Source organism: Trichosurus vulpecula, chromosome 2, assembly GCF_011100635.1.
Source record: "Trichosurus vulpecula isolate mTriVul1 chromosome 2, mTriVul1.pri, whole genome shotgun sequence".
Classification (NCBI taxonomy): domain Eukaryota; kingdom Metazoa; phylum Chordata; class Mammalia; order Diprotodontia; family Phalangeridae; genus Trichosurus; species Trichosurus vulpecula.
In genome coordinates this window covers 174,085,743-174,374,100 of record NC_050574.1, presented here as the reverse complement: position 1 = coordinate 174,374,100, position 288,358 = coordinate 174,085,743, and the positions used below count along the sequence as shown (strand labels likewise).

Genomic DNA, 288,358 nt, shown 5'->3' with positions numbered 1-288,358 from the left:
TCAAATTTGAGCTGAAGTCTTCCCGCTACCAGGCCTGGCAGTCTATTCACTGTACCATCTTGCTGCCATGAAGATAAGATATTGGAGAAGATGGAATTGACAGGACTTGGTAACTGATTGGATTTGAGAGACGGGAATAATAAATGATATCTTCCAATATTTCAGACATGGAAAAGTTAATTTAATAGTGGTACTAATGAAAGAAAAGTAAAGGCAGAAATAGGAGTGAGTTCTGGTAGGAAGATAAGATCAATTTGTGCCATGTTGGTTTTGAGATTCATGGATTCATTCTAGGTCAAGATATTCCATAGGCCATTGAAGATACAGTTTTGGAGCTTCAAAGAGGGCAGAACTGGAGATTCTCCAACATAGACATGGCGGTTGGCTCTGGGCATTTTCTCTGGCTGTCCCCCAAGCCTTGAATGCTGTTCCTTCTTGGCTCCAACTACTAATCTCTCCAGCTTCCTTTAAATCCCACCTTCTACAGGAAGCCTTCCCTAACTCTTCTTAATTTGAATGTTTTCTCTCTTTTAATTATTTCCTATTCATCCCGTATATAGCTTGCTTTGTATGTATTTGTTTGCATGTTTTCTCCATGATTAGATTGTAAGCTCCATGAGGGCTTTGTAACTTTTTGCATCCCCAGCACTTAGTACAGGACCCGGCACATAGTAGACACTTAATGAATGAATAAATGAAAGCTATCACTGCTCTACTTAAGAAGCTTCAGTGGCTTCTTGTTCCAGAAAGATAAAACACAAACTCCTTGGTTTGGCATTTAAAGCCCTTTAGGTTGTGAGTCTAATCGGCCTTTCCAGACTGATTTCACATTATTCTCCCTGCAACACTCTCTATTCCACCCAAACTGGCTCACTTACTTCTCCCCTTCCTTACATGACATTGCATCGCCTCATCTCCATATCTTTTTCCAACTCATGCTTAGAATGCCTTCCCTTCTCACTTTACTTAGCATCCCTAGCTTCCTTCAAAGCTCAGTTCAAGTACTAGCTCCAAGTCTTCCCTGAGATGTTAGTTATCCAGAAATTTTTTTAAAAATTAACTTTTCTTTGTACATGGTTTTCCTCTCTAGCGGACTGTAAGCTCCCTGGTGCCTTTGCATTTATATCTCTAGAACCTTAAAAGTAGTGGGCATTAAAAAAAATGTTTTATTGAACTAATGGGTGAAACTGACCTCTTTATAACTTTCACACATTGGTACTAGTTCTGTTTTTCAGGGTCTAACAGACCAGTCAAAATATCCAGTGCCTGAGCTCTGGCTTTATTAGTATAACTCTGGGGAAGTCTCAAGTTTTGTGAACATGAGTTTCCTTCATGTAAAATGGGTGTAGTTATGTATTGGAGGATAGCATAGATAGTTCATATGACAGCAAGGTTTGACTCACAAAGATTCTTTCTAAAACTGAGCCAATCATGTTTTCAGCTCTAGAGGCAAACTAAAAAAGTAGTCTGCATAGGGAATAAATCATGAAGAGTTCTAGGTTTTCCTCTTTCTTTTTAAATCAAATTAACTAATGGTTTATTTTATCTTTTTTTTAAAGCTGCTTTTATCAATAATTCTTTTTTTGTTTTAAATTTTGTTAGTCTCCCTCAATTTTTATAGATTTGTAGATTTTTTATAGATTCGTAGTTTTTTTCCTCTTTTTTATTAAAGTGTTTAAAGAGATAAAATTTCCACTAGGTACTGCTTTGGCTGCATCCCCAAGATTTTGGTATGTTGCCTCGTTATCATTATCTTTAATGAAATTATCTCATTTCTTTGATTTGTTCTTTTATCCACCAATTTTTTAGGATTAAGTTATTGAGTCTCCAGTTGGCTTTTAATACCTCTTATGGTGGCTCATTATTTAATGTAATTTTATCACATTGTGGTCAGTAAAAAATGTGTCTAATATTTCTGCTTTTCTACATTTATGAGGTTTTTACATCCTAATCAATTAAAATCAATTTCTGTGCTCATCCACTTGGCATCAACTGAAGATTCCCTCCCCACCAATCCCAACCTTCAAGCCCCTGTCCAAATCATCTAGAGGCTGTGATTGTGCAAATGGACAATTAAGCTTTTGGTTGTGGACATATTCCAGTAAGAAAGCTGACTCATCCACCCGTCTAGATTAATTTTTATGATTCAGCCTTCTCTCCAGTTAAGAAAAATTTCTGCTTTCCCCTTTTGAATTAGTCTAAATTCTTGGAATTTTGGTATATTAAGTACTTTGATACTAAGTATCAAGACTGACCAGAGAGGACTCAAGTCAAGTTGGTCTTACTAGGCATCTTAGAGGAGAAATATTTTGGAAAAATTGCATTGGCATTGGCTGAGAGGAAGTACATAAGGATTTTGGCATCGCACAAAATGTAACACTGTTATACAAAAAGAGGACCGACACCTTCCTGAGGCTGCTGCACAAGTACAGATATATATATATATATATATATATATATGTATGTGTGTATGTATATGTACATATGTACATGTGTATGTGTATGTATATATATACACACATCTATGCATATATATATACACACACATATATCAGATATTGGTATATTTACATCCTCCCTCTCCCCCAAGATTGAACCATGAAATGAGTCAATAGTAGTCAATAAACATTTATTAAGTGCCTACTATATGTCCAGCACCATACTAAGTGCCGTCACAAAAAATAGGGCATTTCAGTGACTGTGATGAAAGGACAGTCTCTTTCTTCTCTAACACTGAACAGTCAAGAAACAGTTATCCAAGTTAGAGAGCCTAAAACATCACAGTTCATGGGGTTGCCTGACTTCTTCATATAAAACCTGATATTTATTTCTCTTCAGTGCAGTCTGTGCATGACTGGGGAATGCCTAAGATTTTTTATAGTACAAAATTGTCATTTCCAGTGTCCAAGGTCAACAATGATGACAATTTTTTTTTGTTCCATGTGTTCCCATTTTTAATAGTAGACACTTTTTAAATCTGCTAAACTTGGACCAAGAGATCATTTTATGATGAAATATGGCTCAGGGGAGCCCCCCAAGAAAGGACAAGCCAGGAAGCTTTCACTATTGCTTGGGTTACATTCTGTTATGACCACCACCACCTGGAAATAAATTGGGAGTTACTGTACCAAAGAACCTGCTCCTGGTGGGGGGGGACCGTTCCCTCCTCATATTTCTTCTTTTGTCCATGTTCTCCATATTTAAAACCCTCCAACATGACATCATCAGTCCAGACTTGATAGAGGTAGATAATTTTATGGCAATGTTAGAACATCTGGGGGAAAAAGCTATATGTAAGTCAGGTGAGCTATAGATGCACAACTGGGCCTTTCCAAACATTTGAAGTTCTACTTTCCAGTTCAAAGAAGTATTTCATAGTTCTTCTGTACATACTAGGTAAGGATCAAAACTTTCCCTTTGGGGCCATAGGCCCACTCCTCAGTCCCAGAAAGAAAGTTCTTCTTAGTTACTAATATGTCAAATTAGTTTGAGCTAGATTCTGGTCACAAGATTTCCCCGAATTAACTTCCTTTCTTTTTTGTAGGCATTTAATCCTTTAGGTCAGTTCTTTGAGGTTTTCTGCTTTAAATGTTTTTATAAAGCTTGCATGACCTGCACTTACCATTTATCCATTCTACCTTCCCAGGCTTATTATAAATTCCTTTCTTTCACATAGCACTCTATGGTTCAACCAAACTGACTTTCTTCTTGTTCCTCACAGATAAGATTCCATCTCCCTTCGCCATGCCTTCATACACGCCTTATCTGAAGATGAGTCCTTCCTTACTTCAACCTCTCAGAATCCCTCGTTGTTGTTGTTGTTGAGCCATTTTTCAGTTGTCCATCTCTTTGTGACCACATTTGGGATTTTCTTTAAAAAAAAGATGCTGGAATATTTTGCCATTTCCTTCTCCAACTCATTTTACAGATGAGGAAACTGAGGCAAATAGGGTTAAGTGACTTGCCCAGAGAAACACAGAGGCCACATTGGAACTCAGTCTCCCTGAGTTCAAATGTGCCTGGTACTCTAACCACTATGTCTCCTAGCTGTCCTCTTAGAATTCCTAATTTCCTTTAAAGTTCAATTCGAGTACCACCTTTTATATGAGATCTTTCTTTATCCCCCAGCTATTAATTTCTCCCTACTAATATTAATTCCTGTCAATTTTGTATATATTTTGTTTATTTTGTATTCATCCCATTGTCTTCCCAAACAGAACGTAAGTTCCTTGTGAGCAGAAACTGCTTCATTTTTGTCCTTATATCCTTGGCATGCAGCATATTGTTGTGGTCAGTCCTTTATTTTTAACTAGTAGGAATTTAATAAATACATATCAACAGTGACTCATCCTCCATGATTTCCAAATGGATTGTTTCTCTGAAAAAAAAGTGCTTGATCTCTTCACAAATTGACCCCCACAGAACAACTATCTGGGAATTCCATTCTTCCATCATGGGTCCTTACGCTTCTCTTATCAAATGGTTTCTCCTGGTTTATTGTTTCTGTCATAAGATATTATGCTGTAATATTATGATACAAATACCCAGGTAAATTTCAGTTTCTCTAGCTCAAACCAAATGTACAGAGTGTAAATTCTTTGAGAAAAGGGGTTATTTCACTTTCGTCTTTGTATCCTGAGCATAGCACACTGCCTAGCACATAAATATTTATTTAACAGATACTCGATGGATTGACTGATTCTATATAATCAATCCACATATGATCTGGGGTGAGAGGAGAATTATAATAAATCCCTCAAGCCGTTCTCTTCTTCTTTTGGAAATATAAGATTCCTTCTCCCATATGTGTGACTCTGATTTAAGGCAGTTTGGTCCAAAGTGAATTAGCAAATCTGAACAGAATTGTGTTGTCTGAGGACCATTACTACCACAGTTTCAGACTCCTGTTACTAATCCCACACCTGACTAATCTTGTGGGTTTTCAAAGTCCAATTTTTTAAAAAGCCTCCATTGTAATTACTAGAAAATAGAAATTGCATTGCACTCCTTGTTAGAACACACACACACATACACACAATTGGGTAAAAAAAAATGATTGACATAGCTAAACATAAGACACACAATTCAAAAAACTATCAGCACACAGTGGAACACAGGTAGCTTCTTTACCTAGTGATTCATCCACTGGTCCTTTGTCAGTTTGCTCCAGATACTTCCTTTGGTTGCCTCCTGTATAAAGAAACTGGGTGGTACTGTGGATACAGTGCTAGACTGGGTGATAGGAACATCTGGGTTCAAACTCCATCTAAGGCATTTACTGTGTGACCATGGGCAGTTCATCTAACCTCTCTGAGCCTCAGTTTCCTCATCTATAAAATGGGGATTATAATGCCAGTAGGACCTACCAGACAAACTTATTAAGAGACCCGAATGAGATAAATATGTAAAACATTTTGCAGATCTTTTTTAAACAACTTATTTATTTTCAACATTCTTTTGAAAACTTTTACTTTCAAATTCTCTCCCTCCCTCCTCCCCCACTGCAAATTCAAGCAATATATCAATTATCCATGTAAAATCATACAAAACATTTCCATATCAGCCATATCACAAAAAAGGAGCAAAAAAGTAAAATTTATACTTTGATTTGCACTCAGTTCATCAATTATCTCTCTGGAGGTAGATAGCATTTTTCCATCATGAGTCCTTGGAATTGTCTTGGGTCATTGTATTGATCAGAGCAGTTAGGCCTTTCATAATTTATCATCTTACAATATTGTTGTCACTGTGCACAGTGATCTCCTGGTTCTGCTCACTTTGTTTTGCATCAATTCATTTAGATCTTCCCATTTTTTTTTCTAAAACCATTCCCTTTGTCATTTCTTCTAGCATTGTAGTATTATATCACAATCATATGCTACATTCTGTTCAGCTATTCCCCAGTTAAAAGCATCTCCTCAATTTCTTATTCTTTACTAACACAAAAAAGAGCTGCTATAAATATTTTTTACATATAGGTCCTTTTCTTCCCTTTTGTTATTTGGGGTACAGTCCTAGTACTGATATTACTGGGTCAAAGAGTATACACAGTTTGATAGTCCTTTGAGCAAAGTTCTAAACTGTTCTCCAGAATTGTTGGAACAGTTTACAACTCTACATTAGCACACCTATTTTCCCCTCATTTCCTACAGCATTTGTCATTTCTGATAGGTGTGAGGAGGTACCTCAGAGTTGTTTTAATTTGCATTTCTCTAAAAATTAATGATTAGAATTTTTCATAAGACTATAGATAACTTTGATTTCCTCTTCTGCCAAATCCTCTATCAATTGGGGAATGGTTCTTATTTTAATAAATTTGACTCAGTTCCCTATATATTTGAAAAATGAGGTCTTTATCAGAGAAACATGTAAAAAGTTGATATTACTTAATTGGCTATAGTTCCAGTTAGCAAAACAGTTTCCCTGATTATCACTTTTAATAGCGTCTATTTTTGATTTTGCTTTGTCTAAGATCATGATTGCTGTCTTTTTTTTTTACTTCAGCTGAAGCATAATAGACTCTGCTCTAGCCTCTTATTTTAACTCTGTATGTATCTTTCTGTTTCAAGTGTGTCTATTTTATTTTTAATAGTATTTTATTTTTCCCAATTACATATCAAGACAATTTTTACCATTCATTTTACAAGATTTTGAGTTCCAATTTTTTCCCTCCCCTCTTCCTAAAATGGTATGCAATTTGATGTAGGTTATATGTAAAATGTATTTCCATATTAGTCACAGTTGTGAAAAAAGAAACAGATCAAAAGAAAAAAACACTAAAATGAATTTAAAAAAGTGAAAGAAAGGCTTTGATCTGTGTTAACAGTCCATTAGTTCTTTATCTGGATGTGAATAGCATTTTCCTTTGTGAGTCCTTTGTACTTGTCTGGGATCATTGCCTTGCTGAAAAGAGCTGAGTCATTCATAATTGATCATCACACAGTGTTATTGATACTATGTACAATGTTTTCCTGGTTCTGCTCATTTCACTTTGCATCAGTTCGTACAAGTACAAGTATTTCCATGTTTTTCCAAAATCTGCCTGTTCATAATTTCTTATTGCACATTAGTATTCCATTACATTCATATACCACAGCTTGCCCATTTCCTGATTGGTAGGTATTCCTTCAGTTTCCAATATTTTGCCACCATGAAATGGGCTGCTATAAATATTTTTGCACATGTAGATCCTTTCTCCTTTTTATGATCTCTTTGGGATATAGATCTAGTAGTAGTATTGCTAGATCAAAGAGTATGCACAGTTTGATTACCCTTTGGGCATAGCTCCAAATTGCTCTCCAGAGTGGTTGAATCAATTCACAACTCCACCAACAGGACCATTAATGTCCTGATTTTCCCACATCTTCTCCAACATTTATCATTTTCCCTTTTTTTGTCATATTAGTCAGTCTTATAAGTGTGAGGTGGTATTTCACTTGCTTTAATTTGCATTTCTCTCATCAAAAGTGATTTAGAGCAATTCTTCATATGCCTATAAATATCTTTGATTTCTTCATCCGAAAACTCCCTGGTCATATCCTTTGACCATTTATCAACTGGGGAATGGCTTGTATTCCTATAAATTTGACTCAATTCTCTATATATTTGAGAAATGAGGCCTTTATCAGACAAACTTGTTGTAAAGATTGTTTCCCAGCTTTCTGCTTTCCTTTTAATCTTGGTTGCATTGGTTTTGTTTATGCAAAAGCTTTTTTATTTAATATAATCAAAACTATCTATTTTATATGATGTAATGCTTTCTGTATCTTGTTTTGTCATGAAACTGTAACTCACTTAACTTCTCTTTTAAAAATTTGGATGCTATACTACTCGGTAGACATATGTTTAGTATTGATATTACTTCATTCTCCATGGTACCTTTTAGCAAGATGTAGTTTCCTTCCTTATCTCTTTTAATTAGGTCTATTTTTGCTTTCATTTTGTCTGAGATCAGGATTGCTAGCTCTGTTTTTGTTTTTTGTTTTTTTTTTTTTTTACTTCAGCTGAAGCATAATAGGTTCTGCTCCAGCTGCTTACCTTCATTTTGTGTGTCTCCGTGCTTCAAGTGTGTTTTTTGTAAACAGCATGTTGTAGGATTCTTGTTTTTGTTCCCCTCTGTTATCCACTTCTGTTTTATGGTAGAGTTCATTCCGTTCCCATTCATGGTTATGATTCCTAACTGTGTATATCTCACCAAACTATTTTTCCTCCTGTTTGTCCTCTCTCTACTTTCATCCTTTCCCTCCTCAACAACATATTGTTTCTGTCTACTGCCTCCCCTGGTCTGCCCTCTCTTCTGTCAGTGTCTTGACCCCTTTAATTAATCTCCTCCCCTCCCACTTTCCTGTTGGGCAAGATAAATTTCTGTATTCAACTGATTGTATATGTTATTCCCTCTTTGAGCCAATACTAACGAGAGTGATGCCCATGGCCCACCTTCCCATCTTTCCCTCCATTGTATTAGGTTTTTTGAGCCTCTTCATGTGAAATAATTTATCCCATTTTACTATCCCTCTACATCCCTTCCTTTTGCACCCATTGCATTCCTCTTTCTCATCCCTTAACTTTTTGTCATTCCCTCAAATTTACCTTATAGTCATACCCTCTGTCTATATCTATCTATCTATCTATCCATCTATATATATATATATATATATATATATATATATATATATATATATATATATATATATATTTCTTACAGCTGTACTATTAGTGGCACAATTTTTAAGTGTTGTCAGTATTATCTTCCCATATAGGGATGTAAACAGTTCCACTCCATTGGATCCCATATGTTTTCTTTTCCCTTTTTCCCTCTTTAGGCTTCTCTTGGGTCTTGATATTGGATATCAAAATTTTTGTTCAATTCTTGTCTGCTTATGAAAACTTGAAATCCTTCTATTTCATTGAAGGACCATTTTTTCCCCTTGAAGTATTATGCTTAATTTTGCCAGGTGATTCTTGGTTGTAGTCCTAAGTCCTTTGCTTTCTGGAATATTGTGTTCCATGATCTCTGATCCTTTGATGTTACAGCTGTTAAGCCCTCTTTAATCCTGATTGTGGCTCCCCAATATTTGAAATGTTTCTTTCTGGCCACTTGCAGTATTTTTTCCCTTGACCTGATAGTTCTGCAATTTGGCTATAATGGTTATTTTAGGATCTCTTCCCCAAGATAATTGGTGGATTCTTTCAATGCCTGTTTTGCCCTGTGATTCCAGCATATCAGGCAGTGTTCCTTGATAATTTCTTGAAGGATGCTGTCCAGGTCCTCCTTTTGATTCAGGTAGTCCAATGTTTTTGACATTGTCTCTCCTGGATCTATTTTCCAGGTTAGTTGTTTTTTTTTTTTTCCAATAATGTATTTTACATTTTTTTTAAATTTTTCATTGTTTTGAATTTATTTGATTGATTCTTTATGTCTCATAGAATCATTAGCTTCTACTTGCCCAGTTCTAACTTTTAAGGAGTCATTTTCCTCAGCTTTTGTACTTCCTTTTCCATTTGACCAATTGTACTTTTTAAGTTGTTTTCTTTAGTGGATTTTTGTATCTCTTTTTCCATTCAGCCAATTCTATTTTTTAAGAAGTTGTTTTCTTTTTCCAAGCTGGTGACTCCTTTTTTTCATAATTCTCTTGTATCATTTGCATTTCTTTTCCCAAATTTTCTTCTATCTTATATGATTTTTAAGCTCCTTTTTGAGCCCTTCTATGTGTTCTTTCTGGGCTTGAGACTACTTCCTATTTTTCTTTGGGTTTTGCCCATAAGTTTTTTGACATTGTTGTCTTTTCTGAGTTTGTGTCTTGATCTTCCCTGTCACCAGAATAACTTTATGTGGTCAGATTCTTTTTTTGTTGTTTTTTGCTCATTTCTTTTGGCCTTTTCCCTTTCTTTTAAATTTGAGCTCTGCTCCTGGGGTGGAAGGGGCACTGTTTCAGGCTCCTTGTGCCAGGGGGGCTGGGGTTGGGAGTGGATGGCACTGCTTGAGGCAGTAGGGGGCTGGCAGCTTACCTGGTGCTGAGCCGGTGTCCTAGTGCTGGTGTCTAGCATATACTGAGGCCAGTGAGGTGCTTCTGCCTTTCCCTGGGGCTACAAACAAGCATGTGGTGGTCTGGCTATTTGTGGCTCCTTGTTGGCCTGGGGCTGTGCTGAAGCACATGGAGATCTAGCCACTGAAAGCTATTTATTTGCCCAAGGCTATGCTGAAGCACAGGGTTCTCAGAGCTGGAGTCTGTCAGTTCCCCTGGCTATGATGAGGCATGTGGTGGGGTCCTGATGTTGGCATTCCAAGTGATCCTATTTTAAACAACATAATGGTGGATTCTAATTTCTCATCCATTCTGCTATCTGATTCCATTTTACTGGTAAGCTCATTCAATTCACATTCACAGTTATGATTACTAAGTATGTATTTCCCTCCATCTCATTTTCCTCTATTTATCCCTTTTTCTCTTTTTTTTTATCCGTTCCCTCCTCAAAAGTCTGTTTTGCTTCTGACTACCACCTCCCTTAATCTGCCATTCCTTTTATCAACTCCTGTTATTCTCTTTTCCTATTTCCCCGTTAGGTAAAAGACATTTCTATACCCAACTGAGTCTCTCTCTCTCTCTCTCTCTCTCATACACACACATACATATATGTATATTTATATGTATATGTATGTATGCATATTTAATATATGTATGTGTGTATATCCTTCCCTCTTTGAACCTAGTCTGGTGAGAGTGATGTTTAAGCTTTGTCTGCCTCTCCCCCCACCCCATTTCCCCCTCCATCATAAAAGCTCTTTCTTGTGCATCACATTTATGTGAGAAAAATTTCCAATTCCACCTCTCCTTCACCCTTCTCTCAATGCATCCCCTATTCTTATCCTTTCATTTTTTTTTTGAGATCTTCTGTTGCAAAAATCTGCTAGCAGCTGCTGTAGAGTTGTAAGACCCACCAACACCCAACACGCAGAGAGCTGCCAACACAGGTTCTTTTGATCTGCTTTAGTAAGGAAAGTAACATTAAGGGGTTAACAATCTTACTTTAATCCAACATACAAATATCATTCACTTAGCTCAGGGGGAAAAGCCAGCACCTTGGCAAAGACAAACAGAGCAAATAAACACAAATCAACAGATAGATTTCTGTCTGACAAGATCACAGTATACAGTTACCAGAGAAGCATCAACATCTGGGTTTTCTTCAAAGCTGGGGAACTCATAACAATGGCTTGCCTAGAGTTACACACCACTCCTGCTGTGGCTCAGAGCTCCAAAAGAGAAAGCCAACCTCTGGGTTTATATATCTTGTTCAAGGTCAAAGGTGAGTCACACATGCAACTCACCCATGTGACCTAAAATCATCACAAAAATATGACTTAAACCCATGTGGTCTAAAAGCCTCTGATGTCACAAACATGTCACTCAAACCCATGTAAACTAGGCTTTCCCTTGAGGCAAGGAGGTCATCAAGGACTCCTAATTTAAGCAAGGAAACAAAGGCCAAACTCTTCAAGGGCACTTGGTTGAATAAGTGCTAAGAGCCCATCTTGATTCCCAATATATCTTCCCAACATAATCAACTCACATCCACAACCTCTGTCTGTATGGACTCCTTCTACCTTCCCTAACAATTATAAAGGTCTTAGGAGTTACAAGTATCACCATCCCATATAGGATTATATAAATAGATTAAACTTCTTAAATCCCTTATGATTTCTCTTTCATGTTTACCTTTTTATGTTTCTCTTTATTCTTGTGTTTGAAGATGTTTTCTCTTCAGATTTGGTCTTTTTATCAGGAATGCTTGAAAGTCCTCTAATTCATTAAATATCTATTTTTTGCCCTGAAGGATTATACTATTTTGCAGGGTAGGTTATTCTTGGTTGTAACCCTAGCTCCTTTGCCTTCAGGAATATTATATCCCAAGTTCTTTGCTCCTTTAACCGCTAAATCTTCTGTGATCCTGACTGTGGCTCCACTATATTTGAATTGTTTCTTTCTGGCTGCTGGAATTATTTTCTTCTTGACCTGGGAGCTGTGGAATTTGGCTATAACATTCCTGGAGGTTTTCATTTTGGAATCCCTTTCAGGAGGTGATTGGTAAATTCTTTCCATTTGTATTTTATGTCCTGGATCTAATATGTTGGGGCAATTTTCCTTTATAATTTCTTGAAATATGATGTCTAAGCTCTTTTTTGATTATGGCTTTAAGGTAATTCAGTAATTCTTAAATTATCTCTCTGCTCAATCTATTTTTCCAGGTCAATTGTTTTTCCAATAAGCTATTTCACATTTTCTTCTATTTTTTCATTCTTTTCACTTTATTTTATTGTTTCTTGTTGTGTCACGGAATCTTTATATTCTATTTGACTAATTCTAATTTTTAAGGAACTATTTTCCTCAGTGAGCTTTTGTACCTGTCTTTTTTTCATTTTAACGATTCTGCTTTTTAAGGAGTACTTTTCTTCAGTGAATTTATGTGTCTCTTTTACCATTAGGCCAATTCTATCCTTGTAAGGTGTTATTTTTTTCAGTATTTTTGTGCCTGTTTTATAAAGCCTTTAATTCTCTTCATAATTTTCTTGTATTACTTTCATTTCATTTCCCATTTTTTCCCTCTACCACTCTTATTGCTGTATTTAACTCCTCTAGAAAATTATTTTGTGCCTGTGTCCAATTAGCAATTTTCTTTAGACTTTGTTTGTAGCTGGTCTCCCATTGTTGTTTTCTTTTGAGTTTGTATCTTAGTCTTCCCTGCCACCATAGTTATTTTTATAGTCAAGTTCTTTTTTGGTTGTTTGCTCATTTTCCCATCTATTACTTGACTTTGAACTTTATATTGACATGGAGCTCTGCTCACCTGAGAGTGGGGAAGCACTCTCCCAAACTTCAGAGTTTTTCATGCTGTTGTTTTCAGAGCTAGTTCTGGGGATCTGCAAGTTTTCAGTTCTTCCAAGGTGATATGATCTGTGGAGAGTTATGGTCACTGTTCTCCTGATCTGCGCTCTTGTCTTTACCTATTAAAGGCCCCTGGTCCCTGCAGCCATAAGCACTTGCTTTTCCCATCGATCCTGAAACTGTGTCCTGTTGTCTCCTGTAGCTGTAAACACTAGTGCTCCTCTCTGCCCTGGAACACAAGGGCCCCTGCTCCCTTGTGACTGCTCTCAAACTCTACTCTCCACATTGAATCTTTAACCCAGAACTGAATATAGGCAATAGAGGTGCAAATAAGTAACAGCTGTACTCAGTGTCAGCAAAGGGTCCCCCATAATCTCTTTCTAACCAGCTATCTGACTCCTATATAGGGACTGAGAGCTCCCCAAACTGCTACTGCTGCTACTTCTGCTGTCACAGTCTCTTCTAAGGCCCTCTGCTGGTGCTGTGGCTATACATTCTAGGCCAGCACTCAACCTGGTATCACAGACTTCTCCCAATAGCCACTTAAGTTTTCTTAGGTTGGAAAGATGTTTCACCTGTGTATCAGCTGTATTCCTGCCTCTCCTCTGCCATCTTGGCTCCACCCCCACATTTTGCAGACCTCCGTATGGTAGATAAAATTTTATGTGTAGTGTGCACTTGCCAGTATATGCTTAGGGATTATAAACTAATATTAATATTAGGTATATAAAAATATAATGCAAAACAACATTCTGGAGACAAATATAAACACTTCATTTGGATTGTCTCCAATAGTGTTCCTCTCTTTTGTTATAAACAACTTTGGGTAGGTCTATTGCCAAGACCAGTTATCTTCCCAAGTGATATTTTACAGAATTTTAAATGAAAAAACTGAACACCTCAGGTGATAGTTCATTTTTCAAAACCTGAAACCCTGAATCTGAGAAATTTTTTGAGCTAGAATACATGTTGTATTTATATGGTGGCATAAACTAGGAAAATGTTGTACTGTAGAACAGCTTCATTTGTCAATGTAAGTGCCTGGGCAAAAGCAAAAGGTGAATTAGGTTTTGGAACTGCAGCTACTGTTCTGAGGGACCCTTGTATAATAGGGAAATTCCTATGGTTTAGTAGAGGGATCATTTCTACTAAATCAGGGATTTATAACTGGAAGGGGTATCAGTAGTCATTTAAAAGGGCCATCTCATTTTATAGATGACAAAACAGACAGAGAAGTTAAAGTGACAATCCCCAAAGTCATGGTAACAGTGTATAGATTCAAATCCAAGATTTTTGCTCCAAATATATTAAAAAAGACAGGATTGTCATGTAAGGAAAGTTCTGAAATCACAAAAGAACCACTAAATGTTCTAAAAGCATTCCTAATACTCACCATCCAAGCATGTCCCAGTCCTGGCTGGGACATTAACCACATCTTCAGAAATTCTCAACATATGATCATGGAATTAGATTGCACCTGGTCCAACTTCATCATTCAAAAAAGAAGAAGAAGAAGAAATTGAAGTACAGAGAAATTAAGTGACTTGTGCATGGTTGTAGATGTAGTAAGTGGAAAACGCAAATTCAAAATCAAGCTTTTTGACTCTATGTTCAGCAATCTAATTTCAATGCTCTCTCCATTGAAATAGTATTGCCCTCTCACAAATGGTTCCGAGAATGTTATCTCCAATTTTATAATGGAAATGAGTAATGAGATTCAGTTTATTGATATTTGTTTTATAGTCAATTCTGCTAAACTTTGCTTCATGGAAAGAACATGAATTTTTGGATCTGATTTATATTCCTGGGTGTGTTAATGACCCTGGGTAAGTCACTTTAACTCTCTGAGCATTAGAAAATTAAAAGTTGTACAAATCAAAAAATTGTACCAAATTACTTATAAGGTCCCCTCTTGTCCTCGGATTCTGTTATTCTAGTCTGTGAAGAAAGGAAGACACACATTTTGAAGAATGGCCATTGTGGGAATTTGATTTGCTTGAGTATGCATGTTTGTTATAAGAATTTATTTTTTCTTTATTTTTTTTCCACTTGGGTGTAGAAGGGAGAGAAAATAAATGCTTATTAATTGAAAAGAATAATATATATATATATATTGTATACACACATATACACATGTATAAATATATGTGTGTGTACATACATATATGTATATATATATATATACACACATATATATGTGTACACACACACACACACACACACACACACACACACACATATATACACATATACAGAGAGAGAGAGAGTGAGTGAGTGCTCTACAGTGGACAAATTTGTGTCAGCCTCCAAAATGAGAAGACAGTTTTCTTTAGGTACCCTAGAATCTGGGTGCTGCAGGAAAAAACTACTAAAGTTGGGTAAAGTGACTCCACAGGCAGGCACCAGTTGTAAGGACCAGTATGAGAACCTTACCTGCTGTCACGATCAGTGGTCCTCAACCTCAGATCAATGGGAGGCCATGAATTTATTGTAAGAGATCTGGGAATATTCACACCAAGCACTGTAATTCTAGCCTTTATTTAACTCCCATAAAATATGTAATATGAGTCATTTTAATAAGTAAGCAAACTTATTTTCTGTAAATTGAATAAATAATGTCTCACAATGTATATGTTACTATTTTTAAACGTGTATTGGTACTATTGAGATTATTAAGATAAACATCTATCTAAAATGTTACTAAATTCATTTTATTTTGTACTCATTTTTTTTTCCCTCTCCATCAACAGATGCTAATGAAACAATTATTCTCATATAGGGACATGGACTGTGATTTTTTTTTTAAAAAAATCTAAGTATGTGTTATCGATGCTTTCTGTTTTCTTCTAGATAAACACCCCCTCTTCCAAAACCACTTTCTTTTTTTATTTGTATTATTTATTTATTTATTCGATATTTTTTAAATTTTCAGCATTGGTTTTCACAAGAGTTTGAATTACACATTTTCTCCCCATTTCTACCCTCCCCCCACTCCAAGTTGTTATATATTCTGGTTGTCCTGTTCCCCATTCAGCCCTCCCTTCTGTCACCCCACTCCCCTCCCATCCCCTTTTCCCTTACTTTCTTGTAGGGCAAGATAGATTTCTATGCCCCATTGTCTGTGTATCTTATTTCCTAGTTGCATGCAAAAAAAATTTTTTTTGAACATCTGCTTTTAAAACTTTGAGTTCCAAATTCTCTCCCCTCTTCCCTCCCCACCCACCCTCCCTAAGAAGGCAAGCAATTCAACATAGGCCACATATGTATCATTATGTAAAACCCTTCCACAATATTCATGTTGTGAAAGGCTAACTATATTTTTCTCCTTCCTATCCCATCCCCCTTTGTTCAATTTTCTCCCTTGACCCTATCCCTTTTTGAAAGTGTTTGCTTTTGGTTACCTCCTCCCCCTATCTGCCCTCCCTTCTATCATCCCCCCTTTTTTATCTCCTTCCTCCTTCTTTCCTGTGGGGTAAGACACCCAATTGAGTGTGCATGTTATTCCTTCCTTAGGTCAAATCTGATGAGAGCAAGATTCCCCCATTCCCCCTCACCTGCCCCCTCTTCCCTTCCAACTGAACTGCTTTTACTTGCCACTTTTATGTGAGATAATTTGCCCCATTCTATCTCTCCCTTGCTCCCTCTGTCAATATATTCCTCTCTCATCCTTTAATTTGATTTTATTTTTTTAGATATCATCCCTTCATATTCAACTCACCCTGTACCCTCTGTCTATATATATATTCCTTTCAGCTACCCTAATACTGAGTTCTCATGAATTATACACATCATCTTTCCATGTAGGAATGTAAACAAAACAGTTCAACTTTAGTAAGTCCATTATGATTTCTCTTTCTTGTTTACCTTTCCATGCTTCTCTTGATTCTTGTGTTTGAAAGTCAAATTTTCTATTCAGCTCTGGTATTTTCACTGAGAAAGCTTGAAAGTCCTCTATTTTATTGAAAATCCATATTTTGCCTTGGAGCATTATACTCAGTTTTGCTGGGTAGGTGATTCTTGGTTTTAATCCTAGCTCCATTGACCTCCAGAATATCATATTCCAAGCCTTTTGATCCCTTAATGTAGAAGCTGCTAGATCTTGTGTTATCCTGATTGTGTTTCCACAATACTCAAATTGTTTCTTTCTGGCTGCTTGCAATATTTTCTCCTTGATCTGGGAGCTCTGGGATTTGGCGACAATATTCCTAGGAGTTTTCTTTTTGGGATCTTTTTCAGAAGGTGATCGATGGATTCTTTCAATTTGTACTTTACCCTCTGGCTCCAGAATATTGGGAAAGTTTTCCTTGATAATTTCTTGAAAGATGATATCTAGGCTCTTTTTTTGATCATGGCTTTTATGTAGTCCAATCATTTTAAAATTATCTCTCCTGGATCTATTCTCCAGGTCAGTGGTTTTTCCAAAGAGATATTTCACATTGGCTTCCACTTTTTCATTCCTTTGATTCTGTTTTACAATATCTTGATTTCTCATAAAGTCACTAGCTTCCACTTGCTCCAATCTACTTTTTAAGGTAGTATTTTCTTCAGTATTTTCTTCCATTTGGCTAATTCTGCCTTTCGAGGCATTCTCCTCCTCATTGGCTTTTTGGAGCTCTTTTGCTATTTGTGTTAGTCAATTTTTAAGGTGTCATTTTCTTCAGTATTTTTGGGGGGGGTCTCCTTTAGCAAATTGTTGACTTGTTTTTCATGGTTTTCTTGCATCACTCTCATTTCTCTTCCCAATTTTTCCTCTGCTTCTCTTCTTTGCCTTTCCAAATCATTTTTGAGCTCTTCCATGGCCTCTGACCAATTCATATTTTTCTTGGAGGCTTTTGATGTAGGCTCTTTGACTTTGTTGACTTCTTCTGGCTGTATGTTTTGGTCTTCTTTGTCACCAAAAACAGATTCTAGAGTCTGAGTCTGAATCTGAGTGTTTTCACTGCCTGACCATGTTCTCGGCCAACTACTTGACCTTTGAGGTTTTGTCAGGATATGACTGCTTTTAGAGTAGAGATTGCTTTGCCCCAAGTTTTAGGGGCTGTACTGCTGTTTTCAGAGGTACTTCTACTCCACTGTCACTGCAAGCTCTGCCACAGCAGCGCTCCTCCTCCCCCAAGAACCACCAACCAGGATTTTGACCCAGATCCAAGCAGGGCAAAGCAAGCCCTGCACTCCCACTCTGGTCTGCCACTTGATTCCTCCCACTGTGTGAGCCAGGGACTCTGGAAGCAGCTGATGCTGGAGCTCCACCACTGACCCCCAGGCCTGGTTGCCAGACCACTCTCTAACCTGATCTAGCAGTATACCCACTAATCTGCTCTGTGGTCTTTGGTGTTTGTGGGATGAGAAGTCTGGTAACTGCCATAGCTCAATGATTCACGGCCCTAAGGCCTGCCCTGGGCCGACTCCCAGTCTGTTCTGTCCTGGCATGCTGGGCTGCGCTCCACTCCCAGCACCGTGCAATAGACCATTCCCAGCAACCATCCAGGCCATCCTGGCCTGGAGACCTGCTTCCCTCTGATATTTCATGGGTTCTGCAGCTCTAGAAATTGTTCAGAGCCATTTTTTGCAAGTGTTTGGAAGGATTTGGGAGAGGGCTTAAGCAAGTCCTTTCTTTCCAGCCACCATCTTGGCTCCACCCTAATTGACAAATTTTTTTGATGTTTTCTGTAACACTTGAAACATTCATCAATCATCTTTTCTTTTTCTTTTTTTGGTTGTTGTTACATTACTAGCTCACCTCATTTTCCAGTCAGATACATTCTTGATGATGCTTTTGCCTCCTCATCTTCTTTAAATAATCTCCTGTTTCTTTTAGTATTGGTACCAGGGGTGAAGGTTGCCTCATCTCTGAAGGTGCTAGATTCCCTTTCCCTCAGCTTTTATTCATTTGTTTCTCATAATTCAAGAGGTGTGTTTGGCAAAAGGGAAAAAAAGGAAAACATATAATAATAAAAAGCAGAAAGCCCCCCAGTGGCAAGCTGGGGCATCCAGAGGTTGCAGATAATGGATTAGCTTTTACCTATTTCCATAGCAACAGCTTAGCTGCTCTTAAACACTTCTTTAAAAGCTTCCGACAAATGTATCCTGTGACCCTGAAAACTTTTCCATCTCCCTCCTGACTTCTTTAATCTTCAACCCCTCCCTTTGCCTTTGCCCCCCTAAAACATCAATTATTGTACATAACCTCGTAGCACTTGTCTTATTTTGCTGCATAGCTACCTCCACATGGAATCTGAAATGGTTTTTGTAATGGGAGACAGGAGACTCATCCCTCTCCAAACTTATCTGAGTCTGACAGAAGTCATCACCATATGAAGAGGTGATAGAAAATGAGTTGGGCACTCTATCTGTTTCTATCAAGAAACACACTTTTTTTTAAGTAAAATATTTTTATTGATCCTTTTTGCTATTATATTACTTTTAAAAAACATTTTTTATTTAAAGTTTTGAGTTTCAAATTCTATCCCTCCCTCCCTTTCCCCTTCCTGAGATGGTAATCAATCAGATATAGATTATACATGTGCAATTATGTAAAACATTTCCATATTGGTTATTTTATACAAAAAGACTCAAAAGAAAAAAATGAAAGAAAAAAGTGAAAAATAGTATGCTTCAGTCTGTATTCAAACAGTATCAGTTCTTTCTCTGGAGGCAGGTAGTATGCTTCATCATTAGTCCTCTGGGATTGTCTTATATCTTGGTATTGCTGAGAACAGCTAAGTCATTCACAGTTCTTCATCATACAGTATTTCTGTTAACTGTGTACAATGTTCTCCTGATTCTGTTCATTTCACTGTGCATCAGTTCATATAAGTTTTTCCAGGTTTTTCTGAAATCATCCTGCTTGTCATTTTTCATAGCACACTATTATTCCAATACAATCATATACCACAGCTTGTTTAACCATTCCCCAAGGCATCTTTTTGATTTCTAATTCTTTGCCACCACAAAAAGAACTGCTATAAATATTGTTTTTACAAATAGATCCTTTTCCCATTTTAGGATGTCTTTAGGATAAAGACCTAGTAGTGGTATTGCTGGATCAAAGGGCATGCAATTTTATAGCCCTTTTGGCATAGTTCCAAATAACACAATTTTACTTTTTTTCAAATCTCCTAATAATTAGATCTTTCACTAAGTAGAATGGTCTGCCTTGTGAGGTAATAGGTTTACCCTCACTAGAGGCCTTCAGTGCCTGGATGAACACTTGTTGGAGATGTCACTGAGGAGATTCATTTAGACACATGGTTTGGACTAAATGGCCTTTGAGACCCTTTCCACCTCTGACAGTGTCTCAGTTGGTCAGTCAGTAAACATTTATTAGGCACCTAATATCTTATAGGCACCATGCTAAATGTTGTCTGATTCTGTGATTGTGATCATTTATGTCACGATACTAAGTTCTTGGGGCAGGTGGAGGGGGAGATATAGAATTGTGATATATGATACTTGACCTTGAATTTGACTAGGGAAATAAAACATGAAATAGAATATAATCAAATTCTAAATTATGTGATTTAATAGCAGCTATAGGAGTTAAGATTAACAAGAAAGATCAGTATGAGTGGAGGTGTTCAGGGCCATTTTGTAGGGAAAATGAGACATGAGTTGGTCCTTGAAGGGTGAGTAGAATTAATATAAGGAGAGAGTGTTTCAGATTGGAGAATATAAGGTTTAAAGCATGAATACATGCACAGATGAATGAATGAGTGAAAGAATGAGAATTAGATGGTTAGGAGACAGTAGATGGAATGGACATTTTGTGTTGGGGGGAAGAGAGTGTGGGTGTGGAGCATTGTGTCCAGGATTCAAACATCACAAAAGGACCACCGATATGAAGTTCAGATTTCTCATTTACATGGAAATATGTGAAGGGGATGGGAAGGCTGATCCCTAAGGTATTGTTGTCTTGCTCTAAATAAATTCTGTGACTTGATGTTGTAGGCCATACAGATCCATGATGAAAACAATGTTTTAATAAGATTATTCTGGAAGTTCAATGCATTGTGGATTCAAAAGGAGGGTCTAAAAGACCAGATAGGAGGCTGAAACAATAATTTGTGTAAAGGTGACTAAGACCTGGACCAAAAGGACAGGAAAAATAGATAGGGGAAGGTGAGTCTAAAAGACACTTTGAAATTTAAAAGAAAAATAATAGGATTACAAATCTAGATAAGAATGGAATTTCAGAAGGAATATAGTATAACCCCCTCCCTTTTTCCAGACAAAGAAAGTGAGGGTGAGGAAAGTTAAGTGACTTGCCAGGGTCATACAGAGAAGGGATTTGTTGTCTGACTTCAAATTTTTTTGTGTGTAGGAAGTGAAATAACTTCAAAAAAACAAAATTAAGTCAAAGGCAATAGAAAAAAATTGTTACTACTGACTGAAATGAGAATATTAGGAAGAAGGAATACTTTGGATTTTGATATATTGTATATCCAAGTGAAGATATTCTGTAGACACTCAGAAATGTGGGATTAGAGTACAGCAGAGAAATCCAAACTGGAGTTACAGATTTCAAAGTCATCCAAATAGTGAAGACTCTCAGGCCATTCTGTGTACAACTTAGACTGGCATCTGAGACAAATGCCTAGAGTTCAGATTCTCTTTTTGATATTAAGAATTTTTTACAATGGGCAGTCCCAGCCTAATAGGGAGAAAATTTGCCCTTTGTCACCATAGGCCTACTTAAAAAAAAAGATCACCCAGAGTCCACAGCAGTTGGGCTTTCATACTGGCCAGGTAGAAAGACTTCAATGAAACCACTTCATAGTAAGAGGAGATTACACATTTGGGGAAGACTGTAGTATAAAGGAAGTAGTTATGGGGGCATTTAAATCACTCCATCAGTAAGTGACATTCTTTAGTGAGCTGTATTTGTGAGCAAAACACTAATAACTATTCCCTCTATAATTGTGGTCCTCCAAAGGATGCAGATTAACTTGGAACCTTCATGCCATCAGTATTTGGTAGTTATAGTCACCACTTTTTGTACAACCCACCAAGGGACAGGGTCTGAGTATGCCCCTAACCAACTCAACTCTTCATTCTTGGCAGGGACTTATATAATACTGGAAATTACCCACCATTCCCTAAGTACCTGAAGGCATCTCCTCATTTTTTTCCCCTCCACTTTTCCATCAGCAGCTGCCAAAGATAAGATCTAGTTCCCTCATTAGGTCAAATTCTTTTCCAAATTGTGGTTCCAAGCTAATCTACATTCATTTTATTATTTCCCTCCTTTCCTCCTACATATTCCAAAATACTGACTAGATAATCACCCTCATTTCTAATCGTAAATCTTTTTTTATCTACCGATTTCTTTCCTATTGCCTACAGATGTGCTTATTTCTAGTTCATCCTTTGCTTCACCCTACTGTCCCCTCAAGCTATTATCCCATGTCTCTCCCTAATTTCACAGACAAATTCTTAGAAAAAAGCTTTCTCTACACATTGTTTTCCATATCTGTACATTCACTTCTCAACCCTTTGCAATCTGATTTTTGACCTCACTCCTGAACTAAAACTGTTTTCTTTCTTCTCAGTGCTCATTCTTCTTGATCTCTGCAGCATTTGACACTGACAATCATCTTTTCCTCCTGGACACTCTTTCCTCTCTGGTTTTCAAGATATTCCCTCTATCTTGGAATACTCAGTACTTTCCAGTGTTGGATCTTATCATTCATATCTTACTCAATCACTGCATGTGTTCCCCAAGATTCTGTACTAGGCCTTCTCTTCTCTTTCTACACACTCTCTCAGTGATATCATCAGCTTCCATGGGTTCAATAATTATCTCTCTGCAAATAACTCCCAGATGCAAATATCCAGATCTATCCTGAGCTCCACTCCTTGAAAGTCCTCTATTTTATTGAAAATCCATATTTTGCCTTGGAGCATTATACTCAGTTTTGCTGGGTAGGTGATTCTTGGTTTTAGTCCTAGCTTCATTGACCTCTGGAATATCATATTCCAAGCCTTTTGATCCCTTATGTAGAAGCTGCTAGATCTTGTGTTATCCTGATTGTGTTTCCACCATACTCAAATTGTTTCTTTTTGGCTGCTTGCAGTATTTGCTCCTTGATCTGGGAGCTCTGGAATTTGGCAACAATGTTCCTAGGAGATTTCTTTTTGAGATCTTTTTCAGAAGGTGATTGATGGATTCTTTCAATTTCTATTTTATCTTCTGGCTCTAGAATATCAGGGCAGTTCTCCTTGATAATTTCTTGAAAGATGATATCTAGGCTCTTTTTTTGATCATGGCTTTCAAGTAGTCCAATAATTTTTAAATTATCTCTCCTGGATCTATTTTCCTGGTCAGTGGTTTTTCCAATGAGATATTTCACATTGTCTTCCACTTTTTCATTCCTTTGGTTCTGTTTTATAATATCTTGATTTCTCATAAAGTCACTAGCTTCCACTTGCTCCAATCTAATTTTTAAGGTAGTATTTTCTTCAGTGGTCTTTTGGACCTCATTTTCTATTTGGCTAATTCTGCTTTTCAAGGCATTCTTCTCCTCATTGGCTTTTTGGAGCTCTTTTGCCATTTGAGTTAGGCTATTTTTTAAGGTGTTGCTTTGTTCAATATTTTTTTTCAGTATTTTTGGGGGTCTCCTTTAGCAAGTCATTGACTTGTTTTTCATTGTTTTCTTGCGTCATTCTCATTTCTCTTCCCAATTTTTCCTCTACTTCTCTTACATGCTTTTCCAAATCCTTTTTGAGCTCTTCCATGGCCTGAGGCCTGAGATGTTTTTTTTGGAGGCTTTTGATGTAGGCTCTTTGACTTTGTTGACTTCTTCTGGCTGTATGTTTTGGTCTTCTTTCTCATCAAAGAAAGATTCAAAGTCTGAGTCTGAATCTGAGTCCATTTTTGCTGCCTGGCCCTGTTCCCAGCCAACTACTTGACCCTTGAGTTTTTTGTCAGGGTATGACTTCTTGTAGAGTATAGAGCTTGAGGGGCTGCACTGTTGTTTTCAGAGCTTTTTCTGCACAGCAAGCTCTGCCACACCAGTGCTCCTTCTCCCCCAAGAACCGCCTCCACTCATATCTGAGCAGGCTCTACACTCCTGCTCTGATCTGCCACTTAATTCCTCCCACCAGGTGTGCCTGGGGCCATAAGCAACTGCAGCTATAGTTCTGTAGCTGCACCACCTCCCCTGCCCCCAGGGTGGTGGCTAAACGCGGAACTCCTTTCAATCTGTCCCCCGCAGCTTTTCCCACTAACCTTCTCTGTTGTCTTTGGTGTTCATGGGTTGAGAAGTCTGGTAACTGCCATAGCTCACTGATTCAGGGTGCTAGGGCCTGCTCCGCTGGGCTCCCAGGTCTGGTTGGTCCAGGCGTAGCCCACGCTGGGCTCTGCTCTGCTCCATTCCCAGCTCCATGCACTAGACCTTACCCAGCAACCATCCAGGCTGTCCTGGACTGGAGCCCTGCTTTCTTCTGCTATTCCTTGGGTTCTGCAGTTCTAGAATTTGTTCAGAGCCATTTTTATAGGTGTTTGGAGGATCCTGGGGAGAGTTTTAGGCATGTCCCTGATTTCCAGCCACCATCTTGGCTCCCCTGAGCTCCACTCCTATAGCAGCAGCTGTCCAATGGACCTTTCTACCTGGAAGCTCTTTAATGATCCTAAACTCAATATATTCAAAATGAAACTCATGATATTTTCCCTTGAAGTAACCACCTTTTCCTAGCTTCCCTATTTCTATTGAGAGTACCACCTCCCTAGATGCTTGGGCTTATAATCTCAAATTCATTCTCAAATGTTTTTGTTTTTTTTAGTTCTGAGAGAGGACAGTTGAAGTCCCCCTTTGTATTTACTTTACACTCTCACATACATACACAGAGTAACATGTGTTGTCTTCCTAATGGATTATTGGCTCCTCAATAGTAGTAGCTTCTATTTCATTTTTCTCTCTGTAATCCCCAAACTTAGCACTGTGCCAGACACATAGTAGGCACAAAGTAAATCATCATGGATTTATTGAATTGATCATGGAGTTTTGAGGAAACATGTGTCCTTTTTCTGCCTAACCATTTACTCCATAAAAAGCAGCAGTAACAAAATTTCATTCCGCCATTCCCCTTCTGTAACATACCCTGTCTCCCATCACAGGCAAAGAGTAACAGTTGTGTTCAGGATTCCAAAGAAAACCATCAAAACAGAAAAAAAAACCCTATATGCCAATATGCCCAATAAGCAAATATATTTTTAAAATATGAGCAAAGAGACTAAAACAACATATAATAAGGATTGGATATTATGACCAGGAAGTTCTTCAAACCTTTCCAGACTATTTTGTGTAAGTTAAGGGATACCTGATAGGACTCTGGAAGGCTCCTAATGAGACTGCAATCAGGATTTTATCCAAAGTAGCCCACTCAGGCAGTCATTTCAGTAATTCTTACAAATTCCCATGAATGCTATTCTGTTAGTCTTCCTCAGCGGCTAGCAAACCCAACCAGAACCAGGCAAAAGATATTGACAGGCCACAGCTGCCAAAACACTAGCCTCTACATTTACCTGCTAAGTTGACTTCAGTTTCTTGAGCTTCTATTCTGGCACCATTTTGGAGCCTTACATTTATTGAAGATATTTGCAAAAAAAAGAGGAAGAAAAATGTCATTTCCCTCCCTGTCTCCATCACCAACCACATTGGCATTTCTTTCCTCACAGGTATGCTGTTAATTTAGGCAAGAATAGGATTTTTTTATCAACTCGTTTCATAAATTCTATAAATTCAGCTGTAAAAAAGAAAGGTATTTGTGTCTAGAGGGAACACTGAGGCCTAAATGTGTTCATTTCACATAGAAGCCAATTCCTTTTTTTCTACCTTATATTCCGGTTGGGTAGAAGACCTAGGCTGTCTTTAAGAGGCAGTGGAGGTCCAGAGCCATCCAAGGGAAACTTAGTTCACATCAAGTCACACTGTATAATCTCTTCACCTTTTCACATTTGTATATGAGTGAAATGGAATTAAAAACAAATACTTAGGACTTCGAAGTAGAAGAGGCAGAGATGTCAGTAAGAGGTTAGGTGAACAAAGACACCTGCAAATGTGTGGAGTGGAAGGAGAAGTGGCCTTTGTATTCTTGGTGACAAGGGATGCTGCCAGCTAATTGTACTATTGCAAAATACTTAGGTGTTTTTACTCCATTGGCTAGCAGAGGTAACGCTCCATGTCCCTGAGTCATTGTTCAGCTATATGTGCCAATTTCTAGCATCAGTGCTGGATTTAAGGTACAGTTCTCTTTACTATACAGCTTTGTCATAGGTTAAAATCTTTAGATTAGAAGAATCTTGGTATTTTAGGGTAAGGGCCAATGCCTTGAAATTCATTTTGTTTGAATATAAGGCTTATCCCAAATGTGGGAACACTCAGGAAAAAAAGTGTTATTCTGAGTCCTCTAAATTTTTAACAGTATCCCCTAAGATATTATTGGGCTTCTACATTTTTAGATCAGTAGTAGCTTGGAGTAGAAGTAACTTGGAGAGAAATTGGCCACATACATGACTTTTTCAAAGGTAGTTATTTTTTTAATGACTCTCTTTAGCACAGATTGTTTTCTTTTATTCTCTCTTTTTAAACTCTCATTCATTCATTTATTCAATAAACATTTATTAACTAACTACAATGTTCCAGGCAGTTTTCTAGACCCCAGAGCTCAAGAACCTTATAACCTAGTGGGGTGGGGTGAAGGTACAAAATGGGACATCTATATAAATATAATAAAATTGGAAATATGATTAAACACATAGAATAAATCCTATAGACAAACATGATAGATGTGCATTTCACTTGATATAAGAAGACCTAGGTTCAAGTTCTCAGTCAGACATTTAGCTGTATGGTTAGAGGGTTAAGTCACAATACTAGTTCATAATTGTGGCAAAAGCATTTTGTGGAAAAGTCAGAAAAGACCTAGATTCAAATTCCTTTTCCGACATTTACAATGTTTGTGGCCATAGGCAAGTCATTTAACGTTTTAGCTTCTGTTTCTACACCTATAAAATGGCCACAAGCATATTATTAAGGTCTTTGTTATTATTGTTTTTGGTAGCATGATTCCTCTGTAACTTGGCCTCAGAGCCAAGTATCTCACATAAGGAAGATATAAGCATATTGCAATAAACCATGGCATTCTGTTTACACAGAAATGATGAGAACACATATCTTGCCTCATCATTGTATTGCTGTCAACTGATGACATTCTCCCAGAGCAAAAGTGAGTTAAAGTGCATGCGTGTGAATGGAGCAAGAGTAAGTGTGTATGGTCCTCCATACCCTGTAAAATCACTCCATACCAGCAGCCTTCTTACCCTTGAAGACTAACCCACCCCTTCCTTTGACTGGCCAGTTCATCCTGGAGACTATTTTGAAGAGTACAACCAGGTCATTCATGTTCACTCCTTCATTCCTCTCCTAACTCCAACCCTAACTCTCTGGATTTTTTTTCCACCAATCCAAAGCAACATTTTCACCTTGAATGGTCACTTTGCCTTTAGCCTTTTCACAATGGAATTTCATTCTGCCAATGTGGCCCCTTCCTCTGATCGGTCTGTCTCTTCCAGAACTCCCATTGGGAGGACGTGTCCAGGCCACTTATGCTCACTCCGCCGCTGTTCTGGATCTGTGCCAAACTTTTCACACTTCATGCCTTGACTCCTACTTTCTTGCTCTTTTTTTATCTGTTATTCCCCTCCTGCCCATTCGAATGTAAGCTCCTTGATGGAAGGGATCGTCTCTACTTGTTTTTGTATTCTTTGTTCTTAACGTTGTTCTTGGCACATAGTCAGTCCTTAAGAAATGCTTATTGATTTGATGATTAATACATGAAGTGTGTGACTATAGGAAGACTCCTAAGAGTATTAATTATAGATGTCACCAATCTGCATTGGTAGGAAGAATTGGTGCACCTGAAGTTCACTTGACCTCTGTGTAACCTCAGGCAACTTCTTAGGACTTATATTCTGAATAAATCATAGGTTGCAGTCTGCCTCAGTGGAGAAAGATTCCAAACAGCTAGTTCACCTCACTAAAGAAATCCTAAAACTTTTCTGTATTTGTATGAAAATGATGTTGGGGAAGGGACCATCACTTCAGTTTCTTCATCTGTATAATGGTGGTGGTAGTGATGGCAGCAGTAGTGGTGTTGGTAAGGCAAACAGAGTTAAGTGACTTGCCCAGGGTGATGCAGCAAGTAAGTCTCCTAGGCCAGATTTCAACTGAGGAAGGTAAGTCTTCCTAGACTCTAGGCCTAGTACTCTATCCACTGTGCAACTTAGCTACCCCTGTGAAATGAAGGCAACTAGATTAAGTGACCTCTAAGCCCTAAAATCTGTGATCCTATGGGACAACTTATGGTTGAATGGTTAATAGTGACTTGGAAGAAGTGGTTTCTCAACTGGTCCCTGAAAGAATAGAAGGTTTTCAGTACATAGAAATGGAAACAAGTATATTTCAAACTTGGATACGTAGTGTAAGTTCCTTAAAGTTCAGAACTGTGTCTTTTATTTGTATCTTGTACATAGCAATCACAGGATAAATGTTTACTGAACTGATTTATTAGATTGGAAATGGTATGTACAAAAGTATGGAACTAGGAGAGGGAGGGAAGGATGAAATCAGTGAACAATTAATCTGATTTAGATGAGATGTTGAGTATGCAAAAGGGAGTAGTATGAGCTATGATTTGAAAGGTGCCTTGCAACCCATTTTGTGGAGCAGAATTGTTAAACATGTAGCCCACAACACTACTGAATGCAGCCTAAATCCAATTAAAATGTAATTGGGAAATATGTAACAAAAAATTAAAATACAATAAAACATACATAATACTACATTTTAAAACTAAGTTAATAGGAGGCTCACGGGGATCCTTATGTATGGATTAGGGTCCCCTTTTCCTATTTGAGTTTGACATGACCGGTGTGGAAGACAATGAGTGAGTGCAAAGAAGCAGAGTTAGTAGCATTTTCGGAGAGGCAGTGGAGAATGAATGAAGGTTCAGGGGCAAGACTGATATAATCAGAACTGCTCACTAGAAAGACTATTTCAATTTTAAGGTTAAATGAAGGTTAAAGAGAGGAAAAACAGGAGAGTTTCATACAGTAAGCATCTTCTACATTTTCTTTGTAACAGCAGAAGTACCATAGCATGCCTGATCATATATCCTTCATGTATATCAGGATTCAGATTGAGGATGACAAAAGAGATTTCTGATAAAAAGACACCTGTTACATAGTCCCCTGATGGTTAGGAATTTGCTGTCAACATTCCTAGCCTTACAGTTTGCTTAATAAGTCTTATCATCTCCTCAGCTATACTTTTTTTTCCCCTAAAAATATGTTCTTAAGGTTACTTAGTTGCTCTTGTTTGTTGTTGTTTTTCCTGAGACAATAGTTTAATGAAAAGAAGATTGCATATCAAGTCAATTTGGGAGTGAATTCCAGCTCTACCGGTTCTTACCTTGTGTTCCATCGGCAAAGCATATAAGAACACTAGGTCTCAGTTTCCTCACCTGTAAGGGAAATATTCATGAGTACCTTCTTTTATCGTCATGTGTTGTTGCCCTGTCAAAGAACTATGATGGATTAGTCGAGTATGATTTCACCTTATGTTGCCTTTGTTTCAGCCCCTCAATGGTTGGAGATCAAAAACCTTACACTATTTCTTTTTTATTTGAATTTTATTTTATTTTTAAGTTTTTCAATCAGCAAAAGTCTACTTCTTCACCCACTTACCATAACCTCCTCCCCCAATTGAGAAGAAAACAAAACCCCTGTTACCAAAATGTGTCATTGAGCAAAATGAATTCCCACATTGGCCATTTCAAAAATCAAAAAGTCTTATTCTGCATCGTGAGTCCTTTACCTCCCTATCAGGAGATGGGAAGCATGGAATTGCTGATGGTCATTACACTGATCAGAATTCCCTAATTCTTTTGAGGTTGTTTATCTTTACCATATTTTTGTCATTTTATACACACACACTCATTGTTCTCCTGCTTTTTCACACTTCAGTTTGCATCAGTTCATCACAGTCTTCACAGATTTCTCTGAAACCACCCAAATCCCCTTTCATCATATCTTTCATCGTATCTTATAGCACAATAGTATTTCATCTTATTCTTATACCACAACTTGTTAAGTCATTCCCCAATTGATGGGCACCCCCTCAGACTCCAATTGTTTGCCACATCAAAAAGAGTTATAAATATTTTTGTACATCCCTAGTTTATTTTGTTTAGAACTAATCCTGCCCTTAATCTTTCCTCTCTCTAATTCCCCATTCTCCCCTCTCCCTACTTCCTTGTTCAATGAAATGTATTTCTTTACCCAACCCCATATGTGCAGGTGTATTCTTCACTCCTCTGACCAGTTCAAATGAGGGTGAACCCTGCCCCAAACCATGCTTCCATGTTTGTGTAGATGTCTGCTTTTGTATATTCAGCTGTGTCTGACTCTTCATAACCCTGTTTGAGATTTTCTTGGCACAAATACTAGAGTGGGTTGCCATTTCCTTCTCCAGCTTATTTTACAGATGAGGAAACTGAGGTAAACAGCATTAAGTAACTTGCCCAGGCTCACACAACTAGTAAGTGTCTGGGGCCAGATTTGAACTCAGGAAGATGAGTCTTCCTGATTTCAGGCCTGGTGCTCTATACCCTGAGTCACCTAGCTACCCAAATATTTACTTACCTATATTTATTATTTGAGATAATTTTTGCTAACTTTCCTTTCCCTTCTGCCCACTCAGTGTATTGTTCTTCCCTCTCTCTCTTCATTCTTCTCATAAAGTTATCAAGATATCACCCTTGTGTTGGCATTGGTCCTCTTCAAGAACAAAGGACAAACAACAAGGGCAACAGACCTTGTCTAATCAGACTCCCTCTATGACCCCTGATGATGAAAGAATTTAAAGGGGAGAGGTACCATTTCCCCATATTAGAATATAAGCAAATTATCTTTGTTTAGTCCTTTATCATTGTTTGTTTGTGTTCCCTTTTTATATTTCTATCAGCTTCTCTATTTAAACTTCAGAGTTTCTACACAGCTCTGGTCTTTTCATAAGGAATTCTTGGAAGTTGTCTGTTTCATTAAAGATCCATTTCCCTTCCCACAGGATTATATTTATTTTTTGCTGAGGAAGATATTCTTGACCATAAGCTGATATCCTTTGCTTTATGGAGTATCATATTCCAAACTCTCTGCATCTTTATAATTATACCTCTTTGTTCATATGTGATCTGCACTGCGACTTTTAGGGACTTGGCATGGGCAGATGAGAACGATTTGTTCAAATGGCCATGAAGGCAGCTAAAGCTGGAGCCGTGGAGCTTGATCAGACATTAAAGACTCTAGCATCATCCCACTTCACCCCCGACCATCACCAGTCATCTTGACTTTTGTCTTGCCACTGGCCTCTGATGACTCTGAAAGAGACAATGAGGCTGACAACTTTGTGCAACTCTGCCTCACTTAAATCCAATTCATGAGAAAGTCAAGTCATTGCCATGATGTCATTGGTCCTCTTCATCAAGGAAGGGCAACAATTATGACAGATCTCTATAACATCAGCTATTACTGTTATTACTGTTATTATTAGAAGGTTGATTGGGGAGGGGAGGGAATGAGTATATTCAGGAATGAATGTGATGTAGAATCCGAAGTTGTCCATAAAAATAGCAAATACCAAAATAAAACGTTTTAAAAAGAAAACCACTACATGACTAAGACTCTGAATCTAATTCCTTTGATATCCTTAGCCCTGGATTTTATATCAAGATGAATCTTTCTCCCTCTTTTATAGAAAAAAAATGAGTCAGACAGCTTGTGTACTCTGGGAAATATAAGTATACAAATGGGGAAGTGGACCTTATTATGGAGGAAAATTATGTGGTGGTGAAAATAGCAGGAGATTTGGAGTCAGAAGCAGCTCTGGTGCTTACTAGCTGTATGACCTTGTAGCAATCATCAATCAACAAGCATTTATTAAGGGCCTACTATGTGTCAGGTGATACAAAGGGGAATACAAAGAGTGGCAAAGTACATTTCCTATTCTCAAGAAGCTCACAATCTAATGGGGGAGACAACATAAAAAGTGCTGACTGGGATTTGAGTTTTCTCCATTGTAAAAGTGAATGGTTTGAATTAGGTCATTTCAAAGATCCTTCCCTGTTTACAATTCTAATTACTTTTTTAAGCAAACTAAGCTAAAGCAGAAAATGTTCCTCATCTCTGAGATTTATTTATTTTTTTTAGGGTTTTTTTTTTGTATTTTTGGTAGGGCAATTGGGGTTAAGTGCTTGCCTAAGATCACACAGTTAGTAAATGTGCCAAGGGTCTGAGGCCGGATTTGAACTCAGGTCCTCCTGACTCCAGGGCTGGTGCTTTACTATTTGTGCCACCTAGCTGCCCCAATATATATATATATATATATATATATATATACATACATACTGTGTCAACATTGATGTCTGAACATAAGCTGCATTGTGAGATTTTCACATTGCTGTCTGATTGGCCAGAGGAAAGGGATGGCCCCACTGGTAAGTAAATGATTACTGGTACTTGCTTAAAGAACAATTACACTTCTTCTTTGGGCATAAGCGATAGAAAAATTTCCACAGCTAGGTGGCATCATTTTCTTGTTATGATGAAACTTGGTGAGCATGACTATGGTCCTCAGGTGCAAGCTGGATTTGGCTCCTCTAGAGCCTGGAAAGGAATTGTTTTCTTCCTACCCTCGAACTAACTAGAGGCCTGAGGGACTCTGATTTGACTTTGTGTTGAAGATCAAATGCCCAGCTTGTGCCACGGTCAGGTGCCTTTGGGGAGTAGTGGGAGCCAGTAAAACATTTTGCCTAAAATGCAAGTGCATCAAAGGAATGATCACAATAATTAAAAAAGAATAAACTCTATTACTTGAGTCTGGTGGGTGTAGAACAGCTGTCTGACTTGGAACTACAGAGATCAGTTTACCCAGAGCTTGGCAGTCCGGATGTTCATCTGTAGGTTTTTTCCCCCTAAATCCTGGGAGTTTTGCAGCATAAGCTGATGGTCTGGGCATCAGTTCCCTTTGCTCAAACATCTGCGGGCACCAGGAAGTTGGGAACCTGGTAGAAAATTCCTGTGGAGGGTCACATGCAGAATTACTTCTGCTAGGGTAACTTCCCCAAGGTTCTGGCAGGATTGAGCAAAGCTAATAAGAGGATAAGAATGTGGGTGGTAGGAAGAGGAGTTTGGGTAGTGGTTGCCAAATTAGTAGCTTATACGTCAGACTTAGCATTTAAATCCAAAACCAGAGTGGAGAACCATTTCAGCCTCAGGGCTCATATCTGTGCCTGAAGTCAGGCTAGCATAGAGCTTATGATGAATGCATAGTGAGTTATACAGGAGAGGTAGGGTCAGACCCAAGTCACTTAGTATTATCAGATAATGCAGTGTTCGGGATAAGTGAAATTTCCAGATAACTGAACTATATCCTTATAAGTGCTAAAACTTTATTTTAAACAGTCTTGTCACTGTCCTTGCTTTATTATAATTTAACCATTTGTTGATTCAGTTACAGAGGCAGTAGAAAGAGCACTAGCTCTGGCATTAGAGAACCTAGCTTCAAATCCCACTTTTGATATTTCCCTCCCAAGTGACCCTAAACAAAGCATATAATCTCTTTCAATTTCAGTTACCTAATCTGTAAAATAGGGAGTTTGGACTAGAAGGCCTTTGGGATCCCTTCCAGCTTTAGATATATGATTCAGTTCTATGAGCATTAATAAAGTCCCCACTGTGTACAAGATACTGTGCGAGACAGTGAGGATAGGAAGGGAAAAAAATGAAACAATGAGAGCAAAATGAACAGAACCCGAAAACATATACAGTAACAGCAATATTGTCTTCAGAACAACTTTGAGCACCAAAGTAATTTTGACTATTATAAATACCCAAATTAACTACAAAGAACATATGAAGGAAGACACTAGCTACATCCAAAGAAAGAACTGATAAATAGAAGTATGTATAGAATAAGAGAAAAAAATATATATGCATATATATTTGTACACACGTGTGTATTCTTGTTTTATTTCATAAATTAAATTAAAATTATTTTTAAAAATAAATAATCCCTGTCCTCAAGGAGCTTATACTCTATGGGGTGTGTGTGTGGGGGTATACACAGGTAGGTGAATATAATTTAGGGAGGAGGGGTACAGAGCACTGACACTTGGAGGAGAAGCAGAGAAGCTGGCCCCTTGAAGGGAACAAAAGATTCCAAGAGTTGGAGGTGAGGAGAGAGAATATTCTGGGCAGGAGATGGAATGACATGTTAAGAAAATATCAAGTAGCCTAATTTGTTTGGAATATAAAGGACTATGAAGAAAAAGAATACGAAAACATTATGGAAAGACAAGTTAGAGCCAGACTGTGAAAGTTACCATGATAGATATCATGCTGTCATGTGGAGTTGCCCCCAAAAGGCTATTGAGATAAAGATTTTTTTTTCCTTATTCTAAAATAGCCCAGGGTGGGGTGCCTTAGTAATTCAGCTCCCCCTCCTGACTGCCGTCACTTTTCCTTCCTCCTACTGTGGAATTGATGCAATTTCCTCCCTTTCCCAAAGGGAGGGCTCTCCCTAAATGTTTTCTCCCCATCTCCTTGACAAGTAATCCTTCTGGAGATGAGGCACATTAAAGGGGCTCACATTCCTTGTAAGCCAAATGAAATGTGGTTCTGGAGAAAAAGAAACATCAGAAAGAGGACCTTCTTTCTCATCTGGGTTATCTGATTATAGTGTATAGCATCTGATCCTGTGTGATGATGGCAAGCATTATGTAAATACAGAATCAGAGAGAGTTACTTACAAACTGATGTGATTACAGAACTGTTTGGGAGGGGGGTGAGGTGGAAGGAAATATGTAAAACCTTGCTAAGGAAATTTAGATCTCTCATTTCAACATGGTTCAAACCCTAAAGTGATGGATTGGATTGTTTGGTATCACTCCCAGAGCAGCGATTAAGAGCTTGAGTCCTCTTGACTTAAAAATGTTTTAAGGGAATTGATGTTTGAAAGAGATCGTTGCTTGACCAGCTCCACTGTGTAAAGCTCTGCATAAATATTATACTTTTCTGAAACACATTATTATTAGCAGTAGTACTTGTCTCTTTGCACCTTCATCAGATTTTCAAGTGCTACTGATATCAGATGAAAGAAAGTGCCCAATAAACAGACTGAGTAGTGGATGAGAGCACCTCCAGAGCACATTATCTCAAAATCACCATCCATTCAATTAAACAAAAAAAATTAGCAGAATTATAACAACATAGATCCGGAGCTGAAAGGGATTTTAGAGTTCATCTAGTATAACTCACTAATTTTACAGAAGAAGAAACTGAGACTTATTTAGTTAACTCAGGAGCTTAAGTGATTTGCCCAAGGTCATCGATCAATCAAGAAGCATTTATTATGCACCTACAATGTTTCAGGCACTGTACTAAGTACTGGGGTCATACAAGTACTAAGTATTAGGGGTTGGATTTGGACATAGATCTTCTGACTCCAAAGCCACGGGGGTTTTTCCTGATTGCCCTGAGTTATGAATGTCCCCTGCAGTGCACCCAACCTTTTCTGCTTCCATTAATTCCTATTATGTGCAAATCACTTGGGGGATGCAAAGAAAGACATGACACATGCTGTTCTCGATGTAATATAGGCATAGCGGTGGAGGAGGATGTTCACAAAAATAAATGTGATAAAAGAACAGATGAGATAAGGACAAAGGAGTGGTCCAGGCAAAGTAAAATGAGAAATTGGAAGAGGAAGAGGTTAAGAGGAGGGCCCACATGATCTGGGTCTTGAAGAGAGGGAGGGACTTCATCAAATGGAGACAATCTATTTCCTCATCTTAGACAGAGCCTCAGTTCCTCTTTTCATTTTGCCTCCATTTGGTGGCGGGGGGGAGGGGGGGAAGGGGGCTTCAGAGTACCTCTTACTGTCACTGCCTCTCAGCACCTCACTCTTTCTTCTAGATCTATTCTCTTCCTCCTATTTCATGTTTCTCATTTACTGTCATCTTCTCTGTCCCCTCAGAGGGATAGGTAGGCAGGAGATTTCAGGGTTGAGCAGAGAGACACTAACAACAGGCACAGCATGATGCAATGGAAAGAACACCAGATCTAGAGTAAGAGAACTGGGGTTCAAATCCTACCACTGAGATTTCCTGCCAATGTGACTTTCAGCCAAGTCATAACCTCTCTGGGCCCTGGTTTTCTTGCCTGTAACATGAAAAGGTTGAACTAGATGGCCACTGAGGACCCTTCCAGTTCCAGATCTGTGTAATCCAGTTCCTGTTTTGCCCTTTATCCGTAAGACTTCTTTAACAACTCTCAAAATAACCTGGGCTTCTGCTTTGTTAAGTTCCGTCAGAGGTTCTAACAGTTATGTGCTCACAGGAGAGCATTTGCTGCCACGGAGAGGGGCTATAACTGGGCCCAGGCATAGACCCTCATTTTTCATCACTCAGAAAATTAAATCCACCAGAAATGATCCATCTATTATTTGGGGGCTGCTTTGGGACCTCTTGTGCCCTGAACTCAAATATCATTTTGAAATTGTCCCCAGTAAATTGGAGCCCCTCCAATTATTTTCAGTGGCTCAAATTGGTGTCACTGTTAAGGATAACAACAGTGTGATTCTAGCTCTCTCTAGGGTGAGTTTCAGTTCACCCACTTCAAAAAAGCCAGCAAACACTTCATTTAGGTACTAAAAAATACACTCCAGGAAATGGAGGCAAACATTTTTCCTCTGACACTCCTGAGGGAATGGAACTTATAAAGACATTAGGTGTCACACTTGAAGAGAAACCTATTTCCTCCAAAAGACACGTGAAGTACTTTCTATTGGACTCAGGCTTCAGCCTGTGAAATTCAGCAGACTCTTTGTATCCAGGACTGTTCTCCTACACCACGTCCTGACCTCATATCACGGTTGCCTTCTTTGCATGCCACTGCTACTGACTAAAACCTTCTTGTGTCTCTAAAAGCATCAAGCTCTGTCTCCTCTGCCTGAGGCTCAAGCCTACTCTAGGCTACTCAGTTTTATTCAGTTTCCTTTGCTTCCTTCCCTATCCCATCTGCTATAGTCAGGCTAATTTTAAACTGCCTTTCTGATATTACACAAGAATGCTAGCATCAGTCAAGTCAACAAGCATTTATTAAGTGCTTATTATGTTCCTGGCACTATGCTAAATGGCAAGTTTACAAAGAAAAGCAAAAACGCCTTATCTCAAAGAGCCCACATTCTAATGAGGGAGAGAGAATGCAAGTAACTATGTATTTATAAGGTAGATAGATTGTGGTTTGTCCTTTGTTCTCAAAGAAGACCATGACATCAGGGAGATGATGACCTGCCTTACAATTGACTTTGATTTGAGTGAAGGAGGACTGTGCAAAGTCACCAGCCTCACTTTCTCCTCCAGAGCCATCTGGGTCCAGTGGCCAGATATAGATTGGAATGACTGGAGATAGCCCAGGATGCAGTGGGAGACCTTGGCCCTTTTAGGTTGCTTCCCTCAAAATGAAATAGATAAATAGATATGCACATATATACATGATGTACATGTGCAATATATGTATATGTATATGAATATACAGTGTAAATGAAAGGTGATCTTAGAGAGAAGGCACTGGAGCAATTGAGCAAGGCCTCTTGCAGAAGGTAGGACTTGAACTGAGCCTTGGAGGAGGCTAGAGAAGCTAAGGATTAGAGGTAACGAGGTAAACATTCCAGGAATAGGGGTAGCCAATGCAAAGCGCAGGCTCAGGAGATGGAATGGTTTATGCAAAAAATAGCAAGTATGACAATGTGGTTGAATCATGTATAGATGGAGGAAAGCAAAATGTAAGACTGAAAAGATAGGAAGGAGCCAGGTGGTAAAGGGCCTTAAATGCCAAACAGAGGATTGTATATTTGCTCTTAGAGCTACCTGAGTTTATGGAGAAAGAGCAAACATGGATGCTTTAGGAAAATAATTTTGGCAGCAGAGTGGAGGATGGATTGGTTTAGGGAAAAACTTGAGGCAGAAAGGCCAATTAGAAGACTGTTGCAATAATCCAGATGACAGACGATGAGAACCTGTACTAGTATGGTGGCTGTGCAAATAAAGAGAAGGAAGTATATATGGAAGGTGTGAAGGGAGAAATGAAAGGATTTGACAATAGACTAGATAAGAGGCATTGAAGATGACACTGCTGAGGTTCTGAGCCTGGGCACCTGGGAGGATGGTAGTACTCCTGATAGTAATAGGAAAGTTGGGGAGGAGGGACAGTTTTGGGAAGAAGAAAATGAGTTCTGTTTTACATAGGCTGAGTTTGAGATGTGTAAAGGACATCCTATTCAAGATGTTCAAAAGGCAATTACTGATTGGAACTGGAGATTAGGAGAAAGAATTTTTGTCCAAATCATCTTAGGCAGCCATTTCTGCAATTAGCTATCATGGAATCTGAGAAATGGAAAGGGCCCTAGAGATCTTCTGGTTCAGTCTATCAGGCTATGAATTAAATTTACCTATTAAAAAATCCATAAGGGAAAGCTAGGTGGTGCTCCAGCCCCAGAGTCGGGAGGACCTGAGTTCAAATTTGGCCTCAGACACTTGATATACTTACTAGCTGTGTGAACTTGGGCAAGTCACTTAACCCCAGTTGCTTTACCTTACCCCCTCCAAAAAAATTAAAATAATTTTAGGTGGTGTGCTAAGGGGGCGGAGCCAGGATGGCAGCTGGAAAGCAGGGACTAGCATGAGCTCCCCACCGAGTCCCTCCAAAAACCTATAAAAAATGGCTCTGAACCAATTCTAGAACTGCAGAACCCACAAAACAGCAGAGGGACAGCCTGGATGGTCTCTGGGTGAGGTCTATCCTGCACGGAGCTGGGAGCGGAGTGGAGCAGAGCCCAGCATGAGGGGCGCGGACCGACCATACCAGGAGCCGGGCAGAGCATGCCCTAGCTCCCTGAATCAGTGAGCTGCAGCAGTTACCAGACTTCTCAACCCACAAATACCAAAGACAACAGAGAAGGTTAGTGGGAAAAGCTGAGGGGAGTGGAAGGAGTTTGCCGTTTGGCCACCGCCCCGCCCCGGGGGCAGCAGAGGTGGGGCAGCTACAGAACTACAGCTGCAGTTGCTTATGGCCCCAGGCCCACCTGGTGGGAGGAATTAAGTGGCAGATCAGAGCAGGAGTGAAGAGCCTGATGAAGATCTAAGTCCAGTCCGGGTTGGGGGTTCTTGGGGAAGGAGGAGTGCTGGTGTGGCAGAGCTGGCACATCCCCCCAAGTGTGGAACATAGAACTCTTTAGTCTACAAGCAGTCACACCCCGCTGAAAAACTCAAGGGTCAAGTTAGTTGGTTCAAGCTTTCTCAGTGAAAAGACCAGAGCTGAATAGAAAATTTGACTTTCAAACACAAGAATCAAGAGAAGCATGAAAAGGTAATCAAGAAAAAAGAACAAGAAAAAGAAATTGCAAGGGACTTACTAAAGTTGAACTGTTTTGTTAACATTCCTACATGGAAAGATGATGTGTATGATTCATGAGACCTCAGTATTAGGGTAGCTGAAGGGAATATGCATATATATATATATATATGTATGTTTATGTATATATATGTATAAGTGAATGTGTATGTATATATGTGTATGTGTGTATATATATATATATATATATATATATATATATATATATATACACATAGATACAGAGAGAGAGAGAGAGAGAGAGAGAGAGGGCACAGGGTGAGTTGAAGATGAAGGGAAGATATCTAAAAAAAACAAAATAAAATTAAGGGATGAGAGGAATATATTGAGAGAGGGAGATAGGGAGAGATAGAATGGGGTAAATTATCTCACATAAAAGTGGCAAGAAAAAGCAGTTCTGTAAGAAGAGAAGAGAAGGCAGGTGAAGGGGAATGAGTGAATCTTGCTCTCATCAGATTTGACCTGAGGAGGGAATACCATACATACTCAATTGGGTGTCTTACCCCACAGGAAAAAAGGAAGAAGAAGATAAAAAAAGGGTAGATAGGGGGAGGAGGTAATCAAAGGCAAACACTTGGAAAAAGGGACAGGGTCAAGGGAGAAAATTGAACAAAGAAGGATAGGATAGGAAGGAGCAAAACATAGTTAGTCTTTCACAACATGAGTATTGTGGAAGGGTTCTGCATAATGATACATACGTGGCCTATGTTGAATTGCTTGACTTCCATTTTCAGAGAACTCTAATTATTGGAAAGTAGAATCATAGTATACCCCTTGAAAGGATTTTAGAAGCTATCCAGTCCTTCATTTTACAGACTAGAAAACTGGCAAGTTTCTTGACAGACAAGTTAAGTTAGTATCATCATCATTGAGATGAACTCTTCTACCTTACAACTTTTCCCTATTGGTCATAAAACATTTATTATTCCATGAACATAATTATTTGGTGCCTCATATGTACAGGATTCTGTGATAAGCATTTGAAGATGTTTTTAAAAGAGTAAGATAGCAGTACATAATTACAAACCATATTACAAAGCAGTAATCATGAAAACAATTTGGTACTGGTTAAGAAGTAGAGAGGGTGATCAGTGCAATATATTAGTTATACAACATATAGTAACAAGTGACCATAATAATCTAGTGTTTGATAAACCAAAAAAAGTCCAAGTTTTGGGGGCAAAAACTCACCATTTGACAAAAATTATTGGGAAAACTGGAAAGCAGTATGGCACAAACTAAGCATAGACTAACATCTCATACTATATAACAAATAAGGTCAAAATGGATAAATGACTTAGGCATAAAGGGAAATATATGAAAATTAATGGAGCATGAAAAATTTTATCAGACCTATGGATAAGGGAAAAGTTTATGACCAAACAAGAAATAGAGAGGATTATGGGAAATAAAATGAATAATTTTGATTACATGAAATTAAAAAAAGTTTTATACAAACAAAACCAATGCAGTCAAAATTAAAAGGAAATCAGGAAACTGGTAGAGGAGAGAGATTTACAGAAAATTTCTCTGATAAAGGCCTCATTTCTCAAACATTTAAGAAACTGAGCCAAATTTTAAAGAAATAAGAGCCATTCTCCAATTGATAAGTGATCAAAGAATATGAACAGGCAATTATCAAAGCTATCTATAGTTATATGAAGAATATTCTAAATCATTATTGATTACAGAAATGCAAATCAAAACAGTTCTGAGATACCACCTTATATCTATCAGATTGGCTAACATGGTAGAAAAGGAAAATTATAAATGCTGGAGGGGATATGGAAAAATTGCTACACTAATGCACTGTTAGTGGAGTTGTGGATTTATTCAACTATTCTGTAGAACAATTTGGAACTATACCCAAAGGTCTATAAAACTGTGTACAGCATTTGACCCAGCAATACCACCTCTAGGTCTGTATCCCAAAGAGATGATTAAAAATGGGAAAAGGACCCACATATACAAAAATATTTATAGTGGCTCTTGTTGTGGTGGCAAAGAATTGGAAATTGAGGAAATGTCCATCAATTGGGGAATGGCTGAAGAAGTTGTGGTATATGATTGTGATGGAATACTATTATTCTATAAGAAGACAGGATGGTTTCAGAAAAAAATAAACTGGGGAAAAGTTATATGAACTTGTACAAAATGGAGTGAGTCAAACCAGGAGAACATCTTACATAGTAACATCAATATTGCAATGATGAACAACTGGGGAAGACTTAGCTGCTCTGATCAGTACAATGACCCAAGACAATTCCAAAGGACCCATGATGAAAGATGCTATTTACCTCTAGAAAGATAACAGAGAAACACTGACTGCCAATTGAAGCATATTTTTTACTTTATTTATGTTTATTGCTTTTTATTTTTATTTTTTTCAACATGGCTAATATGTAAATATGTTTTGGATGACATATTTACAACTGATATCACATTGCTTGTCTTCTCAGTGGATGGGGGTGGGGCAGGAAGGAGGAAGAGAATTTGTAACTAGAAGTTTTTAAAATGAATATTAAATATATATATGTATATTTAAAGAAAAAGAGTAAGACATAATTTCTGCTTTTGTGAAGCTTTCAGTTTAGTGAGGAGGGCATGCCTGGGGTGATAATAAACCTAGTACCTTTTGAAGATAACAAGTCTTCAAATACCTGAAACCAGCTAGTCTAGCTAGGTTATAATATCAGATGGGGAGTTGGGCTTGGAATCAGGAAGACTTGAATTCAAATATGGTCTTAAACATTTCCTAGTTTTGAAACCCTAGGAAAGTCACTCAACCTTTATTTTCCTCGGTTTCCTCAACTGTAGAATGGGGATAATAATGAGAACCTACTTCATAGTGTTGTTGTCAGGATAAAATGAAATCACATGTGAAGTGCTTTGCGAATCTTAAACTACTGTGTCACTGATAGCTATTTTTGCTATTTAATTTCTCCATAAGTCTTCTATTTTCCTATAAAACACTCCACATCCATTGACTGTTTTTCTTATGGCATAGTTCTAGTCTTCCCTCACTATCTAATCTCCCTCCTACTACTTCTACCTATCATTTAAATATGTTTTAATGTTTGCAAAGCACTATATGCATGTTATGTTGTTTGATACTCACAATAACCCTAGAAGGTAAGTACTATTATTATCCCCATTTTACAGTTGAGGAAACTGAGAATGAGAGAGGTTAAGCTCCTACACTCAGGCAGAATTTGAACTGAGATCTTCCCAACTCCAAGTCCAGTCCGTGCATTTTCACTGGCTATCTCTCCTGTGGAATTCCCTCCCTCCTCAGCTCCTCCTTCTGGCCATGGCTTCCTTCAAGCTTCAGCTAAAACCCATCTTCCAATGTATTTCCTGTTTCTCCTTAATGTTAGTGCTTTTGCTGTTCAGTCCCTTCCCTTTTATCCTATCTATAACTTCTTTGTACATTGTTGCTTGCATGTTGTCTCTTCTCATTAGATACTGAGCTCCTTGATGGCAGAAACTCTCTTTTGCTTTTCTTTGCATTCTCAGTGCCTAGCACAGTGCCTGGCATAAAGTAGGTGCTTAATAAATTACTGTTATTATGGTTGTTGTTATTCTGCCACTTCGTTTCTCATGATATATATCTTATCTATAGGTGGGTTCTTTTTTTATAGCTGTCCCTCTTAAAATAAGATGGCCCAAACTAACAGATTTAGAGGATAGTTGGACTACTACCTCCTTTGATCTGGACACTAATATTTCATCACATCAAAGGATCTGTGATCTCTTCAGTAGAGGTGTTCTCTCCATATAGCAATGACCTCAACCCATCCCCACTTCATCCTATGCAACTCTTATCTTGTCTATCCAATAATCTTCCACAGGTGGACGGGGATGGGGTGGGCATCACTTGATGTCTAGAGGTACTTTTCCAGGTATTTAAACATTGTTCTGGCTCTGTGATCACCTAGTTTTCCATTTGCATCATGCATCTCTTAAATGCTATCTTTTATACTACTCTTTACACATCAGTCATCATTGGTAATATGGTGCCACAAATTTACATGCACCATGCATTTCTAAAGGAATTTAATTGCATCAATCTGTAATCTGACCATAAATCAAACCGGTGGACAAAGTGAGGTTCTTTTCCTGCTAAATATGAAGGCTTATAAAAGGCAAATAAAGATGCTGGCGTAATTTGTTCTATCATGTATCCAAAAATATTAAGAAATGTCTTGAGATTACTAGTCAACATATATGACTTGCTGTTCCTTTTCCATGATATTTCATCTCCCACCTCCATTTTTGCATAGCCTATGTCTGAAATATCCTTCTTTACCTCTGCCTCTGTGAAAGTCATTATATCGGTACTCATGAATAGAATTTGCAAAAGGACCATCATGAAAATAATCATAGCTTACATGCCACCATAAGTTTCAGAGGATGAAGAGATAGAAAAATTCCAAAAGGAATTTGATTTTTAAAAACACTCCAAATTAAATCAACATGTACTATGTTATTTGGTGATTTAATGAGAAGATGGTTATAGAGGAGTATAGTAAAAGATTTATTGGAAATGTGGTTCAGGAGTAAAAAATGAGGTATTCCATGATTCACAGCCAGATAGAAACATCAGAAAGTTCTTGCTGGTAATAATAAAATAAAGGATTTTCCTTTGTTTATTTGCTATATAAAAAAGGTTAGTAACATTTGAAATGCAGCGTAATTTTCCCAGTGCAGTCTCTTCCTTCTATTTAAAGCTGAACCAGATCACAATCCGTCCACAGGATCTATCAAATATCTGTGTTCAGATGGACCAGTTCAATAGGCTCTCTATCCAAATACATATCCCAGACTGAAGGATGGATAATTTTCATTCCACTTGATTTTTTCCTATGAGAACTGTTAGGCTAAACTCTCTTGAGTGTTTGTAGTTCTCATTTAGGACTCTGTATGTAGCCAGCACACTGTCATCTGCAAACATGAGCATCTGGAGGACATCATTATCTAAAAAGAATCCTTCCATGTGAGCTCTTTTCTGAACAATCTCCATGACAGCAACAGGCAACTTTGGCTGGGATATGGCTCCCTCGATGATCAATGGATCATCAAATAAATTTATCTCAGTTGTTGCTTCTATTGTTGAATCTTGTGTGATTGACCCTTTATAGGAGATGATGAACTGAACTCTGGAAGTTAGGGAATCTATGAGTCTGAGGTAAGGAAGAAGTGTGTGCCAGACAGACATAGGCTATGTAAAAACAAGGGAATGGAGATGAAATGTCATGTAAGGGAAATAGCAAGATGACCATTTTGGCTGCAGCAGAGAATGCACAAAGGAAAAGAAGTGACAAATAATAAAGCTAGCCTGGGGCCAGATGATGAAGAATTTTCAATGTTAAGAAAAGTTGTTTTGATTGTACCAAAGAGGCGATAGGTGGCCACTGGTGGTTTTTGATCAAGGGATTAGGATGATAAAACTTAAGCTTTATTATTATCAATTTAGCAGGAAAGGGAAGGATGGATTAGAGGTGGGAGAAAGTGGAACAGGGAGACCAATTAGAAGGCAATTTTAATAGTTCAAGAAAGAGTTTGTGAAGATTGGAACTTATGTGATTTCTATGTGATTGGAGAGAAAGGAACAAGTACAAAAGATTCTGTGAAGATAGAATTAACAAGGCCTTGGCTACTGATTATATAAGTCTTAAACTATAAAGAAAGTGAAAGAGGGTGAAAAGTCAAAGATAAATATTAGATTTTGAATCCAGGTGACTGGAAACATACTAGTGCCCTAAACAGAATGGGAAAGTTAGGGAATTGAGTAGTTCATGGGAAAATAAGAGTTTTAGTTTGAATATGTGAGTTTGAGATGCCTGTAGGACATTGAGTTGGAATTGATTAATTGGCAGCTTTGGTCATGAGGAAATAGGGTTCAGGTATGAAAGAAGGATTGAATATGTACATCTAGGAGGCATTTTGAAAGAGATAATAAACAAACCCACAGGAACTACTTAGATGACTGAGGAAAAATGGTCACAGGAGGTGGGGAAACACCTATAGTTTGGGGTGGGGGTGGCGAGACAGGGATGACAATGCAGCAAAGAAAAAGCCTGATAAGAAGGAGAAGTAGAATGGAATGATTCAGGAGGAGAAAATATCCAAAAAGTCCTTGCAGTCAGCATTATCAAAGAGGTCAGAGGGGTCAGGAGGAATGAGGACTGAGCAAGGGCTGTTGGATTTAGAAACTAATAGTCCATGGTATCCTTCAAGAAAGCAGTTTCAGTCGAGTGAAGTCAGAAGCCTGCAAAGGACCGATGAGTGAGTTCAGGAATGTGTTGGTATATGTTTGTATATGTTGGTATAATGAGCTCTCTGGGGAAAAAGTGTACATATGACACATTTCTAAGGTTAATATGCATTACTAAGGTTTACTCCATCACTTTCTTAAGACTAACTAATCAACAAAATAGTAAATCAAGGCCAATTTTTAGCATTTGATGATTTCCAAGGTTTAAATGCTCACACTGAAATTTAACAGTAGGTTCTCTCCAGCCAGTTCAAGTGGGCTCTAGAACACCCCTGAGTAAATGAGAAGAAATGAAGCAAAGACATTGGCTGTAGAAAAACTTTTTTCCTGAGATTTGGCTGTGAAATGGAAGAGAACTATCGTATACAGTAATAACTTGAGAGAGATGTACAATCAACTGAAGGTTTTTAAAAGATGAGGAACACTGTGGCATGTTTCTAGTCAGCAAGGACAAGAGTCAGTAGAGAGAGAATGATTTAATGCAAGAAATGGGAAGGAGAAAGGTAAGGCAAGGCATGGAGCATTTATTAAGTGTTTCTATATGCCAGGCACTGTGCTAAGTGCTGGGGATATAAATACATGCAAAAAGAAAGGTCATCCTTAACCACAAGAAGTTTACATTCTAAAGGGGGGAAACAGCATATAAAATGAAGCTGAAAGCCACGGAGGAAAGTTGGGGGAGAAGGGGTATAATGTCAAACTCTGGAGAGTTAGAAGCATTTCTTGGGAGGGGAATGAAGCATGACCAGCCTTGACTAAGGGGGTTGGCATGCTGGAGGGATGATTCAGGGTAAGAGGGCCTCAGATGAAGAGTCAATTTACAGCATGAGAAGGCAGCTGAAATATAAGATCAAAGTCCAGAAAACCATAAACAGAGCCAGGAGGGAAATTAAAATGTAGCCAACCTGTGTTCCTCCCCAAAATAGAGCCCCCAAGAGGAACTCATCAGTGGTAGAATGGAGATGGGATGTAGAGGGGTATTCCAAGATAAGAAGGCTCCAAACATTGAGGAGAGTAGGGGGAGGGAGACTGAAAGATATAATTGTTGGAAATGGTAGAGAGGAATCCCATAAAACTATAATCAGTGAAATTGTCCTTGATGAAAAAGACTACTGCTCCATTAGAAAGTAAAGTAGAGAATGGGCAATGATAACAAGGAATTTTGAGATCTGGAATGAGGGTGAAGAGAAGGAGCCTGTTAAGGCAGGTAGCATCTATTTTATCAGAAAAGCATGAGACAATTTTGTCTCCTGGGATGGAGGATGGAGAGGAACTATAGGAGGCTTGCGGAGAGAAAAGAATATTTGGAACTTCCTCAGGGCATGAGATAGAGCGTCGGTATGGAAAGAGGAAAAGAATTTTCTTGTAGCATTGAGAGACCAATTAAGATAAAATTGCTAATGACCCCAGTCAATACATGGGAGTGACTTCTTCCAGCACATAAGTAGGCACATGAGAAGGCAGATATTGAAAAGAATTTTTTAAACTATTTAAAATCTTTTAATACAATGTATCCATTGATGATAGAAAGAGTTTATTAATTAAATCTTTACAGATCTCTTTTTTTAAAAAAATCTATTTACTGTCCTCCTTTCATATTCATCTTAGATGCCCTTGGGATGACTTTGAATAGTTGAATATGTTGCCATACATCCTTTCAACTTGATTTTTCCTCTGCTGTCTTTTACAGTTCTATGAGGTTTTCATGCTCATAATCTTCTACCATGCTTTTCCATAAGATTTTACAAATGAGTTTATATTCTAAATCAGTGTTGCCCTCAGCTGCCAAAAATCTGTGCTTAGAAAGAAGATAAAGGGTTTGCTAGCTGAGATAGTTCCTAGGTTCCTTTGGTTTTCTTGTAATAGCAATTGATTTACATCAGTTAAACTTGTGTGTTTTATAAGTCCAACACAAAAGTGTGGCTTCAGTCCACAAGAGCATCAGCCAACCACTTCATCCATAGTCATTCACACAGCCTCCAAAGGGAGATATAATCAAAGTCTCAAACAAAGTCTTGTCACCAAGCAAGCTCAAGTTAGTGAGGAAAATTCCTAATTAACTCCCTACGTCTGCATGAAATTATTATAATACATGTCAACGTCCTTTCTTCCATTTCTTTTCCAACTTTTTTTGGGGGGGAGAGCACAAATAACCATTTGAGTGTGTTAGATTGGACTTGCTTTAATGGCAATATTTCTTTCAATTTCTTCCAGTTTTGCATGAATTTTCACCTTTACTCTAACAAGTTGGTATTCTTACTGTACAGAAACAGCTGAATCAGGAATGATTTTCATATTTATAATGAGTATTTCTTTTATGTTAAAATAAAATAAATTTGATTTTGGGGGATTTTTTTTGGTATTCTCTATGTCCAGTACCTTCTTCTTCATTTCTCATAGAAGATACTTAAGGTATATAAGAATGAGCCTTCTGTACTTTCTACATGCCATTGGCTTTCTCTTATTCCTAATCCTGAATCACCTATTTTCTAACATATTTTTGCTATTTCCTATGTCCAGTTTTTCAGTGAAGTCACTAAATAACAAATTATACATTAATAGAATTATTAAAATTCTATGAAGTTCTTCATAGAATCATTCTACAACTTATGTTGAGGAATAAACTAAAATTATTTTCTTTGTAGTATTTTCACAAATACTTATCACAAGCCTGCAATATAATGAGCAAAATCCCCACAAACTGTTTTTTTGTTGCCTTTCTACTCATTTAAGTTAACTCCACTAATACCATTACTTGCCACTTCAAGGAGAATTGATGACAAATCTTCAGGATTAATTTCAGCTTCCTTTTGTCTTCTGATTTTATCTATAGTAGGAACATCAAGATTGATATGTTTCCATTTGTCTGAAAATGCATCCATTCCTTGATCACTGGTCAAGAATCTCACATTTAGAGTACTGATAGCTAAGATAATGGTTTTATTTTTATATGGATACCTATGTCCATATAAACTAACTGACCATGTCACTTCCCTACTTAATAAATTCTAGGATCAAATATTTTATCTTTAGCCCATTCTTTATAAATTTGTATTTTTACACAGGTTTTAAAGGGATAAGGAAAAAAACTAGGCATGTGATTTCATTAATATAGGTAGTTTCTAGATGAGGAAATTTCTTCTGCCAATGCAGGTAGGTACTTTTTCTATAACTTGCCAAATTAGAGAGATAATAAGTTTTATAATGCACATAATTATTAATATAGTAATATGTGACTATAAATTAGTTAAGTACACACACAATGTACATAATAATCAATACAGTAATATGTGACTATAAATTAGCTAAGTACATACACACATCCCCATCCTCTTGTCCAGGGTCACAGAGCTAATAAGTATCTGATGTCAAATTTGAACTCAGGTCTTCCTGACTCCAGCCCCAGTGCTTTATCCACTGAGCCATCTAGCTGCCTCAAAGATGAGTTTTTAATCCCACCCAATTAATATTATCTTAAAAGGTCCAAAGACCTCAATTTATTCAATCAATCAAAAGTATAAACTAGATTTGAATAAGCCTTAATTAACTCGAAGGCTTATAGTTCTTTGAACATTGGGTGAAGACAGACAACACAAAAGATAACACCCTGTGTGATGGGCTAAAACAATCAGACATACTTCTGGACCTAGGTACAAAAAATAGCAGTCAAGTCATGGACAAATCAAGTCATGAACTAGTCTAATAGTCAAAGAGTTTTAGTTCAGAGGATGTCAGGTGGGGCCAAAATCCTAAGAGGGAATCACTCTTGGGAGAGAAGTAAGAATTTCTTTCTTCCTATCTCCTCTCCAGTGACCCTGGGCTTTGAGAGACTGAATCAGCAGCAGAGTAGGATCTAGCAGGAATCGGAGAAGGTAGACTACAAGGATGTTACACAACCATTAAAAAATAATAGTCATCTGAAGAAAGGGAGCTTCAGCGAATGTGACTCCTCATGGTAGAGAGAAGTGCTGGCCATGGACCATATAAAGGACCTGACATTCTAAGCACACTAGACAATTAAAAGGAGCTTCATGAGAATTCTACAAAGGGAGAAAAGATCTTTCAGCAATCAAGGGTTGCATTACCCCCTTTCCATATGTGTTTTCTGCACCAACTTGTCCAACTCATACCACCAGTTTGGTTCCATACCCAGAAGGGGCACTCGGTGGTAGCAGGATTCTAGGTGCAAAGCCATGGATGGATGGCTCTTCTAAATGCTAACTCATATGCCCCTACCAGTGTGCTTGCCCTAACAATTGGCCAGTTGATTTAGTTAATTCTTTAGCAAAAGCATTTATTCAAACAGTATAATATTTCTACAACATTTTCCCCAACGGAGGTACTCTCTCACTACCTTTTATACTTTGAGGTTGTGCCCAATCTCCCCATAGGTCCTGTCTGTATTTATGGGAGAGTATATTCCAGATTTTGGGGTGAAGCAGTAACTGCTGTTCCTGCTGTATCATCTTACTAAATACCTGGTTGGCTCAATGGGTAAACCACCGGGCCTGGAGTCGGGCAGGCCAGAGTTCAAATTCAGCCTCAGTACTCACTGGCTATGTGATCCTGGGCATGTCATTTAACTTCCCTGGGCCTCAGTTTCCTTATATGTAAAGTGGGAATAATGATAGCACCCACCTCCCAAGGCTGTTTTGAGGATCAAATAAAATATGCTCTGCATAAGCTACTTTGCAAACTTTAAAGCATCATATATATTATATTATATTATATTATATTATATTATATTATATTATATTATATTATATTATATTATATTATATTATATTATATTATATTATATTATATTATATTATATTATATTATATTATTATTCAATAGTTTTTAGGAGGAAACACACAGGGGCAGGGAGGTTTATAGATCCAGTTATAGATCTTACAGATCCAATGATAAACAACCAATCCAGGAAAATGAAGATGAAATGCGTCCCTTGCTTCCTGCTGGAGCAATGATGAACTTAAAATGCAGAGAGAGACATATGTATTCTGGTTATGGCCAGTTTGGCAATTTGTTTTGCTGGCTTATGAGTGTCTATGATGAGGACGTTATTTACTCATATATTCATTCATTCGTTTGTTTTGTTATTTTTGTTATTCAATGGGGGGAGCAAGTGGGAGACAAAGATTATAAATGCATCTAAAATAATTATCATTTTAAAAGGAAAATATGATATATTTTTTTAAAAAGCAAAATATATAGATCTATCTACAGCCAGTAAAACTGAGTGTAACCCTATGGAGAAAAATGGACTTTTATTTCTGCTCCTTCCCTTTGTCCTCTGGAACTTCCAGCAGCATGGTAGGAAACCTTGCTGTGATAATGCATGATGAGGGCTCTGGGGCACTCTCTAATATGAACTACACCTTCCTAGAGGAGGAATTCCACACCTAAATGGCTTAATTCCTCTGAAGGTCCAGTTTGGTGGGTATAGTAGTAGCAGTGTAATATACTGGACTGCTGGGAACATGATGGGGGGAAGCATGGTTGAGGGTACTGAGCCAGCTAACTACTGTGGGCTCACCAATGGGACAAAAAGAATATGGCAATACTTGAAAACAAATTGTTTATTATGATCCTGTAGGATTTATACCAGTAATATAAGGCTAATTCTTCACTAGTAATCAGTAAAATAAATAACATCAAAAGAGATGCCATAAAAATTATATTATTACATTAACAGATGTGAAAGAAGCTTTTAATAAAAATAGAACACACATTTATGTTTCAAATATAAGCATTGAAAATTTGATTTTTTTCTTCTTAACATAATAAAAAGTACCAATTTAAAAGTATGACCCAGCATTATATTCATTGTGGAAGCATTAGAGAAATGCCCACTGAAAATACATAAAGAGCAAAGCTATCCACTCTCACCACTGAGAAATATTCATCACATTTTTCAAAATGCTAAGTGATTATAAATGTAACCCCTCCCTAGGGACCAACTTGTCCAACTCATACCACCAGTTTGGTTCCATACTCGGAAGGAGGACTCAGTGCTAGCAGGATTCTATGTGCAAACATATGGATGGCTCTTCTAAATGTTAACTCATATGCCCCTACCAGTGTGCTTGCCCTAACAATTGGCCAGTTGATTTAGATAATTCTTTAGCAAAAGCATTTATTCAAATGGTATAATATTTCTACAACATTTTCCCCAATAGAGGTACTCTCTCACAATTTCACCCAGAGTCCAAGATGGGAGAAGAGTAGAAACTAACTTAAAAGTTCAATATTAATGAAGCACATATGTAGTCAACATACATGGCAAGGCAATTCACAACTCTGGAACCACAGGACGTCCATGCCCATTCTTTCTCCAGAATATTTCTATATAATATGCAATGACTTGCTTTGTTTTTCAGTTGATATCACTCCTTGCAGGAGTGCTCAGTACAGCATCTTAAACGAATAGGCCAATATCCTCCTAGTCTGGGCCATGTCACTGCTGCTAGGTTGGACTGGGCTGGGCAGGTCTCTTTACCACTGGGTTCTTCTAAGGGTTCAGCATTTCTGACCAGCTCAAGTCTTTCATCCTTTTTATTGGTATTCAGTCATTTCAGTCCTGTCTGACTCTTTGTGACCCCATCTGAGGTTTTCTTGACAAAGATACCAGAGTGGTTTTGCCATTTCCTTCTCCAGCTCATTCTATACATGCGGTGATCAGGGTTACGTAACTTGACCAAGATCACACAGCTGGTACGTGTCTGAGACCAAATTTGAACTCAGGTCTTCCTGACTCCAATCCTGGCACTCTTTCTAATGCACAAGCTAGCTGCCCCTCACCCTTTTGCATTTGAAAAATTTCCCCTTTACTTTCCAATGTCTATTTTGCCTGTATTTTAGCCCTTACCGCTCTTTAGCTTATGTTGAAGATTATCTGGAACACCCCTTTTGCATATAAGGAAAGAGAAAAAAATAAAGATGAGCAATGAGTATAGGCAATGAAGTGGTTAAAATATCTCTATTTGCGGATGATTTCTTTGAAGACAACACTATCCCAGTCCTCACATCTGGACAAGTCCTTCATGTTATATGGGCAATCACTGCTCTTTTTTATTTGTGTCTTCTGTGCCTCCTACAGTGTCTGACACGTAGTTGGCCAATAAATGCTTATATTTGACCAGAAATAATGACAAAATGTATTTAAAATGCAGGCATTAAGGTAGCCCATTATATATGAGACCCATATAAAGATGGCCATAAAACAATTTTGACAGAAATAAAATAACTAAATAATTAGAGGGACATCACATTCACAGAACTAGGTTAAGCCAATATTTTAAAAATATCAATAATTTTCAAATGACTTTATAGATTCAAAACTATACCAATCAAAATTGCAAGTGGCTACTTCATACAATGAGGGGAGGAAATTAAAAATACAATGAGAGAAAAAAACATTTAAAAATATATAGAAAAACTAAGGAAAATAAAGGGCAATTATAGAGGGAAAAACAGATGACTGAGGAATTGCCCTGTCAGATCTCAAAATATATTATAAAGTGGTAGATATTAAAACTACTTGGTGATGGTTAACAAGATAGAAAAAAGTGGAAATCAATGGAACAATATATAAAATTTTGAATTGGCACCAAAGGCACACAAAAGATTAGTTTGAAAAGCCTGAGATTATAAAAAAAAAAACATTGAAAAAAGAATCATTACTGTATTCAAATTGGGAGTGGCTGAATGGTAGTGTAGTGGAAAAATTGTTTAGATACATATTTCATGCCTCATGCATATGACAATAAATTCCAAATAGACAAATTATCTAAAAAAATACAAAAATACACAAAATAATTGGGAAAAATAATTATATATTTATCCTGATTTATAGAAACAGGAGAATTCCTATTTATGCAACAAAATGAATTGTTAGATACAAAATAGATGGGTTATATAAAAATAAAGTGTTTAAAATTGAAAGTTATGTTTCTTAAGTAAAATTAAATGAAACAGAGTAGAAAAATTGCTATAAATATATCTAAAAGAAATTTCACATCCAGAATCTTTAAGGTACTGGCACACATTTTAAAGACACACAAAACCACCTACAGTGTTTGGGAGCATTTTGCAAACTTTCAATGAAATAAACCAGAGCTTCATGCATTCCCAGTGGTTGCTCTGCTACCATTACACCCTACCTCATGCATTTTGCAGTGACTTAGAAATATTTGACATTTTCTCTGGTGACAGATATTTGAAATGGGTCTCTAACTTGGATTCAAGCTTATGAAAAGTGCCAAGTGAAAATGGTTTGACTTCTTTTTATTTGTTTGTTTTCAAGGAATATAATTACTAGACTGTCTATTCTGGAAAGGCCCAGGTGTCTCAGGGAAATTCCTCATCTCCCTCTTTGCCAGAGAATTAATGTACTGTATTCAACAAACACATCTTGAGTGCCTACTATCCGCCAGGCACTGTGCTAAGTGTTATGTGAGGAGGGGATGGGTGGGGTAAGGATGTTAAAATGGAAAAGGCATAATCTTTGCCCTTGAGGAACTTATACCCTAATAAGATAGATAAGATAGCCAGACAAACATTACAGTGTGGATATATATTATATGAAAGCTGCAAGCATTAAAACTTCAGTTTTCTTATCACTAAGATGTTAGTAATAAGGCAATAATACTTGTATCACCTGCCTTGCAGGGATAGTTTATGAGAATCAGATGAGAAAATGTATATGTAACCACCTTATTATTCTAAATAGCTAGGAAATTCTGTTATTATTATGCCTGTCTCTCTCTCTTTCTCTGTTTCTTTGTCTCTTTCTCAGTGCTTTAAAGTTTACAAAATCTATTTACATAAAATGTTTTCATTTGAGATTATATCATTTTGTATATATTTCATTTGAGACTATATATCTGTTGATCATACAGGGCATATTTCATTATGCCTGTTTGATACCTAAAAAAATTGAGGCTGAATGGGCCTGAATAAGTTACTTGATCAAGGTCACTGTCTAATTAGTATGAAGCTAGGGCTGAGCTCCAGGTCCTCTCCTTTCCAGTCCATTGTTCTTTCATAGTTGAACACCTTGCCTCCTTCCACAAAGTGCTAAAGGAGGTTAAAGGAGGTAGAGATCATTTTCATCAAAGAGGGAATTTGTGGAGCCTTTATGGACAGAGTACTAGTTGAGCTGATCCTTGAGGATGGGTGACATTTCAAAAGCTGGAATTTCAACAGATGGAGATAGAGGTCGGGATATATCAGGTATAGGGAAAACTCATCATCAAAAGCCCAAAGACAAGTGGTCATGAGCTGAGTATCACAGTTTGTTTTTGTTCAGTTCTGTTCAACTCTTTGTTGACCTCATTTGGGTCATAGGTTGGACAACAAACACAAATAATGGCTCTATTTTGGGCCCTCCTGTCTCAGAGTGAATGTAAATAGTAACTGTTTCTCTTTTGGCTATCAATCCTGAGGTTCTTCCTCTCCTGGTTTGATTTTTTTTAACTGAAGGGGCCATCCCTTGACTCGCTTCTTAAAGAGGCTATTCACTGAATGGATGTTACCTCACTACCTGAAAAGACCTTAACCTAAAAGGGCCAGGGGCTCCCACTGCATCCCTACGCCATCTTCAGTTGTCCTGATGAATATCCAGCCACTGGACCCAGATGACTCTGGAGGAGAAAGGGAGGCTGGTGACCTTGCACAGCCCTTCCTCACTCAAATCAAAGTCGACTGCAAATCATGTCATCATCTCCTTGTTGTCATGGTCCTCTTTGAAAACAAAGGACAAACACAACAACCTGAGGTTTTCTTGGCAGAGATACTGGAGTGGTTTGCCATTTACTTCTCCAGCTCATTTTACAGATGAGGAAACTGAGGCAAACAGGTCTAAGTGACTTGACAAGGCTCACACAGCTAGTAAGTATCTGAGGTCACATTTGAACACAGGAAGAAGAGTCTTCCTGACTCCAGAGCTGGCACTCTAGTTATTGTACCACCTATTTGCCTAGTTTTTGTATTACAGTTCTACTGGATTCTACCCATTGTATTCCTGTGATATAATATTTTTTCCTTATTGGCTACGAGAATAGAGCTCCCATAGATAGGCCCCTGATGGATATTTGTCAAAATGGATCTTCAGGAATGTTAGGTGTACTAAACATGATTAAGGGCTATTATCACTAGCAGTTATCCTATACCGTGTCCCTGAAAACAATATTTGTCAATGATAAATCAATTAACTGCCCTATATATCAGCTCACCATCTCAATGATTTGTCAAACCCAAACTCCTCATTTTCCTCTATTAGAATGTAAGTTCCTGAAAGGCAGGAATTTGTCACTTTTTGTATTTGTATCTTCAGTGCTTAGCATAGTATTTGACACATAGTAAGTACTTAATCTTTTTTCCATGACTGTCTTAAAATACATTCTAAAATTTTAAAAAAAATACTTCTTCTCCCTCCTTCCCCCCGCCCAAGTATCCCTACAGTTCATAGCACTCTCTCGGGGTTACAATCTAGTAGCAATTCAGCAGACTTTCTACTAGCAGCCTGGCATCTGTGTACCTCAGTGACGTACCCTGAAGCTAGAAGACTTGTAAATACCCATAGCTAATGGCTTATTAAGCTTTCATGCAATTAAGTCAGACAAAATGCTTCCCCCTCCCCCCAACTATGCTTTTGACAATTATCTCAGATGTAAAAAGGCACACACCACCACAAAGATAGACAACGTTAAAGGAAAACAATGAAAGTACCAGTAAGAAACCCATCCAGTAAAGCTGATTTAAGACCAGCAAGAAAAGGTTTGAAATTTATGGGCAAAATGCCATCAGCTTACAGAAGATTATAACTTGGATAATTCCTATAAATCTAGGACCGAGATGACTGTTTTCCCACCGGGTTGCTTTTCACTGAGACTTTTGCTAAAGAAACTGAGGACCAGTCTTCTAAAAAGAATTCCAAGTGAATGATTCTTCCTTTTCTGCCTCCATTTCTTCTTTCTTTTCCAAAAACAAACAAACAAACAAAACCACATTCATTAACCATCTCCTTCTAGGCGCTGTCATGTTAAAGACTGAGCAGAATATCTTTGCTGATATACCAGTGGGGGTAAATCCAGAGGGATCTAACTGCCACCTATCCCCATGCAATTGGTTCATGGTCCCCTGGAAACTTAAATAGTTTAAGTTCTCCTAAGGAAAGCCAGGGAGGGAGAGAAAGGCTTTGCTCTGGCAGCTGAAAGCCCCCTGCAATATATTGAATGGCCTCTCATAAATATCCCTGGCTTTTTACCTGGCACACTGGTTGAACCTTATTAACCTGAAATATTTTCTGGGCTAGTGACACCAGAGCTGCTAATAACCTTTTAGTCATCTGCCTTGGTGTTTTAATGTGTCTTAAGCATTTTTGGCACAACTGCTTTCCAAAGAGGTTTTTAACAATACTTTTACCAGCCTAAGCTGTCTCAAATGGCAAGGAACACTTGTTGCTGGGAGTAATGTTTTCCATGGTAAAATCCCTGCATCATTGTGACATGTTTAACATTTAAAAATTGTTCTCTGTGTGGCTTGTTTTTAAATGCAATGGTAGCATAAATCCATGGCAGGAGGGCAACGAGAAGAGAAGTCCCAGCCCCATCTTCAGTAAATGGTGTGAGTTATTCCATGGGAAGCATCCAATGACATTGCAGTCCGGAGTGCTGGGAAGGAGTGTTTTTTTTTTCCTTGCTTTAATTGCTTTTTTGCTGGGGCCAGGGATATTTATGGGTTAGGAGATTGCCAAGTTATTTATTAGATGAAGTATCTGGGGATAGACTAATATAAATCACTTAGGCTGGTATTGAATATACCAGACACTCAGTAATTTAAAAAGCTTTAATAAAAATGCTAAAATATGAGACTTGTCTTTGGCTGTAATGAGACTCAGTTATCATGTTTTTATCAGCGATTTTCAGACATGGACTTTTTTTTCCCCTTTTCCCACCTTAAGTAAATGTGGACCTCATCTTCTTTCTAAAGGCAGTGGGCTTACTGTGGTTGTCATGGAAGTTCTGACGTGAGGAAGCAGAGAGACTCTTCTGCAGCCAGCATGCTTTGGGCTTAAAGGTTGCTATTTTCAATCCAGAAAACTGAAGTCTTCCCACTAAAGCAGAGATCTACTCTTTGGAAACAATAGGGTCGAAGTGAGTGCTTAGCAGATGACATTTACATATATATATATATGTATATATATATGGCAATATATATATATTTATATATTTTTACACACACACACACACATACACCCTATGAGATGACATTGATCCTTTCTGAAAATGAAGGAAACATGGATCAAAAAACAAAACAAAACAACCAATATAGGATAGGGGATACTTAGCAAGTTAGAAATTTAATAAATCCTTGGAAAACTTAGAGCCAGGTTATTAAGCCTTTAAATGCCAAAGAGAAGAGTTTGTATTTGAGCTCAAAGATGTGAAGGAGTCACTGTTTATTTAGTTTGTTTGTTTTGTTTTGGAATGACATCAGAGAAATTGCTTTGGCATCTATGCAGAGAATTGATTAGAGAGGAGAGAGATTTGAGGCACGGAGATCAATAAGCAGGCTATTTCGATAGACCAAGTTGAAGTTAGTGAGAGTAACAGCCAACTGAATGGAGGAAGGGTACAGATAGAAGAAATTTTTTGGAGTTAGATACTAGATACTGCAAGTCTTGGCAATTGATTGGATATGTGGGGTTAGTGAAAGCAAGGAGTCCAGGATTACTACATTGCTGAGAACCAGGAGCTTAACAGAGAGACTGGGACAGAATCTCTCTCTCTCTCTGTCTCTCTCTCTCTCTCTCTCTCTCTCTCTCTCTCTCTCTCTCTCTCTTTCTATCTATATCTATCTGTCTGTCTATCCATATATCTATCTGGAGGGTAAGGGAACAAGAATTTAAGTGCTTTACAAATGTTATGTCATTCACAACAACCCTGTGAGGTAGGTGATTTTATTAGCCCTATTTTATAGTTGAAGGAACTGAAATAAATAGAGATCAAGTGACTTGCCCAGGGTCACACAGTTAGTAAGTGTCTGAGACTATTTGAACCCAGTACTTCCTGACTCCAGGACCAGGTCTCCATCTATAATATACCACCCAGCTGCCTATCTATCTGGGAGCCTACAGATGATATTTAACCCCATGAGAGCTGATAGGGTCAAAAAGAGAGTGTAGAAAGATACTAGAATACAGTCCAGTTCAGAATGTCATGGTATACCCAAATTTAGGGGGCAGAATATGGATGATTAACCAGCAAAGAGGCTGAGAAAGATCATTCACACAGTGAAGACAAAAATATTCTCTTTCTCTCTCTCTCTCTCTCTCTCTCTCTCTCTCTCTCTCTCACACACACACACACACACACACACACGCACGCACACGCAAACATTTGGGGGGAGGGGGTGAGAGAGAGAGAGAGAGAGAGAGAGAGAGAGAGAGAGAGAGAGAGACAGATTAATGAAAATGAAAAAAACCAGAAAGAAGAAAGTATATGGGAAAAGAAGGTCAGCAGTGTCAAAAACTGAAGTGATGGAGAAGATGAGAACTGAGAAAATACCATCAGATTTGGGACTGAAAGATCATTGGAAAATTTGGAGAGATCAATTTCTATTGACTTAATCAGAAGTCAGATTGAAAGGGCTGAGAACTGAGAGAACAGAGAAGCATTGGAGACAGTGAGTAACAAAGATTTTCTAGAAGTGTGACCTTGAAAATTATATAGGAATATAATTTGAGGCAATGGTAATCATTTGAGGGTTTTATTTTATTTTTTGCCAAGTGAGGGTGTTTTAAAGATAAAGAAGTCTTGGACATATTTGGGGGCAACAGGAAGGAACCAAAACATAGGAAGAGACTGAAAGTGAAAGAGTAAGAAAAAGAATATTTGGTTAAATTTTATACAAAAGAGGTATAATAAGAAGAAAGGATACAGAATCAGACGGGGGAGGAGGACTGGTAGTTCTGGTAACCTACTTTCATCAGGAATGGGTTTAAGAGGGAAAATTACATACCTATTTAGAAGACTATAAAAGTCTTCCAAATTTAGAAGAAATAAAATGGCGGGGGGATAGTGGGGGGGAAGAGACAAGAGAGGGATTAGGACAAGGGAGGGATTTTTAGAGGAGAGAATGAGGGAATAGGTAAAGGGTGTTTCAATTAATGGGAATGGGAGGATAGGGGAGGGATCTTTGAAGGGGGGAAGGCAAGTAATAGGAGGGCAGGGTGGTTGGTGGAGTAGGAGGGTAGGCAAGTAATAGGACGGGGTAGAAGTAAAGTAGATGAGGCAGGAAGGACAGAAAACAAGAGATATGCACAAACATAAAAACAAAGATCAGGAGTAGAATGTATTTGGGAAAATATGTGTATAAGTGTATGTATATATCTGTATGTGTATGTATGTATTGAGAAACATATCTAAATTATATTGTAGCTTTTGGGGGTGGGGGAAGGAAAAAAGAACAAAGTTAAAAAGTGCACAGCAGAGAACAAAAGCAAACACAAGGAAGCAATGAAAAGATGGACAATTCTCAACACACAGTGTGTTATTTATCATACGGCTTTCTTGAAATGAAAGTTTATTGTTACATACTTTGAATCCTCTCTTATGTTCTGCTATGCACATGACATACTTTTTTTCTTTCTTACTTTGTATTTAAGTTTCAATATTTAAGTTTATGATATGTTTTTATTTCTTTTCTCTATTCTGTATTTGTGTTCTGGTAAAATAAAAAAAAAATTTAAGAATATTTGGTTAAAAATGATGGGATCACTGGTATTTATAGAGTTGTTGGACCTTGGAAAAGAGAAAGCTCTTTCCATCAGAGACTATATAAAGAGAGAAGAGAATGGGGGATGGTGTAGTCATGGTAGAGAGCATAAAGACACAATTAGGGAGGAGTATTTTTTTAATTTTTCATTTAGGGAAGATCCAGTTGAACTTAGATTACATAAATCTCTAGTGGATCAAGTCACTTAACCTTTCTGTGCCTCAGTTTCCTCGGATGTAAAATGAGATGGTTGGTTTCAGTGCCCTATAAAGGTCCTTCTAGATCTAAATCCATGTCCTATGATCCTGAGACTGGATGATAAAATCCAATTTTGGCCTTGTGAATAAAACAAACAACAAGGAATTTTGAGAATAGAAGATAATGTAGTGTTACACTGGTTATCATAGGGTCAAGATTTCAAAGAGAATAAAGCAAATCCAGAACAGGGATTATAGCCTGAGAAAGTCCTGAGGTAAACAGTGATTGGACTCCTTAGTGAAGAAGAAGAATAGGTTTAGGAAGACATAGAAGAAAATGGCTAGTGGAACACAGCCCAGTTATAAGAATATAAGTACAAGTTATAAGTTCTGCCATGTTCAATGTGAAGGAGAGAAAGACAGGGTAGGAAATGATAAGAATAATCAAGTATTTAAAGAGTTGACAAATAGAAGAGGGTTAAATTGTTTCTGCTTGATCGTGGATGAAAGAGTGGTGGAATTATGATTAATATGTAGAAGTTATAAGGAAATTTACATATATTTTAGAAGGGAGAATGAAGGAATAGGTCAAAGGTGTTTAGATTAATGGGAATGGGAGGATAGGGGAGGGATCTTTGGAGGGGGGAAGGCAAGTAATAGGATGGAGTAGAAGTAAAGTAGAGGAGGCAGGACGGATAGGAAATGAGGAAATATACAAGGAAATACAAGGAATACACGGAAAAGCTTCCTAACAATTAAATCTATCTGAGTATGAAATGTCCTGCTTTGGTAGCAATAGTGGCAATTGTAATCTTAAAGGTAATGGTAATGGTAATAGTAATAGCTTACTTTTATAGAATGCTTTAAGATTTGCAAAATACTTTATATATGTTATCTAATTTCATCCTCACAATAACCCTGGGAGGTAGGTACTAAAATTACCCCCATTTAGCAGATGAGGAAACTGAGGCAGAGTGGTTAAATGCTTTGCCCAGGGTCTGAGGCTACGTTCAAACTCAGCACTTGTCGACTTGATCCAACACTCTACCTACTGTCCCTAGGTGTCTAAATATTGAAGTGAGTTCCCTGTAGTCAGAGGAGGAAGTCTTCTATCACTGGAAGTGATAAGTTAATTAATAATTAATAATCATCACAACAAACCCTTTTGTCCTTTTCTCTTACTCAAAAAGCTGGTGCAATGGGCATTAGCCTTGGGGTCAAGTTGGTGGACACTGTCAAGCACAGTGACTAAAATGGAGATTTCAGGGCCAATAGAGGCATTCCTGGTTTGGGGTTTGTGTATTAACTTTTCAATTTTCAAAAGCCTTACTTTTCAAACAAACTTTCTGTAGTTGTAAACTTTTGTGAATCTGTATATTAATATATATATATATAAAATAAGGAAAATATAAAAAATTAATTAATTATAAGTAGAGGGTAATTAATCATTTATCATGTGTGATATAGACAGGATTTATGCCCTTGTTGGATTGGTTGATGCATGAAGACTCTTCCAAATCAGATTCTATGGTTTCATGAACAATGAAAGTATAGAGAGTAGGGCAGAGGATGAGGAGGTATAGATAATAGCAAATATACTGGAATGAGAAGAGATATAGAGGTTCAGAATAGTATAGGCGAGAAGGGTTGGAGGTTGGAGTGTCTATGACAAGTAGAGGAGAGAGATGTTTGAGAGAAGTGTAGAAATGGAGTAAAACAAAGCACTTTCTGTAAATACCACCTTCCTTACAGAAAAACATGAGACTAAGGATCAGGAGACCTTAGCTCTAGTCCAGCTAGTGTTGTATAACATGCAATTTAACATGCATCTTAGTTCCTTTACTCATAAAAAAAAGAAGTGAGGCTGGATGATATCTGTATTCCCTTCCAACTTGACAATCAATTGATACTATGTATGAGTGACTAGGAAAAAACTTCCAAATGGGATGTTCATTGATTGGGAAAGGGCCAAACAAATTTTGGCATATGAATATAATGGAGTATAATTGTGACATAAGAGATGATGAGCACAAGAAAATTAGAGAAATTTGGGAAGATTTGTACAAACTGAGGTTGAACTAAGTAAGCAGAACCAAGAGTTCAACTTAGTATGATGATCAGCCTTTGTTCCAGAGAACTAATGATGAAACATGCACTTTCCTCTTAGCAGACAATTGAAGAACTTTGTGTACAGACCAAACCATAGACAGTCAGACACAGTTAATGTGTCACTTTGTTTTGTTCAACTATATTTATTCCCTTCAAAGAAGGAAAGGTTTTGTATGTGTTTGGGGGATGGGGGTGGGGGAAGGGGTAGGGGTAGGGGTAGATGAAATTATGATTGAGAATTACAACAATGTAATTTTTAAAATAAAAAAATATATTTGATAACTTTTGGGGACAAACGGTAGGAAAAATCCTTAGCTGAATTCTCTAATATGGCTGGAAAGAGCAAAAAGCATAAAATAATCTTTTTCTATACTCTTATCAGAGCACAGTCAGTCTCTTGAAGTGTACAAATTATAAATGGAAAATATGTGACAAAATCTATAAATAATTTCAGGGAGAGATCCTGTGGAGACAATCATTAGACACTGCAAGAATGAGACTCAAGTGGTTTGTGATGTCACCCAGTCCATGGCATGTATTTATAGCTCCATAATTCATAATCATTTGTTCTCTCTCCTTATCATCCTTCTCATCAAAAATACAACACAGAAGAGAAAAGCAATCATAAATATAGAAGGATGTAATCTGCCCCAACATAGTCTAAGGCAGAGTTCTTGCCAGAAACCATCAAGAGAACTAGAGCTCCAAAGGGTCCCTATGAGATATATATGTCTTGCCTAAGATCATTAAAATTGTGACTTTCATGTATTCTGTTTTGCATGCGATTTGTGTGACTGTGTTCCTTCTTAATAGTCTTTGTCAATAACCCCCAGCTTGAGAGGTTATGCTTTCTAGAAGATCTCCATTTATTGTGATTTTAAAAACCATAATGAAAAAACAGTCATCAGTTAGCTATACTTCATACAGAATATTCTATCAACCCACTTAGTTTTGCTCTCCTACCTTTCTGTTGCTAGAATATATTCCCTCCACTTCTCCTTTGTGTGATTGCCAACTTCCTAACAGCACAACTTGGGTGCCATCTTTCCAAGGACTATTGACCTGTTGCCCTCAGGTATCAGAACTCTCTCCCTCTTGAAATTATTTTGTATCATTTTGTGTATGTCCTTTGTATTGACTTGTTTGGAGACGTGTTGCATTCTGCTTACCCGCCTCCCCCGCCCCCAGTAGAATGTAAGCTCCTTGAGGGTAAAGGGTGTTACAGGTGTTGTTACTGTTTTACTGTTTGTACTAAGTCGGTAAAGTGCCTACTACTATCTACTAAGTGTTTAATAAGCGCCTGCTGAATTGAAACAAAGTTAGTGGTTACCCATTCATTTTCCTTCTTTCTTTTTTGTTTAATAGTGTTTAGACTTAGGTTCCTCTCCTCTGACTCCGGGCCGTGGCCAGGAGTTGACTCTATATGCTGAGAACTGAGGGTAGTTCAGTGTCCCATTACCTCTCAGTTAAGTAGTGTTTCATAAGCACAGAATTTTAGATATGGAAGGAAACTTGTGCCAGTCTCTTATTTTCACGGCCATAAGAACAACTGATAATAATGACGTGTTTTCCCGAGTACATTCCTCAAAACAGCCTCATGAGGTAGGTTGTGCTACTATTATGGTGTTAGGCATGCTACTATAATATAGATGCAAGTCAGAGAACTAAGGTTCAGAGAGGTTTAGAGACCTGTCTGTGTTCACACAGATAATAAGTGTTATAAGTGGAAATGAAACCATAGGATCAGAGTTCTAGAACTGCCCTTAGAGATTTGTCTGGTCCAATCCTTTGTTTTATAGATGAGGAAAATGAGGCCAGGGAGGTTAATTGAATTACCCAAGATTACACAAATACTAAGCAGAATTTCATCCAAGGTCCACCGACTTCAAAGCCAGTGCTCTTTCTGTTGGACCAGTCTTCTTTCCAAGCTAGAGGTTGGCAAGTTGACAAGACATTTGACAAGTCACCTAGTATCCTTGGGTCTGGATTTCCTTATCTATAAAATAAGAGGGTTGGATTAAAACCCTTAGAGCTCTGATTCTACAAATCCCAGGGTTCTTGCCCATAAATCACCATGCTTCCTATATAGCCTAAAAATAATGGCACATCGCTTTCCATGGAATCCATTAACAAAACAGGTGTAACCTGAGTGGAAGGTATCAGAATATTAAAGTGGGCCATTGGACTTAGAAACTGGCAACTTCCTCAAGCTTGTGAGATTTTTCATCTAGGCCTTTGCTCAAAATTGTTCCTGCTTTATTACTTCAAGAATTTGTGATTTTGGAGGTCTGGGTATTCACTTTACCCTTCCCACTGCCAGTCTCTGAGCCATGATGAGTAGTTATGGAGAGGGACTGTGTGCCCTGAAATACCCATCCACCAGCAGCCAATCTATTCGTGAGCTTCTCTGAACTCAGCAAGACTAAGACATCCACGTAGGCCATCTCTGAGCCATTGCTGAACTTGTCCTTGAAGCCTTTCCATCCTGGTGGGAGCTGCCATGATTGTGTGCTCTGCCGGTATAGCCTTCAAGGATCCAGGGTCACCTCTAATTCACAAGAAAACATGGGTGCAACTTTAATGGAGGAACCTCAAAATGGGGACATTCAAAGCAGGGGTTGAAGAAGGCAGGGCTGGAAGTGAGAGAAGATTTGTGGCAGAGAACAGCTGTGATATCTGGAAAGAAGCTCAGTTATTATTGCTGGAATTTTATGATCATCACACATCAGGAGCAAGTCTGGCTCTGGAGAGAGCCAGGAGTTCCTGTCCTTTCAGTTCAAAAGCAGAAAAGCTTCAGTATGGAGCTGGATGTGGAACGAACGTGCTCAATGCCAAATAAGCCCAAAGGGATTCTTGCTACACAGAAACTCATTCTCTGAGTGTGTATGGTCTTTTTCTCTAGCCCCTGCTGCCATGCTTTCTCAGACTAACAACTGACATGAAAGGCTCAACCCAGAAGCAAGGCGAGGGAAAAGGATGTACCATCTTCCTGTGTCCCCAGGGCCAATAGTCTCTCAGGGTCCCTGTTGTCAGGGATGTCTTTGCTTCTGGCAAGGTCTATTTGTGTAAGGAGTTTCTGTAATGTAGGATCCTCGTCTTCAACATTAGGAGTGGGAGTGGGGGAAAAAACTAGGACATACTGAGACAGTTTAGGAAAGGACAAACTTTGGAATCTTAGAGTGAGGGTGTTTATTTCATTCACCTGCTAAATATGACTTTCTGTCAAGTGATTTCACTACTCTGAGCTTACATCCTCATCTCTAATATGAAGGCAAAGAGGCGGATCTAGATTTGATGTTAGGAAAAATAAAAACATTCCTAATAATCAGAACTGTGCAAACATAGAATGAGGGCAGCTAGATGGTACAAAAGATAGAGTATTGGGCTTGGAATCAGGAAGACTCTTCTTCCTGAGTTCAAATCCAGCTCCAGACACTTGCTGTGTGACCCTGGGCAAATCACTTAACCCTGTTTGTCTCAGTTTCCTCAAATGTAAAATGAGCTGGAGAAGGAAATGGCAAACCAGTCCAGTATCTTTACTAAGAAAACCCCAAAACAGGATTGTGAAGAGTCAGACATGATTCCAAGGTCTAAACAACAATCAAAAAACAGAGAATGAACTACATCCAGAGGTGGTGGCCTAGGTTGGATAACCACTTACCAGATATGTTAGAGTGTATATGCTGTCCTTTTGTATATGTGTCTGACTAGATGGGCACTGAGGTCCCTTCCAACTCTCAAATTCTGTGATTGTCTGGAATTGCGTTAGACAATCTGTAGAGTCCCTTTCAACTTTAACATTGTAATTCTGAAGGTCAAGAATTTCTTCTATAACATATATAATAAATGGTTGCCCAGCTTCCACTTGAAAACTTTTGGTCATGTAACAGAAATGTTGCTAGCAGCTGCTGTGGAGATGAAAGACCAACAACAAGACCAATAACAAGAGCACACAGGAGGGCTGCTAGCACAAGTTCTTTGGTCTGCTTTTTCTAAGGAAAGCAACTTTAAGGGGTTAACAATCTCACTTTAATTAAACATGCATGTACCATTCACTTAGTTCAGGGGGAGAAGCCAGCACCCTGAACTTCAGAGCAAATACAAACAGAAATTACAAACAGAAATTTTATAAACAGAGCAAATAAAACAAACCAGGAGACAAACTTCTAGCTGTCTATACAACATCTGGGTTTTCAAAGTGGTGGGGTGGGGCAGGGCAGAGGCTCCTTTGGCTACCCAGAGTCTCATCACCAACACTCTTCCAATAAGTGTACCCCAAAGGCAAAACGCTAATACATACATACATATATATGTATATATATATATATATAGATAGATAGATAGATAGATAGATAGATAGATAGATAGATATATCTACACACACACACACACACACACACACACACACACACACTCACAACCATGCAACTCAAACCCATGTAAACTAGGCCTAGGTCATCAAAGACTCCTTATTCAATCAAAGATTTCTTAGTGCTGAGAAGCACCCCAAAACAAAGACAACAAAAGGTCCCACTTTATTTGCCCTATTCAAACAAAGGCAAGACTCATTAAAGGACTTGATTGCCTTAGCATTCCATAAGAGAAGACAACAAAAAGGTCCCACCCAAATTGCCATAACAAGTCACTTTAAGATTCTTGAGGAAGGAGCAGTTTAATCCCTCTTTCCCTCTCTCTCTCTCTCTCTCTCTCTCTCTCTCTCTCTCTCTCTCTCTCTCTCCTTCTCTCTCTGCCAGTGCCTTGTACATTGCCTAGCATATGGTAGGCATTTAAACTTTTTTTTTAAATTGAAATCAGTCATGAAACACTGCCTCACAAAGTATACTGCTCTATTTTCAATGAATAATTTTTTTGAAGTTTCCTCCTTATATTGATCCAAAATCCTTAGCTGCCACCCTTGTTCCTAGTTCAGTCTTATGAAGCTTCACAGAATAAGACTAATTCGTTTTCTACATGATAGGACTGCAAATACTTGAAGATAACTATCGTGTCCTGCCTAAGCCTTCCCCAACCCCCAAGATTAAATAGTACCATTCCCTTCAAACTTCCCTCATTGGATATGATTTCTAGGCCCTTCAATAGCCATCATGGGATCATAGATCTGGAGCAGAAAGGCATCATAGAGGCCACCTATTTCAGGAAAAGTAGAGAGAAAAAAAATAAATCTGAAAGATGTTTTGAAGGAAGAAATAACAGGATGATCGGATCTCTTAGAGGTAGTATTTGAGCCCAGATTGCTTGATTCCAGAGAGTCAACGCTCTTTTTTTGGTACCACACTGACATTCTTTTAAGAACAATGCAGGAGTTTATAAAAATTTTCTAAAATGTAGTACCCAGATCTGATCATAGTACTCTTCATGTGGTTTATTCAGTGTAGTAGGGTTACTACTCCCTCATTCTAGACCAAGGGTGGGGAACCTGCAGCCTCGAGGCCACGTGTGACCCTCTAAGTCCTCAAATGTGGCCCTTTGACTGAATCCAAACTTCACAGAACAAATTGCCTTAATAAAAGGATTTATGCTGTAAAACTTGGACTTAGTTAAAAGGTCACACCCAAGGACCAAAAGGCCACATATGGCCTTGAGGCTGCAGTTTCCCCACCCCTATTCTAGATGTTATATGTCTATGAATGAAGTCTAAGCTCAGTTATTTTGTCACATATTATTTTGTGGACTTCAATGAATTTTCATGTAAAAACTAGTGCAATTTGTGTTTGTGTGTTGGTGTTGGGGCTTCTGCATAAAAATTTGCCAGCACAAATGTGATTCCATACTTGTCCAGTTAATTTGTTTTTGCTTAAGTTAAGCACTTTATATTCCTATTAAATTTGAGGGGTTTTTGTTTTTGTTTTTAAATTTGGGTCCATTATCCCAATTTATTAAGGAATATTTTAATCTGGAACCTCTTGTACAACAAAATAGCCATTTCTCCCAACTATGTGTCATCTGCAGATGTTAGAAGCCTACTATCTATGTGTTCAAATAAATCACTGATAAAAATGATAAACAGATTGGTCAAAAGACATTGCCCTTTGGAATGGTGCCAAAGTCCTCCCTTCAGGCTGAAACTATTACATTAATCCAGCTCCTTCTTTGCATACGATTTTTCAAACAAGTGCATATCTGAGCAACATTTAACTATGTTATCCACAATGATATCAAGAGAGACTTTGACATTTTTTTTTCTAACATCCAAGTAAACTATGCCAATTACATTACCAGTATCGACCAGTCTAATAATCCTGTCAAAAAAAGAAATGTGTTTGGGCAATCATATTTTATTCTGTGTGAACCCATGTTAACTCCTAAAAGACATTTCTTAGATGTTGGCAGATTTTGTTGTTTTCTAGTATATAGTTTCTTATTCCATCTATTTCTCACTTTTTGGAAGTTTACATACCAGTTGCCTATCTCTTAACTCGTGGTACCTTTTCTATTTTGTATGATTCCCCAGAGATTTACCAACCTTGACTGCACAGTCACAACTACCAGTTCCCTCATTGTCTTATGAGGCTGAAGAATTGAACTCACTTAAAGCAGCTTGATGCTCTCTCCCAGTTGTTTCAACCCTCTTGGGCTTCTATTTGATTGTAACTTAAAGAATTGGACGGATCTTGCCTCTTTGGCATCCTTTCTACCAATGTAGAATGTAGTCTATCTATATTTTCTAATCCTGTGCAATTATTTTCCACATTTTTTAAAGACTTCCCTCCAAAATAGTCTACATAATGCATTCAGAGCCTTCCTTCAGGTCCTTAAACACCTTTTGGACACCAGAGAAAATCTTAGTTTCTCTCTCTGTTATCCTGCCCACTTCTACATGAATGTCCAACCACTTTTTCCAAGGATACATTCCTTTAATGACATCTTTTATGGCACAACCTCTGTGCATTATCATTGGCAACATTCACCGTATGTCTCTGTGTCAACTGCTGTTTTGATTTGTTCATAGTCTTTCATAATGTATAGCATGATTAGGAAAATACTGATTTTTTTTTTAAAAGATGGACTTCAGGGGTAGGAAGATGGGTTCATAGAACTATGATATAAATCTAAGATATTCCCTCTTCCTCTTTTTTCAGCTTGGGGTCTAGCTCACAGCCCATCTTCAGTTCCTAACCCTATTAAGATGCAAATATAGCTCAATGAGTTGCCCAACAGGTTTCATATCATGATATATGCAATAGGCAATCTTCATAGTTTTTTTTTTTTTTTTTTTACTGTGTGGATTCACTATTTTGTGAGAGAGTAGATCTCACTGAATACACTATACAGTGTTATCTACACTATATCCTCAGAAACTCAGGACATCAAGAGAGTTTCATCACCTACTGGAAATACCTAATAAACCTGAACTTGATTGACAACATCCATGAGACAGAGGAATGCCTTTTGCCTTTAGTGAGCATAGGTTTTAGTTTTTTAATAAGTGGGGCTTGATATCATACTCAAGAGGACACTGAACTAAGATAAATTTATGATTGTATTTATCACAGAACTGTAATGTACATATGAAAGATACTACAATAAAAGAAAACCTTCAAATCTGTGTTTTATTCAAACTACTCAAAATTTTTTTTGTGATGGGGAAACACAAATGTAGAAGAAATAAACAATCTGGGATTTTATAATGTTATTCTTTTCTGTCAATTGTGTGACTAAGGATATTTTCTATCGTATAATAACCAATCACCTGCAAAAGCTTATCTGGTCTCTCTTCACATGTTCATTGAGTGTACACTTGATATGGGCCTGGATTGCTTTCCTGAATATCTTATAAAGGTAGTAAAAGAAAAAATGTGGATTAGTAGTTGGTTGATGTTTTTGGATGACAGATTTAGATCCGGAAGCAACATTAGATTGGGTTCAACCCTCTCATATTATAGTTGGAGAAACTGAGAACCAAGGAGTTTAAGTAATTGGCCAGTATGACACAGATGGTAAGAAGAAGAATTAGGACTTTAGTTTGCCTATTTTTGCCTTTGAAGGACTGGGAGTAGGGCCAGGAGATGCTATGATACAATCTGTGACCCATTTCGTTCTTTTAGAGTTTTCCTCTTTTTGAAATATTTTGCAAATAGATCCCCAAGTATTTTTAAAACTCTTACCTCCACACAGATTTCTCCTCTGTGTTTGGTCAATTCCAGCTGCTTTTCCCAATTTCCTTTTGTGTTCCATTTCATTTTCCTCAGAAAAAACCCAAATACGAATTAATTTTGGGGTGATGACATTAGCAACTAGGGGAGTCAGGAATAATTTAATGTAGGAGATAGTACTTTAACTGAGTCTTGAAAGATCTCTTGGGATCTAAGGATTCTAAGAGGCATGAATGAGAAGTATTTCAGGGATAGGGATTGTTCTGCTCCAAATCAACAGAGGTGGGAAATTAATGTCATGTAAGGACCACCACAAATAGGTCAATATGACTGTGAATCAGAGTAAGAGGAAATGATTCTGAAAAGATCTAAACTGTGATAGGCTTTAAATTATAAACAGAGCATTTCACAGCTTCTCCTAAGGGTAACGAAAGAGTTGTTGAAGCTTCTTTGGCAGCATCAAGATGTGGTTAAATCTGGTTTTGGGCCATATCAACTTGTTTACTCTGGGAGGATTAGATTGTAGAGGGGAGAGGTTGAAGGCAAAAAAAATAAATTAGAAGGCTACTGCAGTAGTGCAGTTAACAAAACTAGTTAACTGAACTAGGCCAGTAGCCATGTAAGTGAAGAGAAGGGGACAAATGCAAAAGATATCATGGAGGTAGGATCAACAAAACTTGGCAGCTGATTGAATGTAGTCTTTTGTCATTCTCCTCTGACATGTTTTCAATCAAATGTATGCTCCGTCAGGACTGCCTTTGGCTGCCACATCTTTTTACTCAGTAAGGAGATCACTACTGGCTAAGGTAGTTTATGAGCTCTTTGACCTACTTCTTTTATATGAATAAACAAATGAATAAAAAATAACTTTTAGGCAATTACAATGGCCCAGGTACTCTACTAAGCACTGGGGATACAAATTCACAAATTGATAAAGCCCTTATCCTCAAGAAAAATTACATTCTAATACATATGTGGGAGTGGTGGCTAGGGAAGGTAATGTTGACCTGAAGGGTCCCAGGGATGGGGACCTGATCCACATCATTTCCAGAAGTGATGGAATTATTACTTTGATAACTGTTCCCAGAGCAAGGACTCTTGGGAATCAAGGGAGAGGGGAAGGGGAAATGAACCAATAGTCATACAGTCTAAGTAGGTGGTGGGAATGGGATAAGGAAAGGTAAGTCTGGGGCCAGATGGATCTAATGGGTTAACTAACCCTATGGCCACTCATTCACCAATCAAAATAGCTGGGCCCCCAGAAGGAGTTCCAAAGATAAGGAATTAACTTTCCCAGGGATTAGGGCTGTGGATTCTGAATGTCATGTATTGAAATTGATGGTCCAGGTGGGGAGAAACATAGAAGTGGCTATAGGCAGATGGAAAAATGGCTGACAGCTGGATAAGAAGTGAAGGTGAAATATGGTTTGGGATCTGGGGCCATCTAGATATTCTGTACTAGATATATTTGCACTCGTTTATATGAGTTGAAATTCTCTAAGAAATGCTGCTAATCAGAATTAGTCTTTACTTGTATCAATATTTTAATTTTCTGAGGCAAGAAAACATTTAATAATAATGGGGAGCACTTTTATAGTGTTTTAAGGTTTGTGAAGTACTTTTCATATGATCTTGTTTGATCGTCACAACTCTGTTATAGGTGCTAATATTATCCCCATCATTCCAAACGAGGGAACTGAGGCTGAGATGTGTTAAGTAACTCGATCAGTGTCAAATCTCTAGTAGATATCTGAGTCAGGATTTGAATTCAGGTTTTCCTGACTCTAAACCCAGTGTTTTGTTTTTTGTTTTTTATTTTACCAAACTAAAGATATTAATAAAAATAAAGACAATGCTTGCTCAACTGGATTGAATAAAATAATTAAGAAGATAGGAGAGGGCACATTCAACCTGAGATATTTAAGGAAGGAGTGATTAATTCTAGACAAAGGGTCATGGATTAATATTAGCTATATGGCTGTAGCTCTCCTTTTTTCCTCCAACATTTTAAGTTATGAAATTGAAATTAGGAAAGTCTAGAATTTATCAGGCACTCTGCTTTCAGTATAATGAGACTTTATCAGATGCTAAAATCACTGCTACCTCTTTGTCCAGGTTATGATTTCTGTTAGGAAGACATCATCCGCACCCTATGTATGATTGAGCTTTTGGTTATAGATTTCCTTAATAGTATCATTTCTGTTTATCTCTCTTTTTATTCTTCCCCAGATGTTCTCCATACTGTTTCTGTGTTTTTTATCATTAGTTCATACATACACAGGGCAACTAATTGGTGCAGTGAATAGATTTCCAGTCCTGGATTCAGGCAGAATCATCTTTGTGAGTTGTAACAGCCTCAGAAACTAGCATTATGACCCTGGGCAAGTCACTTAACCCTGTTTGCCTCAGTTTCCTCATGTGTAAAATGAGCTGGAGAAGGAAATGCCAAACGACTCCAGTATCTTTGCAAAGAAAACCCTATGAGGTCATGAAGAGTCAGACACAACTGAAAAACAACTAACAATAAACATATACACAGGCATACATCCTTTTGACAGATAATGCTACTATGCTATTTATTAGATCTTTGAATCTCAGACTTTGAAGAGACTTTAGAATTTATCTAGTCTATCTTTTATCCGATTCATGAATCTTCACTATAACATTCCTAACACATGATCATCAATCCTCTAACCATCTTCAATGGTGTAAAGAACTCTATCCAGAAAGAAAGTTCATTTCATTTTCACATGCTTTTGATAGGAAGTCCTTTATTCAAATGAAAACTTGTTCTTTAATGAATTTTACCTATTGGCCTTAGTTTTTGTCATTGGAACCATATAATTTTAAAAAAAAATTTAAAGCACTTTATGGATGTGACATAGAGAGTTAGCCTTGGAGTCTGTCTATATGAGTCAGCAGTGTAACGTTCCAGGAAATAAAGCTAATTCAATCTTGGCCCACTTTAAAAGGGTCATAGCCTCCCACTGTGTTCTACACTCATCAGACCTTATGTAGTATATTCTGTTCAGTTCTGCACACCATGGGTTAAGAAGGACATTGATAAACTGGAGATTGTTCAGAGGAGGGCACCCAGGATGTTGAAGGGCTTTGAGTCTATGTCATTTAAAGATACAAATGACGTAGTAGACAGAACTGGGCATGTTTAGCTTGGAGTACAGAAAACTCGGAGGGGATATGATAGCCATCTACCACTATTTATAGGTCTGTCATATGAATGAGGGACCACCCTCATTCTGTTTGACCCCAAAAGGAAAAATCAAGAGGATAGGTGGATGACCACTGAGCTCTCTCTGATTCAAAGAAAAAAATTCTGTGTGAGGAAGTCCTGGATTCCACTTCCACCTCAAATACATACTGGCACTGGAGCCATGGGCAAGTCATTTACTTCTCAGTGCCTCTGTTCAAATCTTTAAGTTACAAATCAGTTAACAATCTACATTTGTGGAGAAAACTTCCATTATGGGATTTCTGCATAGAAGAAACCACAGATCTTTAAAAAAAATTATCATAATAATTATTCTCTCTCACAGGCCCAAATATGTTAAATGACAGCTCCCCTCTCCTCCAAGATGAACATCCCCAGTTGACTCTTTGTATGCTCATTTACCCTACTTCCCTCTGATCAGGAGTATACATTGCAAATGCTTCTTCTGACTTTAATACAGCAGAAGTCAGTTTAAAAATACTACAACTTGAAAAAAAAATCACAGATCATTCATAAGGTTCTTAAACTTAAAAGAGAATACGAGTGAAATAAAAGGAGGAAAATTAGCCTACTCTCCATTAATGTGTAACTAGAATAAGCATAATTAGTATTTAAAAGGTAGTGGAAACCTGAACCATTGTCTAGGTCACCATGTCCCTTGATACAAAAAAACTGCCCCTGCAATTATCAATGATGGTTTTTGGATGCCATGTTGAGTAAAGTACACCCTTAAAATTATTTTTCTCTGTCATAAGTCTCCAAGTCTTACTCCTACTTAAGACTGTGTTTACTTCTTTGTGTTAAAATCTCAAGTTCATTTTATTACCCATATTCTGTGGGTTGACATAAAGACATCATAGGCTCTAAGTAACATTTTTAGCTCTCTTCCATGTTATTCCTGTGAATTACTGTACACTTTTCCTATTATTGTTCTTTTTTCTATATCGTATCTGTTGTCCTCCATTTGGAGGTGGTGGTGGTGGTGATAGTGATGATAAACAGAGAAGTGGCCTGAACTGATGAGTTTATCTGTGTTACGAACATCCAGTATAGAAACTCCCTCCCCAGTACAGATCAATAATTCACTTAGAACTTACAGAGTCACCCAGGTTACTGGCAAGTGGTCAGTTGCCCAAAAGTTGACAATTTCACCTGGGTTTCCTCTTCCTTCCTCTCTCCCACACCAAATAGCAATTTAAACATCTTCTGTTCTCCTTCCTTTTGTGGCCAAACTCATTGTGAAATCCATCTTCAATGGATACCTCCACTTCCTTTTCTCTCACTCTTTGCTTAACTTTCTACATTTGGCTGCCAATATCATCATTCAACCAAAACTACTCTCTCCAAAGTTATTGCCAATCTCTTAGCTGCCAACTCTAATGGCCTCTTCTCAGTCCTCATCCTTCTTGACCTCTCTGCAGCCTTTGACACTGTCAATCACTGTCTTCTTGATACTCTCCTCTCTGAATTTTTATGACTCCACTTTTTCCTGGTTCTTCTCTTACCTAATCTGACTGCTTCTTCTCAACATCTTTTGCCAGATCTTCATCCAGGTCACGCCTACTAACCATGAGTGGGGCAACTGGCAACAGTGGATAGTGTGCTGGGTTGGAAGTCAGGAAGACCTGAGTTCAAATCCTGCCCCAAACAAGTCACTTAGCTTCTAGTTGCCTCAGTTTCTTCTGTGAAATGAGGATAAGAATTGCACCTACTTTTAAGTTGTTCTCAGGATCAAATGAGGTAATATTTATAAAAGCACTGTGCACAGTGCCTGGCACATAGTAGGCACCATACAAATGTTTCTTCCCTCCCTCTCTCCCTGCCCTCCCCATGGGTATCTCACAGGTCTTTCTTCTAGCCCCTCTGCTCTTCTTCCTCTATTATTTCACTTGGTAATCTCTTTAGCTCTCAAAAATTCAATTATCAGTTCTATGCTGATGAATCTCACATCTATTTATCCAGCCTTAATCTCTCTGTTGACCTCCAGTCTCTAATCTCCAAATGCCTATTGAACAATTCAAACCAGATGTTTCATAGATATCTTAAACTCAGTAAGTCCAAAAATGAACTCATTATTATGCCCCAAACCCTCAATTCTTCCTAACTTCCCTATTCTTGTTAAGGGTATCACCATCCTCCCAGTGACCTAGGCTTACAACCTCTCCCACTCTGTACTCTTTCTCTCTCTCACAGCCTCCCTTCACCCCATGCCCAATCTATTCCCATTGCCTGTCAATTTTATTTTCATTCCATCTCATCTCTCATATATGGTCCCTTCTCTTTCCTGACACTGCCACCACTGGTATAGGCCTTATCACCTCATACCTGGACTATTGCAAGAGCCTACTGGTAGGACTGCCTGCCTCAAGTCACTGCCTGCTCCCATCTATACACCACTCAGATGTCAAATTGCTCTTCCTAAAGCACAGATCTGAGTATGTTACTACCCCCACTCCAGTGGCTCCCTGTCACCTCCAAGATCAAATAAAAAAGTCTTCTATTTGGCACTGTTTCAACAATTCAACTAGCAGCTGCTATAGGGGTGTAAACCCACCAACAACCAGCACACAGAAAGTTGCCAACACAGGTTCCTTTGATCTGCTTTAGTAAGGAAAGCAACATTAAGGGGTTAACAATCTTACTTTAATCCAACATACAAATATCATTCACTCAGTTCAGGGGAAAACGCCAGCACCCTGAGCTTCAGAGCAAATACAAACTGAGCAAATAAACGCAAATCAACAGATAGATTTCTGTCTGACAAAATCACAATATACAGTTACCAGAGAAGCATCAACATCAAAGCCAGGGAGTTCATAACAACGGCTGGCCTAGAGTCACGCATCACTCCTGCTGCGGCTCAGAGCTCCAAAAGGGAAAGCCAACATCTGGGTTTACATATCTTGTTCAGGGTCAAAGGTGAGTCACACATGCGACTCACCCACGTGACCTAAAATCATCACGAAAATGATCTAAAAGCCTCTGATGTCACAAACATGTCAGTCAAACCCATGTGAATTAGGCTTTCCCTTGAGGCAGTGAGGTCATCAAGGACTCCTAATTTAATTAAGGAAACAAAGGCCAAACTCTTCAAGGGCACTTGGTTGAATAAGTGCTAAGATCCCATCTTGATTCTCAATACAGGCACTCAAAGCTTTTCATAACCTGTCTCCCCCTATACCCTGCCTACGTTTCTAGTCTTCTTATTCTCTCTTCTTCTACTTAATCTGCAATTCAGTGACACTGGCCTCCTTGATGTTCCTAGAACAAGAAACTACATCTCCCAAGTCAGGGCATCTTCAGTGGCTGTCCCCCATCCCTATGATGTTCTCCCATGTCATCTCATCTCTGCCTTCTGGACTGTTTGTATTGCCTAAAGTCCCAGCTAAAATCCCACCTTCTACAAGAGGCCTTCTCTATTCCCCTTAGTTCTAATGCCTTTTCTCTCTTGATTATTTCCAATTTACTCTGCACATTTTTTTTGGTTTGTACAAAGATATTTATTTGTTGTCTCTTCCATTAGACTTTAAGCTCCTTAAGAACACAAACTGTCTTTTGCCTTTCTTTGTACACCCAGCATTTAGCACATTACCTGGCACACAGTAGGCTCTTAACAAATAGTTACTATTTATTGACTGACTTCCTGCCAAACAAATGATTAACAAGATTGTCTCATTCTGGTATTCTAAGCCAGCTCCTTGCAGTATGTTGGCATAATAACAATTTGACGCAAAAAGGAGAAAGTCTAGCCACACAGCTCTTCATGAGGCTTCCCTACCTGGCTCCAATAATTCTGAACATGTCTTCATTTAGAGATGCAGTTTCCATTATATTCATTTTTAATTTTTAATAAAAGGCAACCTCCATCATATAAATAGATCACATTCTAAAAGATGATTTGTAAGTGGCTACTTTGGAAATCTGAGTCCATTGCTTTTCCCCCCAAACCTCCTCCTTCCTATGACTTCGCTCTTCTGCTAGTGGCCCTGCCATTTATCTCGTCTCCCTTATTAAAAGCCTTGGTGCTATCTTTCAGTCTTCTCTCTCCTTTGCCTGCCATATCAAATCATATGCCAAGTCCTATTGATTCGATCTCCACAATATCTCTCAAATATATTTCCTCCTCTATTCCCCCTGCCACTATGCTAGGACACTCACTCAATAACACCCCCCCCACACACCCACACCCAGCAGACTATTGCAAGAGCCTTCTGTCAAGAACTTTTCCCCTGTTCTACTTCCCCCTCCCTTGAAATCATCCTTCATTTCACTGCTATGCTTTTCTTTATGCATACCTCAAGCCATGTCACTCCTCTGGTCAAAACCTTTCAGTGATTTCCTGGGTTTTTATTTTTTTTTCTAGCAAGGCTCATGTGATTTTATCAGTTTTCGAGACTCTCCAGAATCTGGCAATGTTTCCAGTCTTAAGACCCTGAGAAGAGTTAGGCAGACACCTGCCAGGTATTTGAGGACAAAAACAAGAGACAATAACCCTGCTGCTGAGCGAGGGTGAGGGCAGAAGAGAGGGTTGGGTTGTGTAGAGTACCGAGCCAAGAGAGAAGACCAGATATATTCTGCAGTTGAGTTGCAAACAGTGTCACCTCAAATTTTGAGTTCACTAGACCTGGAAATCTGACAGGCATAGTGGGAGCAGTAAGGCAGGATTAGCAGCATCCGTTCTGTATACTAGAGGAGTTGAGAAAGAGTTTTTGGAAGGACAGAAAAACCAAAGAGGGAAATGTTAGGCACCTGCAGAATGACTCTGCTTACATGGTTCTCATGCCAAGACAGTATTCTCTTTAGGAATGAAGTGCCACTTGCATCTTTTCTTTTATCTGAGAATCAGGGTTGTCATGGGACCAAATCCTTTTTTTCACACAGTTCCCCTTAACTCACTTTAGATGCTAACGAAACTACTGGTCCTCCCCCATAAGCAACCATCCCGCACATATTTTGCCACCTCCGTGTGTTTGCTCATGCTGTTCTCTATTCCTGGAATTTCTACACACACACACACACACACACACACACACACACACACACCACATTGAATTTTCATGCATTCTCCCAATACAAATGTCACCTTTTTTAGGAAACTTCCATGATCCCTCCCACCCCCACCCCAGTTCTTCAGTTGGTAATGACCCCATTGAACTAAGGCTAGCTCTTTCCTTTGCAAAGGATCATAGATTCAGGGGTCAAGTCCAACCCCCTCATTGTACAGATGAGAAAACTGAAACCTAGAAATATTAAATCACTTGCACATGGTCATCTAGATAATAAGGAGCATGACTTAGATTCAAACTCAGGTACTGAAATGCTAAATCCATGGTTCTTTCCAATGCGTCATACTGCTTCCAACTCTCTTATGTATGATTTTGTATTATAATTCTCTCTCTATATATATATCCTATTGTATAGTGAGGTACGCGACAGAAGGAGTTCTATGTATGTATCTTCCCCAGTGCCTAGGATAGTGTTCTGCACAAAAAGATGCTTAATAAATATTTGTTAGGATTAAATGTTCTGAGATCAGTCTCTAAAAATTTTTAAACAATAATATACTTGATAATTCTGTAGTACCTAACCATTGTTTATTACATTGTTTCTACTTGGAAAAATGGATTCAGAATGCCAAATTGGCATGCCAGGAGTGTACTTCTCTCTGTTCTATCCCTGACCACAGAAGCAATGCTACACACACACACACACACACACACACACACACACACACACACACACACACACACATATCCCATTTCATCTCTACTACTTATGAAACAATGGAATTGGGATTCCTCCATTGTCACACACTGCTTGTGACCATGTAAAAGAGGCTGTCAGCAACTGGGTGATAAAAAGTGAGGAGCAGGGGTAGAGAAGCGTCTGGTGAGTACCAACGTATCAATTATTGGAAATGAGGGGAGGGAGCTGAGGCAGAAAATGGGGAAATGTGAAGAAGACAAAGAGAATATTGCCAAAGTAGACAGAAATGAGGAGCAGTGAGGGAGGCAAATGGGAGGAGTGGGGGGCTCACCTCCCCTCCTTTGAAGTCAGTTATAGATTTTGAAGTAGAAGGGATCTCAGAAGACATCAAGTCCAACCTTACCTTTTTATAGATGATGAACTAAGTCCCAGAGAATTTAAATGATTTTCCTAAGGTGATACATAAGTAAGTCAGTTTCTGAAGTGGGATTTGATCCCAGGTTTTATTGACACCAAGTCCACCAATTCTATCCACTATATCATGATGCCCCTCTCTTCCACCAAACCCTTGCCACCACTTACTACAGGAGCAGAATGAGAAGCAGGGGCTAAGGGGGATGAGGGTGGGCTGCTGACAGGAGAATCTGAAACATGAGGAAGAAAGAAAGCTGGGGTGGTTTCCAGCCAGGTTCAGTGCTTTCAGGAGTAGAAGAAATCTGGGGGAACTTCATAATGAGGCAACTCAGATAGATAGATAGATAGATAGATAGATAGATAGATAGATAGATAGATAGATATGGATGGATTGATAGATATGGATGGATAGATAGACATATCTATCTATATCTATATACTTTGAAACTGTTTTCCATGCAATTTGCTCTGTATCCCTTTAAAATTATAAGCTTTTTGAGGGCAGGGATCACATATGAAATTTCCTTTACATTTGCCCATAAATCAAAGTGGAAAGACTTTCATGCAATGGAACTTGGTACAAGCAAATGTTCAGAGAATTCATATTCTTGGCATAGTGTATTACACTGAAGAATTAATAGTAACATAAAAATACTTCACTTGGTACTTTAAAACTGTGATTTCATCCATTTAAATCCTTCCTCTTGCAACAGTGATTGAAATCCATCTATACCTCCTCATTATATGTACTTCTTGTCTATGTTTTACCATAAAATCTCCATAAAGGGTCTGCCCAACATATTGGAGGTTTTCCTCTTGCTCTTTTAGTATTAGTGGGGTACCAATATGTTTCTTCAGCTGTTTGTCATCCTTACTATTTAATTAGCCTGCCTCTTCTCCGCTGAGGACAGGCATCAGTAATATTCTTTATGCCTTCAAGTGGCCATACGCCACATGCTATATACTGCTTCTTCCAATGTGCATATTTTTGCCTGGTTTCCTCTAGTTATTTGCCATTTTAATTCTTATGAGATCATGGTGTTCTAGGATTTACATCTCTGTAGAATTGCTGGGAGGATACTGGTGTTAAAGAGATAAACTTTTGCAAAGGCATCGTTGTGGGATCATTGAAAGCACTTTGCAATTTCATAGATAAAATCCAAGACAACCCAACGCCTCATTATCAGTTCTGGACCCAGCTCATGGTGTATAATTTTTAAAATTCTCTATGAAAATTTTCTTGGATGCTCATTCCTCTTCTATATCTTTGAAGGGTCATTCCCAGGAACACTTGCTCACCCGTTTTGTTTTTTTTTTTTTCCAGTTCCTCCCCAGATTATGAACATCTCCTCAGACATCACTGTGAATGAAGGAAGTAGCGTGACCCTCCTGTGTCTTGCTATTGGCAGACCAGAACCCACCGTGACATGGAGACACTTGTCAGTCAAGGGTAAGCTACTCAAGCCTGGGGTGGGAGAGGAAGACATTAAGGGTCAGTCTGGGTCTCCCAGCATATGTGCATATTGGTTCACATTTCTATATAAAATGAAACTTTAGGATTAGACTAGGAATACATGTCTTGTTATTTCTTGTTTTAATGTAAAATCAAATACTTATCAAACAATAAGTGGCATATGGAATTATGAGAAAGTGATTCAGAAAGCCAACTTTCTAAAGTTCTCTTTCTTGTTTGACTTATGAAGTTGGGGTTCCCCGAGCCCCTTTACTCCCCAAAACTATAAAGGTATACAGGTACTCTAGCAATTCTTCCCATGAGAAAAACACATTTTCTCCAGGTGATTATGAGAAATGGTGATTTGGGATCTTTAGATGTAGGTTGTTGAATGATAAGAATGACTGTTGAGGGTCAGATGTAACTGCTTGGCCATATGCTTTAGAGTTTCTGTTTACCCAGGAGGAGAAGGATATGTGATCTTCAATAATCTGACCATTTACCTGGAGTCATCTCTGCTACAAGCTGGAAATGACAAGTGTTTTATCTCTAGAGGGCTAGGGCAGCTATGATGGGCAAGTACATCTGTTCCTACCTGGAATGTGTACCCAGGAACTGGCAGTGGAAGATTTGTCAGGACTGCTTCCAAGTAGCGGGGGGAGCCAGCCTGGCGTGAGGACATATCCCCATTGCCCCTTGGAAATCTAACTTCTTATCAAGATCAGCGGGGAATTAAGAAAAAAAAGGGCCCAAGGCCATTTGATAGTTTTATGCTGTAATTAGACTGTGTGATTAATTCCAGCAATTAGAATGGAAACCAGTCTCCCTTTAGGCACTAGAGAATGCAAATAACATAAATGGCAAGAAGTAAGCAAACTGTGTACTGAGATAGACAGACACACCTACGCTGACATACAAAGGGGATACTGTACAGGGAAAAGGACTTCCCTGGTTCCAGACTTCTCTTCCCTAAGCCCTACTCCCTCCCCTAGGCAGGCTTCCCGAGTGGGAAAAACAGTTAAGCTTCCAGTCCCTTTCCTCCTGAATGAAATGCACATAGTAATGCTTGCCTCCACCTAGCTCAGGAGCAAAAGGTAAGGGATGAGTGAGATAATGCCAGTGAAGTACGTTGACCTTCTGTGAGTAAGGGCTGAGAATACTGAAATCCACCCTGGTTTAATGATAAAGGGGAAATTATCAAGAATATTCAAGTATGCCTAAGGGACATTACAAAGCACGACCCTTATACAAACCGGAGAAATAGTATGTGCGTATAAACATATGGAGTCACAGGCCTCTGGGGGAATTTGCTCTAAAGACAGGAGAGTTTTGGTCTCCTAATATATACAAATATATGTAGACGCAGCATGCCAATTTTCTATGTATCTGGTGAAGTCAGATGTCTTTATAAATGCTTGAAATCCCAGAATGTACTCTGTTGATCCTAAATACATATTCCTCTAAGCCTGGAGATCTTTTGAAAGACAGCTTGACTTTGGTTAAGTGTACAGAAGCTATTTTTACAATGCTACAATAGTTAAGACTTCTGTACTTAAAATAGGGGACTTTTAGCCCCCCAGTTGTCCTCATTGCAGCAGTGCAGAGGCTGAAGGGCAGCTGGGAGAAGCCAGGAAGAGCCTAAATTCAATCTGCCCTTGGCCCCCTCAAATCTCCAGGGCTGAGCATCACATCTGAGCCTCTATCTTTTGTTTTCTTGCAGCCTTGGCCTTCTTTGCTTAGCTTGCCTTCCTGTCTCTATCTCTCATTGTCTTTTCCCCCTCCCAATGACATTTAAAAAATTCAACTCAGGCAAGGAAGATGTTTGCCAAGTTTGAAAGGCACTAGAACCTGCAGGGTTTGCAGCTTCCTATTTGAGTCTATGGGGTAGCTGCCTGTGGCTTTTTTCCACGGGTGGGGGAAATGCTCTTTCCTTGTTCTGGGGGAAAAATGGGTTTGAAAGGTTTCCAAAGAGGGGCTAGGGAGACTCCTCCACATCAAACAGTGTTTACGGAACAACTTTCTGGTGAGTTAAGCACAGAAGACTGTGCAACACTGAAATGACATTTCCTTTGAAATACCAGTAGGATTGACAATGGAGGGGTAAGCACTGTGGACAAGTGTGTCTGTAGCTTCACTGAATTCTGCTGACAAAAAATTGAAGAGCTATTTCCAGAAAGTCTGTGAATACTGTAGCGGGGGTGAGTGTGCCTGCCGCCCATGGATGGGTGCTTTTCAGACTTACTGTTAACTTTAGGAAGAATCATGAGACAGCTGAAACCATCTCTTCCTTGTGCTCGGGTTCTAGGCTTGCTTTTCACTGTAGATCCCCTCGTTTAGCACTCTGAGTGTTCCTAGGCTGCAGATAAAGAGATAAAAAAGATAAAGAGATGCTCAAGTCACTTGTCATTTGGCATGACAAGTGCCACTTTGACAGCAGGGACACTAAGCCTTCTCAGCGTTGGGAGCTTCTTTGAAAGGAACATCATGATTTGGGAAGCTGATTTTCTCGTTGAGAAACTGAGTCCTCAGGTGTTATATTCATTTCTTAGAAGAAGAGGCGTCTGAAGGCTTTTGAAGAAATATGCCACAGGTTTGGTGCAACATCTGAGGACCACTTGATCTCAAGACCATTTGCAAATATTTTCATCTACCTTGGAACTCACAGACTGGAGATGCTATGAGAAACCACCCCCCTCCTCCTCTCAGTGGAATGCTGGAGGATTTGTTTACAGGGTTATAATTATTAAGTGTTTTAAGCTTCTTAAAGAAAAGTGCTATGTAAATAAGATTTGGGGGTTTTCCAGCTGACATGCAAACCAGATGAACATTCTACCATGTCCTTGTTCTTTAGATGTAAATAATTATATTGCCTTTTCTAAGGCAGCAGATCTTCCTTACAGAAACAAGAAGGTACACATGAATTCATACACATACACACACATAAATTCAATGGCCTTTAACATTCTCTTTAATAATAGAGAGGGCAGCTACGTGGAACAGCGGATAGAGCACAGGCCCTAGAGTCAGTAGGACCTGAGTTCAAATGTGACCTCAGAGCCTTACTAACTGTGCAACCCTGGGCGAGTCACTTAACCCTGTTTGCCTCAGTTTCCTCGTTTGTAAAATGAGCTAGAGAAAGAAATGACAAAGCATTCCAGTATCTTTGCCAAGAAAATCCCAAATGGGGGTCACAGAGAGTCGGACACAACTAAAATGACTGAACAAAAACAACCACCTCCAAACTGGAATAATCACAAAATCCCAGGGCACTGTTACCAAGAATGTTCCCCTGAAGTGTGTGGGCAGATCCCATAACAGAGAAGATAGAAAAAAAATTGGCAATGAGCCACTGTATTTGGAGCCCCTTGTGGAACAGGTGGGTTCCAACACCTCCCCCTACCCCCCAACACTTCTGAAGGACAAGAGAGAAGGAGCTGGGCCAGAATTAATTGGGAGGCTGTTCCAGGCATATGGGGTAGTGTGAAGAAAGGTGTGAAAATGGGGGTGGATGAAGAAAAGAGTAGAGGCTGTTGTAGAAGATTGTCTTTCCATCTTCCTCTGTTATATCTTGGAATAGCAAGGCTCCTGAACATCTGGACTGATTGACAGTGATATACTTTGAAAGGCCAGATGTTTGAGAAAGCATTAAAAACTTATAATCATCAAGCTGTAGACCTTAGAACTAGAGGAAAAATTACATGTTTCCCTTCCCTCTCATTTACCACCCTTCTCCATCCCCAGTCCCACCCCCACCTCCAGTTTATTTTTGTGCTCCTTGGTCATAAGGAGTATGTGATATTTTAGCTGATTTTTTAAAACAATATACTTAGAAAATTACAGTAATATCTTACTGAACCAACATAAGCAAAAGGGACAGTTATTCTATTTAAGTGAGCTTTCCAGATTAAATTAAATTCCACAAAGTTTGATTAAATATCTACTATAGAGAGGCAGCTAGGTGGTACAGTGGTTAGAAGGCTGGGCCTGGAGTCAGGAAGACCTGAGTTCAAATCCAGCCTCAGACATTTATTAGCTTGTGTAATCCTGGGAAAGTCACTTAACCTCTGCCTCAGTTTCCTCCACTATAAGATGGGGATAATAATTACCCCTATCTCCCAAGGTTGTTGTGAGGATCAAATGATGTCATAGTTGTAAAGCTCTTAAAACCGTGCCTGGCACATAGCAAGTGCTTAATAAATGTTTATTCCGTCCTACTATGTGCAAAGTATTATTCTCAGTACTTCAAGTATCCCTTAATGGCAGCACCTATGAGACCTCATGCCACAATTAGGCATTGGAGGAGAATGTCAATGTAAGAGGAAATGGGCATGTAAACACAAATGAGAAGCAGGTCTTGTTCCAGAGAGCTCACATTCTTCTGGAAAATTGTAAATTCTGCTCTAACACTGGAGTTTTTTAAGTGGGTAGAACTGTTTATCCATATACTAAATGGTCCTGCAAGCCGATGTGCATTTTGGATTTTTATACTCTTTCTGCCCCCCTGCCCCCCATCTAGTTTCCATGCTGTTACTGTTGTTGGTGTATCTGCCTTCGCTAGTACTCACCATCTCTTCCCAATTTGCTGAAGGCTAAGAAGCCATACGTCCACACTTGTTAGAATTTTATCTAAAATAATATGTGTAGGAGAAATTTACTGGAGTCACACAGGATGAAGATATATTGCGGGAGGAAAAGGTGTGATTTGCAGTTACGGAGGGACCTGCCACCCTGATGAAATCCCCCTGGCTACATCCAAATTGTCAGTGTAAGAGTGAGAAGAATGGAGACAATGTGGTGCAGTGGATGGAGAGCCAGCCTTGTAGTCAGGAAGATATGAATTCAAGCTCTTCCTGCAAGATATCCTGACTCCATGACTCTGGGCAAGTCTTCATCTTTCAGGCTCCCAGGCAGCTCTCCAAGACTCTAAACAGAAAAGTTTCAGGCCTGCATTGATAAGAAGGAATTTCCTATTCAACTATACTAATGAAATCAGAGATCCAGATTAAAATTCAAGAAGAAACTCAAGAGTTTCTGTGCAGGGCTCCTGTAATCAGGTGAGTTCAATGTGCCCCCTGGACCTTGAGGTCTGCTTTGGATACACAGAGCCTTATTTTTGTTTACCTCCTGCTACTTGGCCATTTTCTACCCGGTTAAAGCTGTGGTGCCTGGCAGAGAGTTACTTGATAATGCTTGTTAATGGACTGACAGAGTACAATGCGACTCTTCAGTTAGAGTCAGAAGACTGGACCAAATTATCCCTTGTCGTTAATCAGAACAGCCATTTTTCTAACCTCTTACACTCTGACATCTCTTGAAATCTGGGCCTTTTATGGGCTAAACCCACCTATGTGTCAGCCCTCTCTGGCTCATGCTTTACTGGTTCCAGAACTGTAGGACTCATCTGAACAAGGTACACTTGGTACTCTGAGTTAGGAGAGAATTTCCCTTTCCTACTTCGTTCTGGCTGTGTATCACCTATACTGGTGTACAGTAGAGAGAGCATTGGATTTCAAATCAAGACTTCCATGGGCAAAGTGCTTCACATCTCTAGGTCTCAGTTTCTCCCTTTGTAAAATGAGGGGGTTAGACTAGAAAGATAACCTTTAATATCCCTTCCAACTCTGACATTCTTTGATTCTATGTGAATTTGACCTAATCTAGGCCCTACAATCTCCAAGGAACTCTAAACTTCATATGAGGCTAGCTTCTCTAAATCCATACAATCTGCAAAGATTATGGGAGACAATATTTACTCTCATCTTATTTCTGACTCTTACCCCCACTCTGTCTGATTTGTTCTCATTACTTCTTTTTTGTCACTGGTAAAATAAGAATGCTGGGGAAGGCAATGGCCAACCACTCCAGTACCTTTGCGAAGAAAACCCCAAATGGGGTCACAAAGAGTTAGACATGACTGAAATGACAACAACAAAAATAAGAATGGTGTATATAATGTATATATTGGGGTGTGTGAATATGTTTATATGTACATATATACAGACATATACATATATGTGTATGTATGTATGTATTTCACAAGAAATTTAACTATGTGCTTATTCCCAGGTCATTTAATCAATGACCTTGACCCCTTCTGTTCTCATGAAACTAGCCCCAGCTCTAAGCCTCAGCTGCTCACTTTCCTTTCCTTTCGCTCCCTAAACCCACCTCCTATCCTGAAAGGAGGCAGGTTCCTCTGCTCAAACCACCCCACTCCCTTATGATTCCAGAATCAACACTGGCTATAGTGTGAAACAACATTGACACCCCTGTCTGCCGGGAGGCAGTGCTGTTCATCTGCTTCAATTAGTAAGAAACCTGCTGAGACCTACCAACCTCATTTCTCTTATGAACAGTCCCAGGTATGAGCCAGAGACACTAATAGGAATCGTCTCATAATTGACCTGCCGAGTCATCCAGTCCTACTTCCTCTGCTTTGTCTTCCCTCCGAGGCAGCAAGGATCTTCGTTCCTAATCTGAAGACCTGTTTAGAGACTAATTAATCCCCAGAGTGTGAGAAAGAGGTGTCTGAGATGAGAAATCAAGGTTATACATATCTTGCTCAGTAGAACAGTTATGGGCAAACAAGCTGTTCGTCTCACATTTTTGCAAAGCAAATTTACGTTCGCTAACTTTGGTTCTTGTTGTAAATGAGAAGTGTATGAAGGTCTAGCAATGCGCTTTTCACCATATGGGCACCCATATGTTCCCCCCCTTTGCTTGGGTACATTTTAGCTTTGGCATGCACATATGCCTGTATTTTTGCAACTTAACAATATTAAAACTAATCCCATTTATGCTCCTTTTGGGCGAGTTGATTGAGTCATAAATTCCTGAGAATCTCCTCCTTGGGAGCCTAAAGTTCTTTTGTATAAGCTAGGGGAAGGCAAATCTCTCTCCTCTCTCTCTCTATCTCTCTTTCTCTTTCTCTCTCTCTCTCTCTCTCTCTCTCTCTCTCTCTCTCTCTCTCTCCCTCTCTCTCTCTCTCTCATATATTTAGCATTTGAGTACAGTCAACCTAAGTCAAACCAATTTCATACTCAATGCACTGACCTAACCCAGAAAACTCAGAGATACCCAATGCCCTGATTAGCCTAGAAAAGACAATTATTTCATGGAAGAGATAGAAGTTGATTTTTAGGATTCCTCAGTTAACTATTCTTCTGCCTCCATCCCTCATTAATGCTGTTGTCTCTTCAGAAGGAGGGAACCAATGACATAGGGAAGGGTATTTACTCCTGTTTATTTCATGCAAAACTTAGTAACTATGGAACTCCAAATGGAATGATGCACAAAGATACAAGAGAGAAATTCAAACACTCAGGTCCAGCAATAATTCCAGCCAGAGGCAACTCTATTCCACCTTCACATAACCTCTCTCAATCTCAGTTTCCTTTTCAATAGAATAGAAATAATATTTGTACTATTTAGCACATAGGGTTGTTGTGAGAAAAGTACTATGTGTACCTTAAAAGTGCTGAACAAATGTGAGCTTTTATTCCTCTCCCCAACCTAGCCGGAAAGGATCTTTTCTTCATTGGGCCTTCTATAGAATGATATAGACCTGGAAAAGGCATTACCATAGGGATCTTCTATTTTAGTCTTGCCTCGCCTCTCTTGCCACTACACATTTTGCAGAGAAAGAAACTGAGCCAGTTGTGACTTGCCTAAAATCATCTAAGTTGGTACCAATATAGCCAAGATCCAGCCTCTCATAGGTCTTTGCATTTATCTTATACTCATATCATGCTCAAGTCTGCAGGGCTCTTCTTTGTGTCATGGATCCCCTTGTTTTTGTAAGACATAAAATAAAATGCACAGATGACAAAATAAATCAAATACTTTGATGAACAGTTACAAGATGTTTTTTTAAATGGACCCCAAGGGGTTAAGAACCCCTGCCTAGAGCTAGTAAGGGCATCAGAAGCTATTTAGATCAACCCCTCATTTTAATAAATAAGGAAACTTTAAGCCAGGGAGGTTAAGTTGCTTGTCCAAAGACACATTATATTGTGAATTATAGTTACTGAATATTTTCATTTGGGTTCTATCATGCCCCGTGATACAGATTGTAAACTCCATGAAGACAAGCATTATTTCGTCCATCTTTGAATCTTCCAGCACCTGGTACAGTGTTTTGTAAGGGGCTTAAGTGTATGAACTTTACATTTTAAATAAAATACATGGATTCTAAAATTATTAATAAATGAAATCAAATGACATATGGAAACTAATGAGATTCAGATTCATGATCAACTAATGAAGAAACTCTTCTCCTAGATTTAGTCTGAATTTGCTAGAATCCTACTTTGTGAGCCTGACACATACATTGATTTTGATGGGCTTCCCAATTTGGATTTGATAGATTTGAAAGCACAGCCTTCTGTTCTTATGGGCACTGATCTACTATGCCACTATCTTCAGCTGAATGATAAGCTCAGAGGCAAGCTCTCACATGCCCCCTCTGAGTGGGCACCTCTAGTTTCCTATCTACCGACTTGTTTGTGACATCTGGCAAATCACCAAGCTTCTCTCTCATCTCAGTCTCCCACCTGTAAAATGGGAGTAATAAAATCACATTCCCATTCTGGTGTGAGGGAGAGGGGAATAATGAGGGAATTAATCTTGAAATGCCTTTGCCAAACGCTTTTGAAGATCCTAAGCTCTAAGTCTGGATGTTAACATGCATCTTAGCAAGTAAATAGTACAACTAGCTCAAAAGAAGGCCTAGAGCTGGCCAGGCATCCCGTGTTGGCCGCCTTCTGGTTTAGAGCTTCCTTTCTGCAATCGCCTATATCCAATTATGCTATTGAAATCAGTTGGACACTGATAAAATTGAGACTAGCTTTACAAGTATCGCAGCTCTAATTGGCCTCAGCAGTGGGTCTGCTGCGACTCTTGCTGCTGAACAGAGCTTTTGGTTTTCAATAGAAAATAATAAGCAACCTAGTGAAATCACTATCATATTACAGCTGAGTCTGGGGATGATGTGTGCTAATTTAGATGCTGAACTTCCTCACCTGGCCAGATGAATCTGGAATGAAACTTTGGGTACTTTATCCCAGTCCTATTTGCTTTATCACCAGGTGTACACATATGTTCAGATAATTATAAGATCCAACCCAAGTATAAGGTATAGTATAAGAAGCAATGTATTATGATGCAAAAAAAAATAATCTGATAAAACCTATGGATCCCTTCTCAGAATAATGTTTCTTGACTAAATTTGTAATTGAATAAAAATGCTAAATTTTAGTTAGAGGCTAGTCAAAATGAGGAAGTTTTTTTTTTTTTTTTAATCCAAGTTCACAGAATCACTGAAATCTCTCCATGGGCCCCAGGTTAAATACACCAGTTCTAGATCAATTGTTCTTCATTCACCAGGCTCACAGTATATATCCAGATTGGCATTGAATAGATATCAGTTATTCTCAACCTGCCTTCCTATTAAACTTTGACTTCAGGGTGCCAATTGGTCCCTTAACATGTTTAAACTTCAAATTCCTCTCTGATGGCCAACTGCTAGGTGTGTCTTGCATGAAGAACAAGGCATTTGCAAGTAGATGAAGCATTGCCTTCAGCTATTGGTTCAATTTGACTTCCAAATTCACTCTCAAAGTCTTTAGTCTCTCTTCTTCCTAGCACACATTAAAGACTTAACAATTATCAAGTCCAAATGATATTTTGATAGCATTAGAGAACATTCCCACAAGATGAAGTAGATTTTTAACGTGCTTTTCATGGAATCTATATAACTTGATTCCATCCATGTAATCCAATAATTAATAAGATGTTTTGGTATGAACCCATCTTTGACTTGAAAGTCATGGTCAGTTTTATACAGGATTCATGGTAATTAATTTATTGCTAGAAAAAAAACTATAGTTAGCTTAAACTGTCTTCATGGAAATGTCCCATTTTAAATTAATTGTTCTTGACCTTATTTCATTAGGAATCTATTTTCTTTGTAAGTATAAAATACATTAGTATTATCTCTATCCTTGGACCTATTTTATGACTGTGTAATATTTGGCTAAGCTATGAGTGTGGAACTGAGAATAAGACTTACAATAATCACTAAAGGTAATGTAAATCTTATGGTACTTTGGTGTGACAAATAGCATGATTCCCCTGTCTATAGCTTATAAGATTTATTTTCAACTTTTTTTATTATGCAGCCATGGTACATAATCAAAACATTCATGTCTTTAGTCCATTTTATATATAATAATAGTTTGCCCTCTTAAATGGTCAACTCCTTTTGCATTGAACCCTTTCTAGAAATTAGGATATTGATTATTTTTTTTCCCTTTTATCTTGCCTTCCTGTACTACCAGAACACAAAAGAACCCCATTCACTTCCCAGTCTTGTCCTTGATGGCAATCTGCTTATCATGACAGTTCTGAGTAGCACCTACCTGAACTTCTATGTTGTCCCATCTATTTCTTAGATTTATTGCAGCAGTTTCAACATGCAAACTAAGGTGTTAATATAATAAATTCTATCAGCAGAACCTAATTGCCTAGCATTCTAAGGTTTCTAATCAGGCTTTGATAACTACCATACAGGTCTTAGGGCAAAGAAGAGTTTCCCCTGTACATCCCCCTGACTGGTATATTACCCTGCTTTGGCATTCTCATCCTCCCTAAATCATAGACAATGGTTTGGTATCTGTGGGGACCCTTCTTATTATTTTATTGCCATTTGATTGCTGAACCACTCTTGACATTCTGTAACAGATATTGGAGAATTGGAGAGATATTATAGGATTGGAAAAAGATAAATGATGTCCTAGTTTTCAAAAAAGGAAAGAGAATATAGCTTAGAGACTATGAACCAATGAGTTGGCTTTAATTTCTGCCAAAATTCTAGATAGAGCTAAATCTAGAAAAGGAAGAGAGCAATCTAGAAAAGGAAATGTTGATTACAAAGAGTCAGCATTACTTTACCGAGTAAAAATTATGCCAGAGGTGGCACATAGTACATTCTTAATAAATGCTCTTTGACTGACTCACTGATGACATTGCTTTTTCTGACAGGGTTAATAATCTGGTAAATGAGGGAAATTCTCTAACTACATTTTACCTAGAGTTTAGCAAATTATTTTGCACTATGTCTTGTATAATTCTTATGAATGAAATGGGGAGATGTGAACTAGACTATATAACAAATAGGTAGTTCTAAAACTGGGTGAATGACCATCCCCAAAGCATATTCATCAATATTTAATACCAGCTTGGAAAGAAATCTCCAACATAATGTCACAAGAACATATTTGACACTGCATTTTTAGGCATTTATTCAAGTTAAAGATGCAAACATTAGATGGCAAGATTATCATTTTCAAATAACAAAAAAAGCTAGGAAGGATAACTAACTCTATGAATGACACAGTCAGGATCAAAAAAGATTTAAGAAGTAGACTAAAGACACTGAGCCAAACTGAATAAAATGAAATTTTAAAAGGATAAATTTTAAATCTTACACTTGGATTCAAAAACCCACTTCATGATTACAAGATGGGAGAGATATGTCTAGACAGCAGTTCTTCTGAAAAAGATATACAGGGCTTAGCAGAATGTGAGAATAATATGAGGTAATATTCTGAAATGGCATCCAAAAAAGCTCATATAATCCTATATTGTGTTGAAAAGTATAGGGTCTTGGACTAGGGAGGTGACTGTCCAACAATATTTTTACTTAGTAAGACTACACATGAAGAGTTTTCATTTCTTCTGGGTCCTGCCTCACATATATTTCAGGAAAGACTCTGAAAGGTGTGATATCCTGAGGAGGCCCACCAGGATAATGACAGGCCTTTAGAGAATAGGCCAGAGGAGGGGCAGTTAGGTGGCACAGTAGATAGAACCACCCCCCCAGTCAGGAGGACCTGAGTTCAAATTTGGCCTCCAACACATGACATTTATTAGCTGTGTGACCTTGGACAATTCACTTAGCCCACCCTGATTGCCTCCCCGTCTACCCCCCCAAAAGAGAGAATATACCATAGGAGAATTAGCTGAAGGAAATTAAATGTTTAGCCTGGAAAAGACTCAGGACCATGTGGAGAACATATCATAGTTGCCCTCAAGAATTGAAAAGGCTGGGATGAGGAAGAAGGAAAAGACCTTTTGTTCTCAGCCTCATAAGGCAGAACAACGGGTAGACGCTGTATAGAAGCAAAGTCAGATGCAAAGAAAAACTTCCTAAAATGTAACATTGCCCCAAAGTAGAATGGACTGTTTCAGGAAGTTGTGAATCCTCTCACTGGAGCTGCTTAAGCAAAAGCTACATGACCACCACTTATCAGGAACATTGTAGACGGAATTCTCTTCAGGTATACATAGGACTAGATAACCTCTGAGGCTCATTCCATCTCTTAAATTCTGTCCAAAGTTTTCTGTGGTTAGAAAAATGGCTTGAAATAACTGAACCAGAATAACATGCCCAAACTCAAAATCCTGTCATTCAAGAAGGTGTAGTTATATCAGCTCAAATCAAACCACCAGGAACACATTTTTCCAAAGGAAGAGCTCCCAGGACTTAGAGCCTGAAAAGACATTATAAATCTTCAAACCCATTGCCCTCATTTGACAGATGGGGAAATTGAGGCCCAAAGGGGTAAAGTGACTTGACTAAGGTCACACAGAGAGTACTGCTTCCAATGACTCCAAATCTAGCCCACTTTCCATTACACCATGCTTTCTTACCATTACAGTCTGAGTCTAAGTTTGAGGGAGCCTCCTCAGCACACTAGGAAGTACCCAGATGAGGCAATAATAATAATAATAATAATAATAACAATAATAATAATAATAATAAAATACTTTAATGTAAAAGTCCTGCTTCAACGGTGCTTAATAATTCAGGAAAGGATGTGTTGGGCTTGCCCTCTTTGACTTACCTCTCGCTTGAGGTATAACAGTTATTCAGCCATTAGTTGTGATGTTTCTATGGGAAGCTTTTTTTTTTTTAATACATGCTTTGTATAAAAAGAAGAATAATCCAGGTTCCTTACCCTGGTAATTTTCTTGGGACACCAGGCCCAAGTTTATATTGAGAGATTGAGATAGCGCTGTAATTTCCAAACTGAGTTTGAATCCTGCCACAGATACTTAGTAGTTTTGTGACCATAGGCAAGTCACTTAATTTATATGGACCTCAGTTTCCTGTCTCTAAGAAATGGGGAAAAAATGCATGTGTTGCCTGCCTTGTAGGATTGTTGTCAGGATAGCCCTTTGTAAACATTTTGTTTCCATTTCCATCTGTATACTGGAGATAATAGTAGCACATACCTCCCATAAGATAATATACGTGAAGTGCTAGCCTTAAATCCTATAAAAATGCCTGTTTATTATTATCGTTATTAATTATGTCATGCATGTAGTGCAGATCCTCCTCCAATACCTTATCCCTCATCATCCTGGGTGATTCTTATCCATGGCTGTCCATAAGCCCTCAGTAGACCACTTACCTGTTGACCTTCCTTAGGTTCTTTTCAGTATCTTAGAGGTGCTCATAACCCTTGGACAAACAATCTATCATCTCCCATTCTCATGATATAATCATCAAACCTCCTTTTGGTCTCATCCCCAGAGCTAGAAGGGACCTCAGTGGCTATGACTTGCCCATTAGGCTACAAGTTAAGCCACTGTTTGTACCTATATCATTATCGGCAGTTAAGTGACATAGTAGAGAGAGTTCTACATTTGGAATGAAGAAGATTTGAGTGTGAATCTTGCCTCAGATTCTTCTTAGCTGCATTAGCCTTTCTTACCTCAATTTATTCATCTGTAAGACAGAGATAAGAATGGTACCTTCCTCAAATGGTTGCTGCAAGTATCAAATGAAATAATGCGTACAAAGCACAGAGTGCAAAACTTAAAACATCTTATAAATGTTAACTATTAGTTTGTCAACAAACATTGATTAGGCACTTAATATGCATCAGGCACTGTGCTAAGTGCTGAGAATACTCAAGAAGCTCAGTTCTGATGGAGGAGACAAGATGCAAATAACTATGCACATACAAGATACAAAAAGTGTAAATAGAAGGCACTCTTAGAAGGAATGGTGTAGACAGACTGGGAATGGCTTTCTGCAGAAGGTACAATTTGAGTTGAGTCTTAAATGAAGCCAGAGAAGCCAGGAGGTAGAGATTAAAAAGGGGAGAGTAGATCACAAATGGAAGGAAGCCAAAAGGTCAAGTAATAAGGTATAATTCAAGGAATAGCAAGAGGATCACTGTGTCTTGGGAAGTAGATTGGAGAGAAGCATAAGAAAACGAGAAAGGTAGCAAGGGATAAGGTTATGAAAGGACTTTCAATGCCCAAAAGAGGAGTTCGTTTGATCCTGGAGGTAACAGGTAGCCACTGGAGTTTGTCGAATAGAGGACTGACATGCTCACATCTAGGTAGAAATGACAAGATTTGACAACAGATTGGATATGTAAGGTGTGTGAGGTGATGGTGAACCTGAGTAACTCAGAGAATGGTGGTGTCTTCTAGAGAAGCAAAAAAATCAGGGAGAATATTTGGGCATGGAAGGGAAGATGACAAGTTTGAACATACTGAGTTTTAGCTACTTATAGGATATCTGATCTAAATTGTCTAAAAGGCATTTTATAATGTGAGACTGGAACTCAGGAAAGATTGGGGCTGGATACATAAATCTTAGAGTCATCTACATAACGATAATAATTGAACCAATAGTCTCCCTCCTTGAGTTGTGCTGCTTTGGCTAGGCTGGTTTGTCTGCCCTGTTAATAGCAGTTCATTAGCAAGTGGTGAGGTTGGCTGGCCTCTTTCCCCACTGGGTTTGCTCTCCTGAATGATGACTCTGGAGACTGAGTTAGAAGTGGGGCCAGTGGACCAGGAGGAGCTGTTATTCCCAGGGCTCTTGGGCTTAACCTACTTACTGATCATCTAAATGTGAATTCTTGTAGTAAGAAAAACATGTCAGTGGCCAGGAGTCCTGGTGAGTTTCTGGTATGGCAATTAGGAGAAAATTTCTTGTTTATGGTTCCCTTGAGTCATCTCACATGTCTCTACCTACAGTGAGAAGCTGCCAAAGGTGTTAGCACATTTAACCCCACTGGAGAGTCAGTTTGTGATATGTTCATGCTTCAGTTTGAGCAAAGACTATGTGACTGATCCTACCTTCCATGACTACTACCTTTCTATCAGGATATGCTCAGGGAAGGGGTTAAGGATATTATCTATCATGTAGTTTGGCATCAGACGGTGGATAACCTAGAATGCCCATATCAATCATCTGAACATTGTCCATATAGAAAGGGAAATCATTTTTTTAATTGATGGTGATGATGTGGTGTGTGGGGAAGCATGGATGAGAGAGGGTCAATGTTTTTGAAAGAGGCATCTAATTAAAGACAGGATGACCCCTTCGGGCATGTTTTAAAAGGGATTCTTTGTCAGATAGATGTGCGCTTTCCATCTCTGAAGTTCAGTGGTTCTGTGACCACTGTAACAGAAATACATAGCATGGTTTGGGTGGACAGGGAGATGTGGTACCATTCGAAGCAGAAAGGAGTAATGACCTATAATCTAGTGGTACCAGTAGGAATGGAAAGGATGAAATAGTTGCAATGTACATTATGAAAGAAGAGTCAATGTGGAGTAGAGGGAAAGGGGGAAGGTCAAGGACAATTTTAAGACTTCAGGGCAAAGCAATTGAGAGAATTCTGGTATCACTATCACAGACAGCACAGGCCAGAGTAATAGGAGCTTTAGGAGAAAGATAATGAGCTTACTTTTAAAATATCACTACTTCAAATAATAGCTAACATTTATACAATGCTTTAAGATTTTCAAAGCTCTATGCATACATTGTACCATCTGATCCTCATAACCAATCTGGGAAGTCAGTGCTATTATCATTCCCGTTCTACAGATGAAAAAATTGAGGCTGAAAGGTTAAGGGATACACAGCTAATAAGTGTCTGAGGTGAAACATTGTTGGTCTTACTGAATCAAATTCCAGTCCTGTTACCCACAGTACCACCAAGCTGCCTATTAATCTTGGGATAAAATCAGCACACCAACATGGAGAAGACCAGAAGACAACTGAAAAAGCTAGACTGAATCTCCAAGTGAGATCTGGGCTAGAGACATACATTTCAGAATCATCAGTAATAGGGAGCAAGTAAAGAGATTGAACTAGATCAATTTCAAAAGGAAATTTTATAAAAAATGAAAATCTGCCATTTTGCAAGAAATATTTGGCCAAGAAAAGAAAAGGATTGGAAAATGGAAACGATAGAGGCATGTTTGTGTTTCTTGTCTTCTCTATAGTGAAAAAGAGTGAATTGAACTGTATCAAATGTCTCATCACAAGCTACAGACTAGCTGGGGCTTTTGTACCAATACCTTGCCTGAACTGAGAAAACATATGGAACTTCTTGCTCATACCCCATTTTTCTTCCTCCTCCTCTTGCCAGAAATGAACACCTGTGGTTGATACTGAGGGATTAAGCAGGTGGGTTTTCCCATAAAGAGACAGGTGTGTTTAGATGGCACTATCGTGGGCTGTATCCATGTGGCTCCTAGAGTAGGAGAACTAGATGACATTCTAATTCATGCAGGGACAACTTCCTGGCAATAGTCTTTGTTTCTTGTCTCATCAGCCCTATCCTATCCAACCCCATAACTACTCCATGCCCTGAAATGTGCTCCCACATCACACACACACACACACACACACACACACACACACACCTTTGATCTATCCTATGCATATACATAATGACCAGATAATGATTCTAAAGCATTTTTACAATGATGTATGTCTCTGCTAGTATCAGAAACCTCTAGTAGCTCTAGAACGTCTACAAAATAGTATCTGAAATCCTTCGCCTAGCCATCTTTCCCATTCCCCTTCCCCTTCCCCTTCCCTCCCCTTTCCCTTCCCTTCCCTCCCCCCCTCTCTCCCTCTCCCTCCCTTTCTCCACCTTTCCTTTCCTCTCCTTTTCTCTTTCCTTTTAGTCTTTCTTTCATTCCTTCCATCCCTCTCTTCCTTTCCTCGCTCCCTCCCTCTTTCTTTCTTCCTTCCTTTTTTCTTTTTCAAGTAATAAGTATCCTTCTATCAATTTGTCCCTCCCACTACTCTCCATCAAAAATTTTTAAACTGAAAAATAAATCCCTCAATCCCTCAATACATACCTACATAGTACAACTAAACAAATTCCCACATTTGTCATGTCTTTTTCTGCATTTAAAGTTTAACACTTCTCTACCCAGAGATAAATAGTATGTTTCATCTTCATTAATTTGGACTTGTGCTTTATCAGTACAATGATTAAGGTTCTAAAGTCTTTCAAACCAACCATATATTTCCAACCTTAGTCCACAAAACTTTATGGTAGGAATCTCATTTTCCCTAGTGTAATGCTTTTGATCCCTCCTCACTACTGTCTGCCCCTATCAAGCCACATCTGGAGTATTATGTCACTTCAGGACACCACATCTTAAGAATGCTGACTCGGCTGGTGATCTGCCCAGAGACCATGCTCTATGATGATGAGTTGAAGGAAACAGAGATATTTAACCAACTGAAGGCCTATTGGGGGGAGAGGATCTTTGCTTTGAACAAGCTAACAGGCTGTCACAAGGAAGATGGATTACACATACGATGTTTTGCCTCATACAGGAGAACTGGGAGCAGTGGATAGAAGTCTTAGAGAACAAATTTCAGATGGACCTAAGGGAAAGTGTCCTTCCAATAGTGATTAGAGGTTTTAGAAATTGGAATGGGCTGCCTTGGGAGGTGTTTGGGTTTTGGTCATAGGAAATCTTAAAGCGGAGGTTGGATGGTCACTTGTCACTGATATTGGACAGGCAAGACATCCTTTTTCAGATAGAGGTTAGACTAAGTGACTTCTGAGGCTCCCTCAGACATTGAGATTCTGAGATTTGCAATTATATCTTGTGCTTTTGTCCTCTCTGAGCTTTTGTACCTGCCCTCTGCCCTAACCAGGAAGCTTCCCCTTTTCTGACTATGTTTCCAAATCCTACCCATTCTTCAAAGCCTAGCTCAAATCTAAATCCTTTGCAAATCCATAAATAAACACTATCATGTGGCTTACCTACCCTGTTGGTGGCAAGGCACACTGTAAATACGATAGCCAAATACTTTACCTCCTCACACTCCTTTAATGTTTGCATCATTTAAATAACACTGGACTTTAAGCTTTTTGAGAGCAGGAATGTTTTGTCTTTCTATTTTATCATCCCCACCAGCTGAGCCCCTTCTACCCTGAATCCATTGGGGAAGATCAGGTAGTAGGAAGATCTGCCACCATTGGTCAACTTCCTCTCCTCTTATACCCTCCCACCAGCTCCAAGCTAGTCACTGAGACCACATCTAGGACTACCTAGATAGGCCTTCCCCCTGACCCGTTTTTTGGAATGTGGCCTTCTCCTACTTCATTTCCCCATTTTTCTCCCTCTCCCACTCCAGACTGCCCCCTGAACCAATCAAAGACTATTTTAGGTGCCCTTCCCTCTTTTTCTCCCCTTAATGCCTCCTCTAGCCTTAGGTATCCAGAAACTGTCAGGGCTTCTTTACTACTCATTAGGATTAGATCAATTTTTAAATCAACAAGTATTTATTAAGTACTTACTGTACAAAACACTGAGGATACAAGTCCAAAAACTAAAACAATCCCTACTTGTAAGGCGCTTATATTCTAATGGGGGAGACAAAAGGATATCTATAAATATATACAGCATAAATACAAATATATATGAAGTAGTTAAAGACAACTAGTTTAAGAGGCATGGTATTTGAGGCCATGGGTTTCGGAAAAGCCCTATGTAGAAAATGGTGCTTGAGTTGTGTTTGAAAAGGAGAGAGAGGTTCTATGAGATCTAGGTAAGAAGGGAGTACTTTCCAGATATTCGGAATGGCTAGTAGAAAGAAAATGAGTTGGAAAATGGAGTGTCTTGTGTGAGAAATAAAGATAAGAAGAATTTGACCACATCGAACAGTGTGGGGGAGATTAATGACCTATGAAGATGGAAAGATATGTTGTACAGTACTTTAAAAGTTAAGGAGATTTATATTTTATATTTATATGTGTTTTATATTTTATAAATTTATATTTTATCCTCAATAAAACAGGAAGTCATTAGAGTCCATTGGGAGGGGTGGGGGTCATCATCAGTTCTGCACTTGAGGAAAATAACCTTAGCAATACTCCATAGGAAAGACTAGAGTGGAGACAGAGAGACCAAATAAGAAGCTGTTGCAATAATCTAGGGGAGAGGTAATGAGGACCTGAACTAAAGGGGTAGCTAATGGGATATAACAACAGATTAGAAATGTCAGGTGAGGGAGTGTTAGCAGCCTACAGCCTGAAGTTATGAACATGAGAGCCTGGAAGGATGGTGGTACCTTTGGCATAAATAAGGAGATTTAGAAGAAAGGAGAATTTAGGGGTCACATAGGTAGGGTCATAGGTAGCTTGCTATCTAGTATATCATGCTACCTCTCATCTTACAATCAAGAGATCTGTATTTGAAACTCATGTGAAGAACTGGGCAAATCGTTTCATCTCTCAGAGCCTTAGTTTTCTTCTCTGGAACAGGGAGATAATAATACTTGCAATATTGACTTCTCATTGCATTGTTGTAAAGGAAGCTTTTTGCAAACCTTAAAGTGTCATCCAAGTGGAAAGTATTATGTCCTACTCAAGAGTATCTTCTAACCCTTCCCGCATCCTCCTATACTCCATTGCCTCTCTCAGTACCATAATGTCTTCCAAAGTCATCACCTAATCTTTTCCCTCCCATCTTTCTCCTTCTAGCAGTTTGCTGTTAAATTTTCTTTATCCAATCTCCCACAGTCATGACTTAACATTAATTTTCCATCCCCAATCCCCATTCTCTTACTAAATGATACCCTCTTCCATCAACCACTCTCTAAAGTAAATCACAAAAGTAAGGTCTTGAAGAAGGAGGTACCACTGTGGGTGAGTTGATACTGAGCAACTGAGTGGAGAAGAGTTAAATTTTTAGAAGGGCATTTGGACAAAAGGTATTGGAGGTCAACTTTCACATGCCATCAGTCCAAGAGAAGATTGGATGGGGGAGGGGTTAGAAGAAACTCTTGAGTAGGAGAGGTGGTAGGTTAAAGGCTTTCCTTCACCAGTTTCAGGCCAGGCTTAATTAGGTGTTTTCCTCCTCTTGGAGCTCAGAGAAAGAAGAACAGAGTAGAAATAAACTTCATTGTCTGGAGGGTTTTAATTGGAATGGAATTCTCAAGTCTTCCTAAAAGTTGTAGCAGCATTGAAGATGGGTCCCTCCAACGAAAGTAGGTAGAATCAGAGTTGCTGGGGAAAATGGTCTCATTAAAAAGAAAATGTCGATTCCTCCTTTGTGTCTGCACTCCACAGATGGAGGCCACACCAAGCATTTTGCTTTTGATGTCTATAAAAACGAGGGTGGAGTAAGGGGGTTTGATCTCCCACTAAACCCAAAACATAGTCCCAAGCCCCTCACTCCACTCTCCTTCTAGTAGCCCAGGAAGCCTCATTAGTCAGAGGAAAGGTGATCATTAAAGTTCCTTTTGCTCTCCACCCTCAATAGTGAGTCCCACTTAAGGATGATTTATCAGTGAATCTGGAACCTCCCCAGAATGCAAGAAGTAGCCTGGTTTGAATGAAACTCTGCATTATTTTGCTTCTTAAGTGAGCTGTTTGAATGATGAAATCATCAGTGTGCTTTTATCTGGCCTTACACTCTTACTTACCCCTTGGTCTTATCCTCTCTGGCACCCCTTCTTTGCTCCTGTTTACCCTTGGTACGATCCATAAGTGGTTTAATTGCATTCCTCTAACAGGTCATCGTTCTTTCCCTACCTGTTTCCCACTGAGCTGGTACTTATTTGTCCCTGCACAATTTGGGGCTGGATATAGCAATTACATGTGCAATGAACAGGCTCATCTCTCCTATGAATAGTATGGATATTGTCAATACCATTCATGGCAGAACCTACCTCTCATCAGAGTATACTGGGATTGGTATAGGATCTGCAACTTCAACATGGGGGAACCAAAATGTTCATATGTGAATGCAAGAGAATGAATTAAAAACAAATTATTAAGCACTGATTATGGGCCAGGAATTGTCTAAGCAATAGGAATACATATACCAAAATGAAACAGTCCCTATCCTCAAAGGGCTTAAATTCTAAATTGTGGATAATATAGATATGGTAAAGTGATTCATTGGACAGTTGATTGACATGAACTTTCCCAAAACAATGCTACTGTTCATTTGATAACTGTGCCATGAAAAAGAAGTAGAAATGGAGAAGGGTTGATATGGCAATATGTTTATGGTGGCAGGGCAGATGACAGTATGGCCTGAGTGGACAAATGGATAAGGTATGAAGCATGGCCAGGTCCCAACATAATGGGCAAGGTGAGTATGTACTTACAAATCAAGATAGCTTAGTCCCTGAACAGGAGTTTCAAAGTCAAGGAGACGAAATTCCTCGGGGACCAGGGACATAACTTCTGAAAGTTTTATCCAAAGAGTGCTTTTCCAGGTATGGTACAGGCTCATTTCAAGTCAACCTTCCTCTAACTAGATTCTTCAATCAGCTATTATCCTTCTGTCACCCAATTCCCTAGCATTAAACCCATGGACACAAGTTTATATTCTTCTCAGTGTCCCCATATGCCTTTGCCACAAAACCCAGTTTTCTTACAGAACCAAGGCAATGATATCACTGAAAATTTGAAAAACTGAAACCTGAAAAATCTTCACAATTATCACGATTATTCATGGGGCAGCTGGGATTCTAGGGCTTGATGAAGACTGAAGAAACTGATAAGAAACCAGACATAGTAAGCTAGTAGAGGGCAACAGAGAGTCAGGTCAGCCAGTCGTAGAGTTTTTATTTTTTGGAGGAGAGACAGAGATTGCAGACTGAACTAGTTAGCCCCCTCCAGAGCAGAAGCCAAAGTGAAACTGGAGAGTAAAAGGAAATAACAAGGTCAAGAGTAGGTTCAAGGTGGAAGACTGGAACAGGAGGTCAAGGCTGAACAAGCACAAATAGGTTTTCCGTATGGTCTAGTCATAGGAAATTGGAATGAATTCTAACTGCCAGTATAAGTGCCTTTGGACAGCTTCCAACAAGTTTGCAGTGTTGCTCATTTTGATTCAATTGAACTCAACAAATATTTATTAAGTACTGACTACTGCTAGGTGCTACTAATGTAAAGATGAAATAATATCTGGCATTTATATAGCTCTTCAAGGTTTATAAAGTACTTTCATATGCAACACTTGCCCTGAATCCAGGAGAATTGGGTTTTCCCTCAAATGACTCCCACTTCTGTGGTTTGATAGTGAGCAGTTGCTTACGTTGTTGTACCCATGTAGACCACCAGTTGGCTCTGGAAGCTTAGGCTATGCCAGCTCCCTCCCTGAGAATGTGGCAATCAGCTCACGACCTACTGAGCACATGCAGATGACCTCGTAGTGTCCCTACAATTTGTGTGTGTGGGGGGGGGGGGGGGGGAGTGGGGTGCGTGTGCGTGTGTGTGTGTGTGTGTGTGTGTGTGTGTGTGTGTGTGTGTATCTGTGTGTCATAGATTCTATGCTTTGTAGGGGTATGGAAAAAATTTTCTAAAATAACTCTACTATTTCTCAGTCCCATTCCTAATATCAGTTGGATCCATCTTGCTTTTTTTAAGATCATAACATCAGGGATCTCAGGGTTTAAGAGACATTAAGAAATTAATAATGTCCTTATTTTGCAGATGAGAAAAATAAAACTCAGGGAGGTTAAATGACTTGTTCAGGGTCACACAGATACTAAAATAGCAAAATAAACAGAACTGAGATTCAGGTTATTTGACTTTGAATCCAACATTCTTTGCACTCTGTTGCCTCTCAGTTGAATGAAACATTAAAAAAAGAAACAAAAAAAACACCTCACTTGTTTAACATGTAGGTTAAACGCATTTATTAAAGCGAAAGTGAAATTAAAATGTAATTTTGTTTTATTAAAGAGAATTAAACCAAGTCTCTCTTATGACACAGAGTCTGAATTGTCAGCCAATTTTCAGTATGTTCTTCATATTATTTCTCATAGTGGGACAGATATACCCAAAGGCTGTTTGTAGGGAATCACTCTTAGGTGTTCTTGGTCTCAACATAAAAATAGCAGAAAGGAAACTAAATTACCACAATGGCCTCACATTGGAGTATTCACCATAGAAACTACACTCCACATGCAAGATACTTAATGGGGTCGTACTGCCTTCTAATATACAGACCCATATTAACACAAAAACACAGTTTGTCCCAGTCTACTTTATCTAGGCACCTGGATACAGAATTATTCTAAATTAAAGGAGGGAGAAGGAGGGAGAGAGAAATACTCTTTTCTTTCATCTTTATCTCTCCCATAGTACATGTCATAATGTTCTTTACTCTGTAGGGCTTAATAAATGTTTGTTTATTTAAAATGGAAAGGTGGATAGATGGGTGGATGGACAGATGGATGGATGGATGGTTAGATTTTGAGGTTCTTCACATTAGGATAAAGCTTCTGCAAAATTATAAAGCAGGCAAAATTTACTTGCAGTTCTGTAAACCTTTAAAAACTGTATAAATGTGCAGGCACTGTGATAAGTGCTAGAAATAAAAAGAAAAGCAAAAGATAGTCCTTGCTTTCAAGGAGTTCATAGTCTAATTGGGGAGACACCATGAAAACAATTATGTACAAATGAGATATGTATGAGATAAATTGGAGATGAAGGAAAGACTATTGGTGGAATCTCAGGCTTCTATTAATTGGCGGAGAGGTTTGTTGGTCTGTGTGTGTGTGTGTGTGTGTGTGTGTGTGTGTGTGTGAGAGAGAGAGAGAGAGAGAGAGACATATTTTTCCAAAAATACAGAAATCCCACTACCATACCGCACAGGCAGCCCCCTCTTCATGATGTTCAGTTGTCCCTGGTCACAGAGTATAAGTCAACTCCCTCTCGCTCTTGAGATGGTATTCAGCAGAAGCTCCTTACCATCCAGAGAAACCTGCAATTCTTTGCATGCTGTATGTTATTATTGGTTTTGTGAACATAGGTTTACATTTCAGTGTTACTTAATTACCCTTCCTCATCTCCTAGCCATTCTCACATTTAAATAAAACTCTCGTTTCACTTAACAATGAAAAGGCTTAAAAATTTGCATATTAAGTGTGAGTCAGTGGCAAGGATATCTAATTAAAACCGTCTACATTTTTTTCTTCTTTTTCCCCTTTTCATTTTTTTCTCCCCTGAGCTGCTGACATTATTGTAACTGTATTCAGTGTCCCCATTCTGTCAGTTCTGGTACTCTGAGGAAAGCAGCAGAGAAGGGTGCAAGGGAGAGTAGGAGCCAGAGCGGGGGAAGGGGGAGGAGGATAAGAAAGGAACAGAAAAGAGAGTACCTAGGGAAGACAATGAGAAGGCACCACAAAGGGATTGTGAGAGCAGGGAAAAAGATGGTAAAGGGGGGCGGAGGGAAGAATTTGGTGGAGATGGATTGAGGTTATTGATTTTTAAAAAATAAAAGTATATACGTAGAAGGAGATGGAAAAAGAATAAGGAATTGGGAAAAAGGAAGAAAAGGGCCAAAAACAACAAGCTGAGGAAAGGATTGAAACCAATGAGACAGGAGTAGAAACAAGACTAATGGTCAAGAAAAAAGTATATGGTCAAAGAGCAGAGAATTCAAGACACTAGAAAATTTGCAATTGTCTAAAGAGGAAAGAAGAACGAGAAAGGTAGACAGTATATATTCTAGTGTTCCATATTCCTACTGAGACCCAATTTTCCAGCCTTGTTTCAATCTGTTCCTTTTCATATACTCCACATTCCAGGCAAACTGGAAGATAGACAACCTACTGTCCTCTTCCATATTCCCAGAGAAGGACAAATGAGGTAGTGATCAACACAGTGCCTGGCACATAGTAGATGCTTAATAAACATTGATTGATTGATTATCAAAAGAGGAGAGAGTCTTCAAACCATCACTTAGAGACATTGTCTTTGATTCCTGGAAAAAGCTCTGGAACATATTTTTTAAATTGTTGGTTAGTGATCACTGCTTCCTTTTCAAAATACTCACAAAGAACCAGCATGGCTTCTCAAAGACTAGGTTATGCCAGACTAACCTCATTTCCTTCTGTGACAGAGCCGCTATACTGGTAGATCAGAGGATTCTTTTGGATAGAGTCCCAGGTTGTGCTGCCATTAGCTGATACCCACTACTGACAGCCTACTGTCAAATTTTCCAGTGTGAATATTTATACCTTGGAAGTCTTCAAACATTACATATAAATTACGACTTGGTTTAATGTTTTGTTGATTGTCTAGACTTGAGAAATTGTTAATAATGCAGATTACACTTAAAAGAGAGCCCTGTTTACATTTTAGTCCTGTTTTTTTAAAGACTTGGTTGTTAAATGTTTACCAGCAAACCCTCTGAGTACACTTCATTTTCAGCAAAGCATTTGACAGTCTTTCACTTTACCCAATTAAGACAAGATGGAGTGATGAGGGTTACATCATAGCAAATTTAGGAGGGTTTGAAATCTGTTGAATGCCCAGACTCAAAGAGAGGTGGTAGATGGTTCTGCAGCATCTTTTTGTGTGTGTGTGGTTGTTCATGTTTATTACTATAATGAATTTACAAAAAAAAATACAGGCAACTGTGTTAAATTGTCGTACATGTTTGGGAGTCAGGGTTGGCTGTGGAGGATGGGGCCTGACCAGGGGCCCCTTGTTTAGGGGAATAAGGGAAGGAAAGAAAATGTCCTACAAACCAGGCACAGCCCTAGCTCCTCATTGAGTGGTTTTCATTGAACAAATGAAAAGTACCAACCCTTTCCAGTCCAGAATAAGAAGGGAAGTAGGAGGATGGGGGGAGGACAGCAGTTCATTTAAGTGCTTTGCAGGGAAAATGAAGGAGCCTCCATTTCATCCTAACCCTGTTAAACCCCTTGCTCTGAGACTAAAGGACTTAACCCAGGACCAAGGACAGGCACCTCAATATCAGGACCAAAGCTTCCCTATTAACTCTGTACTAGGGAGTCCCAGCCCTAGGCAGAGAGAATGGTGAAGGAGAGGGGCCAGAAATATCTTAGCCAAGACTCTAACTGCTGTTGGCTCAATGAAATTATAGGTGGGCCCTGCAATGGGAAGGAAAATGGAGATGGTGGGGTATATGGTCTTTAAGGGAAAGCAGCACCCAAAACTGTCCACAAATAGGTGACCACAGGCTACCTTGACCCTAGCTAAGAGTGGCAATCCCCAGAACAAACCAAATCTTTCCCCAATTCCTATGTTACAACTCAAGGATCCATCTACCCAGCTGAACAGTGGAACCAGGTATGGGGAGGAGGGGAATAAGGGATTAGCTCTACCACCCACCTGGAGGAGGTACTGGGCATGCAGGAGGGCCCTAATCCTGGAAGAAAAAGGGTTAAACACAACAGCCTCCCCTTCTGTTCCTCTCCCGCTCTCAAAAACACTACCCACTCTTAGCACTAGAAGGTTTTTCAATGGATTGCCCAGGTTCTGTCTTTCTTAAACTTCTTTTTTGGCTACTCACATCTTCTGCAGTACCCCCTTCTTCTTAAAGGTGTCCAGTGAAATCAATACAGAGTTACCTATCCGTGTGGGTATCAGCTATCAGCTGGGGTACTGAAATCTTACATCTTTTGGGGCAAGTTTCTTCACTTCACTCAGTAACTGGTCACCAAAGCCTTTGAAGAATGTTGAACCTCCAGAGAGAACAATGTTGGCAAAAAGTGTGCAGCAAAGGTCCATGTCTGACTTGTGGATGGTGAAGTCCAGCACCTCGTGGAGATAGACCTTCACTCTCACCCTCCACCAGATCAGGTTGGAGCAGCAACTAAAGGGCCCAGGATCATGCTGGCCCAACATGAAGTGTGCTACCATCAGGCAGGGGGTACTGCAGCTTCTCTGTCTCCAGAGCCTCATCCTTCTGTGGGTTGATAGACAAGTAGCAGGTTCTCAATTTGATAATTTGGGCAACTTCGAATTCAGCTGATTTATGAAAGTCTGCTCATTCCTAAAGGGAAACATCACAGCCAGCAATGTCCACCCACATGATTGAATGTAGCATGACAAAGCCCTCATAGATAGGGACTGCAGGTGTTACCCCATCCCCGGAATCCAAAATCACTCCAGTTGTTCTTCCTATTGCATATAAGCTGGGTACAGCCTGCATGGAAATGAACAAGGCTGCCACATTGAAGGTCCCAAAGAACATTTCGGCTGCCTTTTCCTGGTTCTTCCATGGATTGAGTGGAGGCTCCATTAGAAGAACAGGGTGCTCCTCAGAGAAGGTCTGCAGCTAGTCCTTGGAGTAGACATATTGCCAGATTAACTACATATCATTCCAGCATATGGCCAGCAATCCCTTGTGGCTCCTCTGCTTTGGGGCCAATGAAGAGATCCCCTTCCAAGGTCCAGCCATCACATGTATATACTTTGGATGCCCAACATAATTGAGAAAACAGTATTTAGGAATCTGATCTCCAGTGAAGCCAGCCTTAATTGCCCCAGAACCATTGTTGAACACCTCAGGCTAATTAGCAATGATGCTGTAGGACTCTATGGCCAGGCCAGCCCAGGCTGGCTGGCTGGAGGGTGAAAATGATGGACTGACAAGTGGGCTGGGCAGCAGCCTCTATGGCATCTTATAGTGAGATCTTTAATGAAGAGCCTGGTCTTATGCTGGTCAACACTTTTATCTGTGATTTGGATGAGGTATAGTTGACACATTTATCAAATCTTCAGATGACACAAAGTTTGTTAATTCATTTTCAGTCATGTCTGACTCTTCATGACCCCATTTGGGATTTTCTTGGCAAAGATACTGATATGGTTTGCCATTTCCTTCTCCAGTTCATTTTACAGATGAGGAAACCAAGGCAAACAGGATTAAATGATTTGCCCAGGGTCACATAACCAATAAGTGTCTGAAGGCAGATTTGAACTCAGGGAGATGAGTCTTCTTTAACCCAGGCCTGACATTCTGTCCACTGTGCCACCTAGCTGCCTGACATAAAGTTGAGGGTTGGTTCTAATTTGTTAGAAAAAAGAAAAGAATTCAAAAGGATCTCAACAGGTTTAAATTATTGGTCATATGTTAGATTTGTTAGATATGATTGAGGCTCAAAATAAATGGCATATGTACAGAATGAAGAATGATGGATGGCAATTTGTGTGAAAAATATTTACAGGGTGTGGGTGTGTGTGTTAGTGAACTGCAAGTTCAGTAGAGTAACATAGCAGCTTAACAAAGGGAATTTGATCTAAGTCTACATTGTTAGAGCTATTTTGCCCAGATCAAGGAAGATTATGGTCCCACAGCACTCTGCCCTGGTCAAATCACAACAGACATATTTTGCTCAGGCCTGGACACTACACTTTAAGAAAGTCATTAATATACTGAATAGGATCCAGAAGGGGTTGACCAGGACAGTGGGATGACTGGAAGTCACACTGCATGAAATTTTTTCGAAGGAATTAGTGATGTTTAGCTTATAGAAAATGACTTAAGAGTGGAGAGTAGAGACTGATAGCTGTCTGCAAGTATCAGAAGCTCTGATCTATGAAAGAGATTAAATCTATGAAAGAAATTAGGTTTGTTCTACTTGACTCCAGAGGGCAGAACCTGGAACAATGCGTGGGAGTTGCGAAGAAACTAATTACTGCTAAATGATAGGAACAATGGACTACCTGTCACTGAAGTTCTTTAAACAGACATTAAATAACCATTTGTCAAGCCCATTATAGTGGACATTTCTATTTAGTTATGGATGCTATTAGATGATCTCCGAGATACCATAGTACTCTGACATCGTGTGTTACCATGATCTCATTCTTCCCTCCTCTATCTCATTGTATTTAGGCATTCCATCTCCAGTGACTGGAACATATCCTCACCCCACCCACCCTCCACCCCAGGCCCCAATGATTTGTCCTGTTGAAATCTTTCTCTTCCTTCAAGGCCTGGATAAAAAACCTCCTCCTTCAGGAAGGCTTGATTCTTATTGCTGAATTTTAGCTATCTTTGTATTTCTTATTATCCTCATTTTTTGTTCACCTTGTGTGTATAATATGTGTATGTGTGTATAGCATGTAATGAATGCTTGTTGATTGATTTATTATAGGATTCATCTATACTTTTTTGTGATAATCTCATTCTACTTAGTACCATGCTTCTTTTTTCTATGTCTTATTTTCTTCTGTTTCCTCAAAAATCTAAGCTCTACATATACTCCAAGGAGAGAAAAAGAAAGGTACTGTATGCAACAAATATTCATACCAGCATTTTTTTTGTATGTAGACACAAAGTAGACAAAGTAGATCTCTACAATCTCTACTGACTGGGGAATAGCTGAACAAACTGAGGGACATGGTTATAATGGACCATTACTAGGTTAAAACTGACAATGAATAAAAATTCAGAGAAGTATATGAGGATGTATATGAACCGATGCAAAGTGGAATAAGGAGAACATGGAACATACTCTCTGCAATGGTGAAAATGGAAATGGAAAGAAAAAATAAACTAAACACTCCATAATTATATTATAAAGGTTGGCAGCATAGATGAAAATACACTTTTCTCACTTACTTGCTAAAGTGGAAGAAAGGGAATATAGGTGTGGAACATTTCAAATAATATGAAATTTGATAGATAAATGGGTTAGTTTGGGGAAACATTTTGCCCCTCTTATTGTTTGTTATAAAGGAATGGTTTGCTGGGTGAGTTGTAGAAAGATATATTTGGAAAGAAAGGTGATGTAAAAATACAAATTATCATCTTCTTTAATTTAAAGAAAGTCTTAAATAAGAATTTAAGCCTCTAGAGGACAGGGACTGTATTATTTTTCATCTGTGTATCCCAAGTGTCAAACATATTGTTGTTGTGAGGAAAACATTTTGTCAAGCCTTGAAGCTCTCTAGATATTATCATTTATGGCTTGAGGCTGTAATAATATACTATATTTTTCTTGCTTGATTCATTTTATCCTTGCCCTTAATAGACTAAAAATAGATTTTATTATTTTAGTTAAACAGGAAAATCCCAAGTTTCTTCTTCTCTGTTGTCCCTCTGTACTGTTTCTGTTTTTCTCTTCATTTTAATGTACGTAGAACCATGACTAGAAAGGGGATGCCTCTTAAACTGTTTGGATAACTTCAGGACCCAGGCAATTATAAGATATTCTTCTCCTCATTAGGGCCTTGCTGGTATGTTACATTAGAAATTAATTAAAATCTTCTACCCAGTTTCTCTCCCTTTCTCATTCCTCTCATATAAATAAGTAATCCATATCTAAGAAGATCATGTTTATTGAGAAAATCAGCCATTTGTGACCATATGCAGTTTAGAAATATGGCTCATTTTGGAACTAAGCTCATCTCCATGGCTTTGGGCTAATTTTTAATTCAATTCAATTTCATGAACATTCAATAATCTCCTACTATGTACAGTGTAATGCGCCACCTGCTAATATTTTAGGATGGTCATTGCCAGGCAGGATGACAAAGTTTAGAACAAAGATGACATGAGGCATAATCCCTGCACTGCAACTATAGTGTGTGTGTGTGTGTGTGTGTGTGTGTGTGTGTGTGTGTAAATCATAAATATAAATATAAAATTGTAAATATAAGATGTACTTATCCCCTGGGGAAAAGAGGAAAGGTGAAGAAACTTTAAGGGTTGAACAGCCCTCAGGTTACATGTAGGATCATAGAAATTAGAGTTTCAAGAGAGCTTGGAGATCTTTTACATTCACCCACACCCCAACCTCATTTTGCAGATGAAGAAACAATGGTCAAAGAGACTCACCTTGCCCATATTCACACAGCTAGTAATTAGTAGCACTAGGATTTAAGTGCAGGCCCTCTAACTCCAAAGCCAATGTTCTTTAGACTAGCAGAATGTTAATGTGACAGAGCTTTCTGCAGCCTAGTTCCCTCCTCTAGGGAAATAAGTGGCATAGTGGAGAGAGTGCCTGGCCTGGAGCCAGGAAGACATCTTCCTGAGTTCAAATCTGGCCTCAGACACTTACTAGCTGTGTGATCCTGGGCAAGTCACTTAACCCTGTTTGCCTCAGTTCCCTCATCTATAAAATGAGCCAAAGAAGGAAATGGCAAACCACTCTAGTATCTCTGACAAAAACAAAACGACACAAACGGGGTCACAAAGAGTCAGACATGATTGAAAAACGACCGAACGATAATGGCAACAACACTCACATGATTGGGTTTTGATAACCCATTCCCCCCCCCCATTAAAAAAAAACAGGAAGGGAAGTTATGACTAGAAAACAGTTGATCTTAAAAATTGCCAAGGGGGTTTGGGTGGACTACAGGTTTAATATAAGGCAACAGCGCAACATGGCAGACCAAAACCCTAGTATATGATTATGGCTGGTTTACAGAATGAGGGAGATAATGGTCTCACTCTAAGCTGCTTTGATCAGATCCCATATGGAGTTTAGGTATGGGCATTATATTTTAGGAAAGATGCTGACAATTTGGAGAGTAATCAGATTTGTTGAGAGACCTGGAGGCCATGCTCTATGAAGATTGTTTGAAGGAACTGGGGTTGTTTAGCCTGGAGAAGAAAAGCCAGGGAAGACACAATAGCTGTTTTCAAGTATTTGAAGAGCTGTCATGTGGAACAGGGATTAGGCTTGTCCTGTCCCTGAAGGAGAATGGGAGCCAAGAGGGAGACAGAAGTTGCAGAGAGAAGGAAGATTTCAGTTCAATGACAGCAACAACTTCCTGGTGTTATATGCCTTAGGGTACAATGATATTCTCCATTACTGAAGACTGTCAAACCAAGCCAGGATAACCACTTCCTGGGACAGCAGAGAGGAGATTCCTGCCATCTGTCAGTTGGACTAGATGACTTCTCATGCTCCTTCCCACTCTGAGATTCTGTGATTTCATGGGTGGTCAGTCTGATTACAGTACAACTAAGGCTGAGGATGAGGAAGAGGAAGAGGAGGGCACTTGGAGAGAATAGAGCCAGATGGTAGCTTCCTAAGTGATTCCTCTAAGTTAGAATTTATCCCTTGATTTCCTGGGCAGTCTACTGTACGGATGTGTCTAGATGAGAACTTCCACATTCTACTTCCCCTCAAATAACCTTCATCTTTGATTCTTTCTCCTCCCACCCTGCCCCCACCAATTCCCACATCCAAGCAATTTCCCAGTGCTGTCAATTCTACCTCCATAATATCTCTTCTTCATACTCCTATTACAACCCTTCAGGGAAAAAGCTGGGTCCAGAACTGTAACTAGGATGGGACTCCAGGGTTTTTCCCCAGGGAACCAACACACTAGGGAAGGGCCCAAGCCTCAGAGTCCTTCCCCTTTCCTATATGCCACCCCACCCAGCCCTCCTTTCAAGGATTGCTTGGTGTGACTATGCCCACTGGAATGGATTGTCATGTACATAACCCTTGAATGAGTTTTTCAGTAATCATAGTGGAAAGTCTGTCTCATCCCAAAAGATAATGCTGGTAATTGTACTTTAAGGCTAGGAAAAGAGAAGCTAGGGCTCAATGGTCCATGGCTGAGGTAGAGGGAAGGACTGGGTGATCAAGAAATTGAAAAGAAAAAAAAAGAGAAGAATCAAAGACATTCATGCCCATGTGCAGGCTAAAAATAAACAAGAAACCTAAAATCTTCTGGATTGGCCAACAAGATCACTAGTCATGTTCCCAAATTTGTAGCAATTACATAAGACTTGATCTCAGTTTTGTATGGGAAATCATTTCCTGGATAACTACTTAACTTCAAGGTTGCCTGATCTTCTAGAGGGTTTACTATTATTTTAGAGATTTTCACCAATTGGAGGAGTGTTGCCAAGCAAATAAGAGAGTGTGGCTATACATACAAAATAAAAAAGAATTAATATGGCATCTACATCTGGATTCTACACTATTTGAGAAATATGTATTGTGTACGTGTGGACACACACAGCATAGATCTAACTTTCAAGAAGAATTTTTTTTTGAGGGGGGAAGAAGGCAGGGCAATTAGGGTTAAGTGACTGGCCCAAGGTCACACTGCTAGTAATTGTCTGAGGCCAGATTTGAACTCAGGGCTGGTGTTCTACTCACTGTGCCACCTAGCTGCCTCCTTCCAAGAAGATTTTTACACTTTTTCTCCTCCTGCAGACCATACTGAAAGTCCTTTGGACTACAGCTAGTATGATTTCATTTATGTGGGGAACTCTCATGATAAAAGTTCACTTTACCAATGCAGATCTGCAACCACCCCTGCAACTTTACAATTTTAGAGAAATACCAGGAGCACTAAGACATTAGGTGACTTACCCAGGGACATATAATCACTCTTTGTCAGCGGCAGAGCTTTATCCTCAGTCTTCTTGAATCTGAAGGCAGATCTCATTCAACCTCTTTCTAGAATTCCCATTTAGATGTTGAAAAATCCAGAACTTTGAGGGATGTAGATAAGATTTCTTTTCAGGTGCATGAAGTAGTGAAATAACATGATAGGAGAGGATTCATTTGAAATAAGATGTTGTCCTTGAGACTGGTATATCAAGCACACTTCCATTTCCCCCTCAATTGGAAAAGAAGAGGGTATGAATAAAAGCTTCAATTATACCAGGTACAATGTGAGCAAATAATCCACATCATTACTATAGTAACTTGAATTGCCTAATTTTTTCCTTTGAAATTTGATGGGCAGGCAATACACCCCAATGGACAGTGTAGCCCAAACTAGTATAGCAATTGAGGGTTAGCAGAGTATGAGAACTACACAATACCCCTTCTAGGGTTGTATCCCAAAGAGATCACACAAATGGGAAAAGGACCCATATGTACAAAAAATATTTATAGCAGTTCTTTTTGTAGTACCTTAGAATTGGAAATCAAGGGGATGCCATTGATTGGGGAATGGCTGAACAAGCTGTGGTATAGGAAGGTAATGGAATACTATTGTGCTATAAGAAATGGGGATGATACAGACTTCATCACAACCTGGAAAAACCTACACAACATAATGCGGAGTGAGCGGAGCAGAGCCAGGAGAACATTATACACCACCACAGATATATGGATTCTGTGAGGACCAACCCTGATAGACTTTGCTCTTCTCAGCAACACAAGGTGCAAAGACAACTCCAAAGGACTCATGATGGAGAATGCTATCTATATCCAGAGAAAGAACTATGCAGTCTGAATGCAGATTGAGGCACACTCATGCTCATCTTCCCCGCCGCCCTTTTTTTTTCTCTTTTGTTTTTGAGGTTTTTTTTTTTTATTTTGTTTCTTCTTCCTCATGATTCGCTCCATTGGCCATAACTCTTCTTCACAACTTGACTAGTGTGTAAATAAGTTCAATGCAAAGTTATACATAGAAGATATATCGAATTCCATGTCATCTTGGGGAGGGAGGGCAGGGAGGAGGGAAAATCTGGAACTCAAAATTATGTGGACCCTAGTGCTGTAAACTAAAAATAAAAAATCTCCAAAAAGATAAAGAACCACACTGTTAGAAGCCATTAAAGTGGGATGAAAATGTAGACACCTATGGATGTATATTAAGACAGATCAGGAGAAAGAGCAAGATTTGGGGGAGAAAGAAGAATGCAAGCCCAATCAGCCACCTTTGGTCAAGATATGGAGGGTTTCAGTTAAGTTGTTAAGCTTATGTGTGGAGAGAAACATCTGCTTATTTTTCCCCTTTCCCTCTGAGCACAGCAATTTCCCATCAAGGGGTTGTTGTTTAGATTCAGTTGCTGCCATTATCTGTCTTTTGTTGATTTGAAGTAGAATTCTTAGACTTATTTTTCTGTCTCAATCATAATTTTGTTTTCAAACCCCACCCCTTCCCCTTAAGTGGGGGAAGGAATGACTTATGAATTCACACAAGCATAAAGCAGATTTTTTTTACATCTGTCCCTACCTGAGAAAACATAATTCTTCCACTCACATCTTTTTAACCTATTATATTAGATTTGTGGAATTGATTCCTCATCCAACACACTTTGAAAAAAAATGCAAAGCATTGGTGTCTGTGTTTATTGTCCGTAAATGAGTGTGTTTGATTGTTAAACAAGAGTATTTGTACAGAGGGGAATTAGTTTGATCTTCCATTTGCTGGCATCCTATTGCTACTGCCACCATTACTTGTTCCCACTGAGGAAGCACTTGTTTCATTTACTCACAGTGTTCACAGGGGACATCAAGCAGTCATCAGGTTTCTTACTCTACCTGTAACCAAGTACTTGTATTTGATTTTGGCATGGAACTGGGAGTCCCAAAGTAGAAACTAGCTCTACCATGCAGATCAAACACCTCATCGGTAACTTAAAGACTTAGTAAGTTGTCTGCATACACTAAGAGTTTAAATGACTTGACCGTAGTCACCCAGTATGTATCAGAAACATGACTTGAATCCAGATCTCTCTGATTCTAAGACCAGTCCTCTATCCACTCTACCATACTTCATTTCTTTGCTTAATCCTATAAGAAGATCTGTAAACTTTATTCTATCTGAAGTAAAAGGGAGGTAGATTTTTATAATCTGCTGATGAAATTTGATCTATATCATTAACAAGTATTAATAAAGCTCTTACTGCATGCCAGGCACTGTGCTAAGCTCTAGGGCTACAAAGAAAGGCAAAAACATGGCCCCTGCTGTCAAGGAGTTCACATTGTAATGGCTTGGGTATATGCTTCTACCTGCGACTGGTGGCATTCCAAAATGGATGAGTGAGTTTAATATTTGAACAAATTCTAAATTTAAAATGAAACTCATTTAAGTCCACTATGCTTCACTAGATTTCCATGGGCATTTATTACCTGAAATCTTAAATTTCTCAATGATTTAGAGCTCCATTAGGATTTGGAGAAAATTATAGAACAAATTAACCTAAGTTTCTGAAGAATCAAAGAAGTTCATAGTCAGAAAGGACCTTAGCTCTTTTGGTCCAACTTAAAAGGAATCTCTTCTACAAACCTAGACATGGCATCCAGTTGTTGACTGTATATCCAGTGAATGGTAACTCCTTATTAACCCAGGAAGTTCATTCTACTTTTGTATAGCTATGTTGTCCAATTCTTCATAAACCATTTGGGATTTTCTTGGCAAAAATACTGGAGTGGTTTCCAGCTTCTCCAGCTCATTTTGCAGATGAGGAAACTGAGGCAAACAGGATTAAGTTACTTACCTGGGGTCATACACCTTAAGTATCTGAGGTCAGATTTGAACTCAGGTCTTCCTGACTCCCAGCCTGGTGCTATATCTACTGTGTCACCTAGCTGAGTTTATACAATTCACCAGATTTATAGGTTTGTTAACCCTATAACAAAAGCAAACAATTTTGGTCTAGTCTGACCCATCCTTAAATAACTTATGCTGATTTTTAATTGTCATTGCTTCCTTCTTATCATGTTCATAAATCATTCCTTTAATAGTATATTCTAGGGGGAAAAAAAGAGGCATACATGTGATAGGGTTTAGAATTGTATTAAAACAGCGTCTTTTACCTGGGCCTTCTCTCACAGCCCAAGCGAGCAGGAGTAGCAGGCTGAGGAGGAGCAGAATTCTTTTCTGAACAAGAGAACCATAAAGCATTAGCAAGTATGCTAGCAAAATGATGAAAGGTAAAATGTGTGCACACCATAATTCCAACACACCTCTAAATTATGACTCACTGATAAAATATACCTTATATATGATGTAAACCCCCCAATGTGCTTGGAAATTCTTTTGAAACCATTTATAATAACACCTTGCCTTTATAGGTATATAACACTTTAACTTTCAAAAGCATTTCCACATCTATTATCTCATTTCATCCTCACAACCTGGCAAGGTAGGTAAAGCAGATATTATTTCCCCCATTTTACACAGACCTCAAGTGGTTGTGACTCATCCCGTGTATCATAGCAAGTTAGTGTCAGAACTGGGAATAAAATCCAACTCCTTGAACCATTTCACATTTCCTGGTAGGAAGACATATACATACTACAATTTAGAGCCATTTTGAATTAACTTAGCTGTAGCCCGAGGACAAATTTCTTAAACCACTTCAGAGAGTACTCACTGGGCACAAGTGGCTCAAACTCAATGAATGAATGAATGAAGCATTTTGTTCATCTTATTCACAATGTGTATTTGCAAGAAATGTGAATTTGTAGATTTGAAATTTCAGAACCTCAAAGTTACTCCTTGTTTTGGCCCATGTGCATTAATCAGCAGATTCCAAGATGTTGCTGTACTAGATTTAAAGCCTTAAGGACTTTGAGTCATGGACAAAACCATATGGATTCCAATGTCTCTGTCCAGTCGGGGTCAACAGCTCTCTTGGTCATAGGACACCACTGGCTATTTAGTACTACTGCATTCACCTGGATTACAAGGTTTGACTATCTTTAGACAAATGATTTGCTGGTGATTTGAGCCCATGAGAAGAAAAGACAGAATATTTCAGAATATAAAAGATGGAAGACATTTTATAAGTCTTCTGATTAAAGTGCCTCATTTTTACAAATGTGGAAAACTGAAGCCCAGAGAGAGAAAGTGACTTCCAAAGTCTTCAAAGGACCTGGTCAGTAGGGACTCTTTTTCACCCCAACTCCAGGGGACTTTCCACTATTCAACATTGCCATTTTTGTTTTGCACTACAGAAAAATTAGAAAATAGTAGAAGAAACAAAATTAGTGGGAATTTTCCCATTGTGGCATATGAGTTTCATCTTCCAAAGGCAAATCATATGAAGTAGATCTCAGGTCAAGGGATCCCTTCTTTTGTTTCTCCACTAGGATTGATGATTTCTGGGTATTCTAGTCTGACTCCACCCCAACCCCCCAACCCCTGATATCATCTAGGATCTGTGTCCGTGCTTACCTGGAGTTAAAGATAAAGGAGTAAGTAATTTCAGTAAACCCTCTTCTTAAGAAACAGGTTTGATTTTTTTTTTTTGCTAGAACCAGCTCATAGAATGGCAATGTCCCAGACTGTACATTTAAATTGCTTGTCAGAAAGAAGAGTAGAAATCTTCAGAGATAGAAACTCTGGAATTTTTCTCCTTCTCTGCCGACTGAAGAATATTAGAGGCATTGGGCTTTTTGTTTCCCTTCCCTATGTGGAACTAGCTTCTTAAAGAATTATTAGAGTTTTGCTGACATCAATTCAGAAAGAGACAGGAACGAAAAGTACATGGAACAGGGAGGGTGGAAAAATCCCTGTTTTTCTTGTAGTGTCAAAAAAGAGGAGAGAAAAAAGATTTTTATTTTATTTGTTTTTGCTTTGAGAGACTTCCCTGTGCATAAAGAAACAAACTTCATTTCATACTTTTGCAAAAGCCCAGCACTACGACGCCTGCAAATAGGAGAAAAACATCTATTTTTAAAGAGATAATTGTTGCTTGGATTTATTATAAGTAACAACACTTTAAGAAGTGTGCATGATTCATGGCTGTGTGCGAAGATAAAACCCCAATAACTATCATCTTCCATTTTCCTTCTTGAATCTAAAGACTAATTATTTAGAACAGCTTGCTGGGAGATGGGGGCAGGGATGGTAAGTAGGATGTACAGACTGACCAAAGCAAGATGGTATCAAGAAGATTGCCACTCCAGAAGTCTTGGATGGCATCTAAGGGGCATGACAGGATGGGGTAGCCATCTTTCAGGGAGCTCAGCTGGCAATGACTAGGATACTGTTCAAAAGAAGGTTGCAGCCCTGTTCTAGGGCATATGCACACAACCAGCTGAAATCGTTTTGCAATTGGAAAACAAAACAGATGAGAAAAAAGGTGTCTGGGAGCAGAGTCGAGCAATCATGCCGTTATATGTGAAGCATGGGATAAACAAGCTCCTGTGGCTTGCATTCCAAGCCCTTTGGATCAGGGTAAAATTGAAGTGAACAAAGCAAACTATGTATTATTAATGTTAGCATTTCTTTTAAGATTCGATATGGGCAGGCACACAACACTGCAGTAAAGAGGGGAAAGACTTGGAAACTGACAATTCTTTTTCTTCAGTTCTCTCCCAGTGGGATGTGATATGTATCTTTCTCCCCTTTATCTTTTCTTCTTTTTTTTGAGAAGGGGTGTGTGCTTTGGCACGTATCCTCTCCCCTCAAAATAAAGAAAAGGAGTGAAGGGTATGTATCACATCCCACTGTGGAATCCAGGAAAGGGAGGAGAAGAAGAGACAATAAAAACAAGAAAGGAAAAGAGCAAAGGAGGAAGAGGAAACAGAAGGTGGAAACAGTTTGGGGAAAGAATTAAAGAAAGGTGAATAGCGACAGGACACAAAAGTGACAGGCTTCTGGCAGATTTATCTTGTACCCTGGGGAATCTGTATAGAAATCTTAGCCCCTTTGGGAAAACATTTATACAGTCTTCCCAGGTTGGAACACAAAGTGAAGAGTAGCTCGGCTTTCTTTTGATGGAACAGGGACTTGTTTCTTTTCTGTGTCCCCTGGCCCTCTCTTGCCCTTACCTTTACAGCTGCTTCACTCCAGTGCACTGTCTGAAATTCAGTTTTCTGTCTGACTGGCCCATCATGTTGTCAGCATGTGAAAGAACCGAGCTGAGCAACCTCACCTCTCTGCGTTGTGCACATGGGTAACTGGGGCCTATAATTGCTGGAGTCCTGGCCTTTCCCTCCAAATTCCCTATAGCAGGAGTCAGTCAAGGCAGGGCATAGGATGGGCATAGGGACCTCACATTTTTAAGCAGATTTTTAAAATCTCAATTCCTATACATATCTTAATGGAAGACCCAAGATATTAGGGCAATGCGATCCATAAATATTCTTTGAGTAACTACTGTGCACCCACCACCAGATGACCTCTGAAGTCTTTTCCATTACTGAAATTATACTATAGGCTAGAAACTATGTATAAAAATACCAAAAGGAGGAAAAAGTGTTTAATAAATTCTATCCTTGAGTAACTTGAAGATTACTGAGAGGAACAAGACCAATATATGGCCTTGACCATATGTTATTTGGAGGAACAAGACCGATATACACTCCCTCCATAAGATGTTTTGTATTTATTTTCATTTTATTCTGTTTATACTTATAAACCTACACATTGTCTACCCTGAAATAATGCAAGCTCCTTGAGAGTTGAGACTTCTTCATTGTTATCTTTCTGTACCCGATATCCAGCTCTGTGCTACTTCACAGTAGGCATTAAGGAAATCTTCGCTGCTTGATTAATCTCTGTGTAGATGACTCCCAAATGCATCTTCCCATCCCAAACCTCCCTGAAGAGCTCCAGACCTATATTCCCACATCCCTTTCGGATATACCCACATGGATTTTCTACAAGAAGCTCAGACTGGTCTTATGTTAAGTTGAACCCTTGACACCATGATCTGTCCTTCCCACTAACTTTTTTCTATTTGTGTTCATGGCCCAACCATCTTTCCAGCATTTCATGATCCTAACCTTAAAATCCTCTGTGTCTCTTTGCTCCCCCTTACCTCACATACCAAATCGGTTACTAATTCTTAAAATTTCTCCACATCAAAATCTCATACATCTAACCACTGCTCTCCATAATTTCAATCCTCATCTCTATGCACTTAGACTCTTAGAATACCCTGCCAATTGTTCTTCTTTACACTAGCTTATATTCAATCTAGTCTCCAAATTGACACTTATTTGTAATCTTCCCCAAAAAAACCCGCTATGATCATGTTAGACCTCTGCTCAAAAGCAACCAGTGTTTCCCTTTTGCCTATTCAGGGATGAGTGGAAAAACCACTGGACTCAGAGACAAGGAACACCTGGGTTAATATCTCAACTTTGTCACCAGCTGTATGACCCTGGGAAATCTACTTCTCTATACCTTTGACCTTCGTGTATAAAGAAAATACTAATTCTTGGACATCCTGTATCACCAGGCTGTTATGAGGAAAGTGCTTTATAAACTCCAAAGGATGATAGCAATAGTCCTGGGAGCTGCCAAGGTGATGGAGTGGGTATTGCGCATCCTGAGCTATCTGCCATGTTGTGGTGGAGAGGCTCACAGGTGTCAGCATTTCTTATAGGTTTCAGCATTTCCCAGGTAAATCACAAGTCAGTTGTTGGAGCAACAAGCAAGGAGAGCACGGATTAAATTAAATGATCACATAAAGGAGAAAGTCCTGATCTTGCACCTCCCTTTGATTTCAGTCTCTTGTGTGTGTACATAAGTTCTAACCAAAGTGAATTGTACTTCCTCCCTTGTTCTCACACTGACCTGTCCCATCTCTCTGTCTTCACTTACTTTTTCCCATACCTGGAATAAATACCACCTTCACTCTAAATTCCTTTCCATTATTAATCTCTTCCTTTCTTTCAAGGCCTACTCAGGTGCCCCCTCCTACTTGACTTTTTCCATTCTCTACTTTCTCCTTGTCCCATTAGAATGTGAGCTTCTCGAGGGCAGGAACATTTTTTTTTTTGCCTCTTTTGTATAGTCCTTAGAACACTGGCTTGCACATGGTAAGCATTTAACAAATGCTTCTTTCCTTGGCTTTACTTGATTACCCATTTCCGTATCATGTGCGATTTGTCGCAGTACTTTTTCTGGGCTTCTTTTTGTGTAATTATCTACCTCTCCCTAGTATCCTCATTAGTTATGCATTTGTCCTTCATGCCTCCACCCCATTATATTTTATGTTCCTTGAAAGCAGGGCCTGTATCACATCTATTTTTGTCTCCACAGCCCCTACCACAATGTCTTGCACACAGTCAAGCCTTAATAAAATTTTACTGAATGGAATTGAACTGAATTGGCACAGAAAACATTGATGCTTCCTGCTTCCTTAGAAAAGAGAGGGTATGCAAGGGAGTTAGGGTAATAACTCTGGATTGAAGGGATTCTTCTTCTTGTTCAGTTATTTTTCTCAGTTGTGTCTGACTCTTCGTGACCCTGTTTGGGGTTTGGATGGTTTGCCATTTCCTTCTCCAAGTCATTTTTACAGATGAGGAAACTGAGACAAACAAGGTTAAGTGACTTGCCTAGGATCACACAGCTAGAAAGTGTCTGAGGCCAGATTTGAACTTACAGAGGTGAGTCTTCCTGACTTCAGGCCGGGCACTCTATCCACTGTGCCACCTAGGCGCCCCAAAGGATAGTCCAGATTATAAAAGGTCTTGGAATAGGGCATATGAGAGACAAGGTTTAAGAGAGAGCATTGGACTGTGACCATCACAACACTATTTCAGAATGTTATGACAGTTTAGTTTGCTTTTAGAAGGATGAGCAATCATCTGCCAGTGACCCATGACAATCTGTTCCTTTCTCCGTAACACCCACATTTGTTTCAGGATGGGTAATCCCCAGTAGAGATGAAGGAGCCCAGCTGTGTTTGGATTTTATAACATTCCTCAAGATCCTTCTCAGATGTTTTGGTTTATGGCAAAGTTGGAAATACAGTATTATCCTGATCATTATTATTATCATTGATTCAACCACTAATAATAATTAATGTTTACTGAACACCAGTAATGGGCTTTGAAATGTTCCGAGACAAAATTAGACTTGGCCTCTTTCCAGTGGGCTTACAGTAAAATCAGAAGCAACCAAGTTACTGCCCAAACTTTTTTCTCTTGAGGACCAAAGGCTTGAAAGGGAACTGCTGGTTTGAAGAGGAAATCTAAGACAGTCACAAGAGAAAGAGAGTCAGTAGGGAGAGTTGTAATGCTTAAGAAGAAAAGCTGATTCCTACATTCTGTCTGCTTATATTTTGCTGAGTTCAGTGATGGCAAGAGTGTCCCTCCTTGGTGTCATCTTCACCTTAATTAAGTCTTCTGAGGACTTGTTCCAAGGAACAGGAAGTAGATTTTTTATGAAGAGGAAGATTCCTCATTCTATGACCCACCTTACACATGACTAGCAGAGATAATCCCTATATTAATCTGAAAAATCTTCCCCCCAAAAAAGGGTAATGAACATAAGAGGGTTTGTCTTGGACAATCAGTATGCTATTGCCACAGCCTCAACAGCTAATGCTGATGACTTTGCGTAGCTCTGCCTTACTTAATTCCAATTCACCAGCAAGTCAAGACATCATCCGCATGATGCCATTGGTCCTCTCCCAAGAAAGAAGGATGAGCAACAGAAAATGCACTAAAAATTTCCCCCAGTAGCTACTACCCAAGTAATTAGTTCCATGTTGCTTGTGTGCTTTCTTTGTTATTGTTATTAAGTCAGAAAAATGCGTACGACTATGTAACATTACATACACACACATACTGTGTAGATATATAGATATGCAGGAAGCATGATATTTATGATGTATAGAGTGCTAGAATTAGGAACCACCTGGATTCCAATACTACCTCAGGCACTTCCTAGGTGTGTGTGGCCCTAATAAGTAAATCTGAGTATCAGTTTTCAAATCTATAAAAGGAGGATAATAATACCTTTAGCACTTGCCTTACAAGGTTGTTATAAGGATCAAGTAAGACAATAGAAGTAAAACATTGACATATAAATTACAGTTATTTTATTACCATTGTTAATAATAACTCATAATAATCATATTTAGCATTATTAGATATTTATCTTCTTCAATAATTGGACCAGTGAGGGGAGAAACATGGCACCAATTTGAGCTCCTGCATAAACATTCAAGAACTACTTTCTCATTACCAAACAAAACCAATATTACAGAACAACAAGAGAATAGAATGTTAGCATTGGAAGGACCCTAGAGATCATCCAGTCTAAATGCTAATTTGACAGATAGGGAAACTGAGGCCCAAAGAGGAGAAAAGATTTTTTTCAAGGTTACTCAGCAAGTTAGTGGTAGATTTGGGTCTGGTAAGAGTTCCCCAAATTCTCTTATTCACTTTGGCAGCAGCTTTGGGACAGGCTCTGAAAGTGTATCAGAAACCTGAATTCTCCTGTGTACTAGCATCTAAGTTACTATCATGAAAGAGGTGTATCTAATTTTCAAAGTAAAGAGAGGAAATGCAAACTCCCCTGTTTGCTTTGACTCTGATAATAGTGTTCGTACTCATTTTTGAAATGAAAATGGCTAATTCTCAGATATGAATCTGTAAGTAGCTCTGCATACAGATGAGTAATAAAAAAGCATTGGCTTCATTAACGTCTCTCCTGATAGTGCCTTTTTCAAAAAGCAATACATTATTGACACTTGTTCTATGAGAGCTCTACTCTGATCTCTAGACCCACTGGGTTCTTGTAAAAATGGTTTTGATTATTGTTGTTTTAGTCATTTATCAAGTTTCCTCTTATCCTTATGTTAAATTTATTTTTTTTCCCACCTAACAATTGGATTCTTAATGATCCTTGTTGTCAGGGTTAAGTTGCCTTAAAAAAATTAAAAGAATGTGAAGCCATTAATTGAAACTTTTCCCTATCACTTTGTTCTCATTCTTATACCTGCCTGAAGTAGTTAGGGAATGAAGCGGTTAGAATACTGGGCTTGGAGTCAAGAAAGCCTGTATTTGAATCCTGCTTGACACTTTTACTTAGCTGTGTGATCCTGGACAAGTAACTTAACCTCTTCCATTCTCAGTTTCCTCATCTGTAAAAATGGGACAATAATAGTACCTACCTCAAAGGGCTATTGTGGGAATAAAATGATATACCGTATAAATCACTTTGCAGGGCTTAAAGGGCTATAGAAATGCTAGTGATGATGACAATGATGATGGTGTCATCCCCTTGACCTGTCTATAACATGCTTTCATTGTTTAGGAGACCTGAAGGCAGTTCAGAAACCAGATGTTCAGATATGGCATCCACCATTTCTTATCATAGTCCTCCATACTGATACTAATTTACAGAGGACAGCATAGGATATAGACCACAGACTAACCTCCTCTTCTTATTCTATGAGCACAGTCACAGGCAGTCTCTCACACTTGACTCTAAGCTTCATATCCTCAGACATGGCTTCTAGCCTCAGCTTTCTTGCTCTTCCTCTTTCTTTTTAAAAGATTTACTCCTGCTACTCATTCTTTCCTCACCTACATTCTTGAAATGCTTTTCGCTAGTTTCTACCACAACACCTCTGGCTACATCAGTGATGAGAGAGAGAGAGAGAAAGAGAGAGACAAAGATAGACACAGAAAGATGCAGAGAGAGAGACACACGGAGAAAGAGGAGCGGGGGGGAGGGAAAGACAGAGACAAAGAGACACAGACAGAGAGTATGTTCTGAGGCTTTGAAAACAAACTCAGAGACAAATTGGAGGCAGTGGGCCTCATGGGGCCTCATGACCCTACAGCCTCAGGCTCTCAGTTGAACTCTTGTTAATAACAACACCATATTCTAACAAATAACCATCCATTAGCCTTAGAAACTAAAAAATAAAGACAAGTTTAATAGTCACTTTGTCAAGTCATACTAATGGCATGTCTCTGATAAAAATGTCAGTCTTTATTTGTGATTACCAAGAAATTATATTGAGAATAGAATGATCAACACAGTCGCAATCTATTAATTTGCTAAATATTGAAAGATAGTTATAAAACTTAACTTTCTTCACAATAACATTTCTGACCTTCCTTCTTTTCATATGGCAATGAGACCAGTGTCACTGGATGACAGATAGAGCAGAATAAGGTGTAAAAAGACTGGAAAGGAAAGAAATGAGGATAGGAAGAGCTTTAAAAGTCAACCATACAATTTCATATTTGACACCAGAGGTCATAGGGAGCCATTAGTGTTCATTGAACAGGACAGTGATATGGAAGTTTTAGGAAGATCAGTTTGACAATTTAGGTGGGTTGGAGTGGGAAGAAGCTTGAGGTAGGCAGAACAATAATTAAACTACTGAAAACATCCAGGCATGAGAATTTAAGATGAGAGATCTAGCTTAAATGTCCAATATGCAGTTGGAGATGGAAGAGTAGAAGTAAGGAGACTTGGGTCTGTACACAGTGCACTAGAAGTGCACAGATTCAGATACTTGTCAGTCTTCCATCAACACAAGATCAGAATATGCATTTTTTTAAAAATCACACTCCGTGACAGTTAAAATGTATTGAATTGGTGCCAGATAGCAGAAATATAGGAGAATCTCATTTTATACAAATAATGTTCCTGTGAATATAGTTTATCTTGACTTTAGCAAAGGGTTAATCATGTATCTCATATTATTCTTATGGAAAAGCTGGGGTTGTTGGAGTGAGGTGACAGTACAGTTAAATAGCTGCATTAATATTTGAATGACTGGACTCGAAGAGGAATCGTTAATGGGCTGGTGTTAGTTTGGAGTGAGCTCTCTAATGGAGTGACCAGGGATTCATGCTTGGCACCATGCTGCTTAACACTTTTTATCAAAGACTTGGCTAAAGGCATGAATGGCACCATTTTCAAATTTGCAGGTGAAATAAAAGTGTCATAGATACTTTACATACTGCATATCAGAATTGGGATCAAAGAAGTCTAGCACTTTGGGCTGAATCTAGTTAAGTTGAAATTTTAAAAGTATCAGTGTAAATTCTTAAATTTTAGTGCAAACAACTTTATATGTGCATGTTGGGTAAATATGATCAGACAGAATCTTTCTTTTGAAAAAGATCTTCAGGTTTTAGTGGACTCTAAGCTCAAAATGATTCAACTCATGGTAGTAAGAAAGCTAAAATTATCTTGTGCTATATTAAGAGAGGTATAGAAACTATGAATAAGGAGGTGATAGTGTCTCTTCTTTACTCCTTTCAGGTCAGAATACATTTGGAATATTATGGGCAAGTCTAGGTACCATATACAGTTTAGTAAGAGTATTGATTGGCTAAAACATAGCCACAGGATCATAAATTTAGAGTTGATGGGGCATTAGAGGTCATCTAGGTCAGAGGTATTAAACAAACAGCCAGGAGGTGATGAGCAGCCCAAAAACCTCCTGATCGTGAACTGAACCAGATTAAAATAGGATTGTGAAATTTTAACAAAATAAATAAAAAATCAATATAACATAGATAATGTTAATTTGTGGTTATGTAAGGTTATTAAGGATTTTTTCTATTTTATTTTGATGCCACTGAAGACATTGAGGCTCAAGAGAGATTGTGACTTGACCAAGATCAACCAGATAGTGATAGAATTGGGATTTGAATCCAGGCCTTCTGGTTCTAAGTCTATTGCTCATTCCACGCTGTCATGCTACCTCCTAAAAAGCTGAGGAGGTATGAGTTCATGTTATATGAGGTTAAGGGGACCGGAGGTTGTTTATCCTCAGAAGACTGACAGGGACACAATAGTTTAATACTTTCATGTGAATAGGAAATAGATTAGTCTTACTTGGCCCTGGGAGGAGGGAGGAAAGGAGGGAGAAGGGAAAGGGAAGGGGGGAAGTGAATAAGCATTTATATAGCACCCATTATATGTCAGGCACTGTGTTGAATGCTTTACAAATGTAATCTTATTTGATCCTCACAACAACCCTATGGGGTCGATGCTATTATTATCCCCACTTTAGAGTTGAGGAAACTGAAGCAAACAGAGGTTAAGCGACTTCCCCAGGGTCACACTGCTAGAACTTCTAGAACAAGAAACATGTGAATGTTATAGAGAAGCAGGTTTTGCCTTGATCTCAGGCGTTAAAAAAAATCAACTATCCCAAATGATATGGGCCTCCTCGAGTGGTGGTGGCTGTCACTGGAGGACTTCAGTTAAAGTTATATGACCTCTTGTGATGGGCATTCTTATTCAGGTATGGGTTGGACTATATTTTACCTGACATCCCTTCAAGCTCAAAATTCTATGATTCTGTTATTCTAGGAATAATTACATGTAAATCAACTTTTAAAACAAATGGAATCACTTTATATACACCATGGAAGTATATTATTTTAAAGCAATCTGTTTGTGATATATATATTTTAATAAAGAGAATTATGTCATAGCTTATCTACTTTGTAAGCTTAGATCCTTATGGGTATATTGACCATATATATGCACATGTGTATTTATACATACATACATGCATACATACACACACATATTCATAGACGTGGAAGTGTAGGCTTTTCTCAGAGCTGGTTTGAAAGTCACTGGATATATATATGTGTGTACATGTATGTATGTGTATGTATGTGTATATGTATGTATGTGTGTGTATATATATATATCTATACCTATGTATGTATATGTATGTATGTGTGTGTGTGTGTGCGTGTATTTAATTCACTGACCTTTTAAAAAGCTAAAACAAAGGAAAAATCCAGGAACATATCTGCTTTGTGACTATACTTAGGGTAATATTGTTGGCCTCCTAAAGTTAACCTCATTTCCTTTTTAAGAGAAGTCATTCACCCCTCACCCCGCAAAGCACAGGAGGAAGTGGAATGTGGAAAGGGAGAGTAGCTTAGTCCTAAAAGAGGTCCATAGAGATCCTTTAGCTCCACCTCCAAAGGAAGGGCAGGTAACAGAGGGCTATTTGTTTGAAGGTTAACCTTCTGTTTTTCTTCATTGCATCATGCCTTAGTTTCTTGATGAGGTCCAGTTCTCCCTTATTTGCTTTCCCCTTGCCCTCAGATTTCAAAATGAGTTTTGGCTTTGGTGCTTTCTCACTGTAAATTATGAACAGGATAAAAATCAGGCTAGAGTATTTACAGTAGAGAACAATGCTGCCAAAGCAGAAGGCGGGCTACCTGACCTAATCGGTCTTTTCCCATCTCTAACGCTTCTGACTCTGTGATTATGATTTCATAGATATGATTGTTGCTGCACATCAGGCCTGCCTGCTGGTAGATTCAGACCAGCCATCACCTCCCACAGACTCAAGCAGGCAACTGTCCCCTAACTGAATTCAACTCTATTGCTCATCCCTCCACTCTGCTTTATTCTGGGGATAAATCAGCTGAATATTTGGAGCCCTGGGGTGTGCAGTAATGGTCTCTGCTAATTAATTGGCTGGGGATTGCCAGACAGTACTATTGGCACCTCCAAAAAACAAGGGACTACATCAGATTGCATGCTATTTCACATTTTTCAAACCTTCTGCAAAGCTGGCTTCTAACCTCGTTACAGATTATGAATCTTGACTCTGGTAAGAGCCCCAGCAGCTGGAGCACCTGTTTGGCTGGTACATCACAAGCAAACTGTAACCAGTCACTTCATTCTCAGGTCACAATCTCCCTTTCACATCCCTTGAATTATGGGCCAAGCACAAGATACCTGGAAGTTTTCCCCAATCTAACCTTTCTTTGGTGAGAAGGAGGCAAAGGTTGGCAGAGACTAGGAGCTGGGGTTTGAGGACTTTGCTGAAGATTTAGGCTCTTTCTGTTGGGACTAAGAATTCTTAATGCCTTGAATGAGGCTCCTATGCCTAAAGTGTTTCCAGTATCCTCCCTCCCTCATATCCTCACATCCCCCTTTCCCAATCCTTATCTGCAATCAGCCACTATTGATTTTCCTCCTTTTCATACACTTTCAAATGTCATGCATTGGCTAGGCACCATGCTCCTCTTGCATAGCTCAGCCAAAGGTCATTCATTTGGCTGCTGATACTTTGCTCTCCTTGTCCCCTCCCCCCTTGCTAGAGGTGATAATTGATCTAACTTCCAATAGAGGTACTTTAAACAGCAGAGCCATCCTCTCAAATCCATAATATCATTTCTTTGTGGGACAAAAGTATAAAGGAAAAGAATCTCTTCAGCTATTGGGAATAACCAAGAGAAGCTTTCACAAGATCCCAGATGGTTCAGGGCTAGAATAGATTCCAAAACAGGCTACCAAAGTTAAAAGTGAAAAAAAAAAACTTTGTAGTTCTATCTTTAAGAATCCTATTTTAAAACAAAAAAATTCCTTTAAATAGTATTTATGTTGTTCTTTATAGATGTGGCAGAAAGAGTGGGTAGTCTGTTGATTTTATGGAACCTGTTCATTTTCATTCAACATTTATTTGACACCTATACTAAATTCAAATGTCTATATTAGATCCTGAGGCTACAGGTGTGAAATAGGGTACAACTGATTCCTTAAAAGATTTACCAGGGATGATAAATAGGGGTACAAATTCTGAGAAGAAAAATTGAAATGTGAAAGAGACATAGGCAAAAGAAACCGGGAGGTATACACAAAGTATTATGCCATTGAGTCTCAAAATGAGAGATTGTTTCTAGCTGGGTATTTCAAAAAGGGCATAATGGAAAAGATGACCCTCAATCTGGCCTTCCAGGTGGCATTGGGAAGAATGCCAGATTTGAGGTGAAAGGACCTCAATCCGAATCTTTCCTCTGATGCAGCCTTGTGAGTTTGAACAGATTATCTCATCTCTCTGAGTCTCAGTATCCTGATCTATAAAATGAAAAGATTATACTAGATGACTCCTAAGGTCTCCTCCATCTCTAAATTTATGATCCTCAAGGAAGGAATTGGCAATGGTGCTCATTCCTGTCATGAGTAAAGAGGGAAGGGCTAATCCATTTTGGCCATTAAGGTTGGAGTTGGATTGTGGAAAACCTTCAGTGCCACGCTATTGAGTTTGTCCTTTATCTAGTAGGTGACAGGGAACCACTGAGGGTTTTGTAGAAGGTGAATAAGGTGATCAAAATTGTGCCTTAGGAGGATCGCTCCCATTTGTATATGGGATGAATTAGAGTGCAGAGAGATTAGAGGTAGGGAGAAGAGTTAAGAGACCACCATATCCATACAGGTGAGAGGTGATGAGTAACAAATCATAATGGTGGCAGGATAGTAAAATGGAAGAATTGGAGTGGAGAGATGCTGCAGAGATGTACTATAAATGCAGCGAGATGATTCAATTAAGATTAAACTATAAAAGGCAACATTGTCCTTGGCTTCATTCAACAATGGAGGTGCTTCAGCTAATGGAAGTGCTATAGGTCCTCCACCCTTGGGGGTTAAAGGGAGTGAGGAAGAATTGTCCATGTTCACAGTATCTCTCAGGTTTGTATCTGTTAACGGGGCAGCAGTCTACTGGAATGACGGCCCTGGCCATGTGGTACAGTGACCCAGTTACCATGGGGAACTTGTATATTCTTGGCTTCCTTGTTGCTTTCTACATGCTCGGCAGAATTACAGAAGAGGACATCTTTGCTTCTGAGAAATATAAATATTACAGAGAGATGCTCATTTTCCCCCCTGCTTAATGATTATTACCAGAGATATGCAAGAGGACTTCATTACTGAACATTGTCCTTCATAACGAGCCCTCGGAAGGCTTTTATAGAGCATGAATAAGTCCTAGTAGGAATGTATTACATTTAACTCTTAGCTACATGCTGGATTAATGACTTCAGAACAACTTGTGAACTGAGCAAATGGCTTCCCACACTTTCTGCATGTTGCTGTCTATGGTCTTTATTTTATTGGCAAGCATCCTTGTTTTGGAGTTGTGATAAATATTCATCTCTTGGAAAAAAGGGAGCATAGAGGAGAGAGAAAACTGGATTTTGGAGATTTTTAATATTCACAAGCAGGCACAGTTGATACTAATGAACCAACCAGCTCAAAGGGCACTACTGTCCAGGTATTGAAAAACCTAAGACATACTGGCAACTGAACGAAGAATTGTCCTCATATCTTAGCTGTGGCAAGTTGAATGACAACACGGATTCCACCATACAGCAAATGACCACACAAATCTGTACTGAAAAGACCAAGCAAGACGCTTAAATCCACAACTCTTCTGTGCACGTCTTGGGTTTTCTCAGAGTTGGGACAATGATACCATGAATGAGCACATCAAAAATCACATCTCCAAGGAATTCTAGCCTCACACAGTTTTGTGAGCTGTTCCATTCTATTTCATAATGTGAGTATGTATTTCTACCACCCAGGGCCCCAAATTCTTGTACAAAAGTTTTAAATCATATCCCTTGTATCCCCAAGAGAAGGAAAATCCCTTGAAATAGTCTGCCTGTGTATGCCTCTCCCTACAGGGCTTGTGAAACAGTGAAGCAGTTCCTCAGAGGGTCAAGTCACTGGTGATCAGGGATAAGTAAGGCATGAGAACTGGCCACACACTAGTATGGTAACCTCAGGTTGAAGAATTATTCATGGTTCTGAAGCCCCACCTCAATTCACCACTAGAGGGAAGACAAGGAAGAAGGTGACTGTGTCCCATTTAGAGCACTTAATCATGTTCACATTTCTAAGAAAGTGAGAGGCAGTATAATGTGGTGGTGGTACTAATGGTCCCAATGCTGTTATCACTACTACTACTAATAAATAGCATATATATATGCATATATATATATGCATATATATATATATGTGTGTGTGTGTGTACACACACGCACGCACACACATATAACTACGTATGTACAAATACACAATACACATGTGTGCACATATATACTTGTCCATATGTATATATGTGTATACATATACACATACATATACATATGGAATTGTGTAGAGTGGGACAAGCAGAATGACAAAGGCAAACCTCTCAGATGAGGTGAATTTGTGTTTTTTCTCTGTAATACCACTGAAGGAAGGGAGACAGAAGGCCAAAGCAGCTGTGGCTGGAGCCATGGCCAGTGTTGCTTCTGTCCACAGCACAATTTCTGCCATCAGAACAATGAGCCTCCCGGCCAGAGGACGAGTCTGTTATCAGCCTGCGGCAGGCTGAGAAATAATCTCCAACCAGGAGCAACAATAGGGGCCGTATCTCAGGCCAGGTAATGAGGAGTCTTTAAACTGTCTCTGCTCGATTTTATTATCCTTTAGTTTTACACTTTTCAGCTCAGAATAGTCTTATCTTTTCTTTTCTTTTCTTTTTTTTTTTTTGTTGTTGTTATAAGGAGCTTTTTTTTCCCTTTCCTCAAAGAGGAAAAGATTAGTTGACCTTTCCCACTTCCTATCCCCTTTTTAAAATCTGGAGCTGCTATATTATAATAAACTCTTTTTAAAAAGATGCACACGTGTGCATGGGCATATTTAATTAAATCTCCTTGTCCCCATTATTTTAAACAACATCTAGACCGAATTGGGGAGGCTATGTCATTTAGTGAAAAGAGCACTAGACTGAGGGATGATGCAGTAGATAGAGCACTAGGCCTAGAATCAGGAAGATCCAAGTTCAAATCCAACCTCAGACTCTTAGTTATGTGAGACTGCCCAAGTCACTTAACCTTTGTTTGCCTCAGTTTCTTTATCTATTCAATAGGGAAAGGAATAGCACTTACCTCTCAAGCTTGTCTTGAGGATCAAATATTTGTAAAGCACTTTGTACTGTGCCTTACACATAGTAGATGCGATATAAATGCCATCATTGCATTGATGATTTAATCAGCTCCCATGGCTTCAATTACCATCACTACGCTGATGGTTCCCAAATCAGCCCTCACCTTTCTGTTGAGATCCAGTCTTACATCACTGAATGCCATTTGGAAATCTAGAGCCGCGTTTCCTCATAGCAACTCAAGCTCAATATGTCCAAATTAGAACTCATTATCTCTGCCCAAAGTGCCCTCGCCTCTGTCCAACTCTCCTATGCCTACTGAGAGCATTACCATATGTCCAGTCTCCCAGATTCATGACCTCAGTGTTCCTCACACTTACTGCACATATCCGATCAGTTGGCATTTTTAAAAAATTTCTACCTTCACAAAATATCTCATATGCAAGGTATGCCAGAAGTCTTAATGAAGTTTGAAACTTTAGTAGCTCAAAACTATACTAAGACTCCTGGGATACCCTCTATGTCAACATCTTTCCATTTATACAGCTAGCTGCCCCCCTGTTGCAGGCCCTCATTACCTCCCCCTTGGACTATAGCAGTAACCTTCAGGTTGATCTTCCTCGGGTCTTTCCTGATTCCAACCTATCCTTCACTTGGCCACCTAAATGATTTTTCTAAAGTATGGCCATGTCACTGCCTCCCTCCCCCCAACTCAGTAAACTCCAGGACAGGGGTAGGGAACCTTTGGCCTTGAGGCCACATGTAGCCTTCTAGGTCCTTGGGAGCAACCTTTTGACTGAGTCCAAGTTTGAATTCAGTCAAAGGTCTCAGCTTGAAGACCTATGGGGCCACAGAAGGGTCCCTGCCCCTGCTCCGGGGCATCTCTTTTATATCCAGAATCAAATCCATAATCCTTTGTTTGACATTTAAAGCCCTTTACCATGAGGCTCCTTTCTACCTTTCCAGTCTTCCTACACTTTACTCCCCTTCAGAAATTCTACAATCCAGCGATCCTAGTCTTCCTTCTGTTCCTCATCCATAGCACTACACTTCCTAATTTTATGCCTTTTCCCTAGCTATCACCCACGACAAGAATGCCCCCTCTTCTCACTGCTGCCTCTTCCTGCCTTCTCTGGCTTTTTTCAAGATTCAGCTCAAATTTTGTTATTGTTCAGTCATGTTCAAGTCCTCATGCACCCATATGAGGTTGCCATTTCTTTCTCCAGTGGATTAAGCCAAACAGAGATTAGTGATTTGTCCATAACTAGTCAGTATCTGAGGCCAGATTTAAATTCAAGTCTTCTTGGCTCTAGGCCTAGCGCTCTACCCACTGAGTCACCTACCTGCCTCTCACTTTTACTCAAATTTTACTTTCTGCAAAAGTCCCTTTCCTACCTGACTTGCCCCTTGCACCTCACTCTGAGGTTACCTTCCACTAATACTGCATATATCTTCTATGTACAGAATATGAGCTACTCAATGTCTGGGACCATGTTGTTTTGTCTTTCTTTGTATCCCCAGGACTTAGCCCAGTGCCTGGCACATAGTAAGTACCTAACACATGCTTATTAACTAACTGGCTGACATCTTTCAATTCATTCAGTTTAAAAATCATTCCCTATTGTACCAGACACTGGCCATGCTTGATAAAATTCTGTTCTTGTATTTGCTATTGAATATTCCTCCATGCTCTTTTTCCTCATTGTCTTCTATCTGCTAGAGAGTGTGCATCACTTATATAAATAGACCTACCTCCCCAAGATAAACTCCTACCAAGGAATGCCAAAAGCTGTTGCTGTTGTATGTATAAAAAGTAGGAGAACCATGATGTGAGAAGAGGATTACAGCTGAAAGGGTTGGAACTCATTTCTTCAAATGTCAGAGTATATATTAGTTAAGACCCAGGTCTGGAATTATCCTTTACTGGCAAGAAAGAAAGAGAAAACTGGCACAAAGGAGGGACAGAAAATGAAATTAATATTGAATAGGGATCTGGATGGAAACAAATTATCTTAAGTGCAAAATCCTTCTGTCTGCTTTAAAGAAAGAAGAGGAGAAGGAAAAGTCTGGCATGTACCCTAGATTTTTGAAGGGCAGATTTCAAAGAGTTCAGAAGAAAGTAAGGACTAAAATCCTGTAGATCAAGTAAGCCCAAGGAGAGGTTCTCAGTAATGAAATTCTGAAGCCATAAAGAGAAGCATGTCTGATGAGGCAGGGGGGAATTATCTGAAGGGACTAATGTGGATGCACAGGGAATTCACCAGTTAACTTTGTTGTTGTTGTGGTTGTTTTAAGGCATGCTCAGAGAACAGAAAGCAAGAACAGATAACAGAAAACATGCTTGTTATTATAATTATTATTTTGGCTGAACTTGATCTGAAGAATTGCAGAGCTGCTGGATTTTTATTGTGCTCCTATTCCCTTTGGCTTAAGAGAATGATCCTGGGACCAGAAAGGACAGAAAGGGGAGTTGATAACCATGATGAATAAGGAGATAGTGAGAAATTCCGTAATTCTGGGCAGAAAGGTGGTGGGTAGCTATGCAGTACCCATTGAAAAGGGATATGAGAAAGACAAAGACTTCCAATTTGATACTTTAACAGTTGGGAGAAGGAGAATGGAGAATAGAGGCCCTAGGAATCTTCACAGGCTTAATTACTGATGAAGTGAAGTGAACAGAACCAGGAGAATGTTGGACACAGTAACAACAATATTGGTCCATGAAGGATTATGAATGACTTAATAGTTCTCAGCAATACAACGATCCAAGACAATCCCAAAGGACTAATGATGAAGCATGCTATCCACCTCCAGAGAAAGAACTGATATGGATTGAATACATACTGAAGCATGCTATTTTTTATTTTCTTTCTTTTATTTTTTTTCTTTTATTTCACTTGTCGTGTATGGAGTTGCTAAGAGGGAAATTTTTTTACATTACTGCGCATCTATAACCTATATCTGATTGCTTACCATCTCAGGGAAGAGGGCAGAGAGGGAGGGAAGGATAGAATTTGGAACTCTATAACTTTAAATAAAAATATTAAAAAATTGGAAAATATATAATAAGGGAAAAGACTCACTACAGTGAATAGCACTGGAAACAGTGAGTCTCAGAATCTCAAAGATTCTTTCTAGTTCTACAATGCTATTACACTAGGTTAGATGATCATTATTAACCTTGTCTTAATTTTCTGGGTATAAGATTCTTCAAAATAATAATAATGATGATGATATTTACATAGCACAAGTTTACAAAGTACTTTATATATGTTATATCATTTGACCCTCACAACACCACTAGGAGGTAATTGCTATTATTATCCCCCTTTTACAGATAAACTAAGGCTGAGGGAACTTAAGTGATTAGTTCAGGGTCATATATCTAAGTAAGTGTCTGATGCAGGATTCCAACTCAACTCTTTCTTCTTCCAAGTCCAACATTCTAACCACTGTACTACCTAGCATCTCAAGACCTGTTAAAGTAATGATAGGCTACTGATCAGAACCATTTCAAAGACTATATCAGTAAGGCAAGATTTATCATGACCTTGAGTATGACAATGAACATTCTTGAATGGTTTGGAATCTCAAAATATAAGAAATTCTCTAGGTGGAAGGCAGAGGGAGTATAACATTTATTTAGACACAAGAGAATCCAATCCCAGGACCAGTAATTCCAATTCCATATAGTAGCAATAATATTCCAAAGGCAATAAGCCTACCTCAATGTAGCAACAAGGAAATTATAACACAACATTATAGCAGGGAGCCAATTAATCCTGTAACCTTCCCCCCTACTAGGGCTTTCCTGTAAATAATCACAAATCCTAATCCTCCACTCAGCACTCTCTTCTGCAGCTCTGTAGACTCAGAGTTCTCGTTTCTTCTCCTTGGGCTAAATTCCAATTCCTGTAGCTCTCTGCAGATTCTGCTTTTTAATCTCCACAACTCTCTTGTTCTGCACTCTCCACTCTGCAGTTTTTCCCGATGCTGGTGCTCCCTCAACATCTGCTGCCTCAATTCTTCTTGACATCTGCTCCTGAATTCTTCCGTTCTCAATTCTGCTGCTCTGCTGTTCTCAGTTCTGGGTTCTCTTTTTATACAGTCCCAGCCAGCACCTGATTGACTAGAACTCAGTGCACATACCATTGGTTCTGATCTTAGCAACTCCCTTTAGGGCCCTGAGGACCTCACACAGACATGGACTTAACTAGCAAAAGGGTGTGGGCCTGGGGCCTCACACATAGTTAGTAAAAGAGTGTGGGCCTCCCTTTGTTGGCCCCACCTGAGGCCTATTCAATGGGCAGGAAAGATCTTTTACTTACAGATTGGCCTTACAAAGACTGAGGAGATAGCATGGCTTAGTTGAAACAACACTGGCTTAGGAGTAAGAAGACCTGGATCCATGAATGTGCTAGAGCCAATTCTAGCCAATTGTTAAATCACAGGATGATTGCTAAATTTTAAGCATGAGCATTTATGCCTCGTAAATAGGGAAATAGTACAAATCAGGGCTTGATTTATAATTTTGCTGATTGTCTAGACCTAAGAAAGTGATAGAGAAAATGTTGATAGTGTAGATAAAACTTAAAAGTCTGTCATGTGCACATTTATTTTATTTTATTTTATTGTATTTATATTTTCCTGGAGGACTGGCTGTGAAACATTTCCCAGCACACCCCTGCCTGGGTTCCAATCCTGATTTTACTTCTAATCAGCTATGTACCCGTGGATAATTAATTTAACCTCTGTTTGTCTCCTTTGTAATTTCTAAGTCCCTTTCCAGCTATAAGACTCCATGTAGATCTAATGAATCCAATGTGCCTATTTGTTTGAATTTGCTATGCATAGAAGAAAAATCTTTGGCTGTCTATAGGCTAAACTCCTAACCCTGACAAGCTGTTTTTCTGATGTCTACTATTTATCCCAAGAGAGAATCAGGAGAAAAAATATAGGTATATTTAGACAACTTATCTCCTCTAATTAAAAAATAACTTAAAACTATAATAACTTGAAAAATAAAAGAACCTTCCTTTCCTAATCCAAAAACAGCAATTATTAGACTTGAGGTATATTTATGTGGAAGGGAAGAGGGGGACTCACAAAAGGAATCTTTTAGGCTAGTAATAGATACAGCCTTTATTACAGGACATTTAAACTCACTCACAAGGTAAGGCCAGAGCCAAAAATGAGACAGCTTGAGGAGGACACAAATTTCTAACAATGTCTTCGGATCATGGGTTGAAAAGAAAGAGGGGTCAATGAGGGTCCTTTGGAGAGGCTGCCCTTGGACCTGGTACACCCAGATTCACCAAATTCAGTGTCACTCTTCCTGGAAGGAGTATTCTCCCCACACCTTGTCCCATCTTCCACAATAGGTAGGCAAAGGTCCTGCAGTTTTGTAAGGTAGGGTAAGTAGATTCTTGCTTGTGTGTGACTCATGTGTTTCCCATCTCTGGTGTGACTGACAGGTGTTAAACATTGGTCAGAAAATCCAATGAGGAAAACAAGCCACTAATTAATGAATATTTGTTAAGCACCTACCATATGTCAGGCACCATGCTAGGTCTTGGAGATACAAACACTAAAAATGGAAACTGTCCTTGCTGTAAAGAAGTTTACATTCCTTTAGTAGAGACACAAATGCATGTATAAGAATTTACAGAACAAATGTTTATATAATAAATGCAAAATAAATACAAGATGGGCAGAGAGAAGTGGGTCAGGAAAGACTTCATGCAGAAGGTGGTACTTGCACTCAGCTCGAAGGAAATGAAGGATTCTGTGAGGTAGAGATGAGAAGAGGGAGCTCATTCCAGGCACATGGAACAGTCAATGCAAAGGCCCAGATTAAGTGAGGAATGGAGAAAAGGCCATTTTGGCTGGACTTCAAAATATAAGAAGAGGAGTAATGAATAAATAATGATTTTGGAGAATTAGGTTGGGGCAAAGTTGTGAAAGGCTTTACAAACCAAACAAGTGTTTACGTTTTAGCCTATGGAAAAAATGGGGCCACGGAATTTTATTGAGTAGTCAAGTGGTTTGAAAAGGGAAGGCACTTCTGTGCACCCCTGGCTAGTAAATAATTAATAGAGCTAGATGGTCATTTGGCTCATGGAGATCTCTCAAAACTTATGTGCCCTTGGAAAAGTGGGTATTCCTGGTAAGTAGGAATCAACTTTGATTGGTTAACAATTAATGAGAGAACGGATATTATAATGAAAAATAAGCCTGTTCTACTGAGGGGCTGGGTCCTACTCTGTTTATGTCACTCACTCCGGTCTACCCAGACCACCCCCAGCCTCAGGCAATCTCGACAAAGGGATCTATCCCCTACCCAAGCCCTTTCAAGTAGAACACAATTCACACAGATTAGATTCTCTTTGTGAGGTTTTCTAGTTGGGTGGGGTAACAATTCCACCTAGGTAAGATGGTCTAGGTGGGGTAAATTTTCGGCAAGTTCAGTAATGTCCTTCAAAGACTGGCTGTATTAACCTAAAGGGGGTTATTTCTGAATGAGGAAATAGAAAGAAAAAATCTTAATCTCAAGTAACAATTGCTTATTAATACAAGAGAGAAATAATCATTTCTCTCAGTACCACCATCCTTCCAGGCATTCAGGATCACAGCCCTAGCATCACCTTCATTTTTACATTCTTATACATACCGCATCACCAATCAGTTTTCCTATCCTTTGGTTTCTACTTCTACAATGTATCTTGTATCCATCTTATTTTCTTCATTCATGGGGCCACGATCTTAGTTTGTAACCTCATCAATAGTCTCCTAATTGTTCTCCTAGTCTAATGTCTCTTCTCATGCCCATCTATTCTCAACCCAACTGATAATGTGTGGCTATATTTGGCATTCAAAACTCTCCACAGCCTGGCAACAACATACATTTGTAATGTAATTACACATTACTCCTTTCCATGCCTGCTATGGTCCCACTGTTCCTCCTCATACATGACAGAACATCTCCTGCCCTCATTCTTTTGTATATGCTATCTCCTATACCTGTAATGCATTCCTACCTCACCTCTTATCTCTCAGAATCCCTAGTTTACTGAATGATTTCAAACACCACTTTCTTCCTGAAGCTTTGCCCTCCTCTTCTCCCCCAAAACTTCCTCAAAAAAAAAAAGCAAAACAAACAAAAACAAGAACAAACAAACAAAAAAGCACATGGTATTTATTTTGTAGCTCTTTTGTCCAAAAATAGAATGGTATGCCTCAGGAGGAAATTAGTTTCTCCAGCCTTCAAATAGATGTTGGATTATTATTTGGATATGTTATAATAGAGATTTCCTTTCATATATAGGTTGGACTTGATGGACAACAAAGTCCTTTCCAATTCTCAAATTCTGTGATTTTCTGATTCTGAATATGCCTGATGTGTGTACACATACACATATGTATGTATATGTATATACACACATACATATATACATATATATGTTGTATCCTCTGGCTAGCCTGTAAGTTTTCTAAAGCACAGACTTTTTCACTTCTGTCTTTGGATCTCCAGCATCCAGACTATTGAAGACACTTAACAAATGCTTGTTGATTGATTGAAGTCAGCCTCTTAAGATGGCAAAGCGTGTCAGTAGCACAGCCAGGATCAGGATCCAAATTTTTTGATTCACAATCCAGTGCTCTTTCTACTGTGTCACACATAGGACATGATAATGAGCTAAAAGAAATCTAACATCCTTCCTTCCATGACCTCAAATTTCATGGGCCCATCTAGAAACTTTAATAAGATCTTTGGATTTTGGCTTGTAGTCCTAGTGTCTTTCTTACCACTCACTTCTCAACTCCGTTTGGTCTGGCTTCTGACTTCACCATTCCACTTAAACTACTTTGTCTGAGGTCACCAACAGCATCTTAGTTAATAAATTTTATGGCATTTTCCAAACCTCTTGGTCACTGCAACTTTTAATATTTCTTCTTCCTAGGTACTTTCTCTTGGTTCTCCTACCTGTCTATCTTCTTTATCATCTTCTATTCTGGTTCCTTATGGATCCTAATAGATTTCCTAGACCCTCTTTTCTTATCTCTCTCTACCCTTTCTCTTAATGATCTCATCAAGTCCTATTATTTCAATTATCATTTCCAAGCCTATGATATGGATATAGAAATAGATATGTGTATACATAGTAGATATGTATATATATATATATATATATATATCATATGTGTATATACGTATACTGTATGTGCATGCATATACACATAGATGTATGTATACACACATACTTATGTGTATTTAATATGTGTGTGGGCATATGTACATGTGTGTATATGTTCATCTTTAATACTTCTCCTAATCCCCAATCCCACATCACCTACTGCCTGTCGTCTCCCTCCAACTGGATAGTCCTTGGGCTTCTCAAATACAGAATGTCCAAACAGAATTCATTCATTAACCTCCTACCTTAAACTTACTTCTCCAGCATTTTTCAAAATTGTAGTTCCGTCTGGTTACCCAGGTTTACCATCTCAAAGTTGTCTTGTACTCTTTCCTTACCCTCACCCCTCATATATAATCAGTTCCCAAGTTCTGTCACTTCTACCTCCAAAACATATCTTGTACCTGTTTTTGTTTCTTTGCTCCCATCACCACCATGCTGTCTGAGGTCTTCATCACCTCTGTTGTGATTGCAAGAGCTTTCCAATCAAACCACTGGTTTTTCATTTCTCCTCTCTCTCCAATCTATAATCTACTTAATATATGAGGAACTGTGATTTTATCAATAAGGAAGAATCCTTAATGTGGGAAATCCCTCCACCAAAGAAGATTATAGCCTAGTAGATAACTCTGGGGGGAGAGCGATACCTTAAGGACATATAAGTTAAATGACTTAGTCAAGGTCACACATATAGTAAGTCACTGAGATGAAATTTGAACCTAACTTTTCCTGATTGTAAGCCTGGTACCCTCTACCACCCAGACTCCCATTCTATACATTAGCCAAAATTGTCTGCCTAAAGTGAGGTTTATCATTTAACTCTCTTGAATTGAGTTTATTAATTTGTTAGCTCTACTATATAAAATACAAACTCCTCAGCTTGGCACTTAAAGCACTTTGTAGCACTTTTCCAATCTACTTTCCCAAATTTACTCTCATTACTCCCCAGATGCACAAACGGTCCTACTTTCTGCTCACTGAATTTAACATTCCATCTCCCACCTCTGTGTATTTGCACAGGCTGTTCCTCATGCATGGAATGCCCTATTTTTTCATTGCTACCTTTTAGAATTTCTAGGTTCATCCAAGGCTCAGTTCATGTACCTCTAGCTGATTTCCCATTTCTGATGTCATAAGCAGGGAGACATAGGGACTGATTAGAGAGTCAGAGAGGGAAAGCAAACATGCATTTCATGGGGTATATAAGTTTCCAGAAAAGTCAGTGAAGGGACATGCAATGTTCAAAGTAGAATCTCAAGTGAGCTCTATGGATCTCAGAAAAGGCAATAACAACAGGAAGGGTTTTGTTTGCTTGTTTGTTTTTTGGTTGGTTCATTGGTCTTGTTTTGTTTCCTATCACTATCTTACTAATAATGTGGTCAGGAGCAACAGATTAATAGATGAAGAAGATGAATGATAAAAGCAGATTGGTGTGTGGGTTTCCTAAGCACTGTTCTAGCACTCAATTCCATAAAGTGGCATAGATTGCCATACTAGTGTAAAGCAAAGGGAATAGGAGAAAATAAGAGGGAGAGAAAGAAAAAAGAGGCATTTCTGTTGTTTCATTCTTGGTTTCAGAGCTTATTGAACAAGCAGCCCAGTCCTTCACAGGGCCCAACCCCCCAGTGGCATACGTGGCTAGGTTACACTAGTTTTGGTAACTGAGAACATACAGTCCAAGTTTATTTGTGATTTCAGTTGCATTCATGGTCTTGGGAAGATCCCATCTTTAGTGAAAACTGTTAAGATGGAACACAATTAGTATGGACATAACTAATGAGTTAGCCCATACATTGAATTTGTTCAATCTGGAAGAACATGAGTTTTTGTGAGATAAAGGGGATTGCGTGTTGGGGGATGGGGCAGGGTTCAGGAAGATGTGTTTTCTATCTAGCTATAGGTTTCAAATTTATATAGAAACTGGCCCAGGGAAATTAGGATAGAAGCTGCCTAAAGTCCCAGTGGGCCTTCCCTATTAAAAATGCTCTTATGGCCTTAGAGGTCTAGCTTTACTACAACAAATCCTCATTTGTTTATACAGATCCAGAAAGATCTTGGGAATCCTATTCTTCAAACTCCTGAGGGTTCATGGTTTCCTCCAGAATAGGGAGGTTAAACACCTTTTATGGAGTTCAAAGCAGCCTCTTTGGCAGGTTTGGAAATTCCTAAGTGTGAAAGAGAGAGGTTCAGGACTTCTCCCTTTCCTTTTGGAAGCAATCTATGAAATGGAGAAATGTATTTGCTACTAGGTAAGTGCCCATGATGTTGCCCTCACGGCCATTGGTAGGCTATGACCAAGGATTTATTGAAGGCCTACTCTGTGCCAAACATTGTGTTGGGTACTAGGGATAAAGATCAAAGTGAAACAGTCTGCCCTTGAGGAACTTTAGTTAAGGAAGACAAAATGTGTATGGCTGTGTATATATGTACACATATGTATGTGTGTGTGTATATATTTACATTATATATAAATAAATAAAATATATGCAAATACAGATGCATGTATAAGCACATACCTATATGTATGTCCATACACATATTCATATATACACATTGTATACATGCATGTATACATAGCCATATGTGTGTACATATAGGTAAATTGTGTGTCTATAAAGGACTTGTACCTACATGTGTACATATATGTGTGTAACTATACATCATATGTAACATATACATATTCCTACCATGTATTGTGGCTAATACATACATACATACATATATATGTGTGTATATATATGTATGTATGTATGTATGTATGTATGGGATGTTCAGGGAGGACTAGCACCTCTGGTGTGAGGGTTTGCTGATCCCTTTTCAGGGCTGTCCATCCACCTCTGGATTCCACCTTTCATCCAACTTTCACCTGAGGTTCCAAGAAGCTATAGCATACAGAGTGGCCGCACCTTGGCAGATGGGCTAAACCAGTTGAGGGTAACCAACAGGTCTCACATGCATTGATGAGTTAAGGGGATGTCTACCCCAAACATCTGAAGACTTCCCCCAGAGGAATGGGTGAATGAGAACAATTTGTTCCATGCCATGAAGGCAGCTAAAGTAGGTACTGTGGTCAGACATCAGAAGGGCCAAGGTCATCCACAGCATCCCAGGCTATTGCCAGTTATCCTGACTTTTGGCTTGCCCCTGGACTTCAATTACTCTGGAGGAGAGAATGAGGCTGACAATTTTATGCAACTCTGCCTCACTTAAATCCAATTCACATGCAAGTCAAGACATCACCCCACGATATACAAGGTCCTCTTGGAAATAAAGAGCCAACAAAATGTAACATGTTTATACATGCACATATGCCTACATAGGTAATTATAACTATGTAGGTTTGTGTGTATGCATGTTATATGGTGTAGGTGAATTCTATATACACATGTGTATGCATGATGTCTTCCTTGGCTAGACTGAAAATTCTTCAAGGGCAGGCTTTCACTTGCATATGTACATACACCTAAGTATGTATATGTGCATATGCATGCATGTACGTATGTATACACTCACACATATAGATAAATGCACACGTGTGTAGTAAATAGATACCAGATACTTTGGGAGAGAATTTGCTAGCAGAATCAGGAAAAGCTTCATGAAGAAGATGGTACTCTAGATAAACTTTGAAGAAAACTTGTGATTCTTAGGGTTCTGAGAAACAGAAGTTAGGAGGAAACTCATTCCAGGCACAGGAAACAGCCTGTGCAAAAGCAAGGAGATGGGAAGAGATGCATATAAATTAAAATGAGACATCCAGCTTGGTTAGACTAGTGTGAGCGAAGGAGGTGTATGGGTAATAAGACAGTAGTAGGGAGTTCAAAGTTAGAAGGAAAAAGTGCTAATGAGAGGGAAAAGAGTTGCAGTATGTAGTGAATGGGGGTCTAATGGATCTTTAGAGGAATGTGTGGGCAAGTGGAAGGAGCAAGCACTGACTTTGGAGTCAGACAACCTGGCTGCATAGCCTGTCTTTGACACTGCCTGAATGTTATTGGACAAGACATCTAACTTCCCTGCGCCTCTGTAAAATAAGAGAGTTGTGCTAACTGGCCTCTGTAGTCCTGTCCAGCTCTAAATCCTGTGATCCTAACTGCAAAACGTTGACCTGATAATTCATTTGTGGATGTCCCTTTTTTGTCTGTCTTGGACAATTAGTGCCAACAGACACATTGTATAGCTCCCATTGAATTCTACATTGGTTTCTGCCTTTTTTGCACCCTGACCTTCACTTTCCCTCATGTTGGGGTGCTTACAGTGCTTGCTATGCCTGTTCATTACCCTAGTTTTCCTCTCTGTGTGACCTTGAGAGGTTAATGCCAGTTCTGAACTTGCACACTTGGCTTTCAGCAAATAGCTAATTAACCAGGCATCCTCACTGGCCACCCTTCCCCCGTTGAAACCACCTTTCTGCCATAAACTACATGTTAGCCTCTGAGGTGGGTCGAACTAATTAAGATATATTGTCTTGATTGTCTAGTGGTGGCTCTTTTCTTTTTCTTCCACCCAGAGAGGTTAGGATGCAAGGTAATTGAAGCTGTGTTCCAGTGTGTTTCGTGGCAGAGGTACCTGCTCCTAGTGCCCCTAATGAGGAAGCTCTGGTCAGAAAGAGAACACAACTGCATTATTTAGATGTTATAAATCATCAGTTCTTTGCCAGGACAGGGCCTGGCTCAGGATGACTGATGGGCAGGCAGCAATAGTCTGAGGGTTCACGTTCTGCCTCACTAAGCACTCAGGCTACTTGGGCCCTCCTGGGCAGTGTTCCAATTCTCCTAGAGAAAAAAAAAATAGTTGCTATATACAATAATAATAACAACCAGATATATAGGATTCCCATTGTACAGATGAGGAAAATGAGGTGCAGAGAAATAAATCACTGGCCTGTGGTTTCACAGCTAGTAAGTATCTGAGGCAGGATTTGAACCTAGGTCTCTACTTTGAATCTGGCCCAATTCTCATGATGCCAAGTGTCTTGGGTTTGCAGTCCCTTCAGGATTTTATTATGTTTAGCCATCAGCCAGGTCTGTAATAATGTAACATAGGCAGTATGGTCAAACGGTAAGAGTTACAGACTGGCACCAAGAGAACTGGATTTAATTTCAGGATTGATCACTCTGACTTGACCTGGGACAAGTCTTTCTATACTCCAAGATGAGGAATGGTAGTACGAGGAGGAGGAGGTGGAGGACGAGTAGCAGCAGTAGCAGTAGTAGTAGTAGTGATAGCTGTAGTAACAGTAGAAGTAGTAGTAGCAGGATTAGTAACAGTAGTAATGATGCTAGTAGCAGCAGCAGTAGTAATAGGAAGAGGAAGAAGAGGAGGAGGTGAAGGAAGAGGAAGTAGTATCATATCGTCTTTTCTTTGGGCCTAACATACCTGAGTCCTTCCGCCAATTTCCATATGGCAGAATCTTGAGGCCTTGCACCACCCTCTTCTGGTCACACTCCAGAAGAGCAATGACCTTCCATAAATGTACAACCCAGACTTGAAAACAACATGGCAGATGTGGCCAGGCCAGGGAAGAGTACAGTATCACCCCAGTGTTCCCTGATGCTCCATATGTCTTAATGCAACCCAAGATTACATTAGCTTTTTTTGGCTGTTACATCACACCAATGGCTCATGTTAAGCTTGAGATCTTTTTCAGCCAAACCACTGAAGCATCCTCTATCTTTTATTTATAAAGTTGATTTTTTCAGACCCACATTTTACATTTATTTTACATTTTACATTTATTTTACAATTTACAATTTTACATTTATCCCAACTACGGAACAGCTAGGCATTGCATTGTTTAGAGAGAAGGACTTGTAGTCAGAAAGACCTGAGTTCCAATTCTGCCTTAAATACTCCCTACCTGTGTGACCCTGAGCAAGTCGGCATCTCAGTACCTCACTTTTCTCCTCTGTAAAATGGGACTAATAATAGCACCCACTTCAAAGGGTTGTTGAGAGGATCAAATGGGCTAATATATGTAAAGTGCTTTATAGACCGTAAAGTGCTATATAAATACTAGCTGTCTGTTAAAGCTCCTGCTTCCCTATTAAATTACATCTCATGAGATCGGGCTCGATTCAACCTGTCTACGTAATTTTAGATTCTGATTCTGTCATCTAACATTTAAGATACCTGCTCATTCTCCTAGTAATTTTGTCACCTGCAGATTTGATAAGCATGCCATTCATGACTTTCTCCAAGTCACTGACATATTTTGGGTGAACAGTGATTTTAAAAGACTCCTATTTTTGATTGGGTGCTCATTCATTAAGTATCCTATGTGCCAGGAACTATGGCAGGGTCTAGAAATACAAAGACAAAAACAAGACAGTGGGACAGTATTTGTCCCACAGGAACCCACATTCTTCTACAGGTAGAGATTGGAACCAATAATAGATAATAAGTAAATAACCATATATATGAAATGATTTCAAAACAGTTTCAGGTTTGAGTGGAACTAATAATTGGAAAAGTCAGGAAAGACCTCTTCCAGGGGATAGTATTTGGCCTGAGACTTGAAGGATACTAGGTATTTGTAAATGAGGAACCCAAGTCATCCAGTTTGAGGCCAACCAGAGGATTAATGGCACAAAACCCCAAGGAGGACACTGCATATGCAGGAGAAGGATGGGACTAATAAATGCCAAAAGCTGTGGAGAACTCAAGAAGGATACAGACTTAGGCTCCTCTATTTAGTAATAAAGAAATCATTGGTGACCTTGGAGAGAGCAGTTGCAGTCAACTGATGAGCTCAGAAGCCAGATTGCTAGCCAGATTGAGTGAGAGGTGAGAAAGTAGAAGCAACCAGTGGAGACAACTTTTTTTCCCTAAGAATTTGCCAATGAAAAATAAAACATAGAGATATAGGTACGTAACTCTATGTCTAGACGATGATGATGATAATTAATAACTAACAGTTCTATAGTGCTTACTATGTGCCAGGCATTGTGCTAAACATTTTAAAATTATTATCTCATTTGATCTTTACAATAACCTTTCAAGGTCAATGTTATCATTATCCACATTTTACAGATGAGAAAACCAAGGCAAGCAGAAGTTAAGTGACTTGCCATGCAACAAGTAAGTGTCTGAGGTTGGATTTGAACTTAAGTCTTCCTGACTCCCAGCACTCTATCCAGTGCTACCTAGCTGCTAGGTAGATAATACATAGAGAGACAGAAAGACAGACATAGATAGATAGATAGATAGATAGATAGATAGATAGATAGATAGATAGATAGAGGTGGATTGATAGGGGTAGATAGATAGAGGTGGATTGATAGGGATAGATAGATAGGGATGGATAGATAGACAGAGACAGATAGATAGATAGGTAGGGATGGATAGATGGATTGGTAGATAGAAAGAAAAAATAATAGCCAGAAGGGCGAGAGACTTTTTTTAATTAAGGGAATTTATACACATTTCTATGGCGCTTTAAGGTTTGTAAAATACGCTCCTCACAATCATAAATAATGACTTCCTATCTCCACCTTCTAGATGAGGAAAAGGACAGAGATAAGTTAAGTGACTTGCCTAGGCACACAGCAGTAAATGTCAGAATTGAAAGTGAAGCCACAGAGAGGAAAGAAGAATTCATTTTCAGATATGATGCTGCATATTGGTCTTTGTTTTTCATTCTCTGAATTGCTGTGGCATGCAGAAATGAGTAAGCTTCATCACAAGTAGATAAAGAGGCTGACCAGAGTCATCACTCCCCGAAAAGGGCCAGAGAGGTTTCCTCTCCTGCAAGGGTTTACAGTGACGTTCAGGAAAGCATAGATGTCTCCCTGTTCCTGCTTTCAGTGTCATCCCCTCTTTTCAAGGTGAGATGAATGTTTAACAAAACCAGTCCACTGGGAAGCACCACGCTTTGCTGAAGGGCCAGGCCATTTTCTGACAAATGTTGCCAGGGCCCATTGCTATTCCCAGGGTGGTCTTTGGCCACTCATTCATTATATCCCGAGTATAGTACCAGATACCCCATGATTCCTGGCCTCAAGTAGTTTACAGTTGGATAGAATACATGACACAGGCCTCTATCAGGTGGACAGAAATGTATTTACGGAGGAACTCTCAATAATACTGCTTTTGGGGAAGATTACTAATATCCACTGGAATTACCTGGTGCATGGAGAGATCAAGTGATTTACTCAGGGTTACACAGTCAATTCATGTCAGAACTTGAACCCAGTTCTTCCTGACTTTTAGACTGTTTTTTTCTCTCCACTTTAAAAATACTGCCTCTCAGTGATGTCATAGGGCACATGATCTGGTCTGTTGTATCTCCAAACTTACATAATAGTGTTGTGATGACTCAAATGTAATTAAAATTGTACAAATGCATTATAGGGGAAAGATGTGTCAAATTAGTACTCAATTAGTACTTGGTTTCACAATAGTAATTCTACCCCACCCACTCCACTGCAATCTTTCCCTCATATCAATACCAATAATCTTTCTTATTTACAGATCTGTTCATGTCACCCCTATATTCAAAAATCTTCCATGACTCCTTATGGCCTCCTTAATAAAGTTTAAACTCTTTTGCTCGGCTGAATTCAAGGCCCTCCATAGTGATAATCCGTTGACCTTAACAGCCTTTTATCATATTACTGCCCTCAATGTACTCAAAATACCAGCCAAACTGGACTTCTCTCCCCATCCTTTCCTGAACTTGGACTCTAATTTCTACTTCCGTGATTTTTGCTCATGCTGTTTCCTCAGCCTGAGATGCCTTCCTTCCTCTCCACTCTTAACCAGTTGACTTCCCACCCAACAGATAATACCTCCCTCAGGAAGCCCACCCTGATTCTCTGGTTGCACACGAGTTTCTCTCTGGGATCTCACATAGCTCTTTGTTCTGTAACTCTCTAATGCATTCATCATGTACCTTACCATTATCTTTATTGGTGTCTTGTGCAGAGCAAGAACTAGCTTATGATAAATCGGACTTGTCTATACCAGGTGAGGAAGGCGTGTGTGCAATATGGTGTTTCCTTTCTACAGTGAGAGTCATCTCTGCATTAACTGCCATGAAACTCCCTGGCTACTCCCTCTTAGACTCACCCTTCCATGAATGACTATGACTGCCCTCTATGGAACCCTTCCTACCCACCTCAGGACTGTGCTCTATGACCCCCATCTCATCACCTTTCTAGACTGCAGCTTTTCAAGAGTAAGGTCTGTATCATATCTAAACTCTGTGCTTCTTTGGTCCCTAGGAAAGTGTTCTGCACACAGCTAACTCATAATCCGCGTTAGTTTTATTTTCCCACTGGGGAATCAGATTGTCGCTGGGTAGCATGCATCCCAGTGGGCTGTGTATGGATATTATATGTGCCTGTGGTCAGGAAGCAATTAAAGCATCATTGTAGATTTCCTAAGTCCATCTTGCTTCCCATAGAGCAGGCTTGATTTGATTTGGCAGTCAGCCCCTGTTCTCTCTGCAAGAAGCTCTATTTAATCTGTTGCATAGGGCTGCAGTCCCCATTTCATTCTAATTGCAGAGCTGCTGCCTCCACCGAAAATACTCAAGCTCCTAACTTTTACCTGCGCTCTGAAGTCATTGCTCCAGCTACTTAAAAGGGCTATCAACACAAGCAGCTGATAGCAGAGGCAGTGATGCATTTCCCCGAATGAGGTGCCAGCTTGGACCCATGATAATGAATTGTTTGGTGGCTCCTGATTAGATATTAACCCACTGAAGCCTGACCTAGGAAGGGTGGCCTCTGGTTCACTGGGCACCTGTGGGCAATCACCTGAAGCAAGAACCACCCCAACTTTGATGATTTATTCATTCATCTCTGAGCAATTTGAGAAGTTAAAGGCTGGCACTATTGACTCCATCTTTACATTCAAACGCGACATTCAAAAAATGATTTATGGATTGTAAAAAGTGTCACTGAGCACCCTGCAGGTCATGGGGTCATACAGAGACCCTCAAGATATTCACATTCTCAAATAATGAATGACACAAAAGGGTTTTGTGAAATGCAAAAAATAGCATTTAAACAAATGGGGACATTTCTTTTCAGTCAATTGCTTACATCATCTGATTGGTTGGCTGATTTTGGTCTCAGCTTCTGATTTCATCAATGTGAGAAACTCCCAGTATGAAAACTCTTTCCTTTGATGCAGATCAGCCACTTTCAGGTGCTCCCCACTCACTCAGTGCTTTATAGTCTGGCTTCCGTCTCCACCAATCTACTGAAATGGCTTCTCACTATGGGGCTAAGGACCTCTTTATCCCCATTTCTCTGTTATGGGATAGTGGAGATTCTTTTCCAGTATGTATTGGGCTAGATGAACGACATGGTAAGGTGGAAAGACAATGGGATTTGTCATCAGAGAACCTGCGTTCAAATCCCAGCTCTGCCACTTAACGTCTCTGAAAACTTGGGCAAGCCACATAACTTCTCTAGGCTTCAGGTTCCTCAATCATAAACTCTGGAGGTTGGACTAGATGACCTCTCAGGTCTCTTTCAGCTCCCATCGATGAGCCTATGAAATAACCACACGAGAACTCTTCCATTTGTTTCTGAGATTCTGTGACTGTCAAGTCAGATCTCATTCTTTTGGACCCTGAGGGGAATGCCATTACCTTCTGAATTACCTTCTACCTTCCTCCCTGTCCCCAGTCCCCACCTTCAGCTTCCTTGTATGTGTTGTCATCTTCATTAGAATATAGGGACTATTTTTCCTTTCCTTTGTATTTGTATTCCCAGTGCTTGGTACAATACCTGTTACACAGGAAGTACACAATAAATGCTTGTTGACTGACTGGCTAAATTAGATAAAAGGTATGAATGACAGAACATTTTCAAAGAAACGAAGTTTAAGTACCTTCTGGTGTCCTTTGCCTGTTCTTTCCCGAATAGATAAGAATAATTAATGTGAACTTATCAAAAGTTATATAAATTTAAGCAATGCTGGCTTACAAAGTTCCTTGGCAAGGCTTATTATGCAGATGATGCCTGTGCCATTCAAAGCAACAAGGAGCAGTGGGTAGAAAAAATTGCAGAGGTTCCAATTGTGGCTTAATTTAGGGGAAAAACAAATGGTCACAGCTACCCCAAAGTGAAATGGCCCTCCTCACTAGAGGTCTTTAAGCAATACAGGATGATCAGTCACTTGCCAGCTAATGTTGGAAAGATCTTTGTTTAGATAAAGGACCAGATGACTGATGAATTCCCTTCCAAGTGAAATTCTGTGCTCATGCATGTGTGCCTGTGTAAGTGGCTTGCCCATGGTCATACAGCTAATATTAGAGACAAAAATGGAATCCAAGTCTCTCCTGACTTGAGTCCAGTGCTCCATTAACCAAACCAACCTGCCTCTACTGAGGATCTGTAAGCAGGAATATCCAGGTAGCACAGTGGTTAGAATGCTGGTCCTGGGATCATCAAGACCAGGGTTCAAAACATGCCCCAATGATTGACTAGCTGTATAACTTTGGGCTAATCATTTAACCTCCCTCAGACTCAGGGAATAATAATAGCACCTCTCAGGGTTGTTGTGAAAGTAACAAAACTAGCTGGGGTCTGTGTGTTAACTATTTAGGTTTGTTAAACCCTGTAGATGTTATCTCAGTTGATCCTCACCACAACCCTTGTAGGGTAAGGGCTGTTAGTATCCCCATTTTACAGATGAGGAAACTGAGGCAAAAAAAAGAAATTAAGTGATTTGTCCAGGGTCTCATAGCTATTAAATACCTGAAAGCAGGATTTAAACTCAGGTCTTCCTGACACCAAGTCCCTCACTCTTTGTCCCCTAGCTGCCTCAGGAGCAAATGAGACAATGCATAAAGTCCTTTGAAAACCCCAACGTCCTAGATAAATGCTAGCAAAAAAATATGATCTCATGCATTTTTTCCTCTGGAGGAGAGAAACTGCACCAAGAGCAAGTAGTTACAATCAACAAAGCAGCAATATTAGCAGCTTAGGCAAGTGTCCTTAGCCCTGTTTTCAAGGTGCTTAGGACCTTAGCTTCAGTAATTAACCCAGCTACCTCCTCTCTTGTCCTTCCCCGACTCATCCCAGCTCTCACCACCACCTTCTCCTCAGTGTCCTTGCTAATTCGACAAAGTTAATACCTGATTAATAAACCCGATGATAGAAGAGTTCCTGGATGAGCTGTAGCCCCCATTTACAATCTGCTGGTGATTCAAAAATTATGTTCAGTTCAGTAATAATTGATGGAAATGGTCTCTTCTTCTCTGCAGCTGATTTGCTTTGTAATTGTGATTTAATAATGTAAATATCACTTGTTTTCTTCTCAAGATGAATTGCCTTCTGATTTGCTAAGTGCTCAGCTCTGGAGGCTATATACTCTCTCTTTTCACAGGATTCTGGGAGAGCATTAGCCCACTTTCATCTAGCTTTATTTACTGTATTCTTCTTTCTGTGTTTTAATTTTTTTAAAATATTATTAAAGGGCAAGAGAAAAATTCAATTTGATTCAATAAGCATTTATTTAATGCTCCATGCAAAGCTCATGGAAACATCTAAAGAAAGAAAGAAAAGTATGCACACTACTAAAAATTTCCTTGTCAATCTACTCCATATAGAATCTTTAGGGCTAGAAGGCAATTTCAGAATTATGTAACATAAAACCCTTCATTCTCCAGAATAGGAAACAGAGACCGAGAGAGAGGTTCGCAGGCAGGAAACCCAGGTGCAAGACCCAGCTCTAGAACTTTCTGAGTGTTCCTCCTCCAAAGTGAAGTTCAAAGTATCAGATAAATGGCTGCAAGGTACCTATTCTAATCCTCTCATTTTCCAGATAAAGACATTGAGTCACAGCACAAGCAAATGACAAGACGGTAAAAGAGGTAGTAGGTGTTAGAATTTGAATCTGAAATCCAGAGCTCTTTCCTATTATACACACACTAAATCCTGATGCCAGCCCATTCCAATTGAGTAAGTCCTCTAAGGGGTAGAGTGCAGAGAAGCTACTAGTTCTTACTGAGTGAGACACAGCCAACTTTGTATGGGTTCATATCCTGGGAGAGGGAGAAATGTGAACTCTAAGACAAGGGGTGCTATAAAGGGGAGGGGAGAGGAGAATACTCTTCCATGATTAGCTTTGAGGGCCTCTGGGTTCCACTGTTAACCTAGAGTTCCCTCATGTCTATTTGATCTCTTCCTCTCTTTTCTCATACTGTACCTTTTCTTATAGAAATACATATCTGAAGAGTACTGACCAAACCATCTAGGTTTCCAATCAGGTATGTTTTAGGGAAGGCAGAGATGAACATTGTTTTCCTAGGTTTGGACTATGCCTTCACATTCCAAAAAAAAAAAAAAGAAAGAAAGAAAGATAATTGATAATAGTTCACCTATAAGACATTGTTCCAGTCTCCCCATTAGAGGAGGGGGTTGGAGAGTGGAAAGAAGAACAGTAAGTTGTCAAAACTTGTATAAAATGGTGTCCTAAAAGAAAGGGAAGAATTAATTTCCCCTATTAGTACAAGACATTACCCCCAGACACACACAGTCTTTCATAATTGTCAAAATGTCTCTCTCCTCCTTGTCACTGTGTCATGTGGGATGTGCTATATTACTCAGTGACAGATGATAACTGCTTATTGCTAAAGTGCCATGGTATTGTGTGTCTACTTGGAGATGTTCAGAATTCAGACAAGCATCCCTGTCTCATAGGCTGGGGTGGAGGGGCAGTTAAAATGTGTGTGTGTGTGTGTATGTATATATATATATATATATATATATATGTATATATATATGCATGTATATGTATATATATATGTGTGTGTGTGTGTGTGTGTGTTTATTGATTCTTTAAAAAAAACAACTTTCTGTCATTTCCCAGGATTATTACTCAACAGAACCTTTGCTTGTAACAAAGAAAAGTGGTTAAGCGTTACTTTGTTATTGTTTATTAGTTAATTTTGTATTTGTCATTTTAAGGCTTATTCATGGTTCTAAAAGCCTCATAATCACAAGCACAAGATGTGAGACACTTGGTTAGTCAGCCATTTTTAGAGAAAAAGATATGGGGGTTTAAGCAGACTGAAATAAAAAAATTAATCAGCAGTGTGATGTGGCAACCAAAAAGTAACCTTGGATTGTACATGGTTGGAGTAGTAGTAGTAGTAGTAGTAGTAGTAGTAGTAGTAGTAGTAATGGTAGTAAGGGTAGTAGTAGTAGTAGTAGTGGTACTAGAGGTAATGTTGATATAGCACCTACTATGTGCCAGGCACTGTGCTAAGCACTTTACAATTCTTTTCCCCTTTGATCCTCCCAATAACCCTTTGAGGTGCTGGTGTGTTGCTGTTGAGTCATTTTCCAGCCTTGTCTGACTCTTCATGACACCATTTGGGGTTTTCTTGACAAAAATACTAGAATGATTTGCCATTTCCTGCTCCAGTTCATTTTACAGATGATAAAACTGAGGAAAATAGGGTTAAGTGACTTGCCCAGGGTCACACAACTAGTAAGTGTCTGAGGCCAGATTTGAATTCAGGTCTTCCTGACTCCAGGCTCAATGCTCAATCCACTGTGCCACCTATCTACTCTTCGAGGTAGGTACTACTATTATCTTCATTTTACAGATGAACTAACTGAGGCAAATAGAAGCTAAATGACATGCCTAGAGTCACCCAGCTAATAAGTGTCTGTGGCTGGATTTGAACTTAGATCTTCCTGACTCTAGGTTCAGTGTTCTACCCACTGTGCCAACTATCTGCCCCCAAGCTTCCAGTAATAGGGAAGGGATAGTTTCACTGTAATCTGCCCATTTGCCAGACCTCATCTGGAGTGTTATGTTCCATTCTGAGCATCAGATAAACTGGAGAGTGTCCAGAGGAGGCTAGCCAGGATAGTTAAAGGCCTTGCATTCATGTCATATGTGCATTTATTAAAGGAAATGGGCATGTGAACTTGGAGAAGACTCAGGAAGAACATGAATGTTGCCATCAAGCATCAGGAAGGATTTTCACGTGGAGGAGAAATTACACTTTTTCTGTTTGACCCCAGAGGTCAGAATCAGCAGTAGTGGATGAGGTTTGCAAAAAGGTTAATGTTGTCTTGATGTCAAGAAGAAAACACCAACAATGAGTACACACCAAAAGGGGCATGGGCTACCTTGAGAAGTGGCAGGTTCCCCGAATCAAAAAGAGGCAGGCAGAGCCCTTGTTGGCTCTGTTATGATGGGGCTTCCTTTCTTCTCTTCATTGTGATAGTTGGCTGCTGAGAGCCCTACCAGCTCTTAAATTTTCTGATTCCATGATTTCTTTCAGTGCAATAACAATCCACTACACTCAGGTTGTTTAGTCACTCCCTAATGGTCACCTCCTCTGTTTCCAATTTTTTTTTTGCTAGCTTAGAGAGTAGTGTTAGGAATATTTTTATATACAGGGTGTCCCAAAAATCTTGGTACAGTTTTCAACTTTCAAAGATTAAATCTACACTAAGATTATTGTGACATCTTATATATGGGACCTGTCTATCATCGACTTCTTTGGAGTTTATGCCGACTTGTAGCATCACTGAGTCAAAGGGTAAAAACATTAAATGAAAAAATGTTTTTGTTGTTAGGGGTTCTGAGTTCTTTTGCCCTAACTTACTAAGATCCCCCAAATCAACAGGATTTCAGGGTTCAGGAAACCAGCTAGAAGCCAAATGGTCACCACCCATTTTTTTCATAATAACCAGCTGTGTAAAGTGAGGACATCCCTTTCATAGTGGTCAACTGAAAGATAAGTTTGTACAGATTGTGTGAGAGAGATGTGTCTAGATAGGAAGGAAGAACAGAGTCTGGTGGAACTGAATAGCTTTCTGAAGGAATCCCTGAGGATTGTCTTTTCTTGTCCCAGGTAAACAGAGCCTCAACTGACTGAGTCTCTATCTAGAACATTCGTTCTTCTCCATTGGTTCCATAACTGTGTAATCTTGCCAAATATTCTGTTCCCTTTGTGTCTCCATCTCAGACCCTCTCATTGTGCATAATATATAGGCTAGCATCCTAGGCTTCTGCATATATCCTGGGTTTAATACCCATGTCATTGGGTGTTTTGCCTGGAAGCTAATACAGGTAATTTAAATATATTAATGGATGTTGTTAATTAGCATCATTATCATGATGCTGTGCTAATATACAGAGAAAGAATGAAAGAGAGATGAATCAAGGGGACTCTGGTGACAGTTCAGTGCTATCTTCAGAAAATGGGGGGGGGGAGTGGGCTACTTCTCTCAAAGAAATGCCTCCAATCTAAGAATATCTGAGAGTTGATTTTGTCTCTGTGGAGGGGACTTAGACTTAGTTTCCCAGGTCCATTACTTCAGGATTCCTCAACCTCTGGTCCAATTTTCCACTTGGAAATGCTATATACCCTGCCCTGAGTAGGAGTTGGCTGAAACACTTCACTTTCCTGCATGATCAATCAACAGACTTTTATTAAGTACTTACCATGTGCCAGGAACCATACTAAGTTCTGGGGATCCAAATTCGAAGGAGGAAACAATCCCTGCTTAACAGGAGCTAACATCATATTAAGGGAGATTATAATTACAAGTATAAGTACATACAACATAAATATAAAGGCGATCAATGCAAACAGGTAAATATAATTTAATTGGTGAAGGGAGGGCACTAGCATATGGGGAATCAGAAAAGGTTTCATGGAGAAGATGGTGCTTGAAGGAAGAGAAGGATCTGTAAAGTGAAGAGGAAGTGTATTCTAAGTTTAAAGTCAGCTGGTGCAAAGATACTGAGACCAAAGATGGAATGTTTTGAGTAACGAGGAGGAAGACCAGTGTGGCTAGATTACAGGGTACATGAAAGGGAGTAATGTCCAATGATTGTGGAAAGATACAAAGAGGCAAGATTGTGAAGGGTTTTAAAAGCTAAAGAGAGCAATGAATATTTTATCATAGAGACAATAGTGAATACCTAGAGTTTATTTAGTAAGGAAATGAAATGCTTTGATCTGAATTTAAGGAAAATCACTCGAGCAGCAGTGTGCAAGACGGGCTGGAGGAAGGAGAAACTTGTGGAAGGGAAACCAATTAGGAGACTGTTGTGATATTCTAGACAAGAAGTGTTGAGGTTCTAAACTAAGGTGGTAGCTGTGTGAATAGAGAATTGTTCAAATGCAAGAGATGTCATAGATAGAGACATGTCAACTGAGATGGCCCGTGTGAAAGCACAGTTTGCCATAATTTGGCAATTCATTGCGGATATGTGTAGTAAAGGGACAGTGAGGCATCTAAGGTACACCAAAGTTATAAGCCTTGGAGACTGGAAGGATAATAGTGCCTTTGCCAGAAATAGAAGAACTTGAAAGAGGGGAGGTTTTGTGAAGAAAAATAATGATTTCAGTTTTGGGCATCCACTTGGAAATATCCAATATACTAAAACTCAGGGATACCAGGATTGAACATCTAGATCTGGAGTTGTCTCCACAAAAAATGAACATTAAATCCATTGGCACTGATGAATTTGCTTAGAGAGTATAAAGAGAGGAGAAGGTGCCCTAGGACAAGAGCCTTGAGGAATGCCAAGAGCTAATATGGAAGATGAGTCAGAAAGGCAATGGAGAAGGAGAAGAATCAGAAGAATATTGTTAGAAAAACCCAGTGAAGAGAGAGTATCCAGGAATGGAAGGTGATTAATAGTGGCATATGAAGCAGAGAAATCAAGAAGAATGAGAGCTGAGAAAAGATGGTAAGATCTGGCAATTATGTGGTGGTTGTTTATGTTAGAGAGAGTAGTGTCTAGTTGAGTTCAGAAGCCAGATTGGAAAAGATTGAGGGATGAGTGAGAGAAATGGAAGAAGAAAGTGTAGATGGTTTGTTCAAAGAGATGGCAAAAGGCATAAAACTGCAGAAGGATGTGCCGGGGTTGGAGTGGAGAAGGAGAAACACAAGACCAAGTGTGATCTCCCTCATACACCATGACATAGAGCCAAAGGTCCAATGCGTTGATTTCACTGAGTTCTTGTTAAAGCCAGTCTCGGTGAGTGTACTTGCAGCATTGGTCATATCTATAGAATGATCTCACGCTTGCCTGGGCCAGTCTCTGAAATTAGTTACCAAATAGAAAAGCAACCAGGGTATGTATATGGAAAATTGATTTATCCCTAGTGGAGACCAGTAATGAATGGGGAATGGGGAAAACTCACATTGGTCCAGGGACAAGCAGTGAGTTTGATCTTGTGAAGGAACTTGCATTTGTATCATATTTCTGTCACTAAAAGACACTTGGAGGTACCGGGCAATTGTTTAAAGTACTTTTCAGTTCCTCTGAGATTCACTTCACCTCCTAGGTGGTTCAGTGGTCCTTGGTCAGAGGAGCAGTAGTAATAAAAGTAGCGGCGGCAGCAGCAGGAGCAGCAGTAGCATCATCTGGCATTTATATAGCATTTAAGCTTTGTAAAGCATTTTACAAATATTTTCTTTTTTGATTCTGACAACAACCCTGGGAGAAAGGAGCTATCCCCATTTACCAGATGAGGAAGTTAAGGCAGGAAGAGATTACGTGATTTGCCTAGAGTCACATCTAGAAAGTGCTTGAGGCTGAATGTTAACTCAGGTCTTCCTGACGCCCAGGTAAAGCATCCTATTCACTGTGCCACATGCTTAACTTACTTAAGGATACATAATGGAAATATATATATTTGTATTTATATGTACTATATATATATACATGTATACAAACACATAAATATATTATTTAGATTCTAATTTAATACCAGAGCCTACATGTGTGGATGTTTATCTATGTGTGCATGTATGTATGCACATAGGTATGTACACATGTACACATGTGTGTATGTATGCGCACCTGTCTCTGTACATGAGGAAGCTCAATGGCACAATGGACTAGAGCACTGGACCTGGAATCGGGAAGACCTAAGTACAAATCCAGCCTCAGATACTTGCTGGCTATGTGACTCCAGGTAGGTCATTTAAGCCTCAATTTGCCTCAGTTTCCTCAACTGTAAAATGGGGATAATAACAATATTCACCTGTCATGGTTGTTGTGAGGATCAAAAGAAATAATATTTGTAAAGCCCTTAACATAGTAGGCATTTGTAAATGCTTATTACTTTACCTTCCCTATATATACAAATAAAAGGAAATGCTTAGATTAGAGCATATATGTTAATTAGCTTCACTTTCTATTTTTTCATCACCACATATCCTCAATTAGGATAAAGGATGGTGGGGGGAAAAGACCCTTGGTATAATTACATTGTTAATAACTTTACCATCCAGGGTCTGCTTCTCTAAATACCAGTTGATCTTTGTTATATCAGCAGACATAGACCATTTTCATAGATTTGTTCTGGTTTATACTCAGGTGCTAAAAGCCTACAAGTATTTATTACCTTTTTGCATATCTCTTCTTCTCATTTTGAACATTAAATATATCAAAGTATTTCTTAAGTTTTTCCAACCTGTTACTCTTCCTGTCTGAGTGTACAAGCCTCTACAATGCCTCTATTTTTCTGAGATAACTGAACTTCTCTTTAAGGGGCGGTTAGGTGGTACAGTGTATAGAGTACTGGACCTCGAGTAAGAAGAACTGAATTCAAATCCAATATCAGATCCTTCAAGCTCTGTGACCCTGGGCAATTCATCTATCTTCTGTCTGCTTTCCTCCATTATAAAATGGGGATAATAATAGCGCCCTACTCACATGGCTATTGTAAGCTTAATTGCCTAGCTTATAGTTTCATTTGTGTCTGATTCTTTAAGATCCCATTTGGGGTTTTCTTGGCAAAGATACTGGAGTGGTTTGCCATTTCCTTCTCCAGCTCATTTTACAGATGAGAAAACTGAGGCAAACAGAATTAAGTGAATTGTCCAAGGTCACACAGCTAGTAAGTGTCTGAAGTCAGATTTGAACACAGAATGATGAGTCTTCCCTGATTCCAGGTCAGGCACTCTATACACTGCCCCACCTAACTGCCTGGGAAAAGTTTGAGGGGATGCCTAGACCATCACTCTCTTTGTTCCCTAGCTGTTCTGGTTTCACTCATTGAGGACCATTCAAGGTGAATGTACGTTAAGACTTCTTAAAGGAGCCAGTCTGATTCTCTGTGAACATTTAAACCCAATGAACAACACATGCATAAATATAATCATGGCCTAAACCAAGTTAAATTGATTTGGAAAGATAATTTCAGCATTTTCAAAGTAGGCGTCATTAAACCTGGACCTAACAATCAACACGAAAAAAATATCCCTTTCTTTCAAGTTATCCACATCAGAACTCTCATCACACTGCATATATTATAGTCATACATTCAGTAGTGGGTTTTGAGCATCTTCTCTGTGCAGAGTCCTATGTGAGATATTGTGGGGAATTACCAATAAAAGGGACAGAAATTATGTTTACCACTGGGGACCTTACAATATCATATCATATCATATCATATCATATCATATCATATCATATCATATCATATCATATCAATACAGCAGCAGTCTCCTTTTCCAGGGTCTTCCCCTCATCCTCCCGTTGACCTTTCCAAGCACTTCCTACCCATACATAATACACCCACTTTACTCTACTGAACCTTCCTTTCCTCTCCCTATTTTCCTCAACACAGAGATCACATTTTTCCTGCTTCTTTGGTATAGAAGGTGAGAGCTACTGATGTCTATTGGCAGTCAGCTCTTCTGCCTTAGAAATAAAATCCCCCCAAACATGCAGGAGTCCCAGGGTTGTCTTCTTATCTCCAATCTCTCTTCTGCCTAGTCCTCCTTTCTCTGCTCCCCCCTCAGCCTCACAACACCCATTGATAAAATGAAGATCCAAAACCACCCCCATCCATGGGTGGAGCCTGGAGTTAGGAAACTTTGGAGTTCTGAAGGACCAGAGCTAAGAAACCTCTTACTGCCTTCAGTAAATTCCTCTAAGCCCCCAAGCTACAGAGACCATTATTAATGTACTCCTTCCCTGGGACTAGCAGCTCAGTTAACTTTAACGGTAACACATTGATCTTGTCATTAGCCAACTTACTGTCAGACTTAGGGAACTAAACCTGCACTGAGGCCCTGGAGAGGACTGGGCTTCACCTCCCTTGGGGATAGTTCTGGTGGCTGTAGCCTTGAAGATGCTGTCCTCGATGGAGACAAAAGACCTTCTGTCAATGCCAACAAGTGAGATGTTGACCCAGGGGCTCTGCCTCCAAACCAACCCAATAGCACAACCCAATAGCTTGTATTAATTAAGGGAAAATGAAAAAGTGGGTTTATCACACTTTTCATTAATTCTAGGACAGCAGAGGAAAGGTATCTGGGAGTCTGGCAGGGACTACGATGGAATGCACTGCTGTCCACATTCCTGTGTTTAATTAACGAGGGGGAGCCCGGAGTCTGCCTATTACAAGCAGGTTTTCCAAGGACAGCCAAAGGGAAGGGGAGGGAGGAAAGAGGGCTAGGGGAGAGGGACAGAGGGAAGAGGAAGAGGCTCTGGAGAGATAAGGAAAAAGACAAAGGGGACCATTGTGAGGATTTAAGAGAAATACCAGGCCTTCATTTAATCAATAAGTATTTATTAAGTACCTGCTATGTACTCAGCACTGTATTAGGTGCTGACAGGGATAAGACACATTTCCTGTCTTTCTCTGTTACAATCCAGTTCATACCATAATAGAATGATGGCTGGAATAGACCTTAAAGTTCATCTAGTCCCCTCATTTGTCAAATAATTAAATTGAGGCCCAAAGAGGCTTAGTGACTTACTCAAGGTTACAGAAGTAGTAGGAAGGCTAGAATTTGAATCTAAGTTCTTGCTCGAGATCTCAAGTACTTTCTACTGTACCACTTGAGGTTAGATGAGATTAATACCCAGGGGGCAATAGTGAGCAATACAAAGTGCAATATAATGGCACTGGGCTATTCAATTCTGCTTGTTAAGGGCCCCATGAGTTCCTCAATCTGCAGAGGCAGGGAGGGAGCCATCACATGGGGAAGAATGTTAATGGGGTGTCACTTACAGATTTCCAGTTCTGTAAGCAAACCTACAACCCTTCACAGGGCCAGTGAACTGAGAGAAAGGAGACAGTCACTTCCCAATGGCCCAGACTGGGACCAATAGTGAGATCCCTGCTATATTTAAATCCCATCACTCCATATTCTTGTTATAGCTAAATGAATCAACACAAAATACCCTTACTATGCCATCTTGATGATGATGATGATGATGTGTCCTTTCTGTTGTGTCCAACTCTTCATTAACTCATTTGGGGTTTTCTTGGTGAAGATGCTAGAGTGGTTTGCCATTTTCTTCTCAAGCTCATTTTTATAGATAAGGAAACTGAGGAAAAAAGGGTTAAGTGACTTGCCCAGGGTCACATAGCTAGTAAGTATCTGAGGTGAGATTTGAACTAATGACAATGAGTTTACCTGATTCCAAGCCCTACGCTCTATCCACTGTAACACCTACCTGCCCACATATGCCCCATATATTGACACCTAAAAGTTGAAATTCAGTATTAAATCTTTGATATTTTCAGTATTAATCCCAAACAGCACCCTCTCCTGGGGAGCTGGTCCATCTTTTCATGCTGGCTCAAAAAGCATCTTCCAAAGTCAAATACAAATAGGATGACCTTATTCTTCCCAGTCCTTTCCCCCAACTTTTCTTGTCCGTAGAGGAAGCAGCTAGATGGTGAAATAGAGCACTAAACCCAGAGTCAAGAAGACTTGAGTTCAAATCCAGCCTCGGACACTTCCTTACTGTATAACCCTTAAGTCACTTGGCCATTGTCTCACTCAGTTTCCTTAACTGTATATTGGGAATAATAATACCACATACCTCACTATGTTGTGAGGATCAAATGAGGTAATGTAAGTAAAGAGTTCAGTACTGTGCTTTAGCACAGGAGCTTAATAAATGCACATTCCACCCTTCCTTCTTCCTCATCCTGTTACATTTTCGCCTTTCTCTTCCTCATTACTCTCTACATTTTTCTAAATCTCTCTGCATATGCCACTGGAATCTTGATCGCTCCTTTCCTCTGTTCCTCTTATTTCCCTCTTAGTTATGCTCCCCCAGGCATGTTCTGCTCTGAGTCATATACAGACAGAGTTGATGGCAGAAGCTATGACTGGTGCTGACATTTAACCTTAAAAGCATATTTCACATACTGAGCCACACTGTAGCATGCCATATTTAAAGGTAAAAAAGGAAAAAAAATTATATATGTGTATATACATACACACACACACACATATATATATATATGTATATATATATATATATGTATATATATATACATATGTATATATATACATCTTTGAGATCATCCTCATTCTTTGGATTGGATTTATAGGATTTCAAGTTGGAAGAAACCTTAGGGGTCATCTGGACTCTATCCTTTATTCTAAAAATGAGGAAACTGAGGCTCAGAGAGAGGAAGGGATTTTCAAAAAGAGGAGCTAGATAGATTTTGACTAAATAGAAAGAGCATTGTAACATTAGGCTTGCCCAACAGTAAGATGGGCCCCTCATTAAGTTGTATGATCTCAGTCCTTTGAAGGCAGGAACTGGACCATTTTTTCTCTTTTAGTTCCAGCACCTATCACATTGTCTGACACATAGTAGGTGTTTAATAAATGTTTTGTTGTATATGTTGACTTGCATTGATTTGAATTTTCACTGGATGCAGTCAAGAACTAAGCACCTGTTAGGGATTCGGTAGAAGGAATTCCCCACATTGGACGAGATGACAATGCCTAGTACTGTGACTTGTGCATAGTAGGTTCTTAATAATTGCTTGGTAAATTGAACTGAATGACCTATAAAGCTGTTTCTCTTGCTATGATCTTAGGATCCTGAAGGAAAGACATTTTTTTTTTTAATTTAGGAAATGGTGTTTGTTATCAGTTTTGCTTTTTCTACTTTTTGTGGTGAAAGAGAACTATAGTCAAAGGTCCTGGGATCAAATACTGCCTCTGACACCTACTCCCTGTGTGACTTGGGGTAAATCACTTGACAGTTCTGAACATTAGTTTCCTAATTTAAATAATAAGGTTAGACTAGATGATCTTAGAAGTCCCTTCCCATCTCTAGATCAATAAACCAGTGAAACATCAAATTATTTCACCATTTTAAACTTTATGTCTTTGAACATTTCCCATCCCTTCCATATTCTTTCCTTCCCTGTCTTTCCCTTCCTCGTCCTTCCCTTCCCTCTACCCTTCCCTGTCTTTCCCATCCTTGTCCTTCTCTATCCTTTCCTGTCTTCACTTGCTTGTCCTTCCCTTCCCTTCTCTTTTCCTATCTCTTCCCTTCCTTTCTCTTCTCTATCCTTTCTGTCTTTCCTTTCCCTTCCCTGGCATTCCCTTCCATGTCCTTGAACCTTGGTCATTTTGTTGAGTTGTTTTCAGTAGTGTCTGACTCTTCATGACCCCACTCAGGGTTTTCTTGGCAAAAAATACTAGAGTGATTTGCATTTCCTTCTCCAGCTCAATTTAAAGATGAGGAAACTGAGGCAAACAGAATTAAGTGACTGCACAGGGTCACACAGCTAGTAAGCATCTGAGACTGTATTTGAACTCAGAAAGAGAAGTCTTCCTGAACTCTAGTCAATGTACTCTGTCCACTGACCTACCTAGCTTCCCAAGCCTTGGTCAGAGAGATGGAAAATGAGTTAGTTCAACAGCAGCAGCAGTGACACCAATAAGAGCAGGAGCAAGAAGTGATGGTGTAACTAACAAGGATAGAACATCCAAGCGTGCTCTCCATTCCATCTGAGGCTCCCTGGCTCACTGAGAGTGAGCCTGGATCTATAGAATCCAGTGTACCTAAGTGGGCAGGTCTCAACATCTGTCTGAGTTGCTCTAAAGATGATGCATCAAGTTTAGAATTAATAAGGGTGGACCCCAAAAGACAAGGACATGTTGAGTTCATTAGGTAATGAGGTTGCAGTCTCACTTAGTCTAAAATTCAGTAAATTTCCCACATGTGTACTTATGAACACTTTACCCTTCTGTGTAATTTTTTGCCTTCAAATTAACTTTTTCCCTTGTTAAAAAAAGCACTAGAAAATACTTTCATTATCTGGAGCATGTGGATGTTAAGACAGAGCATTAAACTGATAATGGTAACCCCAGAAGTGGAGAGAGATAACCAAGATTCCAATGTGGCAGTTAACCTATGCCCAAGGATCTAGATTGGCTCAGGAATCCAAGAAAATCCATGTGTTTCAAATTGGGGCTTAGAAATAAAAGATAATACAAAATAGTGAAAGATGAGAGCCCTGCCCCTGAAGACAGGGGTTCACATGGATGGGTACCATGCAGATTAGGTAGTGCCTTAGGAAGCTGAACATGTTCATTCAATCCTGAGTACCAGGTTTCCAAGTAAAGATGATCATTTCTTCAGCTGTAAGGAAGAGACAATGTCATGTGGCTAGGCTTTAAAAAAAAAGCATATCCCTGCCAAAAAAAAATCTTAAATGCTGAATGAACTCTTTGCAGAACTCCAACCTTATCTTTAATTCCAGTATTAAACACTGTAGCTTGCTCAACAGGTCAGATCTCTCTCTCTGGTTTTGTTTTTTTGTTTGTTTTGTTTTGCTCCTTAAACTCAGCTTCATACTAATGTCCATATTTATTTTTGACCCTGAACTTTGATCCATTATCTTGGTAACCCTTCGATGGAGATCAGCTCTAGCATTTCTTGATTATTCCAAGGTCTTAGCCTGTACCTCCTAGGGACCTTCTGACCACAATCTTTCCTTGCTTCCTCTCCACAGTGGATTTCATCCCTGGTCTTCACTTGATGGTGGTAGCACAATATGGTGGGTATTCTAGGAAAGCTGTAAAGAAAATAGACTTAAGGGAAGAAAAAAGTCAATAAATTTCATTAGTTAGAAGATTTCAAGCCTGATTCAAAGAAGATGTTTTTTATAATAAGTGAGTGTTAAAGAGTCTTTGAGCCTTTCCTTCCCTTGCCTTCCCTTCTCTTCCCTTCCCTTCTCTTCCCTTGACTTCTCTTCCTTTGATTTCCCTTCCTTGCTTTCCCTTCCCTTTCCTTGCTTTCCCTTTCCTTCCCTTGACTTACCTTCCATTTCCTTGTTTTCCCATGCCTCCCCTTGCCTTTCCTTCCCTTCCCTTCCTTTCCCTTGGCTTCCTTTCCCCTCCCTTGTCTTCCTTTGCCTTGCCTTGCCTTGCCTTCCCTTTCCTTGCCTTGCCTTGCCTTCCCTTCCCTTGCCTTCCCTTCCCTTGCCTTCCCTTCCCTTCCCTTGCCTTGCCTTCCCTTCCCTTCCCTTCCCTTCCCTTGCCTTGCCTTCCCTTCCCTTCCCTTCCCTTCCCTTCCCTTCCCTTCCCTTCCCTTCCCTTTCCTTCCCTTCCCTTCCCTTGTTCTGCTACCTACCTTATCAGAATATTATGAAGATCAGATAAGATGGTGTGTATGAAATGCTTTCAAAACATAAATCCCAACATAAATGTAAACTATTTTTGGTTATTCAAATAGCCAGTGGCAGAGAGAAAAGAGGATAAAGCAATTGGAAATGTGACTGAAAGCCTTACAGGTCAAGAGAAGTACTTAATTAAAAAAATAGCTGTGAAAAGATCAGGAAGAGTTCAAGATGGGTGTAAGAGTCCCAGCCACAAAGGAGGAAGTAAGCAAGCAATGTTTTCTCAGGGACATTGCTCATAGTCAAGCCTGGCTGCCCCTGTGCCAAGTAACTGACCAGAGGCTACCAGGGCAGTGGGAGTTAAGGATCTTTGACTGAGAAGAAGGAAATAAACACTTATTTCTTACCTACCATGTGCCAAGCACTGTGCTAAGTGCTTTACAAGTAGCATCTCATTTGATCCCTGGAAGGTAGATGCTGTAATTATCCCCATTTTACAGTTGAGGAAGCTGAGGCAGGTGGAGATTAAATACCATGCCCAGTGCCACACAACTAGTAAACAGAGGTCAAATTTGAATTCAGGACTTCCTAATTTCAGGAGAACTTTTCTATCTATTGTGTCACCTAGCTACTGGAGAGGATCAATCAGAAACTGCCTCCCCTTCAGAAACAAAAATCAAGAGCTAGTTTGTTGGATGGGACAAAGGGAGCCCTTGGGGAGCTTATGGCTAAATCCCAGTAGCCCAAGTCACTCAACAGTATTTCCCAAAGTACCCACTCTATAATGAATCCTGCATGAATATGGGGGAGATATAGTCAAAAAGAACAGAAAAAACAGAAAATCTAATTATTACCCTCATAGAACCAGCATAGTGGTAGCATAAAATCATATGATTAAATTAATGTGTTTAAGACCATTGATATAATATATAAACTAATTGCAAAACAATCCATAGCCAAGTTTCCCTTTTATCCTTTTTTTTAGGAGACTGGACAAATGCAAATAATAAATGAACAAAGATTAATAAATAATAGTATCTATCATTTATATAGTACTTTGTAAATTTTAAAGCATTATATAAATAAGTGTTTTTTTAATTTTTTAAAAATTTATTTTTTATTTTCAATTTACAACATTCAGTTCCACAAGTTTTTGGATTCCAAATTTTCTTTCCCTCCTTCTCCTCCCCCCTCTCCCCCAAGATGGCATGTAATCCAATGTAGGTTTTACATATACCTCCACATTGAACTTATTTACATAATAGTCCAGTTGTAAAGAAAAATTATAACCAATGGAATGAATCATGAGAAAGGAGTAACAAAACCAGAAAGGAAAAAAAAAGAGAGCAAAAAGATTGCCTCAATCTGCATTCAGACTCCATAATTCTTTCTCTGGATGTGCCTAGTTTTTTCCATCATGAGTCTTTTAGAACTGTCTTTGAACCTTGCATTGATGAGAGGAGTCAAGTCTATCAAAGTTAGTCCTTAGAGAAACCATGTATCTGCAATCGTGTATAATGATCTCCTGGTTCTGCTCCCCTCACTCAGCATCAGTTCGTATAAGTCATTCCAGGTTATAATGAAGTCCATCTGCGCCTCGTTTCTTATAGCACAATAGTATTCCATTACATTCATATACCACAATTTATTTAGTATTATTATCAGTATTATTATCTGATCCTGACAACAATCCCAGGAGGTAGATGCTATTCATTATCCCCATTTTACAAATGAAGAAACAGGCTGAAAGAAGTTATGTGACTTCCCCAAGGTAACACACATAATAGTTGTCTGATGCAGAATTTGAACTTGGGTCTTCATGACTCCAAGTCTACTTTGCCCCCTAGCTACCTCAGTAGCTCCTTTCACTGTATAGTCCATTGCAGTTATTCTATTCTTTAATATTAAAGGATTATAACTACAGCTAATGGTAAGCACTGTGTACGTACATCCTCAACTGGTCATTTTGGTCTTAATCTAGGTAATCAGAAAAGCTTGTTCATGGGGCAACTTGTTAAAATCATCTCTCCAAGTGATAATACTGAAATCCCTCCCCACCCCTCTCCCCAGAATAGGAGGGAAGGGAGAAGCCTATATCTGTAAAGAGGATGCCAAACAATAATTCCAAAGGACTCAAGATGAAAAATGTTATCTACCTCCAGAGAGAGAACTAATGAACTCTGCATGCAGATTAAAGCATAGGTTTTTCCCCTACTTTCTTTATTTTTCTTGCTTTAAAAAATTTGCAACATGGCTAATATGAAAAATGGACATTGGGTATTGTATTGCTTGCCTTCTGAATGTGTGGGGGAGGGGCTGGAAATAGGGAGAGGATTTGGAATTGAAAAAATTTTAAATAAATGTTAAATAAAAAAATAATAAAGGGGCTGCTAAACACTAAGGCACATTCTACCACACGACCTGCCTTCTGAAGGTTTAGCCTCTTAGCAAACAGTGGAGATGTTTACCTAGCAGTTTTAAGAAATGATGCAAATGGCAGAAATAAAGTATGCCATCAACATAATGATTCTGGGGAAAGATAGAAATACCAGAAAAATAAATTATTTCAGAACATCAATAAGGCATGGTGTAAACCATTCACAAAAACTGAGCAAAGAAGTCATCAGTGTGGGATGAGATATAATCTGAAAATGTTTCAAGATGAGGCGTGGTGGGATGTCTGAAAAAGGAGAGAGGAGGGCATTGTAAAAATGTATCTTATTATTTCAGTTGGATATTATCTCATTTGAGGCAGATTGGTAGCATATTGGATAGAGTGCTGAAACCTGGAGTTGGAAAGATGTGAGTTCAAATCCAGCTTCATTCTCTTATTAGATATGTGACCCTGGGCAAATCACTTAACCTCTGTCTCAGGTTCCTTAAATAAAATGGGAATATTAAAAGCACCTACTTTATAGGGTTGATATGAAGACCAAATGAGATAATATTTGTAAGGCACTTAGCACTCTATAAATGCCCCTAAAATGGACGCTGTCACCCACACCCTCCACAGGACTTTACCAATGGGAAAAGGGGGTCATTTTGCCAGGGGTCCATGCTACTGGATAATTATGGTTGGCAATGGACTAGAGCTGCTGGTAGAAGGGCTTTGAAAGTCAGGTAGAGATAGCTGTATTTATTAAATGAGATCTATATTTAAAGTATTTGGCAAAACTTAAAGTGTTATATGAATGTTACCATCATCATCATCATCATTATTTATAACAATAAGCATTAAGAAGTTATTCTAGGTTCTTGAGAAAGGCAGCAGTCTACCGAAATTAGTTTTTGAGCCAAGTATTTCCGGCGGGTGGGTGTTATATGAAATAGAGGATGGTAAAGCTAAATGTAGAGAGACCAACTGGAAAACTATAATATCACATTATTACACCCCCCTAGCATGGGGTGAGGAAGGGGCCTGGGCTAGAGGACATCCAGAAGATTAAAGGGTCTTTAAAAACAAGACTACATAGAGCCTGGAAAAGAAAAATCTAAGAAAGAACTTTTTAAATAAAATGTAGGGGCAGCTAGGTGGCACAGTGGATAGAGCACCAGCCCTGGAGTCAGGAGGACCTGAGTTCAAATTTGGCCCCAGACACTTGCTAGCAGTGTGATCCTGGGCAAGTCATTAAAAGCCAAGGTGGAATGATCCCAATCTTTCTCATTCTTGTTAAGAAGGAGGAATAATTCTGTAGAAAGAGCTCTGGATCTGCCATCAAAAGTCCTGGGTTCCATTTCTGCCTTTGAGGCCGTAATATAAGAGGATAGAATTAGATATTCTCTGAGGTCCCGTTAGGCTCTTTCTATACATTCTGTACATAATTTTACAAGTATTTGTTGTCTCCCCTGTTAGGATATAAATTCCTTTCCAAGTAGGGATTGTTTCATTCTTTGTAATTGTATGTACTGTGCCTAGAACATAATAAATACTTAATAATATGCTTGTTGATTGATAGGCTCATTCTATAATGATTAATCTCCTCCATTTCATTCATATAACACACACCCACCAGAAATGTTATCAAAAGGAAGGATTCCTCATTAGGTAAGATGTGGGGTGAGATGATCTCCAGAGGTCCTTCCTCCTGGAACATTCTGCAATCCTAGGGCAAAGAAAAAGGGAAGAAGAGCTGAATCCAAGAGATATTATACATAAACAGCTGGCAGGACTTTGTGATGTTTGAGACTGAAAGGACAATGGAATAAGAATCCCAGAAGAATCTATATCATTCTACCATTGCTTTCAACTTGCTGTAGTATGCCCTCACTCCTGTAAACCTCAGTTCCCCTTTCTCTTCATCTTCCACAAACCTTACATGAAAGGCTTGACAGTAGCAAGATGTCCTATAGGCTTAGCATATTAGATATTTCTTTGGCTCGATTATAAACTCCCCAAGGGCAGGGATCATGGCTTGGGTTCCCTTGCCACAGAATATTATGCCTCACCTTTCATGTAATAAGCTCTCAAATGTCTGAGAAGTGGAAGGGGGAGGAAATCAGACAAATAAGGGGGGCTCTTCTCACTTGTGAAAGAACATCTTTGTACGTCTACTGGCAAGACAAAGCTATGCCTTCATATTATGACTCCTTGGGCACTGCCAGTCCTTGAAGTGATGCCATCCTAGAAGAAGCAGATTGGCAAAAGAAAGGGCTACTGCAATGCTCACAGGCCCAGGGCACTCCCTAACCTGATGCCAAGTGTGCAGCTTGCCTCTGAGCTGGCCCAGACAGAGTCATGCCCTGGTGCGACCCCCTCGTCTTCTGATGGATGGCCTTTCATCTGTCACACAGACACCCTCTGAAAGTCCCCATTTGTATCTTTGTAGATGCTAATCTCCTTAATGTACTGAGTTGAGCTTATCTCCCTTAGAGGCCTCTGGTTATTTATGTATTTCTGTCACTGACTCATTGAATCTATTTTCTTTTGCTTCCAATCATCTTTTATTGAGATAACTGAGAGGATAGAGGAGGTCCATAATGACCCTGGTTTATTGGCTCATTATAAGACACCTCTCTAACAAAGCATAATTGTTGGACAGACTGGGAGAGGAGGCAGAGGGCTATGTGTTTCTGCAGAAAGTATATGGGGCAAGGGGGCTTGTAGTAGTTCCTCTCTTAGTATAGAGATTGTTAAGCCAAGATGTATGAACAGACTTCAAGGGGCACATGGACTTGAATGGGAAAAATTCTATTTTTATTTTCACTTACTTCTAACTAAAATTTATCCTTTTATTCCATTATTAATGTAGACAACATCATTATTATGATGAGGGGTCCATGGGCTTCACCAGGTTTTCAAAGAAGATCGTGGTCCAAAAATGGTTAAGATCCTTTGTTCTAGTGTAAGCCCACAATTCCTGTCCAAAATCCCCCAGCCCTTCTCACTTGCCACCTCCCTCCTCTTTTTTTTCTTCCCCCCAACATTTTTTCTCTAATTCTCACTTCCTTCTTTCCTGGTTTCTTCCCCCTGCTCCTCTCTCCTGTTCTCTCCCTCCTCCCATCCTCCAGCTCCTAGTCAGCCTCTCTGAATTCCTGGCAGCCAGTAAAGGGGTGGAAAAAATTGTTCCCTTTTCCTCCTTTCTCTGCAGCGTGAAATCAGCATTTTATATTTTAACAAGAACTGGGAAGGGCAAGGGAAGCTTGATTAAACCCAGCAGCTTCCTATCTCTTCAGGCATTTAGCAGCCTAGATCCTTTCTTCCATTCAAATGTTTCATAAAGGCTCAACACAGTTTAAAAATAGAATATAGAACTCTTTTTCTGTGTTCATGATGGTTGTGAGTTTGGGTATTCCATACCCATTTCACAGGTCATAAACCTGGGTTAAGAAAAGAGCTAATGGGGGCAGCTAGGTGGCACAGTGAGTAAAGCACCAGCCCTGGAGTCAGGAGGATCTGAGTTCAAATCCAGCCTCAAGACACTTGACACACTAGCTGTGTGACCTTGGGCAAGTCACTTAACTCCCATTGCCCTGCCTTCCCCCCTCCGGAAAAAAAAAAAGAAAAGAGCTAATGGTTTTGTTTTGTTGTTGTTGTTGTTTTTTTGATATCAGATAGAGTCAATAGAAAAGTAGGAAGCAGCACCTAGACTTCCTGACAGATATCCCATGGCCTTTAGTAAAAAGAGGACCCCCTCCCCAGACTTAGACTGAAAAATGCATTGGAATGAAATTCAGAAAATCAGGCTTTTAGTGGTAGCTTTGTGACTCTACCCACATCACTTAACTTTTCTCAGCCTCAGTTTCCACATTTATGCAAAATGAGTTATACCCGAGATGCCCCTATTTCTCTGATGGACAAACTGGGTTCAAACTTGAGGGCTTCCCCTAAAGTGATGGCTCATGTTTGCCTTTCCTTAAAGAGTTTGGGCAGCTGCTTTCTTCCAAGGTCTAATCTCAATGTTTTCAATTCCTTTACAAGGAACCAAACTAACCACACCTTAGAACATATAGCAAGCTTACTACATTCAATACAGAAAGGACAAGTGTCAGAGTGCACAAACAGTTAGAACTTGGCTCTCTTGAGTCCCCATCTTCCCTGGGAACCTGTATCTTGGCTCCTCAATTAGAGGGCTATCTGGGGAGCAGGTAACATTCCTTTCCTCTTCCTCTCCAACCAAGTGAGAAAGAAATCAGAGTCAGTCCCACCTTATGCATAACTCTTGACTCACAGTGCTAGGAAAAGTCAAGGTCTAGGTTTGCAGTTCCACATCACAGCTTATCACACTCCTCAGGGCCAATTCCTTTAGTTCCTGACTTGAAATAGGAACTGTCCAGCTTGATTCAGGAATTCTTCTATAGCTCCCACCACTCTTCTCTGCTATGGAAGGATATAGCATGGCATAGTGGAGAGAGTAGTGGACTTGGAATCAGGAAGACCTGGGTTCAAGATCCACCTCTGACGCATACTGTCTGTGTGAACTGGGGCAAAAAAAAATTTAGCCTTTCAGAGCTCTGGGCAACTCTAATCCTATGAGATTGTATTAACAGGCAGCATGGAATAATGGATAGTGGTGGACTTGTAGTCAATAAGACCTTGGGTTCAAATCCTGACTCAGATAATTACCAGGCATATGAGCCTGGGCAAGTCGTTTAACGCTCATGTGCCTCAGTGGACTCATTGGCCTCTAAAATTCTTTCTAAAGTTTAGCACAGTACCTGCCACAGAGTATATATTTAATAAAAGCTTCTTGACTAAACTTAAGTTGTCTTCCAGATAAATCCATGAACATATGATGTAATGTATCCCTGCTACTACCTTGCAAGGTCTTGCAGCCCCCAGCATGGTCCTGGACTTCTTCTTCATCAAGGAAGTCCTCAACTATCTACTAGTTTCTGTTCCACTACTGTCATTCTGCCCTGCCTTTGGTGACTCTCAGGAAAGTGTGACAACTTTTACAATGAGATAACTAGAATCAAAATTACCTCTTAGCTATCTCACACATTTCCAGTTGTGCAAACTTCTGTTAACTTCCTATCTCAAACAGCTGTCTCCTCCCTTTCCTAGCCCAATTAGGGCAGTTGAATTCCATTCAGTTTTTCCTGATCTCGGGGTGTGTGCTTCCCAAGTAGTCAGCACTGAGGCTTTTTGAGGCTGGGTGGGGAAAAACACCCTCCCCCTCTTCCACTGGCTTTTCTGGGTTCCCTCATTACTTAATAATTAGAATAAACCACAGAAATCACCCTGAGTAGCTTCAAGAAAGAAATAGAAAAACTGATGTAGGAGGGACATAGTTGAAAGATATTGCTTCCAGCCCTGTTTACAAGAAAAGGCAAAATTCCAGGCCCCTGTTACAAAGGGAATGGACTAAATGATTTCTAAAGTCCCTTCAAGCTCTGACATTCTACATTTCTATTATTCTAGAACTATAGGGCTCTGTGCATGATGAGTCCTTAATAAAATTCACCAAACACTTGTTAAATGCCCACAAGTACCAGACTATTCTAGCCTCCGGGGATACAGAGAAAAACAAAATTCCCCTGCCTTCAAAGAGTTTGTGTTCTAGTCAATAAATCCTGTTGACTGCCAAAGAAACAAAGAGGTTCTCCAGTGCAGGAAAGGAAGACTCTCAACTATTCCTACAGAATTTTCCTCCTCTCCTTTTGTCACATAAGGCTCCCAGGAAAAGGGCATAACAGATGACAGTGATAAAATCCCACATTCCAGGGGGAAGCCATGTAGGAAAGTTATTTACTGCTAGGTACCCAGGCTCTGTCCCACTGATATAAATGCCACAAATAAAACACACTCCCAGCTCAGCAAGCAGCATCTATCTTTCTTGGGGTGATGCTTGGTAGTTTGGGGCATAAATCCAAATCCCTGCCCACTGGGGGGAATAAACATCTTCCAGATGGATTGGTGTTCATGGAGGTTCCTTTCTCGGGGGGAATCACAAAACATCTGGCTGGTGCAGACTCTGTGATATGACCTAGTAGCGCTCCTTGTTCCCTCCAAGTAAGAAGGAGAACCTGTGACCCACCCCAAGGCTCCTGACAAGCCCCATGGTAGCGAACTCATTTGTTTGGCTAAATACAGTTTGTTTTTAATTACTTGTGGCAAATGCCCATTGTACATTTTTGAAGAGCAATGAAGCATTGTTTTTAGGCAAGATCCTTTGTATGCACACAGACACACAAACACATATTATACATGCATATATATGCACATACATACAAACACGCAAAATGCAAATATACACATGTACATACACATACATACATATACAAATAAATACACAATCCAATATTTGCAGGGAAGTAAATTGAGCCTGCAAAATAATTTTAGTCTGTTTCCAACAACATTGAACAAAAATTTATTAAGTAAATGTTATGTATGGATCTCCATTTTAGAGATGTGGAGGAGGTAGGGTGTTATAGGGGAGGGAAATCAAGGAAATTTTTAAAAATTAAGGTTTCATCTCTGCTCACATGGAATTTAGAATCGAGTGGGGAAGGTATATCACATGCAGTAATCATCATGATATAATGAAGAAGAAGGAAGAGCAGGAGGAGGAGCATAAGGAGAAGAAGGAGGAGGAGGGGAAGGAGGAGAAAGAGAAGGAGAAGAAGGAAGAGGAGGAGGAGGAGCAGAAGGAGAAGAAGAAGAAGGGGAAGGAGGAGAAGGAGGAGGAGGAAGAGAAGGAGGAGGAGCAGAAGGAGAAGAAGGAGGAGGGGAAGGAGGAGAAGGAGAAGGAGGAGGAGGAGGAGCAGGAGTAGAAGAAGCTAGTGTTCATATAGCTCTTTAAGGTTTGCAAAGACATTTTAACATGTTGCCCCTCATAACCCTTTATACTAGGTGTTATTATTGCTCTTACTTTACAGATGAAGAAATTGAGTTTAAGAGAAGGTAAGGAACTTGACCAAGGTCACAAAACTAGTAAGTATCTGAGACAATATTTGAGCTCAAGTCATACTGACTAGTGATCTAGGACTCTGTCCACTATGCCACCTAACTTCCTTTACTAAATAAAATATGAGGAAACTGAGGCAAACAGAGTTAAGTGGCTTGCCCAGGGTCACACAGCTAGTAAATGTCTGAGGCTACATTTGAACTTAGGAAGTTGAATCTTCCTGACTCCAGGCCCAGCACTCTATGCACTGTGCCATCTACTGAGTCATTAACACATTGCCTTCTATTTTTGTGAAGGAGATTCCCAAATAAGGATTCTTTATGCTGATGAAGCTATAGATCTTTAGCATATTTACATAAAAGAGTTGTAAAGTAAAGGGGAGGCTCAAAGGGGTATGTAACCTCTGAATATCATTGCTATTTGTGGAGGGAAGGAAGGCCTTCATGAAGAGCTGGTCTTTGAGCTGGGCCTCAGAGGATGGATCTATACGAGATTTGTAACTATGGGACTAGAGAAGCAGGAATTAGTGTGGGGCAAAGCACTTGCTTTTGTTTTCTTTGATCCTGTATTTCTTCCCTAAGAATGTTTACATTTAGAAATCTTTCAAGGCCTGGAGCAGAAATCACTTTGGAAACCAAGACTTCTGCAGATCAAAGCTAAACCCAGTCTTTGGGAAGGTGAAAAGAGCAGCATTGAGCCATTGTTGATATCACCTGAGGCATTAGGGGATGGTATCAGAAAAGATAGTGAGGACAAAGGATCTGGGAGCAGTAGAAGAAGAGTTAGATAAAGACTAAAAGTTACTTGTTATACCTGGATTTAGGGGTAGATCAGAGAAACCAAAGCCTGTCTTTTATCTTTCTCCATTTCCTAATCTGTAAAATTGGGATAATAATACCACCTACTTCCCAAGGTTGTTGTGTGCATAAAATGAGATACTATTTGTAAAGTGCTTTGCAAATCTCAAAGCACTTGTTGAAATGTTAGTTATAATGAAGATGGGACAGGTAGGTGGCACAGTGGATAGAGTGCTGGGCCTGAATTCAGGAAGACTCATCTTCCTGGGTTCCAATCTGGCCTCAGACACTTCCTAACTGTGTGACCCTGGACAAGTCACTTAACCTTGTTTGCCTCAGTTTCCTCATCTGTAAAATGAGCTGGAGAAGGAAATGACAAACCACTCCAGTATCTTTGCCAAGAAAACCATGACTGGAAAATGACTGAACTACAACAACAGTGCTGAAGATGAGGAGGAGGGTGATTCTCTCCAAGCCATGCATGCCACATGAAATTACTCATCTCACACTCACCTGAAGATAGACTCTAGTCTTGGCTGGAGAAGAAACCACATCTTCAGAAGAAGCTTTCCCATGCATATGGAAAAAAAAAAAAAACCTGGCTGGTACTACTTATTAAAACATCTACCAATACATGGGCCCAGGACCTCAAAGAAAACAGAGACCACAAGCCTGGAAGAAATATGAAATTTTTAACCTCTTCTTCAGATTCCTTTTGGGTTAACTTTTCATAGGAAAAGTGTTTTACTAGATTTTATTTGGAAATACTCAACACAATTAGCAAGTCAGTCCCCGTGTTCTCAGAGTCTAGAATTTTACAGAAGAGTACAACATGTGGGGAGGGAAGATGGCTCCAGGATCTTTACAGCTGCTAGCAATGAATGGCTTTTGAAAATCTTGCAAACCTCCAAGAGTGAAACATTCAACTGATGCCTCCAATATTTGGTGGGTCCATGCAGATTATTGTGAGGGTGCTAAGGGTTGTATGTTGATCCCCTCAGAACTCTTCATCCTTTTCCCTCTTCATCACCTGCTGTTTACCATTAAAAACTTCTTTATTTATATTGTTATGCCCAATTTTGATTTATCCATGAATCCATTCATTTAAGTCTTTACTTAATATTACACAATTGTTAATGGCCCTTCTTTTAAGAAGTTTTTCTGCTTAGCGAAAAAATCAAAAGTCATTGTATAGCTTTGTGAATAGATTTGTTCTCATATGGGTTTCAAACATTAATAGATATGGACTTTTTTTTCTTCAAAGAGTTCCTGAATCATATGTATAGAACATCCATTATGCATTTGCTCTGATAGTTTGGGTTCCATGAAGTTTTGGTTTATTTTCTAATAACCTACTGCTCCTTATAGCACGATCTCCTTCATATCCTCTGGTCCAGGCATATTGGCCTATCTGATGTTCCACACTATCTCTCATCCCTGTGCCTTTTCCCTAGCTATTCACCATGCCTGGAATTCTCTCTCTCTCTCTCTCTCTCTCTCTCTCTCTCTCTCTCTCTCTCTCTCTCTCCCTCTCTCTTTCTCTTTCTCTCTCTCAAAGGCTCTACATGCTGGAATCAATACCTTTCAATACCTTTCTACCTTCTATACAAGGCCTTTCTTGATCCAATCTTCCTCTACTGCCTCCTTTCTACTCATTCATTTTCATCAAAATTACTTTCTATTTAATTTCTATTGGCCTCACATCGACTTATTCATGGATATAATGTCTCCTTATTTTAATGTAAGCTTCTTAAGAACACAAACTATTTTGTTCTTGTCTTTGCATTCTCAACACTTGGCACAGTGTCTGTCATACAGTAGGTATTTAATAGATGCCTTTTGATTGATTATTCTTGCCTTCTGCCCCCAGCTACTAGAGTGTTTACCCATTTGATTTTTCTTTCTAGAAGGTCAAGGCTTTGTGAGCGAGGATGAGTATCTGGAGATCTCTGGCATCACGCGGGACCAGTCTGGGGAGTATGAATGCAGCGCCTTGAATGATGTTGCTGCCCCAGATGTCCGGAAAGTAAAAATCACCGTAAACTGTAAGTTGTCATCCAAAACTTGCTCTCTAGAAGTGTGTGTGGGGGGGGGGGGGATAAACGGGCAAAAATGGGAAAGGGGAGCAAAAGAAGAAGGGGCCTCATCCTATCCAATTTACTGACTGACTCAGGGTGGTATCTTTAGTCAAATACCCTATCAAGGTGTATACTCCCATATTCAGCTCTGTTTGTATATTCTCTTGAAATCAGATTGGCTTCTGTAATTCCTACTGAGTTTTCAGGTGGGTTGTTTTGCATCTATGGAGTTGTGTCCATCTCTCGCATGCCTTACAAAAGCAGTACACGCTTGGGAAGAATCTGTAAAATAGGTATTAGTGTAAATGTAATACCTGTAATTGGGAAATTGTTCTTTGGGATACTAGATTCAAGTGATATCTTTGGGAAATTCAGTGGCATCATGGAAGTGTTCCCTTAGCAACTCTTTTATGACCTAACTATTGACTTTGCAGATCCTCCCTATATCTCAAATGCCAAGAACACTGGAGTGTCACTGGGTCAGAAAGGCATTCTCAGATGTGAAGCTTCTGCTGTTCCCCTGGCTGAATTCCAGTGGTTCAAGGAGGAAACCAGGTACCCAGAAATAAGAGATGGGGCTACCCTGAAGCTGAGCAGGTAGATCAAGATATCTTTTTGAGTTCAAGACCTTTTGTTTACCAGTGGGGGTAATAGGAGAGAAAGGTGTAGAGAGAACAAAAATATTCTTACTGCTGGCATCTCCCACAAATGTATCTCCTTATCAAGCTGAAAAGAATTTGCTGGAACTTATGCCTTAAGATTGTTGTTTTATACTCTGCATTCTATGACTTTGTTCAAAATCTCTTTTTCTCTACAAATATCCCTACGTTTAGAGAAGGAATGCCTGTGGGACCTGGGTTTGAATTGTATCTCTGACATTCAATTCTGTGAACTTGAGCAAGTCATGTAATCTACTTGGTCTTCAATCAGTCAGTCATTTAGCTTTTTATTAAATTACTACTGTACCAGATGCCTGAGAATGCAAAAAAAAAAAAAAAGCAAAGAGTCCTTCTTCTCAAGGAGTTTATAGTCTAAAATGGGAGACAGCATGCAAAAGACTATGTACAAACAAGGTAGATATAAGCTAAATTGGAAGTAGTCTCAGAAGGAAGGCATGAAGATTGAAGTAGCCTGGGATAGGCTTCTTGCAAAAGTTTGGACTTCAGCTAGGATTTGAAGAAGGTCAGGGAAACTAGGATGGATTGATAAGGGGAAAGAGTGTTCCCCACATTGGAGACCGCTATTGAAAATGTTCAGGATCTGGAGATGGAGCAACATCAAGAATGCTGATGTCACTAGGTCACAGAGTATATTTCAGGGAGAAAGGTGTAAGAAGACTGGCAAGGTAGAAAGGGATGAGGTTAAGAAGGGCTTTATAAGCTGAAGAGAGGATTTATATTTCATCCTGAAGGTAACAGAGAGAAACTGAAGTTGATTGAATGGAGGAAGGTGGTATGTGACATGGTCAGAATTGATCTTTAGGAAGAAAAATTTGATAGCTGAGTGGAGAATGGATTGTAGGAGGTAGAGACTTGAAGCAAGGAGATCAATCAACCATCAGGTTATTGCAATAGTCTAGGCATTATGCACAGTTAACAGATGTGTCCTGGATGAAGATCCAATAAAGGAGACAGAAAATGACTGGCTAGACAGGTAAGAGGAGAACCAGGAGAGAGCAGCACCCCCAAAAACCTGGAAAGAAGAGAGTATGGAGGAGCAGAGGGTGTTTAACAGTTTCAGAGAAGTTAAAAATTATGAGGACTGAGAAAAGGCTATTAGTTTTGTCAATGAAGAGATTATTATTGACTTTGGAGAGAGCAAATGAGATTGGAAGGCAGACTTCAAAGAATTAAGAATGAAAAGAAAACAAGTAGAGGCATCTATTATGGATAGCTTTCTCAAGTAGTTAAGACATGAAATAGAGGAGAGAGCTGAGACAATAGCTAGCAGGGATGGATGAATAAAGTAAGGGTTTTTTGAGGATGGAGGGAAACATTTGCATATTTCAATACAAAAGAGAGTTGGACAGTAGAAAGGATCAGTTTAAGATTAGTGAAAAAGTAGAGATGATAGAAGAGGCAGCATGATGGAGCAGAATCACCTATGCAGGGACAGGGATTTTCCTTGGCAAGGAGGAAGGTCATCTCTTCATGTCAAATGGTTGAAGGCATTCAAGTGGCTTTGAAGTGGGAGAAGGCATTTGAATGATGTGAGATGAGGAACAGAAGAGGAGAGCTCTCTGTAAATGACTTCAATTTTTTTAGTGAAATATGAGGCAAAGTTCTCAGCTGAAGGTTAGAGACAGGAGAGCTTCAGGATGTTCAAGGAGCAATTAAAAGGTTGGAAGAATCACTGTGGTAAATGGAATATAGAAATGATCTGGAAAGTTGTAAAAGGATTGCCTTGCCACAGTGAGGACCCATTTGGGATTATATAACAAATGTATATAGGGACCAATCTGCAGGTTTTGTAAATTTCTCTAGCTTTGTTCACCTGCACCTGTAAGTAGGAATGAAGGCAGTGAATGGTGGGTCTAATCCAAGGCAAGATCTTTGTTAGGATAAAGAGGCAAGAGTTCATCATGGAGTCAAGATGGAGAAGGAGGAAAAGAATAGTCAGTATAGGAGTAATGACCAGGGAAAGAACTGAGTGATAGGAGGACTGGAGATTTCAGTAAGGATGAAGAACAGGGATTGGAGTTGCAAGGCATGGGAGAAGCAAAATGTCAATTGACTTGTCAGATAAAAATATAGGTTTAAAACACTCGTGGATGACTGTAAGGTCAAGGATATGACAATTTCTGTGTATATCTGTAGTGAGATGGTGGAGGCAGTTGTAATTAGTAAACTGAGGAACTGAGAAGTTTCTAAGTCAGCATCAATATGCATGTTGAAGTCCCCTAGAATGAACAGAGTTGGGGAGGAGAGGAAAATGTAGAGCCAGGCACTGAAATTACTTAGGAAGGAAGGAGAGTATCTTGGAGGCCTGTAGAAAACAATCACCTGAATGTTAATTGGATGATAAATATGGATTGAATGAATCTCAAGGGAGAAGAGGTTACTGAGCAATGGTGATAGAGGGAGTGCCTGGAAGTACCAATGAAGAGCAAGGAATAACAATACTGGAAAAAGTAGTCAGGAAAACTGTGTCATCAGGAGGAAGCCAGGTCTCAGTGAGTACAAGAAAGACTGAGGGAGTGAGAAAGGCAAAGGTTTAAGATGAAAAGTCAGTTTGTTACCTATGGAATAAGCATTGTAGAGAGCAGAGTGGAAGGGTTGGGTAGTTTTAGAGTCAGATGTTGAAGGAGGGAGTTGGGTTGAAGGGGATGGGAATAAGGGTTTGGAGAACAGGGTTTGAACAATAGCAACTAGGTGTTTACAGTCACTGAGATAGGGTAGGGATCCTGGGGTAGAATTATGCTAATCTTTGAGGAATGAGTTTAGGTAGGTTATCCTTATGCATAGGGTTTTGTCCTTGGGTAGAGTTGTTCCAGGGTTTAGGCAGGCAGCTGTGTGTGTCCGGAAAGGGATTAGGAGGGGAAGAACCGTGGAGGATGCCCAGACAGAGACAAGGCAAGCACTATAGAGCTGTAGTTGGCCAGAAAGGGTACCTGGAGCATGATGGAATGACTGCTTGGAGAGACAGGCATAGACAAGGCAAGTCCTTTTTGGTGGTTCTGGCAGCTGGTGGAAAAGGATTAGTAGGGAGCCTCTGAGGTTCCAGTTCTAGATCACTGATCCTAGGATTCCCACTTAGTTTTGACCAGATTTTCCTTTTTGCTCCTGATACTGGTAATGATGATAATGCTTGGAATTAGGGAGAAGGGGATGAGGAACAGGGGGGCCGTATATAGGAGGAAGTCCCTGAGGTACAATTACCATGTGAGTATTTTGAAGGTGGTGCAGAAGCAGCCATAGCTCAGAATCTTTCTATCTGACTTCTTTTTCTGTCTTATAGAACCAGATAGATAGTGTCTCCCTCTCATTTCAGGTTAGCCACAGGCCTGGATGGAGTAAGAATCGAGAATAAAGGCCGCATGTCCACACTGACTTTCTTCAATGTTTCAGAAAAGGATTATGGGAACTACACTTGTGTGGCAACAAACAAGCTTGGGAATACAAATGCCAGCATCACATTGTATGGTGAGTTCAGAAAATGAGTCTATATCTCTAGTGGGCTTAGTTTTAGAGTGAGAGCCAGAGACTCTGCATGGCCTATGTCCCTGAGAGTGAAGAAATGAAGAATTCTTCCCCTTCCCTGCTCTCCCAGAGGATAAAGTGATGTTAATAAGATGAATAAGGTCCCCTGATCCCTTTGGGAGGTGGTTTCTGTGTAACTACTCTCACTACAGGGCACGCACCCAGTTTCAGTTAACATTCCTCTGATTGTCACAGGAGAAAAGAAATTAAGACAGCTTCAATGGTGTCTGACTTGCTGAAATGTAGACAGTTATTATGATTGAGAGTTCAAATGCAGTACCATCTAGAGGTCGAGGGATGGGTAAGATGAATTCCCAAGGTCCCTTTGGTCACAATATTCAATGTTTTTAGTGAGTTTTGTTTTTCAGTTTTCAAGACAACCTTCTGCTGTCATTTTTATTCTCAATCTACTGGAATAAACAGAGCAGAAACCCAAGTACAGCTACAACCTGCCCCCCACTTCTAAATATCTAATTAATCCCTGAAAGGACTATTTTCTAATGTGTACTCCCAAGCCATGAAACCTTCTCTGAAACCTATCACAGCTGTTCCTACTTCCCGAAACATCTCATGCCCATCCCTTTGTGACAATGTCCCCTCTGCTTCTCATTTCATGTGCCATAGTTCCCGGTGTGGGGAATATATGTATGCCATATAGAATTTATTTGTTTGTTTGTTTATCTGCTGAGGTTTGGTAAGAAGGGAGCATCTGGTGCATAGAGCGAAGAGGACATCAACTTTCCATGCTCACCTTGGACCCCTGAGCAAGCTTTCAGCATTGACATTAGCTAAACTTTGTCCATCAACCATCTCAAATTTGTGATCTATGTCTTTTGTTTCCTCTCTGCATTGTGTGTGCATTGTGCTGTGTGTGTCTTAGAAATAAGCCCCTCATCAGCAGTGGCAGGTGGGTATAGCATGTTCCTTTCTTCATCTGCCTGCCTTTATGCTGATGCTTTTTAACCTAAGCCTACTTCAGAGGCCCCTTGCCTGCTCCGCCCCCCTAACTGATCTCTCTCTAAGGGATAGACTTCAAGGGTCTCAGATTGTACAGCATGGTAACATTCACTTAAAATGCAGTGACTCTGCCATGTACACATTAGAGATATTATCATCGCTTGTCTTGCAAAAATAAATTGCAAGTGGGTTACATTTTTGGTGATATGACCACTCTCTTATTTGTGCACAAGACGACATCAAGGGGGGATCAAATGGGAGCCCAAAGCAGATGAATGCCTTGTGTTGACCTGCAAAGATAGTGCATTGAATTTAGTGTAGCTTCTCCTTGGAGACAAAGATATGTTCAAAGCTTTATTACGAAAAAGCTGCCTTTTCAAAGTAGAGGCTCAGTTGGAATTGGCCTATATTTGGGATTTGATTTCTTCCAATAGGCAATACTGCCCAGAAGATAAGCAGGGCAGGACACTAAAGTGCATTGTGAACCCTAGATCTAAGTCTAGAAACTAATGCCACCATCTAGTGTAGTAGGTGGTGAGATCTGAGTTGTCCAGGGTATAGCAGCCACTCCTGTCCACTCCTTTGAAATCAGGCCAGCCACAGATATGATCAGCCAAGTCTAACCTACCATCACCACCCATGCATGTCCACCATTCAATCCTGCCATCACATATCTCAGCCTGTTTTTTCCACTACCAGGTATCCTGGTCAAATAGAAACAGAACAGTACTCTAAGTCAGGAGATTTGGGTTGGAGTCACTGATCAGCTATATGATATTTAAAAAACATATTACTTAGTGGAAGAGCATTGGATATAGAGTGAAAAGACCTGCATTCAAGTCCTAGCTGTCCCACTTATTTGTTGTCTCACCTTCAGCAAGTCACTTAATATCTCTAAGGTTCCCAATAGGCAAGACTGAAATTTTAATGCGTGTTTTTAATGCTTTTAGTAAGTCAATAAACATTTTTTAAGCACCTACTATATGTCAGGCACTATTCTAAGTACTGGAGATACAGAGAAAGGCAAAAAAAAATAATCCCTGATCTCAAGGAGGTCACAGTCTAATGGGGAAGAGAACATGTAAACAACTATGAACAAACAAGCTATATATAGGATAAATTAGTAATAGTCAATAGAGGGAAGGTCCTAGAATTAAGAAGGATCTAGAAAAGCTTCTTGTAGAAAGTGGGATTTCAGCTGGGACTTGAAGGAAGCCAGAGTGGAGAAAAGGAAGAAGAGTATTTCAGGCATGAAAGACAGCCAGTAAACATTCCCAGAAGTGAGAGATGAAGTTTCTTGTTCAAGGAACATCAAGAAAGGCAGTGTCACTGGGTAGCAGACTACATGGATAGGAGGGAGGTATAACGTGTAAAAAAAACTGAAAAGGTTGGGAGGGCTGCAAGGTGTAAGAAAACTGAAAAGATTTGGGGTGGGGGGAGAGGTTATGCAAGGCTTTGAACACCAAAGACAGGATTTTGTATTTGATCCTGGAGATGATAGGGAGCTGCTGGAATTTTTCTGAGTAAGAGAGTGACATGGTCAGATCTGTACTTTAGAAAGATCACTTTGTCAGCTGAGTAAAGGACAGACAGTAGCGAGGAGAGAGTTGTGGCAGGCATACCAATCAGCAGGCTACTGCAATAGGCTGGGTGTGAGGGGATGCGAGTCTGTACCAGGGTGGAGGCAGTGTCAGAGGAGAGAATGTTGTGAGGATCAAATTATACAATGGGTGTCAAGTTCTTTATAACTGAAAAGCATTATGAATATTCCAAGAATCAATCTGATCATGTGTTCTATGCTTCCATTTTCCAGTTTGGAGAATGTGAATAATAGTAACTGTCCTACTTCTCACAGTGGTAAGGATGAATAAAATCTCACGTCAAAGTACTTGGGAAAAGGGAAAATCACTAAATAAGCGCACAGTATTTGACTTCCTACTATCACTTCTATTGCTGTTATTTCTGGGATTGTTCCTCGATGGGCTAAAAGACCGGTAGGATGGAAAAATTAGGTCATTATGAAAGAACTGACAGTTTGAAAAGTGTGGGGTTTGGGGAATGTCTAGGCCAACAGTAACAAGGGTAGGGATGGATGATGGCAGTGGGAAAGTGGTTAATTCTGACCAGGAGACTAATTCTTCTCTATTACCCTTCAAAAATTCCTCTCATTTTCTCTTAAAGGGCAGGTAAGTGGCACAGTGGATAGATTGCTGAGACTGAAATCAAGAAGACCAGAGTTGAAATATGGCCTCACACACTCACTATCTGTGTGACCCTTGACAAATCACTTAATCCTGTTTGCCTCAGTTTCCCCATCTGTAAAAATGAGCTAGAGAAGAAAATGGCAAACCACTCCAGTGTCTTTGCCTAGAAAACACCAAATGTCACAAAGACATGACTGAAATGACTGAATGACAACAACTAAATCCTAGTTGTCCAACCCATTGACCTCTAGCCTAAAGGTATCATTATGACATTTTACAGATCAAAAAACTAAAATCAAGGGAGATTTGGTTCCCCCGGAGCTATACACCCATACAATTATTTCCTACTCTGTATCCACTCCAGATACCAGAGGAATATCTTTTCACCTCTTAGCATCTCTAAAGTTATATGATTCCAAGATGAAAGGCATGGGAAGAATAAGACAAAGGAAATTGACTTTCCAAACTCATAGCCCTTCACTTACAAAATGATGTCAGTTGCCAAGGCTGTCAGGGAGAACCATACTCCAAAAGGCATTTGCATTTTATTAGGTAGACTAGGCAATTCAAATTCCCACCTGGTACCCTGGCATCCTGACATCATGTCCAGCCATCCTGCAGCAAGGGATTGGTTTGTCCAGCCCAGTTTATGTCCACTCTGGCTCACTAGGATGACCACTACTCTACGTCACGGTGAAGCCATCCCTCTTTCCCCATTCCCATCAACATGGCAGTCTCATTTGGCATCTCTGCCAGGGAGAAGGCCTCACAGCTCTGCCCAGAGAGGCCCAAGGAGGAAGGCTTCTTGACTTGATTACATCAGGCACTGTGGAGAGCACGATGAGCCTAATGAGGCATATAAACGCTGGGATTACTTGAGCTGGCAGGGGCGAAGCACAGGAAAAAGCAAACAAAGCCGGGAAACAGGAGGAGATACAGCAGTGAGGAAAACAGATTTCTCACATTTTATCTGTGAAATTGGAGTGACATAAATTAGTTGCATTAAGGAATTAAGTGTCAGGAATAGGGGTAATTCATAGGAATGCTAAAATTGCAAATGAAATGGTATGCTTTGGTGCAAGTGGGCATCTGGGCTTTTTCTCAGGCAGTTTTAGGCTGCTCAGAGCAGACATGACTACAGTGTTTGCTTCTGCCACCAGTAGAAACAATGGTAACAGGAAGGAGGGTGGTACCTTGACTGTATTTCACCAGTGTTACTCTCTCCATACCCACCACACTCATTGGTCTAGGCACCTCACCAAACCAAATCTCACTTGTTCAGAGTTTCTATAGACCAATCCCTCCCACTGCTAACCTCCTCTTATCTTATTCCCAGAGGAGCCCTGCTTATTGCCTCCCAGGCAAGGAAGCCACCAATGATTTACTTGCCTTCTCTCTGCTCTCTTAATATAGCTTCAATTAGAACAGGGGTTTGTAATGTGGGGTCTGTGAACTTTTGAGAGGGACAGACAGATGAAGAAAGAGAAAGATAATTACAGTCATTTGGTTTCCTTGATGATCAAATATATTTTATGTTTTTAAATATATTATTATGAGAAATGGCCCATAAGTTTCACCATTACACAAACAAGGCTAAGAAATGTGACTTAGAGAAAATTTTAAGTGAAGACCTTTGCTCCATTCCTTCAATTGGCACCATGGGAATGATTAACTTGGTCAAGAGAGTTTTACAGATTCTTTCTACAAACTTCCACTAGTATACTTTCTATGATAAGGTTGGTGTATCCCCAGTATGGGGTTTCACTTAATCTCTCTGATTAAGTTTCTTCATTTATAAAGTGAGTAGGTTGAATTAGATGACTTATAGATCCACTTACTGCTTTAAAATTATGAAGGGGAATCAGAAAACCTGAGTTTAAGTTCCAGTTCTGCCACTTGTGATGGGTCCCTTAAACTTTCTGAGCCTTTTCAATATAATACGGGGAAAATAGTTCCTACTCTGTTTGCCTCAGAGGACTGTTGTGAGGCCCCAATGTATTAATGTATGAGAAAGAACTTTTTAAACTGTAGAATGCTATGCAAATCCAATTAGTTATTACTACTCAGTGCCTAGTACAGTTTCTGGCATGTAGTTGGGATAGCAATAGGGAATGGTCCTGTCACTTCATTGCTATATGCAATTCCTTTGTGGGGAAACTCTCTCTACCAATGCAGGCTGACACCTTCTCTGCAACTTACAATCTTAGGGCCTTGTTTAGAGCAATGAAAGGTTAAGTTACTTGTCCAGAATCAACATGTGTAAGAACCTGTTCTCTATCCACTGCACAACGCTTCCTCTTACTTGATAAGGTGTTTAATAAATGTTTAGTGATCTATTAATAATCCAGGAAAAGGTCTTCCCTATACCTATATCATCTCTTTAACTTGAGCCCACCCACTATCTAAGAGAAAACCAAATGAAGACCAGATCCCTGATCTCAGGGCCTCCCGCTCAACCTGGGGTGTTTCTTCTCCAACCTTTTCCTCACCACTTCTGCCTTCACTAGGCCCCAATTATAATCAGGTTTTTTTGGTCTCAATACTTCCAAATAATTGAGGATACGTCAAACTTTCCAATTCATAGTTTAGGAAGAGGCTCATCATAAGATTTCTTCCTGCAGAAGCATCACTTCAAAGGCTGCACATATTTGTCCATTTCCTGCTGATAACGTGTGTGGTGTTTAAAAAATTCCACAATTTAGGTCCAGGTGGGAGGGAATGAGTCAGAGAGAAATACCATTGCTTTTGGCTGATGGCAGCAGTGTAATCACTTGTATTTTCTCCAACCTGCAAAAAGTCAACATATTAAAAAAAAATGCAGACATTTCACATTTCATTTCTGATGAGTTTCCTTGTTGTCCTCTCTCCCCACCCTCCCCTCTCTGAATCATTGACATCTGGTTATTAGTCTAGGCATTTAGAGTTCTAACACTTACGCATGGCACTTGGGAAGGGGGGGAGGGCATGCTGATGTCAGCATAGACACCAGAGCTTACGGGAAGGCAAAGACTAAAGTCTTGTTTCTTTCAAGCTTATGATGAGCCAACAGATTTGAATTAACTTTTGATGCCCATTTCTTAAGCTTTCGTCTTTGTGGAATGAACAAACTGGAGAGAATTAAGGAACACAAACAAAGATGGCGCCCTTTTTTTTTTTCTTTGCTTCTTCATACAGAAATCCTAATTGCACTACAAAGCCTGGCCAGGCTTGCTTGTAATACAACACAGAACCATGTTTCTGCTGTAATTAAGAACAATAGAGAGAAAGTTCCTTTTGAAGGCAAATGATTCGCCTTCATCAGCTGGCACTGCAGAAAATAGGTTTATGTTCCACCCAAAACTACCATACACATGTTGTCTAATTAGATTTCTTTGCTCCTCTTTTTTAATCATTAAGAACATCATTATCCTTTTGGTTCCTCATTAGAAAGGTCACACAGTTTATATCTTTACTTACCGACTACCTAGAAATTTCCTGAAGAAATTCCTCTCTTTTTTGATATCTTATGATAGTTTATTGAGCATTGCCTTATATCATTAAGTCCTACTCTCTCAGGCTGTTTTAGGCCTTCCCTCTCTGACCTACCACTTCCATCCAATCTCTGTCATAGAGAGCCCACTGTTGCAGAAGAAATATACCAGATTTCCAAAGCAACATGGGGGGAATAAAACATTTTTTGATGCATTTTACTTCATTTACCTCTTGCAAGGTGCACAAGGTTTTAATATCATAAATGGCAGGATCTCATCCCTGAGTTTACCTTGTTTCCTAAGATTCATGCTAGCTTTTGTACTTGGTTCTCAACACCTGCCACTCAAGTGGCTCATCAGTTATCTCTTGAATATGGCAATGAACTATTGAGTTTAGGATAACTAGGGTTTGAAGCTCCGTTCTATAGATGTCAGTCATAGTTACTTAGTCTGCATTTTTTAAAATCCTCATCTAAATTCAGACTTTAAAAAACCTAGTGGTTAATAGATTTAATTCAGATTTACCTAATACTGAAAAGGTGTACAAAGCACTTTCTTCAAAATAATCCTTTGGGAAAAATAACTCAAATAGGATCAGTCCCATTTTACAGATGAGGAAAATGAAGCTCTGGTATGTTAAGTGACTTACCTGAGGTCACACAAAAAGTAAGTGCCTAAGTCAGGACATAGACCCTACTCTCATGACTCCAAATCCAGTGTTCTTCTTGTTATTTCACATCTGCTTTCTGGAGTCATTGAGGAAAGCAGTAGGAAGTTTTCTTTTGTTTTTGTTGCTATTGCTTATTTGTTTGTTCGTAATATCCATTCATTCCTGTGACTTTCTCAGTATTGGGAGCCTGCAAGAGGGCCTTCCTCTATCAGTGCTGAAATCCTGAGAGATTAAATGGTTTGTCCAGTCATACCCAACTAATATGTGTCAGAAGTAGGACTTGAATCCAGTTCTTCTTGACAAAGGGGCCAGCTCTCTATCCATGATGCCACCCTCTTCCTCAATGTGTATAAGTGTTATTCTTTCTATTTTGGACTTGGGGAACCTGCAGCTTAGGAAAGAGAGATGACTTGACCATAGCTAATAAGAGACAGAACTGAGGTAGGAGTCCAGGCCTTCTCACTTTAAGTCAAGTATCTATTCCCCTCTGCTATCTTACATAGGCCAAAGAACAAGTTATATCATTTAGGGTTTGCCAAGTACTTTTCCCCTACCAACCATTAGAAAATAGGTAGTCCAAGTATTTTCCTCCATTTTATAAGTGAAAAATTGGAGAAATTTCAGTTTATAGAGAAGTGCCTGTACATCTGAGACTTAGAAAAAGTCCAATGTTGTTTCTACTCCACCACAGCTACCTTAGAGAGGATAGCATGGACCATATTTCATGAGCCATGAGGAATGACTTCTGGAAGGTGGGCAAGATTCTTTTCCATCTCAGCACCTACTCCAGTGTGTAGGTGCAGAATTCTTCTCTATATGAATTGATCTTAAAAATTGACTAGCCACTTGATGTCATCTTGGCATACTCTGCCCTGGAGGTCATTTCTGTCCTATCTTCTCCCCTTTTTAGTCTAAAGGATGACTTATTCTTCTTGGTGTGTTTGTCTTCCAGGTATCTTTGGTCTTTCATAGTCTACCCCATGGCTTTGCATAATTATTTGAGCTTTTATTTCCCAAGATTGTCATCGTTTAGCTTAGGACAGATTCAGCAAAGGGTGGGCTTTATTTTTGGCATTGGAAAAAGATAAGGGGAGAGGGATGAGAACTGGGGAAAGGGTATGAATCAATGTCCTCACTTTCAATTTTTACCTGAAAGATATTTAATTAAGGCTGATGTGTGTAACAGCCATTCTAATTCACTTGAATCAGTGTTAACCAGGCATGTAGAAAGATTCCCTAAGCGTGGCACTTTCCTGGTCCTGGTTGAAGAGTTGGATGCTCAGAATATGCTCTATAAAAAGATGGGATTTCCCAAGAAAGGTCTTCAGTATTTAGTGTCAAGCCTGACCTGGAGCCAGGTGGACCAGGTGGCCTTTGCATTGGTTGCAAAGCCATGCTTATTTTTAGGAGTTGCTTCAGGATTGTCTTTAAATAACTCAGGTATTTCTGAGAATGTTTTGATTTATTCCCAAAATCTCTTACCTTTGATACCATAGACTAAAATGGGTTTTTGTTTCTTTTTAAATTCCCACATCAGGCAGGGGTTGGGATACATGATTATGGATTTAGAGCTGTAATGGCCCTAGAGCAGTGACAAGGCCTTGAGGCCACATGGGGCCCTCTGGGTCCTCGAGTGCAGCCCTTTGACTGCATACTTGAGGAACTAGAGGGCCACATGTGGCCTGGAGGCTGCAGGTTCCCCAGCCCTGCCTTAGAATCTAACCACCTCATTTAACAGATAAAGAAACTGAGATATGGAGAGGTTAGGTGACTTGCCTAAGGTCAAATAGCTAGTAAGTGGCAGAGCCCAAATTTGATCCCAGGTCCTTTGACTCCAAATGCATCACACTATCCACTGTACCATTCTCCCTTTGAAGAGCCTCCTGACAGTGAGATTAGATATTTCTCTGAAAAGACAATGCAATCTTGTTCCAGTGGCTTAAATAAAAATACAGTGGCTTATGGTGTTCAAATATGATATGACTGGATTATATTACAGTTAGATAAGATGCACAATTCTTGGCACACAGTAGGTACTTAATAAATCTCTATTAATTGATTGATTAGATGGTTTCAGAACTGGATTGCTGGATCCACGGGCCAGTCATTAATCAGTCCATTTCACCTTACTGACAAGTCTCTAGGGGAATACCCCAGGGATCTGTCCTTGGCTTGGTATTATAGTTGCCATCCTGCATCTTTTATCTTATAAATCTCTTATGTTGTCATTCATACATCTGTGATAAGGGGACAGGAGTGGGTCTTTTCAGGGCCATTCCAACCACCTCATGTATGTTGTTGAGTACTCCATGGGGCACTGTACTTGCTTAACCTCTTCTTTTAGCTTCTACCTACATACTCATCCCTTTACTCTTGGCCAGGTCCACTTGATAGAACAGGTCCTGAGGGCTAGAAGTGCTCCACTTCTGGAATCCGAAATTCTGTAGTAGAATTTTTAAAATGTCTCACTACCACTCCTTAAAAGTGACTGAGTCACCAACCATGTTGAGACAGTGCAGTGCACAGTGGTACAGTGGATAGAGTGCTGGACTTGTAGTCAGGAAGACTACAAGAAGACTAGGTCCTCTCAGACACTTACTAGCTGCACAAATCACTTATCTTCTCAGCCTCAGTTTCCTCATCTGTAAAAAGAGATAATGATGCCATTTACTTCATCTGGTTGTTGTGAAGATCAAATTTATACAGATATTTTTGTTGTTCAGTAATTTTTCAGTCATGTTCAACTCTTTGTGACCCCATTTGGGGTTTTCTTGGCCAAGATACTGGAGTGGTTTGCCATTTCCTTTTCCAGATCATTTTACAGATGAGGAAAATGACACAAACAGGGTTAAGTGACTTGCCCAGGGACACATTAAGTGTCTGAAGCTGGATTTGAACTCATGAAGATGAGTCTTCCTGATTCCAAGCCCCATGCTCTATCCATTTCACTACCTAGCTGCCCTATTCTTATGTGTATATGATATGTATAGCATATTAAAAGATATATTATTAAATCTGCGCTGAATCTAAAAATATTGTCATCCCAGGTCTCAAATAGATGATGTTCATGCTGTTCCTCCCTTAACCTTTTTTATTGAGGCCAGCAATGCTGCATAACTAAAGGTCCTTTGTCCCTGCAGATGTTTGGGTAAGTGTTATGCTTTGGCTCCTAAACTACTTGAGAGAGAGAGCAAGAGCAGTGAAGGCATTCAGAGGTCCACATGGGAGGAACCCAACCTGAATCCTTTCTTTTCAATTTTTCCAGTCAAATTAGGCTTACTGTAAAGTTATGATGAATGAATCAAACTGCAGGGAGCTTTGCTGGCAGCTTTTGTCTCTCAAACTTCCACCTTAGAGAGAGAATCTGAGAATGTCAGAGGCATAAAGAATTTCAGAAAGCATGAGTCCAACCCCCTCATCTCAAAAGTGAGGAAACTGAGGTCCAAGCGACTTGACCAAATCACAGAACTGCTTAGGCAGAGCTGCAATGAGAGCACAGCCTGTCTGATGTTTCTTCCAGAACTGTCCATTGTAGCTTACAGAGGCATTGCTCCCATTCAGTTCTGATCCTGAAATTTTAAGCATCTACTAGAAGTTTCCTGTTGAGCTGCCCTATCAAGGATGGCTGTGGCATGTGAGTTTCTTGTACATGGCAAAAAGGAATGCCTGTAGTGTCAGATGATATAGGTTACAAACTTGGCTCTCGTACTAACCCTATGAGCAAGACCAAGACATTTGAGCCTCAGTCTCTTCATCTGAATAGTAGGAATAGCAATATTTAAATTTCCTGCCTCCCAGAGTGGCTATGAAGTAAGTATTTGTGGTATATTGTTTAGAAAGTCAAGAAGACCTAGAACCAAGTTCTAGTTCTTGCATATATTGGCTATGTGACTCTCAATATGCCAGGGGACTCCCTAAACCAATGGTGTCAAATTCAAATAGAAACAGAGTAATTAAACTTTATGTAAAGATACCTGATCATGGCATATTTATTTAGAAAATCATATATTCTTTCAATTTTGCTGTTGTTGTTGAATATGTTCCAGTTACATTATAATCTAGTTCAGGCCCTACTCAGAAGTGTTGTGGTCTTGTGTTTGACACCTCTGCTCTAAACTCTAAATTGCATAGCCCTTGGCAATCTATATTGGTAGAGGGAGTAGCTGACACCAAAGAAATTATAAGTCTGGACCTCCTAAATCCTCCTGAGCCCCTCCCAAAAAAAGTTACTATGTAGATGTGAACTTATTTTTCAAACTAGCAAAGTGGTGCTAGTTTTGATCTTAGTCATTTAGACATATTTTAGTCACATCTGCCTCTTTGTGACCTCATTTGGGATTTTCATGGCAAGGAGACTAAAGTGGTTTACAATTTCCTTCTCCAGCTCATTTTTACAAATGAGGAAACTGAGGCAAACAGGGTTTAAATGACTTGCCTAGGGTCACACAGCTAGTTAGTCTCTGAAGCCAGATTTGAACTTGAGAAGATTCTTAGCCCAGCACCCTATCAGCTGCTCTGCCCTTGGCCTTCATTACCTTGGCTTAAATTCCATCCTTGAATGAACTTAACTCTGCTATTTCCTTACCTAGTAGCTGGCCACACTCACCATGATAAAGTGAAGTTGTTGAACTAGTTGGTTTCTAAGGTCCTTTCCAGGTCTAGATCTATGATACCAAGATCCTCAGTAACAAGATTACCTGATAACATTTTGTGGGCATTGTTCACCTATATGTTTTCCATTAGCCTATATCCTAGTATCTAAGTCTTAGAAAGTTCCCTAAAGCTCAGAGAAGACCTGATTGGCCCATAGTTGCATAGCTACATTCATAAGTGACTTAGTTGGTATATGAACCCAGGGATTCCTGACTACAGGCTTATTACTCTATCCATTTGCCAAGTTTCCGGTCTTATTCACATTTGCTAAAGAATAAATTAAGCTTTAGCTGCATAGACAGCAGAATATAAAAGTGAGTAAAAGGGTTTCAAAATTAGTGGTTACCCTATAGGTCTTTCAAAGAGGAGGCTAATTGCACATAGCCTGGCAAATATCCTGCTTGTATGAGAGACCTAACCCTGATGGCTGCCCTCCCAGCTGTCACTTCTAGCATGTATTACAAGCATTCTATTTACAGAATAATCAGATTCTTAGAACTGGAAGGGACCTTGGAGTCCAAAACTTCCATCTGATAGTCAAAAACCTAAGACTCGGAGAAGATAAATTCTCTTCAATTCATGAAGCATTTTTAAGCAAGTACTAAGAGCAAGGTGTCATGCTGGGTCCTGGCATACAAAGACAAAAACCAAACAGTTGCTGCCCTCAAGGAGATTACATTCTACTGATGAGTTAATAGAAGTCAAAACAATTGTGAAGATCTGGCACCTGAGGTGAGTCTTGTGGGTCATAGTTATTGCAGGTATTCTAAGCCTGTGCAAATTCACAGAGGAAAGGGATAGAATGCCATGTGTATGGAGCAAGTAAGCCAGTCTGGCTGGAGTAGAGCATGCATGATGACAAATATGAGACTTCTGGAAAGATAAAACAGATCTGGGTCGTGAAGGATTTTAACTGCTAGAATGAAGAATTTGTATTTGTATTTCCTAGGGAGCCAATGGAATTCATTGAGTAGGGAAATGAGATCATCAGACCATAGGTAATGAATATCAATTTAGCAGCTATTTAGAAGTCAGCACCCTGTGGGGTCCAATAGAAAGTGCTCTCGCAATGGAGCTACATAACCTGGTTTTTAATCTTTGTTCTTTAACTTCCTACATGTGTAACCTTTGAGTGAGTTATGTCAATTCCTAGGGCTTCACTTTCCTTGTCTGTAACAAAGATCAAGAGTTGGAATATGTCTGGGGTTCTTAGCCCTCTTTGTGTCCTGGATCCTTTTATCAATCTAGTGAAGCCTAGTGACTCTTTCCCAGAATAGCATTTGTAAATGCATAAAATAAAATACATTAGATTATCAAGGAAGCCAATTATATTGAAATAAAAATATCCAAAAATGTTAAGATTCCCAGTCAGCATGTTAATAACTCTAAGGCATCTTTGAGCTCCAAATCTGTGACCCTGACTGTGATCCCATGAGAAGAGTGAGACAGTAAGTAAGGAGACCCATTAGGAGGCTACTGAGGCCAGGACCAGACCTAGCTCTCTTGACTCTAGGTGGAGTATTCTTAACACTAAAAGACCATCATAGACTACAAGATGGAGCCAAATGAAGGGCTAGTAATCCCGTGTCATCCAGCAAAGTAGAGACTGACATTTTACAGCACTTGCAGCAATAAGGGGTTGTAGTTCATTCATTGAGCAAATAGATCTTCAGTGCCTACTGGCTTTAAGTCACTTTTTTAGTCATGTAGAGAAATAAGAAAATAAGTAAGCCATACTCTGTAGGGAGTTTATCATCTCATAGAAGAAATAAAACATGCATAAAATTATCCATAATGCAGAGGTCCTTAATTTTTTGGGTGTTATGGTCCCCTTTGGCAGTCTCATAAAGGCTATGGACTCATTCTCATAATAATGTTTCTAAATAACTAAAAGAAATGCTAACTTTTTTAGAAGTTGATGAATATATAGCACACATGTAAATATATATATACATTTATATACCTATATATGTTGTACACATATGTACATATACACACAATGATGGAAAGTGGAATATAATTAAGTTCTGTAAGTCAGATAAAACAGGAAGGAAAGTTTACTTCTGGCTAGAATGAGTGTGGCTTCCCGGAGAAGGGGGAATTTAAGCTAAGTCTTGATGGATCAATATGTAATCTCCTTTCTGAATTTCTTCCCCAATTTGAAATTATTCTTATAGGTTTGACCCCCAAAAGTAATATTTCTAAACCTTGAAGTACTTTATAAATAGTTTGGGTTATGATGTCCTTGGTCCTTCTTCAGACATACCACTCATGACCAGAATAAACCTGGTCACTTCTTTTGGAAATCTTGAATGAGATAAATGATTCATCTTTTCCTGCTATAGAATTTGGTTTTGTTCAGTTGTTTCAGTTGTGTCTGACTCTCTGTGACCCCATTTGGGGTTTTCTTGGAAGAGGTACTAGAGCGGTTTGCCATTTCCTTCTCCAGCTCATTTGACAGATGAGGAAACTGAAACAAACAAGTTTAAGTGACTTTCCAGGGTCAAACAGCTAGTAAATATCTAAGGCCAGATTTGAACTCAGGTCTTCCTGATTCCAGGCCTGGCACTCTATCCACCGTGCCACCTAGCTGCCCTTCCATGGCATAATCTTCTGCAATTTCTAAGCCAGGATTGAGGAACCCCTACCAGTGAGTGAGTGATGTGGCAGAGTATTAGTTTTTTCTTGGTAGTATGTCATTGCCACCCATATATTTCAGTAATGTTATCACTCTTCATTCCATACTGCTCCCCAAGACTTTCTCATGACACACTGAGACTTAATTATTCACCTGTCACACTTCCCTAATACATTCTCACTTTTGCTTGCGTGCCAAACCCACAATTGCAGATCACGTTGAATGCTAAGAAGTTACATCCACAGTCATGCTCCATGCTTTCTTTCCCCTTATCTTGACCCAGCACAACTCAAAGTAATCCCAGCAACCTGTTCTGAAACACATCTTTGAGGTATAGTCAAATATGACCAGTGGTCAAATCAGCTAGATAAGATGATGAACTTTTGAATAGTTTCAGTTTGTGGGAGAGGGAGGGAAATATCACCACATGGATGAAGGCTAATTGGGAGAGCAGGTCCTGATGAAGGGAAGTCTATCTGGGAGAAGCATGCAACGGTATTCAACTTTAAATTGAATGAAAGAGGTGGCCATCTTCTTTATCTCCTCCTGGATTATAAACATTTCTCTTTCTTCCCCTCCCACAGGGCCTGGAGCAGTCATTGATGGGGTAAGCTCTGCCTCCAGAGCACTGGCATGCCTCTGGCTATCGGGGACCCTCTTTGTCCACTTCTTCATCAAGTTTTGATGAGAAACCCTAGGGTCCTCTGAGCGACGCCTGGCTTCTCCATACCACAGACTTTACTCTTCTACACTGCGGAGGGCAAACCAGTTTTGTTTTGTTTTTGTTTTTCAGCTTGAATGAGTGGGGATGGGGGGAGGGGGTGGGAAGGGTTCTGCAATGTGTAGGATAATCAATCATGGGTGTGTTCAAAAATTGAATCTGTTTCTTCTCCCTTAGCCCTACCTTCTCCTCTGCCCTTCTCCCCATTGTCTTCCCCATGACTTCTGTTTTGGAAAAAAAAAAAAAAAGTCTGTTTCAACTGAACCCAGAAATGCCCCAGAGATGCACCTCGGTTCATGAAATAGTGCACGACAAGAATTACATCAGAGAGTCCTAGTGTCTGTGTCTTTTAAGCTAACAAATCACCCTTTTTTGTTATGCTGTACAAATGACTCCATGTTATGTGTCTGATGACATTGGGTTTGTCTCTCCCATCAGGGTGGATTTTTAATATATGTACACGTATTATATATATATTATTCTACCACGTCCTCTTGGCACTGTACTCTACCCATCACCTCAGATACCTGCAGCAAATAGAGGTGTGGGGCCAAGGGGACTGTGAAACCCAATTAAAGTAGAAGCTCGTCTGATAAGGGAGAGAGAAAATCTCTGGAGTGTGGGAAACTGGAGATCAGCGGATGGGAAGAGAAAAGGTTGGGGGACTGAGTTTCTTCTTTAAAAATTCCTGGCTGGTCGATATATATAAAAAAAAAAAAAGGATAAATCGGTGGCTGATTCATTGGGTCTTATCTAGCTATCAATCAGAGCAATCCTATGACTATCCATCTACTCAACTTGTCTGGTCTATCCATCCATCCAATTATCTACCCACCTGTCTTTCTCTCTAACAATCTATTTACTCTATTTATCAATCTATCAGTGTAATTATCTACATTTCTCTCCAAGTCTCTCCCTCTCTACTCTTACTCATCTATCACTATAATCATCTCTAATCACCTAGTGTCTGTCTTTCTTCTCATTTCTTTTTCAAATCAACCTACCCTAAAAAAAAAAATGTTTTCCCAGTTACATATCAACTTTGCATGTGAAAGCCAATATTCTCAGATTAACCAGAAAGATAAGCAATATCCAATCACGTGGACATTTGAGAATGTGGCGTCCCATTCACCAAAAGTAGGCTATGATAGCCCACGAGGTCAAGTAGGAATTCATCACTACACACTAAAGCATTCTCTTCTCTAGACACAGATGAGTCCCATGAGTACCTTAACTAACTAGCATGATGTTTACCTTTGGGATTTGAATGACCAAGATGCCAGTCATCAGAAATACATGTGCTTTTCTACCTTTCAAGGAAGCACACATTATGATCCTATTTGAGCAAATCCAGGGCATATATATTCCCTATCAAAATAAAAAAATGAAAATAAAACAACATATACAAGACACTGGCCTTCTGCAATGTGAACATATCATTCAGTCAGTCTGAACTTTAGCACCTCAGTTAGTGTCTCCAATCTGCTCCAGTCTGGGTTTGGCCTGTTTGAAAACTATCCAGTTAAAAGCTGATAGAGTCCAATTACAGGGCTGGTGTGTCGACAGCGCTCATATTTGTTTCGGAAGCTCTTCTGAGCAGAGGGCACTTGAGCGACTGACTTAATTTCCAAGCACTTGATTAACCTAACACTGCAAACAGAAGGGGAAAATATGTGTCACACACATTTACTCTTTTGGTGGGGCTTCTCTCTCCAGTGGTTTTGAGCAAGTCTAGCACCATCTCCCTTTTCTCTATGTTGTTGCTGACCCAGATTCCACGCAAGAGATGAACTTTCATATCTGTACTTTCTTGGGGCATCTCCTGGGGCAATCAGGATTTGGCCATCCTGTGTGCCAGTGGACCAAAAATGATTGCAATAAAAATGACCCTGGGTTAGATCTCTCTTTACATACTTAAGGTACTGCCAAGAGAGACATGCAAGTCGCCAGCATTGGCATCCTCCCACTCATTCCCTGACCTAGTGTGCTATATAATGCTAGCAGCCTAACTGAAAAAAAGGGGGGGCTGTTCTTAAGGCATATTATCTTGAATGCTCTTAATGTTGAATATTTTTTTTTCCCCACCATCACAAACTGCCTCTTCAGTTTTGTCTGTGTCAGCTCCTCAACAAGACATACAAAGTGAGAAAATCCATCCATGTACCTTCCACCTCCTTAGGCACTTTCAGTGCATAAAATGCCAGGCACTGTAGTGAAGGTCAATTGTTGTGAATGAAATTTCAGTCCCCTCAAACAACAAGAAAAAGGCAACTGCCAGGAGACAGATTCTAGGAACATGTGAGATTTACCAACAGTTTTCTATGTATTCTACGTTCCCAGGGACAATCTAGTGAGCTGGTATGAGGTTGGAATTGAAGGTCAGACATAAGCATTTCAAATTGTTCAATACAGACACCTGAATAAGTAAGGTCACAGTAAGACACGTCTTATGCAGAATATCTGAGTGCCATATTAATAAACTAGAGACATTGCTTAGGAGCTAAGCATATATGTTGGGAGTAGGGCAAGAAGAGAGAAGTAGTCCTTGATGGCATAATTCTTGAATGTCCGAGCTGCATGTTTTCTATTGGACTTTCACTTTTTCTTCTAAAAGAAGGACTCCCTCCTCCTCTTAGTGAAGGAGTACTTAAAGCATCCTCAGAAATATGATCTGGAATGATTATCTCCATGTCTTCTCCCTTTTACCACTTGATGGCCTGCCCTCTTGCTACACTTAAATTAAGGATCCATTACATCATCTTTGTGAATTTTCCTTCCAATAATGTGAATCACATCCCATTCATAACTTGGTGGGTAGTCTTATGTGTTGCTGTGGCTTAAAAAAATATCTATCAACTGGTGGCCACTTCCTAGTGATAGTACTAGCCAAAAGATAAAACCACAGTAAACACCCATCTTCTCCCTCCCATCCCAGGCACTGGGGGTGGGGGAAAAGGGGAAGTTAGGAAACAGAGTAAAACTGTTCTTTCTTATCACCACCATCAATGGGAGAACAGGTGAGGGAGGCTTGTGAAAATGGACCATTGGGAACGACAATGATGTTCCTTCTAGGAGACACTTTCATGGTTTTCTGCTTTGTTAATTTAACTTTGGTGGTAATGACACCTCTAGACAACAGATGTCTCAAAAATATGGTAAGACATAGAGGATAAGTGCTCCACTTGCCATCTTTTTACTAATAGAATATTTTACTACTTCTGTGTGGCTTTTAGTTCTGCAGGAAGAATCCTTAAGCCTTTTGGGCAGATTTGGCCCAAGGTTGCAAATGGAAGAGCAAGGGTATGCAGACACTGGTATTAATGCAAGTTCTTGACCAGCCAGTAGCCCATTCCCATTTTGTCAAGTAGGAGACAAAAAAAGACAAATAACACAAATGAGGCCAAGTGGAATTCAGCAATGAATCTAAGAAGCTCTCATTCCCCCTTCCCAAAGCAAAGTTTAACACTTCCACCAAAGTAATGTCAATGAAAGTGCTCGTGGTACGGCTAATGCCAAGCTTGTTCTTCTGTAGTTTAATGTCAAGTGCCTGATACAGTCATCTGCAAGTCTAAGTGTGTTTTCTTTTTCTGGGTTTTCTTTTGGGAGGGAGGGGTGGGAGGGTCCTAGAAACATGCACATATTTTAAGCTTAGAATATTGGGCATTATTGCTCTGATCTGTTAGTGTTCATCTAAACAAAGGGAAATGACAGACTTTAGTATCTGAAAGATGCCTAAGTCTCTTCCCCTGCAGCCCAGGCCAAACCTCGGAGGACAGCACTCCACTACTTGGATGGTGGTTTCATCTCAGGAGTGGACCAGCATTGAACTTTGGGTGAGGGGCATGCTCCAGGACTCTAGGAAAAACAGATCCATATCAGATGTAGAAAGGCCCGTTTCAGGACCTGCCCAATCATCTTGTTCTCCACCTAAAGGAGATTAGCACATTACACCTGAGGTCAGAAGAAATTCCAAGCTGGAGAGGAGCAGAGAACACCAAGGAATACAGCTAACTCCATGGGGAGCATAGAATTGTCACTGCATCAAGTCTTTATATACAAAATATGAAAGAGAGGAGTGATAACTCCCAGCTGAAATGTCTTCTCTTCTGCAGCTGTTGTGTGGCCCTTGCCAACATTATTACAGGAAGGAGGGGGAGGAGTGGGTAAGGGTGGGGAAAAGCATCTTCCCCAATTTGACACTGAGCTGTCACCAGGGAGAAACTGGCTTTTAAATAGCTGAAACCAGCCAAACAAAAATGAATCTCCATATCTTTATGTATATATAATCAGGGGAAGCAGCTAGTTTTGCTTTTCGGTGAAATACATTTTCCCCTCCTTTGTTTTTGTTCTTTGCATAACTCCTAGTCCTGGGACCTTTCCAGTTTCATTGACCGTAATACCACCTCCACTCCCCCACCCAACCTGTCTGCCACTTGCTGCCACCCTCCCTCCAGCCTCTCCTCCAAGACACACAAATTGGAGGAAATGCTGGAAAACTTCACAGGTATGCAGTTTGGAAGGCAACATTTTCTAACATATACCACATGATAAGAAGTCCTAATGATCACTAAAAACAAACAAATGAGCAAAAAAAAAAAAAGCCAGTCTCATTTTCTACATTGCTTGCTGAAAAGAAGAGAAGTAAATGAAAGGAGGAAGAATTACATTTGCAATTAAGAGATGGGGCAAAAAATATTGAAACAGTTCAGGATGGCTTTCAGGTGCAAAATATCCAGAATCTCAAGTAAAGTGAAGTGGACTTAATCAGGCACAATTGTCTCCATCCCAAAAGTAATAGTTGACTATGCTCAATTCTTTCGAGGGCTTTTCAAAAGGACTTCCATTTAAAGGACTTCTCTTTATTGGGCCCCAGCATTGTTCAGATGGCTGTCAAAGCCCCAGGTGAAGAGGGTAGGATCATGAACCCCTCAGAGTCCTCTTGAGCCACAGGCAACGTTTTCTAGCGAAAGTAGAGTTGATGACAATGGTGATAAAAATGATTATGATTAAACAGGAATCGCTGCCCATTGTATCACTCATGGGGAGCATTTTTAAACATTCAAAAATTTTTGTGACATGTCAAGTGCAGTTGTGAGGAATGTGTGGGTGTATGAAAATGTATCTGTCCAGTTCTGAGTCCTTCTTTAGGTTTTAACAAAGTTCTCTATGACTTATCAATGGTGCAGTTCTAGCTGTCAGAATATGGGTGTGCACATTCTCACAATTATCCTTAAAAACAAATCTATGTTCAAATGCTTTAAAAAAGTTTATCAAACAGAAACAAGAGTATAACTTTGTCAGCCTTCTAGGGTTATTTTGATTTGGTTTACTTTTTTATTTTAATTTTCCTATTTTTTCTTATTTCAAAAAAAAGCAATGAAGTCTTTCTTTTTTATTTTTGGTCAATAATTGTATTAAGGGTGAATATACTACCTGAATTTTTGTGCATGTTACATTGTAGTTGTAACCTTTTCTAATTCAGGATGAATAAGAGATGGTTGTGATTGTGCAGTGTATCAATAAAGTTCAAAGAAATTTGTACCTTTTGGGGGGCTATTTATTAGGCTTTGTTGGATGTTGGGGTTAGCAAGCATAGTGGAACATGTACATCTTTTCATATATTGATAATATGGGTCCGTATGGGCCAGTACGTAATTACCAACCTATGTGCCAATGACCTGAAAATTACATCAAATATTTTCATGTCTCCCCATTTCCACCCACCCCCAGCTCTGCCCACATATGCTAAATGGATCAATGTGGATAAAATCAATACCTTCCTGAAGGTAGACTATTCAAATTTCTTTCAATTTATCCATGTGGAACATACCAACTATATACACACATACTCGCACACACACATATCAGGTTGTGGACAAGAGAGAACTTTCACAAAATTGTAAGCATGATGCTCAGCATTGATACTTTACTCTGTATGATTCCTGTTGCTTGCAGCCATTGAATTGGAGACTACTATGATGTTGTAAACATGGCGAGAGATATCTCCTGGGTTGATTCAAATAGAATTGTGTGCTGATGATTAATTTATCTCTAGTCTCTCTTTTATGGAAACACCTGCAAGATAGTGTAGTACATGGGCGTGGAGTGGGGTAGGAAGCACTGGGCTAAGAATCAGGAGAGCTTTCCTTGTTCCTCTGGTCCTTTATTATCATATCATCATCTTTCTAGCTTCACTCAGCCCTGCCTCCACACCACAGTTCTTCCCTATTCACCTGTTCCCACATTTTTCCTCCACCATCTAGCCTCTCAGTTATCTCTAGACCAATATATTCCTTTTAACTCTGCTACTAGCTAGTTATATGATCCTAGGTGAATCATTTAACTTCTTTTGTCTTTCAGTTTCCTCATCTCTAAAATAATGGAACTGTAATAGGCAATCTATAAGGTTCTGTCTAACTCTGACATTCTACAATATATTTCTATGGCTTTTTAAACTCCTGGTTTTTCATTAAGACTGCATCTAAATCAGGGTCTATTGGTACAAATGTGGCCTATATTTTGGGAGCTGAGTTAAAAGTATCCAACTTCTTTTCATAAATTCTTTGGATTTAGTAGTAAACCCCAAGAGGAGTAAGAGGTTGGTTCTGGTCTCAGCTCTGCCTGTGGCTTCCCGGTTTGACCATGATCACTTTATATCTCCCTGTGCTTTATTTTCTGCTACCAGAGATAGGGTACAAATAAAAAAGAAGAATAGGCCAATATGCTTGGAAAAGAAGTGTCAAAAAATATGATGTATCAATAGATGATTGTAGTTTTTAGAACACCTGATTTATTTTGAATGAGTGATTTACAGATGTAGCTGATTACCAATTTTCCTGGTCAACCAATAGCTTTGGTAATCATTTATTCTTCCTCTCCCTTTTCCTCTGCCCTTTCATCAGCTTCTTCCTGCCCACACCCAACCCTCCTCTTTTCCCACTTATACCATAACTTTCGCCCATCCATCTGTTTCCCTGCTAGGGTGGGCATTTATCCTTTTCTTACTCCATCTAGGCACTCAGAGTACTATCAATCATCTATGTACCAATTTATTCCTCCATCAGCTAACCACTCACCTAGCCATTCACATATTATTTCCCCATTTATCTCCCCCTTATTCCATCTATCCACTCATCCACTTCGCTAATGCAACTATCCCCCATCTATTTATTTAAACCATCTATCCATTCCCCATCTGTCAATCCATCTACCTAGCATCCTCAAGCTAGCCTTTGGCAGACATACCTATTTACCAACCCACTTCAATGTAATGAAAATCTTTGCTGTTATCTCTCCATTCAGCAAGGGAGGCTTTATCTAGTTATTCTTAAGCACAGCAGTTAAACGATCAGATGCATTTTCGTTATCTTTCCGCAAAATACATGCTATTAAAAACATACACACAGAGAAATGCCTCCAGAGATGTATGATTGGTGAACCTATTCCTATCAAGATGTATTAAAGTGGAAGGGGGATGGGAAAGCAGGGGTGGTTGGGAAACACCCAGATGAGCAGATGTTGATATTCAACTCTCTGCCATGGCCCTGCAAGGAACAGAAACCATAGCATTTGGAAATATGTTGAAGGAACTGAGCTGTTTAGCCTGAGGAAGAGAACACTCAGGCTATCACTTTCTTAAAATATGTGAAAGGTTGTCATGTGAAAAGGGGATTCTACTCTAAAGGCTAAAAATAGGACCAATGTCTGAAAGATATATGAAAAAAGACAGATTTTTGTCTCTTGAAGAAAGAACTTCCCAATAATTAGAGCTGTTTCAAATGTGAGTGGGCTGTGTTAAGGAGCAATGAGTTCCCATTTGCCTGAGGTGTTTGAATGGAAGTTGAGAAACCATCAGTTGGGAAAGAATGTTGTGTAGAACATAATCAGAGAATGCATACTTTTAGAGGTCTGACTAAATACATTCACAGTCCCTTCCAACTCTCAGATCCAATGATCACAAATGATATTATTAGTAAAGACTGCATGAAAAAGAATGGCAACCAGCTTAAGACTGCATTCTCAATTATATAAATACTTTATTTAAAAAGGAAAACACACACACACACACACACACACACACACACACACGTGGTGGGGGAGGGGGGGAGTGCGGGGGAGAGAAGTGGGAATGATAGAGAAGGAGCCCATACCCTTCAGCCAGATTTCTGAAAAACTGAGTCCCTGAAGTCAAAGTGATGACATCTCTTTCTAAGCCTGTTCGGTTTTCCTAAGGGTCATAGAATAATCCTCTTCCCTTCGCCTATTCAGTTTAAGCAAAAACTGAGGCTTTAGAGAGGATTAAGAGGTTCCTGGTTTCCTATTCCCCACTGAAGGGTGAAGAATTGAGGCCTGAATATGTAAAACAGGCATCTTGATAGCATGCCTATACTTTTATTATGGAAGAACCATGGCCACAGCAAAAATCAACCAACCTGAGTTGACTAACTGAATGAATACTTGAGTGAATGAATGAATGAATAAATTAATTAATCAGTAAATTTAGTGAATTTGAAAGGACCCTAAACCATACTTGGTTAAGGATGAACAATCCTCTGGACCTCTCAGCCAGATAGCACTGGGTAGAGCTTGATTTTCAAGCTAGCTAGAGCATCCAGATTAAAGCCTAAATTAGTACCAAACCCATTATGTTTAAATGGATCTACCTGCTACATGGTTCTTTGATGAAAGAATAAAGAAATTCTGCTGGTGATGAGATATTCAAATAATATTAGACTGGTGGGTTTTTTTAGGATTTGGCAGGCAAATTTATGTATGTATGCATATAGCATTCTAAATATTATGCATATATATTTGTATTTCCATATGTATATTTTATATGTATATATCTCTTCATGTACATAAAGTACTATAGAGGTATGTGATGATTATGGTTTTTACACAAGCATTACATGTTAACATGTGTTGTGTACTTCTCTCTTAACTGACCTGCTCCAGTCAAATTTTAGGGCAGAATCTTGAATTCCTTTTTCAAGAAAGTACTAAAAATTTTCATGTTGTTTTGGGTAAAACAAAACAAAGCAAAACAAAATAGACAATCTTTGCCCCTACTATTAGAGGTGTGATCTCTCCTGCAGATGTCCTTCTCCCTCCTTTTTTTTTTTTAGCTCCAGTCCCTAGGCTAAAGGTTTCTTTTTCTGTGCCCCCAAATAAGAGTATATATGCAAGGTTTATTGGGCTCAGTAATGAAAAAAGTTCACTGGATAGGTGACTTCTATCTTTGGGAGTGGGTTAGACAAAGAAAATAAACATTTCTTGTTGCTGAGCCAAGGATTTGAACTTGCGGGGTTAGCAGCCATTTCTCTGTCTATGGTGCTGAGTTCTGGTTTATGATTTGGGGAAATAGAAAATAATTTCATAAAGCAGAAAAAGTCCATAGTTTGTAAGGCCATGATGAGAATCAGAGAAATCATATGGTTCTTTGTTTCTGTCTCTGAAAGGGCAGACCTTTTGAAGCACTATCAACATTTGCCTGATGGCATTAGGTACAACTCACCTATAATACAAACTTCCCACCCACAAGTCCATCAGGACAATGTACTGTATACATCCATTATAGGTCTTAACTCCAAGTATCACAATTTCATAGAATCTCTGCTTGCAAAGAAATCTCAGAGGTTATCTAGTGCAACCCTCAACTGAACAATAATCCTGTCTACAACAATATAGGTCATCTAGCCTCTGCTTGAATACCTCTAGCAACTAAATACTCACTACCCGCAAAGGCAGGGCATTCTATTTTTTGATAGCTCTATTGATTTCAGAAGGATTGTTTCCTTTTGACTAAGCTGAAATCATCCCACCTTTGTAACTTAATCAATATACAATTCATCTTCCCCTCCCCCATTTCCTGAATCATGATTCTATCTTAAATAGCTTTTCTAAATGCTCTTTCTAAACATGGGGCAGGGAGGAGTTTCTGATTAGGCAGTCAGAAGGTCACAGACCATGCAAGAGAAAAGAAGGTAGGTGAGAGACAAAACATATTCAACTGTAGTAGTCAACCAGATGGGATCTGACACTTTCAATGTCTAACAAGAGGGCTCATACCATTCATCACTAGGCAAAGTGGGAATAATAGCAGAAAGTAAGTGTATTTGAAAATAATTTATTATAATTTGCCTGGTACATGAAAGCAATGGAAGTCCCCCTCATACTGGATACAGTCACATGACCTTCCCCTACATTTCCTCAAAAAAAAAATAAGCTGCTAGAAAGGTGTCTTAGATTTGTCATCTTTAGATTGGACAGCCAGTTTCTAATGAAGTGGAAACAACCCCAGGTAAGTGGCTCTAGAAAGCAGATATTATCATGCCATCTATCACAAGAGTAAAAGAAGATTGTAGCCTCCACTGAGTGACAAGAGAGTACAGGTACATCTCAAGGTAGAAAACTTCGAATGTGTCAATTCAGTACAATCAGTGATTCAATAATCGTGTATTAAGCAGTTATTATCATGCCAGACATTGTCTTAGGGACACCAAGAAAGGCAAAAATCTGGTTCCCATTCTCAAAGAGCTTACATTCCAATGGAGGAGACAACATGCAAATAACTATTTACACACAAGATATATAGAGTACAAATGGAACTTAATCTCAAAGAGAAAGTTTCTGATTGTGGGAGAAAGGTAACCAGAAAAGGCTTCCTGTACAAAGTATGATTTGAGCTGAATCATGAAGAAAGGCAGGAAAAGCAACAGAACATAAGGAGGGAGAACATTCCAGGCCTGGGGGACAGCCAATGAAAAGACATAGAGATGGGCAATGGAGTGTCCTGTTCAATGAACATGAAGAAGGCCAGTCTTCATAGATTGTAGAAGAGTAAATGGAGGGGAATAAAGTGTTACAAGACTGGAAAAGTAAGAAAGTCCCATAGTATGAAAATTTTTAAATACCAAAGAATGAACTTTTTATTTTATCCTGAAGGTAATAAGAAATCAGTGGCATTTATTTAGTAGGGTGGTAACATGGACTTTATGAAAATCACTGTCAGAATAGTGAAAGATAGATTAGAGATGTGAGAGATTTAAGGCAGGGAGACCAGTTAAGAGACTATTGTATGAATGCAGATAAGAGGCAATGAGGGCCTGCACCAGGGTGGTGGCTATATGAATAGGAAGAACGGGAAGCATGAGACCCCAACAGATTGGATACCTGGGGGAAATGTGAGGAGTAAAGGATGACACTGAAGATGCAAGCTTTTGGACTGGGAGGATGGTGGTAGCCTCCTTAGTAATAAGGAAGTTCAGAGAGAGGATGGTCTTAGGGAAAAGATAAAGAGTTCCACTTTCAACATGGTTAATTTGAGATGATTGTGGAACATCCAGTCAAGATGTCTGATTAGTAAGGTGGGACTGGAGCTCAACAAAGAGGTTAGGGCTGAATATACAAACATCTGCATAGAGATGATAATTGAATGCATAGAAGCTGATAAGATCACTGAATAAGATAGAATAGAGGGAGAAGAGAAGAAGACCCAAGAGAGATGCTTGGGGAATAATCACAGTTAGTGGGCATAACCTGGAGAGTCCAACAAAGGAGACTGAGAAACTGGAGTGCCAGCCATCCTACGCCCTGTCCCTCCTTGTCCCCTCCCTTCTCTATGCTTCAGTATATAGTGCAAACCAAAAGAACATCTAAGTGTCTCATGTTTTTGCACTCCTCAGATCCCTTCCACCTGGAAGAGGAAAGCTTGAGATGCTCCTCCTCAGGAGAGAGAAACAGGTCTGATTATCCTTAGAGACCCTCCCTTCCTTTTCTCTTTCTCTTGTTCTCTGCACAATGATATGTGCAAGGACGGTTACTGTGGTTACATGACCAAACCACTTCTGTTTCTGTCTACTCATTGCTGAAAGTCAGGGCTCAGGGGATTCAGTTTATTAGAACAGTAGTAACTATAGTAGCTAAGTCAGTTCTGGGAATGGCAGAAGGGATTCTTTGGTGGTATTCAAATACAAAGGCTCTAGTTCTCTCCTATGGACACAGCCAGAGTCTCAATTTCACATGGGTTATTTTATTTTATTTCTTCTTTGGCCTGTGATACTGCAGCATAGATGATTCTATATATGATTTCTCTCCCTTTCAGAAGATTTTCTACCCTTTGTGATGGTGCCTTCAGTATCTTTGTCAGTCCACTCGTTTGAATGCCTCCTCTTTGATGTAAATTTCTTGTGGAGTTACTATCAGATTTTTCTTTTGTTATTCCCTTGCTCTTCTCCTGTACTGAACTCCATTCCATGAGCAAAACCTGGCTGGGAAGCCTGGCAATTCTGCTCCTTTCCTTCCTCTTAGTTTACCTCTTAAGGGAAGACATCCACAGGATCCTCACTGGGGAAGAAAGGAAGAGGGTAGAGACAGAGCCTAGGCTAGGAGTCGGCAATGTTAGTAGCCACCTAAAGGACAATGTGGAACATAGTTTAATGATATCTTTTAATGAGTTCATAGTTTTGACAGCAGAAAATACCATTCACTACAGCATATGAATAAAAATGCTGAATCTAAAAAGAAAAAAAAAAAGCAATAACAAATGTAAAGTCCTTCCTTCATTAAAAAGATAATAACTGCGCAACTTTAGATGTGATGGAAAGGAAAACTTCCTAACAAGGTGATATATCCAAAGATGGTACGGGCTGCTTGCTGCAGAAAGTGGTGGTTTCTCCCTTATTGGCGATCTTCAGTCAAACACTGGATGACCACTTGTAGGGGATGTTTTGGAGGAGATTCTCAGTCAGTACACAGATGGGACTCAGAGGCCTCTGAAGTTCCATCCGACTGATTTTCTATGCTTCTGCGAAGTCCGGAATGGGATAGATCTTGAGGGAAGTCAAATCATGTGAAAAAGTTTAGTGAATTTAATGGACTCCAAGCTCTATAAGATTGGATTCCATACCCTATATGAGTATGATATGTCAGTCAAAGAAGCAAATACTCTTTTTCACTGCATCCAACAGGAAAAACAATAGCTAATAACATCTAATGTTAACATACTAATTACTATGTGCAAGGCATTATGCTAAGTACTTTGCAATTATTATCTCATCTGGTCCTCACAACACTGGGAGGCAGGTGCTATTACTATTCCCTTTTTATAGATGAGGAAACTGAGGCAAACAGAGGTTAACTAACTTGCCCAGGGTCACACAAATAGTGTCTGACCATTTTTGAATTCGGGTCTTCCTGACTCTAGGCCCAGCACCCTGACTACCGTACCATCTAGCTCCCTCTATCAATAGCCTAGGAGACAGTAGTCTAATTGTATTCTCAGAATCATAGATTTAGATCTGGAAACTACCTTAGAGGTTATTAAGTCTAACTTCCCTCATTTCATAAAACTGAGGACAAGAGAAGTTAAGTACCTTGCCTAGGGTTGCACAGCAAACAGGGGCCAAACAGGATTCAAATCCACATTTTCCTGACTTCAAGGCCAACGCTCTACCCACTATACCATAAGGTCCCTTGATTCTACCCAGGGAGACCACATCTGAAATAGTGACCCCCAATATTCCAAGTGCTGAGTGCCAAACTGGCAAGTTTGGCAGAGGACAGCAACTAGGGTGGAGAATGAGTGAGAAGCTGCCAAAGCAGGATGGCTTAAAGAAACTAGGAAGACTTGGGGGTTAGGGAGGAGATGGCTGGTAAAAAGGAAGGAGAGTAACAACCACCACTTTCAAATATGTGAAGAGACGTCACATAGAGAAAAGAATAAAATTTATTCTGGTTGTTCACAGGAGGTAGGAAAAGAACCAGTGGGTAGAAAGTACAGATCTGTTTAAGTAAAAACATCTTCCCAATTAGAACTGTCCAAATATGAAATGGGCTAACTTAAGAGGGGGTGAGCTTCCCATCACAGGCCTTCAAGGAAAGCCTGCATGGTCATCTGTTCATGGATGTTGAATATGTCATTTGTACTTTTAGCTGAGGTTGAGCTAGATGACCTCCAATGTCCTGTCCAACTCTGTAATTTTGTAAATCACAGTGAACAAAACAATAACAATACCCCCGAATAGAAAATCACGTTGGGAGGGACCCTTGCTGCTCCCCTCACCCCCATGAGAGGGGTTTTCCTACCATATTTCACATCAAAGTGAGGGACTTTGGAGTGTTTAGGAATTTACAACAATGCATATATTAACCAAAGATATTGTCCAAAGGTGATTATGAGGAATGAGGAGTGCTCCCGCTCCTCCCAGGCCCGTCCTACCTCTCTGGCTTCCCGTCTCTGTGATTGCAGGCCCCAGAATTGCTGCTAGTAGAACACAAAGTGAGACTTAATAATGTGCCTTCAGTTCATAATCACTCTTTGCTGCTAGAATCCTCAATTTGTCACCCTAGCCTGAATGGCCTTGATAAGGTGGTGGTGGGGCCCGAGCTTCTGAAGGACCAACCATTGGGCTCTTCAAAAGAGCCTTACAAAATTGGCAGGTGACATATTGTGCTGATTGCTCAACACCTCACCCCTACCCCTCATCCACTTCCCTGACATTCCCTCTTCTCTTTTACCCTACCCTCTTAACCTCTCCTTAAGTAATTCAGTTGTTCTTAGATTCATTACAAAGATAAGAACCCTGAAGTAGGTGGGGTAGCATAGCAGAAAGTGCCCAAGATTTGGAATCAGAGGACCTGGCTATGATACTTTTAAATGGTGTGACCTAGGACAAGTATCTTAGCTTCTCTAACCATCAGCCTTCTCCTCTGTGGTGGTAGGATGCTAACACTTGCATTAATAGCAATATGAGAGAGGCCTTGGTGTAGTAGATAGAAACCTAGGGTCCAGGCCTGCTTCCAATATATATTGGCTATCAAGTCACAACCTTTCAAGTACCCCAGGCAACTCTCTACGACTGTAAATTGCAGAAATGCATGGCATTACAGGTGTGGCTTTTAAAAAATGCTTTTTGCTGCCTAAGTTAGCAAGTTGTAGTAAAGAAAGCCAAAATCTGAAGTATTAAATAAATGAGTTATCATTGTCCCCACAAGTAGCAAATGAATATTGGATTGAAATAAAATCTCCTATGAGAACTGGGAGGAGGACTATTCCTTTTTAGTCCATTATTCATTCACTGATCAGATATTTATGGATCCCATACATACAGATCCCATCCCTTAGAGGCAGCTTGGTAGTGTACTGGATAGAACATTGGTCCTGGAGTCCGGAAGACTCAAGATGGAATTTGGCCTCAGATATTTGCTAGATGTGTGACCTTGACTGAGTCACTCAACCTCTGCCTACCTCACTTTCCTTGTCTATAAAGTGGGAATAATAATAGCACCTGCCTTCCAGGTTTGTTGTAAAGGTCAAATGAGATGGTATTTGTAAAGCACTTAGTGCAGCGCCTGACATGTAGCAGACACTGTATCAGGGTGGGGAACCTGTGCCATCCAGGCCACATGTGGCCTTCTAGGTCCTTGGGTGAGGCCTTTTGACTGAGTTCAAGTTTTACTGAACAAATCGTAAAGATTTGTTGTTCTGTTATTTGTTATTATGTGAATCTATACTATAGATGCTTATTCCTTCCCCCTATTTACAAGGGACTATGTTAAGCTCTACGGGGGAAAAAAAAACAAAGAAGAGTAAGACAAAATGGATTTATTCCCTCCCTCAAGGAGTTTAAAATCTAGTTGCATGTATGACATCTGGTACTGTGCGCTATTCTTGATTATAATTACTATAATAGCCAAATATTGTATTCTACAATAAAGAAGGACAAGTTACTGGTTTGGTTTTTGTTTGGTTGGTTGGTTTTTGTTTTTCTGGCTGGGATTAACACAAAAACCTTTGTGAAAGGGGAGGCAATTGAGCTAGGTGGTAGAATCACAGCATCTCAGAGTTCCAAGGGTCCTCAAAAACCATCTAGTTCAACATTTGCCTAAGTAGGAATCCCTACCATAGGCTAATAATCTTTCTTTGAAGCTATCCAGAGATGAGGAACTCCCTATCTCTCAGAACAGCCCATTTCTCTCTTGCATTATTCTAATTGTTAAAAAGTTGGTCTATTAGGAAGTTTGCTTGCTTGTTTCCCAATATCAAACTTAAATTTGACTCTTTGCTATTTCCACCCATTGCCCCATTGGCCTCTGGGGTCAAACACCATGATATTAATTACCTTTGTGCATGATGGCACTTCAAATACTTGAATGTAGCTATAATGTCTCAGCTGAATCATCTCCAGAATAAGCACATCTAGTTCCTTTAATTAAGCCTCATGTGTCATGGTCTCCAGTCCTCTCACCATGATGGTTACCTTCTCCAGTATACGCTCCAGTTTATCAATGTCCTCATTAAAATGTGGTGCACAGACCTGAACAAAGTGCCTCAAACATGATCTGACCAGGGCAGTACAGGGCAGTACAGGGCAGTACAGGGCAGAATTGTAAGCTTTTTTGTTCTGCACACTACTCCTCTATTAGGGAGCTTAAGATCACATGAACTTTCTTTTTTTCTTTTCATTTTTCTACTACCACATCATACTCTTGACTCACTGGATTAATAGTTCCATAATACCCCAAATTACCTTTCATAGGAAATGCCATATCTTCCATCCAGTGCTGATACCAAAGCATAGACCTTTGTATCTATTAATTAATCAATCTACAAACACTTATTAAGCTCTTGTCACATGCCAGGCACTGAGCAAATTCTGGGAATACCAAAAAAAAGTAAAAAAGAAATCCCTCCCCTCAACAATCTTACATACATACTTACATACGTATATTGTGCAGGTATATATACATACTGATATATGTATATGTGAATATTTACAGATACAATTTACACATACATATCTTTACATTTCATTTTCATATTCATAGCTTCTCTCCCTTATTAAAATGCGAAATTCTTGAGGGGAGGGATTAAGTTTTGCTTTTTCTTTATATTCCCAGAACTTAGACTAGTGCCTGGCACTCATATGCAGCAGAGGCAAATTTATATACATATATGTGCATATGCAAATTCATATATAAATTTACATATACATATGCACACAGATATATAAGATAAATACAGTGTAGATGGAGGGTAGTATTAGCAACTGATAGGACTGGAAATAGGTTGAGTATTAAACAAAAAATTCTATCAGGCAGAGACTTGTAGAGAGAGCCTTTCAGGCAAATTTCATTTGTCCCTACATTCTAGCACATCAACAGTTTTGTTTGTTTGTTTCTTGACTCTCTCATATAACATAATTGCTATCCCTTCCAGCTTTGTCACTTACCTATTTGTTAAATGTCTACATCCAAGTAATTGATAAAAATGTTGAACAGCACAGGTCGGAAAAGACATCCCTGGAATACTCCACTAGAGGGCCTCACTAGAGGTTGCAGTCAATCAAAATTATTGGGATCTAGAAGATGGGAAGAATTTCAATATTTATAAATCATAAGATCACAGATCTAGTGATGGAGAGGATAGCTAAGGTCATTGAGTCTAACCTTCTCATTCTACAGATAAGGAAATTGAGGTCCAAAGATGTTTAGTAACTAGCCCAAGGTCACATAGGTAGGTAAAGGTAAAAACCAGCATTCAGACCTGAACTCTCTGACATGAAATACAACACCCATTCCTCTGCACCAAACTGCTGAAATGAGGGATTGCTGCTCCATTTGGCTAGGATTTTTCCCTGCATCTATTCTGCTCATTAACTCTTCACATTTCCTTCTCTGCCCTCATCTGCCCAAATGCTCAAAGACTCATGCCTAGGGAGTCACTTGTGTATAGGAGTGTTTTCATAGATAGAGATGATGTCTCTGTGCATTAAATTCATTTCACCTACAGCAACTGAATAAGCAAAGGTGTGAAAGTGGGAAAGAAGAAGGTATATTCAGGCAAAAGCAACTACAGCAGTTTGGCTGGTTCTTTGGGTCTTCTGCAGGGGAGCAGTAAGAAATAAAAGTAGGCAAGACAGTTCTCCCTAATGTGGTGCTAGACTAAGGAGTTTGACTTTGTAAAAGATAATGAAGGACCACTGAAGGATTATGAGCAAGGTCAGAGCTGTTCTTGATTTTTTTTTTAAGTAGAGGAGTATATTGGTAAATGTTAACAATTGACACACAATCTACATTATTTACATTTACATTTTTTATATCAATTTCTTTAGTCTAAGCAATCAACAAAACAATAAATTTAGCCATGATTTGTAGTTTTGCCAATTTCTGAAGTATAAATTCACTAAAAATTTAACAACTGACCCTAATGAGCTGGTTAAAGCTGGCTCCAGCATACCTCTGATTATGTAGAATTACATAGGAAGGGGGATTGAAGAGAGGAAAGATATTGGAGGTAGGAAAACTGGTTAAAAGTCTATTTCATGAGAAGTAAGAATTGTGACTGTCAAAAAACCCTGATTCCAGTGTCAGTGGGCAAATATCTGAACCTCCTTTTCATCATCCTTAAAATGGAGATACTTACATTGTTCCTGGCTTGTATCAGAATTATTTTGAGGAAAATACTGAATAAACTGTAATGCCCTATATCAACGTAAGCTTTAATTTTTAATACATGGTCCTTGCCCTTATGAAATTTATAATCTGATTAGTTACACAAGATCATAAATCATATAATAAATCATAAATGTATGGAAGCTACTATAGTGGTCATCTAGTCCGACCACACTCATTTTACTGGTGACCTAGAGAAACTTGGCCAAAGTCAAATACACAACAAGTAGCAAAGCAGGGGTTTGGGCCTCTAAGTCCACAGTCAGCCTTATTTCTACTGTGGCATCAAGTATAAAAAATATTTAATGGAATGTTAAGTTTTATAGTACATATACTAGATATCCCAGGTAAGCAGGAGAAACCAGTTGAGGAAGATCTATGAAATAATAGATTCTTTTAAATTTCTTGGCCAACATCAGGAAAGCTAAAGGGACGTCTTTTTTTTTTTTTTTTCCACTGCCTACCTTCCTTGCTCAGAGGAGACAGGAGAGACAGAAAGCCCAACCCCTTGACCACCAGCTACCCCTGTGGTACTTCCTATAAGCATCCCACTGCACATCTTCTTAAAGACCATTAGCACAGAGCCCTGAATGAATGCCAGCACAGGGGAGCTCTAGGCCACCACAGACGCAGACGTCTGCCGGATGGCACATCAGTAAACAGCTCCACAGCAATCAATTTGGCTTTTTTGATGAAGACAAAGCCATAGAGGAAAACCATTAGAACAGATAATAAAGGCCCTTCTTGTACAGTTAATAGAGAGACTCCTGGATGGAACAAGCCCAGCTGTTACTGCTGAAAATTTACTTCTGTTTTCAAGTTCAAATAGAGACTAAAACATTATCTTCTCGGGAATTGATTTTACGTCTTCCAAACACATATGCCACCTTAATTGTGATTTGTGTGATAGTTCAGCTGCTGAAAGCTTTCGTTTATCTCTACCTGGTTAAACAACTTTAAATAATAACAAGTCAATATATCTGTCTATTGACCAGAGCTCTCCTCTTCTCCCCAGAGCTTAATGTTGGGAGTGGAGAAATGAATTTAACCCTTCAGAGCTTGTCTCTTATACTCATTGTTTTCTGCTGCCAAACCCTCCTGGGGTGGAGCTGAGGTGTGATTATTGTTTACTTAACCAAAATTAAAATGAAATTAAAGCCTGCCAAGGTGGATGGGCCGAAGTCTAGGGCAGATCCATTCCTGGAATGTGTTCTCATGCCATCAGTTCCTTTTCTAAAGAAAGGCTAGAGTTCTTTACCGTTTGATTAAATATAGAGGGTAGAGGAAGTCAAAGATTTGCTATTTCTCCCCTTTGTTCCTCTACTCATAAAGGAGAGGCTATTTTGCTTAGGAAACCTGGTGGGGGGTAGGGATTGTATTTTCTTTTGTTGCAAGTGGCTTGGAGCATGAAAAAGATGACAGGTTTCTCAGGGACTAAAACTATATTTTTTTATAAAACAAAGCAACACCACAGTCTAGATATATTGTTCCCTAGGAGACATACTTTTTCCTAATAATGCTTAATGTTTGCTGTGGGGGGAGGAGGGGAGTGGGAAGGAGTGGCTCTGTTCAGATGCCCTTGGGTCCAGAATTCTTTGTTGAAAGGATTTTTGTTGTTTTTCTTTTAGAGATCTAGTCATTTATCATCTTCTTTGGGGCAAAAGGAAACTGAGAATCAGAGTAAGCAGAAATCTCAAGAAATGATCTTGTCCAGCCCATCTTGGGTTTTATTCTACTATGTTCAGGGAGCAAGATTATACTGGATAAACTACCTGAGGTTCTGTTTCAGATCTGCATTGTATTAGCTTATAATGCTCTTTTCTCAAGTGAATCACTGCTCTTTCCTTGGGTTTTTCCTCCATACTCTTTTTTCAAGGTTTAAAGCTGGTCTCTCTCCTAGTATTGGAATATCATAGAAGCACAAATCTAGAGTCGGATGGGACTATAGAGGTCATATATTCTAATGCCCTCATTCTGGGAAACTGAGTCCCCAGGAAGGTAAGTGATGTCCCAAGGTCACACTTTAAATAAGTGACAAATTCGAAATTTGAACCCAGGGCTTCAGACTCCTAATCCAGCATTCTTCCTACTACATTGTCCAGCCTCCCCTCAAAAATCTATATAAATTACTATGGCTTGATAACATCTTGATAACTGACTACATATATTTAATATTTCTTAAAGAACGAAAGAAGAGAAGGGGAGGGAGGGAGCTCCTTAGCTTATTCAGTGATAAAGTCAGTATGGAGAGAGAAAAAAATGGAAGTCATGAAAAGTCTCCTTTAATTATCTAACTCCCCTCTCCAGCTTTGTTTCATAATTAGTGGAATCTTCCAGTTGGAAGGATTCTTCATGTAAGCCCTGGGTTGAGACATCTGGATTCTAGACCTGACTGCCTCTAACCAACTGTGCAGCTTTGGGAAAATCACTTCCCTGAGCCTCAGTTTCCTCATTTGCAAAATGAGTGGGCTGATTGTGAGGCTCCTTTTCTTCTTTTGAAGCAATGGATTTTACTCTAAGGTGAATGGCAATTACAAATATTAAAACAACCTATTACTCCTTTTCTGAATCATGGTATGAAAGAGTCAAACATTTATCATTTGAGATGAACTCTTGAGATGTCACCTGAAAGTACATTTATTTGTTCCAAGTTAGTATCCTAGTACCAAGTCACATATAAGACCAGTGAGCTATCTACTTTAATTTCAGATCCTGGGATAGTTCAGCCCCCAACCCAGAAGAAGAAGCATAGAAGCATAGCCAAACTGTTTATGATTAATACTGGACTGCTAGGTCTAAGCCATCCCATGCTGCTCATGTAGTGGATATGCAAACTTGGAGTCAGAAACACATATGCTCATATCTGGCCTCAGACACAGATTAACTGTGTGGCCCCCTGGTGGTCATTTAATTTCTGTTTACCTCAGTTTCTTCGGTTGTTAAATAGGATAATAATTGCAGCTACTTCCCAGGATTGTTATGAGGTTCAAATGAGATATTTTTAAAGAACTTAACACAGGATCTGGAACATAGTAGGTACTATATAGAAGCTTATTCTTTTCTTTCCTTTGTGAAAATTATCAATAATGGAGATCCTACAATTTCCCTTGTGAAACCCTTTCAGTTTTCAACCACTCTTGCCTTAAGGAAATTTTTTTCCCTTATGTTCCAATATTCCAAAGGATCTGTTACCATGTTAATATGGGTATGGCCTCCAATAATTCAAATTACAACCAATGCCTACACATGCTATATAACTGTTGTCTATATCTTCCTTCAATTTGGACATAGAAGGTCCACTCACCTAACACAGAGTGGGAAGAAGGCTTTCTTGAGGAAGCTTTTCTTGAAGTTGGCTATGTGAATGGGAATGGGAATGGGAAAGCTGCTCAGCTTTCACTTATCAACTCCAGCAAAGCCAGACCAAATAATGATCAAATTACAATTACTTCTTCGCTACAGAACTGGACAATAAGTCAGGTAGAAACTGCTAGGCCATAAAAAAGGAGACCAACCCCTCCAGCAAAGTGAGCACCAGCACCACCAGAGATGGGACTTATATAGCCTACAAGGCTCTGTGTTCAAAGGCAGCAAGAATAGAGGGGTCCCCTAAGAATGTTCCAGAGTGACGAGAAAGCCCCAAGGTGGACAGAAAGTCTCAGATGAGGGACCTTGGAAACCCTGAGGGAATGTTTAAGAGTGACTCAACCAGCCAGCCCAGTTCCACAGGTTCTGAGGTTCCTAACACTGTCTTCAAAACCTAAAGAAATCTCCATAGAGCTAATGCTCTGAACTTCAAAATGGAGGGGGCAGGGGAGGGAGGTAGTAGGCACAAAAACACAGAGGATCCAAAGAAAGCCCACACAGGGCTGACCACCTCACCCAGAAGTGAAGCAAAAGGTGGAGCCCGATCCAATACAGGAACTAAATCTGGAGAGATGAATAATCAAAGAAAACATCAAGCCATATAAAAAAAAATATTACAACCTAGAGATCTAACAGCTGAAATCAGAATCAGAGGGTGGGGGGATAATTTTTCCATAAGGTCTACATGAACAGATGTAGAAGAAGTAAAGCAAGAGATATAATGTGAAATAAAAATTGAGGAAAGAATTTAGAAGAAAAATATGTAGCTTAGACAAAAAGGTGATAAACCTTATCCAAGAAAAGGATTTCCTAAAAACTAAGATACAAACAGAAATCAACAAATTGGAAAGACAACAAAAACTATAATAACAAAATCAAAAGATTAAAAGAGAAAGGAAATTTAATAAATTTGATATCTAAAGCTAAATTTATATGAAATCTAAATTGGATTGGAAAACAATTTGAGAGATATTGTAAGAATTGTTGGATTCCCTGAAAACCATGATGAAAAAAAGAGTCCACACCACATATTATATGTCAAGAAATCATAGATTAGGGCAGTTAGGTGGCACAGTGAGTAGAGCACTGGCCCTGGAGTCAGGAGGACCTGAGTTCAAACCCAACCTCAGACACTTGACACACTTACTAGTTGTGTGACCTTGGGCAAGTCACTTAACCCCAATTGCCCTGCCTTCCCCCCTGCAAAAAAAAAAAAGAAATCATAGATGAAAATTGTCATGTTCTATTAGGACAAGAGAACAAAGTAGGGAAGAGAAAGAGTACTAAATATTTACTATATGTCAGATAGTGTGCTAAGCACCTTACAAATATCACATTTGATCCTTACTATAACCCTGTGTTAGATGCTATTATTTTCTTCATTTTACAGTTGAAGGAACTGAGGCAGTCATGGATTGAGTGATTTGTCCAGGATCACACAACTAGTGAGTACCAGAGGCCAGATTTAAACTCAGATATTCCTGACTCCAGGCCCGGCACCCTATCTACTACACCACTTAGCTACAAGTAAAGACAGAAAGATTCCAAGAATCAACTCTTAAATGGAATTCCAAAATGAAATGTCCCAAGATTGTTGTAGTCAAAATCCAGATCACCTAACTCAAAGAAAAACTGTTGCAAGCATCCAGATAGAAGCAGTTCAAGTATACAATACCTGCTAACTTCAAAGACAATAAAAAAGACAAATTTTTGTAATATGATTTTCCAAAAGGCAAAAGAGATAGGCTTACAACCAAGGATAACTTACCCTACAAAGCTGACTTTTTAAAAAATAGAAAACTTTCAAAAAGTCTACATAAGAGATTGTTAGAAACTTTGAAATACAAACATAAGAACACATAGAAATACAAAAAGGTACATTTATTTGAACAACTGAAAGGGACTACATAATGATGTGATTCAAATTGGTGGTGGTGGTGGTAGTCCTTTGTTCTGGAAGAGGATCAATGACATCATGAGGGTGACATCTTGACTTGCAAGTGAAGTGGATTCAAGTGAGGCAGGGCTGTGCAAAGACATCAGCCTCACTCTCTCCTCTAGAGTCATCAGAGTCCAGTGGCAAGACATAGGTGAGGATGAATGGAGATGGCCCAGGATGTACTGGAAGACTCTGGCCTTTTTAAGCTAAGGCTTTTTCCAAGTCTCAGTTTGTCTGAAGCAACACTCACTCAGTGATCTAAGGCCAGGTAAGAATTGAGGCAAAAGATGGCGTAGTTTGCGTACTCAAAAGAATATATCTGGGAAGGGAAGACCCTCCAATTGTGGTTCTAACAGGAGAAGACACAATGTCCCTTCAAATTGTTCTCCTTGCTTACTTCATTTTCATTCATTTCATCTTACCCAAGATTTTTTGAAATTATATTTTATTATCTCTTACTGTGCAGTCATATTCCATTACATTAATACATCACAATTTGTTGAGTTGTACCACAATTTTCAAAGAGACATTCAAACACCCATTCTAAGGGTGTTAAATAACCACAAACCAGAGTTCTTGATATTGAATTGGCTCTATGCTAGGGTCCGAAGAAGGGAAGGAGAAATACACTATTGTAGAAAGAAGAAAGATAGAAATGGTACCTGCTATTTCTTAAAATAGTGTTGCGAGAGAGGAGTACAAAAATTGAGGAAGCGGTGGGAGAGTGGGCATCAGATCAGACTCACCAATATGAAATGGAAAAATGGAAGTTGAATACACACGCAGAAACACTTCAGTGTAGAAATCAATCAAAAACAGGGAAACGAGCAGGTGGGAGAGGATGCGAACAGGGAGGATAATGACAGAAAAGAAATATTCACTAGCAAAACAAACTTGATGATCTTGAAGGGGGGATTAAAAAAGAACTAGAATGTAAGGGGCGCCTTGAAGTGTCTCTACAAAAATTGGGGAATGTTTGAACAAATTGTGTTGTATTAATGTAATGGAATATAACTGCACAGTAAGAAATGATAAAAGCTAATTTCAGAGAATCCTGGGTAGGATGAAATTACTGAAAGTGAAGTGAGCAGGACAATGAGAACAATTTATGTAGTGACTGCAACAATGTAAAGAAAGACAACTTTGAAAGAATTAAGATCTCGGATCAATGAAATGACCAACCATTTCTCCAGAGGACCTGTGATGAAGTATGTCACCCACCTCTTACTAAGAAGTTCTAGACATGTGTACAATGACATACAGTTTTGGACATGGCCATTTTGCAATTCTTTTTTGCTGAACCATGCTTCTTTGTCACAAGGTGTTTTTGTTTTTTCTCTTTCTCTTGGTTTTTAATGGAGGGAGGTGGATCGGGCTAGTAACTTATTGATGTAGGAAAAAAAAGAGGGCCATTGTAACATTTTTTTAAAATGCTTGAAGAGAGCAGAAGGAAATTCCAAAAGAAGTAGAGCCAAGCAAGGCAGTTTTTAAAGCAATGTGTAGAATTTATTGCATATATTTTCTTATTTTTTTAAAGCAAGTGGTATGAAATGGAAATTCATGGTCTCATATAGAATTTTCTTTTTGTGTTCTGTTATATATATGGAAATACTCTTTTTTGGTGTTTAAATTAAAAATAAAAAATTTAAATATATGCAAAAGAAAAAAAATAAGATGGAACACACCAACTGTCCATCAGTTATCCTTCACTATTGCTAAGCAACCAAACCATCCCTTTTTCTGGTTGTACATTTCTAGGATGGCATCCTTTGTGCCCCTTCTACTATATCATTCTTCATTTGTAGTGTGTTGCCACCTGCTTTTGCCCACTATACTTCTGTACATCACCATTGGCAAATCCTCAAATTCAATTTGTCTAAGACTGTAGTGTATCATGACTTGCAGATATCAATCTAAATCTCTCACAATTTCAACCTATTTCATTAACATATGATCACTAACAGTGTTTAAATTCTTATCCTCCTTTCCCCTTCTCCATTGGCCTTCCTTCTTAAATTCCCCATGCTTCCAACACATCAATTATTTAATCAGTGTGGGTTAATGCTACATCACAGGCCATCTGAGACTTTTTAATCTGTCCTTGGAGAGTTGCTGTGGCCAGAAAGTCTATCATCTATGCCCATGACTGAGTTAGACTAGTCCTTCAATGTACTATTGATTATTAAGCCAATATTTGAAGTCTTTCCAGCTTGGTAGGACATGGTGCAGGTACGTGGCTCAGTGGATAGAGTACTGGGCTTGGGGTCAGGAAGAGCTGAGTTTACATCTGGCCTCAGACACTAGTTGTGTGATCCAGGACAAGTCACTTAACCTCTCTTTACTTTAGTCCACTGGAGAAGAAAATGACAAACCTCTCCAGTATCTTTGCCAAGAAAAACCTATGGACAGTGCTATGGTGGACAGGATCACAAAGAGTTGGGCATAACTGAACAATGATTTGCCAGAGTTGTCAAGTCTCTATTATACCTTCAAGAGTTTAGGTTTAGGGGGAAGCTAGATGGCACAGTGAGTACAGAACCAGCCCTGGAGTGAGGAGGACCTGAGTTCAAATGCAACCTCAGACACTTGACACACTTACTAGCTGTGTGACCTTGGGCAAGTCATTTAACCCCAATTGCCCTGTCTTCCCCCCTCAAAATCCAAGAGTTTAGGTTTACCTCCACATCATGATGAGTTAATGAATAAATGAATGAGAAAACATTTATTAAGTATTTTTGCTCATGAAAAAGTAGTGTTAAATATTGAGATACAAGTAAAAAAGCAATATATTCCCTAATCTCAAAAAGCTCACAACCTAATGTCAAGAGACAACACATATAGAAATTTTCATCTACAAGTCAAATGGAAAGACTTATTTGGCTTTAGGGTACAGTGGTAAGGAAGTTAGTAATATATTTTCTTTAATGTCATTTCCATTAAAAAATATTGGTTTCTACTGTTGAACAGTGTTGACAGTGCCGAGGACTTTGTTGTCAAGAACTGTTGATTTTGAATCTTCAGTAGTTGTGGTTGTCAATGAAGTGTGAGAAGAGGAGAGTCATGAAAAACCCCACCTAGGACTCTGGCTTTGAGTCCAATAGGTACCAGTCACAATGTGTTGAATACTTGATTTAAAAAAAATTCAAATGCTATTAATACATTTTCTTTTGGCATTGACTAAATTCTCCCATGTATCTCCCTCCATCAAAAATAAAGAATTTTTTTTTACAGGAAGAAGAAAAATCTATCAGTAAAACCACTCAGTATGTCAAAAAAAATTCTAAAAATTCTGAAAATGAATTCACATTCATGGACCTCCCATTCTGCAAAGAAGTAGAAAGAGTTATCTTCTCATATCTTTGGAGCCATTCTTATTCTTTGTAATTTGAAGCATTCATTTTAGATTGTTTTGTGGTGGTTTTGCTTTCATTTACATTGTAGTCATTGTGTATATTGTTTCCTTGTCTCTGCTTACATCACTTTGCAGCAGTTCATATTACATCTTTTCAGGTTTCTCTGTATCAATTCGTTGCTACTTCAAAAGCTTGCCTGCTGTCCAAAGTGAAGGAGTCTTGTAGTTGTTAGACTTAGAAAACCTGGGTTGCTGTCTTCCCAAAGAACAGTTCTGAAATATGTGGCTTCAAGAAAGGGTCCCACATTTCAAGGTGGAGAGCTGACTTGAAGCCTATAGTGTTTGTGGGATATTGGTGTATTCCTGTGTATTTCACTGAGGGAAGAAGATATTTTCTATGAGTGATCCTTAGACTTGTCATGATGTTTCATATTTTTGTAAATAATGGCTTGAGACCATAAGCATAAATGAATATTTAATAGCCTCTGCATTGCAGAGGGAAGCATAAAAAGGGTTGGAGGGGACCCCCAACCCTCTACCAATTTTAGAAAACTTTATTTTGTAATTGCATGGAATAAGCAAACTTTTTTTCTGAAATTTTCACTTATGGTCTCAGAATTTAAACATAATGTTTCTGAGCTCAAGTGCCCACCCCCTAATTTGGTTCAGTTCTCCATTTTTGCACAGGAGAAGAGTAGGAATACACCAGAAGTCCCAATAAACTAGCCAAAGTAGCTTCCAGGGAAAGGACTTCTTTATGCCCACTTCCTAGAGAGAATAGTTCGTAAGAGAACATGAGGCCATTTTTCCAGACAACTCAATTGCTGGCTTGAAAATAGCTTCCTACAAGACTCCTTCCATGATCCACCCTGTGAACTCTGATCACTCCCTGGATCTTTTGCCATCTTGATCCGTTTGTACTCAGTTTTCCCTTTATCAATTTGCATTCAATATGTTGCTTTATAAGTGTTCATTATTTCTTATGTGATTCTGACCTATTTTATACTTCTGAAAGGTGGAAGTCATTTCTCTTCTCTCTCTCTACAGATCAAAGATAGAGTTGTGCTCACAATACTCACTAACTTGATGATGCCAGCTACTCATGCAATGCCTTATACTTATTTGTTCTGTCTAATCAATCAAGTCAAGTCAATAAGCTTTTATTGAACACCTACTATGTGCCGGGCACTTTGCTAAGAACTGGAGATACAAGAAAAGCCAAAAAACAAAAACAATACCCACAAAACAAAACCAACAACAAATAGTCCGTGCTATCAAGGAGCTTATAGTATAATAACATAAAAGACAACTGGTTTAAAGGGGAAAAATAATTATTATGATGCCTAACACTTTAAAATCTGTGTAATGTGTTCATATCTATTATCCATTTGATACTTAAAACAACCTTTTGAGTCAAGCAGGGCATGTGTTAGTATTTAATTTTACAGGTGAAGAAAATGAATTTCAGAGAAATTAAGCTTGAATTTTCAACTATGCCACCTTTGTTTCATTTAATGATCTATGTAGACCTTACAGATAATCAAGGTTCACATATTTATCACTTGCCTTCTGAAAGACTGTCTTTTACTGGTTTAATATTCTATGATAGGGAATGATAGGAGAAAAAATCTGAGCAGAGTTCATGGGTAGGAAAATTTACATTGCCAGAATGAAAAGGGTGTTAGTGAAAAGATCAACAGTAGAAATTTTACCTTCCGGTCTCTTCTATGATGTATCCTACCCTTGAGGAAATGTCACAGAAAGTGCTAAAGAGGTCATTTTGCCCACCCAGCTCTCCATTTTTAACTCCTAGGGTTGCTTTCAGATGGTTTATTATTATCAGTGAAACTAAAAAAAAAAAACAGGGATGTACTCTTCCTCCTTCCTCCTCCTTCACTTTTTAAAAAATGGGAGAAAATACATTGAATTCATTTTTTTATAAACAATGCAAAGTCAAATGGAGTAAGTGAAGAAAACAAATTCTCATTATAAAGTGTATGCCTTAATTAAACACCAAAATTCTGATAAAGCTTTATTTCTAGCTATTTGCTTTCTTTATCTATGGGCTACTACAAGCCATTTTTGTGACTTCAGTCTCATTTCTCAGAGAGTTAGTCACTAAGACAAATTTATCACTTTTGTCTTCCATTAATTTCTCTTCCTCTTAATTTCTCATAATTGTTCTTCTTGGTTTGACCTAATTTCTAGGATGCCTTTAAATGTATGATATCCTTGTATTTACCCCCAGTTCCTCCTCTTTCTCTTCAGGCTGACTACCCATAATGGCACGTAAAGGGGGACTTTCTGTTGTCTTTCATTTTGGAGTGTTTTTTAGCACTAAGGCAATCAAGTGCCTTTAAATCTTGCCTTTGTTTCAATCAAGAGTCTTTGATTGAATCGAGAGTCTTTGATGACCTGCTTAAGTCAGGGAAGGCTTAGGTCACATGGGTTTGAGTAGCATGATTGTGATGCCCTCTGACCCTGAAGAAGTGTATATATACTCCAAGGTTAGCATTTTGCTTGGGGCTCACTCTGGAAGAGTGTCGTTTGATTTGACCAGATGAGAGTCTGGGTAGCCATTGGAGCTCCCCAGCTTTGAAAAACACAGATGTTGGTTCTTCTCTCTCTGGTAATTATGTATAGAATGTCTTGGACGGACAGCTAGAAGCCTGTCTGCTGATTTGTATTATTTTGCTCTGTTTACATAATTTCTGCTTGTAATTTCTGTTTGTGTTTTCTCTGAAGTTCAGGGTGCTGACTTTTTCCCCTGAACTAAGTGAATGATATGTGTATGTTTAATGAAAGTGAGATTGTAAACCCTTTAAAGTTGCTTTCCTTAGAAGAGCAGATCAAAGTCCCTGTGCTAACAGCCCTCCTGTGTGCTGGTGTTATTGGACTTACACAGCCTCAGTAGCAGCAAGCAGCATTATTGTTGCACTACCTCTAGGCAACTGCCATTATTTTATTGCCTGAACTTTTAAATAATCAAAATCACTTATAACAAAGGTAAAAACAATATGCACACAATTACACCACTAAATTCCACCTTTAATAGCTCTGCATCACCTATGGGACAAAAAAATCAAAATCCTTTAACTAACAACCAAGGCCCTCAACTTTCTAAAGTTTATGTACTTTTCCACTGCTCCTCCACATGGATCTTTGCTTCAGACAAACTTCTCTGAATTACTACATCTTGTATATTCTCTGGGCTTTTTTATCTTCACATTTGCTCATGTTGTGTCTTCTAGCTGGAATGGATACTCTCCCCAACATCTGCTTACCTGAAGCCTATTCATTCTCCTGGGTTCTATTCAGCATCAACATTCCTCTTACAAATTCCTGTGACACAAGTTGTCTCTCTAGGCTACTGTGCTTTATAGGTATTTATGTCTGTCTTTAGCTTTGAGGCAGCCAGGGGGAACAGTGGATAGAGTGCCAGGTCTGGAGTCAGGAAGACTTCCTGAGTTCAAATTTGCCTCAGACACTCAAAGGTTGTGAGACACTAGGTAAATCACTTAATCCTGTGTGCCTCAGTTTCCTCATCTGTAAAATGAACTGGAGAAGGAAATGGCAAACCACTCCAGTATCTTTGCCAAGAAAACCCTATGTGGGATCACAAAGAGTTGGGCATGACTGAAAACAACTGAGCAACAATGAACATTGATATCTAATCACTTCAATTAAAATTTTTTGTGCTCCCAGAAGACAGGGCCTGTGCTTAAGACTCCTTTGTCTCTCTAATAGGCAATAATGATGGCATATGTTATGACATTGGTATTAGGTTTAGGTGCTCAGGGAAAAGAATATATGTATGTATATATATATATGTGTGTGTGTGTGTGTGTATATACATATAATTATATATAATGTACATATATAATTATAAGTATTATATATATAATACACATTTATTCCTGAAAGAATATGTATGTTGGATAAACTCAAAAAAGATATTTTCCAAATCCTCTCATAGAAATTATCCACTGGTCCTCCACAGAGCTCTCTCTGCAGCATTCACCATATCATCTTTTAAGCCAATATTTATGAGCACAAAAGGCTTCTTATACATTGGTTCATTAAGCTAGAAGTCCAGGTACTAGAGCAGAGAGCATTAATGCTAGAGAGGGCCATAGAGATCCCCTAGTCCAAATCTCTCACTTAACAGATGAGGCAATGAAGGCCCCAGTAGTGACTTAAAACCATGACATGCTAGAGCTGTGAGGGACTTTGAAGATCATTTAGTCCAATTTGTGTATGAAGAAACAGGCCAAGAGAGGCTAAACAATTTGTTCAGGGACACATTGCTACTTAATGGTGGATTTTGGGATTCAACCCAAGGTATCCTGCCTCCCAGTTCAATACATCTCAATATATATTGGCCAATACTGACAAGATCCAGAGCTATCTGGAAGAAAAGAGTCACACAGAAGGCAGGTTATTAGAAATCAGAATAATTATCCTATGCGGTCAGAACTCCAGAGGTAGGATCAGTGATTATACTGCTTACAAGCAGGGCTTAACTAAACAAGTGTAGAAAGATGAACACTCCCTTAGGCTCAACAACCTCAACAAGATTTCATGTTTTCTTTTGATGGCCCAGGTCATATGAACCTGATATTCAGAAGACTGTTATCATGACTGGCCTAATTTCCTCCACCACTACTGAAAGGTAACACTTGCATAGAACTTTGAGTTTTGGAAAGCATTTTACAAATACTGTATCATTTGAACCTCACAACAATCTTGTAAGGTAGTTTTTCAAGAAGCCTTCTCCAATTGCTCTTAAATCTAGTGCTTTCCCTTTCTTAATAATTTCCTATTTTTCCTGTATATAGCTTGCTTTCCATATATTTGTTTGCATGTTGTCTCCTCCCCCATCAGATTGTAAGCTCCTTGAGGACAGGGACTGTCTTTTGTCTTTTTTTGTATCCCCAGTGCTTAGCACAGTACTTGGCACATAGTAGGCACTTAATAAATGTTTGTCAATTGATGGTTATTATTATCCCCATTTTACAGATAAGAAAACTGAAATGAGAAAGCCTAATGATTTATACCATATGTGTGTGTTTCCTTATCTGTAATACACACACACACACACACACACACACACACACACACACACACACTTACTAGCTACACAGGTGAGATTTGAAGTCAGGTTTTTCCCTGATTCCAGGACCAGCATGTTATCTACTGATCTACCAGGCTAATGCAATTGGTTTATTTTCTGAGGGGTAATGACTTCAGGGACAATGGCAAACACTATTCTCTACATGATATCCCTCCATGGACTATTTATAATAGGGGGTTTCCACCTCCTGCATATAAATGTCTCTCCTAAATTGAATTTATTAAACCAAACTAGGCTCTGTATTCTTAAAGGCCTGTAGCCATGGCAGAGGAAGCTTTCACGAGTCATGTTCACATGAGTGTCCATATGGTGAGTGATATCAAGTGAACGTCATTCCTTTTGGTGCTCTATTCAAGGTGGGATGCACTAGCATTTAATATTCCCCTTCTGCTAGCTCAGCATTAGTAGCTTGGCCCTGGTAGTCGAGCACAGAGAGGGAGTATTGTGGCCAAACCCCTGGGATATGGCATGAAAGTTTCAACCCCTGACCCTGTCACTTTTCTCCTCATATGACTATCAGTGAGTCAGACTACCTGCTTGGGTTTCAGTTTTCCAATCTATACGCTAGGGCAGTTAGGCAGTACAGTGGATAGAGTACCATGCCTGGAGTCAAGAAGGTGCATCTTACTGAATTCAAATCAAGCCTCAGACACTTATTAGCTGTTCGACCCTGGACAAGTCACCCTGTTTGCCTCAGTTTCCTCATCTGTAAAATGAGCTGAAGAAGCAAATCGTGAGCCCTTGCCAAGAAAACCCCAAATGGAATCACAAAGAGCTGGACGTGAGTGTAATGCCTGAACAACAGTGACACGTCTGTAAACTGAGAAGTTGGGGATGGAAGACGCTAAGTCCTATGAAGGAGTGGACAAACACTTTGAAATCTTAGGACCTATACAGAATAGTGTGCCATGAGTAGTGGGCAGGATCTGGAGTCTGAACCACCTGGATTCAAATGTTGCCTTGCATAGTTACTGGATTGTGACCTTGGGCAAGTCACTTAACTTCTCTCTGCCTCAGTTTCCTTATCAGTAAAATGGATAATAATCGCATCTACCTCCTAGGTTTGTGGAGAGGATCAAATGAGACAATCTAGCTAAAGTAATTTGCAAAGCTTAAGTCACTATACAAATGCAAGAGATTATCGTTATTCAACTGGCAGCCCCCAACTAAAGGAATGGGCTGCTTTCCAAAAATCCATTTATAAATCTGTTATTTAGATTGACGAATACATTTTCCCCATAGAAACAATGTTATAAATGGTGTACATATTTCTAAGTGAACAAATACTTTGGAGAGAAAAGAGCATATTTAACCCATAATGCAACTGAGCTAGCCTTGTACTAGGACATGAGAATAGGGGAGGTTGAAGAAGATCTCCCTAGGGCGCAGGAATGGCCCTAGGCATATCTGAAAAATAAGCCAAGTCTGTCTGACACTCTCCTGATTCCCTTTATTCACCTAGGCATTCTTACCTCTTAATGCCCTTCTCCCAAAGCCCAACCAATGTCCCTACAAATTCTAGCCCTCCACCCAGGCCTGCCTCTCCTTTAAAGGATTCATCTCTCCAAAAATCATCTATATATCACTTCCCCTGCCTCAATAGAAATTCCTTTTCCCTCAGTGCTGTTAGATAATAGTAGGAAAGTGATTTGATTAAATTAATTGAAACCAAGGTAAGAATTACTATAGTCCCTTAGTCCTCTCCCAGATATTATTATTAATAGGGAATAGCATATCAACCCAAATTTATCCCCAGTTGCCAACATTTCAGCCAACTGAAAAAGCAAAGTAAAAAAAAAATGGAGAAAGGAGAATAAACTACCCTGAGACAGAAGGATACCCCCCGATATATTCTTTAAATATTATGAATTTATCTACAATGGCTCCTATAACAGCATAAGCTTTATAATCTCTAGTAGTGGATTGGAGCAGGAGTGAGGGAGACAGGTGATAACTAAGCATTTAAACTATTTGCATTAATGAAAAGTTTCTAAACTGGGGAAAAGGAGAGCCTTTTTTATGTGAATGCTAATAGTAAAATCTTAGTGATATAGACAGGTCAAATGATTACAAAGCCAGATTTATAGTGGCTTATCCAAACTATCCATGTTTAACTGCCGTATATAATATTCTTCATCCTCTTCATCTTCCTTCTTCTCTTCCTCCTTAATGTCAACGCTCAGTGTTAGCATAGTTCCAATGTGGGCCAAGAGGGGAGAAATGGAGGTCCTAGGGTTTGTAGCCGTATTTCTCTCCTTCCTTTTTATAGTGTTCTTTATCTAAAGCCTGGTGAAAAACAAATGTGACACCTTTTTTGCCTATAGGTGGCAGCACACGTACTCTTTCCTTTTTGGCAAGATCCTTGATTATACTAGGGCACCAATAATTTAGAGACAGAAGAGAAATAAATTGCACTCAGAAATAATATCCTTACACAAACTTAAAAAAAGAAATGTTAAAAAAACCTTTAAAACTTAAAAAAAGAAATCATTTAAGGAACACATCTAAGTCCATTTCTATTTGTAATGTAAATCCTTACAGTATCAAAAACTGAAATCTAGAATAGTGATATCCAAAGTGGGGGCCAGGGTTTGACCCTAAAAGATATGTGATCAACCCAATCAGAGGGTGGCAGGATACAGGAATCATACTCTCCCTGAAACAGCTAATACTGGGCTTGCTCCAGACCTAATCACACCTACCTTTATCCTGCTTTACTTCACCAATCTGTCCCTTCCTACCACCTTTTCAAACTCCCCAGTTTCTCCATTCTGAGCCAAACATTGAAATTAAGGTACAATCTAATTGCTACTCCATTACCCAGAGTAGTAGCTGCACCCTACCCAAACCCATATATGACCCTTGTGGCTTTGACAGGCATTCCTCAGAGGACAGGCTCTGCAGTCTAGGACAGTGACCTGTAAGTAAGAAAATAAAATCTCATTTTTCTTTTTGGTGGGGGTGGGGGGGATATGGAAGAAAATTAATAACACAGTAATTACACAGGCAAAGATGGGTTGGGATAGATTAGATCTCCTTACATTATCTTTCTACTAACCCCAATCTCTTTAGAAGAAGTTCTGAAATACCTGAGATAGTTTACTGAAGGTAGATTAGCCCCACGTTGACAGCACCAGCATACTTCCAGTTACCTAGGTCCACAAACTCAGTCTCATTTTTGATGCCTAACCTTTCCTCACTCCCACAAATAGCCTGCTAATGAGTCTGCCTGCCTCAAGTCTCTCCCCACTCCAATCCATTCAGTCACTAAAATGATTTTCCTAAAATGCAGGTCCTGTCATGCAACCCCCCTCTTCAATAAACTTCAGTGGCTTCCTATTGCCTCCAGGAGCAAATATAAAATGCTCTGTTTGGCATTCAAAGCCCTTATACAGACTTCTCCTACATTTCCAGTCTTCTTACACCCTACTCCAACACCTACTCTTTAATCCAGTGACACTGGCCCTCTGATGGTTCCATGAAAAAGATATTCCATCTCTCAGCTCCAGGCATTTTCTCTGGTTGTCCCCTTTCCTGGAATGCTCTCCATTCTCCACTCCAACTACTGAATTCCCTGACTTCCAAAAAGTCCCATCTAAAATCCCATCCTCTTTAGGAATCCTACCCTAATCCCTCTCAATTTCATTGTTTTCCCTCATTTAATTAATTCCTATTTATCCTATTAATTTCTATTTATCCTATATTTAGTTTGTATATGTTTGCATTTTATCTCCCCCATTAGATGGCAAACTCCCTGAGGACATGGACTGTCTTTTGCTTCTTTTTGTATCCTCAGTGCTTATTTAGCACAATGCCTAGTAAGTAGTTGGCACTTAATGTTGTGTTGTTTGTCCTTCATTCTGGAAGAGGACCATGACATCAGGAAGGTGATATTATGACTTGCAAATGAATTGGATTCAATTTGCTGGTGCAAAGTCACCAGCCTCTCACTATCTCTTCTGGAGCCTTCTGTGTCCAGAGGCAAGGTATGGATCAGGATGAATGGAGATGGCCCCCAGACACTTAATGTTTATTGAATGAATGAATGAGTTATCAACTAACTACATCTTTCACATCTGGGTTCTTCTCTGTTGTTGTGCAGCTACTACCCTAGTTCAAGCCCTTGTGTCCTCATGCCAAGGACACGGCAATAGCCTCCTAATTGGTCTCCCTGTCCCAAGTCTCTCCTCTCTCTAATCCACATTTCTTCCACAGCTATCTAAGTGATTTTCCAAAAGCTGAGATCTGACTCACCTACTCGTATAAGCTCTAGTGGTTCCCTATTGACTGTAGGAGTAAGTATTATTTCATCTTTCTCACTCTTTTAAAAAAATGTTTGTTTTGTGTATTTTATTAGGTACATAATCATTGGTGTGTATGCATATTTCTATATATACACATATGCATATATACAGGCAATGTATGTGTATATATATATATAAACCAAAGTGCACTGAATATACATATATGCACATATATGTGTAAGAGATAAAGAGAGAGAGTGAGAGAGAGAGAGAGAGAGAGAGAGAGAGAGAGAGAGAGACAGAGAGACAGAGAGATAAGTGGGGTGATCAAAAAAGTCTGGAGACCACAGCCATGGCAAGTGGTTGTGAATGCTGGACAGCTCCTGAGGGGCCCTAGTCAGTTTTTTCTCATTGTCTCATGCCGAGAGCCTGCTCTCTGCTACCAATTAAAGCAAGAGAGCAATCTTTTTTGCTGCATCACTTCTGCTCTGACCACATATAATTGGGGGCTAACTAGCTGGGGTCATAAGGTCATTGCCTCAGTCTGGATCTGATTTCCTCTCCCTGTGTGATGCCTTCCCTTGACTGGAATGGGGCTGTTGCTCACCCTGACCTCTTTCTTCTATAATCTAAGCCACTATTCCCACTCACCAGGCAGAACCAGTAACTGGCCAAAAAAAAAAATGCTCTCTGAAATGCCTCCTAATATGGTTAATTTTAACAATCAACACCACCATCTTCATCTTCTCGGATGATACCTTGGAGAATGATAATATCAATAATGATAATAGCTAATATTTATATAGCACTATGTGCCAAGGACTGTGCTAAGTGCTTTTACAAATACTATTTCATTTGATTCTCACAACACCTCTGGGGGTGGGATGGGGGTGTAAGTAATATTTTTATCCTATTTTATAGATAAGGGAACTGAGGAACTGAGAACAGCAAGTGTCTGAGGCTGGATTCAAATTCAGGTCTTCCTGACCATCCAAGTACCCTGTGAGCAGACACAAACAAACCCACTTCCAAGTCTGACTGTAGAATTGGATAATCATCCCTATTTTAGAGATAAGAAAACTAAGGCCCAAATTAGCATACAAAATTGTAGCCATTAGGCAACATCGATTTGAGAACCCAGATTCCTTAAATCCCAGGCATGTGCTCCTTAAGGGTAGTGATTGTTCCATTATTTCTATTGGTTTTTCTTAGCATCTGGTACAGTGATAAGGCACACAGAAGATTCTGTAAAAATGTTTATTGATTGATGGTCCATATCCAATAGCCACATTACCTCTTTGTTTATTTCTTATACTGAGAAACCAAGGGCCTTACAGTGACAGGGAAAAAAAAAATATTCCAACTATGATTTCTTCCTTCTCTCTTTTCTCTCTTGCAAGCTGAGACAAGGCCTTTGATAATGCTTGAGATATGTATAACCTGCACATTCAAGGCAGGACTACCCTAGAGAGCAATGGAGTCCTTCACTGACCAGGAACCTCTGGGGTAAAATTTCCCTTTTTGCATTTCTCTAGCAAAGAGCAGCAGTAGCCTGAGGCCCTAGAAATTCTGCTTGGGGATTTGCAGCTTAGAGGTTATGTAAGCCTGTTCCAAGCATGAACTTCGTTCCCTCCTGGGCTCTTGGCCATAATAGAGAGTCATGTCTAGAAAAAAAAAATTGTGAAGGGATGAGATCACATGTCAAAGAAGAGCTGAGCATGAGCTGTTACAACTTCAGAAATACTGGAAATGTTCAGTTGCATGAAATGCATTTATCTTCGAAAATAACCCAAAGGGTGGAAAAATATATTCTCTCTGACCTTAATCTGTGACCACTTTGCTTAAAAAGCATGAAATTACCACTTACCTCTCTAAAGCACTAGTTACTGATCAAATGCTGATGATTATTTCAATGGCAACAAGCTTGAACAGGGCCAGATGCACATCGGAGATTCCCAAGCCTGCCAAGTTTGGCAAAAGGAGAGCATGAGAAGGGCGATGAGCTTCTTGAGGACAGGGACCATGTCTTCTACATCTTGGTTTATCATCAATTCCTCCTTGCCCCCAGGGCCTAGCAAAGCATACAGCTAGGCCTCCATTAGTGTGAACATGAATCCCATAAAGTAATCATTATTTGAATTCCTATTGCTTATTTCCATTGAGTTGAAAACAATTACTATATTTTACATAATTATAACTTCAAATGATGAAATTTTAATACCTGTGACCACTTCATTGGATTCATTATTCGCACAAATCTAGACCCATCTGTATTGCAGGTCTTTAATAAATATTTGTAGGTTGAGTGATGGTTCCTTTGTTGATTGCTTTCATTAGGTTCACCCTCTTCTTTCCCTCAGTTGGGTTTCCTTACAGAAGATGACCATCTGGTTCACACGGTGGAAGAGAAAGTCCATAACTTCTCCTCTCAGCTATGGATCTTTGCCTATAATGTCTTTAAATTTTTTTTCTCCTACTAGCTTTCCTGTCTGCTCAGCATAGAATGGTAACGAATGCTTTCTACCTTCCCTAGAGTGCTTCCTAGCCAGACGACCCTGTGTAGGTACGTCTCTTATCCTTTGTCTGCTTCTACTTCCTCATCTGTAAAAGGGGTATAATAATAGCATCTACCCCCCAAGTTCGTTTTGAGGATAAAATGAGATAATATTTAAAAAGCATTTTAAAGTCTATATATAAATAGTATTTGTTTATTATTATTATTATTATTAATTTAGAATAGAAATAAATAAGGGGGAGAGATTTCAGTTAGGTATCAGGAAGAAATCCACCATGTAAGGACAGCTAGGCTTTTGAAAGGACTACTAAGAGATATTCTGACATTTTGTAATAATATATAATAATATATGTATAATAATAATTGTCATCATCATTATTATTACAGCTAGGAGAATCTGGACAGCACAGGGGATAGAGTGATGGAACTGGAGTCAGAATGACCTGAATTCAAATCTGACATCAGACACTTATTAGCTAAGTGGGTGAGTCAGTTAATCTCTGTTTGCCTCAGTCTCAGGATAACATTAGCACCTGCCTCCCAAGATTGTTTCAAGGATAAGATGAGATGACATCTCTAAGGCACTTTTTAAACCTTATAGTGCCACATAAATATTACTATTATTTGACCCTCTGAACTGCCTCCTAATATGGTAAATTTTGATAATCATCACCACCATCTTGGAGAATGTCATCAAAGTACACTGTGAGCAAGCACATACAAACTGACTCCTTGTTCCTAACAACTACACTTGTCTGGCTGTGGAAATAATTGAATAATCACCTCTATTTTAAAAATAAGTCCTCAAGGTGTGAAGCATTCTATCATGGGAATCAATCAACAAATATTTCTGAAGTGGTTGCTATGGGTTGGCACTGATAAGTACTAGGAATATAAATATAAAGAATAATGGTGCTCCATAATGAGTAGAGGACTAGCCTCAAAGTCAAGAATACCTGGGTTCTAAACCCTTCTCTGTCTCTGTGACCTTGGGTAAGTCATTTCACCCCAGCTGTCCCACACAACTCTTTGAGAACTTAAGTTGCAGAACAGGTGCTCATCTACTTTGATTAAGGGTGTTTTCCTCACTGGCCACTCCTTACACCAATGAAATCATAAGTCCAGACCAAAACAAAAGTCAACAAAGAGATTTAGCTATCTGATAGGGCTCACCTGCAATATTGCCTGGAGACAAGGGGATGTATTATACAACCTCTATAATTCCTTTGTAGACTGATTCTATGACTAAAAACAGGCAGTGGAGGGAAAGCCATCATTTTAAAACATTATAGGTCTGGATATAAATCAGCATGTGATCCAACTGAGCTCAGAGCTCCATTGAAAGATTCCTATTAATAGATGTTTGTTGAACACCAACAATGCATGAGGCATTGTGCAGAATATTGAATTAGATAAGGTCTCTGCTAAAACATGGGCTCTGCCCAGGAAGCTCAGACTCTGAATTTTTCAGATGGGGAAAAAAAACCACAGGTACAGATCATGAATTCAAGCAGGGCCCTGACCTTGGGAGAAGAATTTTCTTTTTTCAGGTTTGCTGTACATAAGATGATTAAATTTGCAAGATGGACAAAGAGAACATATTGTTACCATAGACAGATGCTTGAGATGTTGCCCTGAAGCCTTCCCAGATGAGACAATCTCACCCAGTTATGACATCTGGTCACTGTGGCCCTGGAGATGTTCATACAAAGACAGCCATTTAAAAAAATGTAATATATGAACTCCCTGGTGAGTAACAAAGGCAGAGAAGACCAAAAAAAAAAAAGATGGAATTTATTTCAGCTCTTAAGGCAGAAATAGCCTTGTCAATAGGCACCAAACTATACAGTGCAATTATAGCTGCAAAGGGGAGGCTACCTCCTACCCAAAGTGACAAATACCTGAGCTCCACCTCCTCCAAGAAAATTCTCTACTCTATTAGATTAATACTCAAAATTATATCTGTTGGTATATATTCTTAATGCACTGTATCAGTTAAAATTCAAATACCTTTTCAAAAAGTAATAATATAAGCTATTATCAGTCATTTAAACCTTAGTATAGTTGAATGTGTTGAATCATGGGATCACAAATTTAGAGCTAGGAGATGCTTTAAAGGTTATCTAGCACAACTTCTTCATTTTATAGACATGAAAATTGTGGACCAGAGAGGAAATGTAATGACCCAAGATCACCCCGGTTTCAGTGAGTAGAAAACCCAAGTTTTGAATAGGGATGTTCCAAGTTGATATCCAATCCTCTTTCTACTGTACCAAGCTACTTAATTTCCTGAGGCAGGAGAGAAGGGAAGCCTTGAGGACCCAGGATTCCTGAGGAGGGTAGGAGATGATAAATGATAGATGGTGAAACTAGAGATTATGAAGAGCTAAAATCTACATAGCCCTTGAAGGTTTGTAAAGAGCTTTGCATATGTTAACTCATTTGATTCACATAACAGCCTCCTTGAGATAAGTGCTACTATCACCTACATTTTACAGATGAGGGGAGTGAGACACCGGAAGGTTAAGTGACTTTGCACAAGGATTTGAATTCTAGAGCCAACCTGGCTTAGAGGACTTTAAGGCCTAAAGGAGACAAACATACAAACATGGGCATATGCTTTAAATCTAAAGTTCTCACATTCTTCCATTGTTCTTCCCCTCCCACATTCCTCTATACTTGGGGGATGGTAAAGTAACTATTTGAGGAAGGGTGGGGTACTTAAATGACATGCTAAATGTAATATCTCCACATTCTTCTCATTTAAAAGTGAGGCAGACATCAATTGGGGAATGGCTAAACAAGTTATGGGACATTATTACTGTGCTTTAAGAAATTATGTATGTGATGAATACAGAGAATCATGGAAAGATCTCCGTGAACTGATGTGGAGTAAAGTATGCAGAGCCAAGAAAGCAATATACACAATAACTGCAATACTGTAAGAGCAAAGAATGACCGCACACTAAAAACTCTGAAGTGAATATAACAAAATCACAAAGAACAAGCCTGACAAGTGAAGAGCTATGAGAAAACAGCCCCAGCCTACCCTTTCATGAAGATAGGAAGTCCACAAGTGTTACACATATTTTCAGGCTTTAATGGGTAGAAGCTAGATGGAAATAGCTAGGTATTATAGTGGATAGAACACTACACTTGGGAGCAAGGAAGACTTGAGTTCAAATCTTGCCTAAAATACTTGCTAACTCTTTGAGCTAGGGCAAATCACCCTAATCTCTTTCTAGTTTCTTTTTCCATGAAACGGAGGTATCAATAGCACCTACTTCACAGGGTCGTAAGGATCAAATGAGGGGAAAATTTTTTCATAAAAATTAAAGTACTAGAATAGCTACCTATTATTAAGTTGCAGAGAGGCAGTTTTTACGTTGGTACAAGTATAAGGAGTGTATCCTTGGGGATTTGGCATTTGCACAAGGACTACCCGTCCTGGGAAATTTTCCAGTTGGCTTTAGTGCCAGCATGGCCTGAATGTGAGTGACTTGAGATTATGACATGACACTCAGGAGCAGCAGAGATCTTGAGGGATAAAGTAAAAGAAAAGAAATGTCAGGAAAAGCCCTAACACAGCCTCACCAATCTTGCCAATTTGTCAGCATCGGACTTGTGACAGTCATGTCATAATGCCCTATAGAAATGTCCCATGGAGCATTTGAGCAGTGCTGGGCTTGCAGAGATAGGCAGGACCAGGAGCCAAATGAATGCAACTCAGAAATTCCAGGTTCCAAGAGCCATAGAACTATGGAACTGGACAATATGCTGCCCCATTCATCCATGCAGCTGCAACCAAGAGACTCAACAAACGTATTCCCCAATCACAGTGTAGATAATGTGAGATAATTAACTATTCCTTTCTCTTGTTTTACTGAGAGATGGTGAGTTTAATATAAAACACTGAACTTTTGAGCTGTCTTTCTCTCACAGCATGAGAGATGGAAGAGAGTCAAAAATAAACTCCAACCTGAATGATGGCTGGAACTGGGAAGCTACTAAGGTGTCTTTGGCTCATTTGTCTAATGTTTCTTGATTTTAGCATTGCTCTTACTAATCTAATTAAATTATTTAACTATGTACTTGAGTCTGAAGGTGTGTGTGTGTGTGTGTGTGTGTGTGTGTGTGTGTGTATAACATGCATGGTGTAAGAGGAAGTAGAGAGTGATCAATGAGATGGTGGCATATGAGTTGATGAGATTATATAGCCCAGAAGCAATAGGACCTACACACTCTTCCACCTAACTGAATTCATGTTAGAGAGGAAGGAGCCACCTGTTCCATTAAAAAAAAAGGCTTCCTAACAATGAGAACCCTCCAAAAGAAAAAAAAAGCTGCCAAAGAAGACAACTAATTTCCCTCACTGAAGACAAATCTTCAAGAAGAATCTGGATGACAACTCGTCAGGGATGTTCTTGAAGACTTTCCAGTTCAGATGGACATTGGACTATGTGGCCTCTGAAGTACTTCCAACTTTGTAATTCTACCATCATTCCATGCTCATTTCTGCTTTTGTTTCAATCGTCATTTTCTGCTTTTCCTTCCCATTCCCTACTCCCACATTCTACTCTTTCTTCAAGATCTAACACAAATCATACCTGTCCACGACACCTTCCATGACTCTTCCAAGCCTTCACAGATTTCCTGCTGCCTCATCTTTCTATAGCACTTAGAGTCTATAGCACTAATTCTATTGTCTCATATTCTTTACTTTTATTTCATAAGTTCTAGCATCATCTGGCTTAGTAGAAAATCTCCTATGGGAAACATATCTAAGGGGCAAGAAGGAGTTTCATTGCCCCCAAGCAGATTCTAAGATACTCAAGTTCCAGGGCCAGAAATATTTCTTCTGCCTGGCACAATACTGAACAAAAAAAAAAGGGAGGAAGGGACTCAATAAAGAACTGTGGATTATTCCCATCCCAGGATCTGAATGAATAAAAATTCCTTTGTAAATGTATGTCAGATCTCCCTGCTCTTGTTTATCTAAGGTATAAAGATTTCCTAGCCAACAAAAGTGCCCCAGACCACCTCCTTCCTACGTTTCTGTTTCTTTGACTGTGTTTGTCAGTGTTGGTTAAGGCTGCTGGACGATGTGGTCAGTGCTCTGAGCATGTGTCCAGAGTACAATGGCACATGAAGGCCCCTAAATTTCAGAGTGATACTGCAGATTTTTTTGAGCACCGAAGTAAATGCAATCAGTTTGCTCAACCATTACCGTTTTCCATAATTCTGATTCTCGCCCCCTCCCCCCGCCCCACTGCTAGAGAAATGCATGTCTTGGGGAGCAGTGTTTTCCTATGCTTATTGCCTTTTCAGTATTAGATGAATGGAACTCTAACCCCAACCAAAGCAGCTTAGAGCCGATAGGAGTTCTCATGTCAATTTCAGTTTAACCAGGTGTTGCTTTTACTCTGTCAGTTGCCTTGGTGAGACTTCCTTTGCTTAGCAACAACCTCAGCTTTTCATAATAACAGCTTCTCCCTAAGCCTTGGCAGTAACTCAGGGGCTGCCAGCAGGGTGAAAGCCTCTTGGATTTAAATGGAATCGAAGGTAAGAACTCCCAGAGGTTCTGGACTCCTGGAGGGTCTTAAAGCCTCCGGCATTACAGATCTGTTTAATGGCTAGACAGCTAATCCGGCTTAATATACAGGGCTGGTGCCCACATAGGATTGATATGTTTTATTCACCTGCTCCTTTTCAGGCAATTCCAGATAAATAACAGAGCAGGCATGTAGGGGGTGCAATGGATAGAGTTTCAAATCTGGGGTCACAAAGCTCTGAGTTCAAATTCTGCCTGAAAAACCTTGACCCTGGACGAGTCACTTAAATTTTCGGCTTCAGTTTCCTGGTCTGTAAAATGGGGATAATAATAGCACCTATTGGACAGGATCAGATAAGATAAAGTGAAGTATTTTGAAAACCTCCAAGTGTTATATCAATGCAAGCTATGATAATGATGAGGATGAGGATGGTGATGAAGATGAGGAGGAGGAGGAGGAGGAGGAGGATTCATGAATCTTAGGCATTTTCATCAGGAAAGCTTGCTTTTGAATTAGTTACCAGGAGCAGAGTGGGAGAGGTACAGTAAGATGGAAGGTCCTTAGGAGCTTTCTGCAATCCCAGATTTGGATGGGAGTTCATAAGGAAGTGATGGCATCCTTGAAAGGTACTTGAGTATGAATGAAAGTGGAAGCCATAGGCCCCTAGCCTGCTGGAGAATAGGTAGGGATAGATCAGCAGGGTTAACCTGTTCCATATTTCCTATGCCACCATGCAACCTGACATACATAGCAAGAGAGGGGTGCTGGAGTTACTATTCCTGTGTTAGTAGTGCTTCAACATAGCACCCCTTGGGCTTTCCAAAATTTTTTCTTGGTCTTGGCCAGTTCCAAGATTTTGTGCTTTCAGGGTTTGATGGCGTGGTAGGGAGAATGGTTGCAGGTTTCTGCCAGCTATGGTATGGGAATACAGGTCATTGTCTTTTAGCCAAAAACTTTCAAGTATACTGGTCCAATATGAAGCACATTCAGTCATAGACTGGTAGTCATATGGACAGACGAGTGAATGAGTGATGAATGGATGGATATATAGTTGGACGATAGATATAGATAACTAGACATAACAAAAATACACAAATAAATACTAAACGCCTTTTTGCTGTTGTGTTCTCTGGTCATTTTAAGTTGTGTCTGACTCTTCATGACCCCATTTTGGGGTTTTCTTGGCAAAGATACTGGAGTGGTTTGCCATTTACTTTTCCAGTTCATTTTTACAGATGAGGAATAGATGAGGCAAACAGGATTAAGCGACTTGCCCAGGGTCACACAACGAATAAATGTCTGAAGCCGGATTTGAGCTCATGAAGATGAGTCTTCCTGATTCCAAGCGCAGTTCTCTATCCACTGTACCATTGAGCGGCTCTCACCAAGTATCTTGTATCTTGTAAAAAAAAAGAAACACTGTTCTTCACATGGAAATGATAGATGCTAATTGTAATTTGGGTCATCAAACATAGCCAAAGTGTCATAAGTTTGCTTAACTGTTTTTTTGTTACAAGGAAAAGTTCTGTTGGGAGGACAGTTCACTTGAAAGTGAGATGAATATACATATACATATACATATACACATACACATACATATATGTACATTATATATGTACACACACACACAAACACAGCATCAACAACAGAGGCAGCATGATGCAGTGGAAAATGTGGTAAATTTGGAGTTAGAGGATTAAGTTCAAATTTGGCTCCTATTACCAATATTCCCACAAGTAAATTGCTTAACTTCTCTTGGTCTCAATTTACTCATCTGTAAAATGAGAATATTGGAGTAAGATAATGTCTAAGGTCCTTTCCAGTTCTTGACCCTATGAATAAAACATTTATTATAAAATAAAAAAGATTGCTCTCCAGCCTCTCTCCAGCCTCATTTGGGTTAGTGCTTCTAACCCAAAAGGGATTTGAGATAAGCTCACATATTGCACCACGGGTCACAGAAGAAGAAAAATGATGACAATAATCCTAATATTAGAAAGAGCTAGCTCAGGCCCTTTAGTATATACTGGATGGATTCACATATGGTAGTTGTGCATTCTGAGGCAGGGTTTAAATCCCACTTGTATGACCTTAGGAAAGTCACTTAACTTCCACGAAACTTATTTTCCTCATCTATAAAATTAAAGTGATGGACTAAATGACCTCCAAGGTCACTTGCAGGTCTAAATCTATAATCTATGACCCCATGATCATAAACACATGCCAGACCACCAGGGGAAAAATATCACAATAATCTATTATGGTGATTAACTTGCCAGTATGCTCAGACTATTAAAAAAATTGAGGCTATAAAATAAAGATGGCAACAAAAATTCTTATTGACACATCATTTTATTTATCTTTTTCAGAGTGAATAGTACAAACATACTTGCCACTCCTCCAAGAGTATGACTGCCCTCAAAGCAAAGGCAATGTCTCATGTTGATCCTAAAGCAGGATTGCAAACTTTTCTTAAGTTATAGAATATTGATATATCTTTTCATTATGGAAACTTGCTCAAACTATAAAGCATGTATGTACTAAGAATCCATTGGTATAGAGACACCTCCTCTCCCTCCTCTCCCACAATGAAACATCTCTGTCTGCCAATGCAGGTTGACATCTTTTCTGCTATGTCTAGTCTTAGAAAGCTGCCTGGACAACTTGCCCAGGCTTACGCAGCCAGGATGTGTCATGAGCAGGGCTTGAACCCAGGTCACTCTGGTACCAAGACTGCTTCTCTATCCAGAAGGAGAAGAAAGGGAAAACAGGTTTTTTCATGAACTGGATGAGTGATCTTGAACAAGTCACTTAGAGACTGTGAGCACTCCAAGTAGTTCTCTGAGTAATTCTCTAATTGTCTAAGCTGCATTTGTAGGAGGCAGTTACCTCATCCAAGAACGTTCCTCTACTAATGAAACAATAGGTCACAGATATGATCCCTAGCTATCCATTTTTCTTTCTTTTTTTCTTTTCTTTTCTTCCTTCCTTCCTTCCCTCCTTCCTTCCTTCTTTTCTTTCTTTCTTTCTTTCTTTCTTTCTTTCTTTCTTTCTTTCTTTCTCTCTCTTTCTTTCTCTTTCTTTCTTTCTTTCTTTCTTTCTTTCTTTCTTTCTTTCTTTCTTCCTACATCCATCCATCCATCTATCTATCATCTATCTATCTATCTATCCATCTGTCTGTCTGTCTTCTCTGACAACATGGTACGGAGCAAGGAGGCACCTCTAATGCCAAGTACTTATGTAGCCTTGGGTAAGACAACTAACCTCCTTTATCCTTACAACATTCATGGGCAGCTGGTGGTTCAGTTGATTGAGAAATGAGTGGAGTCAGGAAGACATGAGTTTAAATCTATCTTCAGCCATTTACTAGCCATGCGGTCCTGGGCAAGTCACTTAATTGTTGCCTGTCTCAGTTTTCTCAAATGTAAAATGTGGATAATAATAGCACCTACTTTGTACAGTTGTTTTGAGAATCAAATAAAATAATATTTATAAAAAGCACTTAGCACAGGGCCTGGTACATAGTTGTTACTAATAAATGTCTATTCCCTTTCTCTCCCCTAGAAGAGAAGTGCATAAACCTGTCAATCTCTGTTATGTAAAGTTAGCCTTTATTTTTAAGTAAATAAAGAAGGAAACAAGCATTTATTAAGCATCTACTATGTGCCAGGCACAATGATAAGCACTTTATAAATTTTATATATATGTATATATATATATATATAATGTATATATATATATATATGTGTGCGTGTGTGTGTGTGTGTGTGTGTGTGTGTGTGTGTGTGTGTGTACATTTGATCATTTGTGTGTAAATTTGATCTTTAAATCCCCAGAAGGTAGGTGCTATTATTATCATCACTATTTTATAGATGAGGAAACTGAGATAGACGCAGTTTAAGTGACTTGCCCAGGGTCACACAGCTACCAAGCGTCTGAGGCCAGATTTACATTCAGCTGAGCATAGCGAGGTGGCACAGGGTGTAAAGCACAGGATTTCAACTCAGAAAGACCTGAGTTCAAAACCTACCTTTGATACTCCTTGGTTGAATGATTCTGAGCAAGAGGATGTCTCAGTTTCTGTAAAATGGGGCTAATAATAGCACTGCCTCTCAGGGTTTTTGCAAGGATCAAACAAGTAAAGTACTTTGCAAACCTTAAAGTGCTATGCAAATGTTAGCTATTATTAATAATTAATTCATTCAGTTTAGCAATCATAGCATATATTTCATAGGGATGAGGATGATGAGGATGACGAGAAATAAATAAGGTGTTTGGACTAGTTGTCCTCTAAGATACCTTTTAAGTCTATGATCATATGATCCTCTGTATATGTGTGTGAATATGTGAGAGTATTTGTGTTCAAGTCACTTCCTCCACTAAGATTCTTTCCCAATTCTTCACCGTGGTCCGGAGGTAGCTTGAGGCTCTCCAAAGCTATGCCAGCAAACAATGAACCCTGGTGGGCTAGTTTCCAGTGCATGTCTTTTATCTGAAAATGCTAGATACAAGATTTAGAGAGACCCATTGGTAAAATATTCCTAGGATTTTGTGCTACAAGAGCCTTGTAATATGTAATGGACAGAGAGTTGGATTCACCGTCAAAGGAGTTTGAATTCTGACTCCGCTCCTTACTACCTTGGCCCAGTCACTATTCCTCTGTGCATAAGTTTCTTCATCTGCGTTTTGAGGTAATTGAATTACATAGACTCTAGGATTCATTCTACCTTAGAGCTATGATCTCTAATTTTATAGAGAAAGAAATTAAACCTGATAGAGGGGTATTGCCTGAGATCACAGAGGCAAATAATAACTGAATCAGCATCTGAACCATGACTCAACTTCCGGTGTTCTTTTTGACACACCACACTGTCCTCATTAAGGTGGCTGTGGAGGAAGTTCCCACCCTCAAGAAATCATACAAGTGTTCAAGTACATAAAGGAAGTAGTAATAAAGCCATTATCACATGTCATCAGTGATGCCTTTTGGGAAGAGGGAGGGTCTGAAATAGTAATGATCATGATAAACCTCAATATTAGAGTGGAAAGGTTGGAAATGGAGATTAGGAGTTTGTAATAAAAATTTTTCTTCCTTTTTGTGTTGTTCCTTATCTGAATCATGGGAAACAAATGTAATTCCTTTTCTCCGTGTAGGTAGTAACGTTTACCAGGTTCCTTTTCTGTTGAGATACTTGATTGCACTAGAAAAACAAGGTGAAGAAGAGACTGTAATTTGGAGATAAATGGAGAGAATGGAACTGCTCCAAAAGAAATGCTCCAAAATGCCAAAATGCATGAGCATAGAAATATGGGGCAAGAGAGGAATGTGATGATTTCATAAAAACACTTTAGACTGAACCCCATGTGTAATTCCCTAGCACTCTAGGAAGCTTCTATAGAATTCTAATATTCCCCAGAATGAAATAGTGAGTGTAGATTTGAATAAAGTTTTTTAATTTGGTCAGCCTGAGTGTTACAAGTAGAGCTGACACAGTGGGATTGTCTCTCCCTGAGACCAGCCTGGGTTATTCAACATTTCAGAACACTTGTAAACTATTTGCACACTAGAATTGGGATATTTAACTAGCTTTGGCTTCCTTCCTTCCCTTTCTTTTTTTTCTCCCTTCTTTCTCTTTCCCCACCCCACTCCTCTTCTCCCTTCCTCTCCTCTGCTCTCCTCTGTCCTCCCCTCTCTCTCTCCCCTCCCATTCTCATCTCTCTCTGTTATTCTTTCTGGTTCTTTGCCTCTCTGTGTGTTTCTCTTTTTCCTTCTTTCCAATTCTTTCTCTGTTTCTTTATCTTTGCTTCTTTTTCTGTCTTCCCCCCTACCCACCTCCCCTCTCTCTCATTATATTTGGTTTAACTTCCTTTCAAATGATTTGGACCAAACTAAAATGTCCACAATGATGCAGATTGGAAAGTTGAGCCTTTTTTGCTACCATAGGAGCCCATAGAAATCTTACCTGTAACACTGCATTTTCCTAGCTTAATAAAACTTACCTTACTATACTCATTTAAGAAAAAAAACGAGAGTAGTAAGGTTATTATAAAAGTACCTACTAAAGCACAGTGTAAGTGGGGAAAAAATTAAGAAGGTAAATAGTTTCAAATACTTCTTTTGATGTTTTTGCCCCTTTTCATTGGGATAATAATGGGATGAGCTATGGGTGGGGGGCGGGGAGAATAGTGAGGATTAAAGCAGAAACAAAAAAAGAGAAAGATTAAGAACTATTCCCAAAAAAGAGATGGGATGTAGAGTTGAATGGAGAAACCTGTGTCAATGCTCAATGCTGGTTCATAGATTTACCATAAAAAATGATTGATTTGGTTGTTAAACCAAAAGACTACAGGCTCGTGTAGTCAATTGCAATTTGGTCTCTACTAGACTGTAGCCCAGATCAACTTCACCAGACTAAGAGACTGTTCTTCTGTCATTTTGAAGACAAGGGGTAATGCGACATTCACGTGGATGCTCCCGGTGTGCCAATATCTGAGGGGGTAATTCTATACGTGGCTGGACAAAAAGACAGGTATTGATACACAAATGATCCTCAGGCCAGGGCTTCTCCAGTATTTGTAAAACTCAAGCATTCAAAGCCAAGGAAAGAAAGTGGCAGCAAAAACATTGTAATGAATTTACTGCCCTTGTGTGTTGCTGTGATGGAGGGTGATTACTTCTGACTAGTGAATTACACTGTGGAATATTGATTTCCTTGTTCAGAAACAGGGCTGGGCAAATGGTTTGCCTGACCCTCTTATACACATGCTGTGTTAGTGTTGACTCAATTGAATCCTTAGCTGATGAGAAAACTTTTCACCACTGGGGGCCACTTCCACACAAAATCGGGAAGAAAAATACGGGAAGGGGTCAGACACTTTCATTGCTGTGGAATTCTAGTGGGAGAATGTGTCATTAGTTGTGTTTAATTTAAGGAAATTTCAAAGAACAAACAAAACCCCTGAAATTAAAAGAATATATATCACATAAGCTGTTTGGTTGATTAGAGTTGACTAGCAAAACTCAGCAAGAGTTTCATAGGGGAAAGAGATGAGGAGAATCAGGGGGGAAAAGAAGTAAAATTAGGAGAACAAACGGAAGGAGGAGAAGTGGAGGAAGGAGGAAAATGAAGAAGATGAAGGAGGAGGGCAGAAGGAAGAGGAGGAGAAGGAAGAGGAAAGGAAAAGGAGAAGGAAGGAATGAAGGAAGGAAGGAAGGAATGAAGGAAAGATGGATGGACTTGGGTGCAGCCTTTTGACTGAGTCCAAGTTTTACAGAGCAAATCCTTTTATTAAGGGAGTTTGTTCTATGACGTTTGGATTCAGTCAAAGGGCAACACTTGAGAATCTGGAGGACCACAGGGTGGTAGGTTCCCCATCCCTGATGGAGGAAGGAAGCAGGGAAGGGAGGGAGGAAAGAAGGAAGGAAAGAAAGGAGGGAAGAAAGAACAGAGATAGGAAAGTAATAACAATTTATTGCAGGTGTTGCAAATGATAGAACACCCGGCTTAGAATCAAGAAGACTCATCTTCATGAATTCAAATCTGGCCTCAGACACTTACTAGGTGTGTGACCCTGGGCAAGTCACTTGACATTGTTTGCCTCAGTTCCTCATCTGTAAAATGAGCTGAAGAAGGAAATGGAAAACCACATCTTTGCCAAGAAAACCCCAAAAATGAGGTCATGAAGAGTGGGATAAGACTTCAGTGCATCTTACAATGTTCCATTGTAAAACAGAAGTGCAAATGGAGAAAAGAACTCGGTTTAGGAAAAGGTCCTCCAGAGAAGAGTCTAAAAAAGATTGCACGAACAAAACAGTATATGTTTCTATTCCTGATATGATGTGCTACTTAAAAAAATCAGTATGAAGCTTATTATACCGTGCAGGAATATAGTGTGCTTATTTTTGGTCCATTTACTTAAAGAGCACGAAAGTCGAAGACACCAACTAGCGGGGCAGCAATTATCTGGCGCATTTGAACAGAGTAGGTGGCCAACATGGACAATTAGGCCATAACCTGACAGGGTTTTCAGGCCTGAGTCATCTAGATAATTTTAGCTGTTAGTACCTGGCCAAAGAAAAGAATCCTGTCAATTGAAGTGTCAGTGCCCATCACCTTAAAATGCCCTAATCAGGAGAAACTCTCAGTTAACAATGCTGCTGCCTTGGACAAAAACATTGAACTTCTTCCTGTGAGAACCTTTTTCTCTGTGGTAGCCCCCTCAATGTCTGACAAATGAATTAAAATTAAAATGGTAAAATAAAAAGGGAAATTCCAAGCCCAACTGCCAAATTTTTTTTTGAGGAGAGAAAAGTCATACATGGGTGGTATGTGTGTATGTATGTACGTATATGTAAATGTGTATGTGTATATATGTATATGTATATATATATATATATATATATATATATATGTATGAATAAGTATATGTGTGTGTGTATGTATTATATCAGGTATGCTTCCAGGCCCTGTAGAATGTACCTTCAGAGGCAGTAGGGGCAGGGTCTTTAGTTCTCAACAAATACCACTGCAAGAAGTGACAAAGAGAATGAATGGAGAAAGCATAGACAAACAACAAGGCAGAATGTGAGGGGAAGAGGCAAAAGGTTTTAGCATGTAACAGTCAGCGAGTACTTGTCTTGCCTCACTCTAGTAAAATCTGGAGATGACACAAAACTACAAAAGGTAATACCCACACTAGATGTTAGGATCTGAAAATATCCTGAAAGCACAATGCATGGACTGAACCCCACAAGATGAAATTCAGTAGGGATAAATGTAAAAGCTTATAGCTGGGTACAAAAAAAAATCTATTTCACCAGTACGTGATGAGGGAGACATGGTTAGGCAGAAGCTTTTTTGAAAGAAAAAAAAAGATCCATGGGTTTTGTAGTGTGCTGCAATGATAATATGTCATCAGTATGATGTAGGAGCCAAAAAAAAGTTAATGCAGCAATCTTGGTCTATGTTAGGAGATTCATAGCTTCCAGGAATAAGAATGTAATAGTTTACGGTACTCTGGCCTTGTCAGACCTCATCTGGAGTATTCTATTTGGATGATTATTATTATTAACACCAACAATTATTATTATTATTATTTTATTATTATTATAGCTGGCATTTATAACACTGTGCTAAGTCCTATTATCTCATTCTAGGTATCATGTTCTAAGAAGGATCTTGAAGAGCTGGAGAATGTCCAGAGGAGAATGTCCAGAGCACAGTGATGGTGAAAGACTATGAGTCCATGACATATGGGGATATATTGAAGACACTGGGAAAGTTCAGCCTGGAGGAGAGAAGAATTAGAAAGAAAAAAAGAACTGTGTTGAAGTGTTTGGATGCCTGTCATGGGAAGGACAGATTAAGATTGTTCTATTAGGGCCCAGAAGGCAGGATCAGGAGCAGTGGGTGGGAGTTAGAAATATGAAATTAGGTTAGAAAAGATCAGAAAAGACTTTGTAAAAATTTAACCTTTCCAGAAGTGAAAGGCCTTCCTTGGAGGTCTTTAAGCAGACCTAGATGACCATTTGGGTACTTCTTAGGTATGTCACAGTGGGAATTTCCTTTAGTAGGGATTGGACTCTGGAGCTGCTCAGATCACTCCCAGCTCTCAAAGTTAGTGCCTAACACAATGTCTGGAGCATAGGATTTAATTAATAAATGCTTATTCAAAGATTACATTTATGTTTTTTTTTCTTTTTTCTACATTGAGGATTGTGAATATAAGTGAAGAGGATGGGCCCCCATAAAATAACACCTTGGATAGAGGAAGGCCACAGTCCCTTCTGATTTGTATCCATCCATGCAAGATAGACCTTCCCTTCCTCCATAAATACTTACATAGACACCAGAAACCCTTCATAAAGCAGTTGGGGCTTGCTAATATCTAAGATCTTTCTGGTAGCCATTTTCTTCTGTAGGTAAAAAAAGAGGAAATGAGAAATAAGCCCTCTGGGCCATGACTAACCGGACGAATTCAATATGTATCTTCTGTTCTGTTCAGGTCAAGCCCTGCACACAGGGGTTTTAAAAACTTTATATTGGATCAGGGAACAGGGTAAGGAACTTCGATGGAAATGGTCACCTTTGACTTAACACACTGTTCATGTGGGTGCCAAGAGAGACACAAAAAAATGTTCCTTGGTTTTAAGGAGGAAAAAATAAATGAACCCTAAAATATAATTAATTCATTAAAGTCCATATCTAAGTAACCTGCTTTCCCAAATTAGTCCATTGCTTTAAATTCCAAGCTTGGGCATTGACAGGTGCCATCTATACTAAACAACTAATTAACTGAATCCCCCACACATTTCCCTAGTGAGAGCTCTGAATATCTCCAATCACCTGCAGTTCCTCTTTGCCTCAGCTAACCTTGGTGACATTTGATATTTTCCTCCTCCTGATACGGTATGTGGGTGTCTTACAGAGATGGTGGCTATCTGACCACCTAGGGACTCCATTAATTACTTGTTACCAAGAAAAGCTACTATCATTTATCAGTGGGTCCTCCCTCCCCCTCAATGGGATACAATAGCCATACCAGAGGATCTCCAGGCTTCTCCTTATGGATGCACCTTGAATAGATACAGAAGGAGCAGCTACATTATTTGCTATTTTTCCTGCTGGGAGCCATCTTGGTACCACAACTTGTTTGAGAATTCCCAGCTCCCCACTGTCAGGTAGATAGAACTCTCCCAGTATTTGACCTTTAATTGTCCTTTCCCCAAAACATTCTCTTACTAAGGAGTTTATTTAAAAATTCCCTTAGTCGGCAATAGCTACTTGAAGCACTGGCCTCTTCTTCAAAAAGGTAGAATCAGAGGTGTGGAATCATGTAATTTTATAGCAAAGAGGGACTTTAGAAGGGCTCTAGTATAACCCACTCATTTTACAAATGAGAGATGTCTCTCTCACTTGATATTATATTTTATGTTCCTCATGAACATATATCCTAGTTTAAATTCTATAAATCTATCAACATATCTTATCTCTCCCTCATCCCCACATAGGAACACATGCTAGATTGCTTCTTGAGGGAGAAAACCATATCATATGTGTTTTTAGATTTTCACCAGGACTGCATGAAGAAACTGAGTTAAAGATTAAGAGATGCACCCCTAGTCATATGATCATAAATAATAGAACTGGAACAGAGGTTATCTAGTCTACACTCTTCATTTTACAAGGGAGAAAACTGAGGCCCAGAGAGTCTAAGTGACTTTCCTGAGGTCCCATAGGTATTACCAGAGATGAGATTTGAACCCAAGTCCTCTAACTACAGAACTGGTATACATTCTGTTGTGCAAAGCTCCTTCATTCTCTTGGCTCCACTTCTAAATTTCCAGTCTTCTTTCTCCATGATACCCCCAAAGCCTGCTCACTGTAGAAGATGACTTTTCCTCCATACTCCAGAAGCCTTTTCACTATGGAAGGTCCTTTTATCCCTATGACCTTTTCATCCTGGAATATTTCTCTATTCCTGTGGCCCCCTCTTCGGATTGCTCAGTTCCTCTGGGAATTTCCATTTTAACGAAGGACCCAGGCCACCCACGTTCACTCCTTTTTTACTCTATAGACTCCACTCCTGACTCTTTAAACTTCTTTCTCTACCATACCTTCCTCCTTGACTTGCCCTCTCTCCTCCACTTTTTGGCTTCCTTTTCTGTCTGGTATTTCACCCATTAGAATGTAGGCTTTCTGAGGACAGGGATTATCCTTCTTTTCAATTCTCCCTCTAGCACAATGCCTGACACAGAGTATGTGTTTAATAAAAAATTGTTGACTTGACTGCACAGAAAGTGAATGGCAAAGTGTGGACTAGAGGAATCTAGAACCCATGTCTCCTGACTCCTAGTCAATAACCTTTTCACCATACTCTACTTTATCTCCAAATAATAATAATAACAGTATTTTCACTTCAGATTGTACAACACTGGTTACAAACAACTTTTATCTACATGATCAAATCTGATCCTCCCCATGAGCTCGCTAGGAAGGAGCAAACACAACAAAGAGCTTCATGCTTCTAAGTAAATCACTGGTTTGATGGGAGCACTGCTTAGTCTGACCAAAAAAAAGATGAAACCAAAAGCATGGGAAGAGCCATACCACCATCATGGCTTTCCAGTAACAAAAGCCTAGAATAATTAAGTCGACAGTAAGATGGGTAGGAGAAAACTCCAGTCTAAAGGGCATCTAGTCATATTTGTTTAAATTTATCAGCTATGGATTATAGGCAGGTTTAACTCAGTATAGGCCACTTGTCTCCTCATTATGAGAGCACCGGGAGTTCTGGAAGGGTGACACTGAAGGCTGCCTATATGAAGACACAGAGGCAGAGAGTCAGAGCAGTATCTTTTCCTGTAGAATGGGATTGAGGGTCATCTCTATTGAATGGGGATCATAAGCATCAAATGAGCTAATGTATGTAAAGCGGTTTGTAAACCTTAATGCATTATGGACATATCAGCTATTATTATTTTATTATATTAAAAGAGCTAGAGAAACTAGGCTGTATTTTTTTTTTGTGGGGGGAAGAAGAAACAATAGTAGTTCATTTATATATCACTTTCAGTTTCAAAGGATCATAGCTTTTGAGCTGGAAAAGACATTAGAAGTTCTGTAGCCTAGGTGTTCTATCCTAATAACTGCATTTCGGTCTAATTGATTTCTTTTGTAGTCCTACATATTTTTTTTAATGTGGAATGATATCTGGTGTATACCCAGTGTCTCTGATGATGTGTCCCTGTGAGAAGACACTGAGGAGCAAGGGTGTACTGGAAAATGTTGACAACCGTCTCTCCAGAAAAAAAAGAAAAAAGAAAATAAACATATATGCAGCACACACTTTGAAGTTTAATCTGCATTATTAACAATTTCTTTAGTCTAGACAATCAACAAAACAATAAATCAAATTCTGATTTGTAGTGTTTGCCCATTTCCAAGGTGTAAATATTCACACTGAAAATATAACAATCTGCAAGAGCTGGTTCAAGCTGGCTTCAGCAACCCCTGCTGTAGAGCACGATTTCTGCTGATGGGAGAGTGGAAATGATGGAGAATGAAAGTCCCTTAGAGAGATGCATGGTCCATGCATGGATACTTTGTGAGTAGTTCTGGTTGGTTAACCACATGGCGAATGGGAGGGGTTTTCTTTTTGTTTGACTGTGGAGTCCACCAGCTTTACCCTACCACCAAAATGGTCCATGAAACAAACCAAAAAATGGTAAGAACTCCTTATGTAGTCAACCCCCCTCACTTTACAGTTGAGAAAACTAAGGCCTAGAAAAATTAAGTGACTTACCCAATTCGATAAATGTAGCAAGTGGGATAGCCAGCTTTTGAACCCAATTCTCTGACTCCAAATCCAGAGCACTTTGCACTGTACCTCACTGTGTGAGATAAGTGCTACAAGTCTCATTATTCCCATTTTATAGGTGAGGAAGGAGGCTAAATGAGATTAAATAACTCACTCAATATTACACAGTTAACACCCGGCAGAACCAGAACTCATGCATATCCTCTGACTCAAAATTCAGTATACTTTCTCTGTCACTATATCTAACAGATTAACAAGAGACTTACTTCACAGGGAAGACTTGGAAGGAATTACAAGTATAGAGAAGCCACATGAAGTGTCTAATTTCCAAACAAGGAAGCAAGAATGGAAATTTAAGGATTGGTATTGAAGAGATTTATCTTATGTTTTGTTGTATTTCTTTAAGGTAGCATAGGGAGAAACCAACATAAAGAGACAGCTGTATTTGGACAGAAACGTTGCAGTATTTGGCTTTCCTCCCTTCAAAAAAAAAAGCCAATTTTTTCCCCTATGTGATTGTTTTAAACAACAAAGGAATTGAACATAATCTAAAACAGGAGTTAGGCATATGTACTGAATCTATACAGAGTGTGGTGCACAGAAGCCCATGTAATTTTGAGCTCTTAAAAGGAAGAAGGGGCTCTCTCCTTCAATTCTACCCTTCCCCTCCGCCCCCCCCCCCCACACAGGATTTAGAGCTTGACAGCATCTCAAGAATCACATCATCCGACCTTCACATATTGCACATGATAGAACAGAAGAGGAATGATCGCCCCACTGTTGAATAGCCCAGTAAGCAGCCAAGCCTAGACATACACTCAGGTTATTTGACTGTGAATCTGGTGTTCTTTCCAGTATTTTAAGCTGCCTCTTGCATTCCTATTCTCCCCAAATAGAATAGAGATATTCCATTTCTTCCCCCTTTGATGAAAATGGAAAACTGCCCTCTCATTATTTTCCATACAATATGTGCTTCATAAATGCTTATTGATTGACTGACAGACTCATTTATGTACTTACATACCTCCAAAATTCAGGCGTGAAGGTCATACTATGATTGGCTGGTGCCTTTGCTTTTTCTATTCTAGGTCTTTCTTGTGCTATTGATTTGTCAGAGACACCCTCTCTGGGTGGGTCAGAAAGCAAAGGTGAAGAAAGGGCTGGACAACCATGTCAGGCCGTGATATCTTTGGAGCAACTTTGGGGAGCCCCTAAAGGTGAGCGATGCTCCTCATGATGACCATATCCCAATCGTTGTTTAATATTGACCCACTTGTTAACTTACCTCCAGCCTTAGAATCAAAAACTCAGTATTCATTGGCATCAGAATAAAAAACAACAAGCATTTATTAGAAACCTACCATGCACCCCAATCCCATTGAAGCCAGGAGTCATTTGTGGAGCGAGGACTCAACTGCTAGTTTTGCCTAGCTCTATCTCATAGGAGTTTAATAATGAGTACAGAGGAGAGCTGGTCTTCAGATGAAATTGTAGGTGATTCCACAAGAGAGATTTTGATTCAGCACTTGTATCTACCCACCAGTTCTTATGAGAAGAGCCAAATTTGGAAATCTGGTAATAGCCAACACAATACTACTCTGACGGCCAGGTGATTTCATAGGGGCTCAACCTAACATGGTGGCAGCATATGCTACACTTAGATGTCCAAGATATGAAATCATAATTCCCTCAAGAAATCATTTTTGGAACTGAAAGCTTTGTAATTATAATGGCAAAATTGGGCCCTGGAGAAGAGATGAGAAAATGCACATTCCTCCCTTCTTTTTAAAGGTGGGAAGCTATGAGTACAGATTAGTGTATACATTGTTAGACTAAGTCAATGTTCTGGTTTGTTCTGCTAAAGTATTACTTTTCCTTCCTTTTTTCTTTTTTCTTTTATTATAAAGGATGGCTCATGGGGAAGGGGAGGAATTATGTATTTGAAAGTGAAGGTGATGTGAAAAAAGATGCTATTTTTTAAAATTAAAAGAGCTCAGTTTTGTTAAGTAAGTGAAGGGGAGTTCCCTGTTATGACAGGAAACTTCTTTGCACTGAATACTTTCTTGATAAATTTGCAGCTTTTCCCTAAAATGAGTATGAATCCTTCCCTAGGATCTCTGCCACCTAGGTTATTGAGAATAGACAGTATTCTTGATCAAGGTATCCACCTGAGGGGATGGAGAAAAGATTCTATTTCCTTCTGGAACCCCAGTAGCCCCTTTCAGAGACTGTGACATAGCAGAGCTGGAGACTTGAGGGATGGGAAAGCAGAAGCCTGGAAGGAAGCCAAGTCCATCAGTGGGAGTGAGGCCTCCTGTTGAATGAGCCATGGTAACATCACCTTTGGGAGTGTTCAACCATTCAATAATGATTCTTCTTACTTCTATTTCTAGGGAACTTAAGGGTAAGTAGTACCCTTGGGAGGCCTCCCTGGGATAGACACAAAATGCAGCAAGATCTCGGTCCATCAGAGAAGCCCTGTAAAATCAGTCCATTCCTTGAGTGTCCTGAACCGAGACCAACAGCTCCTGGAAGGTGAGCCATGGATTCAAGAATGACCTGCTTTTATACACATGTGTATAACATTCAAAACACAGCCAGTAAAGTGGTGAAGTGAAAGTTAAGCAGTCTACATAGGAAGCTCAATGCTCCTAAGCTCAGTTCCTAAGTTCAGTCAACAGCTGAGCTTGAAATTGGCCTTTCCTTACCAGCAGCCTTATTTTCTCCCCTTAGGGAAACATGGTTTGATTAGAGAAACAGAAATTATACCAGTCCTTTCTCCTTTCCCTTTTTAGCAACTTCAGTCAGCCATGGTACCCAAGGGGAAGTTTATTCGCTATTGGTCATTTTCCACTTTTGGGCTCTGGGTTCTGGTAAGCACTAACTTAAACTTTGAGTATAGGGACTTAAGGAAACAAGAGTGGCATTTTTGTGTAGGACATAGGAGATGTAGCTCAGGCTAAAAACAAACCTACAAGTGTAAGAGGTGGAAAGACATTAGTAATGGATTACCTGACCATAGCTCATTCATAGGTAGAAGGGAAGTCTGGTAGAAGAAAGAAAGAACAAGGTCAAGGTTAGGATTGTGGGATATGGGGTAGAGAGTCAAGCATTCAGCACTATGTAAGCTCCTTGAAGGCAATGGCTGTTTCATGTTTGTATTCCCAGTAGGTGGCTCATAGTAGGCACTTAATACTTATTGAAGATGCTTGAATGAAACAAGCCTTTCTCTGTTGCATATATCTGAGCTTCTCAAGGCCTCCTCTCAGGCAGGTTCTGAATTTATGTCATAGGCACACCAAGGTTTGAGCACTTGTAAATGCCCTCATTTCCAACTCTCAAGGGGGATGAATGAATCTTCAGTTGTTTGATACCTGGAGGCCAGCCCCAGCAATTTAGTTCTTTGTGAGTTCTCTTTCAAATGACTTTAGAATAATTCTTAAATCCCTTCCCTCTTCATTTTGGACTGGGGAGAAAAATGAATAGAAGGAAGTTCTAACCGTTGTATGAGCAAGAAAAGTTGCTTTCTGGGGATTGGTAATGGGATGAGGTGTAGGAAAAGGGACCCTCTAGAATAGAGGTCTCCATTTTAAAAAATTTCCCGCCCATTTGGGGGTGGGGAGAGAAACAAAGAGAAAGAGAGAGAGGGGGGAGGGAGGGAGGGAGACATAGAGAGAGAGAAAAAAAGAGAATCCCCTATGTATGTTTATTTTCTTATTTATAAAGGAGTGATGAGACAGGTAATAGGAAAATCAGAAGAGAGCAGTTTTCCCAACACTACTCTTTCCTGGTTCTCCTTCTACCTGACTGCCTGCTTTTTCTCTTTCTCCTTTGCGGGATCTTCATCCAGCACACCCACATATCTACCAACTCTGTGTGTCCCCCACAGCTTTGTCCTGAGCCCTCTATGCCAGGAGTTCTTAATCTGCAGTCCAAGGACTACTATCTCACTTAGTAATCATCCATCAGTTCCCATGGATTCAGCTGTCATCTTTAAGCAGGTGATTCCCAGATGTACATATCCATCCCTAAGCTCTTTTCTACCTCCAATCACTTCTTGGAATTCTCAATCTTAATGTCTCATAGATATCTCAAACTCAAAATATCAAAAATAGAACTCATTTATCTTCCCCCCAAACTCTCCCATCTTCCCAATATCACTATTAGTGTTGAGGGTAAAACCATTTTCCCATTGATCCAGGCTTGTAATCTCTGCGCTGTCTTCCAATCTTCAAGTTGACCTACAAATCCAATCAACTGCCAAGTAAAATTGCTTCTGCCTTCTCTCAAATAGTTGCCACCCTGGTGCAAGCCCTCATAATGCCATGCCTTGGTGGTTACATTAATCTTCTCAATAGTCTCCTTTCCTCAGTTGTCACCTTTCTCCAGTCCAACCTCCACTGCCATGCCAAAGAGATCCTTCTAAGCACAGGCTTAACCTTGTATCTCCCCCTATTCACTAAATCCCAGTGGCTCCCTATTACCTCTCAAATCAAATATAAAAGCTTCTACTTGGCTTTTAACGTCTTTCACAACCTAGCCCCCTCTTAACTTTTATTTTCTTTCTTTCTTTTTTACATTTCATTCTTCTCTACATTCCAGCCTTCCATGTCTCATCTCCACTGTCTGCACCCCATGACTAGAATGTCCTCTACTTCCTGGCTGATTTGACTAGACTTAGTCAAAATCCCACTTTCTGGAAGAGGCTTTTCCTAGGCCGTTCCTTTATTCTTCTCATCCTCCCCCCCCCCCCCACTTATCATATCTACCCTCCGAAATTCTCTTCTATTTACACTGTATATATTCTAGGTGTATAATTTTTTTTGCATGTTGTCTCCCCCAATAGACTGTGTGAAGCTCGAGGGCAGGAACTATGTTTTGGGCTTTCTTTGGATCCCCAGCACTTTGCACAGTGCCTGGAACATAAAGTGAGTGTAATATGTGCTTGTTGACTTACTGCCTGACTGATTTTATATTTAATAAATAAGTACAACACAAAACATATTAAAATAACAAGATAAAAATGAAATAATATTTGATAGTAAAATCAATAGGCAGCCACTGGTGATTATCATGTAGGAAAGTGACATTCCTTCTATTTAGGAATTTCAGTTTGTCAGTTGTATAGAGGATGGATTGGAGAGGGGACAGACTCCAGGAAGGGAGACTGTTACAATAGTGCAAGATATGTAAGGTGATGAGGGCCTGAAGTGGTCCTTTCCATGTGACTAGAGAAGAAGGGTCACATTTCAGAGATATTACGAAGGTCAAATTAACAAGACTTGACAATTTATTAGATATATAGGGTAAGGAAGTATAAGGAGTCTAGAATGACCTGAGTTGGTAAAGCTGGGTCATTAGAACATTGGTGGTACCATCAATAGTAAAACATTAATAGATAACTTTACGTAAGGGGTGAATTTTGAGAAAAAGATAAACTAATGAGATCTACCACGCAGACTGAGATTCATTCATGCTTCATCACCCTTCAAGATTCATTATGTACCACCAAAATAAAAGGTGGTCATGTAGAACCTGTCCAGGGATGCCTGCTATAGCCACATGGTGACTGAAGGAATTTTGTCTGCCACAGAAGTCAGGATGTGTGTGTGCACATGTATGCATGTGTAGCGGCAGGGGCGGGGAGTGGGGGGAGTAGTGGTGGTTGTTGTCATCTTCTACATTGTCCTCTGAAGTGGAGTGGTTTGGATTTTGCAAAACTACAGGAGGCTGATAATATGTGTATGTGTGTGGAGAAGAGGTGTTTAGTAATGGGGTGGGGGAGGGTGGTGTTACTAGAGACAAGTCCCCTGATTGGCTATGAGAGGATGGGACGGAATCAATCTATCTACTCTCTAATTGGCTAATTAACACCTACAGGAGGAGGGAGGCCCCTGCTTTGGAGGTTGCTGCTCTAGAGTGGTGGATGAAGGAAACATAAGGAAAGGAATTTAATTTGAAGATTTTGTTGTTTTGGTAACCACGCTGTGCTTTCTTTCTATCTAGATCTCTACAGCCACAGAGAGATTGCAGTACCAAGACACTGTGGCCCTGGTCACTTTCGTGCACTTTTGGCTTGAACTATGATACAAGGGTCTCACCTCCAGGGAGGATGCCTGGAGACACCCTAGGAGATGCTCATCTACCTCACTGCTTATGCATTACTTTCCCATCAATACCATCAAAAAGACCCCCAAATCCCAAAACTTACCGAGCCTCTGGCAAATTTCTTTCCTGGCACTCTTGTCAGTGGAGCCTCATGCCAAAGCTTTTTAAGCCCACCTAGGAGGATGCTAGATAAGCAAGCATCCACACCACTCCCTTCCCTTGCCCAGCTTAAAAACTATTTCACCCTCTAAGACTCCCTCCCCCAGCTTTAGAAAGAGGTACCACACCAAGCTGAAGAGGGACATGGAACACTTTTTAATGTCAAGTCAGAGACAACCCCCTCCCTCCCCCAGCCCCGAATCCCACCTTCCCTTATCACATCCAGGACCCCTCCCAGAGGCCTCTCTGCTTTCCAAGCTCCCAGAAAAAGGTGACCTAAAAATGTCATTTTCTTCCATTTCATCCACAAAAAAAGGGAAATAAAAATTAAATTAAATGAACCAAGAGAGTTTAAATTCTCCAGTGGCCACAAGGGTGTAACAGATTCATTCCCACACAGGGCTAAAGCAAGTGGTTACTTTTTTTCTTTCTCTATCTCTCTGTTTTTGTCCCATCAGTTGGTTCTTGTCAGTACACTAGGGGGTAATAGGAAGCATGCCACCTGTGATGGCTTTCACCTCACAGATCCATACCCAGAAAGAGATGCTGCATCTGGTTAGTTTTCTTTTTCATTTGTTTGCTTTTTTTTGACTTTCTATAAATGTCTCCGACATGTAAATAACCCAAGAAAATAAAAAAGGCAGGAATTGATTACACAATTACCAGTAAACTCTATCATCTCTTAGAAGACCAACACACAGCTAACGCCATATACAGCATGCAGTAATGTCTGAGAAAGGACCCTGCAGAGAAAGAAAATGACTAGTACTCTAATAACAAAAATGTGTGTGAATATATATGCATATACATGTGTAATATATATGCATATATATGTATGTATCATTAAAAGAAGCATAGCTGACAAAATCATCATACAATGGAGATCACTCTTTCCATTTCTACACAGTTTGTAGATAGCATAGTTACTGTACGCGTTAAACGCCGAAGTAAGGATGAGAAATCTGTAGCGCTGGTAGAGATGTTGGTTAAATCACTTTTTGGTGGATGTGCAGAATCCTCACCAGTCGGCTAATGCCCGGTGCTATGCTCCACCACTTGTAAACCTAGTTAAGAACACTATTTATCTTTAATGTTTAATAAACATACTTTCTCTTTCACCTCTTTTTGCATGTTTTTGTAAAGTTTTCTTTTGTTTTTGCACTAACAGTTCTAGGTTCATATCAGAAAATATAATTAATAAAATTAATAATGAATCAGAATCCCTTATTATCCATGATGTCCATGTAGTAAAATGAAAAACATGTAACAATATATTTCTTGTTGTGTTTTGCGGGATCATTGTTGTCAATGGGTTGTTTTGCAGATTTTTTTCTTTTGCTTTTTCATCACACATAATGTCTGTGAAGAGGTCCTCCATAGGAACATCTGGGTCTGCACATCTGGATCTACCAGTAGAGTTTAGGACAGCCAACTCAGAAGTCTTCTGTGGTGGATGGGGGACATCAGAATGGGAAGAGCAGCTGACCCTTTGCCCACCATGGAAACAAAGAGGCCACACAATGCAGCGTGCAGGTGGGTCCAAAGCCAGGTATGCACTCATAATTTGGGGCTAAAGAAAAGAAGCAGTTGTGCCTAAATATCTCCAAGGCAATTTCCTTCCCTCCCCATGCCCAGTTGCCCTTTCCCTTAGATTTTTTTTTATCACATTAGGCTTGGTTTATCTTAATTTCATTTAATTCTTAAAAGAAAAAAAAACTTGTATGCTCTTTTTGCTGCTGTTGAGTTGGTGGTTGCAGGTGGTGGAGGCTGCTCCCCAGTGGGGAAGTGACACTCACATCAAAATTTAAGCAACAGATGCAAGATAAGAAGGGGTAAGAGCCAAATGCAACCAGCTCTCCTTGACGTCCCATTGTTCACTTCGCTGACTGCGCCAGGAGCTGTGGGAAAAACAGAGAATGTTTTTAGAACCTTAATTTAAACTGAGAAGGAAATGCCATCACAAACCCACATCTGAGTTCATGAGTTCAAGCTCATACTTGAACATCAGCACCCCCAAATGACCTGTGACCCCTATTGCTCTAACACAGGTTCTGAGACAAGCTTCCGATAAGTCCCACTATTATGTGGGTTGTAAGGGCTGGCCTGAATTTGAATAGCAATTCTTAGGTTTTAGGGATTAGACCTGAGAAGAACCTTAAAGATCACCTAGTCTTCCCCCAAACCCCAATTTCCAGATGAGGAAGCCATGTCAAATTTGGTTGTGCTAACTTGCATTGCTCCTGAGAAATGCTGTCTCTGAAAGCTAAAGGTGTGGGGTTTAGGGAAATTAGTATAAGAATGTTGTAGCTCCCAAAGTCTTAGTATGGTGTCTCCAGTAAAAAAGGAACTAGATTACTTTAAACCTATGTTTCAGAACATTCTGGAACAATTAATGATAAACATCAGAGCCCAAACATGGCCCCATCCCTACTCTCATTTCTGAGAACTCAGACCATCTTAAATGTTCACTTAACCATCCAGCTGTCCAACCTGTTGTCTAGAGAAAGACCTGTTGAAAAGCCAATCTGTCTTCCTGCTGTTGCTGCTGCCACAGTCTGCTCTGAGAGCACACTGTCAATCACCTTTACACAGACCAGGCCACAGGGCTCCACCAGGAACATTTGGCTGCTTCTCCATCTGGAGAAAGCAATGCTGACAGGAAGGCAGGGGCTAACCCATATAGAGAATAAATGCGCCCAAGTCAGCAGAACAGTCAAGACTCTTGCTTTACATTGAAATAACCACCCAAGATGTACTTGGAACAAGGAACAAAAAAGCTGCTACTATAATTTAGGTTCAGCACTGGAGAGGACCAAGTTCCTACTTTAAGTTCCTAAGATGAAAACATGGCTTCGACCCCACAGATTCCCCATGGAGAGAGTGTCAAGTGAGGGAGGGAAAGGGACTGACAATGTAGACCTTACGGTCACCTGATCCTTTCTTCCACCTGTCTCCTTCACACACATACACACACACACACACACACACACACACACACACACACACACACATATCCCAGCCACTCAGAAACATAAACTTGCCAACTACTTCACCTGTTATACCAAGGACGCTCATGAACGTATGGGACTCCCATACATCTATATCGATCTGAGAGTCTAGTTAGTTACTCAAATAATTTGTTACTCAGTGAACCAGGGTAACCTGTTTAGACAGGGACTTCTGCAGTGCTCCCTATTATACCAGAATAAACTCAATCTCCCAAAAGTAAGGACCAAAGACCAAGCTAGTGATCAGGTAAGATACTAAAGGAGTGTACAAGATGAGAGCCCTACTGTTATAAGCATCTGGGACATGTACCTTGGTCAGCGTTAGCCAGACTAGGACCAAGCTGCATATCTGAGTGACTAAGTGTGGAGATTTTTCAAGCTGTGGACCAGCGGCTCTGTCAATCTGATTTCACTTTCAACCTTACTCCTTATAGCAAACCTTCAATCTTTTGAGGAAACTCCATACCCAACAAAGAATACCAGCCTTGCACTACTCCAGAGTCTTATTTGGGATAGTCCAGGAACCAAGGACTTAGCAATTAGAGACTCTTCCTGTTGAAATCAACATATAATAATATCCCATTTGATAATCACACTATCAATGTATGATAGGTAGTAAAGAAAAAAATCATTATTCTCATTTTACAGATGAAAATATTAGGGCCCAGTGTGGTTAAGTGATTTACCCAGATTGACTTTGCTATTAAGTGGTTGAACTGACCACAAACCAATCAATTGATCAGTCAGCATATATTTGTTAAGTCCCTACGATGGTGCCAAACACTGTGCTAAGTGCTGAGTTCACAAAAAGAGGCAAAAGACCACCCCTGTCCTCACGGAGCTTACTACAATCTTACAGTCTAATAGAAATCCATTCTTTCCATCACAACACATCTGCCTCACCCTCTGGCACCTTCTTTGGTTCTCCATTCTGCAGAAAGGACAGCATGAAGCATTTTTCACAAAGTCCCTATAGGTATAGAGGCATATTGCCCCCCCAGCAGGCAACTAATTTTGTGTGGACCTATGGTTTCAGTGCTGTGGGGAAGTACCACTTTGGAAAGACTCCAAAAAAAAAAGAGATGAATAACTTTTCTGTAGTGTATCATCTCAAAGAATTATTGAGGTGTACTGTTCAGCGACTTGCCTACGAGCACTCAACTTTTATGTATCAGGAGCAGGACTTGAAGCAAGGTCTTCCTAACACTAAGGCCAGCCTTCTATCTCCTGTGCTACATGGCCTCAGATATTTTCTGGAAACATTGCCCAGAGATCAAACCCCAATTTACTTATGTTGTAGTTTTGGCGATGTAATGATCATCAATTTTGATTAATCCTCAATTGGTAGTGGCTCTTAATGCTTGAGTGACCCAGGGGCTTCTATTTTAAGAAGTCCTGCCATGCATCCTTCAGAACTTCTACAACTTAACTGTGTACATCTTCCTGCATCTTTGTAGAGTGAGTTTGGATTATCATATATCAGATTTTTGTAAAGTGTAGCACATATCCATTGTAGCTCTGAGGCAACTCTATTCCACCAAAATAAGGTCCACTTTACACACTCAGAAAAGAATGCCTGGAAATTAGACCCTGAAGTGAAGTTTTCTGAGTTTTTCATGTTTAGGAAACCAGTCTAATGAGATTGAGGAAAGACTTCAACTATCTGGACATAAACTACAGTTCTTGTTCTGATAAAAGCAGAACCAATGATACATTTTTGAGTTATCAATAATTTTATTCACAAACAGGTAGAGCAAGAAGTACTACTTAAGATGTAATTCCTACAAACAAGAACTATCTGCTGATGTACAGGTGATGGAAATCTTGAGAAAAAGTTGACCAAGTCATTTTAGAATTGGAACATTGGGACACATCCTTTGCAGAGAATAGATTTTGAAGAATTCAGGGAAAGGACAACTAATACCTTAGGACCTAAAATTCTGCAAAAACATGTTGGCTCAAGATGGATGGTATTCCTTCGAGAATACAATCCCAGTGACGCAAATGATTCAAATGAAGAAGGAAAGTAGAAGCTATCTAAAGAGCTTTATATTTTTAAAAAGACATTTACAACGTATGGAAGGTAAGGAAGCCAATGGATGAAGAATTCAAAAGAATATCATTGTTTTGTATTTTTTAGGAATGGCTAAAGCCTAGAATGAGCTAAGACTTAAAATAAATGCTAAACAACAAACAAAAAGGGTTGTTTTTATTGTTGTTGTTGTTGTTGTTATTTTGGTAAACTCAGGTGGAGGTAAAAGGGAAAAAAAGAAGGTATCTAACTTTGCAGGGATATAGAGGAAATTCTTGGACAGTTAGAGATAGGGCTATATAGCATTTAGGCTCCCTTCTATATGTGAATTTCTCAGATATGACCCCTGCTTGTAGTGGATGGGATGATGATGATATACAATAGAGAGAAGGTACAACTGTCCCATTCTTAACTTTGTTTCTTTGTTCTTTACTAAAGAGTAATCTTCTGATCAGAAAGTATTGCAAAAAAGTGTTTTAACAGGGAATTGAGGTTCATATTAGATGAGAAAATGTTTTTTAAAAAGTGTTCCAATCACCAGATGATGGGAAAATGTGCTGATTTTCAAAAGGAGGAAAGGCTGGGGAGAGAGAGAGAGAGAGAGAGAGAGAGAGAGAGAGAGAGAGAGAGAGAGAGAGAGAGAGAGAGAGAGAGAGAGAGAGAGAAAGAATTCTTCATATTCTTAACTGGTAAGCCTAAAAAATTCCTAGCAAAATTTTAGAATGTATTGAAGGCTTGGCTTCTGAACACTCAGAAAGGGAAGCAGTGATCAATAGGAGACAGCATGTGTTCTTCAAAAGCAGGCTGTATCAGAATAAGTGTGTTTTCTAACAGTCATTAGACTGGTAGATCAGGGCATGGGACAGCTAGGCCATGCAACAGATAAAGCACCAGGCCTGGAGTCAGAAAGACCTGAGTTCAAATCTGGCCTCAGGCACTCACTACCTGGGTGTGACCCATGGCAATTCACTTGCCCCTTGTTTGCCTCAGTTTCCTCATCTGTAAAATTAGCTAGAGAAGGAAATGGCAAACCACTCTTGCGTCTTTTCCAGGAAAACCCCAAATGGGGACACAAAGAGTCAGACATGACTGAAATGACTGAACTACAGATCAGGGCACTGGTATCATCATCATCATCATCATCATCATCATATCTAAGTTTCAGGACCATATTTGACAAAATCTCTCAGTGTAGCTTTCTCGGCAAGATAAATACACATACATGCATACATATATATATGTATGTGTGTATGTATATATATATATATATATGTGTGTGTGTATATCTGTCTGTCTGTATATATATATGTATGTATATGTATATATTACAGTTAGGAGAATTCTAAAATAGTTGAAAGTCTAGCACCAAATAGTGGTGTTTAATGTAACTTAGAAAGATATCTAGTAGAGTATTTCCATGGCCTTCTTCTTGTCAGTGACTAGGATAAAGATTTATCTGACATACCTATGAAATTTGTGTATGACAAAAAGTTGGAGAAATAACTAATCTACTGAATGGCAGAGCCATGATGCTAAAATATCTGGACGCCATTCAATAGATCAAATCTACTAACATGAAATTTGGTATGGATAAATGTAATATCTTACTGTTAGATTTTTAAAAATAACTGCACATGGTAGAGACAAAATTTCTATACAACAGTTCACAAAAATAAATCTGGGAGTTTTATTTAAAATTGTAAATTTAGCACGAGACAACTACGTGACATGGCAGTCAAAATCTAATTTGATTGGTGTCTTCATTAATAGAAGCATAGTGTCTGTAACAAGGGAGGTGATAGTGCTATTGTATTCTGAGAGAGATTGTGCTCTGTTCTACACATTATATTTTAAGAAAGATACTGACAAGCTGGATTGTATCCAGAAGAGGACAACAGGATGGTGAGAAGACTATTAACCATGTCACTTGTAACTCAGCTGAAAAAAACTGTCAATGTTTAGTCTAGAAAAGAGGAGACTAGAAAAGAGAGTGCATGATAACTGTCTTCAAGTATTTTAAAGATTGTCATGTGCAAGAGGGAATAAACTTGTTTTGTTTGCCGGAGTATGTATATAGAACTAGGAATAATGAAGGTCTAAAGTCAATATAAGAGAGAAAACAATTTCCTAATAGAACTGTCTAAAAGAGAAATGGACTTCCTTAAGAGGACTAGAGAGCTCCCTATAACCTAAGATCTCCAGTTGGAAGCTGTATGCCCACATGTCAGGGATTGCTGTGGAAGAGATTCCTCCTCCTCAGGCACACATTGGATGATGACCTCTGTCTCTCTTTTGGAACTAATAGGCTCTGATTCCACATACTAGGTATTTATGCATCCTATGGAAAATCCACTCTTTAGGGACCATGAGGATTGGTTTGTTTTTCCTAGATAAATGACACCATGAATGTCTTTGGATTCACCCCTATGATCCTTGCCCAGGCTTGAGGCTGAGAACCATTTCAGAATCCATATGAACACAATATATGGGAGGATGGATTCTATGTCTGCTTCTGACAAAAGCTATTGATCAAGTCTACCATGATTCCATGTACATTGGACAAGTCAGGTTTTAAATATGCCCCACAGAGCAGAATGGCTTAATGGATTGAGTTGCTGAGTGACATTGGTAAAAGGAGTTTCCTCTCTAATAGTTCACCACACCTATCACCTCATAGACCAAAAAGAAAAACAAAACAAATAAAATCCTTCAAAATAACAATGAAATTCCTACAAACATATATTTGGAAGTCATGCCATTGGTAGGGATGAGCTTCTGCCAACAATACCTTTCTTTTTGTATCTTTCTCTGTCTCTTTCTCACACACAAACATACATGCAGACACATGCATGCACTTATGCACACATTCAGCTGAGGCGAAGATTATGCCTCTTGGCCCTTGGCAGTGACAGCCCTTACAACAGTGGATGGGCATGAGAGAATCTATCAGATGAGAAGAGAACATATGGTAACTCCCAGTGCTCCGAATCCTGCCTCTTCCTCTTGCTCCTTTGCTCCTCATGGAGGATTGGCTAGCCTGATGACATCCTCTTTGGGGAAATCCCCCAGCTGTTTGTACAACACAGGAGGGGGCAGCTTGGTTATCATGTAAAGAAGGGCTGAAAACTATGTTTTCAGGCCAGGGAGTCTAACATTGTGGGAGTCAGTTCTTAGGCTGGCAAATGCCCCCCACCAAAGGCATACAATGGCCCAGTGTGGGGTTGCCAGGTGTGCACTCTGGGCTGCTGTTTCCCTTCTATGTTCTCTTTCATTATTATGTCTATCAATGCTCCTTATGGCTCCACTCCCCACTGAAATGTGCCACAGAGTCTGTAGGAAAGAATCTTGACCTGTTGTGTTAAAAAAAACTGTCATAAAGGGGAAAAATTCGGTGTTGTAAAAAATAATAACTTTCTCCAAATTCCCTTAAAAAATTTTCATTTCTACACCAGTTTCCCTGAACTACATTTAACCTGGGCCATCAACACACTCGCCCCTAATCCAACCTTTTTCATTTATCTATAGCTGAAGAAATGCATTAAGCAACAAGGAAAGAGAAAAAGATGTAGAAGGGTCATGATTAAAGTCTAGAACAGAACAGAAGATCTGGAACAGATGATCAGGTTGGGGTGGAGATGGTCATTGTCTTTCAAGTATCTGAAGAATCATCATACGAAAGAGAAATTAGATTCATTCTATTTGGTCCCAAAGAAAAAGATCAGGAATAATGGGAGGAAGTAGCAGAGAGGCAGAGATCATCTCTACATAAAGAAAACTTCCTAAGAGTTAGAGTTGTCTCAAAGAAGGAAGGAACTGTTTCTTTAGTCACTGAGTTTTCCATCACTGGCCATCCTTCAAACAGAGACAGGATGCTTTCTAGTTAGGAGTGTTATAAAAAGAATTCATTTTCAGATGGACATTGGATCTTTTGCAACTCTAAGATTCCGAGTCTGTGATAGACTTTTCTTGGTCCAGGTGAAGTCATTCCATATATTTTCTTGAGGTCATTTCCAACATATTTTGCATACTATCACATTATTCTCTATCAGGCACAGAGCACACACTTCATTGGACAAGCAAGAACAAGTACACCAGATGATGACGGATATTTGGGTGTTCAGAAAATAAGATAAAAAAATACAAAGAGGTTGGCAGACTGTTCTACCCTTTATTTCCGTGACCATTATCAAAATTAATGACTGGAGTTAGCACCATCAAATTTGTCTTTGAAAATAATCAATATAAGACAAGGAAGCCAAATTTCAAGTACACCTGGCTGGTACCTTAGATAGTTCCATGAAAAGGAATTGCCAGAGTTCTATGAATCTCTGAAGCTGGAGCAGTCTCTAATGGTAGCTGGAATATCAGCTCAAACCTTTTTGAGATGATAAAGTTAAGATATCCTTGACAAAAAAATGGATACTCCTCCCTCTTTACTTCTCTCCTTGGGTATTCATCTAGGAGCTACTGCCCTTCCAGATGTAGGGCAATCCCAGGAGACTGACTTTGCACCAACCCAAGTGCTCCATACACATGGTGTTCAACATAAAGCCAGTTGCCAAAAGGTAGTATCTTTCCAGAAGGCAAACTGGCATGTGCCAAGTGACTTTTGAGGCTTTCTCATATTTTCAGAAACAAGGTGTTGGGGGTAGGGACAAAAACAAGAGGGGAGCAATAGTAGCCTTGAAACTACTTAGTATTTTTGTACTGTGAGAACATGACTCACCTAAATTCTTCCTTGCCTGACTTGCATAATGTATGGCATTTTCCCAAGGCCTATTATCCAAGGAGTCAAACCTTGCTCAGAAATATTATGGTTCTAGAGCCTCACATATCTTCTGCTGGATGCAGCTGATGAGCATTTGATATGCCCAGTAGCAAGAGGCTGTGATTTTTCATCCAACTGTGCCTCCTGTCCAGCATGACTCTTAGTATTGCTAATATTATGTTAAGTGTAGTAGCCCACAGATTTTCATTACCAGAGCAGTCAGAATTCTTTACAATGATTATGAGCATCAGTAGCCAACAGGAACATCTGGCAATTATGAGGACCTTAAAAAAGATGTGTTTTAGCCAAGTGACTCACATAAGAAACTCCCTCTTTTTTATCCCCATTCCAATGCCACCCTCCCCACCCCCCACCATCCTTAGATGTGAAAAGAAAGAGGAAAAATGAAAGGGAATCACTGAGAAGCAGCATGCAAAGGCAAGTTTGAGAGGTTTGCTCCAAAGCACTCAGGATTAAGAAAAGAGGGAGATCTTGTGTATAGATCAGATAGGATGGCGCTCTGGCAATACAGGATGACATTAGTGTGGCAAAAGCAGTTAGATTTCTGTGAGAAAGCCAAGGCCAGTCACGGAGCTGGGGAAAGACTGCAGGCATTTCTGAGTAACAAAGAATTCAGAAGTCTGCAGAAGGATTAGTCTCTGTGAGTGCATAGAAAGTATAGGTTCCAGGAAGTGTTTCTACCAGACTGGCTTCTAGGATTAGCTCAGGCACAGAGCAGAAGAAAGGAAGTTGTGCAGAGAAGAGGCTGGAGATAGTTGAAGAGATTTTCCATAACCCCTTCTCCCGAGGCAATGGCTGCCTAAGAAAGAAGCATACTAACCTTTCCAAGGTGTCATGGTTGTAGTTTTCTCTTCTAAAAAATTAAAAACAATCCACTGTTATGGTAGAAAGAGATCATTTTGTCCTCAGACAAGTCCTTTGGGGAAAAGCTTTCCTAAGTCAGATCAGTCTTCTTTTTATCTTGTCTCAAATGTATAGGTAATGAATGATTAACAATATAGCTCTTTTGCACACTCTCCTCAGGTTTCTTGGGAGTAGCCAGATGTTTGGGGGAATGGAGAAATGATGTTAGATGAAAGAGCTTTCTTTCATATTAGACTACTGCGGATATAGGTCTTATCCTATGGCATCTCTTTGTAGTGTGCTAATGATAGGTACCTAACATGTGAGATTCTCTTCTTTTAATGAAGAATATTAGTGGGAGATAGTGAGTTGTTACTGGGAATATGCAGAAGGAATGCTTTGGAGATGCAAAGGCTATTGGTTAGGCTGTGAAGAACCTTTTAATCCCGAGCTAATGTGTTAGGAGAGCCAGGGTGGTTGTATAACCAATGGCTTCAGTGGGGTCAGTACCTGCAGGACTACCTGCTGGCCTAAAGATGCCCTTTCACAGTACACTTGTAACCCTATGCTCTTGAAGCTGTTAATGTAGAGGGGAGAACTAGAAGTTTATAGAAACAAATCTCCCAAGCCTAATCCCTAAGACACAGGGTAAATAGGGATTTTTGGAGTATGTGGGCAGAGGGGAGTGAATGTATGGTGAGGAAGAAGAGTTTCTTTTTTTTTGATCATGTTGGAAATGTGACATTAATAATTAGCAGAGAATCTTCCCTCTGCTTACTTCCAGTGTAATAGTGACTGAATCCATAGGAAGTACCAGAAATGTACCTATTTTGAAGCAGGTAGGTGGCATAAAGGAGTAAGTGTTGGATTCTGAGGCAGAAAAACTTGGGTTTGAATTCTGCCTCAGGCTCACAAGCTTTGTGACCCAGGGCAAGTCAGCCTTTCTGTGCTTTCATTCCTCATCTGAAAAAATGAGGGATTTGGATTTTTTGGCCTTTAAGGACCTTTCTAGCTCTCAATGTAAGAAAGCATTTAAAACAAAAACAAAACAAAGTAAAACAAAAACAAGGTTAACACTGTATTCCAGACTCAAGAAGAAGAGTGAATTGGGGAGAAGACTTACAAGAAATTTGGCTTCTTCTTATTCAGGGTTTTTTTGGCCTAAAAGCTCTAGTTTGAGAGATCACTTGAGAGAAAGGTAAAATTCTTTAGTGTCTACTGAGACTGGGGAAAACATTAATTATTTTTGTCTCTGACTTTCCCTCTAATTGTACTTGGGCTAGTTTAAGTAACAGTATTATAGCTCCATCTGCTAAAAAAGAGTTTTCTTCAGAAAAAAAAAAAACTGTTGCCAGAAAATTCTTCCTTATATCTAACTTAACCTCTTCATGCTATAGTTAAGTCTATTTCTTTTGCTTGAGGTCTCAGCAAAGAGGAATGAGAAATGATGGTTACCCAAAACTACATAATATAAACCCAAGTTACACTGGAATGCCTAGGGCTCCAGAAATGTGAGGATCTCTGGAGGCCACTGAGCCAGTTCTGGTCATCTGCAAAGCCTATGAATGGCATTTTGGCTACTAAGGAGACTTGAGGCTGGCAGTTCAAACATGCATTCTGTTGCCAAGAATGTGAATGAATTATAATTGCAGCCTTCTCATTAACTACAGGATGAAGCCAAGCTGGGGGTTAGGAGGAAGACACAGGCAAACACACACACACACACACACACACACACACACACACACACACACACACGAAATCCCAAAATAAAACTCTTCTCTAGAATACTGCTGAACTGGATGGCTGTCATGCTTTCACAGAGGGATCTTTTTCTACTTCTCTTTCTAATCCTGGAAGGTCAAGTCCAGTTTATAGTTTAGCTCAAGGATGGCTGTAGAAATGAAAAGCCCCAAAGTTTTGCTTCATGTCAAGATATCCAAACCTCCAGGAAAAGAACCAACTTGTGTAATGTTAACACATGTGCCAAAGAAATGCTAACTGCTAGAGTGCTGGATCCAATTAACTCTCCTCATTCCTCCATGGGGAGGCACTGATAATAACTCCCTGCTGTAATTGTGTCCATGAGACATACAGAGTTTACTTTGGTTCCAGATTCTCTAATAAATTGGTTTGATGGTCACCACAAGACTCACAGACATTAATCAGGAGACCTTTCCCTGCCTGTTGATATCATCAAAGCTGACTTAATGCCTTGGAGAAAAGGGACAAAGGGCAATGTGATGGTGAATGAATACTGAGGACCCCAGAAAACTTACCTGCTGGAGGAGCTGAGTGGTAAATGGCCCTACTTCAGAATTTCTTACATAATGCTCAAGAAATCTTGTACCATCGAATACCAATGTGAGTGTGTGGCTCACAATCTGTTGTGTTTGTGTAAGGGACAATGAAGAATGAGAAGCTGAGGAGTTGAATACTCTTGTCAAGAATATCCTAGTTCACTAGGGCATTGAGCTGTAAAAACCACCTGGAGTTTCACATACAAAGCTATGCCTTCTGGGAGCCTCTCTGATCCATATTCAATAAATCTATGTCATACTTCACAAATTAGATGAGCATAATTTGAAGGTATCCTTGAAGAGAACCACGATTCTCTAGTATACTTCAAGCCTACCAAAAATAACCAATAGATATAACTGCACTAAATAAGTCAAATTCTAGAACATAGAAAGCTGGTTGAAAATGGGATGTGTTAGACAGAGTGTTGGACTTGTAGACAGGTAGACCTGGCTGCAAGATAGAAAGGAAAGGAAAGAAATTATTATGTACCTACTATGTGCCAGGCACTGTGCTAAGTGCTTATAAAAATACCTCATTTCCTAGTTGTGTACGTATGAGCAAACCACTTAAACATTCCTGTACCTTAGTTTTCTCATTTTTAAGTGAGGATAATAATGCCTATAGTATTTATCCCACAAGGTTGTTGAAAGAATCAAACCAGAAAATGGATACAAAAGGTTTGGTTTGGTTTGTTTTTTTTTTTTTGGTGAGCCTTAAAATACTGTATGTTTTTATCCCTCTCTACAAGGAGCCCCATGGCCCAGAAGAAAATCCAAGTAACAAAACAGATAAAAGTCAACCTTGCTAAAGCGGGAAGAGTATTGGAAGATTTGGATTCACATCCAGGTTCTGCTGCTTAGGAACAAGTGTTGTGATCATGAATAAGTCACTTTAACCTCTCTGAAATCCAATTTTACTCATCTGTAAAATGTGGCAAATAGTACGTGCGCTACCTATCTCATGGAGTTGTCATGTAAAAAGCCCTTTGTAAACTTGCAAATGCTAATAGAAATGGGAGTTCTTGTCAACCTTCTTTCAGTCTTGTTTCTAGAGCCCCACCACCTGATTCTTACTATTACCCATTCCCCCATTCACAGGAAGGGTTTTGGAGGTGGAAAGGGGAAGAGAATATTTAAAAGATAATAGAACTTTGGAGCTGAAAGAGATACTGAAATTTAGCTTATCCATTTCCCTCATTTATACAGACAAGGAAACTGAGGCCAAGTTAAATGATTTACCCTCATTCACCCACTTAATAATTTAGTGATAGGATCAAGAACAGAAGCAAGGTCCTCCCACCCCAGTCCAGGATTCACTATATAATGTTTTATTTTGAGACAGCTTTGGCAGAAAATACTCCTTCAGTGTGGCTGAGGCCACACAGAATCGGAATACTATCTTTCTGGAAACCATGGACTTTAAAGGAGCTTTCAAAACTTCCAGATACTGAGTTTAGGGAGTGAGCCATGTGTTCAGAATTAACTTATTTACCTTGGGCAAACCCAAACTTCTACTGGAGCAAAACTAGCAGTATCTATCTGCTTGGATGGTTCATCTCTTCAAACTTCTCCAAATTCTCTTCTGGGCCATCTCCAGTCATCTTGATCTATATCTTGGACCCAGATGGCTCCAGAGGAGAAAGTAAGCTCATGATTTTGCACAGCCCTCTCACTTAAATCCAAATCATTTTCAAGTCACGGCATCATCGTCCTGATGTCATGGTCCTCTTCGAGAATGAAGGACAAACAACAACCTAATTCCATATATAATCTTTGCCCCCTGAAAGCCTCTTTGTCATAAATTTTCTCTTTCATCTTTTCTTTTTCTATTTCATCTTTCTATCTGTGCACCAGTCTACACATGACTGCAATATATACTAAGATCGACCTCAATTTCCCTGTCTTTCTATCACACTTTTTCCTCTGTCTGGTTTCTTCCTCTGATTCCTCTCTTTTTTTTCCTCGATCCCTCTGGCCTGTAAGTCACTTGGGATGCTGGGGTTTTTGTTGTTGTTGTTTGAAATTTTGTTTTATTTTGTTTCCTCACCAAGACAAAAGGGTGAGTGAATGAGAAGGCTGGATAAAGGAGACCAGATTGTCTCTACCTCGTTCCCTTCTAAAGAGTCTTTCTTCATGGTCTTTGCCATCAGTGCCATAGCCTTGAACAAAGAATTTAACATGCATGCGCACAAACACACATACACACGTACACACACTCCTCATAGTCTTCTCATCACAGCATATTCTCTCTCTGTGTTCATTGTAGATCCAGTGTGTAGTTGAGGTTAATGGTCACCTACCATCAGAGTTTATGGGGCCAAGCAAAAGATCAAGCAGGACTTAAATGACAGAGAGGAGGGGGAGAGAGATGCAAGAGTCATGCAAGGAAAGTGGAAAGAAAAGGAGGGGGGAAAGGAGATGATAAAATGAGTTAATATACCCCTTAAAACCTCAGGAGGAGGGGAACCTTACCTCTCAGCTGACATCTTGAGAGAAGGGGAATACAGACAAACCACAATGCCTGTATCTTATTGATTGGGAGGTGGGTATTTTTTTTTTAGAATTCAATTGAGTAATGATTTTTTTTTCCCCTAGCCTTCCCTTGGAGGACCTGGGCGTGAACAAACCACTGAGGCCGATGTATTTGTCTGAGGTCAGGAGCCCTTGCGGAATTTTTTGACTCTTCCATATAGACTGTGTTTCTGACCCTGCTGGTGAGATGCTGTCTGCAGTCTCCTGTCCAGCAATTGCTTAGTTCTCTATTTGAGAACTGTCAAATGCCTCACTATCTCCTACTGTTTCACACTTATTCCTCCTTTTTCCCTCAGGTTCATTTTTTTCTTTTGGACCTGAGAAGAGAAGGCTATTTCTTCCTTTTCCTGTTCCCCTTCCTGTGGCTGTGCTGGCACCAAGCAATAAACAAACAAACAAACAAACAAATAAATAAGCCTGGCAATGGAGCTTTCCTGGGATTCCCACCAAGCTCCCTGTAAATCCCTCTGATGACCTTCCATCATCCTCCATGCAATCTCAAATATGGGGATCCCAGGCTATGGCAGGGTGGGGGAGTGGGAGCTTAGGGAGGAGGGACAGGAGGGAAGCGGACAACATAGAGCAAGAGCAATACTGACCTTGGAACAAAGCTGAGCTTGTAGGCTCATTAATTTCTAAACCAGGTGAGGGAAAGATGGAAGAGAAAAATGAAAACACAATATATATTTATATACAGTACCTATATATTGATTATATATAGTTTGTATACTGCCTCACAAACACGTTGAATTAAAAAAAAAGGAATGGCATGGTATGAGGCAAGGGGAGACAGCAAGGATGTGAAAAATGAACATAATGCAGCACAAGAAACAGTGAACATATTATACAAAGTTGGAACTTGGCATTCATTCCTGTTGAGAGTGCCACATCCCACTCCCCATTAATGCAGATGGGTTTGCCCTTTGCTTTTGCTGGGCCGGGGATGATGAGTTGGTGGCAAAGGGCCATGGCCCCTGTGTTGCATCCCTTCCTACCTTTAGTTAACTCCTCAACCCAAGCTGTGACCTAACTTTAGGAATCCACAGGACCCTTATTTCAAATTCTCCTGGCAGGAATGTATCCCAACACTGAAGTCCATTGTCTTGGGAACAGATCTCTAGGATTCCCTCACGAAAGGCCTAGGACCTAAATTGGCTCATGTATTCAGAAACCACCCCCTTCACAGGATAGGTGGGACACATTCTGGGTTCATGGCCATGAAGGGAGGCTACACAGCAACTGTGCCCCTTTGCAGTCCACTGTGGAAGCATGCTATTGTCCAGATCAAGTAGGAAGAGGCTTTGGTTTATGAAAGAATTGATGGTGAGATGGCTGTAACCTGGCTGGCTTGCTGGGATGCTGCAGGGGGACAACAAAAATCACAAAAGTCTTCATAAAGAGGCTACTACATTTTCCTGAAATGAGATACTGCTTCCCAAGCTTATATCCATTCACTTGATGATACAGAACTAAGGGCTATTTTGGAGGTAATAAGTGACATGGGAATTTCCCAGGCATGTCTACACTATATTTCCTTGAACTAAAACTGTGTGTTTCCTAAACAGTTCAAGATCCAACCATAACACTAAAGCTTTGGTGCAGAAGACCACACACAGTCATGAAACAATATAGCATAAAATCACATTGAAAACACAATGGAAACAGAGTACTTTTGAAAAGTCATCAAGGACACATCTCAGAAGGATAGGCCCCATATGGAAATATGGGTTATGTGGGGGGGAGGTGGTGGAGTTGGGAAGATTTTCAAAAAGAAAGGGGATATCTTTGTGTATGTTGGAGACATTTTGTTTTCTACCATCAAACACAAACTCTTCTATTTGGTATTTAAAGCTTTCCCCAACTTGGTTCCAACTGACTTTTGTAGGCTTATTGTACATAGTTTGCCTTCCTGCACTCTTGGTTCAGCCAAGCTAGCCTTCTTGCTATCCATCATACATGACATTGTATCTTTTGTTTTTGTGTCTTTGCACAGCCTGTTTGCAATGCCTAGAATGTCATCACTCCTCACCTCTGCCTCTTAAATCCTTAGGTTCCTTCAAAGTTTAGCTCAGATGCTATTTCCCATTTCCTACTTGAAGTCTTTCCTGGTGCTCCCAGCCACTAATGCCTGACCACCTGCCTGCCCAGCATTTATTTTCTAAATACATACATATACATATCGTCTTTCCAATGGAATATAGGCTCCTTGAGAGCAGAAACTGTTCCTTTTTTGCATGTACACATCCTCAGCACCAAGCACACTCACTGGCATAATATGTGTTTATTTATTGGTTAAGGGAAAACTATACTCATCTGTATCTTTTCTTTTGAACAATCATGTCCTCATAATTGGGAAGGAAGTTACCTAGAGAGTTGCTGATTACATTTCAAAGTCTTGCTTTTTTTGGACTTAGAGCACTTACCAACTCTAAGGGGCCCCCTTTCAGGGGGGACCTTACAACCTGAAAGGCCAGTAAGAGCATAGACATGAGTACTGTACTTCTAGGGCTGGGAGAGGTGAAGACTAAACTGACACTTTCCTGAGGTGAGATAACAGCCTGCATTAGAGATCATTCAATTTCAGTTTCCTGACCAGGCTGGAAGGGAAGATTCCATCTTGAGATCTACATATTTATCTCATTGACTGATTAGAGGAATTGCAGGTTCTTGGGAAAATAGGCACTATCCAGTAGGGCTTGGGGAGAATCCTCGCTAAGCATTTCTCCCTTTTTTGCCTTGATGGACTCATTCTGGAAATCCTTCATAAGCAAATACTCATGGTAGCGCAAATGTGGGATATAGTAAGGGAAAAGAGATAATATGCCTATATAGTAGCAGCATTTAGCCTTGGGGACCTCCAAAAGGAGGATCAGGACCTCTGGAATGAGGAATCCAACCAAGCTCAGCCAAAGGGCAGGTCTGAGAGCTTTGTGGATTATGCTAATTCCCTGTTGCTGCCTTAGGATAGAATCCTTTACACTAGAGTCTTCTGGAAAAAAGAAAAGCAGACTTAAATATGGCTCTCCATACTCCCATTTTCTCTCCTTACCAGATATTCCTTGTTCTATTTAGTTTTCAAAAATCATTTACCTCCTATTTTGAGTCATTGAGGAGATCAGAAAGCTCATCAGAGTAATACTGCGTACATCCTAGTCAAAATGTCCAGAGGACTCAGGAGGATGAAGACAGGCCAATAGGTGGAAATAGCAATGGAAAAATGTTGAGGGAGAGACTGCCGGACAACTCCAAGAGAAGGAGGAAATGGCCAATTCCTCCTCTCAGATCTTGCCCTGTTGGTTATACCAATATCCACCTGCCACAAAAAAGGCTTGACACAGGTGTTGCACAATTGTAGCTGCCCTCCTTTGGGGGTTCATCAGAATGTTTCAGCCATTCTCATAATAGCTATCCCTATTCTGATAAACCAACTCTGGAGTAAAGGTGGGTCTCTTACTATTCCTACTTGCCTTATAACCCCATTAAATGGATTTACTTTGTATTTAGTGTAAGGGGTAAACTGATTAAAATGTGGTTTGTAATCTGGGATGTGTGGATGTAGTAGGGCTGTCTGTCTTTCACAAGCAAAGTGCAGCTTGCTTTGGTAAACAGAAAGGAGAGCTTTTCCAAGGTATTGGATTGTTGGCAACTCTGAACAGAAAGTTGATTTTAATAGGGTCATAGAATCCCAGGAAGCAACTTGGAGATGACTAGCCAGATATCTACCTGAGCAAGAGTCAGAAACGACACTCTTGAGAAGCAAATGATTATCTGGCCTCTGCTTAAAGACATCTAGTCTCTACCCAAACAAACTACCCCCTAAGGCAGCCCATTGCCCTTATGGACACCACTAATTACTAGGAAGTATTTTCTTATACTGAGCCAAAATCTGCCTCTCCAAGTTTCACCCATTACTCCTAGTTCTGCCCTATGGAGTCAAGCTAAGAAAACTAATCCCTCTTCCAAATGTCAGGCCTTAAGAGATTTAAAGGCAGCTATCATGACACCCTACATATTCTCTTTGCTAGACTAAATATCCCCAGTTCCCCTAACTAACCTTTTAGCGTGGTCTCTAATCCTCTTACCATTTTTTCAACCTCTTCTGGTTGCACTCTAACCTGTCAATGTCCTTTCTAAAATGGGGTAGACAGAGCTGGACTATCATTATGTAATAATTATAAAGTATTATTACTGTAGATGTGGCCTGACCAAATCAGAGTACAGATGGACTCTAACCTTCCTTGTTCTGGACACCATTCTTCACTTAATGCCATTTAAGACTACATTAGCTTTTTCTGACTGTCATTTGACATTATTGACTCATAATGAACTTAAAATATACTAAAATCACCATGCCCTTTTCACCAGAAGTCTTGTGAGATCATGCTTCCCTCATTCCGCACTTGTAGCTATTTTTACATTTATCCCTATGAAATGTCATCCTGTTTGATTTGGCCCATTAGTCTAAATGGAAGAAATGTTTCTGCATCCTGATTCTATTGGTCCATGTGTTGGCTATCCCACCTAGCTTCATGTCATCTGCATATTTGGCAAGTATGTCATCTATACCTTTGTCCAAATCTTTGATAATTTTTTTTTGGATAGAAGGACCAAGAAAAAGCCATAGGGCACTTAACTAGTGACCTCCCTCTGGGGCAGCTTTTCCTTTCTTCCTTTTTCCTTTCCTTCCCTTTTGCCAGTTTCTCAGTTTCCTTACATTTAGTTCCTTCTTCCCCCCTAAAGCTTAGCAAACAGTGAGATAGAAATAAGGAATTTCATAAATGGTATAGAGAACTAGATCCTGTAGGGTCCAAGGTTGTGGAGAATTTTTACACCCAACCAAGCTTGAAGGGAGGATGTAGTAATTATTTGAACCCCTGGAAATCATGCCTGGTGACTGGGCATTATGAAAATGCACTCGGTAACATTTGTGGAGGTTGTTCCACCATTGAGAGAAGTGTGGGAAACCCGACCTGCATCTTCAGGCTGTTGTAGATCAAGGTCAGGAAAGGAAGTACACTCACCTGATGCAGACACCAACACAGCTGGCCAGGGGTGTAATGGGGGCATAGCATGGTGACTTGTACATATTAAGTGCTCGATAAATATTTGTTGAATGAATGAGTGAATGAATGAATGGATTTTAACCATTGATCTGGATAATGGACCATACAGATCATTCTTTATTTTTTAAGGCAACTTCCTTGCCACAAATACAATTCCTGAGAACATCCCATTGACCACTATCTTCTCTCATGAAAACTGAAATTATCTGGAATCTTAAATGTCTTTGATTGCTGTCTCACAAATGAAAGTCAGTTTCCCTGGTGATACTCCTTCTAGAGCAAACACTGGGAAAAGTGACTGTTTGCCATTTAGAGTATGAATCTAGCTTGAACAAGCCAGAGTTGTTTTGTTTTGTTTTGTTTGTTATGGATCATCCACTGTGTCTCTCATACATAATCTGTTCTTCCCCACTCCATCCTACCACACCTTTCTTACCACCCTGATCACAGAACTGTATGAAGAGGAAACTTTGTGTTTTGACAGCTGGATTTCCCTAACACACTTTTATCCAACTCTGAGCCCTTCAGACAGGCTATTCTGCATATCCTCTCTGTGTGTCCCTCCTTACTCTCCATTTGTCTCATATTACTGCTTTGGATTCTATGGTTAAGATTTTTACCCTCTGCCTCTATCTTCCTTTCCTTCTCTCCACCATAAGTTGTCCCCTCCCTGTCCTGCCTAGGGTTCTGTCTCACCAAACAATGTGATGCTGGCATTGGTGTGGCCTAGGTTGTTGGAGGCCACACAGGTGTAGTTCCCGTAGTCATGTTCAGAGACATTGAAGAAGATGAGCTTTGAGAGGAATGGTCTGTTTTCAACCTTCACTCGCTTCTGTCCTCCAACCAGCCTGGGATAAGCAAAGGAGAGAAAGAAAGGGAGAGAAAAGAAGAGAAAGGGAGATGGTCAAAATTTCACCATCCAAACAAGACACTTTCTGAAATGTATGGTCCTGTCATATTCTACCCTCTTACGACCTTATAACCATCATTCCTCCTACTCAACTATAGTGTGATTTCATATACATTGACACATATTCCTATTCCTCCTTTTTTGTTTATTTTTCTACCCCAAAGACATTAACTGTTAGATGGTCATCTCCAGGTTGACTATACATAGGCATGTAATATACAATGTATATCCATGATGTGTATATATGGGCATATTTACAATGTGTATACACAACCACATATATATCTTCTTTGAAAATAAGAACTACTGCTTTTGAAAATCAACGATTCAATAACTAATATACACCATCTATAATGTTACCCTCATAATAAGTGCTCAAAGCATAGACTTTGATGATGATGACAAAGATCATAAGAAAACAATATCCAGAGGGGATTAAGTGAACATTTGTTTCCCTATATGTGAGCAACATTATTCTTCCCCAAAACTCAAAGCATTTTACCACTGATTTATTTCCTACTCCCTCAGACCTGGAAGGAAGGGAAGGGGCAGAGGTTGTCATTCATCTTTTCCATGAGAGAAACCTGAAGGGCAATGGGGTATGTTTTCTAGGGGCACTGGGCAAGTGTTGGTGGAAAAAGCACAGGTAACCCATTTGGAGGACTGTATTTAAGGTAGATGTGAGATATTCTCCTGTTCATACCTTCCCGAGCTTAAATATAACTCTAGGCTTGGAAAAGAAGTAGACATACTGTAGGACCTTTGGGAAAGATCTTTTTTTAACTACCCCAGGGGAATGGGTACTAAAGAGGCATGTTTAGGGTCTTCTGAGAAGATAAATGAATCTGGCTGAAAGTTATGGAGAATGAAAAAGACTCATTCCTTTGAAAGTACTACATTCTTACAGGTCATAATGAAAGGCTGTTACATGTTCTAATTAGAGACAACTTGGAGTAAGGTAGAATGCTACACTTGAGTTAGAAAGAACTGGATTTGAATCCCCTCTCAGATACTTGTGACCCTGAGTAAATCACTTAACCTTGCTGAGGTTTAATTTCTACAACTGAAAAATTGGATTAATAATAGCATCGGCCTCACAGAGATGTGGGGCGGATCAAATGAGAAAATGTATGCAACTTGTTTTGCAAACCATAAAGGGCTATACCAATGTTATTTTTCAGTCATGTCAAAACCTCCTTGTGACGCCATTTAGGGTTTTCCTGACAAAGATACTAGAGTGGCTTGCCTTTTCTTTCTCCAGCTTATCTAACAGATGAGGAAACTGAGGCAAACAGAGTTAAGTAACTTGCCCTGGGTCACAGAGGTAGGAGGTGTTTGGGGCCAGATATGAACTCAGGAAGATAAGTCTTTTTGATTCCAAGTCTGACACTCTATCCACTGTGCCACCCAGCTACCCCAATACCAACATGAGATATTTAGTAATAAAGGATCTCCTATCATCTCTACTTCTACAAAGTATACGGAAATATAGTGGGAAAAGGTTTAAGGCATTCTTTCGCCCTCTTTGAAGCAATTTTTCAGTCCATCCTCAGAATGTGTGCCTACACTATGGCCAGAACCATAAAATGAG

General features: G+C 39.4%; 2 protein-coding genes and 1 pseudogene across 7 annotated transcripts in view; 1 reads left to right on the top strand and 2 right to left on the bottom strand.

Moving 5' to 3' along the window:
* Positions 1 to 81,569: 81,569 nt before the first annotated feature.
* On the top strand, positions 81,570 to 203,221 carry OPCML (opioid binding protein/cell adhesion molecule like). 2 transcript variants are annotated; one of them, XM_036744488.1, is made up of 5 exons: positions 81,570 to 81,691; positions 181,466 to 181,603; positions 182,071 to 182,191; positions 185,627 to 185,778; positions 201,012 to 203,221. In XM_036744488.1, the coding sequence occupies exons 1-5, from the start codon at positions 81,580 to 81,582 to the stop codon at positions 201,110 to 201,112; spliced, it is 624 nt and encodes a 207-aa protein (XP_036600383.1). In that variant the 5' UTR covers positions 81,570 to 81,579; the 3' UTR covers positions 201,113 to 203,221. The 2 variants fall into 2 exon arrangements, with proteins under 2 accessions (XP_036600383.1, XP_036600382.1); XM_036744487.1 differs by having other exon boundaries at positions 182,071 to 182,233; positions 201,012 to 201,855.
* On the bottom strand, positions 108,316 to 123,297 carry LOC118839923 (annotated as a pseudogene).
* Positions 203,222 to 265,515: 62,294 nt separating the features above from the next.
* The window catches only part of NTM (neurotrimin), a 1,301,011-nt gene continuing 1,278,168 nt past the window's right edge, over positions 265,516 to 288,358 (bottom strand). Inside the window, exons 6-10 of one of the 5 annotated variants that reach the window (XM_036745225.1) lie at positions 286,554 to 286,705; positions 281,394 to 281,429; positions 275,940 to 275,972; positions 267,087 to 267,188; positions 265,516 to 266,860 (exon numbers count right to left, since the gene is read on the bottom strand). In XM_036745225.1, the coding sequence (XP_036601120.1) occupies positions 267,088 to 267,188; positions 275,940 to 275,972; positions 281,394 to 281,429; positions 286,554 to 286,705 (322 nt within the window). In that variant the 3' untranslated portion in view covers positions 265,516 to 266,860; position 267,087. Of the gene's footprint in view, positions 267,189 to 275,939; positions 275,973 to 281,393; positions 281,430 to 286,553; positions 286,706 to 288,358 lie in introns of all 5 variants that reach the window. The other 4 variants (XM_036745224.1, XM_036745226.1, XM_036745227.1 and 1 more) reach the window with 4 other exon arrangements.

Excerpts from the sequence above, each read along its gene's own strand:
- OPCML (XM_036744487.1), top strand. The coding sequence starts at position 81,580 with ATGAACATCTCCTCAGACATCACTGTGAATGAAGGAAGTAGCGTGACC. Across the intron at positions 81,692-181,465 it reads GAGACACTTGTCAGTCAAGG|AAGGTCAAGGCTTTGTGAGC; the intron begins GTAAGCTACTCA and ends TTTTCTTTCTAG. Across the intron at positions 182,234-185,626 it reads GCTACCCTGAAGCTGAGCAG|GTTAGCCACAGGCCTGGATG; the intron begins GTAGATCAAGAT and ends CTCTCATTTCAG.